Source organism: Choloepus didactylus, chromosome 9 (genome assembly GCF_015220235.1).
Source record: "Choloepus didactylus isolate mChoDid1 chromosome 9, mChoDid1.pri, whole genome shotgun sequence".
Taxonomy (NCBI): domain Eukaryota; kingdom Metazoa; phylum Chordata; class Mammalia; order Pilosa; family Megalonychidae; genus Choloepus; species Choloepus didactylus.
Window position 1 is genome coordinate 75,984,427 of NC_051315.1, and position 288,358 is coordinate 76,272,784.

The 288,358-nt window shown below is 35.7% G+C and overlaps 1 protein-coding gene and 1 pseudogene across 2 annotated transcripts; one reads left to right on the top strand and one right to left on the bottom strand.

Moving 5' to 3' along the window:
- Positions 1–65,541: 65,541 nt before the first annotated feature.
- On the top strand, positions 65,542–194,861 carry FSIP2 (fibrous sheath interacting protein 2). 2 transcript variants are annotated; one of them, XM_037849900.1, is made up of 28 exons: positions 65,542–65,640; positions 66,006–66,131; positions 68,668–68,829; positions 69,546–69,635; positions 70,619–70,758; positions 71,871–72,012; positions 72,375–72,485; positions 81,300–81,384; positions 83,621–83,707; positions 103,138–103,250; positions 104,082–104,127; positions 105,271–105,422; positions 107,409–107,472; positions 124,220–124,277; positions 129,680–129,716; positions 131,851–140,908; positions 143,190–152,617; positions 156,230–156,736; positions 158,117–158,217; positions 159,264–159,310; positions 162,532–162,575; positions 165,965–166,034; positions 168,251–168,407; positions 168,900–169,070; positions 171,217–171,273; positions 171,884–172,015; positions 173,824–173,880; positions 194,553–194,861. In XM_037849900.1, exons 1-23 carry the CDS (start codon positions 65,542–65,544, stop codon positions 168,385–168,387), a joined length of 20,904 nt encoding a protein of 6,967 aa, XP_037705828.1. In that variant the 3' UTR covers positions 168,388–168,407; positions 168,900–169,070; positions 171,217–171,273; positions 171,884–172,015; positions 173,824–173,880; positions 194,553–194,861. The 2 variants fall into 2 exon arrangements, with proteins under 2 accessions (XP_037705828.1, XP_037705827.1); XM_037849899.1 differs by lacking the exons at positions 65,542–65,640; positions 66,006–66,131; positions 68,668–68,829; ... (20 more) ...; positions 173,824–173,880; positions 194,553–194,861 and having other exon boundaries at positions 131,528–140,908; positions 156,032–156,367.
- A 72,489-nt stretch (positions 194,862–267,350) lies between these two features.
- Positions 267,351–267,706, bottom strand: LOC119543773 (annotated as a pseudogene).
- Positions 267,707–288,358: the final 20,652 nt, after the last annotated feature.

Consider the following 288,358-nt stretch of genomic DNA (forward strand, 5'->3'; position numbering starts at 1 on the left):
AATTACTCATCATGTTTTGTTGAATCATGGTAGCCAGAATTCTAAGGACATCCTCAAGATTCCTGCCCTCTTTATAACTTTCTTACCTTGAGCGTGGGCAGGAACTGTGAATATGATGATGATATCTCACTTCTGTGTTAGGTTATATTAAATTCCCTAATCAGTTGGCTTTAAGTTAATCAAAAGGGAGATTATTCTGAGTGCTCCTGACCCAATTGGTGAGGCCTTTCAAAGAGTGAATGGTGGTCAGTGATGCAAGAAGCCAGAAAAATTATGTTATTGCCCTTAAAAAAGAAGGTGCCATGCTGTGCCTGGGGGCAAATGGCAAAGACTTGAAGGTGACTTCTAGAGCTGAAAGCAATCCCTGGCCAACAGCCAGCAAGGAAACAGGGACCTCAGTTCTACACCTGCTGTGATGGTTTGAAGCTTTATGTACCCAGAAAAGTATGTTATTTAAATTAATCCATTCCTGTGGGCGTGTACCCATTGTAAGTAGGATCTTTTGGTGAGTAGGATCTTAACCTAAGATGTGATCCAACTTGTCCTTGAGTCCTTTATAAAAAAATGAAACTCAGACAGAGAGAAAGCCACAGAAGCTGAGAGAGAAAGCCCTGGAAGCCAGAAGCTGAAAGCAATGAAACCCAGAAGAGAAGAGAGAGACCAGCAGATGCCACATGTGCCTTGCTACATGGCAGAGGAGTCTAGGATCTTCAGCAGTCTGTCTTGAGGAGGAAGGTATCATCTTGATGATGCCTTGATTTGCACATTTTCATGGCCTCAGAACTGTAAGCTTATAAACTAATAAATTCCCATTGTTAAAAACCAGCCCGTTTCTGGTATATTGCATTTCAGCAGCCTAGCTGACTAAAACACCTGCAAAGAGTGTAATTCCACTAACAACCTGAATGAGCTTGGAATAGAAATTTGAGCTCCAGATGAGAAGACAACCTGGCTGTCACCTTGGTTTCAGCTTCATGAGACCTTGAGCAGAGGACCCAGATATCCCATGCCCAGATTCCTGACTCATGGAAACAGATAATAAATTGATGTGTGTTTTTAAGATAGTAAATTTGTGGTAATTTGTTACAGAGCAAAATAAAACAGACACATAAAGTTTTGTGGAATATTCTAATGCCAATTTGATTCTATTTTCATTATTTTTCTGAAATTTTACATCTTCTTTACCTTTGATATTTTAAATTTCAATGTATTTTTCTCATTTTTAAAAAATTAATCATTTTTGACATTTTTGGTTATTTCCAACATAATGTGTTCATCTTTCTTTAAATTCTGGAAATTCTTCCTCATTATTTCTGCAAATATCCTCTAAATTCCATTTATTTTTTTCACTCTTTCAGAAACATGTATACTTCTATCCCCAACTCTGGAATTATATGTTTTCATTTTAAAATATACATACCATAAAAATATATATATACACACACACACCCATATACAGACACATATTATATATGTGTGTTTATGTGTGTATGTATACAGTTTATAATAAGAATAATAACAATAATAATAATAAAAATAAAACATCCATATACCTAACACCTACCTTAGGACTTAGAACCTTAACATCAGTTTTAAAAACCCTTGTGTGACCCTTGGAAAGAAACCCCAATGTTGATTATTGAGAAGGGGAAAACCCGTTGTATAAATTAGCCATCTTGTTAGGAACTGGAAGTCCCATACTTAATTTCATGGGTTAATATAAGCAGTGTATTTCTTCATTCAAAATTAAAGTCTCTCTAGGATTGGAATGTGTGGCTGGTTGTAATAAAAAAGTATGCAGGTAAATTCATCTTTCTTTTCCTTTTTAACTAGTCTGCATAAAGTCTGTTTTTGTGGCAGTATGGGATTATCTCACACTCTTCTATTTCTCTTATTGTCTCAAAAAATCATCACAGTATCTCATTTAAAGAAAATATTTTCCTTGCTTTGATTGTCAATAATTGCAAACTATTGACCAGGACTGAATTCAAACAGCTAAAGAAAAAAGGGGGTTTTGTTTACCAGCATGAGGGTTTAAAAATTATGTATTAATACCTTTAGATGGACATATAACATAACCCTCAATAAAGTTTACCCTCTCTAATGCCCACGGTAGTCACCTGCATTACCTCCCTTGAGTGCAACAGAATTTGAACTTTATGGGTTATATAACAGATCTTGGAATTTCAGTTTAGAATCACAAAGAGGGGAAATAGCCAAAGTAACTCCAGACTTTATAATGCATTTAAAAGTTTAATCATTTGAATATTATCAGTCTTATTTAGAATTAGGTGGAGTATGAATTAATGAATGGATGAAAACTGTATTATTCTTCTAAAATTCAGTTTCAATGAAAACTTACATTCTTTTTTTCCCGTCGCTCTTTACCTTCCATCCAGGGTAGATTTAGAGACTCCCAATATTGTATCCAATTTTCCCTGTTTTGGTGCCTACTTTTTGATTTATGAAAATGGTATTATGATATATATCTTCCATACATTATTCTTTTAAATATATAAACACTATTTTAAAGATTCACCCAAGTTCCTTTGTATCCCCTCTAAGGGATAGAATTCTACACTGTACTTCCACATTTACTATTCTCTCACCAAGTAACAGTCACTGATTTTGTCTCCATCTCCTTGACACCACATCATAAAGCATGTCTCATTATTTAATTGTATGAGAACTTCAGTAGGAAAGGAGAAGCAAGGGGAAATATATGCCTATGAGCACCATTGCTAGGAAACAAGGTATTAGCATAATTAATTAGATTCAGTAGTACCAGACTGTTTTCAAGAATAGTTGCACCATTTTACACTTCCAAAGTGTAGAATGGATCAAATTTATATATTTCCACATCTCAGAACACTTGATAAATTCTATATAAATGTCCTTGTCTTTTTTGCATCTGAATTTTCTGGTAACAGGCCTAAGTAAGAGTAGGGGGTAATTGAACAAAATTCTACTTTATAATTTCTGGAATAAAACACACAGATTTTGGGGAAATGAAGGAAGAGAAACAACCTAGCTCTTGGGAAGAGAACATCTCAGAACCTGGGAAGTATCAGGGAGGGTGGGGCATTAATGACATTTTTATTTTAGAACCACCCCTATAGCCTTCCTCATAAGTGAAGAAAATGCTCTAATACCACTCTCCCAAACTTCTGCAAGTACTATTAATTTAAATGACTTCTCATTTGTAATACCTTGCCAGATAGCTCTGGCCATGAATTGACTGCCATACCCTTTAACCTTATTGAGAAGTCCATCAAAAAATGCAGGGAATGTCCCCCCAGCTTCTGTACTGCTCAGGCAGAACACCTCTATGTATTTTCCTCACCTCTATTCTCAGTTATTCCATAGGTGTGGGAAGGGAGGGAAGAAGGAAAGGAGGTCACCCAGTTGGTGATGTGGACAAACTGGACAAACTAGACCAACTGTCTTCAGGCAGACAATCAAAAACAAGGATTAGACTGAATTATTTAAATTGACCTGAGGACCCCAAGGCTGACTTGCCCACTGGGAGGCCACATTGAAGGCATTTCTCAGCTGTTCTCCTGTCTTATATAGACCCCATTGGAGGGAAATAACTGTAAATACCACTTTCTTTCCAGAAGCATCATATATGTTTCCAGAATTGAATGTATTGTATGGAAGCTAGGCATTAATTTGCTCCTCTTCTGGAAACACAGTAACTTAGATCTTAGGGGTGCCCATAAGAGACTTTATGAATATGTACCCCCTGATGACTAGGAGGTTTCTCCAAAGTGAGGCTGCCTTTATTTATGTGCATGCTGCAGGCAGTTTTCCTTACAATGGGAATCATTCAATTAGAAAAGTTGGCAAAAAAAAATTGTCACTTATTTTTGCTGAAGTGATCAATGATACTATCTCAGCCATGGAAGATATTCAGGTCAGCTTCAACTCACATTGGGTAATATAGAATTTTTTTTCTCCTTTTGGGCCAAAATGGAGCCTATACAATGACTTATCTACTTGGACTAATGCCTACAGGTAATTTGCTCAGCAAATTGGGAACAAGACCCTAGAGGACGTGGTCAAGATCAAAAGTGTAGATTGGCTTTATCCTAATGCTATCAGCCCTGTTGATAGTGGTCTCAATTATACATGTATGAAATAAATATAATAAATTTGCTCCTAGCCCCTGTCAGTCAAATAAATCAGAGTAGCTGGTAGAGTGGCAGAAACACAGGAAAACTGGCCAAAAGCCAAGACAGTAGAGAAATGGGAGGTACATATTGTTGGTAGACATTTCTCCATGTTTTTTCTTGAGTTTCTGCATGCCTTGTGAGCAATGACACTGAGTAGGTCAATTAAAATATATTTGAGAATATATGCTCATGTTTACAATATAACATGAATTGGCAAATGGTAAAATGCTGTAACCTTTTCCCAAAAGAGAACATAGATAAATAAATTATGTATTTATACATTACTCACCACTGCTTTTTAGAAAAAATCTTCTGATGAAGAAAAAAACTCACTAAAAAGACAGTAAAGAAATACATAGCATTAGGCATCAGATAAAATACTTTCTTTCAAATCAATAAATCCATACACAATACCCTAGTTTTTAATCCAAAGTTTAGAATCTTCACAGATATTTTCTTCTATTAAAACAATGTAATGATATTGAACTTATAATATGGCGTGCAAGGATTAGTAAGTTTTCTTTAATATTTATTTTGTTCTGTGTCAATCACACTCACATCACATTTGGAAAGATAAGAGGGAAAATCAATATCAGAAAACATAGCTTAAAAATGATTTCACAAACTAAAATTCTATGAAGAGTTATTCATCCTGAATTTAAAATAATAAACAACTAAGTCTCATGGAAAATACCAAATTGTTTTAAGAATGAAGGGTGGTTAAAATTTATCTGTATTTCCACTATATACAAAAAAAGTAAAAAAAAAAAAGATAAAGGGAAAATTTGCTGACTCTAAGAATAGCTGCCCTGGTCACTATGGATTCAATTTTAACTTTATTCTTTTTGTTGTTTGTGCTCATGTACAAAGTAAGGATGATATTGTGCAATGCAATTTGAAATGTTGAATAGGACTAGGAATTAATATAAATGTTACATTTAGACACTCACGGTTTTTATATTTTGTGCAAAACTTGTCAGGCCAGGAGTATGTACATAATTCCAACTACTGTTTTCATCCAGTCATGGGACTGGTTGCTCTATTTTCAGCAAAATAACTTTGTATGTCTTAACTCTTAACAAGTATTTTCCTAAATTCCCTTATTCTTGCTCCAAGGTATAGCATCACTGACTACTTCCACAAAGTATTTTGAATTATGTCTATAACTGACATATACAGCAAACTAGAGGCTGAAAATGTGATCAGATGGGGTTGCCCAGGCCGTTTGAATGTTCTAGGTCTTATGTGTCCCAAATTGAATAAACATACATAATTTTACTGTGCTTAACTTTATTTCACTTTGCAGATATTGTGATTTTTGGAAATTGTAGGTTTGAGATCACCCTGTGTCGAGCAAGCCTATCAATGCCAGTTTTCCAACAGCATGTGCTCACTTAGTATCTCTGTGACACATTTTGGCAATTCTTGCAATATTTAAAACATTTTCATTATTATTATATCTGTTATTGTGGTCAGTGATCTTTGATATTACTATTGTAATTGTTTTTGCACACCACAAGCCACATTCATGTAAGATGGTGAACTTAATTGATAAATGGTGCATGTGTTCTGACTGTTCCACCAACCAGCCATTCCCCATCTCTCTCTGTCTCCTTGAGCCTCCCTATTCCCTGAGATGCAACAATATTGAAATTAGGCCAGTTCCTACAATGGCCTCTAAGTGTTCAATTAAAAAGAAGAGTTGCATACCTCTCATTTTAAATCAAAAGCGGGAAATGATTAAGCTTAATGAGGAAGTTACGTCAAAAGCCAAGATAGGCTGAAAGCTAGGCCTCTTACACTAAACAGTTAGCCAAGTTGTGAGTGCAAAGGAAAAATTCTTGAAGGAAATTAAAAGCAGTACTCCAGGGAACACAGAAATGATAAGAAACTTAAACAGCATTATAATAGTGGTCTGGATAGAAGATCAAACCAGATACATTTCCTCATATCAGAACTAATCCTGAGCAAGGCCCTCTTCAATTCTATGAAGGCTGAGACAGGGGAATGAAGCTGCAGTAAAAACAACTGAAGTGAGCAGAGGTTGGTTCATGATGTGTAAGGAAAGAAGCTATCTCCATAACTTAAAAATGCAAGGTAAATGCTTATAATTGTGCCTGAGTCTCCCCCTGAGTGCCTCTTTGTTGCTCAGCTGTGGCTCTATCTCTCTAACTAAGCCATCTTGGCGGGTGATCTTGCTGCCCTCCCCACTATGTGGGACCTGACTCTCAGGGGTGTAAATCTCCCTGGCAATGCAGGATATGATTCCCAAGGGTGAATCTGGACCTGGCATCATGGGACTGAGAACATCTTCTTGACCAAAAGGGGGATGCAAAATGAAACAAAATAAAGTTTCAGTGGCTGAGAGATTTCAAATGGAGTCGAGAGGTCACTCTGGTGGGCATTCTTATGCACTATATAGATAACCCTTTTTATGTTTCAATGTTTTGGGATAACTAGAAGTAAATACCTACAACTATCAAATCCAACCCAGTAGCCTTGACTCTTGAAGATGATTGTATAACAATGTAGCTTGCAAGGGGTGATTTTGTGGGTAGCACTCCCTTTATCCAGTGTATGGGTGGATGAGTAGAAAAATGGGGACAGAAACTAAATGAAAAGTAGGGTGGGATGATTTAGGTGTTCTTTTTTACTTTTTTTTTTATTCTTATTCTTTCTGGTGTAAGGAAAATGTTCAAAAATAGATTGGGGTGATGAATGCATAACTATACGATGGTATTATGAACAGATGATTGTACACCATGGCTGATTGTATGGTATGTGAATATATCTCAATTAAACTGAATTTAATTTAAAAAAAAAAAAGAAAGAAAGGACAATAGACGATCAATTGAAGCGCATGAAGAAATAAAAATCTCTGATGAGGGTAAATGTGGGTAAATATAAATGCCGGTACTGCTGTTAAAAAAAAAAAAAAATGCAAGGTAAGGCAGCAAATGTTACACTAAGTTTGCTACAGCAAATTATCCAGAGGCTCTAGCTAATATCAGTGATGAATGTGGCTACACTAAACAATAGATTTTCAATGTAGATGAAACAGCCTTCTATTGGAAGAAGATGCCAGCTAGGACTTTCACAGCTAGAGAGGAAAAGTCAACACTTGGCTTCAAAGCTTCATAGGACAGGCTGATTTTCTTGTTAGGGGCTACTGCAGCTGGTGACTTTCAGTTGAATCCAGTGCTCATTTACCATTCTGAAAATCCTAGGGCCCTTAAGAACTATGCTTAATCTATTCTGCCTTTGCTCCATGAATGGAAAAACAAAGCCTGGATGACAGCACATCTGTTTACAACATGGTTTACTGAATATTTTAAGCCCACTGCTGTGAATACTGTTCAGAAAAAAAGATTTCTTTCAAAATATCACTGCTTATTGACAATGCACTTGGTCACCTGAGAGTTCTGATGGAGATGTACAATGAGATGAATGCTCTTTTCATGCCTAACACAACATCCATTCTGGAGCCCATGGATCAAGGAGTTGTTTTGACTTCAAATCTTATTATTTACGAAATACATTTTGAAAGGCTATAGCTGCAATAGATAGTGATTCCTAAAATGGATCTGGGCAAAGTCAATTGAAAGTCTTCTGGAAGGGATTCTCCATTCTAGATGCTATTAAGAATATTCATGATACATGGGAGGAGGTCATCATTAACAGGAATTTGAGGATGTTGATTCCAACCCTCATGGAATATTTTGAGTGGTTCAAGACTTCCGTGGAGGAAGTAACTGCACATGTGGTGGAAATAGCAAGAGAACTAAAATTAGAAGTGGAGCCAGAACAGAAGATGTGACTGAGTTGCTGAAAATCATGATGAAACTTGAATGGATGAGGAGTTGCTTCCTATGGATGAGCAAACAAAGTGGTTTCTTGAGATGGAAACTACTACTAGTACTGATGAAATGACAACAAGGGATTTACAATATTACGTACTTAGTTGATTAAGCAGTGGCAGGGTTTGCGAGGATTGACTCAAATTTTGAAAGAAGTTCTACTGTGGGTAAAACACTATCAAACACCATCACTTACTGCAGAGCAAACTTTCATGAAAGGAAGAGTCAATCAAAGTCACAAACCTCATTGATATTTTATTTTGGGAAATTGCGACAGCCACCCCAAACTTTCACAGCCACCACCCTGATCAGTCAGCAGCTAACAACATCAAGGCGAGATCTTTCAACAACAAAAAGATCACATCTCACCAAAGGCTCATATGATGGCTAGCATTTTTTAGCAATAAAGTATTTTAAAATTAAGGTATATACATTATTTTTAGACATAAAGCTATTGCACACTTAATAGACTACACTATAATATAAACATGACTTTTATATGTACTGTGAAACAAAAAAATTCACATGACTCACTTTATTGCCATATTTGCTTTATTGAAGTGGTCTGGAACAAGTCTGCAATAAGTCTGAAATACACTGTATATTATACTTCCCTGCATTAATGCAGGGACTGAATACCGAAAATTGGATTATTTTGGAGCACATAAGTTTATTTATCTTCTGAGAGGAAATCTCATTTTGTTTATAAATGCTTACAGCACATCTGGCATATAGGATAAGTAAGAAGGTCATTAGACAAACTGCAATGGGACACAATGGAGTATGTGCCTATGTGTGAATATGAGGACTGCACCCTGAGGAGTACTGAGGCATGTCTGGCCAGCTGCTTCAATTTGTCTGTGCATGACTTGTTATGCAATCAAAACAATATGGGATGCTTGCTTGCTTGAGGGTGCCAAGATGGCAATCAGGCACTTCACCCATTCTTTCCAGCATGCCACCTGTTATGATAGCTGTATATGAGGAAGAGTTGGCTGCTGTCCCAAGATAAATATGACACAGTAGCCAGAAAGAATGCTAAGCTACAAAAATGTTAACCACAGAAGCTACACTGGAAGAACACACAGACATGGAAAAACAAAACAAAACCAAACAAAAAAAGGCATAAAATATTCATAGAAGGCAAAAATTGAAACCTACTCTTTTAGATGTCTGGACAGCAAAACTTGCTTATTTAAAATATATTACAGGTTATTGATACATATATTATTGTGAGTTGTATGAAAATAATAATATAAAAACAAAAACATGATGGAAACTGAATTTATAGAGGAGAAAAACTGCCACCAGTTAGGGAGAATGTTTTTCCAAGTCACACAGTAAGTTTCAGGCTGAACTGAAATTACAACCTTAATTCTTAGTCTAATCCTCTGTCCACTAAAACACGCTACCTACCTCCCATCATCACAACATGTTCTCTATATCATCACAATCACTCACAGTAGTGTTATTAATCAAATATTGCTGTTCAACATATTTTATTATGTTTTCAAATTTTACTATTTTACTGCCTAATAAATTTAAATCACTGACTATTCAATAGTATATAAAATGAACAGGTACAGCATTCATTTATATTTCTCATTTTACTAAACAATAATAATAGCTTTTAAAGATTTTAAGTAATAAAGTATAGCATCATTTTATTTCCTATGGCAATATTTCTTTTATTAATTAAATCTTTTGTTGTTTTGTTTTTCAGTTACTTAAAAAATCTGAATACACTGTACTTTCAATTTTTTTAAAGAATATTAATTACATTTTTAAAAGATCTTTTCCATTCTTTGCATTACCTCTGTATATTTTGGATTCTGTGGTTCAGGTTTAATATCCCAGTATTTCCCTTTTTGCCTCTGGCTCTTTTCAAGTGTATGTTAATCCTCAGTTGGGGTTTCATATTTATGAGTGAAGGACTATGTTGACTAGCATTGGTCTTGGCATCTTATTCTTTTGCAATGATGAAGGATTGTCACCTCTTAGTTTTCTTCCCATTATGTAAGGAATGAACTTGGGTTCTATAATAGCATGCAGGTCTTAGAATAAGCAGCCTTCCATGTAGTGAATGTAACTAGGAACATGTTCTGGATTTTCAAATCACTATAATTATGATGATGGCACTATGGGATTGGCTTCTTTACTATTATTTGCAAAACTAATGGGCATTGAATGCCTTTATTTTCCTCCTTCCTTGTCAATATTTGGATTTAAAGTTACCTTAACTTCTCTTCTGCTCTCCAATACTCACACAAGAGCCCTCCTCTGGAATGGTTATTCAGAAAGCACTTCTTAGGGTTTCGCTAAGGGTAAATGCTATAGCCAGTTGCTTTCTGTACATAGAAAGTATAAATGTTCACCAGTTGTTTAATTAATTACCATGGTTTTTTCCTTCAACAGCCCATCACTGCCATCAATTTCTCTATTGCAGCCTCTTCTGTGCAAAATTAGAGTTACAAATTCTTCTCCTCATGTCTGTCAATATATTATCTGCTCTCTTCCAGAAACATGTCAAAGTTTCTCTTCTGCTGATAGGAGTACTTTTTATTTTCACGTGGATTTATTCTTTTGTTATTAATGTTTTGCATATCTCATTTCAAGTGGATTTTGTAAAGAGAAAAGGCAAATTTATGTGCTCTGCCATCTTGAATCAGATACTATCATTTGCTTTATATCTTTATTTTTGGTTGCTTATTTTGACCATAAATTTTTTTTAACTTTTATATAAATCTGTTTCTATCATTTTTATTTATACTTTTTAAGTATTTAAAGGACTTATGTCCTTATAGTTATTATTAAGAAGATTTTACCATCTCCAAGACTGCACAGCATCTTCTTATTAATTCTAATTATTTTAAGGTTCTATTTATATTTTCTCTTTCCATTTGACAATGAGAAACAGAATGGGCAAAGGAAATAAACAATAATTAGTTGCAGATCAACATGTTATATACCTGGCTTCAGTTGGAGGAGGAATTGGGTGCAGTTCTGGAAGGCACTGTGTAATGAAAAAAGGATAAGATAAAGATTGTGGGACCTTGGGATTTAAGTAGATTGTACAGTAATGAGAACGCAATTAAAGTATTCATCAGATATCAAACCCTATTATTTGGTCCAACCACCAAAGTTATAATCTGTGTAAAAATCATTCTGAAATTCATATTTTTAAAAGCTCATCATTGCTTCCTGGAAGGAAATTTCAGAGGAAGAAAATGATGGAGCTCATTCCCTGAATTAATCTATGATTTGTCTTGTATTGTTAGCATCTTGCTAACTTGTTTGATCTTCCTATTAATTTTTACCAAAGTAGATCAAAGAAATCCAAAGGACAATCAACATATTGACCATTGAGAACTTTCGCTTTACATTCTGACTTTGGAATGTTGGATTCTGCTAAACACTCTGTGGAAATACCATGAATATTCTCTGCCTAATTTAATGTATTTTTCTTTTCCCAATATTATGGTAACAATTTTGTTTTTCCTTCATGTAAGTATTTTTAAAGTATTTTTTTGTTTAATTGGTTTATGTTTAACATGCAAAAAAAAAAAAAAGTATGTGGTTGCAATTAGTTCTTTTTTAAACCTAAGAATCCTTGTTTTTTTCATAGGGGATCTTCACTCAATTACAATTACAAGTGCTATTACTGGACTTACTTTTGACATCTTGCTTCATTCCTTGTTTTTAGGTTCTTTGTTTGTTTTGTCTTTATATATTTTTATTTATGAACCATGTTTCATTTTTCAAAATGCAGATTGTCTTTTAAACATTATAAAATGAAAAATAAATTTTATTACTTAAGCCTACTTGAAACTAAATCCTCCTAAGCAGCAATATTGCAAATGAAACAGATTCTCTTGCTTATTTCACAAATAATCTCCAACTGCTTCCTAGAGTTTGTTGATATATTCTGAAAAGTTCATTACTGATGGACAACTGTAAAATATTTTACATCATGCATATTCTTGACTCTTTCCGTTTCTTTTAATTATCAATCAGTGAGTCCTCAGTCTCATTCAAATCCATCCAGTTTTTTCCTTTTCTCTGCTATTAAATTCATGCCACCATAGTTTATTGTTTTCCAAGCCTCTGAGAGATTTTTTGCATTACTCCTCCTTAAATGATTTCACATACTGAAATCAGAGTTATTTTTATCTTTCTAAAACACTCTGTTTAAATCCGTGATTAAAACATATTAACCACAAATGAAACTACTTTCTTAAGTAAATAGTCATTCAGCCTTAATCATTAAAGGGGGTTTATTATGTTTGCATTTATGCCTTTGTTATATTTCCTCTCTTTTTTTCCTCCTGCATAATCATATCTTTTAAAAATGGGTAGATTTATGCTCACAATAATTTTTATTAAAGCTTAGGAATCTTGTGCAATAGAATCAGGCATTAAAATATGGTAAATGTGTTCGTGTATGCATTACTAAACATATTTCAAAACTGCCAGATAAAATTCATTTAATTCTTAAAAAAAATAAGTACCTACTTATATTTTATGATATCATGATAAATTGAAACTGCCATTAAAATTTCTGTGATGTTTCAGAATTACTGCATGGTGATATTATATTCAGGGATAATTTAGTCATAAAGAGAAATATGACATATTTTCCAGAGAATTATGTGTGATAATGTTGCTCACAATGTATAACAAAATAACATGCCAGCAGCTGAACTGTTCAAAATAATGATAAGATGGGTAAGTGAGAAATAAAAAAAAAGTAGTAATTATTTGTATCTCTTTAGTTTTAATAAATTATTGCTTATATATCCTAATGCTCTGTTGACATTAGGGTAGGACCCTTATTTATTTAAATTTGTAAGAATAAAAAATGACCTAACACATCTCACTCCTCTTTAATGATGAATTGTATTAATTACAAATTATTTAGTTGCATAACTTGTCAAATTACAATATTGGAGATTAATATTGCTGTTTTAATTTTTACAGTATTTGAAGATTCTAGCAAGACTATTAATCTTAAAATATTTTTTAATTAGAGAAGTTGTAGGTTTGCAGGACAATCATGCAGAAAATAGGGTTTTCATATCCCCTACCCCCATTATTAACACCTTACATCAGTCTGGTACATATGTTACAATTAAAGGAAGAATATTATTATAATTTTACTACTAACTAACTACTATTAGTTAACTAATATTAACTATAGGTTGTATATATGTTGCTAAAATTAAGATTTTACATTTTAATAAACAACTTGAAAATCCATTTTCAAATGTTTCCATAATATTAAGACCTCCGAAAAAAGCACATTTTCTAGTTTTCTGAATGCTATCTTAACACTTTAATTTCAATGTCTTTAACTCTGTAATCACTTTACCCAGTGCAACAGATAAATTTGAGAACTTAGTGTAGTAATTCCAAAAAAAAAAAAAAAAATGCAGGGATCAGAACAGGAATCAGCTTTTTTTTTTTTCCTGGAGAATGTTATTAAATCTATCTCTAGAAGGAATCTAGTTAGACCACATCAGAATGAAGTTCTAATGAGAAGGCAACTACAAGTAAAGAGAACTCTGCATCAGTCCCCTTGAGTCTCTTGGTGATATGTGGGACAATATTAAGTAATATTAACACTTCAGTGGGTAGCTCCCTATCACCTTCAGAAGACAGTCCACTCTCCTCAGCATAGCAAACAAGGGACTCCATGAGCCGGCACCTGTCTACCTGCTAATCTCTTCTCCTTGAACTTTATGCCCCAATAATGTGGAATTAATTATAATTTTCCCCACAAACCATAAAATTTCACACCTATGCTAAGTGTTCATCTCATTCCCTTTTCTTTACCTGCTCTTCTCTTTTATACTCAGATTATATTATTCAGAAAGCTTTTTCAAGATCTGTATTTGGCTAAACATCTCACTTGTGAGTGCCTGCAATATCCTGTGTATACTACTGTCACTACTTTTAGATATCTTTCTCTGTGGTCTCCAAATATTATCATTCCCTACCAATAACATATTATTGAATATGCACCCCAATATATATTTATTGGTTTATGTATGTATGCATATATTTATTAATATTTAAATTTTATACATATTCTACTCAAGAAACTATGTATTGTATAAAATAGATATAACAGAAATTTTAAACACCAGGTAAAGATGAAATAAGGTTTTAATTTTATTTCTTAATGCATTGAAAACATATTGCTCCTGTCAAAAAATAATAAAATTAATAATACTTTGAGAGAGCAATGTGAGTTAATATAATTATTGTGAAAATATTTAACACTTTGATACAGCAATTCAAAGGACCCATAAAAGAAAAAAAATGGCCATATGGCTCCATCAAAATGAAACATGTCTGCTCATCAAAAAACAAAGGAATATATGAATAGCTCTTAAAACTGAAATATTAAAAACATACCTTTTTTAAAAACAGGGGAAAGATAAGCCATTCACAAAGGAAGAGACAGAAGTGGTCATCAATTACTTGGAAAAGTGCTTAAAAGCATTATCAAGGGAATCCCAATTAAAACTACAAAGAGATAATAATATACCCCCATGAAAGGGCTAAAATTATATGATGGACACCACCAAAAGTTGGAGATGTTGTGGAACAGAAAGAATTCTCATGCATTCCCTGGGAGTTTCTTATAGTTAAACATGCACCAAACCTGTGACCCATGAAAGAGAAAAAAACATATTTAAACAGTAAAAGATTTGTAAAAGAATTTTTGCAACCATTTTATACATAACAGGGAAAAACTGGAAACAACCAAATGTCCATCAACCAGAACCTAGAAATTCTTAAATCTGTTAGTATGCCATATCACGTGAATTTATAGAGATTTATAACATTGGAAAGTTCAACAAGAAAAAAAGATAGACATTCATGGTATGCTTTAACAAATTATTCAAAATGTATATTTGGCTAACTATTTGATAGTCATTTGTCATTTTCCCTCAATCTGAACAGCTATGTTTTTTTTCTTTTTTTCCTTTGGGATCTGGCATATCAAATAGCATCAAGATAAAATATACTTTTTAATCAAATGTTTGTAGGCAAACCTAAGTTTCTATCAGTTTTCCTATCAATTGGCTATTTGATTGTGGCTTTTTGTTTTAACTAACTTTCTCACTCTCCGGATTGTCAACTATAACTCTGTCACTTTTTTTAAAACCATTGCACATTTATTACAGTAGGTCAGTAGCAATATTAATTCTAGAAATTAAAAAAATTAGATATAGGAAGTTTATATATTTTGCATATAAATACAAAAAGTAATGTTAAAACCAATTAGTAATCTCTTTTAAAAAAAGAATTGTTGAAAAGCGGGCAAGATGGTGGCATAGAGAGGAGTGGAAGCTAATTAGTCCCCCTGGAACAACTACAAAAAAACAGAAACAACTAGTAAATAATCCAGAATAACTGTGGGGGGACAAACAAGACCATCCACTCATCATACACCAACCTGAATTGGGAGGAATGCCCGAGAACACAGCATAAAATCTGTAAGTAAAACCTGCAGAACCAAGTCGTGAGACCCCCTCCCCCATAGCCCGAGCTGCAAAGCCTCGTGGTGCCAGAGAAAAGCTCTCTCCCAGCAAGCGAATACAGCTCAGCTGAGCTCCAACTGGGGTTTTAAGTAGCCAGTGTGAACTGCTCACTACAGGTACGCATCTCCAAAAACAGACAGAGGCTTTGGGTGACGACTGACCTGGGAGAGCCGGAGGGTCACCTTGGACTGGGTCTGAAGGGGACTGTTTCTTTTTTGGCTCAGTGGAGAAAGCCCCAGTCATTTTCAGTTTCCAGGGCTGTGACTCGGGGAAGGGTGGAGACAGCACAAGCAGAGAGAGAGACCACTGAAATGTTAATGACCTCCACCTGGGGGGTCTGTCTTCTCTAGGAGGAAAGGGGTGGGGCCCTTTCCATTCAGAACCAGACCCCAGAGCCTGGGGGAACACGGCCATACCTCCTCACAACAGTCAAGAATTATAGGCTAACAGGCATCACCTGCTGGCAGAAAAGCACAGTGACCTGAGGCATCAAAGGGTGGAGCAATTTTCTAAGACACAAACGCAGGGAAACCAGATACTGAATATTTCTTCCCTCTGGGACCTGAGCCTGTTCTGGTCTGGGAAAACCTGATTTGGATAACCAAGGAAACCATGCCTAGACAACAGAAAATTAAAACCTACACTAAGAAAAAAGAATTGTTCCCATTAGATATAATATGTTTAAATACTTTGATGACTGGTATTCTGTTTTTCTTTTCATGGTAGTCTAGGCAGCTCTGAGAGCATAGTAAGCTGGATAAATTTCTTGTACATACATTTTAGAATGAGAATTTATTGGTGAAAAATATACAAAAATTTGAGATACACTTGTAGAAAATTCTTAACAAAACCAGCAGAAATAAATGGGGATTTTCCCCTTCAATTCTGTTATCAACAATTGGAATGGTCATTTTATTTTTTATTATAAATTAGTGTATTAATCCAGAAGACAGTATAAAATATGCATGCAAAGTTTAAGTAGTTGAGTGCAAAACCACGATTCCCCCTCAAAGTCAAGAATAGAACACTTTCAGGATGTCATAAGCTCTCTGTTTGCTCCTACACATTGTAATCCTCTCCATTGTCAACAGATTTGACCAATAATCTGCATTTTAGATAATCTTTCCCCTTTTTCTCTTTACAATTTTACCAAGTATGAAATCATGTTTAAGTAGTCAACTATTAAATTTTGACCTTTATTTAATTTAAAAAAAATGGAGCCATCTTCTTTCTTTCTAAAATTATAATTTTGTGATTCATCTAATTGTTATTTCTACTTGTAGTTTATTTTTCTACCTTAGAGAATTTCAAGGTAAGAATGTATTTCAAGGTAAGAACATATTTATCTATTCTTCCATTTCTACCTTCTACTATCAATGAAATATATGCTATAACCCTTCTTGAACAAGAATTATGGTACACATGTGCCAGAGTAGCATTAAAGTTGTATATGAGTGGAATTGCCAGAGCACAGGTTGTGTGTGTTCTAATGTGTTAAACAGTAATGCATTGTTTTCCAAAGCAGTTGTATGAATTTATACTCCCAATTACAGTGAACGACAACTTCATAATCTAATCAACACTTGGTATCAGACATTTTAATATTTGCCAAACTGAATGGTGCAGTATGTTACATTGAGGTCTTAACTTGTATTCTCTTGATTCTTAATGGGATTGAGCATCTATACCTCTTTATTTTCTATTTGGGTTCTTATTTTGCAAGATGCCTATTAACATCTTTCCTAATTTTCCAATTGGGTTATTTGTCTTTTATTTTTTAAAAGTGAATTTTATATCTTGGATAACAATCCTTTACTGTTATGTTATTAAAAATGTATTCTTCCAGTTTGCAGTTTATTCTTTTACTTTCTTTATGGTGCCCTTTAAAGAACAGAAGTGTGATATTTCTATCCAACTATTTTTCTGAGTTTTAAAAAGTTTATTTTATTATTGAGGTGAAGGATATTTTAATACACCCTAACTCCTACATTTTTGTTAATCTGTGTTTCTTTAAAAAAAAAAAAAAAACAGCTTTAATGACAGGTATTCACATACCATACAATTCATTCAAGTGTACAATCCATGACTTTTAGTATAATCAAAGAATTGCACATTCATCACTACAGTCAATTTTAGAACATTTTCATCACTCCTAAAAGAAAAACCACATAACACTAAGCAGTCACCTCTAAATCCCTCTATCCTTTCCCTGCACTATATTCTGTCTCTATAGAATTATTTATATTTACTTTTATATGAACAAAATCATACCATATGTAGTACTTTGTGTCTGGTTTCTTTACCTTAGCATAGTTTTTATTATTTTTTTTATAAATAGAGAAGTTGTAGGTTTACCTAAAAGACATATAAAAAATACATTAGAATATACCCCTCTATTGCTGACACTTTGCAGTGGTATGGTATCTTTGTTAAAAATAATGAAAGAATATTAAAATATTATTGTTAACTATAGCCAATAGATTGCATTAGGTGTATTTTCCCCATATGCCACTCTATTATTAATACCTTGTAATAGTGATGTACACTTTTTATAGTTCATGAACGAACATTCTTATATTTGCATTACCAACCACAGTCATCATCCACAACAGTGTTCAATGTGTTATACAGTCTTCTGTCTTATCCTCTAGCTTTCTTTCTAGTAACATATATGACCCAAAACTTCCCCTTTCAACCACATTCACATATATAATTCAGCATTGTTAATTACACTCACAATAATGTGCTGCCATCACCACTATCCATTTCCAAAAATATACAATCAAATAATTAGAAATTCTGTACAACTTAAGAATTAGCTCCCTGTTCTCCACCCTCAATCTATCTCCTGGTAAAAATACTCTAGATTCTAACTCCATGAGCTTGCTTATAGTTAGTTCATATTAGTGAGATCAGGCAATATTGTCCTATTGTTTCTGGCTTATTTCACTCAACTAATGTCCACAAGGTTCAGCCATATTGTTGCACGCATTAGGACTTCACTCCTTTTACAGATGAGTATTATTCTACCATATGTATACCCTACATTTTGTTAATCCATTCATTAATTGATGGACACTTGAACTGCTTCCAGTTTTTGGCAGTTGGGAATAATGCTGCTAAGAACATCAGTTTGTAAAAGTTGGTTATCACCCCTGCTTTCAGTTCTTCTTGGTATATACCTAGCAGCAGGATTGCTAGATCATATAGCAAATCTATACTTAACTATCTGAGGAACTACCAAACTATCTTCCATGGCCTTTGCACCATTTTACATTCCCCCTACCAACAGTGAAATGAATGAGTGTTTCTATTTACCCACATCCTCTCCAATACTTGTAGTTGTTTGTTGTTTTAAATAGTGGTCATTCTAGTAGATGTGAAAAGATATCTTAGTATGGTTTTGATTTGCATTTCCCTAATAGCTAGTAGATGTAGAGCATCTTTTCACATGCTTTTTAGCCATTTGTATATCACTGAAAAAGATTGTGAACAAGAGAACAACTCTGCAAGATATTCTAAAGGGAGCATTACAGACATATAGGAAAAGACAGGAGAGAGAGGTTTGGAGAATAGTGTAGAAATTAAGATTATCATTAATGGTAAAAAGAGACAAAAAATAAGACATGACATATAAAATCCAAACAACAAAATGGTAGAAGAAAATGCTGCCTTTACAGTAATAACATTAAATGTTAATTGATTAAATTCCCCAATCAAAAGACACAAATTGGTGGAATGGATTTAAAAGCAGGGCACATCTATATGTTTTCTACATGAGACACACCTTAAAACCAAGGGAAAAAATAGGTTGAAAGTGAAAGGCTAGAAAAAAATATTTCACACAATCAACAACCAGAAAAAAGCAAACAGATTGGATGTCAAATGAAAAGCAATAAAAGAGACAAAGAAGGACACTATATATAAATAAATGAGACAATTCATCAAAAAGACATAATAATCATAAATATTTATGCACTGAGCCCAAATACACCAAATACATGAGTCAAACTGACAACACTAAAGGGAGAAGTAGACACCTCTACAATAATAGTTGGAGACTTCAATATACCAATTTCATTAATGTATAGAACTTCTAGATAGAGAATCAAGAAGGAAACAGACAGTTTGAAAAGTATGATAAATGAACTAGAGTTGACAGACATTTACAGAATGTTTCACCCCAAAACAGCAGGATACACATTTTTCTCAAGTGCTCATGGATCATTCTCCAGGATTGACCACATGATGGGTCACAAGCAAGTCTCAATAAACTTACAAAGATAAAAAATTATACAAAACACTTTCTCAGATCATAATGGAAAGAAGTTGTAAATCAATAACAGGCAGAAGGCTGGAAAATTCACAAATATATGGAGGCTAAATAATACACTCTTAAATAAACAGTGGGTCAAGGAAGAAATTACAGAAGAAATCAGTAAATATCTCAAGGCAAATGAAATGAGAACACAACATATCAAAACTTTTGAGATGCAGCAAAGGCAGTGATGAGAGAGAAATTAAATGCCCTAAATGACTATATTAACAAAGAAGAAAGAGAAAAAATAGAAGATGCAATTGCCACTTAGAGAAAGCTGAGAAAGAACAGTAAATTAACACCAAAGCAAACAGAAGGAAACAAATCAGAGATTAGAGCAGAAATAAATGAAATTGAGAACATGAAAGCAATAGAGAGAATCAATAAAACAAGAAGATGGTTCACTGAGAAAAATCAACAAAATTAATGAACCCATAACTAGGCTAACAAAGAAAAACAGAGAGAGAATGCAAATAAATAAAATTAGAAATAAAATTACTGACCCCAAAAAGATAAAGGAGATAATGAGAGGATACTGTGAGCAACTATATGCTAACAAACTAGACAACTTAGATGAAATGGACAACTTCCTACAAAAGCACAAACAACCAACATTGATTAAAGAAGAACTGAGAGACCTTACCAAACCAATCACAAGTGAAGAGACTGAAACAGTCATCAAAAAACTCCCAAAAAAGTAAAGTCCAGCACCAGATGGTTTCAAATGTGAATTCTACCAAGCACTCAAGAACAAATTAGTACCAATTCTGCTCAAACTCTTCAAAAAAATTAAAGAGGAAGGAAAACTACCTAACTCATGCTATGAAGTCAAAATCACCATAATACCAAAGTCAGACAAAGCTAACACACAAAAAAGAAAATTATAGACCAACCACTTTAATGAATAAAGGAGTAAAAGTCTTCAACAAAATACTCACAAATTGAATTCGGCAGCACATTAAAAGAATTACACACCATGACCAAGTGGGATTTATTAAAGGTATGTAAGTCTGGTTCAACACAAGCAAATCAGTTAAGGTAATATACCGTATCAATAAGTCATAGCAAAAGAAACATGTGATCATCTCAATCATTGCAGAAAGGGCATTTAACAAAATTCAACATCCTTTCTTGATGAAAACAATCAAAAGGATATGAATAGAAGGGAACTTTCTCAATATGATGGGGTAATATATGAAAAATTCACAGCTAACATCATACTCAATGGGGAAAACTGAAAACTTTCCCTCTAAGATCAGGAACAATATGAGGATACCCAATGCCACCATTGTTACTCAACAATGTGCTGGAAGTTCTAACTAGAGCAATTAGGCAAGAAAAAGAAATAAAAGGCATCCAAATTGGAGAGGAAGAAGTAAAACTTTTACTCTTTGCAGGTAACATGTTCCTATATATTGAAAATCCAGAAAAATCTACAGCAAAGCTACTAGAGCTAATCAATTAATACAGCAAAGTGGCCGGGTACAAGGTCAACATGCGAGAATCAATAGTGCTCCTATACACAAGTAATGAAAAACAGAGGAAGAAATCAAGAAAAAAATTCCATTTAAAATAGCAACCAAGAATCAAGTATTTAGGAATAAACTTAACCAAGGCAACAAAAGACCTCAACACAGAAAACTGCAAGAAACTGCCAAAAGAAATCAAACAGGATGTTTAAAAAATGGAAGAACATATAATGTTCATGGATTGGAAGAATAAATATAGTTAAGATGTCAATTCTACCTAAACTGATTTACAGATTCAATGCAATACTAATTAAAATCCCAGTGACTTATTTTGAAGAAATAGAAAAACCAATAACCAAATTTATTTGTAGGGCAGGTGCCCTGAATAGCTAAAAATATCTTGAGAAAGAGGAACAAAATGGTAGGTCTCATACTATCTGACTTTAAAGCATACTACAAACTTACAGTGGTCAAAACAGCATGGCAATTTCAGTGGCAGAGAGATTCCAAAAGGAGCCGAGGTCACTCTGGTGGGCACTCTTATGCACAATATAGACAACCCTTTTTAGGTTCTAATGAATTGGGGTAGCTGGTGGTGGACACCTGAAACTATCAAACTACAACACAGAACCCATGAATCTTGAAGACAATTGTATAAAAATGTGGCTTATGAGGGGGGGACAGTGGGATTGGGGGGGCCATGGGGATCACACTCCCCTTTGTCTAGTTTGTGGATGGATGAGTGGAAAGTTGGGGGAAGGAAACAAACAAACAAACAGACAAGGGCACCCAGTGTTCTTTTTTACTTTAGTTGCTCTTTTTCACTTTAATTATTATTCTGGATGTTTTTTTGTGTGTGGTAATGAGGGTGTCAGGGATTGATTTTGGTGATGAATGTACAACTATGTAATGGTACTGTGAACAATCGAATGTATGATTTGTTTTGTATGACTGTGTGGTATGTGAATATATCTCAATAAAATGAATATTAAAAAAACAGCATGGCACTGGCATAAAGACAGATATACCATCCAATGGAAACAAATTGAATGTTCAAAAATAGACCCTCTCATCTAGAGACAAGTGATCTTTGATGAGGCAGTCAAGCCAATGCAACTGGGACAGAGCAGCCTCTTCAATAAATGGTGTTTGGAGAACTGAATATCCATACCCAAAAGAATGAAAGAGGACTCCTATCTCATACCTCATACAAAAATTAACTGAAAATGGATCAAAGACATAAACATTAGTGCTAAGATCATAAGACTGTTAGAAGTAAACGTAGAGAAATATCTTAACAATCTTGTGATAGGAGGTGATTTCCTAGATCTTACACACCAATGCATAAGCAATGAAAGAAGAAATAGATAAATGGAATCTCTTCAAAATTAAACACTTTTATACATCAAAGGACTTTGTCTGAAAAGTGAAAGGCAGCTTATGCAATGGGAGACAATATTTGGAAACCACATACCAGATAAGGGTTTAATATCCAGAATATATAAAGAGATTCTATAATTCAACAACAGAAAGAGAAACAACCCAATTAAAAATGCAGAAAAGACATGGACAGACATTTTTCTGAAGAGGAAATATAGATGTGCAAAAATATATGAAAAGATGCTCAACTTCACTGGCTATTAGGGAAATGCAAATCAAAACCACACCAAGATATCATCTTACACCTACATGAATGGCCATAAAAAAAAAAAATCCCAGAAAATTACAAATGCTGGAGAGGATGTGGAGAAAGAGACACACTTATTCACTGTTGGTGGGAATGTAGAATGGTGCAGTGAGTCTGGAAGGCCGTGTGGCAGTTCCTCAGGAAGCTAAGTATAGATTTGCCATATGATCCAGCAATTCCATTACTGGTGTATACTCAGAGGAACTGAAAGCTAAGACACAAATGGACATTTGTAAGCTGATGTTTATAGCAGCATTATTCATGATTGCCAAGAGATGGAAACAGCCCAAATGTCCATCAACAGATGAGTGGATAAACAAACTTTGGTATATACATATGATGGAATATCATGCAGCATTAAGACAAAACAAAGTCACAGAACATATAACAACACTGATGCCCCTTGAGGACATTATGTTGAGCCAAGTTAGCCAAAAACAAAAGTACAAATACTGTATGGTCTTACTAATATGAAATAACATTAATGAGCAAACTTTGAGAGTTAAAGCTGGGAACACAAGTTACCAGGAGATAAAAAGAGATCAATCATTTGATGGTGAAGGAGTATAGAATATTCAGCAGATTTGATTGTATAGATTCAGAAATGGATAGCACAATACTATAGATGATAGCACAATACTGTAAGTACAATGAACAAAGATGTCTGTGAGTAAAGTTGAAAGTGGAGGGCTAGGGGCATGTATGACACCAGAAGAAAAGATATACAATAAAGACTGGGACTGTATAACTTAGTGAAACCTAGAGTGGTCAGTGATGGTGACTAAATGAACAAATACAAAAATGTTTTCACATGTGAGATAATAAATGAAGGTCAACCTTGCAAGGTGTTGAAAAAGGAATGACAGTGGGGAAAACATATAATCAATGCAAACTGGAGTCTATGGTTAACAGTAACATTGTAATATTCTTCCATTAATTGTAACAAAGGCAATGTATCAAAGCTAAATGTCAATAGCGCAGGATATAATGGAGGGCTATAAGATTCTTGTTGTTGTTTTTCCTTTTTTATTTTTTTATTCTTTAATTTTTTCCTCTTCTGTCTTTGAGGAAGAAATGGAAATATTCTCATGTAGATTGTGGTAGTGAATGCATTATTATGTGGTTATATCAGGAGGTATTTATTGTTCACTTGGGGTGGATTGTATGGTATGTGAATAAAACTGTGTTAAAAATAGAAAGATAGGAGTGCTGGAGAAGATGTTGACAGTGAAATATATTCACAGTTGGTAGAGAAGTAGAACAGTGCAGCCCCTCTGGAGGGCAGTGCAGTGGTTCCACAGGAGGTCAAGTATAGGGTTGCCATATGATCTTGCTTATTTGGTATATACTTGGAAGAACTGAAAGCAGGGACATGAATAGGCATTTGCACACTCATGTTTATAGTGGCAGTATTCATGATTTACAAAGGATGGATGGATAGAGGTGGACGAAGGATACATCAATGGGTGAATGGAAGGGCAAACTGTGGTGTAAGCATACAATGGAATATTGAGCAGCTGCAAGAAGGAATGATGTTTTAAGGCATGCAAATATGTGAATGAACCTTGAGGACATTATGTTGAGTGAAATAAGCCAGAAACAAAAGAACAAATAAGACCTCACTAATATAAACTAACTATAATGAGCAAAGGCTGAGAATTGAATTTGAGAGCATAGGTTACCAGGGGATAGAACATGGACAGAGATTGGGCAATTGGTGATGAAGTGCAGATATTCAATAAGGTTTATTGTAAAGGTTACTAGATTGTAAACTCTTATAGCAGTCACATGTATCACTGAGCATTAAAAGTTATTTAAGAGATGTTTATTTGGTACAAAGTTTATATTCTCTGTAGCACACTTTCTAATTTAACCTATAAGGTCAGTTTATTTAAACAACACATGGAACCTAGAATAGGGAATGAGATCTTGTAATTCTGTACAGGTTAATGCAATACCCCATTACATCCCAGAGTATTTTGGGCAAAAAATAATATATATATATATATATATATATATGCAAAGACCACTTGAGGGACTGGGGAAAAATGTGGAAATATTAAACATTCCCCCCTGGGGAATTCCTGATATTCTCATAAGCATTACAGACTCCCAATTTAATAAGTCAAGCCCTCCATCTTAGGGCTAACCCTTATGAAACTTATTTCTACAAAGGAGAAACTATGCCTACTTATTTCATACCTAAGAGTCATCCCCAGAGAATCTCTTTTGTTGCTCAGATGTAGCCTCTCTCTCCCAGCCAACTCTGCAAATAAACCTCTATATGGGAAATGACTCCCAGAGGTGTAAGTTCTCCCTGGAAATGTGGGACATGACTCCCTGGGATGAGCCTGGTCCTGGCATTCTGGGATTGAGAATGCCTCCTTGGCCAAAAGTGGGAAAAGAAATAAAACAAAATAAAGTTTTAATGGCTAAGAGGTTTCAAATAGAGTTGAGAGGTCATTCTGGAGATTATTCTTATGCATTATACATTATATAGAAATTCCATTTTAGTTTCTGGTGTATTAGAACAGCTAGAAGGAAACACCTGAATTTGTTGAACTGTAACGCATGACTTGCAGCCATCTCCCCGGCGGGCAGGGGCACTCCTGCTCAGGGCCGAACCCACAGCACAGAGCCGTGCCAAGAAACCCAGTGTGACAGGGAGTCTTTCCTGCAGTACCATGCACATGCCACATTATCCGCTTTGGACAGTGGCCTTTAATACAGCCACGGCTGATTGTCCTGGAGCTGGGAGGGTGGAGCTGTGTGGAAAGGGAGAAGTTAACATGTAGCATTCAAATATCTTTGAAGTGGGCTGGGAACACACCTGCACGGCCCAGTGTCCCAGGGCTTCCCTGGAGTCCAGCGTGCACTTGTGACATGGCATGGCCCTCCCTCCCTCAGCAGAGGTCCTGGAAGAGCAGAGCAGGGAAGGGGGAACCACTCGGAAATCCCAGGGAACCTACGCCAATACCAAGGACTTTTGGGTCAGCAGCAGGAAACAGCCTTAAATTTCCAGGAACACCTGGGAGGCTTGATTATTAAAGCTTCCCTCTGCCCTAACTGCTCAGACACACGCCCCTCATTCAGGGCAGACAGCACCGACAACACACCCAAATTAAGTGCACCAATTGGACCACACAAGAATCAGATCCCCACACACCACAAAGACAAAGTTGGGGAGAACTGACTTGAGCGGAATAGGTGACTCACGATGCCATCTACTGGTTAGTTATAGAAAGTGTACACCACCAAGCTGCAATTCTGACAAATTAAAGATCAAGTAAAGCAAATGCCAAGAGGCCAAAAACAACAGAAAATCTCAAAGCATATGATAAAACCAGATGATATGGAGAACCCAAACCCAAATACCCAAATCAGAAGATCAGAAGACACACAGTACTTGGCACAATTAATCAAAGAACTACAGACAGGCAATGAGAACATAGCACAGGTTATAAAGGACATGAAGAAGAGCATGGCACAGGACATAAAAGACATAAAGAAGACCCTAGAGGAGCATAAAGAAGATATGACAAGAGTAAATAAAAAAATAGAAGATGTTATGGAAATTAAAGAAACTGTAGGCCAAATTAAAAAGACTCTGGATACTCATAATACAAGATTAGAGGAAGTTGACCAACAACTCAGCCTCCTTGAGGACCACAGAACAGAAAATGAAAGAACAAAAGAAAGAATGGGGAAAAAAATTAAAAAAAAAATCGAAATGGATCTCAGGGATATGATAGATAAAATAAAATGTCCAAACTTAAGACTCATTGGTGTCCCAGAAGGGGAAGAGAAGGGTAAAGGTCTAGAAAGAGTATTCAAAGAAATTGTTGGGGAAAACTTCCCAAACCTTCTACACAATATAAATACACAAAGCATAAATGCCCAGCAAACTCCAAATAGAAGAAATCCAAATAAATCCACTCCAAGACATATTCTGATCAGACTGTCAAATACTGAAGAGAAGGAGCAAGTTCTGAAAGCAGCAAGAGAAAAGCGATTTAACACATACAAAGGAAACAACATAAGACTAAGTAGTGACTACTCAGCGGCCACCATGGAGGTGAGAAGGCAGTGGCATGACATATTTAATATTCTGAGACAGAAAAATTTCCAACCACGAATACTTTATCCAGCAAAACTCTCTTTCAAATTTGAGGGAGAGCTTAAATTTTTCACAGACAAACAAATGCTGAGAGATTTTGCTAATAAAAGACCTGGCCTACTTCAGATACTAAAGGGAGCTCTACCAACAGAGAAACAAAGAAAGGAGAGAGAGAAATAGAGAATTTTAACAGACATATATAGAATATTACATCCCAGGTCACCGGGACACACATTCTTCTCTAGTGATCACAGATGTTTCTCCAGAATGGACCGTATGCTGGGACATAAAAACAAGCCTCAATAAAATAAAAAAAAAAATGAACTTGTTCAAAGCACATTCTCTGACCACAATGGAATACAAATAGAAGTCAATAACCATCAGAGACTTGGAGAATTCACAAACACCTGGAGGATAAAAATGAGGGGGAGACGAAAACATTCATGGATAATCAAAATCTGAGGGACTTCATCACCAGTAATCACTCCTATAAGAAATGCTAAAGGGAGTTGAGCAGGCTGAAAGGAAGGGACACTAAATGATTGACTGAAACTACATGAAGAAGTAAAGATTTCCAGTAAAGATCACATGGTAAATATAAATACCAATACTATTGTATTTTTGACTTATAACTCCACTATTTACTTCCTACAGGATCTAAAATACATAAACTGTAATGATAAATCAGTGGTTTGGGACTCAATGGAAAATATGTAATTTTTGACAAGAACTACATAAAGGTGGGGGAATGATGGAGTATAGGAACATAGTCTATGTGTCATATTGAAGTTAACTTGGTATCAAAGAAAAACAAGATTGTTATAAATTTAAGATGTTAAATTTAAGCCCCACGGTAAACACAGAGAAAGTATCAGAGAATATGACCATAGAGATGAAAAGTAGAGTAGGGGTTCCAAGAAGTGGGGGAAGGGGCAATGGGGAGTTAAGAAATGAGTGTAGGGTTTCTGATTGGGGTGAAGGGAAACTTCTAGAAATGGAGGGTGGGAAAGTGATAGCATTGCAACATTCTAAATGTGATTAATCCCACTAATGGAATGCTAGGGAGGGGGTGGAATGGGAAGATTTAGGCTGTGTATATGTTTCCACAATTGAAAAAAAAAAAAAAGTCTAAATAGATGACAATTAAATGCCAAGGATGATCCTGGGTGGGATCTGAGGATTGAGGAGAGGAGGCTCAAAGGGACACAGATGGGACACAAGAAAAAAAAAAAGGAAATATAGAATGTAAGCTTTATATCAATGTTGAATTTCTTGAACTTCTTAGCTGCGCTTAATGGGATTGCATAAAAGAATGTTCTTGTCCATGGGAAAGGTATATGTGAATTATACTGTTTGTTCAAAGATATGTGCAACTTGCTCTCATATGTTCAGAAGACAGAGCAATAGATGATGGATGATAGATAGGGAGGGAGGGATGGAGGGAAAGAGGGAGGGAAAGAAAGAAATGGTGGTGTGACAGGATGTGTTAAAGGTGGTGGATTGGGGTATCGGGGGAGGAAGGTCGGGGTATGATGGAGTTCTATGTATGGGGTTTGTACTGTTTTTGCAACTGTTCCTGTAAGATTGAATTTATTTCAAAATAAAATTTATTAAATTAAAAAAAATTGGAAAAAAAATCATATAACAAATGGAGAGGAGAAATTGCAGGTGAAGGTGAAAGGATGAATAAATGCTATACAGTGAGAGAAATCTAAGATTACATCGGTGTCTTAAGATAGGCCCAGAGGAAGAGAATGATATTGTCTCTTAGCACAATCCTATAGGATGCCTGAAAGGTGAAGCCAAATGTTTATCAGGACCATGCCTGCTTTCTGAACTTGATAAGGCCTAGTGGAAGCCTGTAAACCTGAGTGGAACCACACTGGGAGACATTTTGATCATACAAAATGATAATTAACAGGGCCAATTGTTGATGACTGAATGGAATTCTAGTTATATGCAAATAATATCTTTTGATTATTATTTTTTGGCTTATATCTACTATAAAGGATATCATTTGGGAAGGAATTCTGGGAACTGCTCCCCACCGGACCATGAGATCCTGCAGTGTACAATCCCTGGCAGACTGAGCACTGTGTAACTACAAGCCTTGAAGACAAAGTATTTAGACAAGTCCCTGGTTATAATGGACAAAATATAGCATCATTAAGTCTGACATACTATAGTGTGCTGTGCATAAGTACATATTATTCTTGGTTTTGTGGTTAAAAAGCTATTAAACAGAATAGAAAGGAACTCTGAGTTTCTGGTGGGAACAAAGCTTTAGCCACCACATGGTGGGTTCAAATTATCCTGTGGAATGGCCCCTTATAAGATGAGGAAATTTATGGGAGTCCTTACGGAATATTCAGACTACATTATATCTAGGTATAACTATCACTCATCTAACCTGAATATGGAGAAACCAACATTTTTGGGTATAGGACATATACAGTATAGTAATAACATGCATGGCCCATGAGACCAAAGAGAGCTTCAGGAGAGACAGTGCAAGTCTAGACATCATGGGACAAGCTGAATTCACTTTCAATGAAGAGAAGCATTCAGGTAAAAGATTTATTAACTAGAATAGGCTGACTAGAAGAAGGTAAAGGATTGGAATCAGCCTGGAAAGATGATGGGACTTTGGTGAAGTGGGTCAGGCAATCAGGCAGACTCAACAAACAATGCTGGATAATGTTAGGACTCAGAATTGGGAAAGGGCATGTACCTTGACTATTTTAATACAGAAATGGAGGCATTTTAATATAGATGGAGGCAAAGTGGCAGTGGGGCAATAACACTCCTTCTTTGCCACTAATGCTCAAAAAGCACCCGTATGGTGCATTCTTCAGACTTATGGAAGTTCACTGGGGACCCTTGTAATTTTGTGATGCACTCTGAACTCTGACTGCCCTCTCCCCAAGAATAGGTCAAAATGAGACATATCCTATAGTACAGTTAGCAGGGATAGAAACCGTTCTGAATATCACCCGTGGCCTCCCTGGAGGAGGAACATGGGCCCTGCTACATAACAGGACAAAATGGAAACCAGTATCAGAACAAGCCTGTAAACTGAAATAAAGTGACTGGCTTTGCCCGCAACTAACTGGGACCCAGAAATAATCAGATCCTGGCCAACTGTAACAATGCCTATCCTTTCCATAATAACCATCTGGTATATGCGTGTGAGCCAATTCTGTCAGGAAGGCATATAAAATACCTCTTATGACTTGTTCTGTAAGAAACTGAGTTGTACCATGACCACACTGTGATACTGACATTGTGGGTAAGACTCATTTCTATTGTATAAATAAGTCATATGATAATACCAATACTGATGGTCAGATTTATTGTGAGATTTAGTTTAAAACCTCCTCAGTATGTAATATAGATGGAAAATGACTGAACAGAGGAAGAATTTGATTTAGTTAATCATTACTTAATTCATATGCTAAATAGGTATGCACAAGTTTATCACAAGGTGCAAACAGCAATAAATCAAGGAAGGGAAATGAGTAATCAAATTAGTACAAAAAATGTGAAAATATATATAATGATTTTATAGGATGGATTAGTTGTTTCTTTGAGTCTATACTTATCCTACATTGGCTCTTCCAAAAGTTAGGCATATTCATGCTGATATTACGTTATCTATCATAATAATGTTATATTAAATGCAGATGCTGAGGGAAAACAATATGACCATTTTGCTGTAAGAGAGCCTAGGCCAAGGGCCAGAGAGGTGGACTGTGTGGGAAAGGGTTAACTCAGCATAACTGAGTTGCTTGAACTCTACATTCCCAAGAAAGGCCACTTTATAGTTCCTAGGGAACTGAGCTCTTGGAATGTTTTGTCTATAGGGTGTGTTTTGCATGCCTGAGGCTTGAGCCATGCTGACCCATAGCTTATACTAAAGCTGCAGCTTGTGTGAAAATCTGCTCTTTTCAGGCAGTCTGGGGCTTAAGCACCTGACATTAGTAGTACAAGTGCTATATGCCTATGGGATTGACCCTCGGGAAGGTAAGCTTCCCTGGTTGGCAACACTTTGCATGTATTATCAAACATAATTGCTGGGAGAACTAAGTGCATCTCATGTGCCTCCACTAGGAGAGGACACCTGGAAGCTTATATTAGGTTTTCTCGGACATTGCTGCATGCACCTTTCCCTTTGCTTATTTTACTCTGAATCCTTTTGCTGTAATAAACTGTAAATAGTTGTACCATGTGTACAACTATTTCTGTGTCCTGTGAGTCTTTCTAGTAAATCATTAAGCCTGAAGGTGGTCTTGGGGGCCACTGAATACACATATATAAACATAGTCTATCTAATATTTCAGAAATATTTCCATACAATTAACAATAGCAATAAAATTGATAACTGACACATACAAGTCTTTAAACTTTTGACTAAAATAATTTGTTTTATTTATCTTTTATCACTTTCATTTTTGTATTCCAATTTCTCAAAAGTCTTTGATGAGCATAGTTCTTCAATATTTAATATATTAGAAGTACAGACTCCAAAAGCCAATTAAAGATATAAGAAAAAACAAATGTGATAAAATAATGAGTAATCAGATTTGTTTAACAGTTTAGCCAAAAAGCTTAAGCTTAACAATTTTGGTACATCTAATATTTCACTTTTCCTGTGTTCTATAAGGACCTGTTCATAGGGAAACAGATCCTTTAAATTCTATCAGATTTAGTGTTGTATTTTTTTCCTATTTTGTTCATTCTGGAATTATATAAAATCTCTTTTCCAATATTTTTGGTACATTGTCAAGACTGAAATGTGATTATACCCTACTTACAAGCCAATAATTTAGCCTACTACTGTTTCATGAATGCTGGCAGAAGCCATAAGAATCCAAGGTCAGAGATGGGGGCCATTACTACTCATGGCACAGCAAGCAGCATGAACATCAATCAGTATTTGTTGGTACCCTTTGCTGCCAAAGTCCCACAGGGACAATTATAAGACGTCTGTGTATACACGCAGTGAGTTTGCATCACAAGTGAAGAACACTGAGATTGAGGATCCCACCATTTAATGGTAAGCAAGTCTACTAGGTGTCCTGGAGGGAGGTGCTACCTCATTTCTCAAGGTTGTGCACTATAAACACAATCCTAAGAAATGGCCTGGAGAAAGTGTAGTCAAGTAGTCAGAACCTTGCATTCTCTGCAACTTGCAGGGACACTCAAGACCCATGATGGATTGTCTCTACCAATACACATTTTAGCCCAGAAGTTTTAATTTCTTTTAAAAAATCCTAGCGATTCCTATAAGTTACAGTGATACTTTCCTGTGTGAATACCATATTTTTTGTTGATTAAAATACATATTTCAATTTTGCCTTCTGAAATTATTGCACAATCATCAGAGAGGTTGCAAAGGTAACTTTCCTCAGGATAATTTCCTGATAAGCCACAATAAGATTTCCAAGTGAGAGATTATTTTTGTCAAATCCCAACCAAGCTAATTGGATTTAGAATCACTAAATTATAATGATTGTTATAATTATAATTGGCTGTGATCACAGGTAGTACAGTATCCTAGACCTTAGCCATCAGGTAATATCATTCCCTCAATTTTCACTGTATCAAACTGATTGATATGATTTTCCTTTTCTTTTCCAATTAGCAGCTGAATTTAGGTAGGTAAAATATCCTGGTCAGGTGCCTTCATACATTCCTACCCTCTGGTCTTTCTACTCTTACTTCTACACAATGACACTAGTCTTCCAAATGATGTCCAGAATCCACTGGCTTTGGTTTTCATATGCCTTGGGTCACACATGCTCCCTCTTCTTTCAGAATTCTGATATTTTTTCTTTTAATTTTCTTTTCTATCTGAGCTCACATCTATTCACTGTAACTCTATGCCTCACAATTTCACTCTGAGACTGGGAGCTCAGGTTCAATTTCACTGGGTCTCCTCTGACTCTCTTTTCCATTTCACTGATTGGTTATTTTAGCTTGGCTAGTCCATTTTGTGCACAGTAATTGATGTGAGAGAAAAACCTGAATGGAGGTATAAGGATCTGAGGGAAAAGCCTGGTTGGAGGCTTGGGCATCTTTCCGGACCCCAATAGCATCTTGCACATCCACTCTTTATCCTTGCTTTTGGTGCCAAAGTCCTTAACATGTTACCAACTAACTTTGATAATAAATTATTAAAATCCTTTACCTTCTACCTTATCTACCACTGTACTACTTTGTACTAAAGAAAGGGTGAAGTAATCTGTGATGATCAGTTTTCCATGTCAACTTGGCAAGGCTTCTGACTCCAGTTATTCAATCAAAAACTAAACCAGATGAAAATATTCATTCCCAAATGTCTATCAATAGAAATGAAAAAGTAAAGTGTGCTATATGTCCATAGTGAAATATCATAGAGCCACAAAGAACAAACTACTCCTACATGCAATAACAGGGATGACTATCACACATAATAAGCCAAACAAATGATAAACACTGCAAGATCCCATTTATATAATATATAAAACATGCAAATTTCACCTATACCAATAAATGTCAGAGGAGAGATTTTGTCCAGAGGAAACACTGTTATGGAGGCTTCTTATTTGCTGGTATTATTCTATATTTTAATCTAGGTGACAGTTACACAGGTAGGTTTGTTTTGTAAAAATTCATAGAATTATATGCTTAAGATTTGTTCATTTTACTGGATATAGAGCATGCTTCAATAGAAAAAGTTAAGTGAAACAAGAAATCAAGCCCCCAGGTCATGCACATTTTGGTCAGCCTCATTACAATTTGTAGTTCAGAGAAGACTGTCAACACAAAGCCAGCAGAAATCGTCTATTTTAATAAGTTAAAGAAGCTGTACAGTACTTTTGAAAACAAATATCAAAAATGTGAAATGTAAATTGATGGCAATGTGTGATGCTGAACATTCAACTAAAAAAAAGAATCTTTATTTTATACTCAGAATTTTAAGATTAGCATATTCACACTCAAAGGCAGATTGCAATGTGGACTGTTTTCATACCTAATGTACAAATCCAGGGGAAAAGTTTGCAAGGGACCTACCTTTACAATGTCATGTAAAGATCTGTTCACTTTCTGTTTGATTATTTATATTTAATTTTATTGGAATATAAATACAGCATCATCTGTTCTATAAATAAGAATATAAAAGTGTTTAAATATAAAGAAAATATTATAACTGTGCTAGATTATCTCTTGTCTTTTTGTCACTACCATAAATCTTGGTAAGGATGATAATTATATTTTCTCAAATCTTCTTCTCTCATGGTTCCTTGTTAGAATTTGCCAATAAGAGTAATTAATCAAAGATATGGAAGGCAGAGGTGAAGCAAAGCCATTACTTTCAGAGACTGGTCATGTGGCTTAATCAGCGTGGCTTTGTAAACCACTTTACAATTTCCCATTGTGGCAAACTCTGCAGAACTTTCTATGGGCTCCCATTTCATGCTCCCATTTCTTGGCTAGCCACATATTATTGTTCTTCACTGTAAATTCCAGTTTTCCCATCTGTTCCAGTGACTTAGGCTGAAGTTGTTAGTCACTGTTTTTCTGATTATCCACTGCAGGCTTCCAGCTTTCATACTAGGTCCTCCCACTTTTATCTATGCGCTAATTACTTTTACTAAACCCCTCACTCCTATAAAATTTTAGTGGCTCTATTTTAATGACTGAGGAGCCACTTTGGTATTTGTGCTGGTTTGAAGCTGTTATGTACCCCAGAAAGGGACATGTTCTTTTAATCCATTCCCATGGGTACAGACCTATTTTGGGTGGAAACTTTTGATTAGGTTGTTTCAATTGAGATGTGACCCACCTAATTCGAGGTGGGTTTTAATCCTTACTGGAGTCCTTTATGCAGATAAAAGATGGATAAAAGGTGAGAGCTCAGAAAGAAAAACCAAGAGAGCTTGGAAAGACAGGCCCTAGATGTGCTAAGAGAGGACCCATAGAAGCTCAGAGAGGAGGCCACTGGAGCCAGAAGCTGAAAGCAACAAGACCTGGGAGTAAAGGTCCAGCAGATGCCAGCCATGTGCCTTGCAACCTGACAGAGGTATCCTGGATGCAGCAACCTATCTTCAGAGTACAGGTATGATCATGTTGATGCCTTAATTGGCACATTTTCATGGCCTTAGAACTGTAAATTTGCAAGTTAATAAATCCCCGCTGCAAAAGTCAATCCATTTCTGTTATATTGCATTCTGGAAGCTTTAGCAAACTGAAACAGTATTTTACATTTTGGAGTTTTCCAACTTGATTGCCGCATTCTCACTTTTTAAAATAAAGAACAAGATAATTTATTGACAGAATATTTAAATTCTTCAAAATAATTTAGACAAATTTAATTTATTATAATAGCACAATGTATGAGTGTCAGCAGGGAAATAATATTTTCTATACTTTTTATATATTCTATTTTCTAAATTCGATATGCCAACTTTAGATTTCATTAATAGATAAACTTTTAATAATGCGATAATATTCTTGCTTGTAAAGGCAATTCTTCCTTGATTACTGTAAAAGTCTTTGCAAACCTTACCAGGTAGCTAATTATTTGCTACAAGAAAGACTTGCACTTTATGAAGGTTTCAGGAATTGTTTCTTTAAATGATTTTTATTTTGAAATATGTTTAGTAAAACAGAAGTTATAGACATTGTCATCTTATTGCAATGTTAGAAATATGTCAATGAGAAAATGTCAAAAAAAAAGTATTTTTGTTTATTATTAACTGTATATCAAATGGTAATTTAAATTTACTGTCTGAACATTTTTGGACAACCAGGGATTCACTGCTAAGAATTCCCACCTTAGCAGGAAAATTGTCTTCTAAAGATGTGTTAAAAATTGTGTTCCCCATGTAATTTTTAATAAAATTTTGATAAAACTTAGTTTTAGTTTCCTGGCTACTAAAGCAAATATGAAGCAGTTTATAAAAATAAATAGGAATTTATTGACTCATGGTTTTGAGGTTAGGAGAGTTCCAAAATCAAGATGTCATCAAGGCTAGGCTTTCTTCTAGCTGCCAGTGATCCTTGGTGTTTATGTCACATGACAATGCACATGGTAGCCTCTCCTGACCTCTTTTCCAGGTTCTGCTGCTTTCTGGCTTCTGGCTTTTCCCCTTTTGGCTTTCTCTCTGTCTTAAATTCATTATACTTATAAAAGACTCCAGTAAGAGAATTAAGACTCCCCTGATTCAGTTGCGCTACACCTTACCTGAAATAACCTAATCAAACGGTCTTATTTACAATGGGTTCACACTAACAGGAATGGATTGCAATTAAGAACATGCTTTTCTAGGGTACATAACTCCAAGCCACCACACACTTGTTTACAGAACACTGCTTTATTTGAGTAAAAAAATTAGTGAGGCAGTGAAGGCTGCTCCCCAAAATTAAATATTCTTTTGATTCTCTAAGTCATAGACATAGAGAGGCATTATATATAATCACATTCTCACAATAATTCTTTTTTCCATACAAGAAAGAGAGAAAAATAAAAAAAAACAGAGAGAAGGGCAGGATAAAAACATTTATCAAGTGTCATCTGTAAGCCATTGCAGATTCTTCTCACATGCTATTTCATCTTTTAAAATATTTATCAAAATTATTTAAAATATATATTATTATTACCATTTTATGAATTAAGAAACCAAGGTTCACGTCCTATTGAGTTAAGATTTGTGGAGTCAAATCTGAACTAACTTGTACAAAAGCCTGTCCTTTGTGTTTTTCAATGTTAAATACTAAGTCATTTTTTTACTACCACACTAAGATATAAGAGCTCTGGAGTGAGACAGAAATTACATTCTAATTATGTAACCCTGAACAAGTTATTAATCCCTGAGATTACACAAAAGATAATATTTTCAAGTCAGACTTGCATGATTCAGAGCTCTTATCTAGTATAAAGCTCTCCTAATAATTTCAAGGATGCAAGCAAGTAAAGAAGCCCAGGTAGAGTAGAGAGGTATGGAATATTGACTGCTGCTACCCTGGTCCTTTCTTCCCACATTAGACACCTTTCCTCTGGCCCAGAGTAATGGATGATGTCACTAGGAAAGAGGTGTAGATTACCACACAGATCAGGAAGCATTTGGGAATGGAAATTTTCATTTTATACCCAGCAAATTATATATCTTATGTAACATCTTCCAAAGAGCCAGGTCACATAACCCATGGATGCTAGGTTTGTTTACCATAAGCACTCCCAAACCAGGGACATCATGCTCAAAGCATTCCATACATAACGACTCTCCTTCAAGCAAATATTATCAGTTTATTTTTCAGTAGGCCAGCTATTAGCATGATTCTTAGAAGATAACATGAAACCACCTGCCTTATTCTCTCCCAGGAGCATCCAACACTCCCTCAGCCTGATATGGGAGAGAAATGGATTGTAGGTTAGCTGCTTAAAGAACTTAGAACAATGACCAGCATGTTGTAAAATGATGAAATTGAAAATAATATCGACACTAATAGCAATTATTATCATTTTTGTCCATATCGTTGTTGGTACGAGCTTACAGAGGGTTGACAATAACGTAGTAAGCCCTAATTTATGCTTAGTTTTGCAAAGTACAAAAATGTTACAATCCGTCATTTCTTTTTTTGGTTTAATCATTTAATGTTAAATAACTGCTTAGGACTCATAAGATTTTAATAAAAAAATTTCAAACCAGATTCTCAGCAACAATGAGATAATGAAAGGAATAAAGAAGGAAAGAGAATAAGTGGGTTAGGGAGGAGAGGAAGGGAGGGAGAATGAAAGCATGAAAAAATTTATCAATAATGTGAAAGACTTAGATCATTCAGTTTATGGAGACATTGCTTAATGCTAGAGTAATACACAAAATTTTGCCATTTATTTGATACTAACTTTCTCCTGAAGTTTAAAAGTATACCATCAGTGATTCACTTTTACTTAACAAAATATATGACATAAAGCATATTACCCTTGCATTTCAATTTCATTTTTAATATTAATAATTTAAAGAAATTATAAAAGTAATTATTGCTATTTAGTAACACAAGTAAACATTATCTAAAGATGCATATACAAAAATGGAAGCTTATAGCTTTTGTGGAAAATAAAATACACTGCATTATAAAAATGAACTGTTTGTGAGGCAGAATTACTTTTGGAGAAGCTTTTTAAACTGCATATTTTTGAAAAAACATGGTGCAAGGATCTGGACATTGAAAGCTAATTTAGGGAAATCAGTTGCTTTATTCTTCCTGCTTCTATATGAAAAAAGGAAAAGAAAACCCTAGGAATATAGGTTTAATACACTATTATCCAACACATTAAAATCTTCCATTAAAAGAATTTTTTCATCATGGCATAATTATTTTTACATAATTAAGTACATACAAAAATAATGGTTTCAGTGGTCACCAAGGTTACCCAAGGCAGAACACAAGAAATTAAAAATGTGAAAAAACCTAAAACATATTTTTCCAATATTTAGACCTATCAGAGAATAATATGATCTTATTTGAAATGAAGTGCCTATGCATATAAGGACATGTAGAATATTTAATATTTACACAGCAAACTTTTTCTGAATTTTCTTCTCTTTCTCATTTAAAGAAAACATTTTATCCTATGTGTCTTCAAAATATCAGCAAGAAACAAGGACTCTGATGATCTTTTAAAAGCAGCCAGACTTTGAAAGGCAATTGTACCCTTTCCATTATGCAGTCCCAAGAACAGAATGAAGAAAACATTCAGCACTTCTTTGTGAGTCAGCAATTAAAAATAATTTCATTATTACTTTTTGCTTAAAGATTTCACACAAACTTAAAAGCAATATTTATTAGGCAGTTAAGGCCCTTAATAAGGTTACCACATTGGTAAGTGACAGAAGTAAATTATATAATGAAGGCCAAACTTTGATCAATGGGCCATGACAATAGGAAAAATCATATTTCTATAAAATGAATAGAAAAATTAAATCTTTGATATATTTCTACTGACAAATATTACTTCAAAGTTATGATGGGTAAAACAGAAACAAAACCCTCTTTAAGTGATAGTTATTGATGGTAAAGTTTGTTATCTTATTAATCATAAAATTTAACAGGAATGACTGCATGAGATTAGTATAAACAAATATTTTGGCAGTTTGAAAGGTAGGGATCCTATTATTCCTAGTGATAAAATGTTGAGCACCTCCATAAGTGAAGAGGGAAGAGAATATATTTAACTGTCTAGTAAAAAGGAAATAGCTCTTCAACCTTGAAAGATGGAATAATTGAATATATAGAAAACTACAAGGAAGTGTAAGAACTTCTCATGTGAAAAATATTTTTCTTAACAATGAAAATAAGGATTTTGTTGTTTACCGTTCTAAACATTCTGAATTATTACTGGTTTAGACCAGTAATATTTCAAAACTCCAGCTAAAACTGAAGGTGAAGATGGGATTAAAGACACAAATAGGCATATAGCAAATAATTATATCTAATAAACATTAGGGCAGAATCATATAGGAAAAGGAATGAGCTTTGAAATTGAGTTTATTTGAGTTTAAGTATAGGCTGTACCATGTACTGGGCAAGAAACTTCATCTTAGCCTCATTGCTACAATGAAGAGTTTGGGGAGAATTAGAGAACATTTCTATTCATTTCCTAGGGCTGATTTAACTATTTACCATAAACTGTTTGACTTACAATCAACTGAAATTTATTCTCTTAAAGTTCTGTAGGCTAGAAGTCCAAAATCAAGGTGTAGGTAGGGCATGCTCCCTCTGATGTCTCTAGGGTGGGATTGTTTTTCTTAGAGACGTTGTAGGTTTATAGAAAAATTGTGCATAAAATACAGAGTTTCCATATACCCACTCTATTAATAACAACTTGCATTAGTGTGGTACATTTTTTATGAAAGAACGTTTTTATAATTGTACAATTAACTATAGCCCATAGTTTAAACAATAGGATTCACAGTTTATTGTACAGTTCTATGTTTTCTGTTTTAATTCTTACTATAGTAGCATATATAGAACCTAAAATTTACCCTTTTAACCACATTCAAATATATACATCAGTGCTGTTAGTTACATTCACAGTATTGTGCTATCAGCATTGCCATCAATTAAAAAACTTTTACTTCAACCCAAATAGAACCTGTACAATTTAGGCATTAACTCACCATTCCCTACCCCCACCTCAGCCACTGTTAAACTATATTCTAGTTTCTGATTCTATAAGTTTGCTTATCCTAATTATTTCATATCAGTGAGATCATATAACATTTGCCCTTTTGTGTCTGGCTTATTTCACACAACATGATGGATCTTTCTTTGCCTCTTCCAGCTTCTGGTAACTCCATGCTTTCTTGGGTTATGACAGCATATATCCAGGTTCTGCCTCTGTCAACACATGGCTGCTTTCCCCTTGTGTCTGTTTGTCTGTTTGCAATTTTCCCTCTTCTTATAAGTATACTAGTTGTTGGACCTGGGGTCCATCTTAATCCAATATGAACTCATTTTAACTTAACAAATCACATCTGCAAAGATCTGATTTCCAAATAAAGTTACCTTCACAGGTACCTGAGGCTAGGACTTCAACATATATTTTAGGGGGACACAATTCAATCCACAACAGATAAAAATACAAAGTGCCTATAAATATAAATAAGTAATAATGATATATTCATTAAAGGCTGTAGGTACATTAATGGATACATTTGTTTCATAGTAAAATATATATTATATATTTGCAGATAGTATGATGTACCTACAGATATAGAATATTTATCTTACTAATATTAAAGAAATCACTAAATATTAGAAAAGTATTGTTGTGCCCCTTACTCTGTACTTATTTTAAATTATGTAAGTTATTTTCACTGGTAGGAAAATAAATGTAAAATGGCCTCTTTTTAGGAAGAGTTTTGTGTTCTTTAGAGGGCTGAGGGTAGGTCACTGTCATCAAGCTTTAAAATACCCTAAAATTCCAGATATGTGACCCAGAGATGACCACTGGTACAAGAAGCATTGTGACAGGCTTTTTATCATCATTACTCTGGAAAGCAGAAGTAACCGTCATGTAAGTAGCCAGTTCAAAAAAGGAAATTATTTCTGTCAAAGAGACAGACACTTTTCAGTTTTTCTCTTAATACATGGAAAGATAAGTGGAAGATTTTTTATAGTTCTCCTTTCCTGTCAAAAACTGTAATTTCTTTTTCAAAAAAATAATTCAAAATGCACAAATACATAGAAGGTATGGCTTTTAATTCATTGCTCAGATAAAATTGTATAACACTGAAGCACAGAAGTCATCAATATCAAATTTATGTCAATTTAGAGATCTTTATTTTTTTTGCAGTATGTGAACCTTTTATTTACTTTTGCTGTGATTCCTGGCAGAAATGTAATTCACAATTTCTCCAACATAGGATTTTTAAAATTATGCTTGGTAGAAGGAGCTTTTGGGATTCTTTTACAAATATATTGTGGGAAAAAGAGGTTTTATTCTCAATTAAGTAATTTAAAATGGTTGTTTTCTAAATCACAATTAGGTGACAGAGAATATGATAAACTTCAATCTACATATATTTGGAGAAATAAACATACAAAATGCATAAGACATCTCCAGTGCTCACACCTGAAGAGAGAGTCAGACAAAGAATTCATGGAAAACAAGAGTGCTGCACAATTGAAAACACAGATAAAAGCACTCTGCTGCCTCCTCCCCTCAAAAAATTATTGGACTGATTTCTTCACCCTGAGTGGGGAAATACTGAGAGCTTTTCTGAGATCTGAAAGATCAGAACACTAATTATTGGATAACAGAACAGGTGAAGCATGAATATACATGGTGGTACTACATCTGGAGAAGGCAACTTGGAAAACAGAACGTGCCACTTGGAGGTTTGTTGGTAAAGAAGGAAAGAGAAAATGATGACAATTAAAGGATCTTTAAAATCAAAACGTGCCATAAAATCAGAATACACATCAAAAATTCCCTGCACTCATGTCATCAATTAAATAAACTGTACTTCACTGCACCAAAACAAGAAGGAACTCTTAAACTAAAAATTTAGTAAGACACAGACCACTAATCCATTCAACCCACACTGTAGAAATACTTGCTAACGCTAATCCCAGAAAATGCAAAATGTTGCAAATGAAGAGAAAACATAAAGTAAAAGGCAATCAAAACTATTAGAAGATAAGAATAAAAATATTTTAACAGATAAAATTACTCCCACACAAAACCACCATAAAGCAGAGAAAACTGTAACACAACAGAACAATACGAATAAAATATTCAACATACAGCCAGAAAGAAAACAAAAATAAAAACCAGGAGAAAAAACACATTTTGAATAGAAATTCAAATATTCAGAATAGAAATTGACAAAAATGGGACAAATTAAAGAAAGCTGTGAAACAAGAGTTAACTCATATTAGGGAATAATTGCAAAATATATAAAATAACCCAGAAATAAAGAATAGACAATATGAGGCCTAAGTGGAGAATATATTGGACTAAAAATAAGGAGTATTCAAGAAAGTCAAGTAAAATTAGGAAATATCCTGAGGTGAATGAAAATGAAAATACAGCATACCAAAACTTAAGGAATAAGTAAAGACAGTGCAGAGATGGAAATGTATAGCTCTAAATGCTTACATTAAAAAATAAGAAACACTTCAAGTCACAGACCTAGCCTCCAAACTGGAAGAACTAGAAAAAAGAAGAGAAAACCAAACACAACATGAGCAGAAGGAAGGAAATGACAAAGATTAGAGCAGAGATAAAAGAAATTGGAAAAAAATAGAGAGAATCAACAAAACCAAAAGGTGGTTCTTATAGAAGATAAATAAAATTGACAAACCTTTAGCTAGACTGACCAAATAAAAAAAGAGGAAGGATACAAATTACAAAAATCACAAATGAAAGGGGGGTGGCAATACTACCATCAATGCTGAAATAAAAAGGAGGATAAGAGGATACTATGAACAACTGTACACCAATAAATTAGATGACCTAGATGAAATGGACAAATTCTTAGAAACACACAAACTACCTACTTTGACTCAAGAAGAAATAAAAGACCTCACAAACCAAGTACTAGTAAAGAGATTGAATAAGTAATCAACAGCCTCCCAACAAAGAAAATCCCAGGACTAGGTGGTTTCACAGGGAAATTCTACCAAACATTCCAAGAAAACTTAATTCCACTCCTGTTCAAACTCTTCCAAAAAATTGAAGATTCTATAAGGCAATATCACCTTCATATGCAAACTGGATAAAGATACCACAAGAAAAGAAAACTATAAACTAATATCTTTTATGAATATAGATGAAAAATGCTCAACAAAATACTAGCAAACCAAATCAACAGTATATTAAAAGAATTATAAACTACAATCAAGTAGGATTTATCCCTGTTATGCAAGGTTGGTTCAACATAAGAAAATCAATTAATGTAATATACCACATTAAGAGAATTAAGGGAAAAAAGCAGATGATCAATTCATTGCAGAAAAGGCATGTAACAAAATATAGCTCCCTCTTTTGATTAAAAAAAAACTAAAAAGTTAGTAATGGAAACTTCCTCAACAGTATAAAGAGCATATATGAAAATCTCATAACTAACATTCTACTTAATGGTGAAAGACTGAAAGCATTCCCTCTAAGATCAGTAACAAGACAAAGATGCCTATTGTCACACTGTTCTTCAACATTTCTCTGCAGGTTCTTGCCAGAGCAATTAGGCAAGAAAAAGAAGTAAAATGCATACAAATTGGAAAGGAATAAGTAAGGCTTTCCCTATTTGCAGATGATATGATCCCATAAACAGATAATCCTAAAAAATACAAAACAAAGTTCCTAGATCTAATAAATGAATTTGGCAAAGTGGTGATTTACAAGATCGCCACCCCCAAATCAGAATTGTTTTTATATGTAGCAATGAACAATTGGAAGAAGAAACCAATCAAAAAAATTCCACTCATAGTAGCAACTAAAAGAATCAAATATCTAGGAATAAATCTAACTAAGGATATAAAGAACTTGCACACAGAAATCCACAAAACATTGCTAAAAGAAATTAAAGACCTAAATAAATGGAAGAATATTCTATGTTCATAGACTGAAAGACAAAATATTGTTAAGATGTCAATGCTTTACAAAGCAAGTTACAGATTCAGTGCAATCCCAAGCAAAATTCCAGCAGTCTTCTTTGCAAAAATGGAAAGGCCAATCAACAACTTTATATGGAAGGGTAAAGTGCCCTGAATAGCAAAATCCATTTTGAAATAAAGGACTGAAGTTGGAGGACTCGCACTTCCCAATCTTAAAACTTATTACAAGGCCACAGTAATCAAACAGCATAGTACTAGCACAAGGACAGACATATAGGTCAATGGAATAGAACTGAGAGCTCAGAAATCAACCCTCAACCCTCACATTTATGGCCAACTTATTGGGAAAGAATACTTTTGTCAACAAATGGTCTTGGAAAAGCTGGCTCTCCATTTGGGGGGAAAAAAAAAAAGAGTACCCCATCTCATACCATATACAAAAGTCAAATGAAATCAAAATGGATCAAAGACTTTATATAAAAGCTAGAATTATCAAACTCCTAGAAGGAAACACAGGGATGCATCTTCAGTATCCTGTGCTTTAGGCAATGGTTTCTTAGACTTTACAACCAAAACACAACTAATATAAAAGAAAAAACTAGATAAATGGGACCTCATCAAAATTAAAAACTTTTTCACTTCAAAGGACTTTATCATGAAATGATGTGATATACAGTGACAACCTACAAAATGGGAGAAATGACAGCCTACACATGGGAGAAAATGTTTGGAAACCACATATCTGATAATGAATTAATATGCAGAACATATAAAGAAATTCTTCAACTTATCAAGAAAAAGACATACAATTCAATTTAAAAGTGGGCAAAAGACCTGAGTAGACATCTCTCCAAAGAAGATATACAAATGACCGGAAAGCACATGAAATGATGCTCTACATCATTAGCCATCAGGAAATGCAAATCAAAACCACAATGAGGTACCATTTCAAATGCATTAGAATAACTGCTATGAAAATAACAAAAAATAAAACGTTTTGGAGCGTATGCAGAGAAATAGGAACACTTATTCATTGTGGTGCAGTGTAAAATGGTGTAGCTGCTGTGGAGGGCAGTTTGGAAGTTCCTCAGGAGGCTAAGTAAAGAACTACCATATGATCCAGCAGTCCCACTGCTAGGTGTATACCCCAAAGAATTGAAAGCAGGAACTTAAACAGATAGCTAGTTGCACACTGATGTTCATAGCAGCATTATTCACAATTTCCAAAAGGTGGAAGCAACCTAAGTGCCCTCAACAGGTGAATGAATGAATAAATGTGTTATACACATACAATGGAATATTACTCAGCTATAAAAAGGAATGAAGTCCTGCAACTACATGGATGAACCCTAAATGAAATGAAAACCCTAAATGAATGAAAACCCTAAATGAATGAAATAAGCAACACACAATAAGACAAATATTATATGATCCTACTGTTTTGAAACACTTAGAACAATCAAACACATACAGTCAGAATCTAGAAATAGGCTACCAGGGGCTGGGGTGGGAATAGGGAATGGGAAGTGATGCTTAAAATGTACAAGGTTCTTATTTGCAATGATGGAAGTGTTCTGGTAATGGATGGTGGTGATGGTAGCACAACATTGTGAATGCAATTAACAGCAGTGAAATATATATCTGTATATGACTAAAAGGGGAAACATTAAATTGCATATATGGTAACAGAATGAAAATTTAAAAAAAAAATCCAAGGAACTACACTACACAAACAGTGAACCCTAAGTTTAACTATGAGCTTTAATTAATAGTACAATTTTAAAAAGGTGGTATCATCAATTGTAACAAATGTTCCACACCAATACAAGGTGTTGGTGGTGGGGTGGTATATGGGAATCCTGTATTTATGCATATTTTTTCTGTAAACCAACAACATCTCTAATAAAGAAAAAAAAACAGATATATAATTATGAAGGCAAATACTGGAATAAAAATTTCCAAATTCCAAAAGATAGTAACAAAATAAAGAAAGGGAAGACAGGGAGAGAGAGAAAGAAGGAGAGGTCACATAAAGAAACTTTGCACATATAGCATAAAATAATTTGAATAGAACACACATATCATTCATGCTATGAAGAGATAATAGTGAAAATGGGTTAATCTATTAAATGAGAAAAAAAAAAAAAAAAAAACAGGTTGTCCAATCGTCTTACAAAGCCAAACCCAACTATTTTCTGCATGTAAAAGTTTTACCTGAAACAAACTGATTCAGGATTTAAAATAGAGAAAGGTATTGTCATGACAAATATATGCAAACACTATAATAGGAATGTATTCCTAATATCAGATAAGGTAGAATTCAGTCAGAAAATCCTCAAACAAGGGAGAAAAGGATTGAGGGAGTTTTGCTCCAGGATGTCTGCCAAGGTCTTTTTTATTTCCGTCTTCATTACTTTTGAAACCATCCTAAAGATAAAGCTTTTCTCAGGCTGTTCTCTAATTAGAGGGAAAGAAAAACAATAAAACAAACAAAAATAATTGATAAATGTTAAAATCAATAACCAGCTGGCAGAAGAAGATAAAGATATAGAAATATTTTTTAACTGCCACTTGTTCTGAACACTTAGAATAGTTAAAATACCAACAATATGAAAGGATAACAATTATTCCATGGCAACTAAAACACATATTTCTCTTAAGTCAATGTTATAGGATAAAAATACTAAAGAAAGTATATAACACAATAGAAGCATTTTAAGGAAAATGAATGTTTAATCTTCAAATAAAATTTGAAAAGAACATTTTTGTGGTGATTGCACTTAATGTAACAAAGTTGTTTATTGAAAAAAATTAAACTGAACTCCATGTCTTTTTCAGTCTAATGAATAGAACAGACTCAAAGTTAAAGTTACATGCTTGGAGAGCATAAGGTATTCTATTCCTTAAAGCTCTATGATTTAATGAAAAATTGATAGAAGACTTGAGTTCCAACCTTATATCTCCCAAAAAACTAATTTATAATTTTGGAAGACAACTTTATTTTACAGAGCCCCTGTATCCTTATTTGTAACATAAAAGCGTTAATTAAATGATGTCCAACAGTATTTTATGTTCTAATATTGTGAATTCTGAAAGGTTTTTAATATTTTAGAATCCTTTACTGAAATATAAACAGTCAAATCCATCATGTGTCACTTTCAAATTTTCCTTCCTTAAACTCATAATACATACACATATTACACATTCACATATTACATATATTACATTTTACATAAGCAAAATATGAATTATGAACATATAATTGAAACAGATTTTCATAAAATAATACTCTTCCTGAGTGTGACAGATAATATATTCTATTCTTATTTATTGTTTTATCTTGAAAAAATATTGATCTTGATTCACTAAATTAATTTTACAATTGTAGTGAATTTGAGGATTTTTTGATCAAAAAAGAGACAGTAACACAAAATGGCAGTAACACAAAACAAGCTTTATTTGGGAGGTGCTTGGACAAGGTTGCATAATATGGGAAGTACTTTTCAGCAGGGGAAAGTCAACACACAGTAGACATAAGAGGTCTTTCACTACTATGTGTGGAAGCAAGGCAGGGAATTTCTTGGAGAAGGAGAAGTCAGAGAGGGAGTTTATGTACCTAGTTGATATAGTTCAGCAGTAAGGTGAGGAATCCCTAGGTCAGAGAGCTCTGGAGTAGCCATTTGAGGTCTTTTATAGATACAGGGTTTATCTTCTCTATGACTAGTAGATGTTGGATACCATTTCATGAGTTATTCAAAGTAGGCACACTGTAAGTAGCTAAAAATATGCTTATTTGGATTACATTTAAAGCAATGGCCATGTATGAATTTAAGTTTGGTGCTAGCAGGTTTTGGGTTAAGGGTCACAGTCTGCTATGAATGAAGAAATAAACAAAATCAGAGCCACAGGGCCTAATACGCAAGGGTTACCTTTGCCCTGTTATATAACAACAATTTAATAGCAGTTTCTGACTCTCAATTAAACAAAAATAACTACAACTTTATGGAAATCAATAATCCCTGAACACTCTGGCATTACTGATAGGTTTTATAAGCATCAGTGTATGAAGTCTGTATAATCACAACTGAATCTTCTGTTGTAGTAAAAAATATATATACAACAAAGTTATTACCTGCAAATATAATGGTGCACATATTTAGTAAATAAATAAATAAATGAGGGAAAGAGAGGTATCACAAACCACAATACACTTTTTCATAATTCTATGGCTTATTTTCTTAACAGTAAACAATGATTTAGGGGGTTAAAAACATGGGGTGCTATCTAAAAAGGAACAGTGTCAATTAGAAGGATCATTGCTGAGAAATGGGTACATTAAAAAGGAGAGTCTCAGAAGTAAGCACTGGCAATGTCCATTTAGGCAGTGACCAAGAAAAAAAAATAACTGATTCAAATATTCAGTCATTTACTGCAGTGGTATTTATTGAACACCTACTAGTAAGTATTTTCTATCTAATAATTACTAAGCACTGTTTTGGTTATTGAAGCAATCATTGAATAAGACTGAGAAAAACCTCTTCCCTAGTTTTTATTTTATTGCAATGAGATAGTCAAGAAAACCGAAATAAACAAGATAATTCCAGATAGTAATATACTCGATGATAAAAATAAATAAATGAAAAGGATAATGTCATAGAGAGGATCTCTGGAGGTAGAGCTGATGAGGAAGCATTTAAGTAGTGACCTGAATTATGAAAAAGCAGCCAGTCATCCTTTATTAAACAGAATAACCTAGTCTATAAAATAACATAAAATAAATCCCAAATTTAAAGTACTTTAATAAAATGAATTTTACACCTTTCTCATGTAAAGTCCAATGTAGTACTGGCATTACTCTTCCATGCCTTAGAATCTTGGAAAAAGCATGCACTTCCTTAGATCCAGAATTTTAAAAGTAAAAAATAGAAAGAAATCTATTAATAAATAATACATGAAATAAATCCATCTATTATATGTACACTAAACAACATGAATTGAAAGCTAACCTGTGCACTGTACTGCCCAAAAGGAGAATATTGGCTGTTCACAAATGTGTTCCTTGGAAGAAGGGGTTAGGAGGGGCATATCAAAGGCTGTATTAGACCAAGAAGAGTGTTATCCAAAGCATTCCATGGGACAATAAGATGAATTTCTAAATGGGAATAATTGGAGATAAAATGAGGGAAGTTAAAAACATGTAGCAATCTGCACAACAAAGGAAAACTGAAGTGTAAGTTAAAGGATTGGGAAATGGAGAGATCATTTAAAAAGTGTGATCATGGATAAATGAAGAACTAGTCTAGGTATATCTTATTTCATTATTCTTTGCTTTATTGTGTTTCTCAGATATTGTATACAAATTGAAGGTTTGTGGCAACACAGTGCTGAGCAAGGCTAACAGTGAGTTTTTCCCACAGCATGACTTCAATTCAAGTCTGTATCACTTCAATTCAAGTCTGTATCACATTTTGGTAATTCTTGCAATATTTAAAACTTTTTCATTTTATTATATCTGTTCTGGTGATCTGTGATCAATGATCTTTGATGTTACTTGTGTAATTGTTTTGGGGCACCACAAACCAAGCCCATATAAGACAGAAAATTTAATCAATATACATTGTATTTGTTCTGACTGCTCTATCAATCAGTTGTTTCCCCAGTTCTCTCCCCCTCCCTGGGCCTTCCTATTCTTTGAGACACAAAATATTGAAATTAGGCCAAATAATAACCCTAAAATGGCCTTTAAGTGTTCAAGTGAATGGAAGAATCTCACATCTCTCACTTTAAGTCAAAAGCTAAAAATAACTAAGTTAAGTGAGGAAGGCATGTGGGAAGCCAAGACAGATCAAAAGCTATGTCTCTGTGCCAAAAAGCCAAGCAAAGCAGAAGTTCTTCAAACAAATTAAAAGTATGTAGGACACATTCCCTAATGGGGAATTAGGCCCCACAGCATGAAGCAGCCTGCTTGACAGGGACAGAAGTTGAAGGTCATTATACCACCTCAAGGAAGAAAGTATTTACAGACAGTATAGTAAACAAAACAATAAAACTCCCCTCCCCTGATCCCTGTTGCTAACAAACAGACCCCTGTGTCATGACACTCTGCTGAAACTCTGTTCTTATACTCTATGGAATGTCTTTGTCCTAAACTTATCAGGTGCCCTATGCATCCTCCACCATTGTGGAGCACTAATTCCATTTTCCAGCCAATTACTACCAGGAAGAATTCTCTTCTTGTTAGTAAGTCCTAATAAATCCATGTCTCACTCTGTGCCCAGCATATTTTTTGGTCTTAGGGCTGTGCCTACCCAAGCCCTTCAAGAGCTGGGTTAGAACAATTGGTGAGCCACCCAGGAGACCAAAGAGCTGCCAACCATAGCAGGCATGAGTCCTGGGGAGGGAGAATCTGTGTGGGGAATCCCACATTGGCCTGTGCCATCCATGTGGGAGGGGTGGTGGCCCTTCTAGACAAATGGGTACTGCTGCATGAGTATGGGAATGCCATGAAAACTCTCAGGGTTGCTGTTTTGCAACAGATAGTAGGACAAATATATTTGAGTAAAAAGAAAAGAGATTGCAAAATGGCAGCAGCCATAGCATGGCCCCTGTTAGAAGCCTTGCAGATGGCTACTGAGGCAGAACAAGCAGTGAAAGCTATGGCATGCCATTTATAAGGGAAAGGAAAACTAGAAAGAGATATGAGCCCTGCCCAGGTGGAAATGAAGGACTCTCTGACTGACCACCTGCTCTGAGTGGACAATCAGTTAGAGACTCTGGCATGCATATATGCCCAAAATCAAAGACTGTAAGTTGCCTTGGGCTCAAGTCCAGAAGATTTTAGCTTTACTCTGGATGGGGCCCCAAAGTGTGGGACCCATAGAATCCTTCTTGGAAGAGGAAGGGGAGGAAGAATGGGAAGCAGAGGAAGATGAAGAGCCCCAACAGGTGTGCCCCATAATACAACAGAAATGGAGGGCATTACAAGATCAACCCCATGGGGTTCAGCAACTCCAACTTCCTGAACAGAAATAACACATTACTATGAGAGATTATACTGCTGTTAAATTAGACAATTTAGGGTATAGACAAAAACTAGGAAGTCCCTACCTAATCGGCTTCTGAGGTCATGGGACACCAGAGCAGAGGGGATAGCACTGTCTGGAGCAGAGATAAGTAAACTGGCATCTATTACAACCTACCCTTTGCTATGACAATGCATGTATGCTACCTCAGCTGATGCAAAAACTGCCTCCTTATTGGTATGGCTGGTTGACAGGCGTAAGGTTGCATGGCCTAATGGAGGGGATATACTGCACAATAGCCCCCCATTGGCAAATTATGGAGGAGCTACAAGATGTTTTAAGGGGGCTCGGAATGAAACATGCTATTTATGCTGTGGCTTTCAGAGGTCCTGACACTGAAGCTTTTAGCACAGGAATGAAAGCCACGGTATTGCATACTGCCCCAAACATTACTATGGGCCTCTCATGTCTATCCTAAATCTGTTAGTAAGATAGCCTATTTCGCTTGCTGCTCAAGCTATAGCTGACCTTGGAGAGTAAGAAAGGCTGTGGAAAAGGGAGCAGAACTAAAGGCAAGAGGAAAGGATCCCTGGGGGCATGACAGCCCTAATCAGTATCCTACAAGCAGATGTGGGCAGATCTCATCACTGCAGGCACATAGACAGAAGCTATAGATAGGCAATGTGATGCAGTTCTGGTAAAAGTATGGAGCAAATTGCCTAAGGACCAAAGATTTACTAAAGTGAACTCCCAAGCCTCTGAGGGAAAAAGGAAGTCAGGAAAGAAACCAACATCCAGAGACCAAATCTGGGAGCCCTCCACTGCCCTGGAAGAGGCATGGCAAGCCCCTTTCCCTCTTCCATAGGGGAGAGGATGAGACCCCCTGGTACAAACAATAGTGAGGGACCCCTGGGATCAGAGGCCACATATATAATTAACCATTTACTGGTCCCCTACTAACCAGCAGCAAGTGTTAGCACTAGTAGATACAGGAGCCAAATATACCTTAATCTATGGGAGTGTAGCCTGATTCCATGGGTCAGTACTGGCTACAGACAGCTTTGGGGGGAAAACAATCTAGGCAAAACGGCACACTCTAACTTTACAAATTGGTATATTGCCCCCCCCCACACACACACACATGTATATAGTATATATTCCCCTATACCAGAATACATTTTAGGAATTGATCTTCTACAGAATGTCACATTGCAGACCACTATGGGGAATTCTGCCTCTGGTATAGAGTGATCAAAGTATTCTTAAAGGGGCAGGCAAAATGGTCCCTTGTAAAAGTACCCCCACCTCAGAGTGTGGTGGCTACAAAACAATATAAACTTCTGGGAGGGCACCAAGAAATTTCAGCCAGTATCAGAGTTGGAGCAGGTGGGGATAACAATAGCCACCCATAGCATTTTCAATAGTCCTTTATGGCCAGTACAAAAGCCTGATGGAAGGTGGTGCATGACAGTACAATATCAGGAGTTAAACAAGGTAACGCCATCATTATATGCCACAGTCCTGAACATCACTGGTTGTGCTGGTTTGGATGTATTATGTCTCCCCAAATGCCATTATCTTTGATGCAGTCTTGTGTGTGCAGGAAATGTATTGGTGTTGATTGGGTTGGAGACTTTTGATTGGATGCTTCCGTAGAGATGTGATCACTCAACTGCAGGTGAGATCTTTCACTGGATAACTTCCATGGAGGTGTGGGCCTGCCCATTCAGCGTGGTCCTTGATTAGTTTACTGGAGCACTATATAAGCTCAGAGAGAAGGAGCAAACTTGCTACAGCCAAGAGGGACACTTTTGAAGAATGCACAAGAACTGAGAGAGGAGCTGCAGCTTACAGAGACATTTTGGAGATGGCCTTTGAAAGCAGACTTTTGCTCCAGAGAAGCTAAGAGAGGACAAACGCCCCAAGAGCAACTGAGAGTGACATTTTTGAGGAACTTCAGCCTAGAGAGGAACATCCTGGGAGAAAGCCGTTTTGCAACCAGGACTCTGGAGCAGATGCCAGCCACATGCCTTCCCACTTCCCAGCTAACAGAGGGTTTCCGGACACCAAGGCCATCCTTCTGTGAAGGTACCCTTTGTTGATGCCTTTCCTTGGATGCTTTATGGCCTTAAGACTGTAACTTTGTAACCAAATAAATCCCCTTTATAAAAGGCAATCCATTTCTGGTGCTTTGCAAAAGGGCAGCATTAGCAAACCAGAACACTGGTTTATTGCAAGAAACTAGTACCTAATTGTGTTGATATCATTTTCTATTGGATATTGCTAATGCCTTCTTTAGTATCTCTCTAGAAAAATCAAGCCAGTCTGCATTTGCCTTCTCTTGGGGAGGCCAACTATGGACTTTTACTATGCTTCCCCAAGGCTATGTACATAGTCTGACCATCTGCCATGGTCTCATGGCAAAGGATTTGGCTAAGTGGAAAAGTCCTGCAAATGTAACTCTGTTTCACTATGATGATGATGTCATGTTAACCAGTGTTCCAGTTTGCTAATGCTGCCATTATGCAAAATACCAGAAACACATTGGCTTTTATGGGAGAGGGGGGTATTTGGTTACAAAGTTACAGTCCTAAGATCATAAAAGTGTCCAAGCTATGGCATCAACAAGTATACCTTCACTGAAGGATGGCCATTGGCATCTGGAAAACCTCTGTTATCTTGGAAGGAATGTGGCTGACATCTGCTTGCTCCCAGGTGGCATTTCAAAATGGAGTTCTCCAAAATGTCACTCTTTGGGCATTTTGTCCTCTCTTAGCTGCAGCTGCTCCAAAATGTCACTCTTAGTTGCTGTCTCTTGGCTGAAACTCTGAGCTCCTTCTGTCTGAGCACCTATATAGGGTTCTAGTAAACTAATCAAGGCCCACACTGAATGGGTGGGGCCACACCTTCATGGAAATTATCTAATCAGAGTTATCACCTACAGTTGTGTGGGTCACATCTCTATGGAAACACTCGATCAAAGGATTCCAATCTAATCAATACTGTTATGTCTGCCCCACAAGATTGCATCAAAGATAACGGCATTTTGGGGGACATAATACATCCAAACTGGCACAACCAGTAAATCTTTTTTAGAATTAAAAGAAGCCTCAGGTTCATTGCTCTCTCATCTTGAGAGTTGGGGATGGGTAGTCAATCATGACAAACTGCAAGGCCCCAGCTGCTCTGTCAAGTACTTGGGTGTTGAATGGATGGGTAAGACAAAAACTTACCTTCTGCTGTAAACGATAAGGTGCAATGTTTCCCCATGCCACAAACACCAAAACAACTAATGGCTTTCTTGAGATTGTTTGGGTATTGGAGACTTTTATTCCTCAGCTCAAGTGTTAAAACCTTTACATGTTTTGACTAGGAAAGGCCATCTCTGGGAATGGGACATCTAAAAACAAGCTGCTTTTGAAAAGGCCAAAAGGGCAATAGCACAGGAACAAGCACTGGGGTGGGGATGGGGGGTAGATGTAGACATGACCTGTAAATTGGATGTTGCCAGCACTGATATTGGCTTTGGGTGGGGACAGTGGCAGAGGCAACATTCTAAACAAATGCCCTTTGGCTTTTGGTCACAATTATGGAAAGGGGCAGAACTGAGATACAGCCAACTGGAAAGGCATTGTGTGCTGCATATAATGCCTTACTTCAGGTGGAGTTGCTGATGTAAAGATGTCCAGTCACCTGGAAAACTGCCATTCCTATTCAGGAGTGGATAACTGATATGGCTTCTAAGCCATTTTTCTGGTTTGCTAATGCTGCCTTTATGCAAAATACCAGAAATGGATTGGCTTTTATGAAGGGGATTTATTAGGTTACAAAGTTACAGTTCTAAGGCCATAAAAGTGTCCAAACTAAGGCATCAAGAGGATACCTTCACTGAAGTGTCCAGACTAAAACATCAACAAGATACCTTCACTGAAGAATGGCCAATGGCATCTGGAACACCACTGTCAGCTGGGAAGGCATGTGGCTGGTATTTACTGGTCCTTTGCTCCTGGGTTGTGTTTCAAACTGGCTTTCTCCAAAATTTCTCTGGCTTATGTCTTCATTCCTCTCTTTCAGTTCCTGTGTATCCTTGCTTCTTTCTCCCAGGGAATTTCTAAGCATCTGGGGGGTCCTCTCTTAGCTTCTCTGAAGCAAACTCAGGGTTTCATCTCTCAGCTTAGCATCTTCAAACATATTGCTTTCCACATCTCCAAGCATCTCTGGGGATCTCTCCAAAAATCTCAGCTGCTCTGAGCTCCTTCTGTCTGTAAGCTCTCTTATAGGACTCCAGTGATTTAATTAAGAACCACCTTGAATGGGCAGGGCCCACACCTCCATGTAAATATCTCAGAGGTTCCACGATGATCACCAGACTAATCAGTCTGCCCCCACAAGATTGCATTAAAGAATACGGCTTTTTGGGGGACATAATATATCCAAACAGGCACAGCCATGCTCTGGCAGTGCCCAACTAAAGCACACTGACCCAATGGAAAGCCTACCTGCTTCAGCACTGCATTTTCAATAACAGCCTTCTGAGTGAAGAAATGCATAAGATTTTCAGAACAATGTCCTATACAGAAGATTCAACAGCTAAAGTCACTGCACCTGAAATAGCTCTTGAAATGTTCAGTATAGAAGGCACAGATATCATTTCTGAGTCTGCCTGTTACACTCAGGGGTCTGCTAGCAGAGAACCTTCCACATGGACAGCTGTGGCAGTGCAACCCAGTACTAACACTAATGATGGGAGAGTGGTGCTATGCAAGGCAGTCAATGGACTAAGTTAGCAGTGTGGATGATAATAGTGCATGAACCAGGAAATGCACTATCTGTACTGACAGCTGGGCTGTTTACAAAGGCCTTACAACCTGGATGGCAACCTGGAAGCAGTAAAAATGCACAGTCATAGGTCAACCTTCTAGGGACAAGAACTTGTGGAAAGACATCTGGGATATCTGCTAACAATGAAAGGTAACTGTTTATCACGTCCCTGCCCACACTCACAACATGTTAACTAGTAATGTAGAAGCAGATGCACTCACCTGGGTTTGGAGCAAGCACAGCTGAAACCAGAGAAGCAGTGGAATGGCTTCATTGGAAAAGTGGACACCAAAGGGTATCAAATCCTGTGGAATCTGGCTCAGCAGTTCCAGCAGCCAATCACATGCCAACAGCTAGTGGACATCACTAGAGAGTGCCATTCATGCTCCCTGCATCAACCATGTAGGCTACCACACCAGATGGAACACATCAGCCAGTCACAAATCTGGGTGACCTGGTGGTAAGTGGACTATATCAGTCCCCTTCCACTCTCAGAGGGGGTGAGGTATGCTTTTACTATTGTGGACATGGCTACAGGACATTTGTTAGATTTCCTGGTAGGGAAGGCAAACCAACAGGCCACCATCTGCTCTTTGGAAAGAATGAGCACTCTGTATGTCATACCTCTACAAATAGACAGTGATTGGGGGACCCCTTTCACTGGACAAATGACCCAAGCATGGGCTATGGACTATGATGCAAGGCAGACTTTCCATCTACCTTATAACACCACAGGTGCAGGCCTTATAGAAGGAATGAAAGGCCTCTTAAAGGAACAGCTAAAAGATGATAAGAGGTCCTTGCAGCATTGGACTAAAAGATTTTATCAGGCCCTAATGCACCTACACTTCATACTGAGAACTGGAGCCACAGCTCGTATTGAAATGCTAAGAGCAGAACAGATACTTGCAGTGGGAATGCAAATTAAAGGGCCAGTCCCTCTACAGACTAAAAGTTGGAATGATAATAATTTGTTCTTGCTTGTGCCTCAGACCATACAAAACAGAGAAAACAAGGTCAATTGACCTTGTTGCTGGCCTATGCAGCAATAGTTAGGAATCCTAGATCCCTGGTGTGCCAGTTTGTATATACTATGTCCCCCAGAAAAAGCCATATTCTTTGATGCAATCTTGTGAAGGCAGAGGTATTAGTGTTGATTAGATTGGAATCTTCTGATTGAGTGTTTCCATGGAGATGTGACCCACCCAACTGTAGGTGATAACTCAGATTGGATTATTTCCATGGAGATCTGGCCCTACCCATTCAGGAAGGCTCTTAATTGAATTACTAGAGTCCTTTAAAAATTCTGGCACAGACCCAGACACTAGCTGGCTTAGCTCAGGAGTTGTGGACCCCTGAAATAGAGCTGCAGCTAAGAGGACAAAATGCTCCATGAGCAACATTTTGGAGAATGCCATTTTGAAACACAACCTAGGAGCAAGCAGACACCAGACACATGCCTTCTGAGCTAACAGAGGTTTTCCAGATGCCAATGGCCATCCTTCAGTGAAGATACCCTGTTGTTGCTGCCTTATCTTGGAAACTTTATGGCCTTAAGACTGTAACTTTGAAACCAAACAAACCCTTTTTATAAAAGCCAATGCATTTCTGGTATTTTGCATAATGACAGTATTAGCAAACCGGAACCCACTTGGGGAATAGGAGTTACCCAAAATATTGTAATTAGACCTCAGTTTATACAGAAAATGCCTGTTAAAATCCTTATCATCAATCTGGGGCCTCCTATTCCCACAGAAACTTTATACATGACCATGTGGACCCTTCTTATGCCCAGATTAACAACTGATGTAATGGTAGAGGACTCTCAAGATTTGTAGGGGGAGAACATCTTATATTTAAAACCTCTCCATAATGTTCCTCTCCCTGGTACCTTGTTATCAACCAATGGAACTCTAGAATGTATATTGCTAAATCAGCAGGAATTACTCCTTATTGTTTCCCATAAATATCTTTCTTTTCACCCATAGCATCCTAGCAAACACCTGTCTACAGTGGGCTTCAGTGGTATCTCATATCCACAATTGAACCCAATGTTGGGTTTGCAAGGACTTGCCATCTTCAGGGGCTACTGGACTTCCTTAGACCATGGCCCCAGCAAATTGGACTGCATGGAATACCCTGCTGGCCTGGCAGAATTCAGCATACTGGGAAATCTGGAAAGGACTCTTCTCATTTAAGACTGAAATCCAACTACCATCCTGTAATTAGACTGAAGCTTACGTCTCTTCCCTTGTATGAGAACAGGTGAACAAGCCCTGACTTGTATTGGGGTATGCTGTGTACGATGGTTTATGGCGGCTGACAGCAAAAGCTGTAACAGTAAACCATGTTACTTCTGTCTTTATGGAATGACTTGATGGAATTCATGACATGGACTGGCTACCACCCGAATTGTGTACTTTTATGGTTAAACTACAAAACAATAGCCTTTTCCACTGGAAAAATATCTCCAACCAACATGGGGCATATCCTTCCCCTAAGGGATGGCTATGGACCTGTGGGAAATATGGTTGATTCTATTTACCCCATAACTGGACAGCACATTGTACATGGGGACTGCCGTATGTCCGCACTACTTTATATGACTCTTTATCCCATACTCCTAGTATCTGGGAAATAGTTCAAACTAAATATAGATTAAAATGCACTCCCTTGTGGTATTATCCTTTAGCCATTCTTGCAACAGGTGGAGCTACAATAATTAATGAAAAACATGCGGCAGCTTTAGCCAATTACAAGGCCCAAGCACTTAATAATTCCAAAAGAGCAATAACCTTGCTAAATGAAGAAATCACACACCTTAGAAAACTAGTTTTACAAAATAGAATGGACTTAGGTATCCTCATTGCAGCACAGGGTGGTAACTGTGCCCTAAGTAATCTGCAGTGCTGCATATATATTCCTGATCATTTGCACAAGTTTCATAAGTTTAAAGTCATATGCAATAACACATACATCATATTGATCAATTATCAGTAGACTCTTTGTCTAAATGGTTTAATTCCCTTTTTTGGCCATGGTGCCATCTCTTTGTAGGGTTGTTATCTCTGTGGGGGACGGGGGGGTGTCCTAGTGTTCTGCTGTCTTTATACTGTTGTTGTGGAATATGGATGCAATGTCTGTCTTATGGTCAACATAGTCTGCTGCATGGGGGTGGACTGTGGGGACCCAGAGCCCAGGCTCCTTTCCCATAATGGGGAATAAGATCCCACAGCACATAGTAGCATGCTTGATAGGCACAGAAGTTGAAGGTCATTAGACCTCCTCAAGGAAGAAAGTATGTACAGATGGTATCATAAACAAAGCATTACAAAACAGTGATCCCCTGATCACTGTTGATAACAAACCTCCAGACCCCTTTGTCACAAGACTCTGCTGAAACTCTGTTCTCACACCTTATGGGATATCTTTGTCCTAAACTCATCAGGTGCCCTTTGCATCCCCCATCTTTGTGGAGCACTAATTCCATTTTCCAGCCAGCCACCACCAGGAAGAACTCTCTCCTGTTCATAAATCCTAATAAATCACTGTCTCACATTGTGCCTGGCATGTTCTTTAGTCTTAGAGCTGTACCAACCCAAGCCATTCAAGAGCTGGGTTGGAACAAAGTGTTATTCCAGTGAACACAAGAATGATACAATGCGAAGCAGCCTTACTATTGATACGGACAAACTTCTAGTGGTCTAGATAGGAGGTCAAACCAGCCACAACATTTCCTTAAGCCAAAGCCTAATCCAGAGCAAGGCCCTAACTCTTTTCAATTTTGTGAAGTCTAAGAGATATGAGAGAACAGCAGAAGAAAAGTTTGAAACTAGCAGAGGATGTTTCATGAGGTTTAAGGAAAGAGGACATCTCCATACATAAAAGTGCAAGGTAAAGCAACAAGTGCTGCTGTAGATGCTGCAGCAAGTTATCCAGAAGTTCTTGCTAAGATCATTGATGAAAGTGGCTAAACTAACAGAATTTCAATGTAGATGAAACAGCCTTCTATTGGAAGAAGATGCCAGCTAGGACGTGATCCTATAATATATCCTTTCACTGTAATAAACATAAACTTGAGTACAACAACATGCAGAGTCCCATCTTTCGTCCCAGTTAAAAGTGGGGTTGATGGTTAATTTTATGTGCAACTTGGCTAGTTTATGGTGTCCAATTGTTTGGTCAAACACTAGACTAAATGTTGCTGTGGAGGTATTTTGTAGATGTATTTAGCATCTACTATCTGCTAGCTTTAATTAAAGCAGATTACACTCAATAATATGGGTAGGCCTCATCCAAACAGTTGAAGGCCTTAAGAGCAAAGAACTGAAGGTTCCCAAAAGAAGAAGAAATTTTGCCTCAAGACTACACCATCTACTCCTTTCTGAGTTTCCAGCCTGTTGGCCTCTCCTACAGATGGATTTCAGAAGACTTCAGCATCAACTCTTCCAGAAATTCCAGTCTGCCAGTCTGACCTATGGATTTCACTTCGCCAGCCTCCACAATCACATAAGCCAATTCCTAAAATAAATCTTATAGAAACATACACATCCACACACACACACACTCAAATATCCTATCCTGTTGGTTCTGTTTCTCTGGAGAATTCTAATACAAATGCCTACCAAGATTCAGATATGCAAGATTTTCCCCCAAAGAAGAGGGGGATTGTTAGCCAAAGAACTACAAACTCTAACCTGATAATTAAAACTGATTTCTCAAAACATTCTATTGTCTGGGTCAGGGTTTCTGGGGTCCCCAAAATCACCCAGACATTTGTTGATTCATTTGAAGGACCATGGAACTCTGCATATAGTTGTACTTCCATCTAGGATTTATTATGTGAGAGGACACATGACTGGATCAATGAGGGAAAAAGACACAGGCAGAGTCTTGGAGAATTCTATGCAGAGGCTTCCAGTGATCTCTCCCTCCCATGAGTGGACACACTGAGCATGATCCTTTCTTTAGCAATGAAAAATGCAGTAAAATATATGCAATATTCCTGCACAGAGAATCCAATTTGGAACTCAGAGCCCAAGGTTTTTATGGGGACTGATGAAGTGGGCATCCTCTACATGGCACATATTAAAATGCCAAACTCTCAGAAGGAAAGCAGGTGTTCAGCATACACCACATTGTTTGTATGAACAGTCTAGGAACAGTGAACCAAAGAATTCTCGGCAAGCTAGGAAAGGAAATGTAATATAATGCTACAGATGCAATTGGATAAAATGTTGCCATTAGTGCTGTGACCGGAAATTAGTCACTGATTGGTCTTCATGGTCCTTTACTATCCAAGAATCTTTGTGTTGATTCCTTTTCATTAAAAAAATTATATGCCTGTGACCCTGCTGCCAGGGCATGCAATATAGACATGTGTGCCCTATCTTTGGTTTCAGTTAAAAGTTGGGTTGAGTGCCCACAAAGATGCAGATACGAAGAATTTCTCCCAAATAAGAAGGATGATTGTTAGCCAAAGAATTAAAAACTCTACACTGATGATCAAAACTAAAGTTGTTATATTTCCAGCCAAGGTAGAGTAACAGGGAGTGGATTTACTGTCTACCTGAAACACCTAAAAAAATGTACAAAATGTATGAAACAATTTTCAAGACACTGGACATGAGGCAATGAATGACAATGATTACTGAAAGATAGTAAATAAAAGAGGTTAGGCATAGCTATTGTCCCAGCTTATCGACTTAAGTTTCCAGGCCACAGCATTCAAGGGAAGGAGAACCCTGGTGAGCCCATCTGACTCCTTGAGTTGAGGAGAAAGTTAGAGCCCAGGGAGACCAATGTGGTTAGAGTACACAGGATAAAGAACAAGGGGGAAGGGAGCGTCACAGAATTGAGAACTCCCAAGAAGTGCAGAGGGACATTTTTGTATACTCTACATCCTGATTAGTACATGTGTGTGAAGAAACCATGGGAGGCCATGGAAAGAACCATTCAAAAGGGTGCAAGATTACAATGCTGGGTGCATACAATAGAGCTAGAAACAGTGTCTGTTCCAACCAGCTGTACTGGAAAATCTGATTCATGGGGCATTGGGTAGAGTACACAGGAGCGTTGGTCTCAGGACTGAGGAATAATTAACCCTAGACAGATCACTATTCTATTCCTGGTTAACAAATCTAAAAAAGTAAGATCCCAAAGGATCAAATTCCTAGTAACTTAACTGCATTTTGGAAGAAATCTCAAGAATATATATGGAAAACAAAAATATCAAGTACCCAAATGTTTATGAGAGGGGGATGAAAGGGAGGTATATAGGATTCTTAGTAGTGGTGTTGTTGTCTGACATTATTATATTGTATTGTATCATACTTTAATTTTTTTCTTTTTATTATTCTCTTTTAAATTTTTTTGAAGTAATGAATATGTTCAAGTGCTGATTGTGGTGATGAATGCACAACTATATGATGAAACTGTGAAAACTGATTGTATACTGTAGATGACTGTGTGGTATGTGCATATATCTCTATAAAATTGCAGGGAAAAATATAAACAGAGGAATACAAGTGCTTGAGAAAACATGGAAAGAGGGATTACCTATTTACTGTTGGTGGGGAAATAGAATGGTATAGCCTGCCTGGAGGACAGTGTGGTGGTTCCACAAGAAGCTCAGTATGTGGGTGCCATAAGGTCCTGCAATCTCATTATTGGGTATATACTTGATAGATCTGAGAGCAAGGACATGAATGGACATTTGCACACCAGTGTATATGGTGGCAGTATTCATGATTTGCAATAGATGGAAGTGGCCTAAGGGTACATAGACTGGTGAACAGAAAGGTCAACTGTGGTGTATGCACACAAAGGAATACTGAGCAACTGAGAGAAGGGGTGAAGCTGTGCGACACACAACAAGGTGAATGGATCCTGTAGACAGCATTTTGAGTGAACTAAGTCAGAAACAAAGGCAAACACTATATTGCCTCACCAATATGGATAACTGCAATGTGCAAACTCAGAATTGAATCTTAGGGCTCAGCTTTAGAACACTTACTGTAATGGTCCCTAGATTGTAAGCTCTTACAGCAGTCAAATCTATTCCTGAATGGTAATGCCTATCTTCAGATTCTGAGATGCTGATCCCTTTGTGTACAACCTGATCAATCCCTTGAACTTCGGGTATCTGTGTGGCACTGAAACTCAGAGCTAGAGTTCAGCAGATATGAATCTCAGTATTAGCACATTCAGCAACTGTTAAAAAAAAAGCTGAAAAAGAGTCCAGACTTCAATTAGAAATATGAATGAAGCAGATCTGGTTAGGACTAGGGCAAATTGAGCCAAAGGGTAAAGGACGATACTGACAATGTTTTAAAACTTCAACTTCCACATGAGACCAAGGGAAGAGATGTTTATTTGGTGCAGGATCTATATTTCCTAAACACTTTAACTTGTACAGTTTGTTCAAACCCCATTATACATAGAACTTTGAATAGGAAGTGAGACCCGCTAGGTTTGTACAGGTTAGTATGAAATAGCAACACATCCCAAAGTAATTTGGGCAGAGAATAAAAATATATATGCAGGGACCCCCTGAGGAGCTGGGGGGAAATGTGGAAGTGTTGGACTTCCTCACCTGGATTGTTGCTAATGTTCTCACAAACACTGAGGGCTGGCAGTTTGGTATGCTGAGTCCTCTTATCTTGGGGCTTGCCCTTGCAAAGGAGAGGCTAAACCTGCTTATAATTGTGCCTAAGAGTCTCCCCCTGAGTACTTCTTCATTGCTCAGATGTGGCCTTCTCTCTCTAGCTAAACCAACTCGCAGGTGTACTCGCTGCCCTCCCCACTACGTGGGACCTGATTCCCAGGGGTGAAAATCTCCCTGGCAATGTGAGATATGACTCCTGAGGATGAATCTGGACCCGACATCATGGGATTGAAGACATCTTGACCAAAAGGCAGATGTGAAATGAAACAAGATAAAGTTTCAGTGGCTGACAGATTTCAAATGGAGTTGAGAGGTCACTCTGGTGGGCACTCTTATGCACTATATAGATAACCCTTTTTAGGCTTTAATGTATTGGAATAGCTAGAAGTAAATAACTGAAACTATCAAACTGCAACCCAGTAACCATGACTCTTGAAGATGACTGTATAACAATGTAGCTTACAAGGGGTGACAGTGTGATTGTGAAAGCCTTGTGGATCACACTCTCTTTCTCCAGTGTATGGATGGATGAGTAGAAAAATGGGGGCAAAACCTAAATGAACAATAGAGTGGGGGGGGGTGATTTGGGTGTTCTTTTCTACTTTTATTTTTTTTTTTCCTATTTTTACTTTTTCTGGTATAAGGAAAATGTTCAAAAAGTAGATTGGGGTGATGAATGCACACTATATGATGGTACTGTGAACCGCTGATTGTACACCATGGACGATTGTGTGATATGTAAATATATCTCAATAAAACTGAATTAAAGAAAAAGGGACACAGCCTCTGGGGCTACCACTTAATAACAATTTTCTTTATTTTGTACACTCTGAAAAAAAGGGGCAATTAAAGACAAGGCTGCTGTTAGGAAAAAGAGGTATGTTTAGTTCTGTACACGGGTCAGTAAGTTTTTTATACATGATAGGGATTTTTACTAAATAACAGAGGAGAGCAGTGGACCAAGGAAAGGATGAGGTTAAGCCCAAACTCATGAGAAGTCAGAGTCTCTACCCTAAGTGCTCAAGTCCAAATAGTGCCTTGAAGGCAGGGGCCATGTTTTGCCCACTGCTGTATACCTGAGGTCCAACACAGTGACTGGCTCAGAGGAGGCTAGCACTTTTTAAATATTGGCTGGATGCATGATAAAAGAGAAGGGGGAGGGCAGGAAGAGGGCAATGAACCCTTGTGGGAACTGGGGAATGGTCAGTGTCACAGGGGAGAGGAGTGGAGACGTGGGGTGTGCCAAGGGGAATATGTAGAAAGCCAGGCTTCTGGCTCTTGAATGGACCATAACTAGCATGGACCATATAATAATAACTCGTGGATATCTGTTGAAGGCAATCATAGCATCTTGGGGCTAGGAGGAATTAACCTGCTACCCACCAACAAGGCTTTATGCACTGTAGTTCAAATGAAGGATGCTGCTTTCGGAGAGAAATTAAGTTTCAACAGTGGCCCTTTTAGACCCAGGCCTCGAAGACCTACCAATTCCCTTAAACCTAGGGTCGCATGCCCTCCATGAGCAAGGAGCCCTGGGGGGCTAACGGAGGTCGCGTGACGGGTTATTCCTCAGGAGGGCGCCCCCCTTCCGGGGCCCCCAACGCTCAGAACTTGGAACGCGCGAGGTTGGGCCCTCGGGGACGGGAGGAACTGGCCATTCCCGGTCCGAGCACGACGAAAGGACGGGGAAGGGATCCGAGGGAAGAAAAGAGGGGAGGGCGGTGAGGGGGCAGAAGGGCCCAAGGCGGCCATGGAGCTGTACCTCAGTGCCTGCTCCAAAGCTGCCGATACCGCTGCCACCAAGACGGCCACCAGCGGCCTAGCCGCAGACAACCGCCAATGCGGAGAGGTGAGTGACCGCCCACCTGCCAGCGTCTGGTTCCGCGGGGCAGCAAAGCCTGGTCTGGGGCGGGGAGTGGGAGGTATCGCCGAGGAGGGGAAGGGGCGGTTCTTAACCGTCCAGCTTCCGGTGTCCTCCTGCGGTGCAGCGGTGGGCGGGTGCTGCAGCTGGCGCTGGAGAAAGTCTTGAGGAGAGCAAGTTATCCCGGAAGCGGGAGGCCTTCCGAGGTTTCCTTTAGAGTAGGCTTCAAACTTGAGTGTATGATTCTTGGTTTTTCTTGGAGGTATCAGCCCATTGAAGTGGAAGTACGTTGGCCTCAATTAAGTGAATAATTCCTAAAGGAAAAGACAAAACTCTAAAATTGTATCTGACAGGGCGCGCACAAAACCCACTTTCCAGGGATCGGAGCGGCTCAACTATTGGATCTGCCTCTAGGGGTCAAGCTGCCTTTGATTCCAGGAAGCAATGCTGTATACTATACTACTAATTTAAGTGAAAAGGTAAACTGATTTTTAATGTTTTACATTGATTTTATTTACTTCTTAACAGTGGCCGTTAAATTCAGAAGCTACATCATAAAAACTGCCCCTTAATGGAATTTGCTTTAACAGTCACAGGGATAAAATAATCATACCCACATCTAACCAAAGGTATTGTGTGGGGTGAATGTCAAGCAATTCCATCTAGTATCTTTTGTACAGAATCAGGAGCCAAAAGGTTTAGATTCTTAGTTCTGTCTTTTAATTTGTAATTTTAGGAAAACAGGTTAAATTTTAAATAAAACTTATTAAATACTAATTTAGTGAATTTTGATTTATTTAAGGAAGCGTATGATTGGAAGGTAAGATGTTATCAGTGCCAGTTGGCATTTAATAGTTATGATTTCAACTAATAATAACTAAGACTAAACCCTCATTAAAAAACACTTATATATGATTTTGTTTTGAGCCAAATTCTCTTTCACACAAACAGTGAAAAGGTGGAGTTAATGAGTTAATTTGTTTAGTATCTTAACTTGACTTTAATGAAAAAAGGCCCCAGTCTCCCCTTCCCTGGTTTTCTCCACCCCAGTCTTAGCTTCTTCAGGCTGCCTTTCTATCTACTCATACTTCTAATACTTCTGTGCCCACCTTGCTTCCAAAACCTGGCACACCCTTTCCTCTCCTCCCTAATCTGTGAATTTGAGCCATCCTTCAGCAATTCTTAGCACTGCCCTTGGTTTATATTTCACACAACACTTAATTGTACTGGGTTGTAGTGGGTACTTCTCTCAAACCCTTTCATGTTTTTAGTCTTCACCCTCTCTCACTCCAACTTCGCAGCCCTTGACTAAGTGGCCAAGGCTAAAGAAGGTGTACTACATTATTGTTCATATTCTTCATCACCAGAGCAAGAAGTTATGTAAAGAAAGAATTCTGAGTGATTTCCTTATCCTTCTGCTATCTATGATGTCATCAGAAATGACTAGGGCCTCTTGGTATTTGATACATGTATAATAAACATGGTTTCTTAAAGTGAGTTTTGTTGCTGGAAAAATATAATTTCCCTTTTTGAAAACCAATCTGTTCTATTAGAAAAATATCTAACTAAAAATATGCCAGCCTCTCACAAATTGACTGAGTCACATGCACACTAACTAGCTTTCCTAAAGCAGGCTTGAAACCTATTCCATAACTCCTGTCATTCTTCTTTGGTGTGTAAACTTAGTTCTGTCTTTTGTGAGCTTCCTCACTTATATTGTTTGCTATATTGCCTTTCTCTGTTCTCTGTTGAACATTAATTCACTTGTAAACTACTTTGTAAAAAATATTTCTCTCTATTCTTTATTATATTCTCCCCAAATTGTATTGATTTAATAATTAGGCACCAGACTAGTTCCCCAAAGAGTGACGTTGTGAGATCTTCATTTTTCTTTTGGTACATTCTCCTCAATGAAATAATGCTTTATATTTAGATTTAGTTTGTGTGTGTGTGTGTGTGTGTGTGTGTGTGTATGTTTAAGGGAAATCAATTATTTTAATTGACAGCAGAAGGGTTACTCTGGTTCTAATGAATGGATTTGCTAAAAGGTATTCTTGGTTTATAGGTCAGTAGCAGAGTTTGGTTTTGAAATAACATAAGAAGTTGACAGTCAAATGTCAACATCTAAAGGAGACAATCCACTCCTTTCCTCATGACTGTTGATTGCTTCCTTTCTGGAAAAGATACAGGCTTCCTATCTGAATTCTCACTGGATTAAGATGTTGTTCTATAGGATACCTTTCTTTGCTTTCTCAGGGAAGCATCCATAATCAGGGTGTTTTGGATTTCTAAAATTGCCAGAATCCAATATATCAGAAATCGGTTGGTTTTTCCAATGGGGATTTATTAGTTTACAAATTTATAGTTCTAAGACCGTGAAAATGTCCAAATTAAGGCATCAGGAAGAAGATTCCTTCTCTGAGGAAAGGCTGCTGGCATCCAGGATTCCTCTGTCATATGGGAAAGCACATGGCGATGGCTGCTGGTCCTTCTCTCCTGGGTTCTGGTTTTAGTGGCTTTCTTGGCTCCCGTGGGCTTTTACTGTCTTTTATCCTCTTCACAAAGGACTCCAGTAAAGGATTACGACCTACCTTGAATGGGCAGGGTCATATTTCAATTGAAATAACCTAATAAAAAGGTCCCACCCACAATAGGTCTAACCCCACAAGAATGGATTAAAAGAAAATGGTCTTTTTTGGGATTCCAACCAGTACAGGGAATCTAGTTTCCTAATCTATTCCCTTCTCCTTTCTTCTTTGGGTCAAAGTCAGGGGCTTATGGGGATCAGGGGAGGAACTAATTCTGAAGGTGGAGATTTAAATAATTCAAGCAGGTAGGGAAGAGAGGAAGGGAAAAGGCAATTCCTAAATCTTTCTGTTGTTGGTTTCCCTCACTTCAGACACTTCTTGCATGTTTTATTTTCAACGAACATTCTAGTCATTTCAACAAGATGATTTCTTAAAGTGAGATTCATTAATTTTATATTTGTAATATTTTTTGAATGTCTTTTTGTAGCTTTTTCGACCTTCTTATGGTTTTAACCTGGCTGATCCTTATTGTCGACTTTTGGAAAACCAATATAAAAATCTCCATGATCCACATTTAAAAGCATACTATCAACGCAAAGATATCCTGAGGAGATTAAAAAAAGGTGGCTACATCACCAGCAATAATAAAGTGGGTTGAAGAACATTTTTTATTTATCAGTAAAATCCTTTTAAGACTTGACATAAGCTTGCTTCTCTACCTCACTGGGGGCATGTATCACCTTTTAATTGGTTATTAGATAATACTTACTGGACATTCCATAAATTACTCAATATTTGTTTCAAGAAAAATAAGGAAGCTATTGTTTCTATGTGAAAGAAACTTCTTTCTTCACTGTTTTTTTCTTTGACATTATCAAAAGATAATTACCAAATGATTGGAGAGTATAAAGATACAGAAATAATTTCTCCTGCTGTATCATAGTCCTCTTTATCTCCAGTGGCACTGTATACTTGACAAGGAATGCTTGTCTCAAACTTTTTAAAAACTTGAGAAAAATGAGAGCCTAGCAAAATTCCATGTGATAGAATACATTCTTATTGGGGTTAAACATTGTTATTACATTTGTATTTTATTTTAGTAACTCAAATTAATTGTGTATAGTAAATCCCTTATTATGGTATAAACCATATTAATAAAATAATATCATTTGGGCAGAAATTTCCTTGTGATTAACAATTATAGAGAGATACTGCTTACAGAATATTAGCCAAAGTTGTTATTACTCTTATTAGTTATTACTCTTGTTCCCAAAGTGTATGTTATTACTATTGTTGCTCTAGAAAGTGATTGCTATATTGTTAAATATTTGTATTTATGTATTTTTGTTTTGTTTTGTTTTTTAGATTGTATGTACCTTAAGGGAATTGAATAAGTACAGACAATATCTTACCAGTTTAAAATTAGACTTCGAAAGAAACTATATAAGAGAACAAGTAAGTTAAATACTTAAACTTGTTTTCTTTACAGAAAGTTTGGAAGAAAGGTTTGTTGAATATTATACTATTTTGTCCTTTTATTATGGAGGTAACTAATCATAAGATTTCCAAATGAAAATTTTGAGCAGGAATAAACAATATTTTAATGTTGCTATGTTGTGTTAAAGGGGGAAGGGGACCAGGTCATCTATTAATATGCCAGTGGTAGCTGGAATGATTCAGTCAGTAATTAAATTACCTCTCAGATGTGTGCCTTCTACCTGTGCTTGGGCCATTAGGAAGAGTTTATTGTAGCAGCAAGATTCTTAAGCTGACACTCAAAACAGCTGGAGTAAAAGGAGAGAAACAATAGGAATAGCTGCAGTGTTCAACAGGTGACGTGCACACTGTATTCAACAAGTTTAAAAAAAAGTTGGTGTTAAAGGTGAAGTGGAATGATTGCATTTAGAGTTAGCAGGTATAGACACTGTTTTCCTTTAGATTTATGATTCAGAGGTGTTTGAATTCATGTTTTAGTCTCAAGAGAGTTGGATAAAATTGAGAAAGGTATGGTTTGTATGTGTGTGCAAATTTATGTTCTGAGGTTAAGAGATTTGGATAAAAATGAGAGTGATTGCTATACTTTTAATTGTTCTATACTTCCCCCCCTTTTCTTCTTCTGTGTGACTAGAGAGTTTCTCTTCTTCTCCCATATTTTCATTTCATTTTTTCAGAACGGTGAGTAAAATACAATGAAAGATTTAACTTTTTTTTTTCTCAGAGAGAGATCTTTACTTTGGTTCAGTTGACTGGAATGGATGTAAAATAGATTTAAATGTAGTTAAACAGTCAAGTATAGGAATCTTACTAAATCCTAAATATAAAAAAGGTATATCAAAGGACAGTTTTATTTTTGGAAAATGTAAAAGACATTTTGTTTATATATATTTTATATAGATGTACACACACACACATACATATATACCTTTTTTTTTTTTAAGAAAATACTTGCAAAACAAGTAAATAAACTACAGGAAAACAACCAAAGCCCTGAAAGTTCTGATGTTGCTCAGTTCCAAAACTGGTTGTTACAGGATGGCACTCAATCTATGAAGGACCAGGAATGGTTAATAAGGCACAGGTAAGATTGAAATTAATGCATATTTTGTGTAAATCTTGTGGGCCCAGATAATTTGGAAAATACTAGAAAGAATTGAAGGCAAGATTTTAAAAAAAAGTAGTAGATACTATTTGACTCCCCTCTAGCCCTTTCTGCGAAGAGAAGGAAGGGAGACAAAGAGGTACAGGGATTGGAAACTTTGGTACCAAGGCTAGAAAGAGGAATTTCTGCCAGAGAAGTTAGGGCTTCTGGGAGCCCAAGAGGTAAGCCTGACTAATAACTGGAGGAAAAATCAGATCCAAAATTCTTTCCATAGTAGGAGAGGGAGAGAATGTGACTTTAGCGCATGCCTCAAACAATAGCATTTGCTGATGATTCATTTTTGAGGTCTGACCGTATTAGGTTTGAAGAAGTTAGTACAAGGTCAAAAAAGGAGGTTTAATATACCTTAATCTGATGATGTATAAATGTGTTATTTCCAAGAAACTGTAAGCTCATTCAGCTATTCCCCACACACATTCAAATGTTTCCATTCCCTGGCAAGCTCATTTCTTAGGGGATGAAGGATGAATTATTATTCTTTTTCTTCCTCCTTCACTGGGGTTGAGATGTAGAGCTCCATTGTAAGACTTTTATATTCCATGATATCATTTCATGATAGTGTCATAATATATACTGGGCCACCAGAGACTCAGACTACAAATAGGAGGTCTGTTCAAGAACTTGTAAATTACAGGGAACCTAGTACTCAATTTTTTCTCAAGATATTCACATCTACTGTTTTTTTCCCCCCAGTTTTGAAGCCATTGCTTCAGTTGATTTGTATCATAATCTACTAAGTTATTTGTACTTACTGTGACTTGATTTCAGTAACACTGCACCATATTTTACCATTGTCTTGGCCATGATAACAGATACTGGTATAGCAGGGGAGACCTGTATAATAAGTGAAGCATGATGAGTTGGTGGCTGACTTTTAAAGGTCCATGAACATGGCTGAGAGAAAAATGAAAATTCCTGTAGTTCAAGAAATAGAAAGGAAGCAGGGAGGTGGTTTGGGAATATCAAAACAGATTTGCCATCGTAAGGAAAATAACCCATTCATCATCACTAACATTTGCACTTTTATTTAGATACTTGGATATGATAAGTAGAGAATTAGAACAACTTGAATGCACAGCAGAGGAGCAACGCCTAATCCGGATGGATAGAGAAGAAAGACGACAGCGGGAACACACAAGAAGAAAACTTAGTCTTCGTAAAAAAATTGAAGAGGTGAGAGATAAATATAAAATATTGAGAGAAAAATTATGTACAGTTGGTTCATTTGTAAATTTTAGCTTCCCCATCATAGGGCTGGAAGTCATTTCAGGCATATAGAATTTACCCCCTTAATTTTTTATCACAGTTATAATTTATGTTATTACATAAAATAGTGAGCCTAATACCATGAACTATATAGATGAGCTAATTTCTGCTCTTTAAATAAAATAATTGTGCCTGCTTTCCTAATAGAAATGTATAGTGAGAAAAGCTCTTTCTAAAGCCAGTGTATGACTGTCAAGTATATGACTTGTTTGTTGGTGGTGGACAAAATACAAAAGTACTATTATGAGTAGAGTAACTGTTCTCTCTAGGAATGGAAGATGAAAGAGATGTTACTTCTAACAAAGATTGGAGAAGATGTTAAAAGAGAAGCTAGAATTGAGGAACAGCGGCGTAGAAGCAGAGAAGAGAATGACAGGAAGGTAAGATGAGATTTGACTTCTAACTTGACTGTTTGAGGAGAAGCTTTACTATGTTTTATTTTTCAAAGTGTATTTTGTGAGTTTACTATGGACCAGTTATCCCCAAACTGAAAGTTATGAAAATGTTACTTTCACTATAATATACGTAGTACTACCCTATCTATTATTTGATATAACTACTTTTGACTTACCGTCACACCCTAAACTGTTAGAAAAATAATGTAACTGGTTAAAGTTTCCTTGGAACTATAAATTCTCACCTGAAGTTCTCAATCTTTCCCTGCCAGTTAAATGACAGTCTTTAGCTTAATTTTTAAATATTGAATAATTTTTTGATGATTTAGAGTATAAAACAGTATAAAGAAAAGGAGAAGTCTCCTATAATCCCACCACCACCCTTTTAACTTTTTTGGTGTGTGTGTACACTTGCATAATATTTCTATGAATATTTATGAATAAACTCATCATTATTCCTTACAGGCTATATTGTAGACTGCTTTTTCACTTATAAAAATGAAATATAAAATTTCGTTGACAACTTTCCATGTCAACAAATATTGATTTAAAATTCTAAATCATTGTTTTAGGTATTTTATTGTTGACCAAACCTAAGAAAGATTTACCTAATTTGTTTTTATATTAATATATGCCCCTCTACGTATTTTTACCAAATTGGAAATTTAATTATGTATGATTATCTTTTATTCTATTAAGTGTACCTTTTGGAGTATTGTCAGAGGCTCATTGCTTATATGGTAGGCTCAACTTATTCCAACTAAGTAATTATCATTTTCTAATGTTCAAATTTCCATCACTTTTTTCAATGGGAGTCCCCTCCAAGTTGTCCTCTTCTTTCTGCAACATTGCTACCAGACATCTCTGAAATTATTTGCTTTTAGGAAGCGACAAACTGTCCCAGGTTTTTCTTGCTTTTTGCCTGATGCCAATTACTATTCAAGGAGGCCTGGTTAATTTTAGTGGATGCTAGTGTAGTAAATCAAAGTATAGGACTAGGAGTGTCCATTATGCAGGCTGCTTGGCCATGTTAATGTCAGAGCTAATTTGAATCATTGATGTTTCCAATTGACTTTTTCTAAATTTTTAGTCTTTTTGAGTCTTGTTTTAATATGATGTTTTCATCCCATTTGTTTATCAATATTAATTTTTTTCTTTCAGACTTGACATTATGTATATTCTCCCTTATACATAAATTACAGCTATTTAAAATCTTTAGTTTTTGGCCATACGACCCATAACATATTCTCTGTGAAATTTTATTCATCCCATCATTCTATTTTGGGCTTTGGGAGAAAAATATGGTTTACAAATACATAAGAATGCATAGGCACTGCAACCATTGGGACAAATAGTAATCACACATTTCTTCTTCCCTTCTGTTTTGTTTTTCTCTGCAAACTGCAGTATCAGGTGATCTTCTTCTGTCTAAATTTAGTTTTCTGTTTTTGTTAAACAGGTTTATGGAGATATAATTAACATAAAGAGCATTTATTTACATGTAGAATCCCGACATTTGTATGTATATGCAAAATCATCATTACAATCAGGAGTGTGTACTTACGCATCACTCCCAGACCTCAGAAATTTCATTTTTCTTTGTAATCCTATAACCAGTCCTCTCCTTCCCTCCCCCCACTGTTAGGCACCCTCTTATCTACATTCTGTCTATAAATGAGTTACATTTTCTAAAGTTTTGTATAAATGGAATCATACTATTTGTACTCTTATTTTTTGGATTCTTTTCAGCATAATTATTTTGAGTTTCATCCATGTTGCTGATTATGCCAAGTAGTTCATTCTTTTTATTTCTAAGAAGTATTTCATTGTATGGATATACTAAAATTTGTTTTTTCATCACTTTTTGATGGACATTTGGATTGTTACTAGTTTTTGGTTATCACAAATAAAGCCGCTACAAACATTCATGGAAAAGTCTTTGTATGTGCATATGTTCTTCGGTAAACATGTAGGAGTAGAATGACTGCATCATATGGTGGATGTTTTTTTAACTTTTTTTGCAAACTACCAAACTCTTTTCTGAAGTGGTTGTATCATTTAGTATTTTCACCAGCAGTGTGTGAGAGTTCCAGTTCCTGCACAGTCTTACACACTTGGTATGGTACAATCTATTTAATGTTAGCCATTCTGGTAGATGTGTAGTATTACCTCTTTGTGGTATTAATTTGCGTTTTCTTAAAGACTAATGGCATTTGAACATCTTTGTAAGTGATTATTTGCTTTATGGTTAACCTTAATGAAATACCTGTTCAAATATTTTGCCCATTTATTTTAATTGAATCATTTGCTTGCTTATTGCTTTTTGAGGGAATTCTTTATATATTCTGAATACAAGTCCTTTATTGGGTATGTGTTTGCAAATATTTTCTCCCAGTCTACAGCTTGTCTTTCCATTCTCTTAAAATTGTCTTTAAGAGTATACATCTTTTACTTTACCCAGTGTCTCAAAAATTTTCTTATGTGTTTTCTTCTATAAGTTTTATAGTTCTGGGTTTTAAATATGAGCTAACTTGAGTTCATTTTTATATGAGAGATGTGGATTGAAGTTAGTTTTTTAGCATATACATATGCAGTTTTTCCAGTATCATTTGTTGAAAAGATTATCCTTTCTACACTGAATTGCCTTTGCATCTTCGTCAAATATCAGTTGTGTGGGTCTATTTCTGGACTGTAGTCTGATTTTTGATCTGTTTTTTTTACTATACTGTCTTGATTATTATACCTTTAATAATCCCTGAAACCAGTAGTAATAGCCTTCCATGTTTGCTCTTCTATTTCACTGTTGTTTGGGCCAGTCTAACCCTTTTGTATTTTCATACGAATTTTAGAATCACACTTTTGATTTCTACTATATATATCCTACTGAATTTTTTAATAATTCAATTTTATTGAGATATATTCACATACCATGCAGTCATACAAAACAAAGCATACATTCAGTTGTTTACAGTACCATTATATAGTTGTGCATTCATCACCAAAATTAATTTTTGACATTTTCATTACCACACACACACACAAATAATAAGAATAAAAATTAAAGTGAAAAAGAACAATTAAAGGAAAAGAGAATGCTGGGTACCTTTTTTTTTTTCTTCCCCTATTTTTCTACTCATCCGTCCATACACTGGACAAAGGGGAGTGTGGTCCATATGGCTTTCCCAATCACATTGTCACCCCTCATAAGCTACCATTTTATACAGTCATATTCAAGATTCATGGGTTCTGGGTTGTAGTTTGATAGTTCCGGGTATTTACTGCTAGCTATTCTAATTCATTAGAACCTAAAAAGGGTTGTCTATATTGTGCGTAAGAGTGTCCACCAGAGTGACCTCTTGGCTCCTTTTGGAATCTCTCTGTCACTGTAGCTTATTTCATTTCCTTTCACATCCCCCTTTTGGTCAAGATGATGTTCTCCATCACACGACACTGGGTCCAGATTCCTCCCAGAGAATCATATGCCACGTTGCCATGGGTGTCAGATCCCACGTAGAGGGGTGGACAGTGATTTCATCTGCCAAGTTGGCTTAGCTAGAGTGAGAGAGGGCCACATCTGAGCAACAAAGAGGCATTCAGGAGGAGACACTTAAGCACAATTATAAGCCAGCCTAGCCTCTCCTTTGCAGTAACAGTCTTCCCAAGGGCAAGTCCCGTGATTGAGGGCTCATCCCATCAAACCACCAGTCCTCAATGTCTTTGAGCACATCAGCAACCGTTGAGGTGGGGAAGCCCAACATCCCATGCATTCTCCCCCAGCAATGTTCACATTAGTGGTAGCATATAGTATTTCTCTTTTTGTGCCTGGCTTATTGCACTCAGCGTTTTGTCTTCAAGGTTCATCCAAGTTGTCATATGTTTCACGATATCATTCCTTCTTACTGCTGCATAGTATTCCATGGTGTGTATATACCACATTTTATTTATCCACTCATCTGTTGAAGGACATCTGGGTTGTTTCCATCTCTTGGCAATTGTGAATAATGCTGCTATGAACACTGGCATGCAGATATCTGTTCGTGTCACTGCTTTCAGATCTTCTGGGTATATACCAAGAAGTGCAATCACTGGATCGAAGGGTAACTCTATATCTAGTTTTCTGAGGAACTGCCAGACTGACTTCCACAGTGGCTGTACCATTATACAGTCCCGCCAACAATGAATAAGAGTTCCAATTTCTCCACATCCTTTCCAGCATTTGTAGTTTCCTGTTTGTTTAATGGCAGCCATTCTAATTGGTGTGAGATGGTATCTCATTGTGGTCTTAATTTGCACCTCTCTAATAGCTAGTGAAGCTGGACATTTTTTCATGTGTTTTTTGGCCATTTGTATTTCCCCTTCAGAGAACTGTCTCTTCATATCTTTTGCCCATTTTATAATTGGGCTGTCTGTACTAGTTGTAGGATTTCTTTATATATGCAAGATATCAGTCTTTTGTCAGATACATGGTTTCCAAAAATTTTTTCCCATTGAGTTGGCTACCTCCTACTGATATTTTGATTGGAATTGTGTTGACTCTCTAGATCTGTTTGGGCACAACTGACCTTTTAACAATATTGAATTTTTTGACTCATGAACAAGATACGTCTTTGAGTTTATTTAGGTTACTTAATTACTCTTATCACTGTTATGTAGTTTACACTTCTTTTGGTGGATTCGTCCCTAGGTATTTCATAATTCTTATGCTATTGTAAATTGCATTTTTAATTTCAATTTCTGAACATCTGAGGTTAGTATCTAAAAATGTAATTGATTTTTGTGTTTCTTTTATCTTGTGTTACTAAAATCACTTATTAATTCTAGTAGCCTTTTGGTCTACAAGCTTTTTTTCTAGATTGCAATGGATATTCTACATAGATTATAATGTTATCTATGAATAAAGATAGTTTTTTTTTCTTCCTTTCCAATGTGGATGTCTTCTATTTCTCTTCTTGGCCTATTGCACTGCCTAGAACCACCAGTACAATGTTGAATAGAAGCAGTGAGAGTGAACACACTTTGCCTTGTTGCTGAACTCAAGAGGAAAGCAGCCAGTCTTTCATCATTAAGTATATTAACTGTAGGATTTTCATAGGTACCTTTTCATCATGTTGAAGAAATTCTCTCCAATTCCTAGTTTTCTAAAGATTTTCATCAAGAATGGATGCTGAATTTCTCAAGGTTTAAATGATTTTCCTGTCATAGCTTATTGTTATGGTGAATAATAGCAATTACTTTTTGAATATTAAACCAATTTTGAATGCATGGATTAATCTCACATGGCCTGATTGTGTTATCCTTTGTAAATATTATTGGATCAAATAGCTAAAATTTTTAGAATTTTGCATCTGTGTTCATGAGAGATTTTTGGGGTATAGTTTTCTTTTCTTACAACGTGTTTGCCAGATTTTGGTATCAGGATAATACTGGTCTCATATTATTTGTTGAGATTCCCCTGTCTTCACTTTTCTGGAAGAATTTGTTTAGGATTGGTATTTCTTTCTTAAATGAATTAGTGAAGCCCACTTCAGCCTCAAGTTTTCTTTGTGGGAAGGCTTTTAACTACATAATCAATTTTCTTAAGAAATATAGGTCTGTTTCCTTAATAGATAAAGGTCTACAGGACTACATTTGTTTATTTTTGAAAGAGCTTTGATAGATTGTGTATTTTAAGGATTTTATTCTAGTTTATCTAAATTGTGGAATTTGTTATTCTTTGAATATCTGTAGATTTTGTAGTGCTATCACCTATAATTCTTAGTATTGGTAATTTGTGATTTCTGTCATTATTCCTGATCAGTTTGGCTAGAGATTTTTTTTCTTTATACTGTTTTATCAAATTACCTGCTTTTAGTTTTAATGATCTGTTGGCTTTTTTGTTTTCTATTTCATTGATTTCTATTCTGATCTTTATTATATCCTGTTTCTTGTACTTACTTTGAGTTAACTATAAGCAATTCTTCTGATTCCTTAAATAGGAAGTCATTAAGTTGAGGCCTTTCTTCTTTTCTAATATAGGCATTTAATTCTATAAATTTCTCTCTCTAGTTCTGGTTTAGAAGAGCCCATAGATTTTCATATATTGTGTTTGCATTTTTATTCAATTCAACATACTTGAATTTCCTTTTTGATTTCTTCTTTGACATATTGATTACTTAGAAGTGTGTTAAGTAGTTCCCAAATATTTGGAGCTTTTCTGGAGATCTTTTATTGGTTTCAAATTTAATCCTATTATGGTCAGAGAACACACTAGCATATGACTTGAATCCTTTTAAACTTGTAATTTATTTTATGGTCCAAACTCTGATCATTTATATTAAATGTGTATGCTGTTGTGTTTATAAGTGCTTTATTACATCAAGTTAATTGATAGTGCTGTTCAAATTTTCTATATCCTTGCAGGATTTCTGCAGAAATTATTGAAATTTTTGAAATTAAAATTTTGAAATTCTTTCAGAATTTGAAATCTCTCAACTATTTTTGGATTTGTCTGTTTTCCTTACAGTATTTTATCAAGTTTTTATTTTATTTAAAGCTCAGTTATTAGGTGCAAAAATGGTTAGGATTTCATTCCTTCCTGGTGATTTGGCACCTTTATTGTTCGGAAAATGCCTTTTTGTCCCTGGTAATATTATTTGCTTTGAAATTACCTTTTGTAATATATAGTGGTTCTAGCTTTCTTTCAAACAGTTCAGCATGACATACCATTTTCTCTCTTTTGTTTTTTTAAACTAAAAAATAGTTTCAAAGTTATTAGGAATATGCAAAAATAATACAGAAATAATACATAGAACAGTAACATACTCCCCAGATTCCCAGATTTATCAAATCTTAGCATTTTGCCACATATACTGTATCATTTTCTCTCACCACTTTCTCTGTTTTCTAAACATTTAAGAGTATGTTGCATATGTCATGTTCATCTAGCACGTAACACTTCCATGTACATTTTCTGAGAACAGGATGCTTACTTATGTAACCACCTTAAGTATACCCATCAAGTGCAAGGAATTTAGCATTGACATAAAGCATATGGTCCATATTCCAATTTTTTTCATGTCTCAACAATTCCCTTGTGAGCATTTTCTCCTCTCCTTCCATTTACTTTTAACTTATCTGTATATTTATTTTCAAAGCCTCTTTCTTATAAGCACTTCTTATGTAGTTGAGTTTCACTTTATTTATCAAATCTGACAATCTCTACCTTTAACTGAGGTGTTTAGAGCATTTATATTTAATGTGATTATTAATATAGTGAGTTTTACGTCTGTCATTGTAATATTTGTTTTCTATTTGGCTTTTAAAGATGCTGTTCCACTGTCTTCTCTATTTTGCTTTCAATAAGAAATCTGCTATTTTTCTTAACTTTGTTTCTAGTTACCATAGCTTTTTTGGGTGGGGGGTGGGGGGAAACTTTCAAAAATATCTGTCACCAGTTTTGAGCAATTTGCTTATTATGTGCCTTCTTAGAGTTTACCTTATGTTTCTTATGTATGGGGTTTTTGCACTTCTTGGACCTGTGAATTTATAGCTTTTATCAAATTAGGAACATTTTAGTTATTATCAAATATTTCTTTGTACCCCTCTCCTCTCCTTCAGGGACTTCAGTTACATGTATGTTAGACCACTTGAAGTTGTCCAACATCTCCTTGATGCCCTTTTCATTTTTTTCCTCTCTCAGTGTTTCCTTTTGGATGGTTTGTGTTGCTGAATTCATGTTAATGATTCCCTTCTTCAGCAATATGTACTCTGTTATTAATGCTTCCAGTGTATTATTCTTCTCACATGTTAAAAATTTGACTCTGGTCCTTTTTATATCATGGTTCCATGTCTCTTCTTTACAGGTGTTTTAACCTGTTAATTCTAACATTTGTGTCATTTCTCGGTCAATTTTCAGTAATTCATCTCATCTTTATATGTGATACATTCCTACTTCTTTACATGGCTGATAGTCTTTGATCCCATGCCAGACATTGTGATTTTTACTTGTGAGGTGCTGAATATTTTCCTGTTCTTACAAATACTCTTTAGCCTTTTTCTTGGATGCAGTTAATTTATTTGGAAACAATTCTATCATTAGATCTTGTTTAGGGATAAATTATGCCCTACTATCTAGGCAAACCCATGTTAGTTCTTTACCCAATACTCTGTGACTATTTTCCAGTCTGGTTGGTGGGAATAGGCATGATTTCCAGCCCTAAGTAGGTTCAAGCACTGTTCTCTCATCCTTGAGGATGGTCATTTTGTGGCTTGTGTTGTTTCCTCAAATGCTTGTGCCAGTCTGTTCTCTGCCGAATATTTCATGGGCCACTCTTAGGATCTCTGAGGTTCGTTCTTGGTTCAGTTGTCTTCTTTCTGGTATATCTTGTATCAGTATTAGCCCTGATATTTACAAAGGGAAGTCACATTTTATGCAATATTTTGTGTTTTGTCTATGTTGGCCCTGGGTGACTTATAGCTGAGCCATTCAGGAACCCTGCAATTGAAGATGATTGAGAAATTGCTTAAGTTCACTAGGATAGCTATGGAATGAGACACCCAATCTGATCTAAAGCTGGACCAGTCTCCCAAAAGTATACAGTGAGATAAATTGCATCTAAGTGTTAAATATATTCTTCCTCTTGGTTGATTACAGATGGAAATTTACCCCTTACTATCCTCCCACATTTGAACTCAGTATAATCTTATAACTCATAAGACAGTAATTTATTTGTTTCTAATATACTGTTACATTTTAAATATCTGCTATGCATTTCTAAAAAGTAAATAATATTAACAAATACATGTTCTTTAATATTTTAGAAACAAGCCCTTCTAGAGAAAAAAATGGCTTATCATTTACAAAAAATGCAAGAGATTGGCTTTAATGGAGAAGAGATGGAAAAAAGTAAGTTTGTATAGAGAGGACAAATTGGACATATTGTGCATGTGAGAACACTAAAAGGCAATGTAGCTAAGTAGATGTTTACCTTTGTTTTTCTGTTTTGGAAGCTTTTGTAAAGCTCCTTAGTGTGCTTGTACTTGCTACCTGCTTTGTGCTAGGCTGTCCTAGGGATTTCCCCATTACAGCTCAAGTTGAAAAGTTGATATATATAAATTATAACAAAATAAAACAATCTTATGAAGTGATTCACTAAACAAGTTTGCGTGAACTGCAGCTCTAACCAAACTCCTTATACTTAGAATGATGTTGTTTTCTTCTACTGAAACTTTAAAAGGCTGTGTGTGGTAATTGCTGAGTTGCTCCTATGTTGCCAGCCAGTAACAAAAAGATAGTACTGGGGTAAAAAGGAAGAGGTACTGGGAAAAAAAGAAAGGGAAGAAGGAAAGGAGAAAGTAGAGAAGATGGGGGGCAGAGGGGGGAAGAGGAAGGAACAAAGGAAGCAATAAAAAGAAAAAGATGGAAGTTTAAAAGGAGGTATATAGACTTTGCTATGCCTAAACTCTATCAGCCTCCTTTTATTTACAATGAAATAAGAAAACCAAAGGTTTTCCCCCTGGTATTAATGAGAATTTCAGGGCCAGGATGCAAAAAATGTAGACTTGTTTGAACTATCTGTGACTATATAGTGTCAGAAAAAGTCATGATCATCTTCCCTGCAACTGTCACCATAGCAAGTTTCTCATATCTGTCCCCTCAATTCTATTTCTAGGGCAAGGCCTCCCTGTGTTACTCCAGTGAATTCCTAACTAGTCTTCCTTGGCTCTTATTTCTCCCTTCCTCAAATCCGTTTTGTACACTGTGCCTAATTAATACTTAAAAGTCTGTTTAGGTGGTTTCTTCTCCTGCCCCCAAAGCTTAAATATCCCCTTGAAGATCAGGCTACTTAGGTAGGAATTTATCCTAGTCCAGCCCCAGCCTAGCTTTTGAACTTTATTTCATGCTACATCCGTGGAGAATGCAACTGTCGTATAGGGTTGACATGCATACACTCTGGAGCCAGTCCAGACTGCTGAAGATCAAGTCCTGCTTTCATGTTTACTAGCCATGTGACCTTGGGCAAATTACTTAGCCTATCTGAGCCACAGATTCATCTTCTGAAAACAAAGATTATAGTCATATATAATTCCTAATAAGAGCCCAACAGTCCCTAACGAACGTAAGCACTCAATGTATTTCATGTTCCAGTCAAATTACGCTAACCATTCCTAAAAGAGTTTACCTTTCCCACTAATTTCCCTCTGTTTATGCCATTTCCTCACTCTAAAATAATCTCTTCACCATCTCTTATCAAATTCCTATCCTTCTTTAAGTCCCATCTCAAATAACATTCATGTTTCCTGAATGAACACAGTACCTACTTCATGCCTCAGATAAGAAATCACATTTTCAACCATGAACATCTATCTTCAACTGTTTACTTTGACATCTAATAGGAAAAAGGTTTCAATAGATATCTTAAACATTTGCTACCTCAAATTTGGAAGAAGTAGAATATAAATGAATTAATTTGTATTATCAAGGTGACAGAGAGTAATGATAACTATTTCACAAATGAAATTGAATTATACCACTATAGTAACATCATCTTCCGCCAAGTAGACAACTTCAGGAGAGGACAGAGAGAGGCAGAGAGATGAAGGAAACATCAGTCAGTGAGAAGACCTCACTTTTACATTCCACGTATCTAACGAAAATCCATTGAGCACACATGCAGGGAGGATCCTTTGCCCAACTAAGTGATTAGAAACAGGAATTATAATTAGCTCTATTACAAAGGGGGGAAGTTGTATATGGTTGCTTATGCCAAACTGTAAGATACATCTAAGAATTGTCATAGTCACTGTGGGCTGGTGATTCTCCATATCAGTCACTATGCTGGCATGCATGGACATATAGAGGAAAAGCCCTGCTCCAGTTGAGCAGGAGGTGGCTTTTGTCTTCTGCCAGAAAAAAATTCTGTCCCTCTAGGAACAGCTTTTAACTTGAGGGAATAATATTGCAAGGGTGATTTTCTTTCCTCCCATTTCATATCCCTACATCCTGTCTAATTTGTCTTCAAGATCCCACGTATAGAGTAACGTATGGCTCACCTGTTGGGCATAAAAATATAAATAGAATCTATTTGTATAATTCTGTCATCACCCTTATTAAAAATAAATGTTTTATTACATTTATTTAGCTGCTTCTCCAAAGAAGAAAAAGAAGACTTCTGATGAAAAGTTGGTTTATCCTACCAGTGATCAGAAAGCATATAGAGGAGGAAATGGTAATTGAATATTATAGATAATATGAAATATTATTTGAGGAAAGGTTGAGTTTGGTAGTAATCTTCTTTGCTTACCGTACAGATAAGTTCTCTGTCTTCTTTTGTTAAATGGCTGAGTTAGAGTGATGCTTTTACCAACAGTGATACAACCTGTTTTCTTCTGAATTTGACTGTCCAGTTGTTCATTTAGTGTTTTGAACTTCACATTATACTATCATTTTAGAAAAATTAGATGAAGGGTCTCTTGCTGTTAAGTGCATAATGCATGAAATTATATAATAATTTTTTAATGCTCAAGGTGATTTTAGAAAACTCTAAATAGGTCTAAAATTAAGTATATTAACTCCAGATGTACTCCAAACACTCTGAAACCTACTGAAAAGTCATTTTCTTTATTATTTTTTATCTTCTACTATGTCCCTTAATTTTTACCTTTGGAGCTTACATGGTTAGACCATGAGCCCAAAAGACAGCATAAAAATCCTGCAGATAATGTGGGAAAGCAAATGAATGTCAACCATGTAGAAATTTGAAAAAGGGATGGTATTCAGGAAAAAACATAATCAAAGCAAACTGGAGTCTATGGTCAACAGTAACATTGTTATATACCTCCATTAAATGTAACAAAGGGAATATGCCAATGCTAAATGTATATGAGAAGGGGATATAGGGAAGTAATACGGGATTCTTGGTAGTGGTGTTATTTGCTGTCCTTAGTAGTATATTGTATTGTATGACATGTTATTTTTCTTTTTATCATTTTTTCTTATTGCTAAAAAAAAAAAAAAAAAAAATTGTAGTAATCAGTATGTTCAAGTGCTGATTGTGGTGATAAATGTACAACTTTATGATGATACCATGAACAACTGATGTACACTGTGGATAAATGTATGGTATGTGAATATAACTCTATAAAATTGTAGGAAAATATATATATAGGAGTAAAAGTGTTGGAGAAAACATGGTGAGAGGGATGATGCCTCACCAATATGGACTAGCTACAATGTGTAAACTCAGAATTGAATCTTAGAACATAGCCTAACGTGGACACAATAATTGTAATAGTCCCTAGATTGTAAGCTCTTATAGCAGTTAACTCTATCCCTGAATTGTAAGGCCTATCTCTAAACTTTGAGATGCTTATCCCCTAGCGTATGTTGTCACAAACATTGGGACTGGCGGTTTGATGTGCTGAGCCCTCGAGCATGGGACTTGCCCTTATGAAGCTCATTACCACAAAGGAGAGTCTAAAGTTGTATGTAATGGTGCCTAAGAGTCTCCCCCTGAGTACCTCTTTGTTGCTCAGATGTGGCCCTCTCTCTCTCTAACTGAGCCATCTCGACAGGTGAACTCGCTGCCCTCCCCGCTACGTGGGACCCGACTCCCAGGGGTGTAAATCTCCCTGGCAACGCAGAGTATGACTCCCGGGGAAGAATGTGGACCCGGCATTGTGGGACTGAGAGTATCTTCTTGACCAAAAGGGGGATGCAAAATGAGACGAAATAGTTTCAGTGGCTGAGAGATTCCAAATGGAGTCGAGAGGTCACTCTGGTGGACATTCTTATGCACTATATAGATAACACCTCTTAGGCTTTAATGTATTGGAATAGCTAGAAGTAAATACCTGAAACTACCAAACTCCAACCCAGCAGTCTGGACTCCTGAAGACAATTATATAATAATGTAGATTACAAGGGATGACAGTGTGATTGTGAAGACCTTGTGGATCACACCCCCTTTATCTAGTGTATGGATGAGTGGAGGAATGGGGATAAAAACTAAAGGACAAACGGGGTGGGATGGGGGGATGATTTGGGTGTTTTTTTTCACTTTTATTTTTTATTCTTGTTCTGGTTCTTTCTGATGTAAGGAAAATGTTCAGAGATAGATTGTGGTGATGAACGCATACCTATGTTATCATACTGTGGACAGTGGATTGTATATCATGGATGATTGTATGGTGTGTGAATGTATTTCAATAAAACTGAATTTAATTAAAAAAAAATAAATGGAAAAAAAAATAAAAAAAAAAATCCTGCAGATAATATACTGTCAATAATATAAGAATGTCCAATAATTGAACAATACTTACCTCCTCCCACTATTAAATTTCCAGGGGAAAATTATTTATAAAAGTTAAATCCCTTTGTCCTTATCAATTCAAATCTAAAGAATATAAAGTTCAAAATTCTTATCTCCTTGCTTATGTAATGTGCTTAGTCTCTGTAAGACTTAGACCTCTCGGGAGCTGTCTTCATTCTCAGGCCTACTGAGGAAATGTTAATTTAACTGTAATCTTCATGGGTCCCATTTTTAAAGTCCAAAGTTTTTCCAACAATAAAGCATTACTACAGCATACATGATTATGTCAACACCAGCCCCACATATACTAAATGTTAAAAATAAAACTAAATTCTCAGTCTCTCAAGCAGTTATCCCAAATAATGCAATCTTCTAAAATTCAATCGTTTAATATAGCCCAGACTTGTGTTATGATTTGTCTTAGTTTCCCAGCTGTTATCACAAATACCAGGAAATGGGTTGGCTTAAACAACAGGAATTTATTGGCTCATGGTTTTGAGGCTAGGAGAAGTCCAAACTCAAGGTGTTGTCAAGGTAATACTTTTTTCCAGAAGACTGTGGTATGCTGGAACTGTCTACCAGCAATCCTTGGCCCTTGGCTTTTCTGTCAGTAATGCACATAACAGCCTCTCCTGTCTTCTCTTCCAGACTCCTTTGACTTCCAGCTTCTGGCTGCACTCTCTGTGGCTTCCTCTCTTTTTTCTGAATTTCATTCTTCTTATAAAGGACTCAAGTAATAGGATTAAGACCCCTCCTGATTGAGTAGGGCCACACCTTAACTGCAAGTAACCTCAACAAAAGGTCCTGTTTACAATGCATTCATACTCACAGGAAAGGACTGAGGTTAAGAACATACTTTTCTATGGTACATAGCTCCAGGCCACCACAAACTTATTTACAGAACACTGCTTTATTTGGGTAAAGAATTAATGAGGCAGTGAAACATGCCCAATGAAATTAAATATTCATTTGATTCCCTTGGTCATAGACAGGCATTGTATAGTCACATTCTCACAATAATTCTCACTTCCATAGAGGGAAAAGAGAAGAAGAGAGAAGGGTTGGAAAATAACATTTATCAAGTGTCATCTATAAGCCATTGTACACATCCTTCATATATGCTATTTCATCTTTTTAAATATTTACCATAATTATTTAAAATATATATTATTACCATTTTATGAATTAAGAAACTGAGATTCACAACCTATTGAGTTAAGAATTGGTAGAGTCAAATCTGAACTTAGGTTTATCTTGTACAAAAGGCTGTCCTTTGATTTTATTCAATGTGTTCAGTTTTTTGCATGAATAAGCACTTTCCGAGTTATGTTAAACTGTTTTTCAGGGTGGCTATTTTGCATTCCTATCAGCAATGTATGAGAGATCCATTTGCTATGCATCCTTGCCATCACTTGGTATTGTCAGTGTTTTTTTATTTTATCCACCCTCATAACATTGTAGTGGCTTCTCATCATGGTTTATTTTACATTTTGCATTATCGTAAAAGTTAATGATGATTAACTTCTTTTCATGTTCCTGTTTGCCTCTTGTAAATCTTGCTTAGTGAAGTGTCTGTTCAACCCTTTTGCCCATTTTTTTAAAATTGGGTTGATTTCTTACTGTTGAGTTTTTTAGATTTCTTTATATATCCTGGATACAAGGTCTTTTTTAGATATGTGATTTACAAATAATTTCCCCAGACTGTCCTTTGCCAGTATCACAGGATCTTGTTAATTGTAGCTTATTTTTAAGTGTTAAAATCAGGTAGGTATAATTCTGCAATTTCTATATTTCCTATTCACAGTTGTTACAGCTATTTTAATTCATTTGCCTTTCCATGTAAATTTTATAACCAGCTTATATATATCTACAAAAATCATGCTGAGGTTTTTGAATGAAATTACATTAAATCTACAGGTCAATTTGAAGAAAAAGATATCCTTCTTATACTGGGTCTTCCAACCCTTGGACACAGTATATCTTTGAATTTATTTAGGTCTTTTTTATGTCTTTCGTCAGTGTTTCATAGTTCTTAGCATACAGATCATGTATATGTTGTATTAGATTTATATGCAAGTACTTCATTTTCGTTGGCACTGCTGTATGTGGTATATTTCTTACTTTTGGTTTCCAATTTTTCATGGCTGGTATGTATAGGATTGATTTTAAATTGTTTTTACTGTCTTTTTGCATAGATTTTTTTAGTGTTTGTTCTAGCATTATGTTGTACATAGTTAACTTTTTACACCCTCCCATGAATCAGTATTTTACTTTTTAAAGTGGAGTGTAGAAGGCTTACCACCACATAGTTTCATTTACCCTACCCCCTTTTTTTTAATTCATTTTTATTGAGATATATTCACATACCATGCAGTCATACAAAAAAAGCGTACATTCAATTGTCTACAGTACCATTATGTAGTTGTGCATTCATCACCAAAATTAATTTTTGACATTTTCGTTACCGCACACACAAAAATAATAAGAATAAAAATTAAAGTGAAAAAGAACAAATAAAGGAAAAAAGAACACTGAGTACCTCCTTCTCCCCCCCCCCCCCCCCATTTTTCTACTCATCCATCCATAAACTAGACAAAGCGGAGTGTGGTCCATATGGCTTTCCCAATCCCATTGTCACCCCTCATAAGCTACCTTTTTATACAATCGTCTTCAAGATTCATGGGTTCTGGGTAGTTGTTTGATAGTTTCAGGTATTTACTGCTAGCTATTCCAATTCATTAGAACCTAAAAAGGGTTGTCTATATTGTGCGTAAGAGTGCCCACCAGAGTGACCTCTTGGCTCCTTTTGGAATCTCTCTGCCACTGAAGCTTATTTCATTTCTTTTCACATCCCCCTTTTAGTCAAGAAGATGTTCTCCATCCTACAAAGCTAAGTCCAGATTCCTCCCTGGGAGTCATATTCCATGTTGCCAGGGAGATTCACTCCCCTGGGTGTCAGATCCCACGTAGGGGGGGAGGACAGTGATTTCATCTGCCAAGTTGGCTTAGCTAGAGAGAAAGGGCCACATCTGAGCAACAAAGAGGTATTCACGAGGAGGCTCTTAGGCACAGTTATAGGGAGGCCTAGCCTCTCCTTTTCAGCAACAGTCTTCCCAAGGGCAAGTCCTGTGGTAGAGGGCTCAGCCCATCAAACTACCAGTCCCCTATGTCTGTGAGCACATCAACAACCATCAAGGTGTGGATGCCCAACACCCTTGCATTCTCCACCAGCTCCTCAAGGGGGATCTGCTTATTTTTTTTTCATTTTTTTTTTAATTAACTCCTTTTTTTTTAAATCAGCTATATAAAAATTTTTTTTTTAAAAAACATACAATAAAAGAAACATTTCAAACAAACCATAACAAGGGAGTAAGAAAAAGACAACTAACCTAAGGTAACTAATTTACTTCCAACATGTTCCTACTCTACCCCAAGAAAATAACCTAATATAGTAACATTTCTGTGAACTTGTTCCTACCATACCCATCAGAAATTAACAGACCACAGTTATTCCTGGGCATTCCCAGAACATTAAATTTGCCCACCGTAGCTTATCTGTTCTTATTGGGTTATCATTCCCCCTTCCTTAATTGCTCTTTATCACTAGTTCCCCTACATTCTATATTATAAACCATTTGTTTTACATTTTTCAAAGTTCACATTAGTGGTAGCATATAATATTTCTCTTTTTGTGCCTGGCTTATTTCGCTCAGCATTATGTCTTCAAGGTTCATCCATGTTGTCATATGTTTCACGACATTGTTCCTTCTTACAGCCACATAGTATTCCATCATGTGTATATACCACATTTTATTGATCCACTCATCTGTTGAAGAACATTTGGGTTGTTTCCATCTCTTGGCAATTGTGAATAATGCTGCTATAAACATTGGCATGCATATATCTGTTCGTGTACCTGCTTTCAGATCTTCCGGGTATATACCAAGAAGTGCAATCGCTGGATCGAAGGGTAACTCTATATCTAGGTTTCTAAGGAAGTGCCAGACTGACTTCCAGAGTGGCTGAACCATTATACAGTCCCACCAACAATGAATAAGAGTTCCAATTTCTCCACATCCTTTCCAGCATTTGTAGTTTCCTGTTTGTTTAATGGCAGCCATTCTAATAGGTGTGAGAAGGTATCTCATTGTGGTCTTAATTTGCATCTCTCTAATAGCTGGTGAAGCTGAACATTTTTCATGTGTTTCTTGGCCATTTGTATTTCCTCTTCAGAGAACTGTCTTTTCATGTCTTTTGCCTATTTTATAATTGGGCTGTCTGTACTATTGTCATTGATTTGCAGGATTTCTTTATATATGCAAGATATCAGTCTTTTGTCAGATACATGGTTTCCAAAAATTTTTTCCCATTGAGTTGGCTGCCTCTTCACCTCTTTTGGCAAATTCATTTGAGGTACAGAAACTTCTAAACTTGAGGAGTTCCCATTTATCTATTTTTTCTTTTGTTTAGCTTTTGTTTTGGGTGTAAAGTCTAGGAAGTGGCTGCCTCATACAAGGTCTTGAAGATGTTTCCCTCCATTATCTTCTAGGAGTTTTATGGTACTATCTTTTATATTGATATCTTGGATCTACTTTGAGTTAATTTTTGTGTAGGGTGTGAGGTAGGGGTCCTCTTTCATTCTTTTGGATATGGACATCCAACTCTCCTAGCCCCATTTGTTGAAAAGACTGTTATGTCACAGTTCAGTGGCTTTGGGGGCCGTATCAAAGATCAGTCGGCCATAGATCTGGGGGTCTGTCTCCGAATTCTCAGTTCGATTCCATTGATCAGTATGTCTATCTTTGTGCCAGTACCATGCTGTTTTGACAACTGTGGCTTTAAAATGTGCTTCGAAGTCAGGGAGTGTAAGTCCTCCCGCTTCGTTTTTCTTTTTTAGAGTGTTTTTAGCAGTTCAAGGCATCTTCCCTTTCCAAATAAATTTGACAACTAGCTTTTCCAAGTCTGCAGAGTAGGTTTTTGGAATTTTGATTGGGATTGCATTGAATCTGTAGATGAGTTTGGGTAGAATTGACATCTTAATGGCATTTAGCCTTCCTATCCCTGAACGTTACCCTACCCCTTTTATGTTATGGCTATCTTATATATTACATCCATAAAAATCCAACTAAACAATATAATAAGTTTTGCTTTTAATCATCTGACATATTTTAGAGAACTCAATATTTACTTATTTACCATTTCAATTGTCTGCCTTTATTCCTGAGGTCCCAGGTTTCTTTCTGGTATGATCTCCCTTCAGTCTGTAGATCTTCCTTTAGCAGTTCTTTTAGATGAGCTCTTCTGCCAATAAATTATTTTAGTTTCCTTCATCTAAGAATTATTTTATCCTCATTCCTGAATATCACTTGGTATGGAATTTTGGGTTGGCAGTTATTTTTTTCCAGATCTTTAAAAATGTTTTTCTGATTGATTGTGTTCTCCATGGTTCTGTTAAGATATCTACAATATTTGAATTGTTGTTATTTTGTAAGTAATGCATCATTTTTCTCTGGTTGTTTTCAAGCCTTTTGAAATGGGATTCAGTTTTCAGCAATTTGATTATGATGTGTCTGAGTGTGGATTTCTTTTGCTTTTTTTGTCTTTGGTGTTCACTGAGCTTCTTCAAACAGTAGGATTATATCTCTTACCAAATTTCCCTGAAAGAAACTCCCCTTAGCCATGAGAGAACTACTATATAAATTTAGTGATTATCATAACCGTTCTTTTTATATATCATAATGGTTATGATACATCAGTTAAAGTCTTGATATAGTATATATATTTTTTATGTAAGTGGGTATCCTTAAACAGTACGTATATATTATTATCAAGATTTTAAAAGATGTAACTGATGTAGTACTGTGCCTTGCTTTTTACAATCAGTATTATGTTTTAAAAGATTTATCCATGTTTTGCCTGAAATTATGGTTGATTTCACTACTGGTCATGTCCCATTGTGTGAATATACAATTTATGCATTTGGCTTCTCTATTGATGGAAATGTTTGCTGTTTATGACTAATGTTGCTGGGAACATTCTTATATATATAAATATCCTGTAAGCATAGGCAAGGGATTCTCTAGAGAGAACATGTCTAAACATGGATTGCTACGTCATGTTTCCTTTTCTGCCTATTGTCCATTTGCCTATTGAGTTGTCTTTCTTATGGATTTGGAAGAGTTTTTATTCATTCTAGATACTTGCCTGTTAAATACATATATATGATAAAGTAATTAACTTTACTTTAATTATTTGTTCCTCTTCTCTTTATTGTCCTTTATGATTTTATTTTTCTTTATTAAAGAAGTTATGGGTTTACAGAACAATCTTACAGAACAATCATTGCAGAACAATGCAAAATCTTTATTGTCTTTTGATGCACAGAAGTTCTTAATTCATTGTAATTAAATTTAAGATTTTTTTTTTCTTTTTCTTAATGACTTATTATACGTTTTATTTTTTGTTGAGGTCAATTTATAGGAGCTCTTTTTGATATGTTAAATATGTTACTCTTTTTATGGCAAATATTTTCCACTGTTTTGTTAAGGAATTTTCTTTAGCTTTTGTTATTGAACATTTCATATATAAACAGAAATAAATAGAATAGGTTAATGACCCACTTCTTTGCCTGTCATTCAGCTTCATGGACAATTTCATTTTATCTCTACCTGCAACCTCTCCCTATTGTATACTCTTTTGAAGCACATCCCACAAATACTGTCTTTTCATACGTTAATGTGTCGATATGTATCCTTAAAAGATAAAAGTTTTAAAAAAATTCATAACCATAGCACCATTGTCATACCTACACAAATTAATAATAATTCCTTAATATTGTCAAATATCTAATCACTATGTAAATTTCCAATTACCTCATAAATGTCACAAAAGTAATGTTAGTTTGGATCTGCATTTACACACATTGCAATTAGTTGATATATGTTTTGAATCTTTTAAGCTATAAGTTCTTCATATGTCTCCCTCCCTACTTCTTTCCTCCTCTCTTTTTTTTCCCTACAGTTTATTTGTTGAAGGAACTGAGTTGCTTATCCTATCAAGTTTACCACAGGGTGGATTTTTGCCACTTGCATCTGTATGGTGTAGTTTTTGAATATTGTTCCTCTGTATTTCCTGTAAAGTATTAATTAGATCTGTTGGTTTGATCAGATTCAGGTTTGCTTTCTTTAGCAAAATTGATTGATAATGGTGGTGTGTCCTTCCATTAGGAGGCATACAATATCTGATTGTATTTCTCTTTGTGATACTATCAGCCATTTATATTCAAGGCCTAGATTCATCATTCTTTCTTTGTAGATTAGTTGAAATACTTCTATTAAAAAAAATTACCCTCAATTACTATTTGATTATGTTGATGTACACAATATTTAAGAAAAGTAGATTAAATACTCAGTTTCATTTTACGATTATTTCTTAGTTTTCAGAATAATGAGTTGTTTCAGTAGCATCTATCAGCAGTGAGCAATTTTGTTTTGTTTAGTCTCATTATGATTTCAAAGGTTTGAACAAATTTGATGTGCTTCAGTACACTTCTGTTATTGTTTTTCTTAATGCTGAAATCATGACCGCTGTGGCCAGTGGGAGTACCTTCAAGACAACTCCTGACTTCTGACATTACCCTAGTGGTCTAGGATAGCTTCCTTGCTGTCTGGGAAAACAGAATGATCCAAGCTTATCTTGTATTCATCCAGTTGCTTCAAAACTATTAAATTGCATTAGCAACTTTGAAAGAATAAAGTGATCATACATGTGCTAGCTTATTTCTGGACACTCTCTTCTGTTATATTGATATATTTGTCTGTCCTTATGCCAAAACAGCATTGTCTTAATTATTGTAGTTTTGTAATAAGTCTTGACATTTGGCAGTTTAAAATTTTTCAATTTTTGATATTTTTCTGGGTTGCCCAGACTATTCTAGATCCTTTGCATTTCCATAGAAATTTTAGAATCAGCTTGCCAATTTCTAAAAAAAAAAAGAAGTTTGCTGAGATTTTGTTTGGAATCACCTTTTATTTATTTTTCTTGTCTCATTGTACTGAGTAGGATCCCCCAGTACGGTGCTGAACAGACATGTTGATTATGTACATCCTGATCTTGTTTTGGAACTTAAGAGAAAGCACTCAATATAAAGTAAAATAGTACCTGTAGGGATATGAAGATATCATATTTCAGAAGGCCATTCCTTTTCTATTCCTACTTTACTAAGCGGTTTTATGATACAGGGGTATCGAATTTTATCAAGATTTTTCTGCATTTTGAGCTAATCATATGCATTTTCTCCTTTTGTTTGTTAATGTGGTGAATTATATTGACTGATTTTTTAATGGTAAAGTGACCTTGCCTTCTTGGGATAAGCTCCATTAGTCACAATGTATTATCCATTTTTGGATAACATTCAATTTGATTTGCTGTCATTTCGTTTAAGATGTATTTGTTCATGAAGAATATTGGTTTTAATTTTTTGTTTACTTTGTAATGTTTTTTTTTTGATTTTGGTATCAGGATTGTGGTATCTTCATAAAAGGAGTTACAAAGTATTCCCACTCTTTATATTTACTATTTGTATTTACTAAACAAATGTAAAATTGGTATTTCTTCCCTAAATATTTGGTAAATTTCACCAGTGTTTGGGCCTGTGGATTGCCTAGTGGAAAGGTTTTAAATCTTGGATTCAATTTATTTGAACTTTGTAAGGGTTTTTAGCTTTTTATTTCTTTAATGACTGTTTTGATAAGTTGTGATTTTCAAGAATTTCTCTATTTCATCTAGGTTGTCAAATGTATTGACAAAAGTTTGTGATATTTTCATTACCCTTTTAATGTCTGTAGGGTTTATGGTTATAGCCCCCTTTTCAGTACTGACATTGTTAATTTGTATATTAACATTTTTTAACTAGTCTTCCTTAAGAGTATATCAAATTTTTGAATCTTTCAAAAATCATCCTTTAATGTGTTGATTTTTTAATGCATTTTTTTATTGTGAACTTTAACACATATACATAACAGTGATAACTTTCAAAGTACTATTGAACAAGTAGTTAGAGTACAAATTTCAAATAATGTCATGGATCACAGTTCCACAACTTCAGCTATTTTTGTTGTTATAAAATATAACATACATACAGAAAGGTGTTGACTTTTGATGTACAGCTTAACAAGCAGTTTGTAGGTAATTTCAAAAATTATTATGGGTTACAGTTCCACAGTTTCAGTTCTTTTATTGTTATGTAATATAGGTTATATACACAAAGGTGAAGACTTTCAAAGCACAATTCAATGAGTAGCTATAGAGCAAATTTCAGAGGATGTAATAGGGTACAGTTACGCCATGTCATTTACCTCCTTCCAGCTATTCCAGACCCCAACATCTAAATATATATATATATTTATATAAAGTTTCAGTATTCATAGTTCTTTGCTAAATCTTATTTGTTACTACCCCTTCCTCTTACTTAATCTCTTTCTCCATCTTCAGGGGTATCTAGGCAATGAACACCCCAAGTTGTTCATATTGAAGGGGGTGTCGAAAGTATGGGGAAAGGGGCTGCATCTGATTGTTGTTCTTAAAGAGACTTGCCTCTGTGTTTTAGGACTTGTCTGGCATAGGAACACTCTGGTGGATTTAAGTTTCTGAGAGATAAAACTTAGTGAGGGAATCTTTCATAGAATCTCAAGAAGGAACCTACGTATTTGGGGACTGCTTTTGGTAAGGGCGTGGTGTACTGTGGCCATTTGGGATATCTAGCTGGAGTGTGTTTATTTTTTAATTGCATTAAAAAAATATTTTGATTCCTTCTATTTCTTATTCATTTCTTTTCTGTTTTGGGGTTTAATTTGTTTCATTTTGTAGTTTTGAGGTAGAATTTAGATGATTGATTTTAACCTTTTTATTTCAGGCATAAAGATGTTTTCACAGTTTTTATGAAGTATAACTGAAATACAATATACTGTCCATATTTAAAGATTACAATTTGCTAAGTTTTGACATATATTTATATCCATGAAACCAAGATCTCAATCAAGTTTGTGAACATTTCTGCTCCTTTCCTGTTCCCATACCCAGGCAATTATTGTCTCCATAGCTTAATTTGCATTTTCTAAAGTTTTATAAAAACTATTTTTTTTTTGGCTGACTTCTTGAACTCAGCCTAAATATTTTGAGTTTCATTCTTGTATTTATAAATTTTTCATTACTTTCTATTGCTGAGAAACAGTCCATCATGATTGTACAGATATACCACAGTATTGTTTATTCATTTACCTGTTTTTTTTGTTTTTTGTTTTGTTTTGTTTTTTTGTTTTGTTTTAGAATATTCCTGGTTTTGCTATACAGGTTTTTTATATACATATTTTTTCTTTTCTCTTGAGTAAAAACCTGGGAGTGGAATACCTGGATCATATGATAGTTGCATGTTTAACTTTTTAAAAAGCTGTCAAACTGTTTTCCAGAGTGGTTGTGTCATTTAACATTACCACCAGCAGTATATGAGAGCTCCACTTCCTTCACATTCTCACCCATGTGCCAGTATTTTAATTTTACTCTTTCGAATAGATGTTTAGTTGTATCTCATTGGGATTTTAATCTGCATTTTCCTAATGACTAATGGTGTTTGGCCATCTTTTCATGTGCTTATTTGCTATTTGTCTCCTTTGATGAACATTTGTTCAATCATTTAACCACTTTTTATTGGATTGTCATATTATTAGTGAATTTTGAGAGTTCTTTATATATTTTAGATACAAGTTATTTATCAAATATATATAATTCACAAATATTTTCTTCCAGGCTATGTCTTGTCTTTTCATTCTCTTAAAATTACTTTTTAAGAATATACATTTTTAAATTTGATAAACCACAATTTATCAAATTTTTGATTTATAGATTGTGCTTTGGATGTCTTATCTAAGAATTTCTTGCCTAATCTAAGATCTCAAATATTTTCTCCCATGTTTTCTTCTAGAAGTTTTATATTTTTAGGTTTTACATTTATGTCTATGATTCTTTTGAGTTAATTTTTATAAATACTTCATGGTATAGATTATAGTTATTATATATATATATATATATATATATATATATGGCTATTCATTTGTTCCAACACCGTTTTTGAAAGCACTGTGCTCTCTCCACTGAATTACCTTTGCACCTTTGTAAAAAAAAGATCAGCTGTCTATATATTATGCATGTCTATTTCTGAACTCTGTTCTGTTCTTTGAGCCATTTGTCTATTTTGATGTAAATACCACACTGTCTTGATTGCTGTACTTATTGTCTTGAAATCAGTGTTGTTAGCCTTCCAACTATGTTCTTCTTTGTCAAAGTTATATTGGGTATACCAGGTCCCTTGTATTTCTATATGAATTTTGCAATTACCCCATAAAGTTTTACAAAAAATTCTCCAGGACTTTGGTATATTGAATATATATGAGATCAACCAATATGTTTGAATTTGTTTACTATTTAAGTCAAGTTAGGGAGAAATGGCATCTTAATAATATTTAGTGTTCTGTCTCATAAACTCTATATTTCTTTATTTATTTATGTCTTTAGTTTATTTTAATGTTTATAATTGTGAAGGTACAGGTCTGGCACGTCTTTTGTCAGATTTATCCCTACACATTCATATGTTTGATGCTATTGTAATTTGTATTTTGTAATTTCAAAGTCCAATTGTTCATATAATATATAGAAATACATTTGATTCTGTATATTGTTTTTGTATTGTGTAAACTTACTGTTTTAGTTTGCTAATGCTGCAGAATGCAAAACACCAGATATGGATAGGCTTTTATAAAATGGGGGTTTATTTCACTACACAGTTACAGTCTTAAGGCCACAAAACGTCCAAGGTAACACATCAGTAATCGGGTACCTTCACTGGAGATGGCCAATGGCGTCCGGAAAACCTCTGTTAGCTAGGAAGACACATGGCTGGCGTCTGCTCCAAAGTTCTGGTTTCAAAATGGCTGTCTCCCGGGATGTTCCTCTCTAGCAAGCGTGCTCCTCTTCCAAACATCACTCACAGCTGCACTCCGTCCAGTTTCTTTGAGTCAGCATGTTTTATATGGCTCCACTGATCAAGGCCCACCCTGAATGGGTGGGGTCACACCTCCATAGGAGTATCCCACCGAAGTCACCTCCCACAGCTGGGTGGGGTCACATTCCAAGCAAATCTAACCAGCACCAAAACGTCTGTCCCACAAGACCACAAAGATAATGGCATTTGGGGGACACAATACATTCAAACCGGCACATTCCACCCCCTGGACCCCAAAATGACATTATCTTTCCAAATACAAAATACATTCATTTCATCACAATATCACAAAAACTTAAATCATTTCAGTTACAATAGTTAAGTACAAGATCCCATCAAAATCAAATACAGGCGTGGTCAGTCCTAAGGCATACTTTTCCTTTAGCTTTGGATCTGTGGACTTAGGACGAGTTATTTGCTCCCAGTATACAAAGGAGGGACGTTCATAGGATAAACATTCCCATTGCCATAAGGAGAAACAGTAAAGAAAACAGGGTTAACAGGAACAGAACAGTTCCTAAAACCTGCAGGACAAACTCCATTAGATTTCAAAGTCTGAGAGTCATTAACAGAATAACGTTGCATCCTTGGGGCTTGAGAGAGCGGGAGTCTAGCCCTTCCTAAGGGCCTTTCTGGCAGCCCTTTCCTCTCCAAATGCTTAGGTGAGTGCTCCAACATTTCCACACATTGGGGAGACCACCTTCTCGGCCCCACCCTCCTCAAACATCGGGGCTGCTCCCAGATTCCCTTCCATCTCCGGGTCACACGCTCAACCCCTTCAGAACAGTGGGGTGGCAGCCAGGCTCTCCCCAATTCCCTGGAAATGTGCTCCACCCTCTTTGGGACCTGAGGTGGCAAAACTCTTCCAGAGCATCGAGGTGGAATGCCCACCCTCGACCTCCGGGGCAAACTCACCCTTTCCATTCGTGTGGGCTGCTCCACTCTCCCAGCCCAAGGCCTCTTGACTCCAGACCTCAACCTCCATGGCTCTGTCTTTGAAGAAATTTTTCCTGCAATTTGTTCCTTGTCTGTCTCCTCCAGTCCAGACTGGCAGCGGCTCTGTCTATAAAGTTCTCGCAAAAATTCTGTTGGCTTTGCATGAAGCACACAGGGGTCAAAGCCATCAGACAATAGGACTTTCCACAAATCCTTTCTGGATAATTCCATCTCCAATCTTGGCTTGTACTGAAATGGCGGCTGGGTTCCATGTTTGGTTACATCCTCACATTGGGCTGTAGCTTCTGGGATTCCACCCCCTGGAAGCTCATAATTTTCCAAGCCATCAGCTTCTGGTTTCTTTGAACCCAAGAGTTCAGTTCTAAGTTTATCTCTCTCTGCTCCCATTTTACTGTAAGCTGCAAGGAGAAGCCAGGATACATCCTCCACATGTAGTCTGGAGATCTCCTCAGCTAAGTATTCCAGGTTGTTGCTTCCAGATTCTTCCTTCCATCTGACACCAGGACTCAATTTTGCCAAATTCTCTGCCACTTTAAAACAAGGATCACCTTTCTTCCAGTTTACAACAACATATTCATCATTTCTGCTCAAGTCCTCATCAGAAGTATCTTTAGAGTCCATATTTCCATAAACAGTCTCTTTAAAGCAGTTTAGGCCTTTTCTATCAAGCTCCTCACAATTCTTCCAGAATCTTCCCCTTATCCATTTAAAAAGCCGTTCCAACATGTTTGGTATTTGCAAACACAGCAGCAAAAGCACCCCACTTCTCTGGTACCAAAATCTGTTTTAGTTTGCTAATGCTGCAGAATGCAAAACACCAGATATGGATAGGCTTTTATAAAATGGGGGTTTATTTCACTACACAGTTACAGTCTTAAGGCCACAAAACATCCAAGGTAACACATCAGTAATCGGGTACCTTCACTGGAGATGGCCAATGGCGTCCGGAAAACCTCTGTTAGCTAGGAAGACACATGGCTGGTGTCTGCTCCAAAGTTCTGGTTTCAAAATGGCTTTCTCCCGGGATGTTCCTCTCTAGCAAGCGTGCTCCTCTTCCAAACATCACTCACAGCTGCACTCCGTCCAGTTTCTTTGAGTCAGCATGTTTTATATGGCTCCACTGATCAAGGCCCACCCTGAATGGGTGGGGTCACACCTCCATAGGAGTATCCCACCGAAGTCACCTCCCACAGCTGGGTGGGGTCACATTCCAAGCAAATCTAACCAGCACCAAAACGTCTGTCCCACAAGACCACAAAGATAATGGCATTTGGGGGACACAATACATTCAAACCGGCACACTTACTAACCTTATTTATTAGTTCTATCAGTTTTTTTTTTGTAGATTCCATTTGATTTCTACATAGATGATCATGTCATCTGTGAATACAGTCATTTTTACTTCTTCCTTTCGAATCTAGATGCATTTTATTTCTTTTTCTGCCAGATTGCAATGGCAAGAACATCCTGTTCGATGCTGAAGGAAGAGGTGAGAGTTGGGCACCTGTTTCTTTGTTCTTACCACATGTGGATGGCATTCAGTCTTTCTTCATTAACTATTATGTTAGTTGTGGTTTTTTTCATCAGTTAAGGAAGCTCTTTTCCATTCATAGCTTGCTGAGAATGTTATCAAGAGGCATACTACATTTTTTAGATGCTTTTTCACTCTCTGTTGAAATTGGATGTTTTTTTTTTTTTTTTTTCAGTTTTGCTTCATTAGTGTAATATTGCTGAATTACATTGATTGGTTTTCAAATGTTAAATGAACCCTGCATTCTGGGGATTAAACCCACTCTATGATGCATTACCTTTATTATATATTGTTGTATTTGATTTGTTTTGCTTGTAATTCTGCTTCTTTGTTCATGAGGGATATTAACTGGTTTTCTTTAATTGTAATATCTTGTAAGGATTTTGGTATCAGAGTGATCCTAGTTTCAAAGTATGAATTGTGAGCTATTCACGCCTCTTCAATTTTCTGCAAGTGTTTGTGTGTTGTGTTCTGCTGAACCAAAAGCAAGACTCACCTTGAACGAAGAAATAGTGGAATATCCATCCAGGACTGCCCAAACCACTCTACAATGGGACCAGTTGACATTCCAAAGTAAGAGGCACTAAATACCTGGGTGATCAGTCCAAAAGCATTTATTGAGGTAACTTATGTACAGAGAGCTGCACTACCTCTCAACAGACTGTGAGATGGCAAAAAGTGTACATGAGTATGTTTGCCTATGGCAGCTGCTCTACAGATTATATATGGTTGAGAAAAAAATATGGCAGAGTGCCAGAAGCTTATATGCAAGTATTAGAAAAAACATGTTGGTATGTGCTCTTTTCACAAGCAAAATGTTCTCAGGGAAGGCTTTGCTTTAAGATTATAGCAGCCAACGCTTGGCATGCTTCCAGGGTTTTATGGAAAGGAATATCTATCTGAGGGGGAGGGCAGAGGCAAAAGCATTCCTTGGTCAGGTAGGATATGCTATATATTTCACACATTGTATAAATTGGTATAGTTTCTTCCTTAAATATTTGGTGGAATTCAGAAATGAATCCATTGGGCCTGGGATTTTCTTTGTGGAAATGTAACTAAAAATTCAATTTCTTTAATAGATAGAAGACTTTTCATATTATCTATTTACTCCTAAGTGAGATTTGCTAGTTAGTGTCTCTCAAGGAATATGTCCCTTGCATGGACATCTTTGCTTTTATTGCCATATACTTCTTGTGGTTTTAATTTATTATTATTTTTAATAATTATCTGTAGATTGTTGTGTTGTCATCTTTCTCTGTTTTAATATTGGAAATGTGTTCCTGGTCTTTTCTTTCCCTGATAGATCTGGCTTAAAGATTATCACTTTTGGTATTTGTTCTAGTTTGCTAATGCTTCCAGAATGCAAAACACCAGAAATGGATTGGCTTTTATAAAAGGGGGTTTATTTGATTACACAGTTACAGTCTTAAGGCCATAGAGTGTCCAAGGTAATGTATTGACAGTCAGGTACCTTCACTGGAGGATGGCCAGTGACATCTGGAAAACCTCTGTTAGCAGGGAAGGCATGTGGCTGGCATCTGCTCCAGAGCTCTGGTTTCAAAATGGCTTTCTCCCAAGACGTTCCTCTCTAGGCTGCAGTTCCTCAGAAATGTCACTCTTAGCTGCTCTTGAGGCATTTTCCCTCTCTTGGCTTCTCTGGAGCAAAAGTCTGCTTTCAACGGCTGTCTTCAAACTGTCTCTCATCTGAGGCTACTCTCTCAGCTCCTGTGCGTTCTTCAAAGTGTCCCTTTTGGCTGTAGGTCCTCTTCAAAATGTGGCTCTTAGCTGCACTGAGTTTCCTCTGTTTGTCAGCTCATTTGTATGGCTCCAGTGATTTAATTTAGATCCACCCTGAATAGGTGGGGTAACACCTCCATGGAAATTATCCAATCAGAGTCATCACCCACAATTGGGTGGGGCGCATCTCCATGGAAACACTCGAAGAATTACAATCTAATCAGCACTGATACATCTGCCCACACAAGATTACATCAAAGATAATGTGGTTTGGGGGGACATAATACATTCAAACCGGGACAGTGTTATTCTCAAAGAACCAGCTATTGGTTTATGTTCTCAATTGTTTTTCTGTTTCTTTAATTTTTACTCTCATCTTTTCTTTCTTCTGCTTACTAAATATTGTCAAGGATATGGAATAATTGGGACTCTCATACAGTGCTGATTGGTATGTAATATGGAATAGCCATTTTGGAAAACAGTTATATTCTTAAAAAGTAAACATATATCTACTATATGACCCCAGCCATTACATTACCAGATATTTATACAATAGAAATGAAAAAAATATGTCCACTCAAAGACTTGTACATGCAAGTTCATGAACGTTTATTTGTAAGAAGCCAAATTTGTAAGCAGCTCAAATGTCCATCAGCAGATAAGTGGATAACAGAAAAAATTCCACTGCAATGGAATGCTACTCAGCAGTAAAAAGGGGACAATTATTGATACATGCATCAATATAGATTAATTTCAAAAATCATTATATTGGGTAAAACAAGCCAGACCCCCCCCCCCAAAAAAAAGTTTGTATACCATGATCTCATTCATATAAAATTCCAGAAAATGCAAACTAGCTTGAGTGAGAGGTGCAGACCATTGGTTGCTTGGAGATGGATGAGGGAACTCTTAAGAGATAATGTAAATGTTATCTTGACTGTCCTGATAGTTCACAGTTGAATATATGTATTTCAAAATTGACCAAATCGTTCAATTTAAACAAGAGCAGTTTATTGTACTTCAGTTAAGTTGTTTAAAATTATGGAATTTTCTTTCATTTACTTTTAGGACCCTTAAATACTGTTCGGCAGTCTCAAAGTAGTTCAAAGAATGTTGTAAAAAAGTCAGCAACTTCTGTAGTTTATCAGCCGGATGTACAAGATAATGGTACAGAACAAAAGGTATAAAATTATGCTTTAAACTTTTGTATAATGGTTATTAATTAATCTAGTTAACTTTTATTTCTATGGATTATTTCCATCACTAACATCATACTGATTGTTTGGGTTTTTGGGGTCTACACATGAAAACTGATCCCTTTCCCTGGCAAAAACAGTGTTGAGTTAGCTTTATGCTAAGTTCACTGTGCACATTAGCAGAACCTAATTCAAACAACCATTTAGTAATTATAATAATTTAATAGCTAATATTTATTGAATATCTACTATCGCCTAGGCTCTGTGTTAATCTAGAAAGAAGGGAAAATGAAGAAATTGAGTGACATTGAATGCAAAGTTGAATATGACATAATCACTCCCACTGAAGATTTCTTGTCTAGTGGGGCAGACAGACAGAAAAATGTTATTGCAATAAAATGGGAAGTCCAGAATGATAAAATTTATTTTGATTCTAAGCAGTGTTAAATAAATATTAGATTAGATTGGGTTGAAATGGATTTATATGATATGAATAGAATTACTTTAAACCTTTTAGGACTAAGCACTGAGTGGATGACCATGCCTTTAAACAAAATATGGGATATTTAAGGAGGCGCAAGTTTCTACATTAGTATATTTTGAGTTCAGTTTTGAGCTAATTAGATTTAGATACCTGTGGAAGGTATCTAGTAAAAGGTTAGCAATATATATTGTCCCTAAGAAATTTTTATGAGTCTTAGGAGCTAGAGGGGAAAATAAATCTGTATTCCTTTGGTTAATTCAATAGAAGGCAAAGTCTCTTTCAGAAGTGTAATTACTAATGAATGTTTTCCTCTTAAATATTGCAACATGTAGAAAGATGGAGTAACAATTAAAAAGTCAAGTCTTTTTGATGATAAAGGTAAGAAATGAAAAATATTCGTAATTTTTCTGTCATTTGTTAAATAAATCATTATAGTTTTGTCCTGTTGATTTCCAAGTTATATGTTTTAACCAGATTATATATGTGCTTATTCTGGAAAATAAAGGAAATTATGAATATACATGTTATAATTAGCCAATATTTTCAAGTGATTGCTGGATGAATGTGCCTTTTAGAATTTGTGAGGTGTGGAGAAGTTAGGTTTCCTGCTATGGCTGTTTTTAGTGATAGGCAGAATAAGTCGTTAACATATTGTGATTCAGGGAGTTCAAATACAGAGAAGTCTCCTCAGGGTCCCCATATTTCATTGCTATTTTTACCCCATAGCCTACATCCTATGTCCCATCTTCCCTGGACTGGAATAGATGATACACAAAGAATGCTAGACATCTCCATCTGAGTGATTAATGACAACCTCAAACTTAGTACATACAGCACCAAATTTATCATCTTTACAACACTCCTTTTTCTATCCAGGCATAAAACCTGAGTCATCTTTGATACTTCCTCTATTCTGTCTTTTATTTTGCATCCAAAAGTTCCTATTTTCTGACTAATCTGCCCCCTTAATTACTCTTTCCATCATTTCCATTCCCTCTGCTTCTGCCTTGTTTCTTCCATCCTTGACCATTGTAGTAACGTTACTCTTCTACTTCTTCACCATACATTTCACCATACATTTTGCTTTGAAAGCAATCTTCCTAAAACAAAGCTTTGGTTATTCCCTAATTAAAAGTTATCAGTAGTTTCCCATTGTTACTGAATGAAAGGCAAACAGTTAATTCTGGCAGTGGCCTGTGGTGAATGGTGGGAAATTAAGCTTGCAGAATAAGTTAAATAAGTTAGGATTAGAGGTTAAGGATCTGAGACTTGCCCCTGAAGGCAATGGTGAGCCACTGAAAATTTGTAGATAGTGAACATCAAGAAAGGACATCTTGTTCTTGGACATACTGTCTTAATTCAGTATCTTGGAGAATACAGTATCTTACAGATAATGATAATGTTAATTCTAGTCATTGTGGCAGCTCAGCAGGGAGAACTTTGGAGTAAACCTAAGGATTAGAAATTCACCATGTCCCAGATATATTATTTTCTCATATTTATAGGTATCTCTTTCTTTAGGAGCTACAAACATCTCTGCTCAAGCTTCAATTATTTCATCTCAAATTTCACCCACAAAAAATTTCTCCAGACCTTCACACTCTTTTGTGGATCCTCCAAAAGAAGAAGCATATAATATTTCTTTTGCCCCAGATGCAAACAGAATAAATGAGGTAGGACCTTATGATCATCATTGGTATAAGATAATTTCATTCATTAAGTGACCAAAGGGAGCAGCTTTATTCCCTGAAATGAAACATACCATAGTAAAATTTTAATAGCCCTAAAATAGACTCCTAAATATAAGCCACAAAATGATAATTCATAGTACATACCTAAAACTTTCAGAGGAAGTATCAAGTCAGGCTTCTTTGAGTCATTTTTTTACTGTCTTTGACAGATTGTTTAAAGATAGCTATAATATCTCTCTCCATTCCCTTTTGACAAGTGATCAGTAAACTGCTGTTGGAAAGTTACCAGCAAAGATTCAGGGTGCAGTCTTAGGACATGACATAAATTTTCTCTGTGGGTTACCAACTTCTTATTATAGGAATCAAATCCAAATCCCTGGTTCCATTAATGTAGTTTTAACTGGTTCAACTGTGCTAAGAAGTTAACATGGTTTGAAAGAGGTTTCAATAAACAGGAAATATACTAAATTCTTCCCAAATGAATTTTTCATAATTAGGGTGGAAAGTGACATCATTGTCTATATCCTATAATGTGTGATAATTGACAGATTAAGTTAACCATAACTCCTAAAATATAGTATGTTTGCCACAATATGCATCTCCGTATTTAGTGCTATCTTATTATCAGTAAACATTTGACAGATGCATAGTGGGCTATGTCAGTAGCCACGTTAAGGATGCCAAGATCTGGAAAAAGCATCTTAACAACTTTGAAGGTTTGAAACATTCATATTGCCCAACAGATCACAAAAGGCTGTGTCTTGACTAAAAAGCTCTAAAAATTGGGTTGAAATCAGATTGACTTTTTGGAGATAACACATGTATTACTTACTTTGCCATTCATGTTACTCTTAAATGAGTACCTCAGATAGTCACAAATACTGAGTTTATTTTGAAACATAGCACAAGAATTTTTATTGTAAGTATTATATTATGTCTTTCAACATGTTGCATATAGCACATCATTGTCAGAAAATGTACTTTTCTGTGTTCAGTTCTCAGACCTGGTTTTTAAAAAAGTCTGTTCCTATATAATTACCTGAGCAAGCTGAGTTCTTGGCCAAGTCCAGAGAACCACATCACCATGTATGCAGAGAATCTGCTCTCTGCCTTCCAGCTCTCCTTAAACTTTTCTCCTATCACTGACTTTGTTAAAAAAAAAATTTAAAACATGCACATTTTTTGTCCCATTGAGATGATTAACTTCCTTAGTGATCAGTAATACATCTACAGATAGTTAAGTTTAGGATACCAGTGAATACTTTTGTGCATAAACAAGTTAACACAGTAGGTTTGAGATTGCTATCTTTAGAAGGGCCTGCTTGCAACATTTTGCCCTTGGTTGGCATCTGGAAACTAGGCTGATACGAAACTCGACCTAACAGAGAAGGGTGGTTCACTGTGCCTAGACTAATTTTAGTATGTGTTAGGCAGGGGGTGCCTATGTGACCAGCCCCCAATAAAAACCTTAAGTACTGAGTTTCTAATGGATTTGCTTTGGCAGAAACATTGCACACATATTACTACATTTTTTATTGCTGGAGAAAGGAGCTCCCTCAAATGTGTCCTCTCACAGGAGGGAGCAAGCATAAGGAAGACTGTATGGATTTCTCCAGGCTCAGCCTTTGTCTTTTTGCCTTGCTGATCCTATTGTGTATCTCTTTACTGTAATAAATCTCAGATGTAAGTACAACTATCTGCTGCATCCCATCAGTTCTAGTAAATCACTGAACGTGTAGGTGGTCTTCTGTATCACTGAGACACTGAGCTTTTCAATTCTGCAAATAATATATGTAATATAAATATAATAAAATGAGTGCATTTCTTTTAAATTGTCATACAAGAGATTTCCTTAAAATCTTTTCTTAAATTTCCGATTTTAAATGTAAAAAATAACAGTAGATGTTCACATTCTAAAATAAAACTCCTTTGGGAATCTGTTTGTCTTTGTTGTTGTGGATTATACAGAAGGAGATAAATGCTGAATTGAATGAAAGATCAGCCAAGAGATCAAGCTGCCTCTTTGAATCAGGTAAACATCAGCCACAGTTATTGAGTAAATCATACAATTCATTAATTCATTCTTTCATCTACTTATTGAACTCCTGCTTCATGTTAGGTATGCTGTAAAATGTTGAATGTACCACGAAGAGAAGCCATGGTTTCTAACCAGGACTATTACGATGTAGTTGGCAGATAGTCATGTTAATAACCACAACCCAATATGATGTGTGTAATAAAGACAGTAGATGTGTATAAAAGTCAGAGGAATTACAGGGAGGCCTGTGCCTAGATATACCTTGGGTCGGTCATCAGGAAGTCTTTACAGAAGAGACCACATTTGAGTTGAGACATGAAGGATGAGAAGACATTTTCTAGACAGATAAATGGGAAGAGGATCTTCCAGAAAAAGAAAGAAGAGCATTTACAAAGATACAGACATTTGAGCATGGTTCATTTGCAGGAATACAAATAGTTTCAAAATTGCTTTAGCTGAAAGTTCAAATTACCAAAAAAAAAAAAAAAAAAAAAATGAGGCTAATTGGTAGATAAGGGTTTGAACATTAAAATTCTGATAGGCCATACTAAGAAATGTGTCTCTTACCATGTGGAACTATCAGAAAATTTGAGCAGAGAAGTGATACAATCTGTTTACCTTTTCTAAAGAGGTAAAAGTGAGTTTTATAAAGAGGAAAAAGTGATTTGGGGGTTTGAAGGGAAGTAAAGGCAATGAGACAATAAAAATAACAGCTGGCAGTTAAGAAGTTATGTGCCAGGCACTCTGCTAAACCTTTCACATTTGCTCATATAGGTATATGGTGCATATGTTCCAGTTTCCTAGAGCTGCTATTATGCAAAATATCAGAAATTGATTGGCTTTTATAAAGGGGGTTTATTAGATTACAAATGTACCACTCAAAGGCCATGAAAATGTCCAAATTAAGGCATCAACAAGAGTATACCTCACTGAAGGAAGGGCAATGGTGTCCGGAACACCTTTATCATCTGGGAAGGCACATGGCTGGCATCTGCTGGTCCTTTGTTCCCAGGTTCTGGTTTCACATGACTTTCTCCAAAATGTTTTTGATCTTCTGTCTTCACTCCTCTCTCTCAGCTCCTGTGTGTCCTTGTTTCTTTCTCCCAGGGCGTTTCTCTCTAAGTATCTCGTGGTCCTCTTTTAGCTTCTCTGAGGCAAACTCTGGGCTTTACCTCTTAGTTTAGCCTCTCCAAACATCCTTCTGTCTGTTTCTCCAAGCATCTCCAAGTGTCAGCAAGCATCTGTGTCAGCTCTCGAGTTCCCTTAAGTAGTCCAGTGAACCAGTCAAGACCCACCCTGTATGGGCAGGGTCCACACCTCTATGGAAATAATTTAATCAAAGGTATCACCCGCAGTTGGGTGTCACATCTCCATGGAAACACTCATCAAGAGATTCCACCCAACAAGATTGGGTTAAAAGATCATTACTTTTGTGGGGGACATAGTATGTCCAAACTGGCACAATTTATAAGTCAGGAAACCAAGGTTTAAACCAGATCTGTCTTGCAGAAACCCTTAATCCTTACCCAAAGCCATGCTACCTTTTATAACAAGTAAGGATGCAAATGATGACTAAGAATTGACCTTCAGATTGAACAACTGAAAGATATCGGTGACCACTACAAGAGCACTTTTGATTACAAAAGCTTGATTGATGTTTGGCATATGTTTTCATGTTTTGGGGTAATTTATATATTCCTGAGGGAAATAGAGGACCTACTGGTTCTTTATGTAATTGCATTAAACTTTATATTTTAATTTTGGGAACATTGGCACTATATGATTATTCCTATCCATAAACACTGTGTATCTTTTTATTAGTTTAGAACTTGCCTGGAATATCATTTCATAGCAGATGCATGTGTAATATGTACAAATATGATATATAATAGTTCTGTGCATTTCTTAAATTTATTCCTAAATAATTTATCATTTTTGCCATTTTTATAAGTATTTTTCCACATTCATTTATAGGTTCCTATTGCTAGAGAAACACTATCGATTTTTTCCCATCTTGTACTGTAACTTTTCAAAGTCTCTTATTTCAGTATTTTTACTAATATCTCTTGATTTTTCCGGATAAACAGTTACATGAGAGGGAAGTTTTTACAAGTTTTTCCAATGTTTTTACTCATTTTAAAGTCTTATCTCATTACCATTACTAGAACTTCCAATATTAAGTGGCCATGATTTTAGCCAGAATGTCCGTTAACTTCTGGGTTTTACTTTTAATGATTTTGGTGTTTTGTCATTTAGGAAACATTTGTTGCTGTTTTTGATTAGTATACCTTGCTAACTTTAAATAGATTTTTCTCCTATTTTGTTTTGAGTTTTAATTAGGAATGTCTACAGTATTTTACCAAAAGTCTTTTCCAGCCCCTGTTAATATAGTCATATGAACTCTTTCTCCTTTAATTCATAAGGATTATTTGATAGATTTCAATAATATCATGTGGTTGTGCTGTGCCCATAAATGTTCTGTCTCCCCCCCAACCCCCCGAAAGAGTTTGGGGGAGGATTGGTGGAATTTTTTCCTTAAAGGTTGAGTAGAATTTACTGGTGATGTTATCTGTGTTTTTATTTTTGATGCATCCACTTAAGGAAGTAATTTTCTCTCTAATCATGACTCTAACTGTATTTTAGATTTTTGATATTTTGTATTTTCATTCTCATTTAGATCAAAACATTATCTAATTCCCATTCTGATTTATCCATGTTTTATTTAGAAGTGTATTTTAAAATTTCTAAATATATGGTAATTTTCTTGATTTTTTTGTTACTGATATCTAGCTTAATTCACTGTTGTCAGAAAGCATAAGCTGTATTTAAAAATGTCTTTTAAGGTTTGCTTTATGGGCCCTCATATCTTGGCAACTGTTACACGTTCCATGGATCCTGAAAATGAATGTGTATTTGGTTGTTTTTGGATAACATGTTCTTTCTATGTCACTAAGCTCCAGTTTGTTAATCATGTTGTTCATATATTCTGTATCCTCACTCATTATCTTTTCTCCTTCTTCCAGCAGTTACTGAGATGAGTGATTTTTAATGTTCCACTGTGTGATTGTGGATTTTTCTATCTCTGTCTAGTCTTTCAAATTTTGATGTATTAAGAAATGCAAATTTACAGTTGCTTTATTTTCTGGGTGAAATCTCTAAAAATGCTGTTTACCTTGAAATATACTTTGTCAGGTATTAATATATCTGCTTTTGGTAGTATTTGCATGGTATACCTTTTCTCATACATTTACATTCAGCCTTTTATTTTAGATAAGTCTCTTGCAAGTTGTACACAGTTTTGTTTTGTATCTAGTCTGACAGTATTTGTCTTTAAATGAAGCATTTACTCTATTCAACTTTTTAATTTTTAATAACTTTAGTGATGTATAGCTTACATACAGAAAAATACATCAATAATAAGTGATAAATTATCACAAAATGAACACAACAATGTAACCACTATCCAAATCAAGAAATTGAACATGAGCAGTATCTCAGAAGTTCCCCCAGTACTTCCTCCCCCCGCAATCAGTAGTCTCTTCATTTTATAAAGAGTAACTTTTATTTAAATGCAATGGATATGGTGCAGCAAGAGAAATAGAGCACAGGCAAGTACTGGGGGTCCAAGTGACATCTAGGTGCAAGCTCCTGAGAACTCTTGTTTGCACTGTGGATCAAACTACCAAGATCTGTGAAATAACTCTTGGCTTCCAGAGAGCCCATGGTAGAAATTCCCAGTGGGGTGTTGTTAATACTCTGCTGTTTACTTACCATGCTGAGTTCTATAACTAGTTATTCCAGGTGAAAACCAACAGTAAACTAACCTGATCCTAGAGGTCTCCAGGTAGAGTTTTAAATTTCAGATAAATCTCACTGCCCTTATATTTTGGACAAAAGTCAAAACCAGACATTTATGCTTCCAGAGACAGAGATAGAGCATTCCCAGCCCAGGTGTTATCTTTATCCTCCAAAATCTTGGGGTTTTTTTTCAAGTCTCTTTTAATAACAGCCTTTGTGCTATACATTTTCATATAAGTGCAGCTCAAAACCATAGGTTTTGATATAAAGTTATTCTCCTTTTCATGGTTTATACATAGATTTCACTTTCCCTCTTTAATTCTCTTTCATTCCAACAATTACCTGGGTGGATTTTCCTAATTTCCAAGGAGTTAATAATTTTGTTGATCTTTATTTTAAAGTTCTTTGTTTTGGTATCAGAGAATAGCCAAATGGCCAAATATGTATTGGTATTTTAAAATGTTTAGTTGATATACCGAAAACAAAAAGTCTATTTTCTATGTAGGGATATAAGATTCTAGATCATGGCATGGTTAGACATGTGATCTCTGTTGAGCTACTCAACTCTGCCAGATTGTAGCCAGAAATCAATAATAGATGATACATAATGAATAGGCTCCAATGCCATCAGTTTTACTTCTGAGAATGTCATGTGTTGTCCTTGGCCCCATGATTGCTGAGTTCCCCTTATGTGAATTTCTAATTTTCTCTATTTGGTCTAATTTTCTCTATTTTGTACAACCCCAGCAATTGGTCAGTTCAAGCTCTTTGATCTATATACTCTCAGAAAACCAGCAAGTGAAAGAAGCCACAATCATTTCTACTCTGCAAGGATAGAGATTACTAGACTAGCAAAGTCAAGTCCTCTGCCAAGAAATAGGGAAATTGTCTCTGCTCCTAGCTCAGATATACAAACAAAGCTGGAGGTCTCTCACTACTCAATTTCAAAACATAATACAGAACTACAGTAATCAAAACAATGTGGCACTGGCATAAAGATAGACATATAGACTAATAGAATAGAATTGGAAGTACAGAAATGAACCCATATATCTATGGTCAACTGACTTTTGACAAGGGTGCCAAGTACATTAAGTGGGAAAAAGAATAGTCTCTTCAACAAAGGATGCTGGGAAACTGGCTGTCCATATCCAAAAAACAAGGAAATTGGATCTCTTCCTCATGCCATATAAAAAAAAAAGAAGCTCTAAATAGATGAAGGAGTTAAACAAAAGAGCTAAAACCATAAAACTCTTAGAAGAAAACATAGTGGAAAATCTTTATAAGCTTGAATTTGTCAGTGATTTCTTAGATGTGACACTAAAAGTACAAGCAACAAAAAGAACATTAGATAATATGGATTTCATAAAAATTAAAAATTTTTGTATGTCAAAGGACATCAAGAAAATGAAAAGGCAGTGTACCAAATGGGAGAAAATAATTGCTAACCATATATCTGCTAAGGGTTTAAAGGCTTAATATTCATACTATATAAAGAACTACTGCAACTCAACAACAAAAAGACAAAAAACCTAATTAAAAAATGGAGAGAGGTGGGGCAAGATGGTGGCATACAGAGTGGTGGAATTTAGTTAGTCCTCTAGAGCAGCTAGCAAATAGCCAGGAACATCTAGTAAATAGTCTGGAACAACTGTTTGGGAGACATCTATAACTGGATACATATTGTACACCAGCCTGGAATGGGTGGAACAGCTGAGATCTCAGCATAGAAGTGTAAGTAAAGCCCCTGCATCACTGGTACCCTTCCCCCACTGGAATGGCAGGCTGAGTTGGAACACTTCCCTGTGGGAGAGAGCAGTCTCTACTAGAAGCAAGGGAAAGTAACTTCAACCAAGTTCCAAGTATGGTTTTAATTAACAGATTTGGACTACTGAATATAAGCTATGAGTACAGATAAACCTGGAATAAGTGAAAAGGGACCCTGAGGTCTCTCCTGAGAGAGAGGAGGTGGGGCTGATGGAAAAATAAATAAGAATGGGGGCTTTTGGAGTTGGCTGAGCTCAGAATACTGGAAAATGGCTGTGCCCCTAGAAAAGGGTTACATAGAACCAGGTATGAACTCTGGCTCTTGAGTGGCAAAACTGGGGTGCTGAGGAGTGGCTCTGAAAAACAGGTTACTTTCTTTTTATCTTTTTTTTTTCTCATTCTAAGTAACTCATTAGAGAAAGCCTTAGACATTTTCGGTTGTCAGCACTGACCCAGGCAAGGGTAGAGTTAGGGAGTTAAGATAGTTACAGAGACGAAGCCAAGTGAAGGAGATAATTCCCTAAAGGGCATCACTTCTCTAAGAAAAAGGCAGAAGGGGCTCAACTCAAGTGTCTGCCCTCACTCAGAGTATTCAGACCCAGGGCCTTGGGAGAAAAAAAAATAAAAACAATAAAAAAAAAACAGCTTAACTTTGGCTTCTGACTCACCCTGGGTGCCTAGCAGGGACAGGGTCTGCTGAGAATTAAAGGCACTGCACCTCTTTCCACCAGTGGGGAGCTGTAGGCTGACAAGTGCACCTGCTGGCCAGGATAGGAAAATCACAGTCTATAGGCCTTACTGAAAAGTCTGACAACTTGCTAGGCCTCAGCCTCAGGGAATCTTGATACTGATTACACCCTGCTCTGAAGAACTGGGCTCATCTGGTCTGGGAAAATCTGATTGGAGTAATCAAGGAAAAGAGATGCCTTGACAACAACAAATCATGAGCCACACCAGGAACAGGAAGATATGGCCCACACAAGGAACAAACTAGCACCTTAACTGAGATTTAGGAGTTGAAATAACTATTTAAAGATGTTCAAATAAATCTTCTAAATGAAATTAATGAGTTGAAAGAAAATGTGACAAAAGAGGTGAAGGATATAAAGAAGACACTGGATGATCTTGAAGAATTTGTAAGCTTGAAAAAAACAAATGGCAGAACTTATGGGGATGAAAGGCACAATAAAAGAAATGAAAAGCACAATGGAGATATACAACAGCAGACTTCGGGGGGGCAGAAGAAAGGATTAGCGAACTAGAGGAGGGGACATCTGAAATCCTATACACAAAAAGAACAGTTGGAGAAAAGAATGGAAAAATATAAGCATGGTCTCAGGGAACTGAATGAAAACATGAAGTACACAAATATATGTGTTATAGGTGTCCCAGAAGGAAAAAAGAGGGGAAAAGGGACAGAAAAAATAATAGAGGAAATAATAAAAATTTCCCCACTCTTATAAAAGATGTAAAATTACAAGTCCAAGACATACAGTGTACCCAAACTAAATTGATCCAAATAGACCTACTCCAAGACACACACTAATCAGATTTTCAAATGTCAAAGGCAGAGAATTCTGAAAGCAACAAGAGAAAGGTAGTCCATCACATACAAGGGAAGCTCTGTAAGACTAAGTGCAGCTCTCTTAGCAGAAACCATGAAGTGAGAAGGCAGATACAAAAAGAGAAAAACTGCAAACCAAGAGTCCTGTATAGGACAAAACTGTCCTTCAAGAATGAGGGAGGGAGAGTTTAAAATATTTACAGATAAACAGACACTGAGAGAGTTGGTGAACAGGAGACCTACTCTACAAGAAATACTAAAGGGAGGGCTACAGACTGGAAAAGAGAGAAGAGAGAGGTTTGGAGAAGAGTGTAGAAATGAAGATATCAGGAAATAGAAAGACAGCAGAGATTGGGCATTTGATGCTGAAGGAGTATAGAATGTTCAACAGGATTGATTGTATAGATCCAGAAATGGATAATACAATACTGTGTGATGGTAGCACAATATTGTAAATACACTGAACAAAGATGGCCATGAGTACAGTTGAAAGAGGAAGGCTACAGGCATGTATGACACCAGAAGTAAAGATAGACGATAAAGACTGGGACTGTACAACTGAGTGAAACCTAGATTGGTCAATGATTGTGATTAAGTGTAACAATAGAAGGTTTTTACATGAGGGAGAAATAATGAATGTCAACCTTGCCAAGTGTTGAAAATGGGATGGTAGTGGGGAAAACAATACAACCAATGCAAACTAGATTCTATAGTTAACAGCAACATTAAAATATGCTTCCATTAATTGTAACAAAGGCAATATACCAAAGCTAAATGTCTATAAGAGGAGGATATAGGGGAGGGGTATGGGATTCTTGGCATTGGTGGTGTTGACTGATGTTTTTGTTGTGTTGTATTTTTACTTTTTTTTTATTTGTTTATTTGTCATTTTTTTCCTTTTCTTTTTGTCCTTTTCCTTTTTTCTTTTTTTCTCCTCTTCCTCTTTCTTTGTGTAAGTAATGGAGATGTCCTCATGTAGATTGTGGTGGTGAATGCAGAACTATGTGATTATACCAGGAACAAATGATTGTTTACTTAGGAAGAATGTATGGTGTGAGAAGAAAACTGTTTAAAAAAATTTTTTTAATGGAGAGTTTAAAATATTTTCAGACAGACGCTGAGAGAGTTTGTGAACAAGATACCTGCTCTACAAGAAATACTAGAGTGAGCATTACAGGCAGATAGGAAAAGACAAGAAACAGGTTTGGAGAAGAGTGTAGAAATGAAGCCTATCAGCAAGGTTAAAAAGAGGGAGAAAAAATAAAAATAAAATAAGATATGACATATAAAATCTAAAAGACAAAATGGTAGACAGTAGACATTAGGTTGAGTGAAATTAGCCAGAAACAAAAGGAAAAATACAATAATATGAACTATCATTAGTGAGCAAACTTTGAGATTTAAAGTTGAGAACATAGGTTGTCAGGAGATAGAAAGAGGCAACCACATATTTGATGCTGAAGGAGGACATATGGGTAAACAGGATTAATTTTATAGATCCAGAAATGGGTAGCACAATACTGTGTGATGGTAGCACAATATTGCAACTAGCTGAATGTACCTTGAAGGTAGTATGTTGATGGAAATAAGTCAGAAATGAAAAGAAAAGCATTATAACACCTCACTAATATGGATTAACTCTTATGTGCAAACTCTGAGAATTGCATCTGAGGGCATAGGTTTCCAGGGGAAGGCTTATTGTAAAGGTTCCTAGATTGTAAGTCCTTACAACACTCACATCTATTCATGAGTTTTAACAATTACTTCTAAATTCTGAGATGCTGAGCTGTTTTTGTATAGTTTGGTCAGTCCCTAGAACTTCGGGTATCTGTTTAACCTGAGACTCAGAGTCCAGCTTTGGCAGCTTTGAATATTAGTATTACCCCACATAGTAACTATTAAAGAAGGTAAAAAAGAGGTCAGGCTTCAATTAGAGATATGAATGAAATGGACTTGGTTAGGACTAAGGATAATCAGACTAAAGGATGATATTGACTGTCTTTTAAAGCTTCAACTTTTGTGTGAGACCAAAGGAAAAGATATTTATTTGGTGCAAAATCTATATTTTCTGTAGCACACTATATAATTTAACTTGTATGATCAGTTTATTCAGATACCATAATTACATGGAACCTTGAATAGCGAATGAGATCTGCTTGGTTTGTACAGGTTAGCATGAAACCCCAGTACATCCCAGAGTAATTTGGGCAGAGAGTAAAAATGTATTTGCAAAACCTCCTTGAGGGACTGGGGAAAAATGTGGAAATGTTAAACTTCCTCACCTGGGGAATTCCTGATATTCTTGCAAGCATTGGGTACTACCAGTTTAATAGGACAAACCCTTGATCTTGGGGCTTGCCCTTATGAAGCTTGTTACTGCAAAGGAGAGGCTAATCCTACTTGAATTGTGCCTAAGAATCACCCCAGAGAACCTCTTTTTTTGCTAAGATGTGGCTTCTCTCTCTAAGCCAACTCAGCAGGTGGACTTCCTTCCTTCTCCCACTACGTGGGACATGACTCCCAGGGGTGTAAATCTCCCTGGCAATGCGGGGCATGACTCCCAGGGATGAGCCTGAACCCTGCATCATAGGATTGAGAAAGCCTTCCAGACCAAAAGGGGGAAGATAAATGAAACAAAATAAAGTTTCACTGGCTGAGAGATTTCAAGTGGAGTTGAGTGGTCATTATGGAGGTTATTCTTGTGCATTGTATAGATATCCCTTTTAGTTCTTAAATTATTGTAATAGCTAGGAGGAACTACCTGAAACTGTTGAACTGACCATATAACTATATAGCTTATACAGTGTTGACAGTGTGATTGTGAAAACCATGTGGCTTACACTCCCTTTATCCAATGTATGGACAGATGAGTAGAAGAATGGGGACAAAAGGTAAATGAATAAGGTGGGGAGGAGGGATATGGGATGTTTTGGGTGTTCCTTTTTACTTTTATTTTATTCTTATTTTTTATTTTTTGGAGTAAATAAAATGTTGAAAAATTGATTGTGGAGTTGAATGCATAACTGTGAAGCTGAATGTGTGATACTGTGAACAATTGGATTGTTCACTTTGGATGATTATATGGTACATGAATATATCTCAATGAAATTGCATTAAAAATGGACAAAGGACTTGAATAGACATTTCTCCAAAGAAGATATACAAATGGTCAGTAAATACATGAAAACACTCAAACATTATTGTTCATCACAGAAATGCAAGTGAAAACCGTGGTGAGATACCATTCACACCCATCAGAGTGGCTATTTTAACAAAAAAAATGTTTAAAAGCAATTGTTGCCAAGGATACAGGAAAGTTGGAACTATTATTTACTGTTGATGGGATTGTGCAATAGTGTAGCCACTGGAAATCAGTTTGTGGTTCCTCAGAAAGCTGAACACTGAATTGACATATCACCCAGCATTATTTTATTTTTAATTCTTTTGTCTCTATAGTGTTTAAATATGTCTCTTGTAGACATAGCTGGATTTCATTTTATTTTTATTCAGTCTTAAGGTCTGACTTTTAACTGGTACTTACTTTTGTATTTATGGCAATTAGTAATTTTTGGAAGTTGTATAATGCCTTAATTCAGTCTTTCTATTTGTTCTGCATTTTAATGGCTTTTTTTTTTTCCATTTCTCTTTCCTGCATTCTTTTAGAATAAGTTTAATTTGTAATCCATTTTTCTCTCTGCTCTTTTGGAAATTACACATTATATGTATATTCTTTTTTGGTAATCACCCTGAAATTTTAACCTATATACTTAATTTAACAGTCATTGTTTGGAGATACAGGCAAGATGGCAGCAGAGAGAGATGTGGAATTTAGTCAGTCCTCTAGAGCATTTAGTAAATTGCGAGGAACAACTAGTAAATAGTCTGGAACAACTGTTGGGGGACATCCATGACTGAACAAACATCGTACACCAGTCTGGAATGGGTGGAATGGCTGAGACCACAGCATACAACTGTAAGTAAAGCACCCCAAACTGAGGAGCTGGTGCCCCTCCACCACTGGCACAGCAGGCTGAGTTGCAAAACTTCAGTGTGGCAGAAAGAAGCAGTCTCTGCTGGAGCAAGGGAATGTACCTCAATCAAGCTCCAATTGCAGTTTTAATTAACAAATTTGGACTACTGAATACAAGCTACAAGCACAAATAAACCTGCAGCAAACAGGAAAGTACCCTGAGAGGAGGTGGGGATGATGGAAAAAAAAAGACATAAAGAAATAAAAACAGAGGCTTTTGGAGATGGCTGAGGTCAGAATACTGGAAAGTGGCTGTGTCCCAAGAAAAGGGGCACAGAGAACCGGGTAGCAACCCTGGTCGGCTCGCAAAACTGGGGGGGCTGGGGACTGGCTCTGAAAAGGTGCTTTCTCTCTTTTTTCCTTTTTTTTCTCTCATTCTAAGTAGCTCAACAGAGAAAGCCTCAGGCATTTTCAGTTGTCAGGGCTGACCCAGTCAAGGGTGGAATCAAGAGAGTAAGAGATACAAAGGAGGAATTCAAGTGTAGAAGATAACTCCCTAAAGGGTGTACCTTCCTAAGAAAAGGATGGGGCCCAGCTCAAGTGGCTCCCCTTCTTGAGAGAATTCAGGCCCCAGTCCTGGGGGGTGGGGTGCAGAAACAACTTAAACATGACTTCTGACACCCTCAGCCCCTGGCCAGGAGATGGTCCACTGAGAATTAAAGGGACTACGACTCTTTACACCAGTGGAGAGCTGCAGGGTGACAAGCACTACCTGCTGGGCAGGATTGGAAAAGCACAGAGTCTAGAGCCTCACAGGAAAGTCTGACAACCTGCTGGGTTTCATCCTCATGGAAACATGATACTAATTACACCTTCCTCCTGAGACCTGGGCCCATCTGATCTGGGAATATCTGATTGGGGTAATCAAGGAAACCAGATGTCTAGACAACAAAAATTTATGAGTCACATTAGGAAAAGCAAAGATATAGTCACTCAAAGGAACAAAGTTACACTTCATCTGTGATACAGGAATTGAAACAACTGATTATTAAATCTCCTAAATCAAGCCAAAAATAAAATCAATGTGTTGAAAGAAGATATGGCAGAAGAGATGAAGGATATAAAGAAGATATTGGGCAAGCATAAGGAAGAACTTGAAAGTTTGAAAAAATAATTGACAAAACTTATAGAAATGAAAGACACAATACAAGAGATGAAAACCACAATGGAGAAATACAACAGCAGATTTGAGAGGCAGAAGAAAAGATTCATGAACTGGAGGACAGGAAATCTGAAATCCTACACACAAAAGAACAGACAGGGAAAAGAATGGAAAAATATGAGCAGCGTCTTAGGGAATTGAATGGAAACATGAAGTGCAAGAATGTACATATCATGGGTGTCCCATAAGGAGAAGAGAAGGGGAAAGGGGCAGAAAGAATATTGGAGGAAATAATCACTGGAAATGCCCATCTCTTATTAAAGACATAAAATTACAGATCCATGAAACACCACATACCCCAAACAGAATAGATCCAAATAGACCTATGCCAAGACACTTAATAATCAGGTTATCAAATGTCAAAGACAAAGAATTCTGAAAGCAGCAAGAGAAAACTGATCCATCATGTACAAAGGAAGCTTGAAGAGGCTATGTGAGGATTTCTGAGTAGAAACTGGAGGTGAGAAGGCAATGGTTTGATATATTTAAGATATTGGTAGAGAAAAACTGCCAACCAAGAATTCTATGTCTGGCAAAATTGTTCTTCAAAAATGAGGAAAAGTTTATTATATTCTCAAAAAGATGCTGAGAAAGTTTGTGAACAAGATACCAGCTCTACAGGAAATACTAAAGGGAGCACTACAGACAGATAGGAAAACACAGGAGAGAGAAGTTTGGAACACAATATTGCATCATGGTAGCGCAATAATGTGAGTGGATTGAACAAAGATGACTGTTAGTGCGTCGAGGAAGGAAGGTTAGTGGCATGTTGGACACCAGAGGGAAGATGGAAGATGAAGACTGGGACTTTGTAACTTGATGAAACCTAGAGTAGTCAATGATTGTGACTAAATGTTCAAATATGTTTTTACCTAAGGGAGAACAAATGAATGTCAACTTTATAAGGTGTTGGGGTTGGGGGGGGGGTGGAGAAAGAATGCAATCAGTGCAGACTAGAGTCTATAGTTAACGGTAGCATTGTAATACTCTTCCATTGATTGTGGCAAGGGCAGTGTGCCAGGGCTGGATGGCTATAGGAGGGGATGTAGGGGAAGGGTGTGGCATTCTTGGCGTTGCTGGTGTTGTCTGACTTTTTTATTGTATTTTAATTTTATTTTTTCTTTTATTTTTTAGTTGTCATTTTCCTTTTTTTTTTTATCGTTTTACTTTTTTTTTTGCCTATTCCTCTTTCTTTGTGGGAGGAACGGAAATGTCCTTATATAGATAGTGGTGGTGAATGCATCACTGTGATTATACAGGGAACCATTGATTATATACTTAGGATGGAATATATTGTGTGTGAATAAAGCTGTTTAAAAATAAACAGAGGGATACAAGTGCTGGAGAAAATGTGGAGAAAGTGCTATACCTAATCACCGTTGGTGGGGAAGTGGCATGGTGCGGCCCATCTGGAGGGCAGTGTCATGGGGTTGTCATATTGTCCTGCAACCCAGTTACTGGGTATTTACTTGGAAGAACTGAAAAGAGGGACACGAATGGACATTTTCACAGTGGGATTTTTGGTGTCAGTATTCACAATTTACGGTGGATGGAGTTGGCTTAAGCATACATCAGCTGATGAGTGGAATGCTGAATTATGGTATATACACACAATGGAATACTGAGCTGCTACAAGAAGTAGTGAAGTTGTGAGGTGAATGAACATTGAGGACAGTATGTTGAGTGAAATAAACCACTAATATGGACTAAGTATAATGTGCAAAGTCTGAGAATTGAGTGTGAGAGCATAGGTTATCAGGGGAAGGCTTATTGTAAAGGGTCCTAGATTGTAATCTCTTACAGCATTTACATCTCTTCCTGAGTTGTAATGGCTATTTCTAAATTCTGAGATGCTGAGCTCTTTGTGTATAACCTGGCCAGTCCCTGGAACTTTGGGTATCTGTGTGACATCTGAGACTCAGCCAGAGTCCAGCAGCTATGAATGTCAGCATTACCCCAGACAGCAAATATTAAAGTGCCTAAAAAAAAGTGATGAGACTTCAATTAGAGATATGAACAAGGTCAACTTGGTTAGGACCAAGGTAGATCAGACTGAAGGGTGGAGGATGATGTTGATGGTGTTTTTGAAGCTTCGGCTTCTATATGAGACCAGGGGATGAGATGTTTGTTGGGTGCAGGGTTTATATTTTTAGTAGCATCTTGTATGGTTTGTCTTGTATGTTCAGTTTGTTCAAGCAACATAATTGCATGGAGCTTTGAGTGGGGAATGAGGTCTGGTTGGTTTGTGCAGGTTGATGTGGGGCTCCAATACATCCCAGAGTAATTTTGGCAGAGAATAAAAATGTATTTGCAGGACCCCCTTGGGGGGCTGGGTGAAAATGTGGAGGTGTTGGATTTCCCCACCTGGGGAATTAATGATATTCTCACATGCATTGGGGGCTGCTGGTTTGGAGGGCTGGGCCCTTGATCTCGGGGCTTGCTCTTTTGGGGTTTGTTGCTGCAGAGGACAGGCTGAGCCTACTTGGAATTGTGCCTGGGAGTCACCCCCGGAGAGCCTCTTTTGTTGCTTGGATGTGGCCTCTCTCTGATCCAACTTTGCAGGTGAACTCACTGCCCTCCCCACTGCATGGGACATGGATCCCAGGGGTGTAAATTTCCTTGGCAACATGGGACATGATTCATGGGGATGAACTTCGCCCTGGCATTGTGGGATTGAGAGAGCCTTCTTGGACCAGGGGGTGGGAGGGGAGAAGTGAAGCAAGATAGTTTCAGTGGCTGACAGATCTCAAATAGGGTCAAGAGGTAATTCTGGAGGCTGTTCTTTTGCATTGTATAGCTATCCCTTTTTGGTTTTTGGTGTATTGGAATGGCTAGAAGGAAATACCTGAAACTGCTGAACTGCAACCCGGTAGCCTTTGTTCTTGGGAACGATTGTATAACTATATAGCTTACACTGTGTGACCATGTAATTGTGAAAGCTTTGTGGCTCCCATTGCCTTTATACAGTTGTTCCGGTTTGCTAATGCTGCCATTTTGCAAAACACCAGAAATGGATTGGCTTTTTTAAAAAGGGGTTATTTGGTTACACAGTTACAGTCTTAAGGCCATTAAGTGTCCAAGGTAAGGCATCAACAATAGTACCTTCACTGGTGAAAGGCCATTGGCATCTGGAAAACCTCTGTTAGCTGGGAAGGCATGTAGCTGGCATCTGCTTACTCCCAGGTTGCATTTCAAAATGGTGTTCTCCAAAATGTCAGCGTCAGCTCTCAACAGCCATCTTCAAAATGTCTTTCTGAACTGCTCCCCAAAATGTCGCTCACAGCTGCTCTGAATTCCTTGTATTTGTCAGCTCTTTTATATGGCTCCAGTGATTTAATACAGACCCACCCTGAATGGGTGGGTAACACCTCCATGGAAATTATCCAATCAAAGGTCTTGCCCACAGTTGATTGAGTCACATCTCCATGGAAGCAATCAATAGGTTCTAACCTAATCAACACTAATACGTCTGCCCCCACAAGATCGCGTCAAAGAACATGGCATTTTGGGGGACATAATACATCCAAACTGGCACAACAGTGTATAGACAGATGAGTGGAAGGATGAGGACAAAGAGTGAATGAATAATGGGGAGGAATGGGGGGTATGGGATATTTTGGGTGTTCTTTTTTACTTTAACTTTTATTCTTACTCATTTTGCGTGTGGTAGTGAAGAAGTTCAAAAATTGTGATAATGAATGCACAGCTATATGGTGGTACTGTGAACAACTGATTGTGCACCATGGATGACTGTATGGTATGTGAATATATCTCAATAAAATTGAATTAAAAACAAAAAATAAAAAAGTCAATGTTGGTTTAGTTTATGTCTAATTGCCCCCTAATATCATGCATGTTATTGCTACCCAATAATTTGGTTTTGATTTTTTTACTACTCAAATTACTTTTCTATTTTTTTTTTATAGAGTCCATATCTATTTCCGTTTATCCACGTGTTTATCATTTTCTTTGCTCACCATTCCTTCCTGCTTTCATATTTTGGGGGATCATTTTCATTTTTCCTAAAGTGCAGAGAAAACTCTCAGATTTTTTTTTGATAAAATTGTCTTTTATCCTTTTTTTGAATGTCAGTATAGCTGCATATAAAAGTTCTGATGGACAATTATCCTGCATATCATACTTTCAGGGATTGTTTTCATTCTTCCTAAAGTAAAGAGCAAACTCTCTCAGATTTTATTTGATAAGATTGTCTTTATTTTACCATTTTGCTTGAATTAAGTATGACTGCTTATATAATTCTGAGGGACAATTTTTTTTTTCTTAGTACTTTAATGATATTTTTCTACCTTGGTCTTTCTGTGATTAAACTTCGAGGAAACACATGAATTAAAATATTAATTAATTATAATTACAAATTATAATTATAAATTAATCATAATTTTCCTTTTCTGGTAAATAGGATCTCAGGTTCGCAGTACAACCCAGGATGTTTTCTCTTCTCATGTTTTCTCAAATACGTAAGTATCTAAGAAAATGTATCACTTAAAATTAATATTTTAGTAATTGTACAAGTGTGCTGTTGGACAGTAATTTATTACGTGGGATCCTCCATATTTGTAGTTCTATTTGGATTTAATGAAACTTCTGTCTCTTGCAAACTCTTAGCACTAAGCTTAAATTATAAAGTAGACAAAGTTATTCACTCATAATTTTCTACCTCTTTTTCTTTTTCTTTATTTCTGCTGTGGTTCTCTGCTCCTCCTATATTCAGAGATTTCATGCCACTTTCCCTTAACCCCAGCATGATGTCTTCTCATGTAGCTTCCTGGAATCTGGACTTACCTCTTTGCCTTTCTTCCCTTTCAAACATTTACCATTCCTTAGGCCTTTTGAGGTTGTTGGCTTCCTGAAGGTGGTTTACTATATTAATGACTTAATCTGTTATTTTCCTCCTACAAAGTATTTGCAGTGTAATCCAAAAGCATCAATTAGTAATGATTAAGCATTGCATTTAGATAACGAGTATGTTTTTATGATCGGAATGAAAGATGTAAGGAGTAACAATAAAGAGGACAATAAAGCTGCCACCCTGCAGATTGTGGCAGAAAATTGTGGTTTATTTATTAGGTGACAGTCTGATGGTTTAGAGGAGGCATACAATATGTCAAATTAGCACAGGACTAACTGCTCATGGTAGCATATAGGACAAATTGAAAGCAAGAAACTAAGCCAGTTCTAGAAGTTCATTAGTGAATAGTGGCTTGCACAAAGGCTTGGTTTTGTATTAAAGAGAAGTATGTGCAGATCCAAAAGATGTTAAATGGGAATTTCTCAAACACTTATTGAGAACCTGTGACCTTTATACATATTTCTACATGTCAGACAGATAACCAAGATGAACAAAACACTGCCCTGTCTTCATGTGTTTAACCTTGCTTAGGTGGAGATGGGCAGACACAAATAATATGAGAGAGAAATAGGGAATGGGGACAAAGGGAAATGTCTGTTAAAGTGTTAAATGTTGGCCACCCTTAGAACTACCCAGCCTTTGGCTTCAAATTGGAATGCAGGTGTTAAGATATAGAGGTGATGCTTTTAAATCCCTTTCCAGGCACAGAAATGAATAAATGGATTATATCGCAGAATGGACTATGGGGCAGGGTAGATCAGGGGCTAAGCCAATGCACATGAGCTACAGAGAGAATACCACTAATTAGATTGAAAAACTGCATATTTGAAACTGTTAGTCAATCTTCAGGTAGTGGTTGGTCAACTAGTTGACCAACAATTTAGATTATCTTCCTGATTAAAGATGAGGTTGTATGGAGGAGATGATCAGGAGTAGAAAATTACATTTATAGTTTTATGACATGCCAGGTTACTTTGGAAAACTGTACCTTCTTCTTGGGGCTTCTCAGCTAACTGTCATTAATATCATTGTCCTCCTCCTTTATTTAAGAATTAGAGAATTGACTCAACCAATAACCTAAAACATAGATGTTTTGTGTTAGTAATGTCAGCATAGTCAGAAACCAGGTAGAACCTCCTCACACTAGGGAAATTGGATGGTTCAGAGACATAACAAGCTCCTTACATTGGAATATTTTGTCACTCCTGGAATTATGATGCAACAGCCAGTACATTTACATGTTTCTTCCCAATTGACTCCAACAAGATTTTGTGTTTGTTCATTGCAGTTTCCATACTATATCTGATTATTTGCTTTTTGAAAAATATTTCACAGGTCATAAAATTCAACTCTTTCAAGTGAATAGTTGCATGGTTTTTAGCATATTTGCAAGGTAGTGAAACCATAACCAAAGTGAATTTTGGAACACTTTTACCACCTCAAAAAGAAACCCTGTATTTTTTAGCATTTGCCCTTCTGTCCTTCCATTCCACCTCCCCCCCCCCCCCAACATGCACACACACTCACACTCTTAAGCACAACTAATTTTCTTTCTTTATAGTAATTTGTCTATTCTGGACAATTTCATATGAATGGAATCATACAATATATAACTTTTTGTGTGCCAGCACTTGTTACTTTCAATTTTTTTTGACTCTAGCAATCCTAGTGGGTATGCAGTGGCATCTCATAATTTTGATTTGTATTTGTCAACTGGAATGTTTAATCCATCTTTATTTTTTTAATCCATCTACAATTAAGGTAATTACTGATCAGGTGTACTTATTCCTGCTATTTTGCTCTTTGTTGTTTTAAATTGTTATTTATGTTCCTCTATCACTAATTTCTTTTGTGTTAATAGATTTTTTATAATATACAATTTTAATTGTCTTGTCATTTGTTTTACTATATTTTTTTTTTTAGTTATTTTCATAGTCATTGCCCCTGGGGATTACAGTTAAGATCTTAATTTATCACAATCTTATGTGGATTTCTGACAACTTCATTTCAGTAGTATACAAAAACATTTCTTCTAAAAATAGTTCCATTTCCTCTGCCCTCTGTTATTGTAATGTCCTACAAATTACATCCTTGTGCACTTTGTGTACATCAACACAGATTTATAATTACTGCTTTGTGCAATTGTCTTTTAAATCAGATAAGAAAAAAAGGAGTTCCAAACCAGAAAAAGCATTTTATAGTCTCTTACCTTTTCCTATATAGCTACCTTTTCTTAGAGTGGATCTGAGTTGTTTTCGATTCTTTCAATTCAACCTAAAATATTCCTTTAATATTTCTCTTAAGGCAAGTTTTATATTGGTAACTTCTCCCAAGTTTTTGTTCATTTGGGAATATCTTAATTCCCTTATTTTTCAAAGAATAGTTTTGCTGGATATGTAACTTTTGGTACATTTTTTCTTTCAGCAAATGAATATATCAAATGAATGAAAACAGGTCATTCCACTGCCTTTTGGTGTTTATGGTTTCAGGTGAGAAATCAGTTGTTAATCTTATTGAGGGTTGCTGTTATGTGATCAGTTGTTTCTCTCTTGCTGCTCTCAGGATTTTCTCTTGTTCTTTTGATAGTTTTACTGGTGTGTCTAGGTGCCTCGTTTGGTTTATTCTGCTTGGAGTTTGTTAAGCTTCTCAGGCATGCAGATTAATGTTATTCATCAAATTTGGGATATTTTTGGCTATTATTTTTTCAAATATTTTTTCTGCCCCTTTCTCCCTTCCTTCTGAAACTCTCACTTTGCATATGTTAGTGTACTTGATGGTGTCCTTCAAGTCTCTTAGACTGTGTTCGTTTTTCTTCATTCTCTTTTCTTTCTGTTTCTCAGGTTAAGTAATCACACGGGATCTGTCTTCAGGTTTGCTAATTCATTCTTCTGCCTGCTCAAATCTGCTGTTGGGTCTCTGTAGAGAATTTTTCACTTCAGTTATTGTACTTTTCTAGTCCAGAATTTCTGTTTGTTTCTTTTTTATAATTTTTATCTCCTTTTTGATATTATCTATTTGGTGAAATATCATTCTTATACTTTCGTTCTTTATACATGACTTCCCTTAGGTCTTTGGACATATTTTAAATAGCTGCTTTTAAGACTTGGTGTAGTAAGTCCAACATTTGGGCTTCCTCGCAGTTTGTGTTGATTTGGGGGAGGGGGGCATAGCGGGTATATGGGTCACGCTTTCTTGTTTCTTTATAGGTATCATAATTTTTGCTTGAAAAATTGGACATTTTAAATAACATAATGTAGCAACTCTGGAAATCAAATTCTCTCCATGACAGGGTTTGTTGTCCCTGTTGTTTATTTTGTGACTTTTCTGAGCTAAATCTTTATAATGTGTGGCTACTAAGGTCTCTACCCATAGCTTAGTGGTCATTAATGAGTGGACAGAGATTTCCTTAAATACCTGGAACCAATAAGTCTTCCCAGTCTTTGCCATTGGGCTCTTTGTGCAGGAGGGCATGCCTTCTACACTCAGCTAGGCAGCTAACATTTTTTCAGCTGTTTTTCTTAAACAAAAACTTTCTGCATGTTTGTAAGCCTTTGGTTAATTGCCAGCATTCTGAAAAAAAGATGATTCTGACATTTTTGCAGTTTACTAATTGCCTTTATAGAAGAGTGAATTTTAGGAGCTCCTTTCTCAGCCGTTTTTAATATTATCCTTTATCTGATTACTAAAAATGATTTACAGTAGTCTCCAATAAGGCTTTTCTCATTTATTTGGTTAGTTTTATTCTTAGGTCTTTTTGTTTTGCTCTAAGTACATGCCTTTGGGACAGAAAGCCTATTGGGGGCAGATATCAAATATATAGGACTCACAGAGTTCCATTTAGTGCCTATGGCATAAGATGGAGAGAATAGGAAAAAATGTATCTGGGAGAATGAGGTTGCAGAACATCTACAAGAAGGAAATTGTACATAGGCTGCCCTAAGAAACCAGATTCTGGAAAAATAAATGAGACCAAAGAATAGAGTTTGCGTCACTGAAATCAACTTTCATGCCAGGTTCCATAATGCAAAAAAATATTAATCTAAGGATGAACTTTTGCTACTTTTCCCAGTTTCTGAGATGAAATCAATGAAGTTTTCTTTGTCTATCAAGAGTTAGGATGAAATTCTCAGTCTAGCTGTTTCTCAAAATTGAATTTTAGACTTTTGGCAAAAGCAAATTTAATAATTTAAAGTACAAACCTAATAAAAATGAAAAAAGAGCAACTCTTTTAGGAAAATAGGAAGTTGACAAGCAAAGTGTCTCTGTTGGCAAAAATATGTGGAAATGAATCTGAACTGCAGATTAGGCCTTGTTTATTAATACTTTTTTGTTATACTATCATTTTCATGATTGACTTGTTCTTTTATTTGTTACAATTTAGAAAGTGATGGTTTTTATTCCTTTTAGCGTGTGATGATAAACAATTCTGATTAGAACACATAATAGAATATTGTTAGTGGGAAAGGGCTACGTCTAATCTAATTCAGTATTTGAGGTATTGAGTATATCTAGAAACCCTTGATTTTAATACCTCTAGCTGTTGAATAGTCATCCATGTATTCCCTTTCCAATGTGGGGGTGGGACTAGGGACTTTGAAGGAGATTATCAGAAAGCTCCGGTCAGATGACTTGACACCCCATCATGCTTTTTTAGCAAACAGAAGAGACTAACCCATGCCATCCCTCCAACCCTAAGCTCTTCCTCCGCAAACCAAAAAATAGGCATGGCTAAGGTAGGTCAGAAGTAGAGCCATCAGACAGATATGCTATTTATGCAGCAGATATAATTCACCTTTTCTGAGTAATAGAGCATGTCTCCACCAGTATCTAAGGAGGAGGTAAAATAGGGGGATTAGACAAAAGCAAAGTTTATACTTCTTTTGAATTTCTATGGAATATCTTTCAAACATAAGGAGAAGAAACTGATTGAATGATTAGGTATTTTGGAAAAAGTTACATAAATTCTTTTGACCCTAAGTAATAAATAATCAACCTTTCTTGACTTTACAGACAACAGAATCTCCTACAAAATTGTTTGCAAGAAAAAGTATGTATCATAAAAGCCACTGATAAAGCAATATATTAGTGATACCTTCTAGTGTGTCATAGTTGAAAAAATATGTGAATCTGATGATGAAGAATTGATATTTGTCAGTTTCCCTCCTTGTCTTTTTTCTTCTTTGACTTTCACTTTCAGTTAATTCTTGGATTTTTCAGTGGTCCAAAGTTACTAAAAAGATAATGTTGGCCCTTCAGGAAGGGGCTTCATGGAGATAATGGGGACCTTTAAGTGGCCTAGCCATCACAGACACAGCATCAAATGCTGAAAACCCATTCTATCATGGGAAGTGATTACACAGCATGCTTTTGCAGACTTGGCTGGTAAATTCAGTAGCAGGCAAGCCAGGATGCCTGAATTTGTCTAGCAGTTTTCTTGGGAAGGGACCTTGTCACCTATAAAGGTCATATGTGAAAGAACCCGAACACCTAAAAGTTGAGACTTCAAACATGCAAAGATAAGAGGGTGTACTTTATTAGCCCCAACTCTGGATCTAGGCACACAGTCAGGAAGGAGAAGGAGGTTGAGAGAAGTAGCATATACCCTGATATTCTTTCACCTGCTCAATTCATAAAATATGCAGCAAAGACAAAGGCTTTGATTCAAGATGATATTTCTCAGTTTAGTATACTAGACACCAATTGAAAAATAGGATCCTATTTATCACATGTTACTACATAGACATAGACAACTTTAAGAATGTCCTTATTTCATTTATCAAGGTTGGAAACTCTTCCTCACACTTAGCCTAAGAGTAATAATGTAGGTCTGTTTATCATCTTTGATAATGAGAAAAATAATATATCTAGAATATTTTAGTTATATATGTTAGAATGAATTTAGAAAAATTATCTCCTGTGTTTATGTAAGACAAGTATTTTACAACATACTTTGTCATCCCAAAATATGTTTTCCAAACCAAGAGCCATCATCTGTATAATAGGTGAAAAAAATGTATTAGGAGATTTGGGGATTAGAGTAGAATAAAAAGGCCTTTCCCTGTGGTGGCCCTCAAACACTCTCAAATAGGTTGAGAGGGAGTATGCTACCTAAGCAACTTAACTTTTCTTTGAGTGCAGGCCCTAAACCTGAACAATTCTGTGCTAACTTAGGCAATATTTTGGCTGCTGACAGATCCATTACAGGAATCCTATTTTTATCCTGATACCTAAATACCAACCTTTCAGGCTTTGCTGCTGCTTACTTGTGTTTATAAGCTTTATGTCTTAAAGGCAATAACAATTTAAAAGACGAGTATTTTATTATAAGCAAGAGAATTTTTGCAAGCACAAAATATATGTGCAGAAAATAAGTAGAGGTTTATAGAATGCTACAGATTCATTCTGCTTCTACCCTTGGTCCACCATTAATCACTAAAGAAATGATCACTGTAATCTGCTTCCTGGGTTTCTCCTTTCAGCTGGGGACTATTCTGTTTCTATACTCTTGTTAAGCCCTCCTGGCTCTTTGAGTCCTACTTCTGTCTTGGCCCTTATTTTCTATCTAAATTAATTTGTTCCTTTACTTCATGATTTATCCTCGGCCTCCCTATCTAAGACAGTTTATGCTAATAATCTTTTGTTGGATACAAAACCATTCAATCCCTGTAAAAAGCATTAGTTTTTATTGTTGCCTTTCAATTAAAGCTTAACAGTTAGTTCTAGTCATTTCCTCATATATGACCACAGGCTCCCCCCTACAGCAGGGATGGAAGGTGGCTAATTTTCTGCCTTCACATTCTAGCTAGTCAGATGGCTATGAAGGCACCCAAATATTTTTACATCTGTTTTGAGAAATAGTTTGTTAGAAATAATCTGGTGTATTTAAAACAAGATTTCTTCTTGCCAAAATACTTGCAATATGGTAATAATTTTGTTTCGTGTATTGCTAAATAATAAACAACCAGCAATAAATGCTACAAAAAACAAACAAACAAACAAACCACTTCTTAGGGAAATTTGAATCCAAGGGAATAGTATTAAAAATATTTCACTGCATAATACCATGATAGTATTCTACTTATTCATTCTTTGATATAAAACATTAAATGTTTGCCTCTATTCCCAGAATGCAGTAAATTGTTATATGATTTTCTTTTCATTCCTACTTGCCTCCTTACTAGGTAACTTCTGAAGAACTGAATAGTATAATTCAGAATATAATGACTTGGGTTGTGGCTACAGTGACCAGTATATTATACCCAGCCATCACAAAGTATGAAGAAAGGTTGCAAAATAATACATACTCTGTGTCTGATGAATCCATCCTTTCTTCAGATAGTTCGAGTTTCTGTAGCACATGCAGTGAACAGTTTACATATGGAAGCTACACATCAGCAACAACTAAAACATTTCAGACAGGGCCCTGTGCATTGGCAGTTGACATGTCAGTAAGGCAACCAACCACATCTTTAAAACCTCCTTCTGCCCATATAGAAAGAACAGTTGTGGAAAAAACATATCACAGGAAAGTACAGTCTGTAACCTCTGACCTTAAATATAATAAAGCCAGAATGATATATGCATACCCTACGCTCAGAAGTTGTAAATCTGACAGTCAACTTTTAGCATCATTTGACACAGGCACAAAAAAATCTAAGGATGCTACCACTGAAACAAATGGCTTAGAGAGTCCATTGTTTTCTGATCAAAAAACAAAAGCCATCAATGAGATGAAGAATTTAAAGAATGTTTTTGTTAACTTTAAATGTCACCTAAAAGGGGAAACTGAATTGATTTTAGAAAGCATTTTTCAAGAAATAATGTCTGATTTAACCCAAGCCATTCCCTCTCTTTCTTCTGTTACTGCTGAAGTTTTTGTTGACCAAGGGGAGGCTGCAAAAGGAGACTTGCTTTCCAATGTTGATATCTGCTCTGTAGCTGCTGAGATTGTGGAAAATATGCTTGAGAAGCTAGAGTCTGCTGTTGAGAAAAAATATGTTGAGATGTTTTCACAAGAAGAGCTATCTGTCCACAGTAAACCAGGTATAACAACTGGTAGAGAAGATTTCATTCCAACAGATGGAAAACCTGTACAATCTTCATTGCCTGATACTTTGGAACCTATGTGTGATATTGCAGAAGATATGGTGCATTCCATTTTAGAAAAGCTTATGACTCTTGCAACTTGTAAGCAAAATGAACTACCTCAGCTTGAAGACACAACTAAACTTCCCGATCAGCAACAGATGACAAATCCAACATGTATGTTCCTTCCAAGAGCTGACAAAAATAAATCTAATACTGAACTTGGAGCTGCCAATGGAACTGTTAAAGAAGAAATACAAAATTTAATATCAAATGTTTTTTCCCAGTCCTCTCTGGTTGGTTACATAGAGGAAGCAATCAGCACCATACTAGGTTATGTACAAACTGAACTTAATAATGAGAGACTTATTGCATCTAAAGAAACAGTGGTACTCCTTCAATTACTGGATGACATATTCAGTCAGCTCCATGGGGAGCCAGTAAAAGCAGTTGTTCAAAAGGGTAAATGCCCCCAACTGAGAAATCCTTCTGACACTGAAGAAAAGTACAGACTCACTGACACTAGATTATCTAATGGACCTAAATCTGGAAGACCATTCCCACCTATTAATGTTCCTGGCATGGTCCTTTATTCTGAGGATGATAATGAAGAAATAGACAAAATTGTGAAAAATGTGCTTGATTCATCTTTCAAAGATGAAAAAGAAAAATTAGAAGAACAGATTCCCAATCATCAGTTTACAAAGGGAAATGCTTGTTTTCAGTACAAAAGAAATATTAAACCACCTACAAAGTCTGATTCTCGAAGCAAAGTTGCATTTCGTGATCAGGGATTAAAGACTGACCTCCCATCTTTTAATGATAAGGATCTTTTAAAGGAAAACCCTTGCTTGAATAAAAGTATTTTGCTTTTCAGCCAAGATGAAAAGCATCAAATACAAAAGTCTTCAGAAAGCATAGTTAAAAATATTCTAGTAGAAATGATCAAGGACATATCTTCTGTTCCTCTTGGTCATTTAGACAGTAAAAATGTCAAGGAACCATCCGTTTTTGCTTCCAGAAAACCTCAATGTCTGTCACATCAAGAATGGATGGACCAGATGTTCTCTGCATCAGAAATCAGTACAGTGGCTCAAGAAATAACAGATGCTGTATTAAATATACTTCATAAGGCTTCAAGCTACATTCCCAATACCGCCACGTGTTCCATTTGCACATCAGTTCAAACTTCTCTAGATAAGTCTGACATTCCCCACGTGGTCAAAGAAGCACCAAATAAAAAGCCATTAAAAATATGGTTTGACAGCAAAAAGAAAGTAAAATATTTATCTTCACTCAATATAGATCCTGCAGAGCCATGCTCACTACAAAATGGAGAAAGTGGACCTGAACCTGTAGATGACATTAATGATAAGATCATTAATACAGTTTTTAAAAAGCTCAAGTTATTTATTTGTCCAAAATTGCAAATGGACGTCAAACCTTCTCTTGCCAAGCAATCTGCATTACGATGTCAACTTAGTGCTTATACAAGTAAAGTTGTAAACATTGTTTTGCATGCTATCCAGAGTGAATTGGAACTCAATAAGAAAAACCTGAATATTAGGGAGATAGACTCTACCAAAACACCTAAAGGTGCAGGATTTTTTGCTGACACTGATAAGAAATTAGAACCTCTTGTCACAAATCTCAATGATGACATTGTAAGAAGTCCTTTAGTAACTTGTATTTGTGAGATATTATCAAGTAGAAATGCAGATCAAAGCAATTTTTCACTCCCTTCAAATAAGCCAAGGCCTGAAACCTCATATGAATCTGATAACATTGATAAACAAAACATTTTGCCAGGGAGGCAGGATAAAAAATCTGTTTTCTCTCATTTTCCTAGTGTGCATGAAGCAGTTACCCCTGAAATACGCAAATGTTTGGCTACTCCATGTCCTCTTCATAGTGTCTGTGATGGAAGGGATCTCAAAGAGTATGCCAGATTGCAAGTGTTGGATAGAATTGGAGATACCCTATTGGAAATGTTACACAATCTCATAGGAATCCTTCCTTTATCTAACTCATCTTTTAATAAGCAAAACAGAAAGAAAAAAAATGAGAATCAGCAAACGACCACCACATTGCAGTCTAACATTCAGCTCATTTCCAGAACAATTTTGGAATATATTCTTGAAAAACTATGTAGTGTTGACATGGATAGCAGATTAGCGAGACCTGGATTTAAAGCTGTCTCAGAATATATTGACATTGACAGCCTATCATTTGATTCAGTTATTGAGGAAATGGCCAGATGCACTGACATAATCTCCAGCCTTGTGTCCAGAATAGTCCAGGAGGATAATATAGAGGTGCCTAACAACAAGGCAAAAACTACTGTTCCTGTGTCTTCCAAAACAGGGAGCACAAAAGAAATGCATCCAAGTAAACTGAAAGCTGTGGCTTCAGATATTTTTAATATGGTTTTTGCTAAATTGGAAGGGTTTGCCAATGGAAATTTAGAAACTCTGGATTCTATTAATGATGGAAATAAAAAAAGCAGTAGTATGGACTGGGAATGTGAAAGTCCCAGTATTTTCACAGATACACATGAAAAACTATTGCAGTCTGCTTTATACATGCAGGCAAAGAAAGTATCAAGTACTATTTTGAAGGCTATTCAAACTGAATTAAATGTGAACTCATCAGATTTGAGGACAAGTGTAAAAAGCCCACCACCTGAGAAACAAATGCTTAAGAATACGGTCAATTTAATTTTAGATGCAGTATCTTCAGATATATTTAAGGAAACTGAATCTGATGAGAGAGATATTGAAACTTACCGATACCGGCCAACCTATGGAAATCTTCTTCCTGGAGGTGCTGAGTCAGATTCCTTTGTAGAAGATGCTGCACATACAGAGAAAGAATTTAATGAAGAGAAAACACCTTCAGAAGAAGAAACTAAGTCAGATTCCCTTAAACAATGGGTTCTAGAAAGAACCTTAAACAAAATTGAAGTGGAACTCAAAGAACCAGAGAAATCTCCAGTTGTGCCCATTGTAAGAAATATTTTAAATGAAATTTTTCAGAATGCTTTAGTCAGTCAATTAAATGTGCTTCCTCTCTCCCACTCTCATTTAAGTGGCATCCCTCACAGTGTTGATGAGCCAGTTGCCTACGCATCTGTTCATTTCATGGATAAAACAATGGGTCCTTTAGTGTCAGAAGCAGATGTAACTGTTGTTGCAGATGATGTTGTTAGAACTGTATTTCATAAACTTTATTCAGCTGCCATGACAGAGAGAAATGCAAGTGAAAATAGGTATAAAACTATCACCTTTTCAGCAAATGTTTCTTTTTATGAACATACCAGTGTAGGAAAGTCCTCTGTTACTATGCTGGACAGAAATCCTTGTACATTTCAGTCTGGATTTAATGTTGATAAACAAGCCAAAGTAAATGTAGTTGAAGATATTGTACAGACAATATTAACAAATTTAGAAACTTTTGCTACTTCCAAAGTAAGGTCTCTCTTTTGTCCCCAAGTCAATTTCACAGTTCCATTGGCTTTATCTATTCAGCAGGATAAGAGTACATTAATCAAGGCATTATCAAACAAAGATCCATATTCTGAAGATCAGTTTTCCTGTTGCTCAGTGGATCATAAGTCAGAAAACACCAACTCAGTATGTCAGCTCTCTTTATCTAAATTAAATGCTTATGCAACAGAAGTAGCTAAAAAAATTTTACAAGGAATCAAACATGAATTAGATAAAGAAACAGAAAGTCCTTTCTTAACTCATAACATTGTAGTTTCTGAAAGTATTGCAAGTCAGATTGTTAACACAGTGTTAGATATCATATCTTCTAAAGGCAAATGTGTGAAAAATAATCCTGACAAAGAGATTGATTCAAATCAGCAAGAAGGTATTATTGAGAAGTTATTCAATAAGAAGGAATATCGGAAAGTACTTCAGTTTAAAATACAAGATACCATTGAAGGTGTCTTAAGTGACATTTATGAAAAAACCCTGGATCAGAATAACCTCTCACTTGCTGCACCCACTCTAAAATGTAACATAGATGGTAAACATTCAGGAGCAAACTCTGAAATGTTTATTGAGGGTGCAAATAAGATTTTTCCAAAACTTTCAATTCCTAAATCAGATATTATTATGATATCCAATGATATAGTGGATATTGTTCTTCATAATCTTAGTTCTGTTGTCATGCTTGGCATAAATGCAAAGGATTGTACTTCTGCAAAATTGCCCCTGACTTTTTGTGATATGCTTCCAAAAGCAGAGTGTCAACAGTCTCTTCTTATGGAGTCAAAAAGTGAAAGAAAAACAGTGTGTTTTTCATTTTCAAGACATCCAAAATCAGCTCATGCTGATGACGGTCAGTCAACTATAGTAGAAGAAGAAGACAATAAGAAATCTGTTACTGACCCATGTGAGGAAAATGCTAACTTCATTAGTAAAACTATTTTCAATAGGCTGGACTATTTTGCCACTGAAAGAATAAATTCATTAATTACTCTTGCTTTCCAGACTAAAGAAAAATCATTTGTTAGCCCAGACTTGGAAAATTGTAAACAAGATGACAGTGTCTTTCATGAATCAAGCCAAGTTGAATCAGATGTGAATGTACTGAAATTATCAACAACTGAAACCATTCTGAACCAAGAGCTCACAGATTCCACTTTTGCCAGTTACAGAGAAAACCTTGGCTCCATAATGCCTCTATCACAAGCTCATCTTAAGGAATATGCTGATACTATTGCCAGGGCCATTTTGAAGCTTATTAAAAATGACTTAGATCTAGAAATCCAAAAGATGTATCCATGTCCAGAAAATGTGTCATTCCAAGAAAACATTTTTGTGAGTGAAATTATCAACAGTATCTTAAAGATTTTATGTAATAAAAGATCTGTAAAGGAAATTAGCTTTTACTCAAAACAGAACCCTAACTTGTTTTCACAATTAACTATATCAGATGAAATATTGCTGGGACAAAGAGAGAAGGAAAAACCCACTAAATTTTCTCTGTTTTCAAAGAACCTATTAGAACAAAATCAAATGACATCAGAAACAGAAAGCCAGATAATGGTTTTGGAAGAAATATTTATGAGAAATGGAGAATCACGACAGGAAGGAAAAACTGCATTGATCAGTGCAGTGGAAGAAGTTTTAAATAAAGTGTCTCAAAGAGTAATGGAAATCATAGACCATTTGCCTCCATGTCATGAAATCCCCCACTATAAATCTAATTCTAAAAATAAAATATCAAACGTAACACGAAAAAAATCCTTGCAATTATATATTAACAGTGTAGCAAATGACATAGTTGGAAGTGTTTTGGGGAAGATGTACAGTGTGGTTGTGACATCCTTATATGAAAGTAATAAAAACAGGGGAGAAGTAAGAGCATCTGACAACAGTGATGCATTACCAATGGAACCATCATGTATCAGGGGAACTAAACAAGCAGGAAAAGGAAGTGATCCCTCTAGGTATGTGATACCACAGGTTTATCCTTATGTAGGCAATCAAAATGTGTCTTTATTGGAAAACTCCTTTATGCAATATTCTCCATTGCAAGTGGAGAAATATTTAATACAAATGGTTCTGAATAAGATCACCAAGTTTACCTCATTGCATCTAGAAGAGAGCTCATCCCCTGAACGTTGTCTTGATGACCTGCAATCACTAAAGCTATATGGTTGTAAAGTCAGTCCTAAGGGAAGCCCTAAGCCAGGTTTTAAAACAAGTTTAAAAGCAAGATCAAAAGTTACCTCTTTGCCTAAATTTAGAACAAAACCACACCTAGGACCTCGTGGTACTAAGGACAAGAGCAAGACTAAGTTAGGTTCTGTAGAGAAGACTCCAAGAGGCAACCGGTCCAAGACTGCCATTGGGCCACCACACATCCTGTCAACAGGAGATGCCAAAAACTTACTAGAAGCAAAATTGCCCACTTTGGAACTAAAAATGTATGCCAAGGACATAATAAGTAATATACTGAAAACAATTGTGAAAGAATTTGAAAGGGTGAAGCAAAATAGAGCAATGGTAAATGTACAAACTTTACCATCTGATCAAATTATGGCAGCAAGTGAAATAGTAAATACAGTTTTGCAAGGATTGTATGCTACAGATAACCGCAATGTGGCTTATCCGATCAAATTCTCACATCTGAATGATCATATACCCTCACAGGGGAATATAGGTGTAGAGTCCCTGTCCAAACCACAAGCATGTTTTTTCTTAGAGAATGTTTCTTCACAGCTAGAACAGATTTTTCCTAAAAAAGGTATATTTCAAAAGATGTTTGATAAATGGCAAACAGAATCAAATGACATTGAAAATGAAAAGTATAAGCTATTGATTATAGCTGAGAAAGCATTGACTGAAATTTCAATAAAAGCAAAAGAATTAGAACATTCTATTTCACCTTTAAATTTGCCACCTCTTGAGACTTGTGAAAACAGATCCTATAATCGTTTTAAAGGAGCTTCTGCTAGAGCTGAGGATTCCAAATCACAAATCAATATTTTTGGAAGGGAAATTGTTGAAATGCTATTTGAAAAATTACAGCTATGTTTCTTGTCCCAGATGCCCACCTTACATAATAAAGACACCCCAGCAGTCAACAAAGAATGCACTACTGCTAAAAGTAAATATGATTCTCCAACAAGACACATCCTCAGCAATGTACCAATTCATAACACAAAGTCAAAAGACCATATTTCTTTGGGCTCTAGCAACCAAATTGTTCGAGAGATTATTGAAAGGGTTTTAAATATGTTAGAGTCATTTGTGGATTTGCAGTTTAAATGTAACTCTAGATATGAATTTTCTGAAGTAGTGAAAATGCCTATAGAAAACTTTTTTCCTGCCCAACAGAGACTGTTAAGCAAAAGGATGTTACCAAAATTACAACCGCTGAAAAAGTTTTCTGATGAATCCAAGTCAAGCACTATTTCCAAACAAAACATACAGAATACTTTTCTAGAGGTTCATTCATTCCACTCAGAATTAATTACATATGCTACTAATATTGTCAGTGACATGCTTGGTATAATTAAGAACAAGCTAGACAAAGAAATAAGCCAAGCTGAATCATCTTCAATTAGCATATTGGAAGAGAACATTATAGCAAGCGAAATCATCAGCACACTGATGGACCAGTGTACTCATTTCAGTGAGTCATTGATCAAAAACCTTCCAAAGGAAACTTTGTTTGAAGGAGGTGAAAATCCCTACATTGTTAATCAAGTAGAATTAGCAGGTAATGTGAAAATGCCCACATCAAAGTTGAAGGAAGCTAGTTTCGGGAATAACTGTCCACAAATCCCTGTACCTGACTTGGTGTTTTATTCAGAAGATATGAGAAAAAAGTACAGGGCTTCATCAAGTTTACCCTCATACATCAGCTCACCGACACTATTAGAAGACACTATTAAAAACTCAGAGCCAATGGGAGGGCCCAATTTAGAAACTATACCATCATGCTCTAGAAAAAAAGTACAAGGCCACAGCTCAAGGAAACCTAGCTTCAGCCATTTTGATGAAGCCCTAAAAGGAAGCAGCTCTCTTCCTGAAGGCAGCATCTTACAAAAACTGTTTAAGAAAGCGAGTGACTCCACAGAAGCAGGCTTAAAGCAAGTCATGTCTTTCATAGAAACGGGAAATGGTGAAAATCCAAGAGTGTTTCAGTATGAAACCCTAAAACCTGTTGCTGAGGCAAACCAAATTCAGACAACTGTTTCTCCCCTCAAAATATGTTTAGCTGCAGAAAGCATCGTCAATACTGTGCTGTCAAGCTATGGCTTTCCAAATCAACCAGACATTAATGAAAGCATGGAAACAATGAAACCAATTTTCATATCAAAGCAAAACCCTTATTCTGTAATGTCTGGAGAACAAAAGAACGAGGAGAGAAGTTTGCTTACAATGTGGGATAAAACAACCAACTGTATACCTGAAGAAGAAAGCAAAAATCCTGAAGACAGCAGAGGAGATTTTTCTTTATTGCAGATATGGAAAAATAAAAATTCTACAAATATAGAGAAAATGGAGACACTGGAAGAAGTTGAAATCTTTGCTTTTGCTGATCGTGAACTAGGTCCAAATGAAATTCATCTGATAGCAAGACATGTCACCACGTCTATAATCACACATTTCCAGAACTTCAAAACTAGAGGTAAGCAAGAGGTGAGAATCTGCTTTTAAAAAATTGTCATGATTTAAGAAAAAGTCAAAGGTATGTTTAAAAGATATGCTTCCTATCCAAGAAGCTATGTCCCTTTTTTTCTGAAAATAGCGTTGGTGGTGGGGTGACTTTTTAATTGCTTTTTAATAAATCAGGGTGCTAAAAAGAAAGTTAAACGTATGTGTGGTTTGAATTTGAAGGGATGTTGCTCAGTTTTCTATATTTGCTGATGAGAGAAAATGAGACTACTTTAAAGCAGAGGATTTGATTGAACATGACATATGGAGTTCCAACGCATGTTCAAAGTTCTTATAAAAGACTTCTTTATTATAATCATACTATGTAAGTAGTTAATTGACTGAAGGTTAATGATTCAACTTCTTTTCGAAATGTACACTGGTACTAAACATCTTGTTTTATTTGCATTGCAGTACTGTGACTTAAAATTCCTTTTAAGTGTAATACTCTAAACATATCCTTACAAGGATGATATTTGCTCTGCCTTTCTAAGAATGCTTATATGTCTGTATTTTAAATCATATGACATTTTTGTATGGCAAAAACTGTTGGTTATTGACAGTTTCATACAGTTTAATCATAATACTATTATAATCTTGAAATGGATCCATAGTTCCAGTTGCCAATAATCAGTTGCCACATTCCCAATCCAGAAACCTAACTTGCAACATTCAAATAGGAGAACACATACTACCAGTCCTACCCCCTCCATAAGGAAGAAATTTTCTGTTCTTAGGACTGGTATTCTATAAAAGTCGACAGTTGTACCTCTGCAATTGTAAACTCATAAATAGGCTTTCTCCAGGCATAGCCAAATTGATCTCAGAGAATTAAAGAAAAAACAAACAAAAAAATCCATGATTCCACTCCCTTGGTACTTGGTTCTTTTTATCAAATCTATTCTCTGTTCTTAGACATATCTAGAACCTTCCACTGCCTTTGCTCATGCTCCTTCTTCCACTTACAACACCCTTTCCCTTACTCCCTCATCTCTGCATGGCCAAATCCTGTCTAGCTGTCAAAGTGCAGTTTAAAGCCTCTCAGGGGCACAAAGTCTTGCCTAATGCCACATCCTAACTAGAAGTAATCTTTCCCTCATCAGCCAATAAATATTTGCTCAAAGGGTGAAAAAATATTGTTTCTAAGATAAGTGTTAATAAAACACTAGTTACCTAATTTTATATAAAATTTTAAGAAAATGCCAGTGCTTAATGTATATGAAAACACTTAAGCCCAAATCTAATCCTGGTTTTTACGCTGATTTTATTCAGTGCTTAAATGACTCTTGGGCAGGTTACTTCTCTGAGGATCAGTGTTCTTAACTGAAAAGTGAAGGACTTGATATTTTTCAACATTATGCCAAAAGTGCCATAGAGGTAAAGGTGGAAAAGAGGGAAAAGGAAGCAGTTATCTATTAACTGCACTGTAGATAGCACTGTCCTGGGTTCTGTCAGTGTGGAGTAAAATTAGTAGCAGGCCTGTGTTCTCTCCTTAATAAGCATACGTTATGTGGGACCATGTAATATATAAAACACTGCCTAGGTACAGTTAAAAACATTATCTAATGAAGAGCTATACTATATTATTAAGTTCTAAGGAAATTCTGAGAAAAAAAAGAATGTACTGATCTGGCTCCCAGAAGCTGACAATCCCAACTATGTGTATGATTTACAACAAATACTCTGTTAAACAAAACAAAAAACAGAGTCCTATGCCTGACTGAACTGACCCATTTTTGTGATAAACTAATCTGGGGTTAAAGTACTGCCAATTATTTTAGTTAAGTTAATATTGCAACAAAACTCCCCAACCTCCTAAAAGTAATTCATAGAATAATATTAAATGTTTTGACTGAACAGATTTTTAAAAGAATATACAGATTCCCTGGAGATCACTGGAGATACAAGAAGATGCAACACTAAACCTAGAAATCATTTTTCTGCCACAGAATTTCTAGCTTCTTAGAGCCTATAACCATAAGCAAGATAGACATCAGCACTTGACTTAGAGATTTGAATTCTTTAGGGCTATTTTCTCACCTTCCGGGAAATAATAAAGGTTCCAAAGGTGGGAAATGACTGTTAGAAGAAACCCAGTTTCTTATTTGACTAAGATTTTCTTTTTCTTTAGTGAGGGTTTTCTTTTTCTTTACCCAAGAAGAAGTTCATATGTAATTTTAATTGCCAGTATATTGAATTTCCGTATTTTCCTTAATTCATGTTAAAAATGGTAACATTTTCTTTTTTTTTTTAAGTTTCCAATGAGGAGAAGGTGTCTCTTGTATCTACATTGTCAAGGAAAATGTATGAATCAAAACAGCCTTTAGGAGGCATACATCGTGATTCTTCACTTAATCAGTTTTGTGAACATCTCACTGAGTTGGTCATTTCCCATATAATTTCCCGTATTTCTGATGGCACCAAAGAGACTCAAGAAAAAGTGAATGCATTGGAGAGCCAAGAAGCAGCATTTAAAGAGATTATTTCAATTCATTCCCAGGTTTTTGAAAGCAAGTCAATTCCTATTGAAGAACTTGCTTTATGTGTGTCTGAAATCATTATTCAAATCCTTTCTAATAGTAACATTATAAAGGCTGACATGACACAGCAAAATCTCTCTATAAAAACAAAATACATTTATACCCCAGAAGTAGCTGCTGCTGCCTTTGATGATCTCTTTCAGGAACTCTTGGTAGGAGTAATTCATGTACTGTCCAAAGAAATAGGAACAAATCATCACCTTAAAAGCAAAGGAAGAAGCAAATCATTTTCCATGCTTAGGAGCCATGCTATGCCCATTTGCAACAAAACAAATACCATGGAAAGACAGACAGGCCCCAGAGAATGCGACTCATCTACACCCCAAACTGATGAACTCATTCAGAAAAATAAATTAAATTATCTGGCATGTAAATTAGACAATTTGATTGGTAGCCTAAAAACACGTGAATCCAAAGAAGTAGTTAATAAAGTTTTTAATATTGTTTTAGATTTATTTTTGCCAGATGAATGCACAGATGATACCATGAATTCTGGTAATACAGCAAAATCATTTTTTCCATCCTCAAATAGTCAGCAAAGTAATAGCATACTTGGAAATAACCTAGGTCTCTCCCCGAAATCAGTTTTTCTTCTCAATGTAGTGTGTGAGAAACTTATTAGAACACTGCTGGAAAAATGCACAAGCACTGTCTTCCTTGATAATGACCCTCTTTCCAATGAAATGCCAGCAAAGGAACATCAACTTTTTAAAATACTTCACAGTGTAGAAGATGAAGAATTTGATTGTTGTAAGGGAGCAATGGACTATGAACCATTTCAAGGAGATTACATGTCAGACTTTTTCGAAAATCTGGCAGAAATGGATCAAGACTTATTGTCATCAGAATCTATGCTTACTCATATTTCCCACAGCTTGGTTAAATCATTGATGGAAAAATTAACCCACAGTATACAGCAAGCCCCCCAAAGTCTGCCTTTTGCAAATAAACAGATGAAGTATAGGACAAGAGAAATACAGTCTAGTTTCACAAAAGCAAAAAGGCCTGAATTAACAGAATTAGAACAAGATAAAAACTGTTTAGGATTTATGAGTTATGACAGTAATCCTTTGACAGGATCCCTGAATGATCCCAGTGTGGTAGGCTCCAAAACAGCATTTGGTAAGCAGTTTTCAGTAAAATCCTCACTTGTGTCACCTTTTAGACAGGAAACAAATGAAATGGATACAACAGCCATCTATAACATGCTACATCCAGGAGACATGAATATGGGTGTTTATTCAGCCACATTTTTGGAGGAAATAATTTCTGAACTCTTTTTTAATCTCTCTACCTCATGGGACAAAGATGAAAACATCACCGAGGCTCGGCTCACTGAGATGAATACATTATTTGTCAACGCTGTGGTGAACAAGTTTAATAATACTCTAGTCACAGTTTTACAGAACGCTGAAGAAAAGTTATGTTTTCCACCAGTCCATAAAGAAACTGTTAGTAAGATTGTTAGCTCAGTTTATAATGATGTTTTGCAGCAATATAAATTGAAAGTGACCTGTGGTAATCATCTGGCACATGACAATACCTCAATAGCAGAGCAAATAACTAATGGCATATTGCTAGAGATTGTAGACTACCAACTCCCATCTTGCTTCAGGGGAAAGCTCATGCCTACTTCTTTTTACCCTCTTAAAGCTGAAATTATATTGCAGAAACTTCAAAATAACCTGAGAGAATTTAATTCCCAACCCAAGTCTTCAATATGCTACAGTACCATGTTACCACACTCATTTTTAGAAGATGTCATCAGAAGGCTTTTATCTCAACTCATTTCTTCACCCAGCGAGACTTCTTCTTTGGGAAAGAAATATTTAATGAGTTCAGATTTTAATGAAATGTCCACCCATATAATAAAGAAGGTTATGTCCACCATTTCAAAACATAGAATTTGGCTCACTACATATGACAGTCAATATTTATATACAGGAAAAAACCTCCAAAAGATGGTGGACTCTGTTTATAGTAATATTTTGCAAATATCTGACTCCCTTATTTCAATACAGAAAAATATAATAAGGCAAAACCCAGCTATAGTTGATCAAATAGCCAGTTTTATTATCCAAGAAATTATTGAAAATCACCTTCAGCCCTTTTTATGTGGAGGGAGTTTACCTCGTCCAAGCACTCCATTAGATGAAATATCTAATATGGTTAAACAGGTTCTCAGTGAAGTCACAGGGTCACACGGACCCCAGAAACCATCACCCTTAGGTGTTTACCCAGATGCATTTATAGGGGAAATTGTTGCCAGGCTTTTATCAAAGATCTTCTCCCCAAATTGTCACAGTGAATTTGAGTTGGAAAAAATGACCCAAAAAATAGTAAATTCAGTAAGTAACCATTTTGACAAAGTAAAAATTGGCCTTCTACATGATGACAAAGAGCAGTCTTTCCCTTCTGTAGATACAGATATTGTAGATGAACTTGTTACCTCGGTTTATAGAAATGTTTTAAAACAGCATGGGCTTGACTCTGAGGTTGATAAAGAGTCTAAAAACAGTGATATTTTTGTTGAAAATATTACCAATTTACTTGTAGCAGCTATTTCAGATTACCTTCTTCATCCTCTGTTTTCTGGGGATTTTTCAGCTTCTTCCTATTTTACCTCAGTGCCTGAGAATATTGTTCAAGACATCCTTAGTACCATCAGGAAATCTACCACACCAAGCCAGCATTTATCTCCATATAACACTTTGCTGCCATATACGTTTTTAGAAGACATGATCAGAGTACTATTATGTAGAATCTTTCCTGCTGCATCTAGCATGGTTCCAAACAGAGAAGCCCCAAAAGATAGATCAGGAGTGAACTTCAATGAAATTGCTTCGTATCTAATCAGTGATATTAGGATGAAAATTTCCCAACATGAAATTCGATTTTCAAAAGATGAAGAAGAAGCCAAGTATGTTTATTCAGAGGATTGTGTTCAGCATCTTGTTGACTCGGTATTCAGAAACATTTGGCAAAGCTCTGAGTCTCAAGAATCAGTTGAACAAAATATCACAAGTAGTAATGATGATCTTATTGATAGAATAGCAGGTTTTATTATTAAAAATATCTGTCAACAACATCTTCAGCCATTTCTGAATAGAAAGTCATTACCTACTTCATCCTGCACATATTTTGATGATGAGAGAAGGCAGGTTTCTTATGCCAGTGTTTATTCCTCAACCTTTTTGGAAGATGTGGTCTCTGGGGTTTTAAGCAAAATATTCCACAGAATGTTAGGCATTGTGCAAACAAAATCAGAAGATGAACTGTTTGAAACAGCTGAAAGACTCATACATTTGATAACAGAAGAATTCTCAAGAGCCCAAGTAAATGTCCTAGAAAATGCTGAGGAACTATTGTGTTTGCCTCCAGTAGAGAGAGATGTAGTCACAAAAATAATTGACATGGTGTACAGCAGATTTTTGCAAGAATATGAAATGGAAATAATACCCAATAAAGATTTTCTAAATGACACAGAGACATTGGCTGCAAAGGTAACTAAAATCATCCTGGCTGAAATTTTTGATTTCCGAATTCATCCGGATTTTATTGCAAAACTGGCTTTTAAGTCATATTCCAAACTCAATGCTGATGTTTTGATAAAGAGAGGTAAATATGATATTAGTAAATCCAGTCTCCGAAGAAAGGCTTCAACACTATATACTACTATGTTATCACATACTCATTTGAAAAAAATAGTTACTCAGCTTATATCTCAGATGACCCCATTGGCCTCCAGTGAAGAAGACCCAGATATTTCTCAATCAGACTTAAGTAATACAGTCATGAAACTGATCAGTGAAATCATGTCAATAATTTCAAAACATGCAATATGCATTACTAAACATGGAAATGGAAAACAAAGCATGCTTTCAGAAAAAGATATCCAATCTATGGTTGATTCCATTTATGCTGATCTTTCAAATTCAAATTTATACCAGTCTCTTACAAAAGATAAAAAAGGCATAAGTGACATACCTGTTTCAAAAATAGCAAGTTTTATAATAAAAGAAATCTTTAACCATCATATTCAGTCATTTTTATCTGGAGATAAAACTCTCTTTACAGCTGCAGTTGATCAAACTTATAAACAGAAAGCAGTAGATCCTAAACAAAGAGAATTGTCTTTCATTGTGAACTCAGCTGTATTTTTGGAGGAAGTAATTTCTGAGCTTTTATGCAAAATCCTTTATGCATTCTCACATAATGTCTTGGCTGCTGAAAACCCAGATAAAGCAAAAGCCAAAATTACTGACATTGTTACAACATTAGCAAAATCTATTGTTCTTGAATTCACCACATCAGAGATTTTAGTTGCAGATAACTTTGATCAAAATCTGTGTTGTTCAGAAGCATATAAAGAAATGGTTCAAAAAACAGTCAATCTAATTTATGAAATTATATTAGATGAATATAAATCCCTGGTTCAAGTATACAAAGCTATACAAAGTGACACTATTTGTTTTGGAAGGAAAATATATAATTTGCTATTGGGAGAAATTTATGATTATCAGGTTCAGTCATTAGTTTCAGGAGAATTAGTATCTTCTTCCTATTCTTCCCCTCGAGCTGATAATATCATCAGAAATGTGCTTGACATCATCCTGAAGGACAGTTATTCCTTGCCGTCATATGTTACTGTGTTGCCTCGTTCCCTTTTAGAAGATATGATTTACAAACTTCTAGTGCATATCTTCCCTTCAACTGACACTGAAAATGAACTAAAAGAGGAGGTGCCACCTGATCATGAGTTTGTAAATGCAGCTTCAAAACTGACTGATGAAATTATAAAAGAAATTTCTGAGCATGAAATTCAACTTGCCACAGCAGAGGAGAATGCAGAAAGTATGCAGTTAGAAGTGATTGAGAATTTGGTTGACTCCATATGTAACAATATTTTGAAAAAGTCTGAATTCCAAGCTGAAGTACAGAAAGATTCAAGCAGAAAAGGAGGACCCTTTCTTAGTAGAATAGCTGGCTTCATTATGAAGGAAATTATGGATCATCATCTAAAGCCATTTTTACGTGGTGAAGAAACATCTCCTAGCGACTTGTCTGATTATGACCATGTCTCTGTACTGGTTAAACATGATGAAGAAAAGACACAACCTTCTCTTTACTCAGCTACATTTCTGGAAGATGTAATTGTTAACCTTGTTCATAAATTTTGTTCTCTTCCAAATATTGCTGAAGATTCTAAGAAAAAAGAAATACAAGAACCAGACATTGTAGGGTTGGCTATAAAATTTGCAAATGCTCTGATAGGGGAATTTAGGAAAAGTGAAATTAAAGTTCTCCCAAATGCTGAAGAAATATTTTGTTTTCCACCAATTGATAAAGAGACTGTTGATAAAATATCCAATTTTGTGTATTATCAGTTTATAGGAAAATATGGATCTAATGATATTCAGGAAAATGATAAAAGTAACATTTTTATAGAAATTATTTCTGCTTTAGCCCAAAAGGCAATCTCTGCTTTCAAGATTCAACCACTTTTTTCAGGAGACTGGTCTTCCACATTCTTTTCATTTCTGAATCCAGATAACATCACCCAAAGAGTTCAGCATCTACCACAACAAACCTCTGCGCAGATAAACAGATCCTTAACAGAGAACCAACTTATTTTGCCAGAACAGTCATATAAACATACTTGTCTAACTGCAAGCCAAAAAAATACACTGGATACCTTGGAAATAGATAACAGTGCAATGAGTAGAAAGAAAAGTTTCAAAAATGAGGAGAAGTCAATGAAAAGAGGTGACATCTATGATCCAATAATTCCCTCTATCACCAGTATTATGAAAAGCAACATGATTAACCTAGGATCAGAGTCAGCTGCAAGTATGGCAATTAAAAAGAAAGAAGATGAAAAGAAAATGGAAATTTCAATTAAAAAATGCAATGAGAATGTATCAAAAGTTACTTTTCCAAGTACTGGCATGAAAAGTAAGGATATTCAGGAACCAGAATTAAGTTCAGCACTAAAAAATAATGAAATTGAGAAAAAAAATATATCAGCTCCAAAAGATGATAGGCAAGGTGATGAAGATCACACACATTTTTCAGTAGCTACTGATGTTACAGAATATGAAAAAGTAGTACTGGGACCAGACGATGTAAAGGAGAGTGACAAAAAAAGAAAAAGTTCATTAAAAAAAGATGACAAGCCATTTAAATTATCTTCTCTGAAGTTCAAGGAGAGAAATACAGAGACCACAACAGGGAAAATTTTGAAAATTGTCTCCCAAGAGCCGAGGAGCAAAGGAAGGAGAGACTCTCCAGCTCAAGCAGTTATGGATAAGGAAAAATACATGGATTATGAATGTGTTCAAAATGTCATTGAAAATATTTATGACAATATTTTAGAGGTATCTTCTCAAGACTCAGCAGATGATTCAAAATCCTATTGTCTCCCAGATGATAAAGCATTGCATGTAAGTCAAGAGGTTGGCAAAGATTTTACACATCCTGCTTCAGCAAAGGATTTCTCCTCCTCAATTAACAAATCTGTCCATGACAAAGAGAAGGTAGAAGAGAAAGAGAAAGTTAAAGAGAAAGTTGAAAACATTAAGAGTGAACCAAGTAGACCAGACAGTTCACGGCACTCATCAAAAAATAAACCTGGAATTTTTCCTGCTAAATTTTTAGAAGATGTTATCACTGAAATGGTTAACCAATTGATCTTTTCTTCCTCACCAGAAACACAAACACATGATGAATTTCAAAATGTAACTGTTGATGAAAATAAAGCTGAACTCTATGACACAGCTATGAAACTGATTGATTCACTTTTAAAGGAATTTTCAGATGCTCAAATTAAAGTATTTAGGCCAGATAAGGGAAATCAGTTTTTCCCACCTGCAGATAAAGTGTCATCAGTTCATAAAATACCACCCAGGCAAAAAGAATCAACTACAGAGGAAGCGTCACCCAACAGTAAGTTAACTGTGGACAAAATACCACCTCTGCATAAAATGATTAAAAAACCCTCATCAAATAAAGTACTTTTTCAAGATAAAAGACCAGCAATTGATAAAACATTGGTCAATAAAGTTGTTCACTCCTCTGTATGTGGTATTTTGAAGGAATATAGATCTCAAGACTCCATTTGTAAGAACATAAATAGTAATAGAGAAAATGTAGCAAGAAGACTATCTAATGCAGTGATAGAAGAAATTTTTCAACATCAGCTTAACTTGCTACTTTGTGATGAAGTTCCAGCATCAGCATGTTTGCCTCTAGAATCTAAGGATGTTGTCAAAAAGATTCAAAAGGTAGCCCAAACAGCCAGCAAAGAATGTCAGACATCATCGCCATATACCATAATTCTGCCTCATGAATTTTTAGAGAATGTGATTTTTTCTCTTTTATCTAAAATTTTCTCAACAGTGTCCAACACAAAAGCAGAACCTTCTGAGGACTATTTGTTCACAGAATTGGATTTCCTTCAATTAAAGTTAATGAGTACGGTTATGACAGAGATCTCCAAAGATGAAGATATGATTATACAGTATGTAGAATCTTTACATCCCAATGATGATGAAATTATTCAGTTAGTTGTTCAGTCTATCTATAATAACCTCTTGCCACAGTTTGGATCCCAAGAGATCATACAAAATTGCGTAACCAGTGGATGCAGAATCCTTACAGAAACTATAGTTGAATTAGTTCTACGAGAAGTGGCTGGCAATCAGTTGCAGAATTATTTTTCAGGAGAGCTAACTCCACATCAGTGTGCAGAAATTGACAGTGTCATTGAAAATATCCTTAAAGATGTCATCCAAGCTACTGATGTTCCCCAGTCTCAGCCATCACATGCTCACAAACTTCCTTATAACATCATAGAAGAGATTGCTGTAAAATTTTTATCAAAGCTTTTATCTATGTTTCCAAAAGTTGATAAGGAAAGACACAAATCTCTAGAAACTGAAATGCAAAAAGTAATTTCAAAAATCTTAAATTCAGTCCAAGAATTTATCTCTAAAAGTCAGATTAAGGTTGTACCACCAGCCAAGGAATCACCGACTGTACCTTTAGCAGACAGTGCAACTATTGAAAAAGTAGTCAATTCTGTTTATACCAGTGTCGTAAAGCACTCTGGCTCGCATGCTTCTGTAATTAAAGATTTAATAGGTAACAGCAGTGTCCTCTCTGATATAATAGGTTTTTTAATGGTGAAGGAAATTTCCAATTCTGAATTTCAACCTCAAGTAGAGGAAGAAGTGTCAAGTTCAGAATTAGTTCTGGAAGCTGTCCAAATTATGGAAAAAGTGATTAAACTTATTGATGAATTTAAGTCTCAGGAAAAGCCTTCATCTGGAAAAGGTTCTGTGTTAGATGCCACATTTTTAGAGGAAACAATAGCTTTGTTCTTGGCTAAACTAGCAAGGTTACCAGGTGCCGCAAGCAAAAATGCAAAAAACTTATCAAAGCCTGAGTTAAATAAAATTGCGTGTCAACTGACAAAATCTGTGACAGCTGAAATTTCCAGAAGTAGCATTAGTCTTGTAGCTGCTAATCCTGACAAACACTTTTTAAATCCAAGAAGTACAGAAATGATTTCTCAGGTTGTTGATTCGGTTTATACTCATGTACTGAAACAAGCTGGAACCCATAAAGAATTTTATTATGATATAAAAGGTACAAACAGATTCTTCCCTAAAAAAGTAGCTAGTTTAATTATTGATGAAATTTCCAATTTTCCGTTAGATATGGTTAACTCACAGAATCTGAATGATGATCTCTTTGGAGATCTGGATGTTGATCGAATTGTTCAAAAGGCACAAGAGCATGCTGTTAAAATGGTCCCTCACTTAGAGAGAGAGGAGTCAGATCAAGATTTAAATGAAGGGGAATTTCTGGTTAAAATAGTTCCACATATTGGAAATAAACCAATCAAAATAGATCCAGACATTATTTCACAGCACTTAGCAGTAATTTCTGTAAAAACTCAACCTCTTGAGAGACTTCAGAAGGAATGTTTAAAAAGAACTGGACATAGCATAGCAGAACTGAGAAGAGCTTCAGTAAGTGGAAGAAGTTATTCATCAGACACATCTAATGTAGAAAAGACAAAGAGAGAAAGACATATCTCACTGAATAGAATGGGACGACTGGATATAAAACCCTTTCAGGTATGTGCAAAAGGCAGTGGGGAAAAAAAGTGAATAGTAAGACATAGTTTTTCTTTTGTGATCCAGTCTTCAAACAGGAATGCATTTTTGTTGTTGTTGTCCACCCTAATAGCAGAATTGGCTGCCCTGGTTCTTCCCATACAGTCTTAGGGTGTACAGGAACTTGCCTTATCAGAGCTGTGGCTTACACTAAAGGTCTCAGATTTCCTAAGTCAGTCAGATTGAACTGACATTTTTTTTTTAAGAATGTAGCTATGGAGATATACCCTTAATACTGAAACCACACCAACTAGAATTACAGTCCTCATTTGAAGATTCAGAAGAAACATAGTCTATTATAGTTCCTTTAGTTCTTCACTATAGATATAAAAGGCATTCAATAGGGCCAGTTAATAGAATATCAAAAGAGCACACTTCTATAATGGTTTTAACTCTTCAAACTTAAGGTTCTACAGACATATATTACTGAAAGCTCTTAGATTACAGGTGCATAAAATAACTGGGTACAGGACAAGGTTAGAAGAGGAAAGAAAGACTAATATAGTAAATGTGAAATAAGAATAAAAAGTGTTATTCTACAGTTTTAAGTAAAATTTGTTTGAACAAACTGTAGAATAACATAATCTAAAATCAATATTTAATCATCTGCAGAATTGTCTGTCACAAATATTATTCTTAGTTACCAGCTCTTTTTATTCAAGACATTTATAGACCACAGAAAGCAGGAAGAGGATATTTAAAGCAATACAATTACCTTTGTCCTCTTTAGAGGAGGAAAAGCCATCCTAAAAAGATAAACGTACAAATAAATAAATAAGCAAACATAGGCAACTAAGACATATGATTTCGCCAACCTGGGCACCAATGCTATCCAAAGACAGAAGTACAGTAGATGAGATTCAGGGAACTTAAACACCTTGTTGGCTCCTTCTCAGTGTTTTATTCTCTGTTCTCAAGTACCGTAAATTGCCAACACACCAGACACATGAATATTGAAAGTATATACATTAGAAAATTCCAAAACCGTGTAGAATAATTTTGGATTTACTAAACCACCGATTCCTGTCCTGCCACTTGCACAAATAATCAAAATTGGTTGTGTTTTAATTTCTTAAAAAGATTCTTCCTATATTTTGTTTTCTACAGAAGATAGTCCTTTAGGGCACCATTATCTGAATAATACAAAAGGATGTCAAGATCTAGCATTACTCAGTGATTATAATTTAGAGGCTCTGTGCAATCATCAAAGGCTACAGAAATGGGGAAATTCTGTTATTATAATTGCCTTTTTCTTGATATACCTTAATATTGACAAATGGAAAGTGATAATTTGGCTAGGAAGTTGAGAAAAAAATGATTTATGTTTTGAAACTTCTTTTGGAAAATATGTTCAAAGGATCAGAAGTGGAGGAATCCAGAGTAAACTGCAAAGGCCTCCACAATTTTGGCTATTCATCTTTGTTTCTTTACTAGAGAAGTTGTGGGTTTACACAACAATCATGCAAAAAATACAGGATTTCCACATACCGCACCACCACCAACACCTTGCAGTGGTGTGGAACATTTGTTATAATTGATGATATTCATAAATGTACTATTAATTAAGGTCCATTCATAAATGTACTATTAGTTAAGGTCCATGGTTTACCTTACGGTTCACTGTGTAGTGTAGTTCCATGGATTTAAAAAAAATTGTATTCCGTTACCATAAATACAATCTAACATTTCCCCTTTTAATCTCATTCCCCTTTTAAGTGCATTTCAGTGCTATTAATTGTGTTCACAATGTTGTGCTACCTCACCACCATCCATTATCAAAACATTTCCATCATTCCAAATAGGAACCCTGTACCTTTTAAGCCTTAATTTCCCATTCCCTATTGCCCTATCTCCTGGTAACCTATATTCTAGATTCTGACTCTATGAGTTTACTGTTCTAATTATTTCAAATCAGTGATATGCAATATTTGTCCTTTTGTGTCTGGCTTATTTTACTCAACATGGTATCTTCAAGGTTCATCCATGTCATTGCCTGTATCAGGACTTCATTCCTTTTTACTGCTGAATAATATTCCATTGTATGTATATACCACATTTATTTATCCATTCATTGTTTACTAGACACTTGGTTGCTTCCATCTTTTAGCAGTTGTGAATAATGCCACTATGAACACTGGTGTGCAAATATCTGTTTCAGTCCCTGCTTTCAATTCTTTTGGGTATATACCTACTAGTGGGATTGCTGGATCATATGGTAGTTCTATACTTTGTTTCCTGAGGAACCGCCAAACTGTCTTCCACAGAGGCTGCACCATTTTGCATTGCCACCAGCAGTGAATGTGTGTTCCTATTTTTCCACATCCTCTCCAACACTTGTTACTTTCCTTTTTTTAATAACAGCCATTCTAATGGGTATGAAATTTTATCTCATTGTGGTTTTTATTTTGCATTTCCTTGGTGGCCAGTGATATTGAACATCTTTTAATGTGCTTTCTGGCCATTTGTATATCTTCTTTGGAGAGATGTCTATTCAATTCTTTTGCCAATTTTTTAATTGGGTTGTTTGACTTTTTGTTATTAAGTTGAAGAATTTCTTTATATATTCTGGATATTAAACTATTGGATATGTGATTTCCAAATATTTTCTCTTGTTTGTAGATTGTCGTTTTACTTTCATGATAAAGCCCTTTGATGCACAAAATTTTTTAATTTTGATGAGGTCCCATTCATCTATTTTTTTCTTTTCTTTTCTTTTTTTTTTTTTTTTTTTGCTTCTGCTTTGAGTGTAAAGTATAAGAAACCATTGGCTAACAAGGTTCTGAAGATGCCTCCCTACATTTTCTTCTAGGAGTTTGAAAGTTCTGGCTCTTATATTTAGGTCTTTGATCCATTTTGAGTTGATTCTTGTATAAGGTATGAGGTGTAGGGGGTCTTTTTTTTTTGCAAACAGAGACTCAGTTTGCCAAGCACCACTATTCATCAGTTTTAAAAGTCATGGTTAGGCAGCAGTTTGCTTTTTACTTGAAAATATCTGCCTGTAGATTACCCTGTGATACCCTACCTAGGATTTTAGAAAAATATATTATTAGCATGTCTACCACTGCTGCAAAATTTTCAAGTGAATTTTTTAATAAAATTTTATTGTGAACTTATGTACCTAACAGTGATAACTTTCAAAGTACAATTTAACAAGTAGAGAGCAAATTTCAAAGAATGTCATGGTTCACAGTTCCACAACTTCAGCTATTTCCATTATTGTAAAATATACATACAGAAAGGTGTTAAGTTTCAATGTACACCTCAACAAGCAGTTCAAGTGAATTTTTTAAAAAACAGTAAATTATTTTGAAGCCAAATGTAAATTATAAGCAAAAGAAAGAACCTTATGTTAGACTTTTCTCTCTTTTTTTGCAGTAAGTTGCAGTAAATAAAATAAGCTCCGTGAATGGAAAAGAAATTATTGATATCGACAAATATTTTTTATTATTTTCTTTTTGAAAAAAAATTGCTAATATACTAGCAATCGTATAAAATAGTGATATCACAGTAGAACCACGGGAAAAAAATGATTGAGGCATTTGTTTTTAATATCCATTGTACCTTCAATTCTAGGCTGTTTGCAGAAATTCATTTCAGAATATAAGAAAGCCTGATATAACCAAAGTGGAGCTTTTAAAAGATGTAGAGAGTAAGGAAGATCTTATCATTCGGTTAGTAGCTCATGATATTGATCAAGAAGATTCAGAAACTTGTATAGAAGAGGGGCTGATTTCTGATGAAGAAGAAGTTGTTTTAGGGGAGGTTATTGCACGCAAAGAATGCTTAGCAGAACTATATGAAGATCAAGCAAAAGAAGCCATGAAGCCAATTGAAAGCAAAGTTGTTTCTCCCAAGCCAACACTAAGCACGAGCAGCCTGAAAAAATTTTTATCACTAAGCAAATGTTGTCAGCCCACATCCAGTACAAATATTGAAAGTATTGAAGAAACTTCAGATCAAAAGACAGAATCTAAGGAGAGACAAGTTAAAAGAGCTGTTGCTGAGCTTGACGTGGCCACCTGCTTAACAACCTTGACTGGCACAGATTCTTCTTTTTGGGAGAAAAATTCACAGTGTAGTGTAAGTAAAAATGTGTTTGTCAGTGGCCAAATGTCTATGGAAAAGGTAGAGATCATCACAAATTCTGTCCAACAATTTACCTTGGTTAGGCAGAAAAGGATACTAATATGGTTCCTGACAGTATCTTCCTAAGCCTGATGAAATTACAATATAAGGAAAATAATTAACAATTAAATCCATGAACCACATATGAGAGAAAACAGAAAATGGAAATCAACTAAGAGAAATTCAAGATAATTATTTAAAACAACAGATACCTTCCCTTTTATACTTTGGTAAATACTCATTGACAGTTTTGCATGGAGAAATACCATGCTGGAAGGACAGGATGAGAAGTAAGCTGAGGTAGAACAAAGTAAACAGTTTCTGCACAAATTAGGATTATCTGTCTGGTTTTGAATAATGACTCTGTCACTTAATAGCTATGTGACTTTTGGGCAAGTTACATAGCCAAATTTTTTCTGAAAATATACTCAGCCAAGTCACCCAAACTTAATCAAAATATTCTAAATATCATCCCTGCAATTAGCCCATAACATTCCACCATCATCACAGCATAGAGCTCTTATCCCTGGTTCCTTACCCCTTAAACGATGGTCTTGAATCCAAAGACCTTTTGGAATAGCCAGCCCTGTCCAAAAATTTATGCTGTAACATGTTTCCAGAGAATACATACAATTTTGGATTTCCTAGTGAGACAATTTTCTTGATTACCCATTTGAAGTAATTCCCAGGTTAACACCAAAGTTGAGATGTGTCAGAGAAAAAGAACAACTTTTTCTTTTCTTTTTCTGGTCATTTCAGAAGCTTCCCAATTCAGTCATCTGAACACATCCCCTGATCTGTTTGTTGGGAAGCCATGTGTTATTTCATGACCAAATGTATTCTGCAGAGCAGTTTTCTTGTACAGCATAGTCAGAAATTCTGGCTTCTTAGATAGCTAAAGAAATGCTATAGTGTAATATTGGCAATGATCAAAATGGATTATATGAATAATCCCATTATTAGTAGCCTCTCTTTGATATTCTAGCATCACAATAAAGGTTTTCTCAATTTTGAACTCAGTGAAATATGAATAATTTAAAAATATTTGTAAAGTACAGAAACAGAAGACTATATTCTTCCAATATTGTTCTAGGTTGATATTTAATGTCTTTTGAAAACCCAGTATCATAATTTAAATCATCATTACTGAGCCATTGCAAAGACTTATATCGGAAGGAACGTTTTGATTGGAATTATAGGGTCCATCCATTTTTTAAGTAATCTCTGAAACTTTTATCTCGTGACAATGTAATTGAGAGTGCAAAACATGTCAATAAGATGAGACAATGCATATCAAACTGTACTTTGTATAATATTTGATTTGCATTCTTCCAGAAAGAAGAAAGGAGACTTATTACTGAACCAACACATTACTTTGTGCACAGAATTATGAGTTCATCATCGTATAACCAAGAAGACCTGATTTCCTGTGCTGGGTACATTAAATTAAAGCAATTCAAAAATAGAAATCTGAGATGAAAGTACTGCTATAGGAAGAATGAAATCCCTGGTAAAACTGTGAGGAAGCAGTTGTTCAGCCCTGTACCTTTCCTCATTCCTCCTCAGTCTTGTCCCCATTGGCTGCCCACTTGTTGACCTCCCATTCCTATCTGCTCTCTCCCATTTCTCCTTACTTGACCTCTGCTTCTTTGTTTTGAGACTTGCCTTCTTGTATAGTGATGTCTTGGATCAAGTATTTGCTTAGGTGTTAGAGTTTGTTTTTTGTTTACCTGGAAGACAGGCATTGGGTCAACAATAATATGTATGCTATTGGCCTGTTAAGAAACCAAAGAAGAAGAGGAGCAGTGTGAATTGGAGCATTCAGAGAACAATTTTAGAAAGCAGTGGAATTTGATGTTGGCCTTTAAGGATGGATAGGATTTACATGAGAGTAAGACAATCCAAGTTGAGATGACTGTAGAAGCAAAGTCTGGACTGTGTGGTATTTTTAGGGGACAGAGAAGAACAAAATGCACTATAGACATGAAGTCTAATTAATAACTATATCTAGAATAGCTAAAATTTGTTTTAAAATATTTCTGTGTTTATATGAATATTTATAAACTGGAAGAGGTAGCATTTTCTATCATGGGATATGCACTGAGTGTAAGGAGAAAATCAATCTGATCAGCATTTTATTCCACTCAGCACTACAGAATTGTTTCTTTTTGACTTGATGCCACTTGGGGCATGTATACCTGGACCACCATTGCTTCTTTTCCTCCTGCATAATGGTTATTTTAACATATATAAATGGTAATACCAGCATAGCTCTATATCAGTGGAGGGGGCATAGATAATACAACATAAAAGTCAAATAAATAAGCAATAATTTTCATTTGATTTGGGGACTTATAGTTACACTATTCCCAGTTTACTTCTATATGAATAACAACTAACAAAATGTTCTGTAACTTAACCAGTAATTCCTTCATTTGTTAAATACATGGAAAATAAAATGTTTTTTTTTATTTTGTTTCAGTGAGAATGAAGATTATAACCCAGATCCAGGTGATAAAATATTAGAAGGTTGGATTTATTTTTTTGTTTAAATTAGAGAATATTCAAAAGGAGACTTTGTTTACCACTTTGATAAATTTTCCAGTTATCAAGATTGAAGTTAATACTGAATATTTCCAGTTACTTTATCTAGTTTTGCAAAGTGGTCCAGCAGTATATCACTCAAGTGTTAAAATGAGCCACCTGATTCACCTTGTCTGAATTGCTAAGATTTCATTAATGATTTTGGTAGCGCATATACACTGTGATTTATGAATTAACATTACAGTGCTTTTGTTGCAAATATCCACAAAATAAGGATATATCACAATATGGACCAAAATCCATGCTATTGGGATTTAATCATTCCTTTGTGTCAAAGCTTAACCCTATTAAAGTTTGCAAAAAGACTTTAAAAGCTGAATTTTTGCTACCATTAAAATATGCCTAGAATGGACCTCAGTTGTTATTCTGTCTCTGTTAGTACTGACTCATTAGAACATTTGTGAGGATTTTTTTGGTCTTCTGTTTATTAAAACATCAGAGGATCAATGTGATTCTAACAATGACAGCATGCACAAGGGATAGTGTCTTGTTTACTGTAAAGATGGCCTTGAAACCCAAACACAGACCCAAACCCACTCAAGGAGTTACTCAAGAAACTTATTCTCTCAACTTGGAAGCAGAAATCATTTCATTAAAAGGTGACCCATAGGATAGCAGAAAGTATATCAGAATTCCATGAACATGCTCTAACCAAAAGGCGTCCCAATTGTCACTGCAGTATGGAGTTATAGACTTAGAGTCAGAAAGAAACCATTTAATACTCAGCACAACACACACACACACACACACACACACACACACACACCACACACCCCTCACCCTAACGATGGGGAAACTGAATCTCAGGTAGGGAAGTGACTTGATCAAAGTTCTGTGAGTCAGAGACAGAGCCTAATCTGGATCCCAAGTCCTCTGACACCCTAAATTCAATGTTTTTTTTTTTTTTTCCAACTTCATTGCACTGACCATGCCTACTTCTTATATCCTTTGGTAATGTTGCACTTGATCAATTAAGTCATTTATTTGTTCATTCATTCAAAGATTTACTGAGCATCTCCGTTGTGCCTGACACTGATCTAGGATCCCAGCTGCAAACAAGACTGACAAAGTCCTTGTCCTCATGGAATTTACATTGTAACTTGGGATGGCGAGGGGAAGGGTAAAGATATAAATGAGATAATTCTAGTTATTGATAAGTGTTTCCCATCTCACTTAGAACAAAAGCTAAAATCCTTACAATGGCTTTCAAAACCCTAGATCATCTGGAGAGCATCCTACCCTTCTGTTATTTCTCTAATCTCCTCTTCTGATCCTTTTCCTGGCTCTGTCCACTCCAGGCTTCACTGACCTCCTTACTGTACTTCTGACATTATTGGCAGTCAGGGTCTTTGCACTTGCTGATCTGCCTACAGTACTCTTCCTTTGTGTTTGCATTGCCCATTCCTCATCCTCTGATTCTTGCTCAAATGTCACTTTAATGAGGTCTTTCTTGATGATACTCTTTGAAATTGCAACCTCACTGTGGTCTACTTATCCCTGGCATTTATCACCATCTGATGGACTGATTTTCGGTTTTTTGTTTTCTTTGTTTTTACTGTCTCCCTCAAGAATGTAAATTCCATGAAGGTGAGGATTTATGACAGTTCACAACTGTATCCCCAAGAGGCTAAAACATTGCTTGGCACATAGTACGTGAAGCCATTTAGTGAGATTGGAGAGACTAGGGGAGGAACTAAGTGGGGGCAGGAACAGGAATTCTGTTTTGGCTGTGTTGAGATTGAGGTATCATTGGAAATTCAAGTTGAGATGTCACATAAGCAATTGGATGCTTAAGTCTTTGGGGAGGTCAGAGCTGGTGTTATAAATTTTTAACTTCATAGAATGTGCAATAAGATAAGTTGAATCTAGGTATCTCTGATCCTTAGGGATCTGGAATTTTCTGTATTTCTTCATCAAAGCAACTTCCTAGTATATTCTAGTATTCTAGAGGGTTGGTACCCATTTAGCCTGGAAACATGAAAACTGATGTTTTCATGTTTGGTAGTAAGCCCTGGTAGTAAGTCCAAATGTCCCCAATCATTAACAGACAAAAGTCAGTTCAAAAAGAAAAAAAAAGTCAGTTCAATTATGTTAATATAAAGTAGATTCAGATGCTTAGATAATCAACCAACAATGAAATTTAACCAATATTTTTCAGATAACTCAATCAGTTCCCCCTCATATTTGTGTTAATTGGGTTTTGCTGTAATATTTCCAGAACCTACATTGACCAAAAAGGTAATTCAGAGAATGACCACTTGTGTTAACTCTTACATGTATATAGAATTACATTTGTATACAATGCAAAGTTTACATAAATGATATCTCCTTGTGTCCTCTTGTGAGACAGGCAGGGAAGATAGTCTTATTTATTCCAATTCTTCATATGAAGAAGCTGAAAAAGAAGTTAGATATACTTTGCCAGTGTTCACACAGCTCTAAGTAGTGGAGCTAAGGTTCAAACATGGATTTTCTGACTTCCTAACAGGCTAGCCTCTCTAGGTATGGGTCTTTGTGAAATCTCTTTCCCAGTATCATTTTTACCTTCTTGAGCTAAATTTCATTCGCTGGCATATTGATGTCCCCTGGAACTTAGGAAACTTTTAGTTCTATATCAACTTCACCATACTCCCTCAGGATACTGCCTCAAAGCTTTCCTGATTCTTACAAAAATAAATATATCCTAAGACCAGCATCCTCCTGTCTGGCAATCCTTTAGGCTGGAAGCCTTGTTTCATTTTTCTGCTTTTAATTAGCTATCTACAATCAGAGAGTGTTAGAGCTGGAGGGACTCTTAAGAATCCTCTGTAGTGTAACTCCTCATTTTATAGATAAACAAACAGCCCCATAGAGATGCAATAATTATGCATGTAAATGTAGTTCTTAGTCACAGAACCTGCCCCTCCTCTATCACATTTAATCTTTCATTATCCCTGAGTGAAGAGCAGAGAAATGCTCTAGCATTGTAAGGATTTCATCTCTTTCAGATTGGTTCTCATTGTCTATACACTGGAAAAAAAAAATCTGCATCTATCTGCTAAAATTCTATGATTCTTTAATGAACAAAAGTGTAAAGATCAGTTGTGTGTCAATCTTATACATTCCTCAGAAAAAGACTGTTTTCCATTGTTTTGTTTTGCCCACAGGAAGTTCTCAGGAACCAAAGCTAGAGAATGAAAGCAATGTTAAGGTAAATATTTTTCAATAGTCTCTAGATGGGATAATTGGGATCCGGTTGAGAATGGCCCAGTTGTCAAGATGAAAACAGGGGCTCTGTAGTGTGATTTGAAGGACACAAGAAGCATTCCCCTATTTACAACGTTTCATACCAGATCTCTCCCCCTGCCTGAGGCCTGCCCCCAGCACCTGAAAATCACCTAATCAAAATTTCCACCTTAGAATTAAGTCACTGTTCCTTGTTCAATTGCACAGACTAAACTTCTGTCCCTCCTTAGCTCCTAAGTGCAATTCTGTTCATTAGCTCTATTACTGAAGTCTGTGCCTAGACTCACTTTCATGTTGTAGTGTAATTTTCAGAACCAGTTCTGAAAATCCTACAACTTGTAGGTAAGATAACTTTTGCCAGAATTGAAAGATGCTGGGCTAGTTCCCTGCTTGACTGATTCTTGTTTTTGAACATAAACATCTGTTTGACAACCCAAGGCTCTACTTTGAGACTCACACTTTCCAAGTAAAAGTATATGGCAATAAAGAGGAGAGGAATCTCCATAGGACCATTCCTTGTGTCAAGCTGAATTCCTGGCTAATCTGGACTCCGTTAGTTCATTGTTCATTTTCTTACTTGCTGATTTTTCCATGGTAAAACTATGGTTTAGGTTGTTATCCAGTTCATTTCCAGGTGAGATGAACTAAACATACTGTGATGGTTAGGTTCATGTGTCAACTTGGCCAGGTGATGGTACCCAGCTGTCTGGTCAAGCAAACAGTGGCCTAACAATTGCTGTGAGGACATTTGAGGCTGGTTAATAAACCAGCAGGCTGGTTTATTAAATCATCAGTCAATTGACTGCAGCTGTGACTGATGACTCACCAAAGGGTGTGTCTTCCACAACGAGAGAATGCAATTGGCTAGATTTAATCCAATTAATCAGTTGAAGACTTATAAGCAAGACAGATAGAGGACCTTCACTTCTTCTTCGGCTGCCCAGTGAAGCATTTCCTGAGGAGTTGGTCAAAGTTGCCGGTTCATTTCCTGAGAAGTTCATCGGACATCTTCCTTGGAGTTGACAGTTTGCTGACTGCTCTACAGAATTTGGACTCGTGCATACCCACAGTTGCGTGAGTCACTTTTACAATTTGATAGTCAGAGGCACCTCTCATTGATTCTGTTTCCCTAGAGAACTCTAACTAATACACATACTCTACCTTTTCTCTTTCACTGATTACAAGTAAAATCTCGGGAAACTAAAGATTCTGAAAAACAATTAACAGAATATTGAGGAGGGAAACCAAAACTTCAAAACTGAAGAATAACTTGTACCATTGTGGTTTTCCTGGGTATTTTTCCTCCCATATATCCTGGCTTAGACTCATGGCAGCTGGAATCCTGAAATTGCAGAAAGGGAATGGATGGAATAAACTCCACAAGAAACTACAGCTTTCTGACTGGAATTGTGAGACAGGGACCTGCAGGATGAAGACTGTTAGAAGCAGGGGGGCTTCCCACTTTTCTCTCACTTTTACTCCCCCTTGGCCCTGCCTTGAGGGAAGTTCCAGTCATGATGCTGTGTAGCAGTGACAACAAAGGCTGCTCAGGCACCTAAAAATTGAGAGAAAATCCTTCTATCTGACCAGAGGAACTGGGGAAAAGGTCCTCAGGAGCCTGAAGAGTACTGGGGGGTGGAGGACTTATTTTTCTTTCTCTTCATCCTCTTGCTACTTTACCCTGGAGCTAGACACAGTCATGGAAAGTGCAAGGCAGCCCACGACTGCAAGGAATCTAAAGCCCCAGCATTCACAACTAGAAAAGAGGGCCGCTGGGAGTCAGAGAGATTGAGGGAAATCATGGAGAGGAGGGATCCTGAGGAAAGGAGTCTCCTAAATCTGTTTATATAAAGTTCCACTTGGACTGTGCATACATGAAACTAGTCTGAAGTTACAAAGGAAAAAGGCTTTGAGAACTTAAACTGTGGGGTTCATAATGGTTCACACACAGTACTACTGAAATGCCACTGTAAATGCTTTGAAACCATAGCCTATGGAAGGCAGAGTAGGACTACAGAATGAACATAACCAGCTTGATTACCTACTTAAACAAACAAGCAAAATCAACAGTTTCCAGAGGATTTTAACAGGACTGAAAGTCTCATAACTTATGAAAACATCCAGAATAAAATCCAAAATTACTCACTACACAAAGAACGAAGACAATATCCACAACTTTCATTGGAAAGGACAATAAATGCCAACTCTAAGGAAATCAGGATTTTGGAATTTCCAGACAAAAACTTTAGAGTAACTGTTATGACAATGCTCTATGAAGTAATAGCAAATACTTTTGAACAAATGAAAAGATAGAAGTTCTGAGCAGAACTTAAGTATATCTACTCATCTCAGGCACATGGTGGTAGCATCTCTCCCCTGCTGCTTCCTTTAGATCAAGGTTTCTCAACTGTGCTTGCACATTAGTTTCATGTGAGACTTTAAAAAAATATATCAATACCTAGCCCACTCTCAAAGATTCCAATTCAACTGGAGTGGGGCCCAGGAATTAATACTTGTAAAAAAATTTTTCACAGGTGTTTCTATTGTGCAGCCAAGGTTGCGAACCAATGCTTTGGAATGTGTCTTTTCCGTTTTATCCCTTAGGTATCCTGTTTTGTGGTATCAATATATAAGCTGCCTCAAGTCCTCTTGGAATAACTAGGGTAAATTTTTATAATATCTTCTGTTCTGTACTCCATATTCAACACAGTTATCTCACCATGCTATAGCTAAGCCCTGTTTCATTGATTTCTCACTTTTTTAACTGCCAGCACTGTAAAGTAACTGCACTAGAACCCAGCTACCTGCTCCAGCCTATTTTGTGCCTCTCTGGGAAAAGTGCTGATTCTGCATTCAAAGAGGTGATAAAGATCTACCAAGTAAAGCAGTATCTAAGTCACTGTCCCTACCGTATCAGCTCCACAGAGCCACTTTCTTGCTCCAGACCCCACAGTTGCTAAGATTTCCATAAAAGGAAATTGGGATGATGAAGTTAACTTTTTCCTCCTCTCGTTATTGTCTTTCCTCAGAAAGGGATAGTAAGTAACTTCTTACTTATTCCAATTCAGCAAAAGGAGAGAGGAGGGCATAGGGCTGACATTTTTTCATAACTTATGATACCTGAGCCCTTGAAATCATCATTTAGAGGTAGCCATAGCCAACATCATGACAAGAGCCAATACTAGGTATCCTAATTGGCAAAATTTGAGCCTGAATCAAGAATTCCTTGAGACTACAGAGCAAAGAGATTACTGTGTAAGATGCTACGTCTGTGCTCCATCCCTTGAGGATTTCTAGTTATATCTAATGTTCAGTATCCAACAGAAGACTAAGTGTTTAATTTTGTATTGACAGTTTATCACCATCTATGAAGGACACAAGAATGTTCTTGACAGTGGCTCTCCCTCAAAGGAAGTAATTGCAGGTACGAAATAAACTATCATTTAACAACTAATATAATAAAACTCAATTATGTCATTTTGAATTTAGAAATTTCAGTCATTTACCCTCTGGAATGAAGAGCCATTCCCTTACACTATCCACACCTGTTATCAACATGGGATTGAAATAATATTCTTACTATTGATATAGATAACAATTTGCCATTTATTATGTGTTTCTCTTACTTAAATGTCACAGCTAAGGAGTAACATAATTAAACTAACATTTATTAGGTTCCAGCCAAGTACCAGGAATTCTGTTAAGTGCTTTTCTCACGTCAACCCTCTGTGGATGGATTATCCTCATTTTATTAAATAAGAAAAAATCATTTTGTTGGGAAGGAAAATGAGAGTACCTTATCCAAGATTACCCACAGATAGCAAACTTCAGAGCTGGGATTCAAACACAGATGTGCCTGATTTCAAAGCTTAAGTTCATTCAAATTTATCATAGTTCACATATTCAGATGCCTCCAGGAGGAACACAAATAATATAAACAAGAGTTAGCAGGTTGAGTAGGGATCTGTAGCCCATTGGAGATGGTATGCCCCATCTAAAGATGACAGCTGCTACTCAAATTCCAATCCTTGAAAAGTTGAATTTTTGTGAGGCCTTCTAATTATATGAGAGTTTTGTGTGAAAATTCTTAATATTCAAATGTTAGCAAGTCATTCAAAGCTTTGTGGAAACTCTTTGTGAACCAAATATGACTTGTCCATATCCCCTGTACCAAATCATTCTTCCTCTGCAAGTCTGAAAGTCATATTTTACAGAAGAGAAAATGAAGGTAAGTAACCTGCCTGAGGTTGCACAGCCAACAAATGGCAGAACCAGGGCTCAACCAAGGTCTATTGACTTTGATCCTACACTATTTCTTACTTCCACTTTGTGGTTCCATCTACTTGCTGTTGTATCCCAGAATGAAGCACATGTTGGGTAGTGACCAAGGATACCCTGTAGTTTTGCTTTGAAAAGAACTATTAGCTGGTAGCCGCAAGGGCTCTCTGTCCTTTCAAGGGCTTTCTGTGTACTAGTAACCTAGGATACCAGTCATCTGGTACAAGTTGAGTTGGTATTCTCTGTATACAGGAACAATTACATTGGAATCACTAAGGGTATTTATTAAAATGCAGATTTCGAGACTCTCCAAACTAGCTCAGCATCTCCAAGTAATGTTGCCCAAGACTCCATACTCTTTAAAAAGACCCTCAGTTTCAAGAACAGCTTCAGTTTCCCCCTTCAATGAGAATTTCAGAATATGACTTTGTAGCAGTATCTCAATCCTGTTCCTAAAAATTTGTATCTTTCAGACTTTACATCTTTCTCCTTCATCTAAGCTTATGTCTTTTCTGTTACAGATTTTAGCTTTTTCCTTTTTAATTCTAGATCATTTTTAAAAGATACCAGGCCATTAAAAAAACCTAAACTTTTCTCATGTATCAGAATTAAGAAAATAATGGGCTTTTACTGTTCCTTGTGTTTTCATGTACTATCACATCTTATTATGACATGTTAGCAAAGTAGAGAAATGCTCATTTCTGTCTTTGTGTATAAAATAATCATTTTATTAAACTGAACTGCTATATTCTCTAAGAGTTCTATGCACTAGATAAATGATGCAGAAAAATGAGTCCAAATGATGACTATAATCTGTACAATTCTATTTCAAATGTCAAAAAATCACTTGGAGGCAGTCAACTGAAAATTTACCCCAAAGTAATTAAGAAATGATAGTGTGTATAATGTACTTTTACTTTTATTTGAGCATTCTGAAATAGACACCCTCAGTGTATGTAGTCAAAAGTTACCTTTACATATATGTTTAGCTTATTAAGCCTTTTCAGATATTTATATTCTGGAAAAAGGGAGGCAAACTCTGCCCACCTGACTAGAGAAGCATCAGGGTGTATTAGTTATAATAATGAAAAGAAAGTGAGAAAATTTGGTCCTTAGTCTCAGCTTGGCTACTGTCTGATCATATGACCTTAGGCAAGGCATCTGACCTTACTGATTTATCTCCTGTTTCCTTTACAGGTGTTGGAAGGATCAAATCAAAGGAATCTTTGTGAATGTTCTTTAAATTTCATAAGTTATTTCCTAAATATCAGTTTCTGAATTGTGAATCATTAATGCCGTAGGTTGACTACCTCAATTAAAAAGTTTAGTAAATGTCTGTATTTCTTTTTTGTTTGTCCACAGAAACTCCCAAGCCCAGTATTTCCAAACAAGGATCTAAAGTGCTGGCAAAGGTATCTTCAGCTCTGTCAAGGGTATTTTCCCTATCTAACAGCAGTATTTCCAAATCTTCCTCACCACCTCACCAGGATGAGTGCTGAAACTGCTACACCTGATACCAGTACGTTTACCTCCCTTAGAAAATAAAATGGATTTGAAAGTATAACGCATTCTTTAAGATAATTCTTACAATACTGAAAATAACAGAAGAAAGTATAAAAAGCACCTGGGTAAGAAAAGGGTTTCATAAATGCTTTTGATGAGCATTTTGGAATGGGAAGAAGCTGAGTGCTAGTATTTAACCTTTGTGCCATGAGGTAAAGAGACTAAAAGTGAACCTAAAAAACCAAACCATTCCATAGTACCCACCACAATTAAATTTGGAATTTTTTCCTCTAAATTTTTTGGTATGTTATCACCAAAATAGTTAGCAAATTGCTCTTTTCTTTCTCACCATTAACATATCATGAATTTCAGAATGGAACCAATGTGGAACATCACACTGAAGTCTAGGACATGGCTATGAAACTGGTTGATTGGTTAAAGCCATATTTAGAGGCCCAAATGAAAGTATTTGGACTAGATAATGTAAATCAGTTTTTTCTGTCTACAGGTAAACTGTCATCAGTTCGTCAAATAACTCTCAGGAAAAAAAAGATTCAACTATGGATAAGTAGTTACGGATAAAGCACCACCTGGCATTAAAATAATTAATATGGATAAAAATACATGCAAAAAATGGTCCCTGTGACTAAAAAGACCTTCTTCAGATAAGATACCTTTGGTAAATAAAATGTTATCAATCAATAAATCATTGGTCATTGGTCAATAAAGTTAAATTCTTTATATAATTTTTTTCACAAATATAATAATATAAAAATATAATGTGGAAAATTTAACAAGATGGTGACCTATATCTGTGATTTAAAAAATTCTTCACCATTAAGTAAGCTTGCTACTTCATGATGAGATTCTACCTTTAGCATGTTTATCTCTGGAATCTAAGGTTGTTGTTAGGAAGGTCCAAAGGAAAGCCTAAATAGCCAGAAAATTATGTCAAACCTCATCACCATATACCCTAATGCTGCCTCTTGAATTTTTAGAGAACATGATCTCTTTTCTCTCATCCAAACTTTTCAAGTTAAAAATCATTTCTTACCTTGGGAATAGCCAGTCAAAATGGATCCAGACTTATTCCAGAACACTTGGTAATCATTTCTGTAAAAACTAAACTTCTTAGGAAACTTAAGAGATGGTATGTTTAAGAATTGGAGAAATAGCATAGCAAAACTGGGAAGAGCATTTACAATGAGTGGAAGGAGTTATCAGACATATTTAATGTAGAAAAGAGAAAGATATCTCATTGTATAAGTCTGGATGACTGAATGGAAAGACTTAGAGGTAAGTGCAAAAAGTAGTCATGAAAAATAGGAGTGAACAGTGAAACATGGTTTTCCTTTCGTGATTCCGTTCCTCAAACTGGCCGCTAGGAATGAGAATACACTAAAGCTAACTAAAATTGTACTTCTCATTTGGCTATTCATAAAAAAAAAAATCTCTTACAATTCCTGCTGTTCTTTATTATGAATATTGATTATCATAGCACTGTAGGAGTACAAAAAGGCAAATAGAATTATCAGATAAACAAATCTCTATAATAGTTTTAAATCAAAGAGTTCCACAGTAGACTGTTTTCATTTTAATAACATTCATTAGACTTTAAACTCTAGATTTCCCTAATTTCTTCTCCTTTAACTTTCATTAAATAAGCTTTTCTCACTTCCCCTGTATTTTCACATCTTCACTATGTTCCAAATTTTTTTTTTTTTTTTACCCTGTCCTAAACCCAGTTGTCCTAATGCTTCTATTTTTATGAACCAGTTCAGGAGCTGGTCAGAAATGCTGATACATGGATATCTAAGGAAATTTTATGATTTCTTTTTCTTAGTTTATATTGAACTCTACTTTTTCTAATACCTTACTTGCATTTTTTCCAAAAGGATAACTATTCAGTGAACCAACACAAAACTTCATAGACAGAATTTTGAGTTCACCCTCAAGAGGATCTGATTTCATCTGCTGATTATATTCAATTAAAGCAACTGAAAAATACAAATCTAGATATAATTTATATGTATGGTAAGATGGGACCCTTGATAAAACTTTGAGGAAGCCAGGGTTCAGCACCTCTCTGCTGACTACTTGCCCATTTCTTACCTGGCTCACCACTGTAGCTACCTCCTAGGCCTCAACTTTCCATCTGCTTCCCCATTCCTATTTACCTGATTTCTATTTCCTTCTCTTGGAACCTGCTTTTCAGTGCAGGGGTGCCTTCAATCAAATTTTTGCTAAAATGTTAGATTCTTTCATGGAGAGTCAGGCACTGGATTAACAATAGTATCTGCAGTACTGACCAAAAAGTTCCTTGCTTCATCGTTTCCTCTTTTATATATATATATATGTGTTCAATTTATTCAGCTCATTTTAAAAATCAAGTTATAATTTACACAGTAAAAACCCAGAATGGTTACATTTTAATGAGTTTTTAAAAATGTTCATGTCCATGTTATAAACAGTTAAATCAAGAGACAACATTTCCATCAACCCAGAAAGTTTCCTCATGCCCCTTTAAAGTCAATCATCTCACTTCAGTCACAAACACTGTATTGATTTCTATCACCCCAGATTAGTTTGCCTGTTCTTGAACTTTACATAAATGGAATCATATAGTCTGGACTGTTTTGTGACCGGCTTTTTCCACTCAACGTATCACTCTTGATATTCATCTATTTTGTTTTATGTATTGGTAATTCACTCTATTTAATTGCTAAATAGTATTCATTTAATAAATATGCTACAAGCTGTTTATCCATCATATTCTTCACGGATATTTGGTGTCCAAGAACTTGTTTATGCATTTGTGTTTACAGACGTATTGTTCACTTATTATGGAGATACACCTGTGAATGTGATTGCTGGGTCATATAGTAAGTACATGTCAATTAGAACTGCCATACAGTTTTCCAAGTTGATTGTACAAATTTTTCACTCTCACCAGGAGATTTTAAGTTGCCACACAACCTCATCAATTAGTTATTTTGCATTCTATTTAATTTTCAGAATTGGTCAATTATTTCAACAAAACATGCTGGGATTTGGTTTGTGAGTGCATTGAATCTGGGAATTGGGAGAGAATTGATATTTTAACAACATTGGATATTTTACATGGTCCACCTCTCCACTTACTGATATCTTCTTCAGTTTCAGCATTGTTTTGTAGTTTTGAATGTAAAGGTGTACACAAGTTTGGTTAAATTTTATTTTAATTAGTTCATATTTAATAGTATTACAAACGGTATTTATAAGATTATGTTTTCTTATTGTCTGCTGCTAGCATATGGAAATAGTATCAATTATACTATACAGACCTTATATTCTGTTACCTTGTAGAATTATAAATTCTAGTGGACATTTTGTAGACTCCTTAGGATTTCCTATAAAAACAGTATTGTCATCTATGAATAGTACAGTTTTATTTCTTCCTTTCCAAACTATATATATTTTAATTATTTTTTCTTGTCTTATTATCCCTCCTAGGATCTGTAGTACAATTTTGACAAGAAGTGCCAGGACTGGACATCCTTCCCTTAGTGGAGAGGCATTCAATATTTCACCCTTAAGTATTATGTTAGCTGTATATCTTTCACAGATGCCCTTTCTCAAATTGAGGTGATTTATTTATTTTCCAATGTTCATGAAATAATCTTTTTTAGAAATATCATTATCACATTTTGATTCACAAAATGAGTTAGGATGTGTTCCATCATTCTCTATTTTCTGAGAGTTTCTGTAAGATTGAAATTATGTCTTGTTTAAATGATACAGTTTACAAATAAAGCCATCTGTGCTAAAACTTTCTTTTTAGAAAGATTTAAATTTCCATAATAGCTGTAGGATTATTCAGATTATTTATTTTACCTGAGTTTTACTATATTTTTAAAATAATTGCCTATTTTAACTAAATTTACAAATTTATTGACATAAGGTTATTGGCAATATTATCTTATTATCCATTTAATATTTGTTGTATCTGTAATGTATTCCTTCTTTTATTCCTGATATTGGTCAGCATTTTTCTCTTTTGCCTTAATCTGTTATATTTGTTAATTTTCAATGTTATTAATCCTTTCAAAGAACTAACTTTGGGCTTGCTAGAATTTCTGTACTGTTTGGTTTTATATTTTATTGGTTTCTGCATTTTTAATATTTTCTTCTTCTTGCCTGTATTGAGTTTAATATGCTCTTTTTTTTTTTTACTAGTAAAAGATGAAAGCATAGATTCATTCTAAATCTTTTCTAGTATAGTAATTTAAACCTAAAAACTTCCTCAAAACACTATTCTAGATGCATCCCACTAATTTTAATGTCCTATTTTGGTCAGCATTCAATTTTAAATATTTTATTATTTCCTTCATAATTTCATTTTGTGTGTTTTTTTAATTGTGTTGTTGAATTTCTAAATGTTTGGGGATTTTCTGGAATTTATTTTTTATGATTTAATTTTGTTTCAGTCATAGTACATACTTAATATGATTTCAATAATTTGAAAAAAAATTGAGATTTGTTTTATTGGCCAGTATATGGTATGGATATATTTGTGAATATATCAGATGTGTTTGAAAAATATTGTACTCTTTAGTTGTTAGTTATAATGTTCTATACATGGCAATTAAGTCATGTTAGTTGACAGTGTTGTTCAAACTTCTATACACTTACTGATTTTTATCTACTGCTATTTATAAGAGTTGGGCATTAAAATCTTTAGCAATTATTGTGTATTTTTCCATTTATTTTTTTATGTCTATCTGTTTTTCCTGGATGTATGTTGATTAATAGACATTTAGGGTTGTTTTTTCTTATTTATGTTAACACCATTATAATGAAATATCATTCTTTATCTATCATAATCCTTCTTGTCATGAGGTCTAACTACCTGACATGAAACCATACCAGTTAACCTATGATTAGCTTTTTCATTAATACATTTTCCTTCCTTTCATTCTCAAATTGTTTATGTTTAAAGTGTTTGCCTTGGAGACAGTAGATAGTTAGATCTCATTTCTCCACTCCCATCTGACAAAGTATTTTTAATAGACAATTTACATTTAATGTAATTATTCCATGATTGTCTATTCTGTTTTAGCATTGTTTTTTTTTTTTCTTTTGTCTTAGTTTGTTAGAGCTTTCTCTTTAGTCTCAGAGTCTGTAACATTCTGAAGTGGTTGTCTAGATCCATAAGCCATATGCCTAGTTTCCTCAGCAAAGGGGGTTCAGCTACCACTCTCAGCAACCCCATTTTCTGGGGGCTCACCTCCCTGAAACACAGAGGGCCCTGATAAAGCTACTTCTGGCCCTCCTCTCAGAGCATGCTATCTAGATAAGCTGAGAATTTTCCCAATTATCAATTGTTTGTTCCTTTGTTCTTAACAATTCAATTCTCCGTTTATCCTTTTCTTCTTTCATTTTACTGTAAGCAGCAAGAAGAAACAAGCAAGTTTTGCCTTCCATCCAGCATCAGAACACAATTTAATCAGGTTAGCAGCTACTTTTTTAAGGATTGCCTTTTCTCCGGTTTTCAATAACACTTTTATCATTTCTTTCTAAAGCCTAACCAGAAGCACCTTTAAGATCCATTTTTATACCAACATTCTGTTCATGACAATATGTGTTCTCTGAGATAATGGAAACTTACTCTAGAGCTTTCATTTATTTGACTTCTCAGCAAAAATTCTTTTCATATCCATATCTCTACCAACAGTCTCTTCAAAGCAATCTAGTCTTTTTCTACAAAGAACCTCAAAATTCTTTCAGCCCCTAACCATTATGTAATTCCAGAGCCACTTTCACATTTTTTGGTGTTTGTAATAGCAGCACTCTATTTCCCAGGATCATACACTGTCTTGGTTCACCACTACTGTGACAAATATTACACAATGGGTTGGCTTGAACAGTGTGTAGTTTGGCTCACAATTTTGGAGACCAAAAGTCCCAAATCAAGAGGTTGGCAAGATCATGCTATCTCCTGGAGTTTGTAGTGTTCTGGAAATGACTTGCCACTACCCTTCTGGTTATTTGACTTGCATCTTTGCCTCCATCACATGGCAATGTCCTTGTACTCCTTCTGTAACTTTCTGTGACTTATGATTCTGTGTCTTCTGTCTTCTCTCTCTGGATTCAAATTTCCTCTCTTTATAGGATCTCCGGTAATAACCAATTAAGACCCGTCCTGATTCAATCTGGTCACATCTAAACTATTACTAACATTGTCAGAACATCCTATTTGGAATTCGGTTCACATCCAAAGAAATGCAGATTAAGAATATGTCTTTTGTTGGAGTACATGATTCAATATAACACACTTTGTTTCTCCTTTCCTACCTTCTTTTGTGTTAAATTTGATGATCATGATGATGATGATGATGCCATTTTATTTCTTCCATTGAATTTTTAACCTTACATCATGCTTTTTATTTTTTAGTGGTTACTTGGGATTATTGTAGGCATCTTTAATTTATCACAGTCTACAACATTATACCACTTCAGTTATAATGGGAAAAATATAATTTATAATAGTATACATCAATTTCCCCCTCTCCCATTCTATTGTTCTTATATTTTTTACTTCTACATATGTTTATAAACTGTGCAAAATAATTTTTATTACTTTGGGATTCCCTAGTCAGTAGTCTTTTTTGAAAATCTTTTTTACTGATGTATAGTTTACAGAAAATAAAATTCACCAATTTAAACTACACATTTTTATGAGTTTTACCTAATGTTAGAGCTATTTAAGCAGCCAAAACAACAATCAAGATGTAGAGCATTTGCTTACCCCTAAAGATTTCCTCTGCACCTTTGCAGTCGATTCTTTCCACCACCCCTGTTCCAGGTAACTCTTATCTATGTTCTGTCAGTATTAATTACCTTCACTTAGTCTAGAATTACCTGTAAATGAACTCTCGTTTCAGGCTTTGATTACTAAGCTTAATGTTTTTGAAATTCATCCCTGTTATGTTGATCAGTAATTCATTTCTTAGTACAATTCTATTATATTGCTATACAACATTGACATTTTAATACATATTTGTATCATGACTGTTGTAACTATTATGAAAAAACCTGTGAACATTTATGTTCACATATTTTATGAACATATGTATTGTCCCCCTTGAATAAATATCTAGAAGTAAAATTACAGAGTGATACGGTAATGGAATATTCAACATTATAAGAAGCTGTAAAACTGTTTCCAAAGTGGTTGAAATATTTTAAACCCTTCTAGCAATGAATGAGAGGTTCCAGGAATTTCTACTTGTTTCCCAGTCTCACCTACACTTGGTATTTTCAGTCTTTTAAATTTAATCCATTCTAATGCATGGGTGGTAGCATCTCATGGTGGTTTCAATTTCTATTTCCTGTTGCTAAATACTATTGATCATCATTCATGCTCTTAGTGGCCATTTTTATACTTCTTTTTGAAATGTCTGTGCAAATTCTTTGCCCATTTATATTGTGTTTTTGTGTTGTTATTCATGTTTAAGAGTTCTTTATATACTCTGGTTATATATCCTTATCAGATATATCCTACCACAAATTTTCTTTCAGTCTTTGGCTTGCCTTTTCGTTTCGTTAGTGATGCATTTTGAAGAGCAAAGATTTATGTTTTGGTGGAGTACAATTTGTCTTTTTTTTTCTTTACAGTAATTATTTTTCCCACCATAAAATCTAAAGATTTTGTCATGTGTCAATTCATACAAACAGACACTGCCAGGATTTTGATTGGAATTTCACTGAATCTATGTATCAATTTAAAGTTTCATAATAAAATTGAATAGTGAAGTCATCTAGCTGGCAGTTTTGTTTGTGGAAAGTTTTATAATCGTTAATCTTCAATGATTAAGTCATTCGAAATTTTTATCATGTGAATCTTTTTAAAATTTTTCTACTATTTCATCTAATTAATCAAACTTATAAACATAGAGTTATTCATAATATCCTCTTGATTTCCATTTAGTGGTTGTAGGTTCACTAATGCTGCCTGTTTTTCATTTGTGATAATGGTAATTTGTGTCCTGTCTCTTTTACTTTTCTCAATCAGTCTATTTTTATTTTTATCACTCATTAATCTGTTTAATAAACCAGCTTTTAGCTTCAATGATTTACTCTATTTTTCTTCTGTTTACTGTTCACTGATTTCTAGCTTTAGTATTACATTTGTGATTGCTTTGTGAAAAAAATTTGGAAGTGTCCCTTCCTACTCTATACAGTTTAATATTTTTTATTTTATTTATATTCTTACCATTTTGTGCTATAATTTATAAAAATCCTATCATTGGTGCTATTTCTAGCCATCTACTTTCTGTTTAATTTTCTCTTCTCCTAGGATTTTGAGGTAGACGCTTAATACAGTATGTGTATTCTGACTTTTTAAGTGTTGTATGTTATAAAGTCAATTAGGCCAAGTTTTTGTTAGTGTTGCCCATATCCTTACTGATCTTCAATTTTTTTTTTTTCAATTACTGAGAGAGTAGTGCTGAAATCTCTAACAAAAATTGTAGATTGTATATTTCTTTCAGTCCTGTCAATTCTGCTTCAGGATTATTATTGCTTCCTGATGAATTGATCCTTTTCATCATTCTGACATTTCTGTATCTGGTCATACTCTTTTTCTTGAAGTAGGCTTTTTCTGATATTAATGTAGCTATTCTGGCTCTCGTAGTGTTTGTCTGGTAGTATGTTCTTTCTGCTTGCTTTCACCCTATCCGTGTCCTTATATTTAAAGTGTTTCTCTTATATTAGTTCATCTTATTTTTTATCCTATCTGATAATCTCTGTTTAGTTCCATTTTATATAGGGTAATTTTATATGGTTGAGTTTAAGAATAACATGTTTATATGAATCCCCTTTCTCCCCAGTAAATCATTGACGCTAAAAGCTGGGTTATTTTTAATATTCTTTTTTCTCAATCTTTTCTATTGGATTTTTAGCTTTACCTTGCCATATTATATTTTTCATGGCTTCTGCAGGAATTACAGTGTTCATCTTTAACTAGTCATAATCCATTTCAAATTAATATTGTATCAATTAATATAAAATATACAAAGCTTAAAACAATAACACTCCATTTACACTCCTTCCTTTCCATTGTGCTCTTGTAGCTAATATTTTAGCTCTACATGTTTTCCCCAGCATATTTTGTTTTTACTTTGCTTTAAATAGTCAGTAGAGTTTTCAAAAGAATCAAGACAAAAACTGTATTTTCTATTTAACTATATGTTTTCTATGTATGCATTTGTCATTACTTCTGAACATTCCAGGATTCTATTTGGGAACATTTTTTTCCAGCCTAAAAATTTTTATGTTTCTTAATATTTTGTATAACCTGTGCTTCTGGATGTGAATTCTGTCACCTTTTGTCTGTCTGAAAAATGATTTTATTTTCCTGTAATTTCTGAAGGATATTTTGACTGAATATTGAATTTTAATTAGGCAGTTTTTATTTTCAACCTCATAGATTTTATTCTATTTTTCTCTATTTTATTGTTTTTAATAAGATGTCAGCCATGATTGTTTCAGGTTCCTATCAGCGTATGGTACCTCTTTGTTGCTCAGATGTGGCCCTCTCTCTCTAGCTAAGCCAACTCGGCAGGTAACTCACTGCCCTCCCCACCTATGTGGGACCTGACTCCCAGGGGTGTAAATCTCCCTGGCAACACAGGAGATGATTCCCGGGGGTGAACCTGGACCCAGCATTATAAGATTGAGAACATCTTCTTGACCAAAAGGGGGAAGTGAAATGAAACAAAATAAAGTTTCAGTGGCTGAGAGATTTCAAATGGAGTTGAGAGGTCACTCTGATGGGCACTCTCATGCACTATACAGATATCGCTTTTTAGGTTTTAGTGTATTGGAATAGCTAGAAGTAAATACCTGAAACTATCAAACTGCAACCCAGTAGCCTTCACTCTTGAAGATCATTGTATAGCTATGTAGCTTCCAAGGGGTGACAGTGTGATTGTGAAACCTTGTGGATCACACTCCCTTTATTCAGTGTATGGATGAGTCAGTACAAAAATGCAGACAAAAATTAAATGAAAAATAGGATGGGAAGGGGGGGTGTTATTTTTGACTTTTATTTTTATTCCTATTTTTATTCTTTCTGGTGTAAAGAAAATGTTCAAAAATAGATTGGGGTGATGAATGCACAACTATATGATGGTACTATAAACAGTTAAGTGTACACCATGAATGATTGTATGGTATGAGAATAAATCAATAAAAATGAATTAAAATACACAATAGCAAATGGATTTTTAAAGTTACCTTCTGCTTCCAGGTATATGCTTTCTCCTTAGTTTTTCCCTGTTTTAAATTGACCTAGATTGTGATAAGAAGCACTTCAGATATTAGTTTGCATAGAGTCTCAAGTTTATCTGTGAACATTTTCCCAAAACTCAATATCAAAGACCATGGCCAAATCATATTTTATACCTCAATAATGAGATACTATGATGTTTTAATTTGCCATGCTGCTATGACAAATACCACACAATGGGCTGGCTTAGACAACATGAATTTATTGGTTCATGGTTTGGGAGGCTGGAAGTCCAAAATCAAGGTGTTGGCAAGGCAATGCTTTCTCCCCAAAGTCTGTAGCATTCTGGTGCTGGCTTACTGCAATCTTTGGAGTTCCTTGGCTTGCATATCTGCCACAAATCACATAGCCATATCTCACACTTGTGTTTTTTTTAATGCTTTTTGTATTGTGAACTTTAACATATATACATAACCATGATAACTTTCAAAGTACAATTTAACAAATAGAAAATTTCAAAGAATGTCGTGGGTCACAGTTGCACAACTTCAGCCATTTCCATTATTGTAAAATATAGCATACATACAGAAAGGTGTTAACTTTTGATGAAGAGCTCAACAAGCAGTTACATAGGTAATGTCAAAAATTGTTATGGGTTACAGTTTCACAGTTTCAGTTCTTTCCTTATTATGAAATATAAGGTATATACAGAAAGGTAAAGACTTTCAAAGCACAATTCAACAAGTAGCTATAGAGCAAATTTCAAAGAATGTTATAGATTACAGTTCCACCATGTCATTTACCTCCTTCTAGCTATTCCAACAACCCAGCATCTCAATATATATATTTATATAAAGTTTCAGTATTCATAGACCTTTGTTAAATCATATCTTGTTTAGTGATACCCCTTCCTCTCACGTAATCTGTTTCTCCATCTTCAGGGGTGTCTAGTCACCCTAACTTGTTCATATTGAAAGGGGGTGTTGATGTTATGGGGAAGGGGGTTGCATCTGATTGTTGTTCTTAAAGAGGCTATTGCCTCTGGATTTTAGGACTTGTCTGCCATAGGAAAACTCTAGTCTCACACTTGTTTTGCTCTTCTGTTTTCTGCTGACTTCTGGCTTCTCCTTGTGGCCTTCTCTGACTCCTGGCTTCTGATTTCTTCTCCTTATAAGGCTTCCAGTATGAATCAAGACCCACCCCAATGCAACTGACCACATCTTACTAAAAATATCATCTTCAAAAAGTCCCATTTATAAATGGGTTCACAACCACAGTAATACAGATTAAGAACATGTCCTTTGAGGGTGTACATAATTCAATTTAACTCATATGACATGTACAATATTCAGTGCAGAGATACTAAATACAAGTTTATTGAGTCCATGAATATTCTTAAACAAAAGAAAATATTAAATATATTAAAAGATTTTATCCAATTAGTAATAGTAATAAATATTCTGCTGAAATATTAGCCTAAGAACTTAAGCTTGTGTAGTAAAAATAGTATGGAATTTAAAGTTAGGATGTATGGGTTTTAATTCCAGTTTCATAACCTGACCAGCTGGGTGACATTAGACAATTCTGTTATCATATCTGAATCTCAGTCTCACCATTAATAAAATAGGACCAATGCAGGTGCTCATTTATTTAAAAACAGCATTTAGTACTGCTAGACCTGTTTTCAACAGCTGTTCATTTTCACTTACTTAATCATCTCAGTGTATTCATGGATAATGAAATGGTCTTCAGAAGACTGCTCCACATTCTGAGAGAGATTAAAAACCTTGCCATAGTGAATTCTGACTGATAACACTATTAAAATGAATTTCTATTCCAGTTCATATTGTTATGTCTTCTGAATAGGAAATAAGCCTTAAAAACAGGGAAAATCAAATCTAGTATTTTTGTTACATAGATAAAAGGTGGTATAGCTGCAGAGTTTCATTATTACCCATCCTGTGACAACCTGTGTCATTCCCACAATGAGTCCCAAAATAAAAGAATTCCTTGGTTACATATAAAACCAGAAAATGTTGGTGTGTTAGATAACTGCCTTGGAAATAAACAAGTAACTGGTATAAAAAATTTAGGAATCCAAAAAATGTCACAATACATGATTTCCTTTGTATCCTATTTAATCTAGTTCTCAGTTCTCACTTGACATGGCTGGTGAAACATTCATTCATTTAACAAATATTTATTAAATAACCACTAACTACTAAGTGCTAGACACTTTTGTAGGTACTTAGGATACATCAGTGAGGGAGAGCAACAATAAGTAATAAATATGGCAAAAGCAAATCATATCTTTTAAGCTCAAATGATATAGATTTAAAAAAAAATGTAGCACAGGATGGTAGGGGAAGTTGAATTCATAAAGACAGTGATAAGGTACGCTTCACTGAGGTGAAATTTCAAGAAAAATTTGAAAATGAAGTGGTTATCTGAGATAAAAACATTCTGGGCAGAGGTAAACCAGTGCAAATGCCCTATGATGGGAGTGTGTTGGGTTTTTTAAGGCACAGAAGAGGCCTCTGTACTGGAGCTGGGATAAGAAGAAGAAAAGTTGGAAATGAGATCAAAGAGATGACGAAAGAGGGATGGCAGATCACATAAGGCCTCTGAGGAAACTGGAGAACCATTGCAGGATTTTGAGAAGAGAAGTAATAAAATCTGAATTTTTATTTCATTTTAAAATTAACTATAAATTTATCACCCAAAACATAAACTCTGTACCCATTAAACAATGACCTCCTCATTGCTTCCTTCCCCCAGCCCCTGATAACTTCTAATACACTTTCTGTTTCTATGAATTTGCTTATTCTAGCTATTTCATATACGAGGAATCATATAATATTTGTTCTTTTGTGTCTGGCTTATGTCACTTAGCATAATGTTTTCAAGGTTCATCCATGTTGCAGCATGTATCAGAAATCCATTCCTTTTCATGGCTCAGTAATATTTATTGGATGTATATACCAATTTCTTCCCTCCATTCATCTGTTGATGGACTCTTGGATTGTTTCCACCTTTTGGTTATTGCAAATGATGTTTCTATGAGCATCTGTATCTGTTTCAGTCCCTGATTGCTATTCTTAGGTATATTTGCTATATATCTAAGATTGGAAATGCTGGGTCATATGGTAGTTCTATATTTAACTTTTTGAGGAACCGCCAAACTGTTTTTCACAGTGGCTGTAGTAACTTACAATACCACCAGTAATATTCAAGTGTTCCAATTTCTCCATATCTTCACCAACACTTATTTTTCTGTTTTATCATTATTATTATTATTATTATTATTATTATTATTATTATTATTATTACTGTAGCCATCTTAGGTGTGAAGTGGTATCTCATTATCACTTATTTTTAAAAGAATCATTCTGCATGTTATGTTATAAATAGTCTGCAAAGAGGAGGAGTGGAGTTAGTAGGAAATTATGTTATGTGAGATATTATGGTCGCTCAGATCAGAAGAGTAATAATGGAGATGTTAAGAATTGCTAAGAATTTAATATATATTAAAAATACAGTCAAGAGAATTTCCTGATAGAACGGATGTTCAGTATTAGAGAGAGATATCAAAAATGACTTCATGGTTTCAGTTAGGAGCAGCCAGAAGCACAGTTATTGTCATAAACTCAAGTAGAGAGGATTCTGAGTGCTACAGGTTTCGAGAGTAGACCATGAGTTTATTTTTGGACATTTTGATTTGGAGATGTATATTAAAAATTCAAGAAGAGTTGTAGAGTGAGGCAATTAGATATAAGAATCTGGAGTTTAGGAGAGAAATCTTAGCTAGAGAGGTAAATTAAATCTCAGTCATAATTTTTTAGAGCTAACTCTCTCCTAGAATCATACAATAACCTATCAAGCCCATATCTTCCCCAGTAGATGGAGAAGAAGCCCACTAACATTCAGTCCATCCTGATTAATATCTCTTATCTATATTAGCTAATCTACAATTATTCTCTTGAATTCTAGTAACTCAACTCACTATTTCCCATGCTTGGATCATAGAATTCCTTGCCAAAATTGGAAACCCCAGTGTTAAGACTATAATTTGTTAAGGCACAATACAGACCAATACCCCAATGAACTCCATCATTCCACCGCACTAGCAATGCTGTGAAAGAATGACCAAAGATATCCACAACTTCCAAAATCTATAAATCTCTGTTACTTCTTCAATCTTGAAAAAGTCTTACACTTTATATAATGCTTCTTCCACTACTTATCGTAGGCACTCTTCTTCCCCATCCTGTAGTATAATCTCCACATTAAGTTCTATATTTAGAACATGCATCTTTACTCAGACGTCTTCCACTTTTTCCCTTGCAAATCAAAATTCCCTAGGAAAGAAGAGTATAATTTCTGGTTCCTTGCTTGAAACAGGAAGAAGAAAAGCACAAAAATAAAAATTATAACAACTGTTTCCCCAAATCTGACTCTCAAATCCTGAAACCATAAAGATGTGCATTTAGTGTTTGTAACCCAATATTTTCCAAACTTATATAACTTCTGAACTGCTTTTTCATATATGACAAGTTAGTATAATAAATATTCTAGGGAACACACTTTGGAAATGCTGATCTTATCTAATATTGTCACTTTGTAATGAAGAAATACATTGTAGAAATGTCACATGATTTGCTTAAGTCAAATAGCTAGATTATAAAAGTGTGGTTTCATGAGTGCGTACTATGTTTCAGACACTGTTTTAAGTTCCTTATATCTTTTCCACATTTAGTCTTCATAACAAGCCTATGAAATTGATACTATTATCATCTCTTTTTTTGTAGATGAAGAAACTAGGGTACTGATAGGCTAAGTACCTGCTGGAAGACGTATGGATAAGGACTTGTGAAAGATATTACTATGTGCCCATTTCTATAAAGTCCATCCTTTTTATATCATAATAGGCATTTTTAACCAGGCAACATATCCTAAAGATGATATGTTCCAACCTCCTTGACAATAGATATGCAATGTGACTAATGATTTAATCATTCCTGGATTGTTATGCAGGAGAATAAAGGCCTATTTTATTTAGGTCACTGTTTTGGCAATCAAACCAGATATTTACAAAATCATTGGAAGGAGGAGGAGAATCAGGGCACTTCCACTTTATCTTTTTTTTTTTTTTTTAAATTCAAAAACACACCCTCATAGCCAGGATCAGGGAGTACCACAGCAAAAACTTCATGCTTAGACACTGGAACAGAGTCCAGACAGTGGCCCTACCAGAATTGTGCCTTGACATGCACTACCCCAAAGCCTTTTTTACCAACAAACACAGTGAAAGATGGCAAGATTGCCTCCACTTCCCTTGCACTTTCCACATTTTGCATGTGTGGAACCTGTTATAAAATCAGAAAGGAGTGTCAAAAATGTAGTTTATGGCTTTACAGCCTATTTAGAATAGGAAGACGTGTTTGAATGATGTAGGAAGCTATTATAAACCAACCTTATACAAATAATTATTGAAAAATTTAAACTGGAAAAATAAACAAAAAAGCAAAGTAGCCTAAAAAGGCACCATAGTGAAATGTTTTTAAAGCTTCACACAAGTTTTCTTTAGGTTTACTTGGCCTGAAATATATTAATACATAACTAAAATATTATTTATAATAGAATAATACAAATTATATAACACAATACCTTCTACACCATATAGATTCATTAGTTTTATGTCCTCAAACTTTAAAAATTGCCATTTTTTGCATTCTTTCTGCATTCCTAAATAAATGTCATGAATTTTGAAAATAAAAGTGATGACATACTTCTACATTATAAGAAACAGTACCTGCAATTGGAGATTTTTATATCTTAGGTGAGATGAATTTTGATCAGAGCTACCAGAATAGGCTTTAGAAAAGTGAAAATTCTGAGTCTTCCCAGAAAATTGGCCATTGTTTTCATCATTCTTAGTATATACTCAGGAATATGCTAGAATATTATTAGTTTCTTAAAGTGGTGGATAATCTGCAATGTAGGCAAAGTCTGCAAAATATTGGAAGTGAACAGTTGTATGTATGAATGTTAAAGGAAGCTTTCTGAAGGAACTATTGGGAACTTAACAATTATGAGCAGTCATTAGCCATTGAGCATCTATATGTGGACTTCTAAGGCAGGGAAGCTTACCTTTCCAATCAGCAATGCTACTGTGTCTCCAGCTCTGTGTTACAAATGATTCATTTACTTTCATTTATCCTTTGTACATGCCTGTTGATGACCTTCTCTCTATCATGTGAGCACTGCATTGTGACAACTGTTCAGGGACAATAATTTAACAAAGAATATTATAAAATGATGTAACATTGAATTGGGCTCAGGATCATATTCAGAAAATAAGTCAAGTATCAGTCAAATTTGTTAGGTTATTCTCTAGTGAAAAAACAATCCAAAAATCTCCATGGCTTAACATAACTGTCTTTCTTAGTTATATATATTCAAGACAGATGAGGAATGGACACTTCTCATAGTGGTCATTCAGGCATCTGATTGAAGGAAGTTCCAACTTAAAACTTGCTTTCAGAATTATTTAAGAAGGGAAAGGGCCATAAAAAAAAAAAAATGGCTCCTAAAAAAAAATCTTCCAAAAAAGGTAAATGTCATTTCTGCTCATATTTTATTGGCCAAAGTAAGTCATATAGCTATATCTAACTTCGAAGAGTTATCTATAATTATAGATAATCATAATAAGTAAGTCAGAGGCTATATTTATAATTAGATAATTATAAAAATACTATATTGGGAAGTATGATGTTCCCAAAATGAAAAAAAGGAATATTTATAAATAGCCTTAGTGACTATGACAGGTGTTCAGATTTTTATTATCATTTTAATACTTTATTGATATGTGCTTATCAGGAAGCCCTTATTTAATAAGGTGGCTTGGAGATTCCTTGTATTAGCAATATGTATTTTACCTTATGTCTCAATGATTGATAAATTGCAAACTTTTATTCACTGTACTATTTCTTCCCTTTGTTATAAAAAGATTTTTCTATCAGAAGATACACTCAGTCTATTTCTCTTTTCAGTTTTATTGTTATTTTGTATTATATTGGGATGTATTATTAAGTGCACACATAATTAGGATTATTGTTCCTCTTGATAAATTGGCAGTCATGATAATTTTTTTTTCTGAGATCTGTTTTCTGATGTTAATCTAGCCATTCCATCTTTCTCTTGAGCAGTGTTTGCAGGTTTTATGCTTTCTCCATCTTTTAAACTTTTACCTTACCTATGTCTTTATAGTTAAGGTGGGTTTCTTATGGATAGGAGGTAGATATTGTTTGGAATTGAATCATGTTCCCCATGAAAGGTATGTTCATGTCCCAGCCCCTGGTCCTGTGAGTGTAAAACCATTTGTAATAGGACCTCTGAAGATGCTATTAGTTAAGATATGCCCAAACTGAATGTGATGGCTGAAGTCCTTATAAGCAAAGGAAATTTGATACAGAAAGAGAAAGTCACAAGAAGAAACAGTAAGTGACAGAATCCAGAGAAGAAAGGAGAAGACATTTCCATGTGACACAAAAAACAAACAAACAAACAAACAAACAAAACAGAGACCAAACATCACCAGCAGCCTGCCCCAGAATGCCATAGTCCAAGGACAAAGCATTGCTTTGCTGATGTCTGGACTTTGAGTTTCTCCTAGCCTCAAAATCATGAGCCAATAAATTCCCATTGTTTAAGCAAACCCATTTATGGCATTTATTTTAGCAGATGGGAAATAAGTACAGATTTGGTACCCAAAAGTGGAGTTCTGTTATTGCAAGTACCTAAAAATGTGGAAATGGCTTTGGAATTTGGTAATCAGTAGAGGCTGGAAGAATTGTGAGGGCTCAAAAGTGAGTGAGAGCTGTAGAGAAATTTTGTATCAAATTAGAGAAAGCAAAATTCATTATGAACAAAATGTTGACAGAAATATGGGTGTCAAAGGCATTTCTAGAAAGGCCTTAGAAGAAAATTATGAATGTGTTATTAGAAATTGAAAGAAAGGCAATCCTTGTTATGAAGTAGCAGACAACTTGGCAAAAATGTGTTTTGATGCCAGATGAAAGGCAGAAATTGCAAGTGACGAATTTGAGGAGATTTCCAAGCTAAGTGTGGAAGGTGCAACCTAGTTTCTCCTTGAAGCTTACAGAGAAATGAGAAAGGAAAGAGATAAACTGAACATCAAACTGTTAAGCACAAAGAAACCAGCAATTGATGATTTGGAAAATTCTTACTATCCAGATAGTGTGTCTGAGACCAGGGCAGAGCAACTCTGCCCTGTGGAAATGGCTTTGGACCTCACTGAACTTTTAGGAGGTGAGTTGCCAGAGAATATGCTTCCATATGAGGGTTCAGCTGAACAACTCTTTGCTAAAGAGGATGTGCCTGAACATGGATCCAGTCAGCCATTTCAGTGGAAGTCAGGATTGGAAACGCAGTTTTCAAGAAAGTTTCTGTGGAAAGTACTTTTGTCTGTTGGTTTGGAAACCCTGGAACTGCATGCAAAAGCAACTCCTGTTTTTTCTTTTTTTAATCCAATCTGGCGATCTCTGCCTTTTCTTTTAGTAAATAGATCTCTTACATTTAATTTAGTCATAGATATCATTGGGTTTTAATCTACCATCTTGCTGTCTTCCTTCTATTTGAACTTTTTTTTTCTTTTTTACTCCTTTCCTGCATTCTTTTGGATGAAATATTTTATTGTATTTTCTTACTATTGGTTATTAGCTGTACATCTTTGTTTCTTCTTTTTTGCTGGTTGATCTAGCATTTACAATATGCATCTTAAATTACAATTTCTTCTTCTTCCTGTCCTTTGTCCTATTGTTGTCATACATTTTACTTCTATGTGCATTATTAACTCCATAATAAATAGTTCATTTTTTGCTTTGAACAGTCAGCTATCTTTTAAAGAGATTATAAAATATGTATTTACTGACATATTTAACTTTTCCTGTGCTCTTTATGCCTTTGTGTAAATTTAAACATCCTTTGCTATTATTTTCCTACTGTCTTAAGAAGGTTTCTTGTATTGCAGGTCTACTAGTAATGAATTCTTTCAGTTTCTGTTTGTCTAATAAGTGTTAATTCATCTTCTCAAAAAATTTTTTTTCTGAGTATGGAATTGTAATTTGACAGTTTTTTCCTTTCAATACCTTTAAGACATTGTTTTCTGGATTGTTTTTAACAAGGAGGCTGCTGTCAATTTATCTTTGTTACTTGGTACATAATGTATGCTTTTTCTCTGGTTTCTTTTACAATTTTCCATTTATAATTGGGTTTCAAGAATTTGATTATGATATGCCTTCTGTGATTTTGTGTATTTTTATTCTGCTTGAGATTTATTGGGCTTCTTTTTTATATTTGGGGTTTATTATTTTCAACAATTTGGGAAAACTTTCAATTATTATTTTTTGTAACCATTCTCTGTCTTCTTATGGGACTCCTATTACACTTATGTTAAACAGTTGATACAGTCTCATAGGATGCTGATATATTATGCCCATTTTTCCCATTTTCCCCTCTGTGCTTCAGTTGGAATAGTTTCTATTTCTATGTCAACAAGTTCACTGAAATTTTTTACAGTGTTGTGGTTTTTATTTCTAGAAAATTTCTTTCCTTTCTCTCCTCGTTGTATTTATGTTTTCTTCTACCTTCTTGAGCATATGGAGCATATTGTATGATAGCTATTTTAAAGTCCTTATCTGTTAATTCTGTCATTGATGCTATTTCTGATTCTCTTTATATTTATTGCTTTTTCTCTTGACTATGGATCATACTTTTCTTTTGCTTGCCTGTTTCTTTGTTGTTGTTGTTGTTTTGTTTTTTTGTTTGTTTTTAACTGAATATCACATTATGAATTCTGTATTAATGATTACTGGATTTTATTTTATAACTTTAAATAGTATTGGACTCTTTTTGCACACAGTTAAATTACTTGTTATCTGTTTTCTCTATTTCAGGTTTGCTTTTTAAACTTTGTTAGGGAACTCCAGAGAAGCCTTTAATGTAGGGCAAACATAGCCCTATACTGAGGCAATGACTTTATGAGTATTCTGTCCAATGCTGTATGTATTACAAAGTCTTTCTACTTTGGGTGGACAGATCACAAACTATTCTTTGCATGTGAAATCTGGGAATTGTTTGGTCTACTGTTTCTCAGTGGTTCTTTCCACGGTCTTGGGTGATTTCCTCTCATGTATGCACATGCCAGGATTCCACCAGAAATTCGAGGAGACTTCTTTGCAAATCATAAAAGCATAAAAGCTTTCTTTCTCTTTCCCACTCATTTCTCTCTCTCTCTCTCTCTCTCTCTCTCTCTCTCTCTCTCTCTCTCTCTCTCTCTCTCTCTCTCTCTCTCTCTCTCTCTCTCTCTCTCTCTCTCTCTCTCTTTCTCTCCTGCCCCTCGCCCCTCCGGATCCCTGTCTTCTATCACTGTGCCTCTCAAAGCTCCAATCTGTTGCCTCAACACAGTCATATGGTAGACTTTGTTTAGGTTCTCCTTTTTGCACTGCATTCAGAAAACTGTTTCCAAGTAGTAACTTGGGCAGTCATAGTATTAGCCATGTTTGTTTTTCTTTTATCGAGAATCACTGGTTTTGATTCTCGAAGACAAGTGTATAACTATATGGCTTATATGGTGTGACCGTGAGATTCTGAAAACCCTGTGGCTCACACTCCCTCCCCTTTTCCAATGCATGGACGTATGAGTAGAAAAATGGGGACAAAAAAGTAAATGAATAATGGGGGGGATGGGGAGAATGGGTTGTTTTGGGTGTTCTTTACTTTTATTTTCATTATCTTTTTTTTGAGTAAAGAAAATGTTCAAAACCTGATTGTGATGATGAATGCACAACTATATGATGACACTATGAACAATTGATTGTACACTTTGGATGATTGTATGGTATGTGACGATATCTCAATAAAATTTCAAGGAAAAAAAGATAATCACTGGCTTATACTGAATTCTGTTCAACATCTGGCAAGCATTATTTCATATATTTTGTCTTGCTTTTGGCTTTTTGTTTGCAAAGAGATAGTAAATTCAGTCCATTATTCTGTCATGAATAGAAGTGGAAGTTATTGTTTTATTTTTACTTTTCTAGTTTTAAATCTTTTATTATTTTAAATTAAATTCAGTTTTATTGAGATATATTCAAATCTTTTATTATTTTAAATTAAATTCAGTTTTATTGAGATATATTCACATACCATACAAGTCATCCAAGGTGTACAATCAACTGTTCATAGTACCATCATTTAGTTATGCATTCATAACCCCAATCTGTTTTTGGACATTTTCTTTACACCAGAAAGAATAAGAATAAAAAATAAAAGTAAAAAAGAACACTCAAATCATCCCCCCATCCCAACCTATTTTTCATTTAGTTTTTGTCCCCATTTTTCTATCATCCATCCATACACTGGATAAAGGGAGTGCAATCCACAGGGTTTTCACAATCACACTGTCACTCATTGTAAGCTACATTGTTATACAATCATCTTCAAGAGTCAAGGCTACTGGGTTGGAGTTTGATAGTTGCAGGTATTTACTTCTAGCTATTCCAACACATTAAAACCTAAAAAAATTTTATCTATATACACCCCTGGGAGTCAGGACCCACATGGGGGGAGGGCAGTGAATAACCTGCCAAGTTGACTTAGCTAAAGAGAGAGGGCCACATCTGAGCAACAAAGAGGTACTCAGGGGAAGACACTTAGGCACAATTATAAGCAGGTTTAGCCTCTCCTCTGCAGCAATGAGCTTCATAAGGGCAAGCCCCAAGACAGAGGGCTCGGCATACCAAGCCATCAGTCCTTGATGTTTGTGAGAACATCAGCAACAACTCGGTTGAGGAAGTCCAACACTTCCACATTTTCCCCTAGCTCTTCAGGGGGGGCCCTGCATATATATTTTTATTCTCTGACCAAATTACTTTGGGATGTGTTGCTATTTCACTCTACTCTATACAAACCTACCATATATCACATCCTATTCAAAGTTCCATGTAATTATGGTGTTTGAACAAACTGACTGTAGAAGTTACATTGTTTAGAAAATATAGGTCCTGTGCCAAATAAACATCTCTTCCCTTGGTCTTACATGGAAGTTGAAGTTTTAAAAACAGTCAGTTTCAGCCTTTACCCTTTGGCCCAATTTGCAGTAGTCTTAACCAGATCTGTTTCATTCATATCTCTAATTGAAGTCTGGGCCTTTTTTTCAGCCTTTTTTTTTAACAGTTGCTGTATGCGCTAATACTGACATTCATATCTACTGAGCTCTAGCTCTGAGTTTCAGGTGTTACACAGATACCCAACTTTCCAGAGCCCAATCAGGTTATATGCAAATGGATCAGTATCTCAGAGTTTGGAGATAGCCATTACAATTCAGGAATAGATTTGACTGCTGTAAGAGCTTACAATCTAGGGACAATTAGAATAATTGTTTCCCTGATAGATTCAATTCTGAGTTTACACATTGTAGTTAGTCCATATTGGTGAGGCATTATAGTGTTTGCCTTTGTTTCTGGCATACTTCACTCAAAATGCTGTGTACAGGATCCATTCACCTCGTTGTGAGTCTCACATCTTCACTCCTTCTCATAGTTGCTCAATATTCCATTGTATGCATATGCTACAGTTCACCATTCTGTTCTTCAGTTGATATATCCTTAGGCCACCTCCTCTCATTGCAAATCATGAATACTGCCTCCATAAACACCAGTGTGAAAATGTCCATTCATGTCTCTGCTCTCAGATCTTCCAAGTACATACCCATAATGAGATTGTAGGACCTTATGGTCCCCACATACTTAGCTTCTTGTGAAACTACCACATCTCCAGAAAGGGTACACCATTCTGCCTCCTCATCAACAGTAAATACGTACATCCCTCTCTCCATGTTTTCTCCAGCACATTTATCCTTGTTTATATTTTTTCCTACAATGATATAGAGATATATTCACATACCATGCAAGTATCCACAGTGTACAATCAATTGTTCATGGTATCATCATATAGTTGTACATTTATCACCACAGTCAGCACTTGAACATATTGATTACTATGAAAAAAAAGTTTTTTTTTTAGCAAATAATAAAAAAGATAATGAAAAGAAAAATGTCATACAATTCAGTATAATAGTAAGGACAGACAACAACACCACTGCCAGGAATCCATATCCCTCCCTTATATCCCCCTATCATACATATATAGCTTTGGTGTATTGCCTTTGTTGCATTTAATGAAAGCATATTACAATGTTACTGTTGACCATAGATTCCAGTTTGCTTGATTATGTTTTTTCCCCAATACCATCCCTTTCTCAACACGCTTCATAGTTGACATTCATTTGTTCTCCCACATGTAAAAACATTTTTATATTTGTACATTTAGTAACAGTCATTGGCCACTCCAGTTTTTGCTAAGTTTTAAAGTCCCAGTCTTTATTATCTATTTTTACCTCTGGTGTCATACACTCCCCTATCCTACCTCTTTCAGCTTTACTCACAGACATCTTTGTTCAGTGTACTTACAATATTGTGCTACCATCAGACAGTATTATGTTATCCATTTCTGGATTGATACAATCAATCCTGCTGAACATTCTGTAGTCCTTCAGAATCAAATGCCCAATCTCTACCCTCTTTCTATCTCCTGACAGCCTTTGTTATTAGCTTTTCATATCTTATTTTTTCCTCTCTCTCCTTTTACCCTTCCTGATAATCTTCTACACTCTTCTCCAAACCTCTCTCTCCTATCTTTTCCTATCAGCCTATAGCACTCCCTTTAGTATTTCTTGTAGTGCCAGTCTCTTAGTCACAAACTCTCTCAGTGTCTGTCTGAAAATATTTTAATCTCTCCCTCATTTTTGAAGGACAGTTTTGCCAGATATAGAATTCTTGGTTGGCAGCGCTTCTCTTTCAGTATCTTAAATATATCATACCACTGTCTTCTTGCCTCCGTGGCTTCTACAGAGAAATCTATACTTAGTCTTATTGCACTTCCCTTGTATGTGATGGATTGCTTTTCTCTTGCTGCTTTCAGAATTCTCTCTTTGTCTTTGACGTTGGATAATCTTATCAGTAAGTGTTTTGCAGTAGGTCTATTGGGATCTATTCTGTTTGGGGTATGCTGTACTTCTTGAATCTGTAATTTTATGTCTTTTATAAGAGTTAGGAAATTTTCAGTGAATATTTCTTCTATTATTCTTTCTGCCCCCTTTCCCCTCTCTTCTCCTTCTGGGATACCCAGAGCATGGCTACTCATGTGCTTCATGTTATCACTCAGCTCCCTAAGACTCTGCTCTTATTTTTTCATTCTTTTCACCATCTGTTCTTTTGTGTGTATGAATTCCAATATCTTGTCTTCCAGTTCACTGATCTTTTCTTCTGCCTGTTCAAATCTACTGTTGTATCCCTCCATTGTCTTTTCCATCTCCTCCTTTGTACCTTTCAATCCCATAAGTTCTCCCATTTGTTTTTTCAAGTTTACAAATTCTTCTTGATGGTCATCCAGTGTCTTTGTTATATGCTTCATCTCTTTTGCCACATCTTCCCTCAGTTCATTGAATTGATTTAGCATTAGTTGCCTCAACTCCTGTATCTTGGTTGAACTATTAATTTGTTCCTTTGGCTGGTCCATATTTTTGCGTTTCCTGGTATGGCTCATTATCTTAAATTGTCTAGGCATCTGCTCTTCTTGAGTAGTTTATTCTGGAGCTTGTTTTCACACTTTTCCCTAGGATTTTCTTGTTGGTTGGCTTTGTTCTCTGACCTTCCATGTTCAGTTCAACTTATTCTAGACCTCTGACTTAGGTTCTCTTTAGTTGATCAGAATTTGTCACCTCTTCTTCTGTTTCTTGCCCTGTCTCTATGTAGCCATTTTGTGAGAGGGCCTCCTCAGATATGGTCTACCCCAGTCAGGTTTTCCCAGACTAGAGAAGCCCAAGTCTCAGGAGGAGGATATGGTGTTTTCCTGAGAATGAGATCCTCCTGTGGGGCCTCTAGACTCTGTGTTTTTCCTATCCTGTCCAGCAGGTGGAGCTTTCTAGCTCACAGCTCCCCCACCAGTGTAAGGAGGTGTGGTGCCTTTAGTTTTCCTGGTGATTCTGATCCTGTCAGAAGTGTGGCTGACTGAAGCTGGTTTTTGAATTCCAGCCCCTGGGGTTTGAGTTCCCAGAAGGAGGGCTACTAATTGAGCTGGACCTCCCTCCACACTGAGTCCTAGGAACTCCAGCTGTCTCCCAGGGGCACTATTATTTTCTCCTCTCTTCTCTTTGGGGCAACTCCAACTTAATTAATTCCTTGGTCAGCCTGAGTTGCCAATTAAAGACTGGTGTGGAGACTTTCTTCAGAAGTGAATCTGGAATTCAAGGAAGTTCTGGGTACTCTTTCTCCCCCCTCAAGATTAGCTTAGACCTTCAACTTGGGCTGTCTGATTGAAAATAACCACATATGTTGTTTTAAATTTTCAAACCACATGTTACTTTTAAATTAAAAAAAAGAAGAAAAAAAGAAAACAAAAAAAAAAAAGTCCCTTTTTAAAGCCTTTCCCCAGCCTGGAAGTTTTGTCAGTGTCAGAATAGAGTATTTAAAGATGAGCTTTGGGCTATTATCTTGGTAATTACTCTCCAACAGCTTTAATTCTGCCCTTGCTGGGGGCTACTGAAGTGTAAAAAGATAAGGATTCAGTGAGAAAGGAGAAGGGACAAAATGTAGGAAAAAAGCCTTGCTTTTATGCATACCCCCCCCCCTTCCTGGAGCCCAGCCCTTCTCTAGCACCCCTTGCTCCAAAAGTTAATTAATTCTGGAGTTGAGGCTGGGTTAAGCCCCTCTTCTTGCTTCCAACAGATTGTTTTCTTTTTCGTTTCAGGGAGCCAGCTGCAAGAAAGTCCATGGGGTCTGGGCAGGGAGAGGTCATCAGACCCCTGGTTGGGGGAACTTACAAATTTTGCTGCCATCTCAGCTTTTCCACCTGTTCCAAACTTGTGTATGATGTGTGACTGGTCAATGGAGACCCCCAAAACCCTGTTTCATACAGTTCCTGGGTAATTACCAGCTGCCCTAGAGTAGAGACTAAATTCCACAACTCACCACTCCGCCATCTTGTCCTGCCCCCTGTAGTTTTAAAATTTTTATTGACAATTCATCAGGGAATGTTAGTTGGAAACTTCCTATGTTTTATTAAAGTATTTTATATATTAAAGTTTTTCTACTTCAGCTATGATGAACTTATTGGTTACACAGTTGATTCCAAAATTAATGTGTTTCAATCTTCTTTAAAAGTTTGAAATATATGTATTTTGTCTTTCTTAAGTAAGAAACAAAAGTTTTGAAATAATAATTCAACACAATCAGAATAATCAATCATTATAAATATGTTTTGGTATAAATTATATATTCATTTTCTGAAAATTATGTATTTCTAACTTGCTATCAGCCAATTTAAACACTGAATAAACTAGATAAGTTCTCTTGTGTATTTATTCTATGACTTATCTTATATTCTAAAGCAAAAAGAAAGCAGCTGCATTCTCCAGCTGTGACAAAGTGTTTTGATAAATGAGATGAGCAATATTAGTATTAAAAAGTCAGTTTGCTACTTTACAGAAATGACTACCTCTACTGAAAATCAAAACTGTAACTAGTGATAGAGCCTAGCAGCTGGTATGGCAAAAGTGAACACTCACTGGGAAATCAGGTTGCCACTATATCAGCTATATTGACAAGGGTATATTAAGATTCCTGTGGAAAACATATAAGAACTTTCCTTTTGAATTCATTATCAAGAAACAATCTGATTCTCACTTAGGTCACTGATACAAGTTGATGCCAGAATGCAGTCCATTTCTGTACCACAAAGCAATTAGCTTCCACTTTGGTAGTCAGAAGACCCAGCATGATCTTTAATAATAATAGAAGAAATGTAGCAAATCCACAATATTGCTGTAAACAAAACTATATTGCATCTCCAAAGGCTATGTATCTAGAATAGTCAGGAATTGAGGAAATAGAGTATTTTCCAAAGTGAAACTCTCAGTAATTCACACACACACACACACACACACACACACACACATTCACAGTTCTCCCTGGTTCTCAACTATCACCAGTTAGACTACTGTAAAAAATTTAAAATTTCAAGGGTGTCTTCATAACTAATTTAATTTTCTGGCAAGCACTAAATCAATTAGAATCTATGGTTAAACTGAGTTTCTTAATGTCATTGTACACTGAAGAAACCACACAACTATCGAAGAGCTATATATCAACTTCCAACTTAGAATCATAGTTTCACACTGATAGTTGGATATCAAAGCATCAATCATTCATGGATACAGGCATGTGTTTTGAGTATATATATATATATATGCAAATGACTAAGGACTTAGAATTGTTTTCATTTTTCACTGCAATATTTATAGGTTTTATTTATATACCACCTTACAGTATATAGTATTTTTAATAATGACATACTAACATATTTAATAATAACTATGTAAGATAGATTTGGAGAGGAATTATTGTCCTATTTAAGATGAGAACAATATTGTCCTTATTTCATAAATTTATTTTATAAATTTGAAGCCTTTCTGTTTGCTAGACTGTGAAAAAAGGGAAGATTCCACAGAATACCTTTAAGGTCATCATTACTTTAATTCACCAAGTTTAGGAAGTGAGTTAATGGTAGGAGGAAAAAGAAAGAAAAAAAAAAAAGCTTATAATGGAAAATGAATGGGTAAAATAGATGATTAAAAAGGAATTTCTAATGATCTTGCATATTCTCATAAATATTGTCACATATCTTTTATAGTATAGCCTGAAATTGATTTTTATCCATAAAAAACTCATTATTATGCATCTTATATGTGAAGAAATTCTATGTTCTGAGCACGCAGACATTCTTATCAACCTGCTTGAGCTGCTAAATGCTTAGCAGGTACAAACTGATCAGAATATTTATATCCCAAAGGTCTTGACACAGAGGACAAAGTAGAGAATTTTTCCATACTTGCCAACTAAAATAATAAATGAATTTAACAAACTAATAGATAACTTAAAAGACTGCTTCTTGATTTTCTATAATCCATAAAATGGTCAGTGGGGTCAAAACTATTTTCTTAATAATACTAAGAAAATATTTGCATTTTTCACTCTCTCTCTTTTATTATTCCAGACTACAGGGACACATTGAACGTGCTCTCTTCTATTAAACCAGACATTAATGAGATTGTCAGAACTGCAAAACAATGCCACTCTTCTTGCTATTTTTTAAGATAATATACTTTTTATAGAATATTTTTTATTTCTGTGTTGTGTTATGTATTATGTTGTTATTTTAAATGAATTAACAAATAAATATTCTAAAAATTCTCATTTTCATTTCCAATAGAGTAAATATAGATAGAACTTACCCATATTAAAGTCCTCAATAATTTTTAAGAATGTATAAGGTTCCTGAGAGCAAATCTTAATAAATACTGCCCTGTATTAAAGAATGTGTTTTATACTCTTTTTAAATGGGCACAGATTCTTCTTGTGCTATCTATCATTAATGGGTTCATTTTATTTTTGTCTCCTAATGAAAAACTTTAGGATAAATATTTTGTACTGAATATTTCATAAATATTGACACATTAAGCTTAGGTGAATGAAACAAAAATCCATTTTAATGGTGCAGACAGAAATTTATTTAATCTGATGACTTTTTCATTATAGGTAAATAACTTTCCTTTTCATAATCATGTCATTTAATTAATTATGCTATTGTTAAGCATCTATGGAATTTATTTATATCAGGAGTAGTATATTTGCAAGCAGAGAGAAGACATGCAAATACTATGCTGGCAATGGTCAAAATGGATATATGTTCAGTGACTCCAGCAATAGTAGCCTTTCTTCTGGTGTTCTGACAGCACATTAAAGGTATTCTTGCCAATACTTCTGAAACTTTATTGGAGCAAAATTAAATATGTAATTTACTATTCATGAATAACAAAAATAGAACTATTCATGTGACTTCTGCCTATATTAAGTAAAATTAAATTGGCTGTACTACTTCATTAACATAATCACTTGACTGTACTTCAAGGTTGAATAGACATTGTAATTTATTAAAACTAATTGTACATAACTGTCATTCTAGTAGTTGAGAATTACTGCTAGAGTTCAAGTTTCATATATGGAGAATCTAGAAAGCTAGTTCAACCAGCTAATCCTACTTTTCTTACATTAGGAAAAAAATTTACGCAAAACATGCCAATGATAAAAGACAATTCTCTAACATTAACCAGTGCTCTTCTACTATTTAGTTATAAGGATAGCTATGGTGACATAACAAAGAAAATAAAATTATGCATTGAAATGGATTTTTTACTTTAGAAAGCACTCTATTATAATACTGACACTGTGCTTCACTTTCATGCATGAAAAAGCAACTGTTTGGGGACTTGCTCTCCCATTATAAACAACTATAAACTGAAAAACATACGAAGTTTTTGTATACAAATATTACAAAATAGGCAGTATGGAAATGTGATTCTTGAGAGAATGGGAACAGAAGTGCAAAATATTATTAACAAAATATTTGCAAATAAAATCCACCAATGTATTAAAAGCATAACAGAGGTAACTTCTGTTTCCAGGAAGACAGAGTAAACATACTTTTATCCATTCCAACATTATATATAAAAAAACATAAGAAGACTCTGAAAAGTTGAGAGAAGAAAATAGATCAACTAAGAATCTTAGAATTGAGAAAAACATAATGTTGAGTTCCCTAGGTTTCCTTTTTGCTTCTTATATCCCAGATGGATACTTGAGAAGCTGACAACCTGGAAATGCCAATGATCACATACTAAAAATAAGCATCAAGAAAAACATTTAAGAAAAGAAAGTAGAAAGAAAGAAAAGCATTTAAAATCTGAGTTTTGCAGTGCCCATTGGCTACTTAATATGTCATAATTATATACTTTATTCTGCTGTATATTATTCATTAGTAATATTTAGCTTAAAGGAAATGTTGAATATTTATTACAAATAATAAAATATATAACAATTCTAATTAATTAGAAATAATGATGAGTCAAAAAAATACCAGTTAATTGGGGGGAAATTACCAGTTTTTAACATACATTCATGTATTCCGTATATGTGCTCACATCTATTTATATAAAATTTACAGATGTAGAAAGTATTGCAATTCTTTTATAAACTGTTACAAAGCTGACTTTAAAAAGTAAACATGGAAATTCTGAAAAGAAGATTTTTCTTTTGGGACAACATTTTAAATGTCAGCTACATAATGCATATGGTTAATTTTGTTTTTTTATGCAGTTGTTTTGTAGAAAAAGAAGTTTTTGAAATACAATTAAAATATATATATGATTCACATTTGTACAGACTTTCTAGAGGAATTTTGCCAAGAAGTTATTTCTTTCCACCCAAAACTGTGGGTCAAACAAAAAAACTTTCCAGACCTTAGTAATTATTGAGGTTGGACAGCGAGACTATAGCGGAACAAATGAGGAAAATTCATGTATTTGATCATGTGTAGTCCTCATTTTACACTAAGTAATGACGACAAAATTCTTCAACTGTACCTCCACTTTCTTTTCTAAATTCTTGAGATGAGTTTTGTCAAGATGAGTTGCAGGTGAAACCATAGGCTGATAGCCAGGAGTCCTAACTAAAAAGAAAAACAAATTCTTGCCCAAACCTGTTGCTTATCAGAATTCCTTCCTCTCCTATTATTAAAATTCCTTTATGAGTTTGTCTTACAGGCAGTTAAACTTGATTGCAGCTGAACTCAGCTGCTGTGATCAAAGTGAGCTGCCAACGGAGCATGCACAGAGATTCATTGCACCCTTGCTGCTTAATGACCCTGGATATACTAGAAACAAAAAACACTGTCTCAAAACCAAGATTACAGGGATGAGGGATCATTGGAAGCAAATAAAATGTGAGGGGTCCCTCTAAAGGGAGATAAGATGTGTCCTGCTGGCAAACATCAACCATATATAGACAGTCCTGTAAACAACCAATCAGAATACCCCCACCTGAATCCCTGTCACTGACTCCTCCTCCCTTTGTTTCCAGTCTATAAATCTCCCCAAGTTCTTGGATAGGGGAGACAGACTTGAGTTTGTCTCCTGTCTCCTTGCCAGTCTACCTTGCAATAAAACTCTTCTTTTCTCAAAATCCTGGTGTCATAGAATTGGCCTCTGCGCACCGGCAGCAAACCCTTGCTCAGCAACACAAGTTTATGTACAAAATTCACAATAGTATCACACCTGTCAATAAATATTGATTGATCACATGCTATGTGTACTGTGGATGATATCTGACATGTCAGTTTTTATTTCCATCCCTGGAACAAAGAAATAATGTGATAACATTTATTCATACCTACAAGCATTCCCACACTTTTTTTTCCCACTAAATTGTGCCCTGTAGAACTCGGTCCTACTTTCATTTAGAAACCGCTAGTGATCTAGATAAGGCCAAACTAGCTCCCTGAAAGGAATTTAAGCTAGGGGGCAAAGTGTTGAGTTTTTTTCCCCTTGATTTCCAAACTGCTCAGTGGAACTAGCACAGTCCAGGTATTTTGACTCAGAAGAGATCTGCCAAATAGAATCTTGAAGATATTATAAAGCATTCTTCAAGATTTTGAAGATATTTTTGCATTATTAGCGAATTCAGATGAAACTATTTATTTCATTTTGGCCTGGCCTTGAAGTAAGTGCTAAAAGCTTGGAATCAAATGAATACAAACAATGGCTCACCAGTCCAGGATTTGCTTGAATTAACTGGAATAGAAAAACATTAAGGTGATTCTCCCTGAAGGTTGCTGCATTACTATAGTGCCAGGAAAGGAGGATTTTCAATTGAATGCACTGTACTTTGTGAAGCATTAAGGATATGGGGGTCTGGAGGAAGGTATAAACAGATCTGGGACTTTTCAGAGTTTTCAGCCAAATATAAAATCAAATTAGAACTTTTTTTTTTCCATCTTACTACTTACAGTGATTTCTGGAAGGACTGCAAATATAGTTAATGAAGAACTTTAAGAATCTTGAACTATCTAATATAAATAAAATTTACCAAACAAACATTGCTTTAGCACCTACTATTCCTGGGAAGTTTACTAAATACACAACTAAGATGAAAAGATAAGTAAGATAATGGCAATCTTTTAGAGAATTGATACCTGTAAGAAACTCTATGGTGAAAATGCAACTACTTGCAATATAAAGAATCAAGATGTAAATAAGGTATACTATATGCACAAAATTATATATATTCAAATGAGTTATTTATAAGTAATATTTCTTCGTAAGTAGTGTAGTAGAATAAAGTTTTGTGTGTTCCAGCTATCCATATTTAATTTGATTGTTATTTATTTTGTATTACTTAAGCTGTACAAAAATAGTTATTTGTGAGTACAATGTATAAACAAGTGAAAGTCTACTTTTTAATATAATATTAGGGATACATAATCTAAAAGGAATTGAAATAAGTTTAAATTATCCGTATAGTAATAAAGGAAATCAGAAGAAAGCTGTAAAACATTAGCTCAAAATTTTATGACCACATTAGTCAGTTTCTGAATAAAGCCCAAGTAGTATATATTATTTTGCATTTTTCTGAAAAGTAGAGTTATATGTGGAATAAAAAGCATGTCATATACAATTAGAATTAAAGTGGCATTGTAAAGTAGGAAAAGTGATCAGAAAATGCAAAATTAAGTTTAATAAGCATCAATGTACTTTAAATCACTGAAGAGGAAAAATCAAAGTATGGAAATCCCCAAAGGACAGTGAATGGCAATGCAATTCACAAATAAGTCATAACAAAAGAGCAGCAGGTTAGAGATTTTAATCAAAAATCATAATTTTTTAAATTCACCACATTTTTCCAGAAATAAACTTGAAATAGCATGTTACAGAAAAATATAATTGCAAGGTACTGATAAAGTTAAAGAACGGGAAAAAACAAAATTTTGAACAAACAAAATGGCTGTCTTTCAGCCAAAGGATATGTCAATTGCATTACTTTCTTTATTTGAAAGAATGAAGAATACAAAAACCTCAGAGAAGAAAAAGTACTTTTTACTTTAAATACTAAAAGACATTTTTCATGGTCTGGTGATTTGATATGATGGTTAACAGCATACTCACTAAAATCAGACAATCCAAGTTTAAAACTGTCTCTGCCCCTTATAAGCTAGCAGTTTCTCTCTATAACATGAGATTCTTATCATAATTGTATATCATACATTTAAAACCCTTAACATAATGCCAGGAACCTAGGTTAACATCCCTTAAATGTTTGCTATAAATATATCATTCACATGAGAAGTATGTATTGCATATTAATATTTTCCAGCCACTGTTTTTAAAAGTGCTGGGGATACAATGGTAAGCCAAATAGCAAACCAAATAGACTGTTTTTATAGTGATGGAATTCTGCAGAAAGATAAATTTTATAAAAAGATTAAGGCAAACTTAAGGCTGGAGGATAATGGTACAGAGAGGAGTGTTCTCTATAGAATGGTCCAGAGCCTTTTTAATAAGTAACCTATGAGCAGAGACCTGAAAGAAGGGAGGGAGAGGTGGGAAAGTAATGTTTTTGACAGAAGGAACTTTAAGGTGTCATGTTCACTTTATTGCATTCTTAATTTGTTCCAGAAACAGCAAGGCTAATTTGGCTGAGTGGACAAGCAAGGAGATGACTGACAGGAGATGGTATTATAGAGGTAGTGGGGACAAGATCCGATACGGTCTTATGAGGCACAGTGAGAACTTTGTAATTTACTCAGCGTGAGATGGAAACCATGAGTGTTTCAAGTAGAGCAATGGCTTTATCTAATTGTCAAAGGATTATTCTGGCTGCTGTTTGACATATGAACTGCAGGAGGGAAAAGATAGTAGAAGAAAGACTGTAATCTTTGTCTATATCTCTATAGACAGATATATTTCTGTCTATATATCTCTATCTCTATCTGTCTGTCTGTCTATCTACCTATCTAGCTGTCTATCTACCTATCTACCTCCCTGCCTAAAGCATATCACATATGTATCTACATGCTATATGGGTAGCAGAAGAAAGGCCATTATATTTGACTCTCCTGTGTGGGGTAACGTAATGAAGACTCTCTTGGAGATAAATTTATGAACAAAATGAAGTGCAGTATTTTTTCTTTGTTTTGTTTTGGTTTTTATTTTGTCTTGCAATAAATGTAATGAAAGGTCAGGGTCCAGCAAAATGAAAATTTAGCGAAGGTGAGTTCGTAAGGAACTAAAATATGTATGCCTAAATTTGAATCTTGTCTCTTTGATTTTGGGTAAATTACTTAACCTCTCTGGATTCAATTTCATCTTCAAGTTGGAATAATACTAGAATCTATGGTAAAGTAATTTTTTTGTGAGAATGAAGGTAATATATGTAAATGTTTATGAAAATGTCGGCAGTATAAGCATTTAATGAATGTTAGTTCTTCCTCCTCTTCTTTTTCTCCTTCCTCTTGTTGTTATTATTGTCATTGTTATTGAAGGAAGATGAAAAGAAGAACGGAAGAAAAAATACAATTTGATTGGCCAAATATCAATGTGATTCCAAAAGAATATTTTAAATTCTAAGTTTAGCAAGTAGAATTTTGTCTGTGCTACCTTGAAAATTAGCCTTAAAAGTGGTGACAATGTAATTTGGTTTATGATATATAAATAAGACCTTTTAAAATCTCTACAGAGGTAATATTGAGTGTGTCATCTTGTGAAGAAAAGACAAAAATCATAAAATAGGGAGTTCTGATTTATTGGTCATTCTTAAACAGAAACTGAAAATTATCCAGATTCATATCCAGTTAAAGTTGAGGATGGAACTGCTTATTCTATCTCCATTTAATTCAGCATGGAATATCACAAATATGCTATTTCTGTTCTTCCTGAAGGGTGGAAGCTTTATATTGTAATTAATGGTCCAACTATAAACATAACATTAATTTGGCAGGAATTCACTGACACTTAGGGAAATCAGAGAATATGTGCCATGTTATTGTAATTAATTCATAGTATAGAAAAAATTTGAGCTGCTTATAGCACAGGGAACGTGGCACAAGGAAAGTGAGACACATGTGCACACACGCACATGCCTGATTTATTTATTCATTATTTTACTTATTATATTTTTCTGTTGTTTGAAGCCATGAATAACTTATAATGAGTATTTGAATTTTTTCTGTTTTAAGGAGAAATAGAGGTTAAAGGCACTGTGGATATAAAGAAATCCAAAGCCGTAACTCTAGACGTCTTTTCCCCTAAATAATACATTTCTTAACAGATCTAGTTTAGATTCATTAGTGATGGTTTTGTTTATAGGACTTAAGGTTTTATCAGACTCAGTGGAATTTAGGCAAACATGTTATGGCTAAATATGAAACCTACACTGGAATTTTTTTCTTGAGCATTACTGTGCCCTAGAGCTTGACCTTGTTTCATAAGCATGAGTCCATAAAAGAATTTCAACACAATAAGGAGAAATTTGCACCTATCAATATAAAAAATAGTAAATGTATACAAGGCTTGGTATTAAGAAATAAGCAATGACATATACATTTTCAAAAAACAATGCTATATTTTTTATCTTGGAATCAAGATGGTGGAGTGAGGCACTTCAGGGCTCCCTCCCCCTACGGAAACTTTGAACAACCAGCAAGAATGGCAGAAACATCTTTTTCAGAGATCCAGAAAATAGTTGAAGGACTGCAGTAACAGGGTGAATGCCCAGTCAAGATAAAGGTTTCTTAAAAGCAGGTGGGATCACATAGGATCCTGGGTGGCCTCCCCCACCCCGCACCTGCTCAGAGCAGAGCCAGTTTGTGCTCCCAGTGTGTAAATCCCTCTGGAACCAGGAGCAGAGTAACTCGTGTGCACATACTGAGAGCATGCATGCCTGGCCCAATCTGTCTTGTGGGGGCTTGAAAAACTCACCATCCCAAAACTTGCCCTGCTTGTAGAAGGAAACTCACAAAATTGTCCTGCAGAATGCTGTGGGACAACTGTCAAGTTGTGCTGCCTGGGGAAAAGGGGTTGCTGGCTGTAGTATATAAAGTACAGTGCCCAGAACCTTGGGGAAACTGTTTTCTAGGGAAGAAAGGACACTTCTCTTCTAAGGAAGAGAGGACACTTGTATCTGAGTAAATGGAATTCCTAGGACCACATAAGCATGCCTTAGAAAATACCATACTCAGAACATATCAGGGAGGCTCCTACACTTTGGCCCGGAGCTGTTCTCTAAACTCTGTATAGATAAGCCCTGAAGAGAACACTTGCAACAGGTCAATCTGCAAGGGCTGGAAAAGGTGTTTTCCACGGGGGTAAATATAAATGCCAGTACTATTGTGTTTTTGGTTTGCAACTCAACTTTTTAATTCCTACAACACAAAAGCATAAAATGTAATGAGGAATCAGTGGTTTTGGACCCAGTGTATAAACATGTAATTTGTGATAAGAGCTACATAAAGGTAGGTGTATTGAGGGGTATAGGAACACAGTTTGTGTATACTATTGAAGTTAAGTTGGTGTCAAAGGAAATGAGATTGTCACAGATTTAGGATGTTAAATTAATTTAAGCCCCATGGTAATTACAAAGAAAATATTGAAGACTATGCAAGCTCATAGAGACAGAAATTACAGTACAAGTTGTCAGCAGCAGGGTGGGTGGGGCAGGGGGGTGAGAGGCAAACTGGGGAAGTTAAATAAAAATGGCTGTAGGTTTCTATTTGGGGAGATGGGAAAGTTTTAGTAATGGAAGGTGGTAAGGGCACTGCAACATAGTGAATGTGATTAATCCTGCTGAATTATATGCTTGGAAGTGGTTGAGATGGGAAAGTTTATGTTGTACATATTTTCCCATAGTAAAAAAAAGAGCAGACCGAAGAGACAAGAGACAATGACAATTAAGGGCAATACATGATCCTGGACAGGATCTAACAAGAGAGGAGAGAAAGCTCCAAAGGATATGATTGGAGCATATGTAAAAAATGGAATGTAGACTGTAAGCTTTATATCAGTGTTAAATTTCTTGAATAAGTGATACCTGTACTTTAAGGTAGACACATAAATGAATATCCTTGTACTTAAGAAATACACATGACATTTTTAAGGATTCAAGGAGTATGATGTATACAGCCAACACTCAGAAAATGTATTGATAGGTACAGAAATAGATGGATAGATGGATGGGTAGAATGATGAATAGATAGCTAAAATCACATGACAAATGTGACAAAATGTTAAAATTGGTGGATCTGGTTATCTGGGGGCATAGGGGTATGTTGGAATCTCTGTATGGGGTTTGTATTGCTTTTGTAACTGTCCTGAAAGTTTGCAAGTTTTCCAAAATAAAACTTTTTTTTTAAATTGGTGGCAGAATGTATTAATTCACTAATTCTAAAGGAAAATTGGGCAATGTTTATCCAAAGAATTAAAATTGTCACTGTTCTTTGATACATTGATTCCACTTTAGTGAATTAATCCTAAAAAAGGAAATACTATTTATGCTTATATCTATGTTTGTGTATATTAATTTTTTTAGTTATGGAGTTTAAAAATTAGAAAATATTTTAATAATTGATAATATGAGGCTGATTAAATAATCTATTATATTTTTGTATTATATTGCCAAGTATTTAATTGCAAGTAACAGAATCCCATTCAAACTGGCTTAAACAGAATAGCCCTAAATTGCAAACAAAGCATATGCCCACCAACACAGTATACCCATACAGTGGTGTATGAAATGAAAATGAATAGCTATGTGTATGCCATGGATCTTATAAACATAATGTCAAGCAAAGTAATTGAGATAGAAAATAATGCATCCTGAATAATGCCATTTATAGCCTATAAGGAAAGGGAAATTACAAAATAAAAAAGGGAAGGGAATGATTACCATAAAAATCTGGATAGTGGTTACTTTTTCCAAAAAAAAAAAAGATAATTTAAAAAAATTCCTGCTTTGTGAGGTATAATTTATATAAAATTAAAAATTTCTTTATCAAATGTAAAGTTTTGTGCATTTTGACAAATGAATTCATCTATGTAACCACTATAACAATCCAGTTAAACAATATTTCAATTGTTCCCCAAATCTCCTGAGCCTCTCTCCAGGCAATCTCTTCATCCCCCAGCCCTTGGAAAATTTTTTCATTTTCTAAAATTCCTTATAAATGGAATCATATGTATCTACTATGTACTTCTTTTGCTCAGCAAATTGTGTTTGGTGGTACATTCCTTTCTTTTGCTGTGTGGCATTCTATTGTACAACTATTCTGCAATTTGTCCACTAACTTGATAGAATTTGGGATTTTTTCTAGTTTTAGGTTATTATGATAAGAGGCCTCTGTGAACATTCATGTACAAGTCTTTGTATGGGCATATGTTTTTTTTATTTTTATTTTGTAAATACCTCCAGTTGGGATTCCTGAGTCAATGGTAAGTGTACATTTAACCCTGCCAAACTGTCTTCCAAAGTAGTTGTATACACTTACATACCCATCAGCAATGTATACAAATTCAATTCCTCCATATCCTCATTAATGTTTAATATTATCAGACTTAGTAATTTTAGCCATTCTAATCTGTGAGTCATGGTATCTCATTGCTATTTCAATTCTTAATTTCATGATGACTAAAGAAGTAGAGTATATATCCATGTACTTATTCTTCATCTGTATATTTACTTTCATGAATTGCCTTTGTAAATCTTTTGCTCATTTTAAAATTGGGTTGTTTTTCTTCTTGTTATTGAATTGTAAGTGCTCTTTATTTATATGGGTACAAATACTTTGACAGATGTATTAAATGGCAATATTTTCCCTTGACTATGGTTTGCCATTTTGTTTTCTTAATGGGAATGTTCAAAAAGAAGTTTTTAATTTGGTTGAAGTCCAATTTACTAATTTCTTTCTTTTATAGTTTGTGCCACTTTTGTTCTTTCTTAGAAATCTTCACCTACCAAACCATTACTTGTATTTTTAATTTTTACTTTGAGCAAATTTTGGTGTATGATGTGAGGGAAGGAGAGGCTTTTACTTTTATCTTTTGAATGGCTATTCACTTCTTCCAGCACCAAATTTTTTTAAAAGCTATCCTTTCCACATTGATTAACATTAACACCTTTGTCAGTAATTAATTGACCTGATCTGGTAAGAATTTGTTTCTGTATTCTCTAATCTGTTTAATTGATCTATATATTTATATGTGTGCCAATATAACATGGCCCTGACTACTATAGTTTTATGGTAAGTCTTATCATCAAGGAGTGTAAAACTTTCAATTTCATTCTTTGATTTCTAAATTGTTTTGGCTATTCTACTTCCTTTGTGTTTCTATATAAATTTGAGAATCAGTTTCTAGTCATATGAAAATATTGCTCAGATTTTTATTAGGACTGTGGTGAATCTATAGTTCAATTGGGTAGAATTGATCATAATAATATTGAGCCTTCTCTTCAATGAACAGGATACATCTAAGCATTTATTTAGATTTTCAATTTATATCATCAATGACTTACAGCTATACACACACACACACATATATATATATCTTGCATTTATTTTGTTAGATTTGTTTATAAGTATTTCATGTTTTTGATGCTATTAAGGATATTGTTTTAATAATTTTAAGTTCTCATTTTCATTGCTACTATATACAATTAAAACTAATTTTTATATTATAAATTTTCTCAACTGCTTTTTTTCACTTATTTGGGATTATTATTTTGTTTTCTTTTCTTTCATTCTTTCTTTTTTTCTTATATGTATTGATTGAATTTCAAATGAACAACCAATCTTGCATTCCTGTGATCAATCTTGTATAGTCACAATGTATAGTTCTTCTTCTATACTGCAAGATTTAATCTGTTAATATTTTATGATGATGTTTGCATCTAGGTCCATGAATGATACTGATCTGTAATTTTATTTTCTTGCAATGGCAGCATCTTCTATTTTGGTATCAGGATTATGCTGGATTCATAACATAAGAAAGAAGTGTTTTATCCTTCTCCATTTTCTGAAAGATATTGTAAAATCTGTGTCAGTCCTTCCTTAAATATTTAGTATGTCACCAATAAAATCATTGGGTCTGGAGTTTTCTTTTTTTGAAGGTTTTAAACTTAGAATTTAATTTGTTTATTTTGTATAGGCCTATTTTGGTTTTCTAAAGCTGCCAGAATGCAATATACCAGAAACGGACTGGCTTTTAACCATAGGGATTTATTAGCTTACAAATTTACAGTTCTGAGGCTGTAAAATGTTCCAATTAAGGCATCAACAGGATGATACCTTCTCTGAAGACAAGTTACCAGCAAGCTTAGGCTCCTCTGTCAAATAGGAAGGTGCCTGACAATGTCTATTGGTCCTTCATTCCCAGGGTTCATTGCTTCAACTTCTCTCTTCTCCATCTGTGGCTTTTCCTCTGAACTTCTTTGGGGCTTTTTCTTTGAGCTACTTTGTCTCTTTCTGTCTTTTATCCTTTTATAAAGAACTCCAGTAAGAGTATTAAGACCCATCTTTAATGAGGTGGGTCACATCTCAATTGAAATAACCTAATCAAAAAGTCCCACCTACAATAGATCTGCACCCACAGGAATGGATTAAAAGAACATGGCCTTTTCTGTGGTACATAAAAGCTCCAAACTACCACAAGGTATATTCAATTTATTTATCTTTTCTTGAGAATGTTTTGGTAGTTCATGTCTTTCAAGGAATCTGTCTATTTAATTTAAGCTGTCCAATTTATAGGGTAATATTATTTATAATATCTTTTATTATCATTTTATTGCCTCTATACTATATTGTGATATCTTTTCATTTCTGATATTAGTAATTTGTATTTTCTCTCATTTTTTTCTTGATCAATCTAGCTAAGTTACTAATTTTATCTTTTAGTTTTTGGCTTTATTGAGTGTTTTTATATTATTTGTTCTTCAAAAACTGAGTAATTGACTCAGTTTTTATATTTATGTTATTTCCATTGGCAAGAGGCAATTTTGTAAAATTTTACATTTTAACTTAGGTGTTGTGAGTCAATTATTTGCTAAATAATAATTTATTAAGCTGTATTATTATGTTTCATACATTTTTTTCTGTTTTGTGTTGTATTAAACAATTATCAAATGTCCATAGGTTTGAAAGAGACAGAGAGAGATTGGCATGTGCACACATTCCAGAAGTGGGCAGGAAGAAAAGGATGGTGAAAGTTGAGGAGAGTAAGTTTGGCCATATATATGAATACACATAGTCATGAAAACTTTGCTAAGAAGTTTCTGCTTAACTCTAAAAGCAAATAAGAAACTTTTAAGCAGATAAATAAACAGGATAAAGCAGTTATTATTCTGGAATGTTTGGTAAAATACACTAATGAAGTCATCTAGTCCTGGGATTTTCTTTGGTCAGAGATTTTAGATGGCTGATTCAATCTCTTTAATAATTATTGTTCTGTTGACATATTCCATTCCTTCTTGAGTAAATGTAGGTAGTTGTGTGTTTCCAGGAATTTGGCTATTTCATGTAAGTTATCTCATTTGTTGGTGTACAGTTGTTCATAGGATCCTCTTATAATCCTTTTTTATTTCTGTAGGGTTGATAGTAATGTCTCCTCTTCCACTTTTTATTTTAGTTATTTGTATCCTCTCCCATTTTTTCTTTCTCAATCTAGATAAAGTTTGTTGATTTTACTGTTATTTTCAAGAATAAATTTGTGGTATTGTTGATTCTTTGTATTGTCAATTTCATTTTTCTCTATCTAATCTTTGATATTTCCGTTATTCTCCTTGCTCTGGGTTTAGTTTGTTCTTCTTATTCTAGAAAATACAGTTTTCAGGTTAGGTCTCTGATTTGAGATTTTATCAGTCTTCAGTGTAAGCTTTGAGAGCTATAAATATCCTTCTCAGACCTGCCTTTGCTGCATTTCATATGCTTTTGTACATGGTGTTCTCATTTTTATTCACCTCGAAATAATTACTAATTTATCTTGTGATTTCTTCTTTAAACAATTGGTTGTTTAATAGTGTGTTGTTTAACTTGCACGTATTTCTGATTTTTCCATTTCTTTCTCTGTTATTGATTTCTAACTTCATTTCATTGTCATAGGTGAATATACCTTGTATGATTTCAATATTTTCTAATTTGAGATTTTTTGTGACCTAACATATAATCTATCCTAGAGAATGATTGATGTGCACTAGAGAAAAACATGTATTCTGGTGATATTTGGTGAAATGTTCTATATAAGTTTATTAGGTCTAATTGGTTTAGAGTGTCATTATCTTCTATTTCCTTATTGATCTTCTGTATAGGTGTTCTATCCATTATTGAAAGTGGTGAATTTAAGTCTCCTATTCTTAATGTAAAATCATCTATTTGTCCCTTCAATTCTGTCAATATTTGCCCCAAGAATTTTTGTGCTCTACAATTAGGTTCATCCATGTAGTAGCTTGCATCAGGATTTCATTCCTTCTTACAGCTGAATAATATTCCATTGTATGTATACATCACATTTATTTTTTATCCATTCATCAGTTGATGGACACTTGGGTTGTTCCCATCTTTTAGCAATTGTGAATGGAAATTTTTTCTTGATTTCCTCCTCAGATTGCTCATTACTAGTGTATAGAAATACTACTGATTTTTATCTGTTAATCTTGTATCCCACTATTTTGCTGAGTTCAATTTATTAGCTCAAGTATCTTTTTTGTTGATTTTTGGGACTTTCTAAATATAGGATCATGTCATCTGCAAATAGTGAAAGTTTTACTTCTTCCTTTCCTATTTGGATGCCTTTTCTTTCTTTCTTTTTTTTTTTTTTCCTAATTGATCAAGCTAGAACTTCTAGCACAAAGTTGAATAACAGTGGTGACAGAAGGCATACTTGTCTTGTTCCAGAAAGCTTGCGGTCTTTCCCCTTTGAGTATAAAGTTAACTATGGCTTTTCCCTATATGCCCTTTCTCATATTGCTGAAGTTTCCTTCTATTACTGTCTTTCAAAGAGTTATCAGGAGGATGCTGGATTTTGTCAAATATCTTTTCTGCATCAATTGAGATTGTGGTTTTTTCCCCTTTGATTTGTTAATATGGTGTTTACATTAATTGATTTTCTTGTGTTGAACCACCCATGCATACCTGGGGTAAAATACACTTGACCATGGAGTGTAATTCTATTCATGTGCTGTTGGATTTGATTTGCCAGTGTTTGGTTGAGGAGTTTTGCATCTATATTAATCAAGGAGATTGATCTGTAATTTTCTTTCCTTGTAGTATCTTCGTCTGGCTTTTGTATTATGGTAATGTTGGCTTCACAGAATGAGTTAGGTTGTGTTCCCTCGTCTTCACTTTTGTGGAAGATTTTGAACAGGATTGATATTTATTTCTCTTGGAATGATAGTTAGAATATACCTGGGAAGTCATCTGTTCATGGGCTTTTCTTTCTTGGGAGGTTTTTGATGACTGTGTCAATCTCTTCCACTTGTGATTAGTTTATTGAGGTCTTCTATTTCTTCTAGAGTCAGTGTAGGATGTTCATGGGTTTTGTAGAAAATTGCCCATTTCATCTAAGTTGCCTATATGTTGGCATACAATTGTTCATAGTATTCTTTTATGATATTTTTTATTTCTGTGGGATCAGTAATAATGTTCTTTCATTTTTTATTTTATTTATTTGCATCTTCTCTCTTTTTCTTTTTGTCAGCCTAGCTAAGGATTTGTCAATTCAATTCATTTTCTCAAAAAAACTTTTGGCTTTGTTGATTCCCTCATTTATTTTATTTGCAATTTCATTTGTTACCACCCTAATCTTTGTTATTTCTTTCCTTCTGCTTGCTTTGGGCTTCTTTTGCTGTTCTTTTTCCTCCAAGTGGACAGTTAGGTCTTTGATTTTTGGCTCTCTCTTCTTTTTTAAGGTAGACATTTAGGGTATAACTTTCCCTGTCAAAGCTGCCTTCACTGCACTCCATAAGTTTTTGTTGTTGTTGTTTTGTTTTAATTCATTTTTATTGAGATATAGTCACATACCATGCAGCCATACAAAAAAAAGCATACATTCAATTGTTTACAGCACCATTATATAGTTGTGCATTCATAACCAAAATTAATTTTTGACATTTTCCTTACCGCACACACAAAAATAATAAGAATAAAAATTAAAGTGAAAAAGAACAATTAGAGTAAAAAAAGAATACTAAGTGCCTTTTTTTCTTTTTTTTTTTCCTTCCCCCATTTTTCTACTCATCCATCTATAAACTAGACAAAAGGGAGTGTGATCCATATGGCTTTCCCAATCACATTGTCACCCCTCATAAGCTACCTTTTTATACAATTGTCTTCAAGATTCATGGGTTCTGGGTTGTAGTTTGATTGTTTCAGGTATTTACTGCTAGCTATTCCAATTCATTAGAAACTAAAAAGGGTTGTCTATATTGTGCATAAGAGTGTCCACCAGAGTGACCTCTTGACTCTTTTTGGAATCTCTCTGTCACTGTAGCTTATTTCATTTCCTTTCACATCCCCCTTTTGGTCAAGAAGATGTTCTCCATCCCATGATGCTGGGTCTAGATTCCTCCCCAGAAGTCATATTTCACGTTGCTAGGGAGATTCACTCCCCTGGGTGTCAGATCCCACATAGGGGGGAGGGCAGTAATTTCACCTGTAAAGTTGGCTTAGCTAGAGAGAGAGGGCCATATCTGAGCAACAAAGAGGCATTCAGGAGAAGGCTCTTAGGCACAATTATAGGGAGGCCTAGCCTCTCCTTTTCAGCAAACAGTCTTCCCAAGGGCAAGTCCTGTGTTAGAGGGCTCAGCCCATCAAACCACCCATCCCCTATGTCTTTGAGCACATCAGCAACCATCGAGGTGGGGAAGCCCAACACCCCTGCATTCTCCACCAGCTCCTCAAGGGGGCTCTGCATATTTTTTCATTTTTTAATTAACTTTTTTTAAATCAACTATATCAAAAAAATTTTTTAAAAACATACAATAAAAAAAAAAAACATTTCAAACAAACCATAACAAGGGAGTAAGAAAAAGACAACTAACCTAAGATAACTACTTTACTTCCAACTTGTTCCTACTCTATCCCAAGAAAAGCTAATATAACAACATATCTGTGATTTTTTTCCTACCATACCTGTTCTAGTTTGCTAATGCTGCCAGAATGCAAAACACCAGAGATGGATTGGCTTTTATAAAAGGGGTTTATTTGGTTACAAAGTTACAGTCTTAAGGCTATAAAGTGTCCAAGGTAACACATCAGCAATTGGGTACCTTCACTGGAAGATGGCCAATGGTGTCTGGAAAACCTCTGTTAACTGGGAAGGCACATGGCTGGCATCTGCTCCAAAGTTCTGGTTTGAAAATGTCTTTCTCCCAGGACATTCCTTTCTAGGCTGCAGTTCCTCAAAACTGTCATTCTTAGTTGCACTTGGGATATTTGTCCTCTCTCAGCTTCTCCAGAGCAAGAGTCTGCTTTCAATGGCCATCTTCAAACTGTCTCTCATCTGCAGCTCCTGTGCTTTCTTCAAAGTGTCCCTCTTGGCTGTAGCAAGCTCACTCCTTTTGTCTGATCTTATATAGTGTGCCAGTAATTTAATTCAGACCCACCCAATGGGCGGACCAACACCTCCATGGAAATTATCCAGAGTCATCACCCACAGTTGGGTCGGGTGCGTCTCCATGGAAATATGCAAAGAATTACAATCTAATTAACACTGATAGTCTGCCCACACAAGATTACATCAAAGATAATGGCATTTGGGGGGACATAATACATTCAAACTGGCACATTCCACCCCCAGACCCCAAAATGACTTTATCTTTCCATACACAAAATACATTCATTGCACAACAATATCACAGAAACTTAAATTATTTCAGTAACAATATTTAAGTACAACATTCCATCAAAATCAATTACAGGCATATTGGGTCCTAAGGCATAATTCTCCTTTAGCTTTGGATGTGTGAACTTAGAACAAGTTATGTGCTTCCAATATACAAAGGAGGGACATTCATAGGATAAACATTCCCACTGCCATAAGGAGAAACAGTAAGGAAAACAGGGTTTACAGGACCAAAACAGTTCCTAAAACCACAGGACAAACTCCATTAGAGTTCAAAGTCTGAGAGTCATTTACAGAACGATGTTGCATCCTTGGGACTTGAGAGAGTGGGAGTCTAACCCTTCCTAAAGGCCTTTGTGGCAGCACTTTCCTCTCCAAATGCTTGGGTGAGTGCTCCAACATATCCACACATTGGGGAGACCACCTTCTTGGCTCCACCCTCCTCAAACATCGGGGCAGCACCCGGATTCCCTTCCATCTCTGGAGCACATGCTCAACCCCTTCAGAACAGTGAGGTGGCAGCCAGGCTCTCCCCAATTCCCTGGGAATGTGCTTCAGCCTCTTTGGGGCTTGGGGTGGCAGAACACTTCCTGAACATCGAGGCAGAAGGCCCGCCCTTGGCCTCCAGGGCAAACTCACCCTTTCCATGAGTGTGGGCTGCTCCGCTCTTCCAGCTTGAGACCTCTTGACCCCAGACCTCAATGTCCATGGCTCTGACTTTGAAGAAATTTGTTCCTTGTCTGTCTCCTCCAGTCCAGACTGGCAATGGCTCTGTCTATAAAGATCTCGCAAAAATTCTGTTGGCTTCACATGAAGCACACAGGGGTCAAAGCCATCAGACGATAGGACTTTCCACAAATCCTTTCTGCTTAAATCCTTTTCCAATCTTGGCTTGTACTGAAATGGCAGCTGGGTTCCATGTTTTGTTACTTCCTCATGTTGGGCTGTAGCTTCTGGGATTCCACCTCCTGGAATGTCATAATTTTCCAAGTCATTAGCTTCTGGTTTCTTTGAACCCAAGAGTTCAGTTCTAAGTTTATTTCTCTCTGCTCGCACTTTACTATAAGCTGGAAGGAGAAGCCAGGTTACATCCTCCACATGTACTCTGGAGATCTCCTCAGCTAAGTATTCCAGGTTGTCACTTTCAAACTCTTCCTTACATCTGACACCAGGACTCAATTTTGCCAAATTCTCTGCCACTTTAAAACAAGGATCACCTTTCTTCCAATTTGCAACAACAGATTCATCATTTCTGTTCAAGTCCTCAAAGAAGTATCTTTAGAGTCCACATTTCCACAAATAGTCTCTTCAAAGCAGTTTCGACAAAGCTCTTCAAGCTCCTCACAATTCTTCCAGGATCTTCCCTTCATACATTTAAAAAGCCATTCCAACATGTTTGGTATTTGCAAACACAGCAGCACCAGCACTCCACTTCTCTGTTACCAAAATCTGTTCTAGTTTGCTAATGCTGCTGGAATGGAAAACACCAGAGATGGATTGGCTTTTATAAAAGGGGTTTATTTGGTTACAAAGTTACAGTCTTAAGGCCATAAAGTGTCCAAGGTAACACAGCAATTGGGTACCTTCACTGGAAGATGGCCAATGGTGTCTGGAAAACCTCTGTTAGCTGGGAAGGCAGATGGCTGGCATCTGCTCCAAAGTTCTGGTTTGAAAATGTCTTTCTCCCAGGATGCTCCTCTCTAGGCTGCAGTTCCTCAAAACTGTCATTCTTAATTGCACTTGGGATATTTATCCTCTCTCAGCTTCTCCAGAGCAAGAGTCTGCTTTCAATGGCCTTCTTCAAACTGTCTCTCATCTGCAGCTCCTGTGCTTTCTTCAAAGTGTTCCTCTTGGCTGTAGCAAGCTCGGTCCTTCTGTCTGATCTTATATAGTGTGCCAGTAATTTAATTATCCAATCAGAGTCATCACCCACAGTTGGGTGGGGTGCATCTCCTTGGAAACACTCAAAGAATTACAACCTAATTAACACTGATAGTCTGCCCACACAAGATTACATCAAAGATAATGGCATTTGGGGGGACATAATACATTCAAACTGGCACAATACCTATCAGAAATTAACAGACCATAGTCATTCCTGGGCATTCCCAGAATGTTAAATTTACCCACGATATCTTTCTGTTCTTATTGGGTTATCTTTCCCCCTTCCTTAATTGCTCTCTATCACTAGTTCCTCTACATTCTACATATTTATGGTTCATATTTTTTGATCCATTCTGCCATTCTATATCTTTTAATAGGGGACTTTAATCCATTTACATTTGACATAATTACTGTGAAAGCATTTCTTGAATCAGCCATCCTATCCTTTGGTTTATGTTTGTCAGATATATTTTTTCCCTCTCTCCCTTATTGTCCTTTAATGAACCAATATTGAATCTCTTTAGTACTGAACCTTTACATCTCTCTCCTTTCTTTGTTTCTCTGTCATTAGGGCTCCTTTTAGTATCTCAAGTAGAGAAGGCTTTTATTAGCAAAATCTCTCAACATTTGTTTATCTGTGAAAAATTTAAGCTCTCCCTCAAATTTGAAGGAGAGTTTTGCTGGATAAAGTATTCTTGGTTGGAAATTTTTCTCTCTCAGAATTTTAAATATGTCATGCCACTGCCTTCTCGCCTCCATGGTGGCCACTGAGTAATCACTACTTAGTCTTATGTTGTTCCTTTGTACGTGGTGAATTGCTTTTCTCTTGCTGCTTTCAGAACTTGCTCCTTCTCTTCAGTATTTGAGAGTCTGATCAGAATATTCTTGGAGTGGGTTTATTTGGATTTGTTCTATTTGGAGTTCACTGGGCATTTATGCTTTGTGTATTTATATTGTGTAGAAGGTATGGGAAGTTTTCCCCAACAATTTCTTTGAATATTCTTTGTAGACCTTTACCCTTCTCTTCCCCTTCTGGGACACCAATGAGTCTTATATTTGGACATTTTATCTTATCTATCATATCCCTGAGATCCATTTTGATTTTTTCAATTTTTTTCCCCATTCTTTTTTTTGTTCTTTCATTTTCCATCCTGTGGTCCTCAAGGTCACTGATTCATTGTTCAGCTTCCTCTAGTCTTGTACTATGAGTATCCAGAATCTTTTTAATTTGGTCAACAGTTTCTTTTACTTCCATAAGATCATCTATTTTTTATTTACTCTTGCACTTTCTTCTTTATGCTCTTCTAGGGTTTTCTTCATGTCCTTTATATCCTGTGCCATGCTCTCATTGTTTGTCTTTAGTTCTTTGATTAATTGCTCCAACTACTGTGTCTCCTCTAATCTTTTGATTTGGGTATTTGGGTTTGGGTCATCTATATCGTCTGGTTTTTTCATATGCTTCAAAATTTTCTGTTGTTTTTGGCCTCTTGGCATTTGCTTTACTTGATAGGGTTCTTTTAGGATATGTAGGATTATTCAAAGACTAATCTCTGATTTGTCAGATCTACAGCTTGGTGGCATACACTTTAATCAGCAGATGGTGTCTGTGAGTCCCCTATTCCCCTCAAGTCAGTTCTCCCCAACTTTGTCTTTGTGGTGTGTGGGGGTCTGATTCTTGTGGGGTCCAATTGGTGTACCAAGTTTGGGTGTGTTGTTAGTGCTGTCTGCCCTGAATGTGGGGCATTTGTCTGAGCAGTTAGGGAGGGAGGGCAGCTTTAATTATCAAACCTCCCAGGTGTTCCTGGAGATTTAAGGCTGTTGCAAGAGTCTAAACCTTCATTTCAGTCTTGCCACAAATTGTCTCTGCTGCTGACCCACAAGTCCTTGGTATTGGCATATAGTCCCTGGGATTTCTGAGTGGGTCCCTCTTCCAAGCCATGCCCTTCTAGGGCCTCTGCTGAGGGAAGGTTGTGCTACATCACAAGTGTGCACTATCCCTCAAGGGAAGTTCTGGGCCACTGGGCCATGTAGGTGTGTTCCCAGCCTGCTGTAATGAGGGCTGTATGGGGTGTGTTAATTTTCCCCTTTTCACACAGCTCCACCTCCCCAGCCCTGGGACAATTAGCTGCAGGTGCGTGAAAGTCTATTGTCCACACCTGATATTGTGGCATGTGTGCATGTTGCTGGAAACACTTCCTGTCACACTGGGTTTTTTGGTGCAGCTGTGGGCGTTCCCAGCCTGCCAGGAAGATGGCTGCAAGGGGCATGATTATTTTCCCCTTTTGGCTCACCTCTGCCTTCCTCACTCCAGGACAATTAGCAGTGAGTGTGCAAAAGGCTATCTTCCATGCCAGATATTGCATTCTCACAGCCCATTCCTGCCACGCTTCACTGTGTGGTTCTTGCTGCTGTATCTGCAGCCACTTTTGTGTTTTTCAAAAAGGAACTACCCCACTTCCAAGCACCAACCCATGCTGCCAGATATTCAGCAGGCTTACTCACTCATTTCAGAATGCAGACTCCTGGTTTCACCAAGTGCACGGTCCCTGGGGATTTAGCAGACCTTGTCTAGCTGGTGCATCACTGGAACTGGTGTTCTGGGTCACTTTCTGGCTTTTATCTAGTAATTTTCATGGAGGTGTTTTTTTGCCCTGTCTCTCCTAGCCGCCATCTTAGGTTCTCCCCATAAGTTTTGACATGTTGTGTTGTTATTTTCATTTGTCTTGACATGTTTACTGATTTCTTTTACAAGTTCTTCTTTGACCAAATTATTATTTAACAGTGTATTGTTTTGCCTCCATGTATTTGTGAATGTTTCAGTTCTCCACCTGTTATTGATGTCCAGCTTCATTCCATTGTGATCAGAAAATGTACTTTTTATGATTTCAATCTTTTTATATTTATTGAGACCTATTCTGTGATCCAGCACATGGTGTATCCTAGAGAATTATCCATGAGCACTTGAGAGGAATATATATCATGCTGTTTGGGACTGCAATGTTCTGCATATGTTTGTTATGTCTAGTTCATTTATCATAATATTCAAGTTTTCTGTTTCCTTATTGATCCCCTTGTTAGATATTCTATTGATGAGAATGGTGTGTTGAAGTCTCTGTCTATTATTGTAGAGACATCTATTTCTCCCTTCAGTTTTTCCAGTGTTTGTCTCATGTTTTGGGGGCACCCTGGCTAGTTGTTATTTCTTCTTGGTGGGTTGCCCTTTTAATTAATATATAGTGTCCTTATTTCCTCTTATAACAGTTTTTCATTGAAAATCTATTTTGTCCAATACTAGTGTAGCTACCCCAGCTCTTTTTTGGTTACCATTTCTGGGGAATATCTGTTTTCATCCTTTCACTTTTAACCTATTTGTGTACTTGTGTCTAAGGTGAATCTCTTGCAGACAGAATGCAGATGGATCTTATTTTTTTCTTCATTTTATCAATCTGTGTCTTTTCATTAGGGAGTTTAATCCATTAACATTTGATCTTATTACTGTAAAGAAAGTACTTACTTTAACCTTTTTATCCTTTGGCTTTTGTATGTCATATATTATTTTTGTCTCTCTTTTTTACCCTGTTAGTTACTTATAGTGATCTTCATTTCCACACTCGCCTCCATACAACACTCTCTTGTCTGTTCCTTTTAGCCTGAAGAACTTTCTTTAGTATTTCTTGCAGAAATGAACTCTCAGTTTCTGTTTAGCTGAATATTTTAAACTTCTCTTGATTTTTGAAGGACCATTTTGCCAAATAAGGATTTCTTAGCTGGTAGTTTTTCTCTTTCAGATCTTAAATGTATCATACCATTGCCTTCTCACCTCTATGGCTACTGATGAGAAGTCAGTACTTAGTCTTATTGAGGATTGCTTCTACATGATGAATTGCTTTTCTCTTGCTGATTTCAGAATTTTCTTTGTCTTTGTCAGTTGACATTCTGATAGTGTGTGTCTTGGAGTAAGTCTATTAGGATTCATTCTTTTTGGAGTTCATTGTGCTTCCTGGACAGCTACATTCATGTCTTTCATAAGAGTTGGGGAATTTGGGGGTATTATTTCCTGTAACATTCTTTCTGCTCCTTTTTCCTTCTCTTCTTCTGGAATACTCATGCCACTTATACATGTACACTTCATGCTATCATTCAATTCCTTGAGACCCTGCTCATTTTTTTCCATTCTTTTCTCTATCTGTTTTTTTGTCTTTAAGATCTCAGATGTCCTAATCTCTAGTTCACTGATCCTTTCTTCTGCCTGTTCACATATGCTGTTGTATGCCTCTAGTGTATTTTTAATCTCTCCTGTTTTCCCTTTCATTCCCACAAGCTCTGTTATTCTTTGCATGGTTTCAAATTCTTATTTATGCTCATCCATATCTTTTTAATATCCCCTATCTCTTTTGACATATTGTCCTTCATCGCCTTGAATTGATTTAGGAGACTTGCTTGAATATTATTGACTGGTTGTTTCAAATCCTGTGTCTCATCTGAAGTTTTAATTTGTTCCTTTGCCTAGGCCATATCTTCCTGTTTCTTAGTATGGCCTGTAATTTTTTGCTGGTATCTAGGCATCTGATTTTCTTGATGTATTTAGTCTGGCAGTCAGTCTCTCACTCTTGCCTGGGGTTTTATTTTTTATTTGTTTTGTGCTAAAGCTTGTCTTTGACACTTGGTTCAACTTATAGATCTTTAGCATAGCTTTTATTGGATAGATTTGATTTTTTTTCTGCTCTTATTAATCTGTTTCTTGCCCTGAACATATGATACATTTGTTTAGATTGCACTATTTGTGCAATTATTTCACCCACAGGAGAAAACTTCCTTTCTACTGTTCCTCCTTCAGGAATTTTTTTATTTACCTCTATGTATTTTTAACAATCCTTTCATTATCTCTAGCTGCTTTCACCTACAAAACTAATTCTGGGAAGAGGGTACCCCAAGAGAGGACTTTACCAATTCAGTTTTTCCTAGGCAAAACAGGTCCAGGGACTCATTAAGTAGTGTAGACTGTTTGGAAAGTTCCCTGGCAAGGAGACCTAGAAGGACAACAGTCTTTCCTTTGATGGCTCCCAAGAACTGTTCTTTCCTGGCCTGCCCAGCAGATGGTGTTCTTTAGCCAACTGTTCCCAGCAGTCCTATGGTAGTACTGTGCATTTAATTCTCAACTGACTCCACCCCTGCCAATGATGTAAGTGAGACAGAGGGTCCTACCCAGTTTTGGCTGGTGTGGGTTGAAACAGTTGCTCAGATCCTAGACCTAAGAACTGAATTTTCTAATCAAAAGCTGTTACCATACTGGGTCATGACCTCTCCCCCTTTACTTGAGGAAGAGTTTCCCTTAAAAAACTGTTCTTTGCTGCCCTGAGAAGTTATTGTATGTTTAATTCAGTCCCACTTCCTCCCCTGCCAGGCAGGATTGAAACAGAAGCTGCTGGCTGCTTTCTGTCCTTGGCAGGTTGAAACTTTAGCTGTTCTTGGAACTGGAACCCCACAATCCAAATTTGCTTGTCAAAAGCTGCAGTTGGTACCTGGTCATGCACTGCTCCCCCACACCCTATTCTTGGGAAAGAGGACTTCTATTTCCAGTCAGATAGTGGCTTCTGAGTTGGCCTGCTATGGATGTATGCCAGCCTCCACAGAATGGAGAGATCTACTCACAGATCTTCACTGCACTTTATCAGTCTCTTCCTTCTGCTCTTCCCTAGATGGTGTATGGTGTTCTTCTGGTGTCTGGAGCACCTAAACAGATGTTTCAGACAGTTCCTGGCTGTTTCCAAGCTTCCCTGGAATATAACCTGAATCCTTGAGGTTCCTATTCTGCCATCTTGGCCAGTACTATTCCTACTTGTGTCCTTAAATTTATTTGAGTCTCATATAAATAGCAAATAGTTGAATCATACTTTTTCATCCATTGTGCCAATCTCTGCCTTTACACTGCAAATTTAATCCATTTCCATTTGAAGTAAATACTGATGATGTAGGAATTTCTTATACCATTTTGCTATTTGGCCTTTATACATTTCATAACTCTATTTGTCCCTCAGTTCTTCTGTTAATACCTGCTTTATATTTATTTGATTTTCTTATATTGTACTATTTTGAGTTTCATTTTTTTTCTGTATAAATTTTTTATATATTTTCTTTGTGTTTATTTGGGGCTTAAAATTTGATAACCTAAATCTATAACTATCATGTATTATTTAATGCCAAATTAACTTCAAAAACATAAAAATATGCTGCTCCTATACCTCTTCATCCACCCACCTTTTTTTTACTTGTTAACAATTATATCTTTATATGTCCAAAAGCATTACTTTATTGTTACTTTTTATGCATTTGCATTTTAGAACAGATAAGAAGTATAAAGTGAGTTACTTACCAAAAAAAAAAAAAATACAAGAATACTAGACTTTATAATCACTCATATGGTTACCTTTATCAATGGCCTTTATTCATTTATGCTGCTTTGATCCACAGTCTAGTCATTTTGTTCAAATTGATTAATTCCCTTCAGCATTGCTTAAAGGGCAGGTCTGTTGGTGGCAAATTCCTTCATCTTTTGTTTATATGGGACTGTTTTAATTTCTCCCTCACTTTTGCAATGAGTCTTGCTAGGTATAAATTCTCTGAGCACCTTAAGGTTTTTGTCCCACTGCCCTCTTGCCCCCATGGTTTCTGATGAGAAATTGGTTCTTATTCTTATTGGGATTTCCTTGTATGTAAAACATTGCTTTTCCCTTGCATATTTCAGAACTTTCTCCTTCTCCTAGGTATTAAATAATTTTACTGTTTTTATCTGAGTGTGATTCTCTTATTCTTGAATGTGTATGTTCATGCATTTCATTAAATTTGGGAAAATTTCTGCATTGAAAGTCTATTTTGTCCCATATTAATATAGCTACCCCAGCTCTTTTCTGGTTATCATTTGCATGGAATATCCTTCTTTCTTTGAATACAGTGGTACCTCAATACTCAACTGCTTTGAAACTCATTGAATTTGGTACTCAATGCATTTTGACTCAAAAATTTTTTCCTGGTACTCAATATGCAAGTGTTGGTTGCCTCACGACTCACTACCCTTTCCAGCTAAAACAAAGGGTCACACATTAGTCATGCAGTAGCTCTTGCCCTGTGCATATCCCCTTGTGGTTTATCTTAGGTTCTGTGGTCACTTTGTGTATTTTTGCACTTTTTTTCTCACCATGGGTCCTAAGAAAATGAACAGTGGTAGCACTGAGCAGAAAAGAAAATTACTTTGCACAACTATTGAGAAAAATAAAGAAAGACAGAAAAAGAAAGAAAGAAAGAAAGAAAGAATAGGCAAATGTGAGAGGGTATTTGCATTAGTGATCTTGCTAGGAAATATGGTATGCCTAGAACAATGGTCTCAACCATCATTAAGAATAAAGAAGTGATAAAAAAAATGAAAGGCTGATGTTGAGGAGTTAGTGGAGGAACATCATGAAAAACTCAGCACTGAGGAGCTGCAGGAACTACAGAAGGCACAGCAACAAGAGGTGGCTGAAGAGATTTCTTCAGGTGGGGAAGAGATAAGGGAGGATATGCCTGCAGTTCCTTGATAAAAGAAATGTGTACAAAATGGGCAGAACTTCAAAACTTTGTGGAGAAGTACTATCCAGACAAAGCTCTGACAAGCAAAAATGTGAATTTGTTGAATGCCCAAACAATTTCACATTTTCAAGGAATTCTGAAAAGTATACAGAAGCAGTCTTCATTGAATAAGTTTTTTTCCATCAATTTTTTTTTATTATTATTAATTCAATATCTAGTAAGCACCAGCTATGTCCTGGGATCAATTCCAGATAACCTATCCCTTTTTTTTTTTTTTAAATTCATTTTATTGAGATATATTCACATACCATGCACTCATACAAAACAAAGCGTACATTCAATTGTTTACAGTACCATTATATAGTTGTGCATTCATCACCAAAATTAATTTTTGACATTTTCATTACCACACACACAAAAATAATAAGAATAAAAGTTAAAGTGAAAAAGAACAATTAAAGTAAAAAAGAACACTGGGTACCTTTTTTTTTTTAATTCCCCCAGTTTTCTGCTTATCCATCCATAAGCGAGACAAAAGGGGAGTGTAGTCCATATGGCTTTCCCAGTCACATTGTCACCCCTCATAAGCTACATTTTTTATATAATCATCTTCAAGATTCATGGGTTCTGGGTTGTAGTTTGACAGTTTCAGGTATTTACTGCTAGCTATTCCAATTCATTAGAACCTAAAAAGGGTTGTCTATATTGTGTGTAAGAGTGCCCACCAGTGTGATCTCTAGTCTCCTTCTGGAATCTCTCTGCCACTGAATCTTATTTCATTTCCTTTCACATCCCCCTTTTGGTCAAGAAGATGTTCTCCATTCCACGATGCTGGGTCTTGATTCCTCCCCTGGAGTCATGTTCCATGTTGCCAGGGAGAGTCACTCCCCTGGGTGTCAGATCCCACATAGGGGGAAGGGCAGTGATTTCACCTGCCAAATTGGCTTAGCTAGCATTGGATAAGTTTTTAGTGAAGGTGACAAAGAGTGTGTCAGAGCTTGTCGTGCAAGTTGAAAAAAGGCAGAAAAGAGAAAGAATACCTGAAGTGCAAGTGCCTGATGTTCTATTAGAGGGGGACTCTGCTTCCAAGCAACATTCCATGTAAACTCTCCTTCTCACCACTCTCCTCCCACCATCCCATTTGGCCATGGATTCTTCTCAATATAGGTAAAGTGCAGTTTTTATTTAGTTGAAGTATTTATTAATTTTTAGGCTTATTTCTCATGTAATGATATACAGCCATCTCTTTTTGCATATTGCTCTAAAAATGTCATTGTTTTTGGTTTGGGAAAGCATTAAATTTATTTACATTATTCCTTATGGGAAAAATTTGTTTGGTACTCATCATTTTTGGTACTCATCATGCATCCCAGAACAAATTAACAATGAGTACCAAGGTACCACTGTATTCCATCTCTTACTCTTTTTTTCTCCTTCTGGGACTCCCATAACATGTATATTGGTATGCTTAATGGTGTCCCACTGGTCTCTTGTGTGCTGTTCACTTTTTGCCTTCTTTTTCCTTTCTGATCCTCACCCTGAATTTTCTTGTCTCAAGTTCACAGATTCTTTCCTCTGCTATGCAATCTACTGTTGAAACCCTCAAGGGAATTTTTCATTTGAGTTATTGTGGTCTTCATCTCCAGTATATCTGTTTGTTTCCTTTTAAAATTTTTTAACATTTTTGAGATTCTCATATTGTTTATACATCATTTTTTCATATGTTTTTGTACTTTATCCATGTTTTCCTTTATCTCCCTAAGCATATTGAGGATCATAGTTTTAAAGCCTTTGTCCAAAATGTCCAAAGTCTGATTTTCTCCATTGATCGTTTCTGAAATTCCATCTTGTGCCTTTGAATGATACATCATTTCTTGTTCCTTTGTTTGTCTTGTAATTTTTATTGCCTACTGTACATTTTAATATTTTAATGTGTTAATTCTTGGATTTAGTTCTTAATGTGTGTGTTCCTTAAGTTTGTATCCAGCTGGTGATATGACTGTAGTTTCCTTGAATGCCAGGAGCAAAAAAAAACTAACAAACCAATCCAAGAGAAAAACAAAACAAAACATCTTCACAGTCTTTACAGTCTTTCAAAATTGGCTCTGTGTTGGCAGATGTTCTCCTTAAGAGTTTAAACTTCCTCTCAAGATCAGTCCAAGGTGAACGTAAAGTGCAGGATCCTTTATTTATTTTTTGCACCTGTGTGTTGTCCTGGTCTTGTGCTCACTCCTGGCCTTAGGACTTCTCTATTTACAGAAATCTGAATGTTTCCTGTATTCCTTGTGAAGTAGACTTCCCCCCACTATTGTATGTCTTACAGCCAGTAATACTTTGCCCAAACTGCTTTGGAATAATTGTTTATGCTATTTTGCTGTCTACAGGCTGGTCAAGTTCTTAAATGGCAAGCTAGGGACAAGATTCCTGGTAGTCTTTTAGGCTTCTACCTGGTAGATTGCCACTGATGCTCAGGCACCTCACTCTGTACATAGGGGTTATTTTTATCTGTCTGGAAAATGGTCACAGATCCACAAAGGAAGTGCAGGCTGGTTTCCCTTCACACTGGAAAGAGGTTGGAGAAGTGGCTTGTAAGGGTGCCACATGAATTCCTACTGTTTTCAAAGACGTATTTTCTTGATTTGTTATTCGCACAGTTATCGCAACCTTTAACTGTTTTCTGGAGTTTGAGGAACATGGCTCTGCCAGCTTTTGCTAATTATTCCAAGATTCTGTGGTTGAATATCACCTGGAGCATCTTAGGACACCACCCTGGTCAACTGGAATTCTGTTTTTATTTTTAAAGTATGTGCATGTAAATAACTTTAGTAAAATGCTTTTAACCATATATGGCATTATTCTTGCTATTTAGGTTTTTAATTGAGAGCAGAAATTTTTTATTCCATTTTGTCAACTAAATAGATTCCTTGCTAATGGTACTGAAATGTAGTGATATAAACACATTTTCCTAATCTATTTTATGAATCTGTTTCTGTAGGGAGAATACAGAATAAAAAAAATAAGAAATTATAAATGCAGTTAATATGAAATGTATATCAAAGAGTTAACAGTTTTATGATGGAAATGAAATACAGTAGTGATTGGATTATAGTAGTAAAGAAAGTCTCCTTGAGTTATACATTCCTAATTATGTTACCAGTTAACTCAGTAGGTTAACTGAGTAGGTAGTCCCTTTCATTTCTAAAATAATTACCTAAGCAAGTAATAAATATAGAACATAGATGACTAAAGCTAAGGTGCACAGTTTTTTTAGCATCATAAAATGCATAATATGTTCTTTATGACCACAGAGTGTTTTTGAGATTTAAGGGTAAAATAAAACATTGGGAATATAACTGTATTAAACCCCATTTATATATACAGTTATATATATATATATATATATCTCACAGGTTTAATACTGTGTGTGTGTGTGTGTGTGTGTGTGTGTGTGTGTGTATCTCCCAGGAAACATTTTGAATTATTGAAGATTTGGTCAGTCAATAAACAACATCCAAATATACTGAATAAATGAAATTATTCATCAAAGCATACAATAAAATAATCTTTCTGGTGAGTTTACTTTGGTAATGGACCACAGAACTGTTCATGACTATTTTCATCATTTTTAAAGATTTGGATTTATATGAACATATATGTGATAAATTTTGGTATTTACAATGATCATTCTGAGCTATTATGAAACTGTAATGGAATAGGAAACTTTTACATTTAAAGATGCATTATTTAATATGAAGAAAAAGAGCCAACTCAGTTTCTTGCCTATTCCACTGTGTGTAAATTGGTCACTTTAGTCTTCCATCTGAAAGTTGAAGTTATAGGGGTCATATTGTATTCCATATATTTTTGTAGTTTTGGAACATATTACAAAGCTGCATTGGATTTAAATTACTTCTGTAGATGTGAAATTCTTGATTTTACACATTCAAAAAATATTTTAGATCCTTATCCTTTTGATTTAATTTGCAATACAGACATTCCTTGGAGATATTAAGGGTTCATTTCAGTTCCAAACCACTGCAATGAAATGAATATCACAATAAAGTGAGTCACATGAATTTTTTTTATTTCCCAGTTCATATAAAAATTATGTTTACACTATTCTGTAATCTATTAAGTGTGCAATAGCATCATGTCTAAAAATAATTTACATACTTTTATTAAGAAATACTTTATTGCTAAAAAATGCTAACCATCATTGGAGCCTTCAGCAACTTACAATCTTTTTGTTAGTGTAGGATCTTGCCTTGATGTCAGTGGCTGCTGGCTGATCAAGGTGATGGTTGCTGAAGGTTGGGGTGGCTATGGCAATTTCTTAAAAAAGGACAACAATGTAGTTTGCTGCATTATTGCCTGTTCCTTTCACTTGAACACTTAGAGGCTATCATAGGGTTATTAATCAGCCTAATTTCAATTTCATTGTGTCTAAAGGAATAGGGAGGCCTGACGAGAGGGAGAGAGATTGGAAACAGCCAGTTGATGAAGCAGTCCAAACACACATAACATTTATCAATCAAGTTTGCTTTCTTATAAGGGCACAGTTCATGGCAACCCAAAACAATTACAATAGTAACATCAAAGATCACAGACTACAGATCACATAACAGATATAATATCATTGAAATGTTTCAGATGTTGTAAGAATTACCAAAATGTGACATAGAGACACAAAGTGAGCACATAGTATTGGAAAAATGGCAGCAATAGATTTACTAGACCAGGTTTGCCACAAACCTTCAATATGTAACAAATGTAGTATCTATGAAGCATAATACAATGAGGCACAATAAAACAAGGTATGCCTGTTTTGAAAACCATTGTCCTTTTAATTAATGGCTTTAATTCAGTCTCTGTTTTAGACATTATGAATGAAGTGACTAGAATTTTTTAAAAATCACTGGAAATTCCATAAAGTAGATATATTTCAGGCAGAAATTTGAGCTGATTCTGTGACTACTTTTTGTAAACCATGAATGAGTCCAATAAAACAAATGTTAGCTATTGGCATAAGAATTTAGGAATTATCAAATCAACACTGGATTTTAATGGAGGAATTACGAAAAACAGGAAATGTGAATATGTTACTTTGCTAGAATTTTTCCTTAGTGCATTAGTCATAAAGGTGTCTTGATATCACATAATGACAATGATTTAGCAATATTCCCACTCAATTCATATAAATGCCCAATCATAAATCCAAGTTACCATTTTAACAAGTATTTTAACAAGACATAATTTATGGCCTGATTGCTGCATGAAGTTTACACTCATAGCAGCGTTTCAGAAATAGAACATGTCTAAATGTAAGGATATGAGGTTCCTTTTAGTTTTTAAAAGATCAAGGAAAATGTTTTCTGTGTTGTCCTCATTGGATATTGCTCTAGCCTGAGTCAACCCCAAGACCAAAGAACAAGCCAGTCAAAAATTCCCTATGAATTTTAATAAGGACTCTTACAGGAGGAATTTTCCCAATGGCAGCCAGTTGGGAAATGGAAGTCAATGATCCACTCAAACCAGGAGTGCCTTATATAGCGCAGCAGAACCTCGCTAGATTTGTTTACAAAGAAGCCTCAGCTGAGTCTCCTGAAAGTTGATTACCAACAGTGATAAGGTTTAATGACCTTTAATGTCTGTGCTCTGGTCACTGGGCTTCTGCATGCTCAAGTTCCACCGTTTTCCCTAAGAGAGGGGTTGGTGCTGACCCCTGGGGTGCCACAGATACTCCCCAGTCTATATCCTTAAGTTTGATTTGATTATAATTTTATTTGGATATTGAGGAGTATAAATTCAAGCTTTTTATTACATTGATATGTATCTTGGGTTCCTGTGGCTCAAAAAAAAAACAAAAAACATAAATACACTAGGTTCTCTTGAAATCAAAATGTCAAATTGAGCTTGGTTATAATTACAGGTTTTCTGTATTTTAAAGCAACTCGTTTTCATCGAAGCCTTCTGTAATTTTTATTTTATTTTATTTTATTTTTTACTTTCATTCTATCTTACTCTTTCTCTATTGAAACCTGATGGAAACCTCACCATTTTATATGTACAGATTTCAACTTAACCTATATTGTACTTCCGTGAAAAAAAAATTCTTACCTTTAAGAAGTATTTTAAACTTCTTTATTTCTTAAATTTTATTTTATTTTATGAAGTGCCTTTTCTTTACTAGTGAATTTCTGTCCATAAATCCAAGTATTTTATTTCTCATGAGTAGCTTAAAGGGAAACATCTTTCAGAAGTCCAGTTTTCAAATTCTAACATTAAGCTCTAGCAAAGTAAATATAAACTTTAAAACTAGGGTTCCAAGAACAGTTAAGAGGAGTCAGAACTTGTTGAGGAAATACTTTCAGCAAAACCTGAATTGTGTGTAACAACCAGCTGCCAGTCCAAGATCAAAACCATTCCACAGCTTTTTAGTTTTTCTATAACTATTTGTTTTATTTTCCCCTGCATCTCCATGGAGGTGGGAACAGTTATGCCCCTTTTTAAAATCACTGTATCTTTAGCACATACACCAGTTTCCAAGAACAAGCAGGAAATTAATACACATTTATTGAATAAATTACTGAAAAAAATAAATAAAAATTGATCAAGATGAAATTTACCTGGAAAATAAACATCTTTGATATTTGTAAATTATCTGAATTTTTGTGGTGAATCAGTTCCACAGTTGTGAATTTTTATACAGACCTAGAACTTCTTTTTTCCAACTTGAGGGAGGTATTATAGGTCAATAAAACTTTCTAAGGCCAGATGAGCTGCTTTCAGATCTTTCAGTGATTGAAAGATACCATACACACATAAAAAACCCACATATGTATATATACATATGTATACATATATCGTGTGTTTGTATGAGTGTTTTAACTGGTTTGAGCTCAACCAACTGGTTAAAGAACTATGCTTAGTATTTTTATACCTTAATCTGCATTATTTTTCTGTTTCCTTCAAAAAGTTATTAAAAATCCAAGTAGCTCCAGGGCATCTGGCAAATGGCTTTGCTTCTAAAAGGTCTTAATTATCACTTAGATTTTATCTATAAATATTGTCTACAAATTTTAGAGAAGCCCTACTGTAAAGTTGATTATATAGATAAGGATCATAGAAAGCCAAACGCATGGAAAGAACAAAAGCTTGGAGGCAAAAGAAAAAGCATGGACTGTTCATAGAACATGGTGAGTAATTCAATGTGACTAGCTAGAGCCCAGAGTAAATAAGGATATTTATGAGGTATGAAACATTAAAAGTAGGAGGAGAACAGAATATCACAGTCTGGGAATGCCTAAATATTCATACTAAGATATTTAGAGATTTTTTAATGGGACATTCCTGGGCATTGAAGATTTTTGACTGGGTAATGAGACCCTTAGTAAAATTTCACCCAGAAAAATCCATGAATGGTAAAATTGAAATTATAAATCCAAAAATATTTTGAGTCAAACTTGGGTAGAATCAAAGGAAACTGTAGGTCATAAAGAGTTTTCCTAAGGCATAGGTGGGAAAAAAATCTATGACAGTAAATATTTTGCATTATTAAAAAACTGGCTTATTTCCTCCCTGAACATAGTTTCTATTTTCACTATCTTTAAGATGTTTTTGAGGAACATAAGTTTTAAATTTTAATGTAGTTGCATTTATTAATCCCTTTTCAGTTTTGTATCCCAGTGTCCAGAGATGAAATATATTTTCATTGAAAAAAGTTTCCATTTGGTTTTTGCATTTAGGATTCTAAGAAAATTGCAGTACCTATAACCAGTAAAGACTGATATCAAGCTATATAAAGAATCCTATTAATATCAAGAAGAAAATGACAAAAAACAATGCAGTATAAATATAGGCAAAGGCTTGAAAAGAAATTTCACAGGAAAGGAAAGCATATGGCCAATAAAGATATGGAAAGATGCTCAAAGTCACTCATAAACAGATAAATCTAAATCAGACCATCATGAAATACAATTTTGTACCTATTTGATGGACAAATGTAACAAGAAAGGCATTATTACCATGTGCTGGAAAGGATATAAATTCAAAGAAATCTCTTGAAGTTTCTGGTGAGAGTGTAAATTGAACCAATCACTTTACAAAAACAATTTAATAATATTGCATCAAGCAAAACATTCAACTCAGCAATTCTACCCAGCTCCTTAAGAGAATTTCTTGTACATGGGCACCAGGAAACTCGGCAGCAATATCCATAGCAACATAGTTTCTAATGGAAAAACTTGGAGTCACCCCAAAAAGCCCAGAATCAGGAAAATGGATAAATAGATGTTGTCATATTTAAACAATGATTACTATACTGAACTGAAAATGGTTAGTTGTAGCTATATGAACAATATGGATTAATATTAGAGAAGAACTGCTGGGCATAAAAAAGCAAGTTTCAGAAGACTACTCACATATGTTATTAAGTTCAAAAAGAAGTAGAACTAAATATATATTTAAGCATTGATATATATATATATGATAAATAAAAACAATAAAAGCAAGAAAATGATAAGTAAAATTCAAGATAGTTGTTGTCTCTGAGGAAAAGAAGGGGATTGAACAGAAGAGAAATCCATGGGTGAGTTAAGTGGGAGTTCACAGTTGTTTGGTGTGCATTTATATTACCTGTACTGGTGCTCTTTGTTTTTTCTTGTAGATCTGAAGTACTGTCTGGGATCACTGCCTTTCATTCTAAAGAACTTTCTTTAGTATTTCTTAGCAGACAGATATGCTAGCAATGAATCTCAGTTTTAATTTATCTGGGTATGTCTTTATTTTGCCTTCATTTTTTGAAAGGTAATTTTTCTGGATACAAGATCCTTGGTTGACAGATTTTTTTCTTTCTTACGGTCAAATAATATTCTTTTGTGAGTATGCACCACATTTTGTTTATCTGTTCATCTGTTGATGGATATTTGGGTTGTTTCCACCTTTTGGCTATAGTGCATAACGCTGCTATAATCATTGGTGTACAAATATCTGTTTAAGATCGTGTTTTAACTTTCTTTGGTATACATATAGAGATGGAATTGGTGGGTCATATGGTAATTCTATATTTAACTTTTTGAGGAACTGCCATATTGCTCTGTGGTGCTATTGTAGTTTTGGTTTGCATTTCCCTAATTGCTAACGATGTTAAACATCTTCTCTTTTGCTTATTAGCAGCCATTATGTTTTTAAATATTTTTTCCTGCTCCTGTCTCTCTCTTCTTTTTCTGGTACTCCCATTATTTGAATGTTGGTGCACATAAAGGTGTCCCATGTTTCTCTGAGGGTCTGTTCATTTTTTTTTATTTTTTAATTTTGGAATGCATAATCTCTATCAATCTATCTTCAAGTCTGCTGATTCTTTCTTCTGCCAGTTCAAATCTATAGTTGAGCCCCTCTATTGATTTTTCATTTCAGTTAATATGCTTTAGTTAATATACTTTTGCATAATAATAATATATGCAAGAATTTCCATTTGTTTCTATTTTTATAATCTGTCTCTTTAGTGAGATTCTTTACTTGATGAGATACTGTTATCATACTTTTCCTTTCCTTAATTAATAAGCATGGTTTCCTTTAGTCCTTTGGGTATTATTTATTATGACTGCTTTGAAGTTTTTATTAAATCCTATTTCTGGCCCCTCTCCCAGACAGTTTCTGTTGCCTGCTTTTATTCCTGTGTATGGTTCACAATTCCTTGTTCCTTTATATGAATTGAAATTTTTGGTGTTGAAAACTAGACATTTTAGATCATATATTTTGCCAGCTCTGGATACTGATTCACCTCCCTGCTTTTTTGGGAAATGTTGTTGTTTGCTTGCTTTTTTGTTTAATGACTGGCTGGACTATTCTAGCGACATCTATTTCCTCTGTAGTGTAAAGCCTATGATATCACTCCTCAGAAGGTGTGACCTTAAGTTTATGTACAATAACCCTGGAATGACAAAGTTTTTAACAGGGTGATCTTTGTTTCTTTCCTTGTTTACACCTGTTAGGCTCTACTATTTGCTACTTGGTTGCTCTAATGTTTTGGGCAATTCCCTGGGGTTTAATGCTCTGATTCAAATAAATTCAGGCCCCTTTGCAGGGATAGTTTTTGAGGTCATTGTTGGAGATTTCTTCTGACCCCAAGAGGGCTCTTTTTAGTTGTCTCCTTACTTGTTTCTCTCTAACCTAGGATTTAGCTTGTTGCTCTCATGAAGCTACCAGCTTCCTTTTAATTGTTTACCATCAAAATCTTCATTATTTTTAAAAGCACCGTTATGCTTGAACTTGCCCACATTGTTTCAGATAAAGTCAGTCCCTCTTGTGAGAGCTTCAGAACTCTGTTCTGAAGGCCTGCCTACTTTTTGCTTTAGGAGCAGGACACTGGACAGAAGAGATTAGCTTCTTGGCTTCTCAGCTTGCCTCTCCTCTCATGGAATACCCACCTAGGAATGAACTGGATGAAGAATAGCTAGGCCCCAGTTATCCTTACATTTCACACCTGAGGTAGAGCCTCCATCCTATGAGTGGGGGGACTACGTGAAGAATGGAGCCCATGGCCTCTTCACTGCACTCACCTGGAATTTAGTTTCTGGTTCCATTAGCCAGGGCAGTGAGAAATGCTGGTGGACTGTCCCTCCTGGGAAGATACCCCTGAGATAGAACCATAGTCATCAGTTAGAAGCTGGGGGAGGGAGACAGCCCTGCATTATTGACTGTGTCTGCTTCAATTGGAGTTTATATCATGCTGATCTGGAAAGGGGGAGAGAGTGAGTAGGACACAGTTCACACAAACAGACACTTGCTGTTCTAAAAGATATTAGAAAATTTTCTTAAATATATGTCTTTACATTTGCTGTATTCACTTAGGCAATTTTTTTTTTTAATAATTTTCACCAGTTATGCGTTTTTCACTAGGGAGTCGGTCCATGAAACTCCTTACATTGCCTTTGTGGAAGTGGAACTCCCTCTCTATTTCTTCCATAATTTTCTTCATGGGCTTATAAGGGAGAGTCTTCCTTTACTAGGAATCAGATTGCTTGGGCTTCATGACAGCCATTTGCCACTCAGCACTTTTTCTCAATATCATTTTTAGCTCTTTTCCAAAGACTAGGGTTAACAGATATATATGAAATTAAAAACAAGTAAAAAGGAAAAGTTCACATCTGTAAGATAACAAACAGGAGACATTTAAAATTTACCATATTTCTCAGAGTATTTCTTTAAAGATATCTATTTTTGTTTATATTCTTTCATCCTTTTTAGGGGAAAATGCCCCCACTCATAGCCTCTGCTGAGAGCTTAGTACAAAATGACCCCACACTATCTGTTGTCTACGTTTAGACCAGTCACAGTATGATGAGGCACTCAACCAGGCACTCAGAACTTGTGTCATGTCTCAAACTGGGAAATGATGAGCTGGGAAAATTGGATTCCTTTATTTGGAGTTCTAAGAGGCACAAAGGGAAGTTTTAATTATGGTGACATCTTGGACAGACATCTTAGCCTTGTGGATGATGAATAATCAGAGACAGTTGACCAACAGCAAAAGAAAAAAATGTGGGAAAATACTCAGAGAGAAGTGGAGAAATTTTAAGAAACAATGAAAATAAGTGAGTGGTAGATGCCTGGATCTTCATCAGTAATTGATTCTCTTGGAGCCTGGGCATTCGAATTTCCCTAGTTTTTCTCGCAGATTGGTGTGTTCTTTGAAATAAACTCTCATTTCTTGAGTTATCTTAAAGGCATTTTCCTTTCTTGTAACAAAAGAGCCTTAGTGAGAAATCTTGCAATGGGAGTTAACTTACATGTTATCAAATATTGTAAGATTTCTAGGATCCTTCTACTGTTAATAAAATGTGCTATGTAGCTATGTATTTTCTTGTTTTAGAAAGATCACTTCAATGGATGCAATATCTTAGGGAGTTTTTTTCAATTTTCATCTGTCTCTGTTTTTAGAAAGTGCATTAAAAATGAAAAAGCAATCCTAATCCTTTAAAAGTCTTTTTGATAATAAGCATTTGCTTATTCTGAATATAATACAAATAAATCTGAAATAAGTGATTCATATGCTATTTGAAAACTACTTTAGCTTTTTGGCATATTATTTTGTATTTCAATACAGTAGCAGTTTTATATAATGCTTATACAATATGACTTTTTGATAGAGACAAATTCAGAACCAGTAAGTCATATTTATAAAGAAAAGATCATTTATATTGCTAGAATAACTATAATAAACCATGATATGTTTACTTCTTTGGTAAGTAATCACTTATAAAAGTTTTGAATTAGCTATAGGTATTTTAAAAAAATGTTTTTCTCCTTGGGATCAACTAATTAATCAGAAATTCCATCCTTTAACAGCTTGATTTTAAAACAATTGTTATTTTTAAATGGAGATAAAATATCTGATACTGTAGACATGCAAAATATTTTAAACATTTGAATTCAGAAATGTTTTCTAATACAGAAAGAAAAACTACCTAGCCCATCTGTATTTTATTTTTTATTTAATACATGAATTTTTATGACTATATTACTGGATGAACTAGAAAATTAATTGTCAAGCTCTTTAGCTTTCCATGTCAGAAGGAGAACTAAATGATTTTCTCTCTACATTGTCACTATGTACTCACAGCTGCCAAATAAAGTCGTGTTTTCTCAGTTTTAATTTTAAGTCAGATTCCTGGGAAATAGATTTAAATGGAGACTTGTGTGCAAGAAATGTACTGAGGAATTTTCTGGGGAGTGATGTTTGTTAGGAGGTGAGGAAGGCAAGATTGGTCAGAAAGGTAAGTTGAACTGGTGTACCATTGCTATATTGGCCTCAACCAACTACAATGAGCTAAAAAGATAAGGGCAAGAATTTTTACCCATTTATTAACAAATCACTGAAAGTGGGATGCCTCTAGTAAAATGGCATAACCTTGGGCAAGGCAATTCCTAACATGCCACTGAGGTGTAAGTCATCAGAAGGCAATCCACCCAGAAGCCAGAGGAATTAGTACTTTAATCCTAAGCAAAACCTGGGCAGCACACTACCAAATCCTCAAGATCACTTCTTGTGCCACTCAGATCCATCTATTAATTTTACTCCAGCTGGGATCTGCTCCTCCATTATTGTGATTGGTTTCTTTTCTTAGGAAAACTTACAAGCAGAAAATTAGTGGGAGTAACTACAGGCCCTATCACTACACAGTATGTGGTTTCTGGACCATGCTAATATTCATCATCTCCATCCTGTATTATCTTTAACAGAGTCCCTTAATCTAAGTTAACACCTCTGCTCATCTCTATTTTAACTGATGGGGTAATACAGACTCTAATACCTGAAAGTTCTGAGTTCCTGGTCCCCATATACTTCTCATGCCATGACTGCTGCATGTGACAAGAGCAGTGATATACCAAGAATGTCCCATTGAATCTTCTGGGCACCAAAGATATTCTTCTCTGTCCCTGTGAGCCTTATCCAGTGCTCATAATCAGGGATTATTACCCTTCCAGAATGGTGACCCCTTTCTTTGTTTGCTGGTCTCTTGGAACAGGGATCCTGAAGTGACCTGGTGGCAGAAAGGGTATACATTTAATGTTAATCTTGCCATTTCCCCATGTGAAATATTCCCCTTTTGGAAACCAAGAATACTAGACCTGCAGAGGCTAGAGTTGTGGTGGCAGGAAGCATAAATTCCCCAAATGGGTCAAGAGAGTGATGACAAGTAGGGTTATTTACACTGCTATCCCTTAATTCACAAACTCATCTATTACTCTTATTGGGGATACAGAATGATGCTAGTTGATTAAACTGTCTGCATTCCCTCTGGTAGAGTGATGTCTAGGATACTGTAGACAGAAAAAGCAAACACATACCGAAAATACATATCAAACCCAGTTAAGATGAATCAATGAGATCTAATGTAATCAACTTGCCAAAAAGTGACTGGTTGATCTACTTGATGGGTGGTGCCATATCTGAAGCTCAGCACTGGTCTCTATTATTGGCAGGTTAGACAGACATTTAGCCGCAGCAAAAATAAAATCGGCATTGGTGAATGGCACTCATGCTGTTGGGTCCATGGATAACCTCTATACTTTCCACCTGGCTACTCCATTCCTTAACCCACAGTTCTGGCACAGAAGCTGGTTGATGTTAACTGGCCAAGTCGTTGTTCTGTCTACCACTATTTTCAATGTTTTTTTATTGGTAGATACTCTCTGATGGTCATCAATATATGACATAAAATTCTTCACACTTTTTGTTAAATCCTGTCAGTCCAAGTGTATGTTTCTTTCCTAAATCTGCTAGTCTCCAATCTTCCAATCTTTCTCCCCAGAACCCTAGGCAACCGGTCAAGCCATTCACCATTGTTCAAAATCCTCTATATATTCTTACCTCAAGCACTTGTTTCCCCAATGCAAAGTAGATAACCAGGTGCAATAGCCCAAATTCTTCTCATTGTGTGATTTCTTATTTCCATTGTTTTTCAGGGCAATTACTGGGTGGGATGTTAGTGCAGTAGCAGTCTATTTTCAGCTTCCATCCATCCATCCATGACGGAAGCTCAGCCTTCTTCCTCTCCCATCAGCTAATCATAAAGGACCATCCTGTGGCTGTAGGTAGTGAGCTGAAGGTAAGGTACTAGTGCAACAATAGTGAATGTCATGTGGATGAGTGGCTAATACTCCTGAGGCTTATTTGTGCCCTCTGGCACTGCTTGTGCTAATCACAGATGTACTACTTTCCTCTTATAGTGGATGGCTACTAACACGATCCAACCTTGGTGAATCCATCAGAACCCAGCTCATGAATGGCAATTCTAGATGCATGACTATTTGATGCCCCATGATTAGGTGCTTTGTGTTTACCAGTACCTAATACTATACTGCAAGCTGTTTCCCAAATAGTATGTAATTCTCTTGCCAGTGGCATAGTTGCACTCCAGAAATCTGAGAGCCTGTGCTGTGATTCTTTCATTGAGATTTTACACAAACGCCAAATACTTCCTTCTCTTACCACAGATACCTCTTATACCATAAAGTTTGCTGGGTCTTATAGTCCAAGTGATACATGACTGCTTGTGTGGAAACTAGATCCTTTCCTACTCTGGAATGCATTCAAACCTGGCAGTATTCTACATCACTTGTAAATGAGATAGAAAAGAATTCATAGTTGTGGAATGTTTTACCTCCAGTACCCAAAAAAGATCTACAATGCATTGTAGTTCCTTCTTAGGTGATAAAAAGTGCAAGATGCAATAGCTCATCCTTTTCATTGGTGGAAAAGGTGCAGCATGTCCCAACCAATGAACCCCTAAAACCCCTATGTGGCAGGCACCACAAGCTTCATAATTTTTATCTCCTACCCTCTGAAACACATGTCTTATCAAGGCTTCCAGCACACTTGTTGCTTCTTGTTTATCTCTTTGAATTAGCATAATCTCATTGATATAATGGGCTAACATGATACGGTGCAAATATCCAGTTCCTTTCAAACTCTAAGGTGACAGAGGACAGGAGAGATAATACAGCCCTGGAGCAAGATTGTAAATGTATACTACTGCTGATCATCTTTTATGATTGGGTTGGAAAAGAATGCAGATCAATGGACACACATCATATACCTGTGTTCTATTAATATGCTCTAGAAAAAAACCAATACAACAGGAAAGCACCTACAACCAGGATACTTCTTAGTTGAGTTTGTGGTAATCCATTTTCATCTTTTAGGATCTATCTTGCTTTTGTTGGGGACAGATGCATGGATTAATTGGGAAGAAAATAGAGATCACCACCACTGTTTCCTTTAAATCTTTAAGAGATAAATTAATTTCTGCTATTTCCCCCAGGGATTGATAATTCTTTTTAGGTTTCCTAACTTGACTTCAGAGTATATTCAAAGGCTGAAGATTGGCCTTCTGCACTATAATAGCACCTCCCATATAGGCCAGGTACTACAGTGGGTTTTTTGCTGAGTACCAAATATATCCATTCCAATTGCACACTTGGGAATTGATGCTATGACTACTGTGTGGACCCAGTAGTAACACTGTACTGATCCTGGGTCAGGATTGCATTTTCTACATGCCTGCCACAAGTGCCCATTGTAACTGATATTTTGGGTCACTAGGTATTAATGTCAACTTGGACCTTATATCCTCAAAATCTTTAGGTATTACCCTTTCCCCTTATTATTTTTACCCAAGTATGTGATCTTAGGCCCCTTTATGGAAGACTAGGGGAATGACTACTGTTATGGATTGAATTCTGTCCCCAAAAATATATGTATAAGGCCTAATCCCCAGTCTAGTGAACATGATCCTAACTGGAAATACATTTTTAAAAATTAGTTAAGATGAGGCCCACCCTAATCCAATATGACTGGCGTTCTTATAAGAAGAGGGAAACTTGGACACAGACAGATAAAAAGACAGAGAAGACAATCGTGTGACAGAGGAAAGGAAAGCCAAAGAACGCTGTGTATTGCTGGCAAGCCACTACCAGAAGCCAACAAACTTCAGAGGAAGCATGGCCCCACCAACATCTTGATTTTGGACTTCTAGCTTCCAGGACTGTGAAACAATAAATTTCCATTGTTTTAAGCCACCCAGTTTGTGATACTTTGTTATCACAGGCCTAGGAAACTAAGACAATTGCCAAATATACTTTTTTTTTTTAATTTTTATTGAGATTGTTCACATACCATACAATAATCCAAAGATTCAAAGTGTACAATCAGTTGTCCCTGGTACCCTCATACAGCTGTGCATTCATCACCACACTTAATTTTCGTTCAATTTTTAGAACCTTTTCATTACTCCAGACAAGAAATAAAGCAAAAGACAAAAAAAGAAAAAAAAAAAAAAAAAAGGAAACTCAAATCCTCCCATATCCCTAAACAACCCCCCTCAATTGTTGACTCATAGTATTGGTATAGTACATTTGTTACTGTTTATGAAAGAACATTGAAATACTACTAACTGTAATATATAGTTTGCAATAGGTATATATTTTTTCCCTACATGTCCCTCTATTATTAACTTCTAGTTGTATTGTCATACATTTGTTCTGGTTCATGGAAGAGATTTCTAATATTTGTACAGTTGATCATGGACATTGACCACCACAGGATTCAGTTTTATACAGTCCCATCTTTTGACCTCCAACTTTCTTTCTGGTGACATATATGACTCTGAGCTTCCCCTTTCCACCTCATTCACACACCATTCAGCACTGTTAGTTATTCTCACATCTTGCTACTGACACCTCTGTTCATTTCCAAACATTTAAGTTCATCCTAGTTGAACATTCTGCTCATGATAAGCAACCGCTCCCCATCCTTTAGCCTCGTCCTTTATCTTGGTACCTTATATTTCATGTCTATGAGTATACATATTATAATTAGTTCCTATCAGTGAGACCCTGAGTATTCACCCTTATGTGTCTGGCTTATTTCACTCAGTATATTGCCCTCGAGGTTTCTTCATCAACCCATTTTTTTTTTTTTTAAGATGGTTTTGTTCACATGTCATACATTCCATCCTAAGTAAACAATCGATGGTTCTCTGTATGGTCACATATTTATGTGTTCACCACCTTCACCACTATCTATATAAGCACATCTACATTTCTTCCACAGGGCAGAAGGGACAATCAAAGAAGGTAGAGAGGCAAAAGAAAGAGGGAAAAAAAAAATAACAGCTAGGAAGCAGCAAAAGGAAAAATAACCTAAAATCAAAGTAGAGTAATGAGTCAGACAACACTACCAATGTCAAGTGTCTAACATGCCTCCCCTATCCCCCCCCTCTTATCTGCATTTACCTTGGTATATTTACCTTTGTTACATTGAAGGAAGCATAATACAATGGTTCTGTTAGTTACAGTCTCTAGTTTATGTTGATTGCATCCCTCCCCCAATGCGTCCCCATTTTTAACACCTTGCAAGGTTGACATTTGCTTGTTCTCCCTCGTTAAAGAACATATTTGTACATTTTATCACAATTGTTGAACACTCCAGATTTCACCTAGTTACACAGTCCCAGTCTTTATCTTTCCTCCTTTCTTCTGGTGTCTCACATGCTCCCAACCTTCCTATCTCAACTGTATTCATAGTTATCTTTCTTCAGTGTACTTACATTGCTGTGCTACCATCTCCCAAAACTGTGTTCCAAACCATACATTCCTGTCTTCTCCTATCACTCTGTAGTGCTCCCTTTAGTATTTCCTGTAGGGCAGGTGTCTTGTTCACGTAGTCTCTCATTCTCTGTTTGTCAGAAAATATTTTGAGCTCTCCCTCATATTTGAAGGATAGCTTTGCTGGATATAGGATTCTTGGTTGGTGGTTTTTCTCTTTCAGTATCTTAAATATATCACACCACTTCCTTCTTGCCTCCATGGTTTCTGCTGAGAGATCTGCACATAGTCTTATTAAGCTTCCTTCCTTCCTTATTAAGTATGTGATGGATCACTTTTCTCTTGCTGCTTTCAAGATTCTCTTTTTGTCTTTGGCATTAGATAATTTGATTATTAAGAGTCTTGGTGTAGGCCTATTCAGATCTATTCTGTTTGGAGTACACTGTGCTTCTTGGATCTGTAATTTTATGTCTTTCGTAAGAGATGGGAAATTTTCATTGATTATTTCCTCTATTAGTACTTCTGCCCCCTTTCCCTTCTCTTCTCCTTCTGGGACACCAATGATACGTACATTCTTGTACTTTGTTTTGTCCTTATGTTCCCGGAGACATTGCTCATATTTTTTCATTCTTTTCTCCATCCGCTCCTTTGCGTGTAAGCTTTCAGGTGTTTTGTTCTCCAGTTCCTGAGTGTTTTCTTCTGCCTCTTGAGATCTGCTGTTGTATGTTTCCATTGTGTCTTTTGTCTCTTGTGCTGTGCCTTTCATTTCCACAGATTCTGCTAGTTATTTTTTTGAACTTTCAATTTCTGCCTTATGTATGCCCAGTGTTTTCTTTATAGCCTTTATCTCTTTTGCCAAATCTTCTCTAAACTTTTTGAATTGATTTAGCATTAGTTGTTTAAATTCCTGTATCTCAGTTGAAGTGTATGTTTGTTCCTTTGACTGGGCCATAACTTCATTTTTCTTAGTGTAATTTGTAGTTTTCTGTTGTCTAGACATCTGACCTCCTAGGCCACCCCAATCAGGTTTTCCCAGATGAGAACAGGTCAGGTTACAGAAGGAGGAAATATTCAGTATCCAGTTTCCCTGATGGTTTTTCTTAGAGGATTGACACACCCTGTGCTTTCCTGCCTGGCAGATGCACCTGTCAGCTTGTCACTGGCTGATGTAAGGGGGTGTGGCCCATGGCTCTCCTCCCCCAGGCTTTGGGGTCTGGTACTGGTGAAGGTAGGCAGTAGAGCTGGGCCCCTCCCTTTCCTCTTGGGAGGCTATGCCCCCTCCATAGAGGTCATCTGCATATCAATAAGTTCTTTGTTTCTCTGACTCTGCTGGTCAAAGTGCTACGATTTTAAAATGGCTGAGACTTTCTTTACTGCAAAGCACTGCAGGCTGAAAACAGCTGAGGCTTTCTCCACAGAGAGAGAAAGGGACAGAAAGCTTCCAGATTCACCCATCAGCCAGAGATAGTACCCAATCCTCTGGGCTCCCCATCCTGAGACAGATATGTCCCCTGACTCTCCCAGGGTCAGTTGTCACCAAAAGCCTGTGTCTGCTTTTTGGGGATTCGCTGTCTGTATTGAGCAGTTAACATTAAAACCCCAGCTGGAGCTGAGCTGAGGTACACTAGCTTGTTTTGAGAGGTCTGCTCTCTAGCACCGCGAGGCTTCTGTGAGGGAGGGGCTCTCAGCTCTTGGCTCTCGGCATGGGTCTGCAGTTTTTACTTACAGATTTTATGCTGTGATCTCAGGCATTCCTCCCAATTCAGGTTGGTGGATGATGCAGTATGAGAACAACATAAACTTTTGTTGCTTTAACTCACTGGCATAAGACATTGTTACTGCAATATAACCTGGATGATTCTGATTGATACTGGCATCATGTAAGCTAACAACAAGTAGAAATGATCTAAATACCCTAAAACTGGGGAAAAACTTTTGAGGTGGTTAGTCTATTCCATCAAATATCGTAATACTAAAAGTAATAATTCTGACACCTGTGACAATATTGGAAAGCATATAGGCATAATATTATATACATAAAATTGAACAAAATATTGAGTTGAAACTGATAAGAGCCATGCAAAATAGTACATGTTCTATCATATTTGATTATTGTCTACTTCCAGACATATGATATGGTTACAGTTCCTTGCCCCTCTAACAGTTAAGGGGTACTTCAAGACTCATTTTTGCCAAAAAGCTGGAGGAGAAGGTAAATTTGTGCTAAAATATATCTAGTCCAACAACTTCAGTTCTCTCTCATCTCCCTGTCACCAAGATCAATGAATTTCTTGATGATTAAGCTTTTATCAGCTTTGTCTTTGGGTGAAGAGGAGAGTCTCCCACCCATACAAAATAGACAAATAATAAGATTTAAAAGAAAACTTTAAAAATTATTTTGTATCTCTGTTTCACTATAACCTATTACACTGAGAGTGATCTAGAAATTGGTCTTGAAATAAGAGTGCTACAGTAATAAGACTCTAAAATAAATGATATTTGTTTGCTGGAAAATTGGAGATTTATGTTACGCAATGACAAAATGTTTGGCAAAACTGTTATCTGAGGTAACTAGAGAGGCAGATGATGTACCCCAATGAACTTGTAACTCTAAGGAAGTGTTTCTTAATCCCAGAACAATTTACATTCTAGACTGGAAAATTTTTTGTTGTGAGGAGTTGTCATTTGCATTGTAGGATGTTTAGCAGCAAACTTAGCCTCTACCCACTAGATACCTGTGATGGTTAGGTTCATGTATCAACTTGGCCAAGTGATAGTGTCCAATTGTCTGGTCACGTAAACACTAGCCTATTACTGTAAGGACATCTCCTGGCTGGTTTATTAAATCACCAGTCAAGTAACTGCTGATTACATCTACAATCAACCAAGAGAGTGTCTTCTGCAATGAGAGAATCCAATCAGTTGGATTGAATCCAGTTAGTTGAAGACTTCAAGGGAGAATAGAGACCTTTTACTTCTTCAGCCAGCTAGCCTCTCCTGAGGAGTTCATCAAAGACTTTCACTGGAGTTGCCAGCTCTCTGCCTGTCCTATGGAATTTGGACTCATGCATCCCTACAGTTGTGAGAAACGCTTTTATAAAATCTCATTTGCAGATATCTCCTGTTGGTTCTGTTTCCCTAGAGAACTCCAATACAATACCGGTAGCTCCCTTCCAGTTGCAAAAGTAAAAAAATATCTCCAGACATTGCCAAATATTCCCTGGGAAGCAAAATCACCCCTGGTTAAGAACCAAGCTACTGACCTAGTGGAAGAGGTTTGAAAAGATAAAAATCACCATAATATATTACGTATATTTCATATTTCTTTGCATTCCAGTCTTATCATCCCCACCTACAGAATTATTTTTTAAATTTTAAATAGACTTTATTTTTCAGAGCAGTTTACAGTTAAACAAAAATTGAGAAGATAATACAGAGGGTTGTGACATCTGTACCCAGTTTCCCTATTAGTAATACCTTACATTAGTATGATAAATTTGTTACAATTGATGTACCAATATGGATACACTATTATTAAGTAAATACCATACTTTATTCAGATTTTCTTACGTTTATCTAATGCCCTTTTTCTGTTCCAGGATCCCATCCAGTATACCACGCTATATTTAGTTGTCATGTCTCCTTAGTCTTCTCCTATCTATGACAGTTCCTCAGACTTTGCTTGTTTTGTTGACAATTTTAAGGAGTAGTGTGGTCAGGTATTTTGTAGAATGCCTCTCTACTGTAATTCATCTGGTATTTTTCTTATGATTAGACTGGGGTTATCATTTTTGGGGGATGAAGACCACAGAGGTAAAGTGCCAATTTCATCTCATCCTACCAAGGATACTCATTATCAACATTACTTATCACTGTTGATGTTGACCATGATCACCTGACTGAGGTAGTGTTTGACAAGTTTATCTACTGTAAAGTTACTTTCCTCTACTCCCCTTTCATGCTGTATTCTTGGGAATGAAATCACTACATGTAATTATGCTCCACTTCTTTGAGGGCAGAGTATCTATGTAAATTATTTGGAATTATTCTCTACAATAGATTTGTTTATCTCCCCCACTTACTTATTAATTCAATTTATGTATATCAGTGTTAACTCATGGATAGCTACTTTATTATTATTATTATTTTGGTTATAATCCAATATTATTTTATTTTCTTGCTCAAATTGCTTCAGCTTTGACCATTGGGGGCGCTTTCACTTGGCTCCTATGTCCCTGTGGCATACCCCCATCATTGTAGTTGTTTCTGTTTTTTGTTTTTATTGAGCACCCCCTTACTTTCTGATACTACTATATACTCCAGGCTCATCTTTTATATTTCCTTCTCCTGTCCTAGAATCAGCTATTTCTGCAAGGATCCCTGATTCACTTTGCTGGAGAATGATATTAGAAACCAAGATCTGGGCTCTAGGTGTGTTTGTTACTACTGGGGTGTTGTTGCTTTTAGGCACTCTCAGCTGACAGAACAAGGAAATATATATGTGTATACTCAGCTGTGCACATACATTTCTTATTTATGCAATTATCTATATCTAAATTAAGCTAAACATGAGTCCATACTGATATCTACAACTCTAATCCATTACCACATGATAATTCTAGCCTTCTCCCCTTGCTTATCTGTAAATTTCCACTCCAGTAGTAAGATCCCTGGCTCCTGCCATCTACCATCCACTTACTTAATTCTTCAATTCTAGTATAGTGCCTGTAGAGCAGTATCAGAATTCTTACCTGTGTCCCCTTGGGAAACTACTTTTCAACTAGAATACAGTGCTTATGTGCATTTCCTTTAGACTTACAGACTCTACTCATTTCCAGATTTACTTAGGCCAGCTTCTCCCCCCGCCTCCATTCAAGGAGAGCACTTCATACTTTTGTAAAACAATTATATTCTCTTGTCATAGTCTGCATTCTTTCCTGGGATCCCTGGTCTCACACACACACATACATACATATGTGTGTGTGTGTGTGTATAGTATTTGCATGAGTTAAGTTTCACTCTTTGCTGTAAATTATATGGATTGTGCAAATGCATATCATGTGTCCCCCTCCTTTAATTCCTGCAATTACTGACCTTTTTACTGTCTCTATAGTTTAGCCATTTCCAGATGCCATATAATTGGAATCACATAGTAAGTAGCCTTTGAACTCTGGCTTCCTTAAGTTAGCAATATGCATTTAAGGTTCATCCATGTCTTTTTTTATTAGAGAAGTTGTGGGTTTACAGATCATGCATAAAATACAGAATCCCATATACCACTCTATTATTAATACCTTGCATTGTTGTAGTACATTTGTTACAATTTGATGAAAGCACATTTTTATAATTGTACTATTAACTATAGTTCATAGTTTAACTTGGGGTTCACCATTTGTGTTGTGCAGTTCCATGGATTTTTAAAAAATCTTTTTATTCTGCTACCACATATACAACCTAATATTTCCCCTTTTAACCACATACAGATATATATTTCAGTGCTAGTAATTGCATTCACAATGTTGTGCTATCAACACCACTATCCATTACCAAAACATTTCCATCATTCCAAATAGAAGCTCTGTACATTTTAAGACTTAACTTCCTATTCCCTGTCCCCACTCCATCCTGAGGGCTCTTACTTTAGCCAGCTGTGTCAAAAGTAGTGCTGTGGTGATTGGAGTGGAGCGTCAGGGATAGCTCTTTATTCTTTGTCAATTTTCCCTGCATAGGCACCAGATGACAGCACTCCATGCAGATAAGAGGGCAAAGGCCAGAAGGTCAGATTCTGTACTTCCCAGGGTGCTGTCATGATGTCCTCAATGCCGTGCTACTATTGACCCTCTCCTAGATATTTTTCAGTATTTCTCAAGTGCACATTGTTTGTTTCTTTTATAATTTTAGATGCAGATGTTTTAGACATAAATTCAGCCTCATGGGAAGACTCACCCAAATTGAATTTCATGTCTCTCTGTCAGTAGAGGGTGAGAGATGGGCAGCTTAGTAACAATTTCTTGGAGAATGTTTGGACTTCTTAATGTCTTGAGCAATTGATTTTGGAGTATTTCAGATCATAATATTGACAGTAATGCCATTCACAGAATTGACAACACACTAATAATCCATTCCTGAACCAGGGAGATGGTAAAAGATTTGTTAAGGTCAGTCTGAACACTGTCTTCAGTCACAAAATGGAATATTATATTTTTTCATCAAACTAAGGTATTATTCTTCCTATTCAAGGCAATTACAAATTAAGGGCATCAGAAAGCTTCCAGGCCCACTCCTATCTAGTTAAAGGCAAACTCAGTGTGAAGAAGTTGGTGTTGCCCATTATCAATTTCATTATTTCTCCGATATCTCCTGGTTGAATCTCATGACTCTTACATGTTCTGGGAAAACAAAATTTACTTCAGCATTCTGTGATGCACACTGTATTACACCTCCCAACACTGTCTCCCTGGTCTCAAATTTATATTTTGCATTGAACCCTGAAAATAAATAAGCAATAAATTAAAAAAAACTAAGTTTTATGAGTATTTGAAATTCGGGAGAATTACAGAATATGAGTAATGTGTTAGTTTCATAGCTACCAAAACAAATACCATACACTAGATGGTATTTAACAAGAGGAATTTATTGGCTCACAGTTTCAGAGACTAGAAGGCTTGCTTCCTCCTGGGGTTTATCTTCTGGTTAGCTGGCAATTTTGGGGATTCCTTGATTTTCCCATCACCTGACAATACACATGGCAGCATCTTTCTCTTCCAGGTTCTGCTGACTTTCCAGCTCTGGCTGCTCCCAGTAGCTTCTCTCTCCACGTGACGTCCACTCTACTTACAAAGGACTCCAGAAATTGAGATTAAAGCCCAACCTGATTCAGTTGGGCCACACCTTAACTGAAGTAATATCTTGAAGAAATCTTATTTACAATGGTCCACACCCACCAGAATGCTGACCAAAACCAAGTGTGTGCCCAAACTGGGGTAGGTACACGGTTCAATCCACTACAATCAGTTTCTTTTCAGTAGATTTCTATCCCATCTTCTCCCTAAATTGATTAAACAAAAAGGATAAATTTAAGATAATTCCCCCCATGTAAATTAAAATGTATGCTCCTTTTCATTTGTATATTTGTGCTTTTTCCCTTCTTCTCTTGATTATGTGAGCTAATGGTTTACCTATTTTATGATTTTCTTTTGTTCCAAACAATCAACTCTTGGTTTTCTATATTATTTCTATACTTTTCTTATCTATTTTAATTTATTAATATTTAATATGAATATTTCTTTACTAATTCCTCGCATCAAATTTTCTTAAATTCACTTCTTTATTTCTTGAATTGAATCTTCAATTAATGCTAATTTCTTTCTTTTTAGAAATAAACATTTAAAAATGAGAATTTTCCTCTTTACTGCCATGGTTGTATCCCAACATGTCTCAAAAAATGTTATCTTTTACTTTTGTTCTCATTACTTCTTTGAACTTATGTAAGAATAGTATTTAAAAAATTGACCTTATATTAAACAATCACTGAAATTCAAATAAATCATAAATACTACAGACTCTATTCTTTGATTAAAACATAATAAAATGAGAAAACAGCAAAAGAAAAAGTAAAAACACAGGCAGTAGCACATAGGCAGCCTTTCTCTTTCACACGCACACTCAGACACACAAATATTTATACTCACACCAAACAAGGACTTAAAATGTAATAAATAGATTGAAAATTACAAAACATTTCTAATGGTTCAACTGAAAAAAAATGCTTTAAAATGCCATAAAAAACAAACCAATATGTTTTAACATGAAAGAAAAGAGAAAATGAAAAGGTCTTTTAAGACTATGTGACTTTCCCCCAAACACGGCTTTGTAAATGTTGAAATAAGTTGTAGGTAGAATATGTAAAAATCAACAGTGCCTTTACCCTTAATTGCTAATACAGAAAACAAGAGTAGTAGAAGTCAAATAAATGTAACATATTGCAATAACATTTTATTTATTATTATTGAAAAAATATGTTTAAAGGAAAGGCTAATTAAACATATATACATGTAACTCTTCTGGGATGGTGATAAATTCAACTGAAGGATATCCTTAAAAGTTGAACAAAACACTTCAACATTAAGAAAAGTAAATAAAAAGAAAGCAGCCAGATTCAAGAAACGTAGTTATAAAAAGATTTAGGAATAATGAAGGAGGATGTAAATTTTTCTCAATGGTATAGATAGAAATATTAAGTAAAAATATTATGAAATAGAAGAGGAGAATGGAACTAGAAAACCAAGTGGTAACATGAAATAAACATTTTAAGAGTTCCTGGCAGTGTGCAGCAATATAAATTAATGAATTTTACAGAGTATCTTAATGCCATTGTGCAATAATCTCCAGGCCAAACCAAGTTGATCCATTACACAAAGAAAAGTATTATGAGGTACCCTCAGGTGACTGTTTACCAAAAGACATTTAAAAGAGGAATAAAATTAAGATAATCTCAGACATTATAGAGTAAGAACACATGCTATAAGAAAAAATGAGAAAAAGAGAAAGTTGGATTATGAGGGTAAGAAATTATATTTCTATTTATGAAATCTTAATTTGCATTAGCTTGGACCTGCTGAAATTTTCTTATTTATATAAATGAGAGAACATTACATTAATAACTGTGATATGCAGAGGAAAACTAGGTAACAAAGTGTTTAAAATTCTTATATCTTTAAATCTTTTTACTACCAAAATGAGGAACCCTTAAAAAAAACAGCTTATCTGTAATAGCACTTTTCTTCTGGATATGCTCTAGAAATCAGGTAAAATTTCTATAAACCTAACATTTAGAACACTTTGAGCAGTTAAAATTATGCATTTAATAATATATATCCATATATCTGTGTTTCTATCTAGCTAACTAGCTAACTACCTATCATCTATATCTGTATCTATCTTCTAAATGAGATTAGAGAGACCATATACATCATTTAAATGAAATTCACAATATACAAAAGAATTTATTTAAAAAATTTAATCACAGCATGAGTTGTTTTTGAAGTTAATAATGCATTTCAATGACAGAAAGAATTAATTTTTAAAGATAATCTTCACAGTGGATAATTTAATATTCTTCATAATTTCTTTTCCATCATGTGAAGTTTTAAAAATCAAATTTTTATTATTCTTTCCTCTAAAATTGGAATAGATGGGTATTTCATATTTGTGAGTGTGTGTGTGTGTGTTTGTGTGTTGGGTGGCGGATATGTATGTGTGACTAAAATCTTGGATGATGCTTTCAGATAAAACATTAAAATAACTGGATGATGCTTTCAGATAAAACATTAAAATAATTTCAATTAAAATGCAGTGCCCTCAATCACCTCTGTAATATGTGCAAGGTATTTACTAATACAGTTAAACAAAAAGAAAAATGATTAATAATTATAGGTAAAGGGAACAAAACTTTTATTATTTACAGATGAAGTGATTATAAACTTGGAAAACCCATTTCTATTTAAAATAATAAGAAATTTTAGTGCATTAGTCATTGCAAATTCACTGCTTTAAGAAAAGCCTCATTGGCTTTTATTCTCTCCCATGCTCAAGGCTGATGTTTGCCCATTGGTCTTTCAGATGGCCTTCCATATAGTGATTCAGAGGGTCAGCTCACTACAGTGCTCTGCTATACTTTTGAATTTAGAGCACCTTGCTAGACCTTGCACATCTGATTGGTGGGGAGAGGATTTTGCAGGTGGTTTTCATCAACAAAGCAGAAAGTGTATCACATCACTTCTGCCCACATTTGTTTGCCAGAACTTCATCACAGTGACAAACCTAACTCCAAGATGGTGTGTGTATGTGTGTGTGTGTGTGTGTGTGTGTGTGTGTGTACACATGTGCATGTCCCCAGGTGTTGTAGCTGGGAGTTGTTTCTTGTGTGCTCAGGAGAAAAAATAAATTGGAAAGAAATAGTAGATTGGTCCACATTCTGTTGAGGGGAACTTTTAAAATTAATATAGAAAGCAATAATTTTCTTATTTAAAATTCCAGTACAGTTGTAAAATGTACTAAAAGAACACATCCAGTGTAACAAAAGCAGCAAAAATGTAAATAATTTAGCAAGAAATGTTTTAGATTTATATGAAAAAATCAAAAAAGTACTGAGGAATAATTAAGAACACCTGAGTAATTATGCTCACACTGAGATCTTGAGAAGACTTAATAAGTGAAAAGCACTGTCTTTCTCTATTTTAACCTATAATTTTAACGTATTTCCAACAAAATGTCAAAATGAATTTTAAAATAAAACTGATTCTAAATTCACACTAAAATAAATAATTTCCAGGATATTGTCTAAAATTCAACAAATAAAAAAGTAATGAGGTAATACAATTCCCACAAAGTATTAAAACTAATTTAAACTTTACTGTAAGGTAAACAGATTTAACCAGTAATTTCACATTTATAAATCTGTCATATAAATAAATACAACATATCAACAAAGGCACATGCAAAAGCTGGGATGGTATATGTTTTGGTTTGCTAAAACTGCCAGGATGCAAGATACGAGAAATGGATTGGCTTTTACAATAGGGGTTTATTAACTTACAATTTACAGTTATAAGGCCATGAAAATGTCCAAATTAAGGCATCAACAGGATGATACCTTCTCTGAAGAAAGACCGCTGGCATCTGGGACACCTCCGTCACATAGGAAGGCACATGGCCGGCATCTGCTGGTCCTTCTCTTCTAGGTTTTGTTGCTTTCAGCTTCTGGCTTCAGTGGCTTCCTCTCTCAGCTCCCTTGGGGGCTTTTACTCTAAAAACACTCTCAGCTTTTATCTTCTTATAAAGGATTAAGACCTACCTTGAATGGGGTGGGTCACCTCTCAATTAAAATAATCTAACCAATTAACAGGTCTGCATCCACAGGAATGGATTAAAAGAACATGGCCATTTCTGGGGTACATAACAGCTTCAGACCAGCACAGTAAATACAAGTTTTACAGCCAGCACTGTAATGGAACTGATCCATCAAATTGTATGCCAGAATAGATGGCCACTGTAACCAGCTATTATGAATCTATGATAAGCATTTGTGGTTATTAGTTCCATGAGCTATATTTATTGAAATACTGTTTATTATACCAAAAAGTCAGGGGAAAAAAAAACAAAATATGAAACAATATTAGACTGATTAAATGACTAATTTCCAGTCATGATAAAAATATTAGCTAGCATGGTGTAATCTCCAGGACAAATTGATTTAAAAAAATTTCAGTTGCAAAGATGTGTACATCAACTGTCATTTTCTTTAAAAATAACTTCTTATTTTGATATAATTATAGACTTATAGGAAGCTGCAAAGGTAGTACAGAGAGGTCCTGTATACTTCCACCTAGTTTCCTCCAATGGTTATAGCTCACATAATTATTATACAAAATCAATATCAGGAATTTGACCTTGGTATAATGTGTGTGTATAGTTCTATGCTTTTTCATATGGGTAGATTCAAATAACCACCATCACCAAAGACAACCAGAACTATTCCATCACCATTAAGATCCTCCTTGTGGTACATTTTTATAGTCACCCCTCCATACACCATAACTAATCCCTGAAAACTACCTCTGTTTTCCATATCAAAATGTTGTCATTTCAAGAGCGTTATTCAAATGAAATCATACACATATGCATTTTGAGACTGGCTTTTATTTTTCACTCAGCATAATGTCCTTGAGATTCATCCAATTGTTGTGTGGATTAATAATTTGTTCTTTTTATTGCCAAATAGTATTCTATAGTATATATGTTTGTTAAATCATTCAGCCTTTGAGGGACATTTGGGTTCTTTCCAGGTTGGGCTATAATTTACAAAAAAAGATGGCTCTGTGAGAAATCATGTACAAGTTTTTATGGTATAATAAGTTTTCATTTCTCTTGGATAAATGCCCAGGAATACAACTTGTGAGTTGTATGATAAGTGTGTCCTGAGTTTTTGTAAGAAACTGTCTACATATTTTCCAGACTGGTGCACCATTACATCTCAACCAGCAATGTGTGAGTAATACAGAATCTCTAAATCCTTGCCAGTATTTGGTATTATCACTATTTTTTATTTTAGCTGTTCTAATAGGTGTCTGGTGATGCATTACCTTGGTGTTCATAGCTAGTGCTATTATCTTTTCATGTGCTTGTTTGTCATTCATATATCCACTTTGGTGAAATGCCTCTTTATATGTACCCTTTGCCCATTTTCAAATTAGATTGACTTTTATAGTTAAGCTTTGAGGTTCTATATATATTATAGATATTTCATTTGTCATATGTAAGTTTGCAAATATTTTCTTCAAATCTGTTTCTTATTCTTTCATCCTATTAAGATCAGTCTTTGATAGAAAAATTTTTAATATTAATTAAGTGCAATTTATCAATTATTTTTTAAGGGTTGTGCTTTGATGTCATGTCTAAAAACTCTTCACAAAGATCCAAGTCCTGGATATTTTCTTTTATGTTAACTTGTAAAATTTTTGTTTATTATTTTACATTTAAGTCTCTGATTTATTTTGAGTTAATTTTTGCACAAGGTGTGAGCTTATGTCAATGTTCTTTTTGTTTTTTCTGTTTATGGAGATCCAGTTACTCCAGGACCACAATCGTTTTAAAATGTTTGTCACACTTCAGTTGGCCATACTTTTGTGGAGCTATTTCTGAGTACTCCATTCTGTTCAATTGATCTACATGTTTAACCCCCCACCAATACCTTGCAGTCTTTATTACCATGGTCATAATAACACAAAATCAGGTTGAGCAGTTTCTTCCCATTTTCCTTCTGCTAAAGAATTATTTTAGCTATTGTAGTTACTTTGACTTTCTATGTCTTATTTGTATCAATTTGGGGAGAATTGACATCTTTCCTATGTTGCATCTTCTAATCCATGTACTTGGAGTATTTCTCCAATTATTTATAACTTCTTTAATTTCTTTCAACAGTGTTCTGTAATTTTTAGCATTCTAACAGTATTAAAAACAAGTTTTTAAAACAAAACAAGTTTTGTTAGTTTTAGACTTCAGTATTTCATTTATTATGAGCATTAGTAATCATCTTGTCTTTTAAATTTTGGTTTCCGTAAGTTCATTGCCAGTATGTAGAAATACAGTTGATTTTTGTGTGGTTATCTTGTATTCTGTCACCCTGATGAATTCATTAGTTCAAGGATTTTTTTTTTCTGTAGATTTCTTGGTTTTTTTTTTATGTAGACCGTAATGTCACCTGCAAATAAGAACAATTTTATTTCTTCCTTTACCAACTGTATGCTGTTTATTTCCTCTCCCTGTCTTATTGCTCCGACTAGAAACTCCAGTACTATGTTGAATAGAAGGGGAAAGAGAAGACGTCTTTTGCCTTGCTCCTGATCTAAGAAGGAACTTATCTGATCTTTCACCATTAAGTATAATGTTAGCTGTTCATTTCTTGTGGATGCTCTTTTCCAAGTTGAGGAAAGTCTCCTCTATTTTTAGTTTCTGAGTTTATTTTTTTAAAATCATATATGGGTATTGAATTGGGTCAAATTTTTTAAATAAAATGATTGCTATGATCATGCAAAGATCATGCTATGATCTTTTCTTCTTTAACCTGTTAATACAGTGGATTACATTGATTTTTTTTTATTGAGCCATCCTTGCATCCTTGGATTAAACACTCTTTGGTTATGATGTATAATTTTTGCATCGATATTCATGAATGATATTGGTTTGTAGTTTTCTTCTTTTGGACTGGCCACATATGATGTGTTGGGAAGTATTCTCTTTGTATTTTCTCAGAAATAGTTTGTAGAATTGGTATTACATCTTTTTTAAACATTTGGTAGAATTCAGCAGTGAAGCCATCTGAGACTGGGGATTTCCTTTTTGAAAGGCCTTTAATTATGAATTCAATATCCCTAATATTTATAAGATATTTCAAATTCTTTATTTGGGTGAGTTGTGGTAGTTTATATTATTTGAAGATTTGGTCAGTTTTATCAATTTTCTGATTTATTTGTGCAGAGTTGTTCATAGTATCTACCTATTATCATTTTGATATCAACAAAGTCTGTAGAGATATCCCCTGTTTATCCCTGATATTAGTAATGTGTGTCCTCTCTCTCTTTTTTTTGGTCAATTTTCCTAGAGGTTTGTCAATTTTATTGATCTTTTCAAAGAACTAGCTCTTTGTTTCATTGAATTTCTCTACTGGTTTTCTGTTTTAAATTTCTTTGATAACTGCTCTTATTTTTATATTTCCTTCCTCTATTTGCTTTGTGTTTACTTTGCTCTTCTTTTTCTAGATTCTTGAAGTGGGAGCTTAGATTATTAGCTTGGGAGTTTTCCTCTTTTAATTCAAGCATTTAGTGCTATAAATTTTCTTCTAGCACTGCTTTAGGTATTTGCTACACATTTTGATATGTTGTATTCTCATTTTCTTTCAATTCAATATATTTGTCAAATTTCCATTGAGATTTCTTCTTTGACCTGTTGATTATCAGGAAGTTTGTTGCTTAGTTTTGAACTGTTGGTTAGTTTCCTATTTTGTTTCTGTTATCAAATTCCAGTTTGACTCCACCAAGATCAGACTTCAAAACTTTTAAATTTGTTTGAGTTTGTTTTCTGGCCCAGAATATAGTCTTGGTATATGTTCAGCACTGGAACAAAAAGTTCTTTTCTGCTCTTTTGGGTGGAATTTTCTATAAATGTCCAATAGATCCTGTTGGTTTAGTGTAGTGAGTTTTTCTATATCCTTGCTGGTTTTCTGTCCAGCTGTTTTACTAGTTGTTGAGAGAGGGGTATTGAAGCCTCCAGATATAATTGTGCGTTTGTCTTTGATACTTTTAGATTTACCAGTTTTTTTGCTTCATATTCTTTGCAGCTCTATTCTCTGGGGAATGCACGTTGAGGATTTTTTTAATCTTTTTGTTATAATGTTACTTTTCTCATTATATGTTATTCTCTGTTTCTGGTAATTTTCTTTGCTCTGAGATCTACTTTATCTTTAGTATAGCCACTCCTGCTTTCTTTTGAATAATGTTTGCATGGTGTAGCTTCTTCCATCCACTTACTTTCAATCTAGGTATATCATTATATTTGAAGTGAGTTTCTTATAGACAGCATATAATTTCGTCATTTATATATATTTAATTCCACTCTGTAATCTCTATTAATTTGTGTGTTTAGACCATTGGCATTTAATTGCATTGATACTTGGGGTTAAGCCTTATGTTTTATTTTTGTTTGATCATAGTTTTGTTTGCACTCACTAATTTTTGTTTCTCTGTTTTCCTTTACCTGTCTTCCTATGGGTTACATAAACATTTTGCAGAATTCAATTTTTAATCTATAGTGTTCTTGATGTATTTCTGTGTATACCATTTATGGTGGATGCTCTAGGTATTGCAATATTTATATATAACTTTTCAAAGTTTATTGGCATTGACATTTTACCAGTTAGAGTGAAGTGTAGAAGACTTACCACCCTTTGCACCTCTCCCCTATTTATAATATAGTTGTTTTAAATATTTCCTTTCCATATATCTAGGACCAAATTAGTCAGTGTTATAACTTTTGCTTCAACCACCAAACATCATATAGAAAACTCAAGAAGAGAGGAAAGTATATTGTATTTCCCCATATTTTTGCTCTTACCACTTTCTTCCATTTTTTGTGCAGTTTCCTTCTTTTATCATTTATTTTCTATATAGAGAACTTCCTTTAGCCAGTCTTTTTTTTTTATGGAGGGGCATTGGTCTGCTGGTACCAAATTCTCTTAGTTTTCATTCACTTGAGAATGTCTTTATTTCCCCTTTATTTATGAAATATATTTTTCTCTCTATATATATAATTATAGGTTGACAGCAATTTTCTTTAGCACTTCAATTGTTGTGCCATTTCCTTCTAGCCTCTATAGTGACTGATGAGAAACATACCATCATTTGAGTTATTTTCCCTTGTAGGCAATGCATCATTTTCTCTGTTTTCTTTCAAGATTTTTCTTTGTCTTTAGATTTCAAAAGTTTCTCTGTGATGTCTTGGCATAGATTTCTTTGGGTTTATCCTGTTTGGGGTCCACTTAGATTCCTGAAACTGTATGTTTATGTGTTTTTTATTTTTAAAATTTTTTTTTTCCAAATTTGGGAATTTTTAAGTCACTTTCTCAAATTCTTATCAGCCCCATCTTCTTTTTTCTTTTCCTTCTTGGATACCCATGACACCAATGTTAAGTCTTCTGTTATAGACCCATATATCCTTGAGGCTCTGCTCTTCTTTTTTCAGTTTATTTTTTCTTTACTGCTCAGACTGGGCAGTTTTTATTGTTCTATCTTCAAGTTCATTATTTCATTTCTCCATCTTCTTCATTCTGCTGTTGAGCTCATCCCTGAGTATTTTATTTCAGTTATCATATTTTTAGTTCTAAAATTTCTATTTGGTTCTTCTTTATACTTTCTGCTTCTTTTCAGAGATTTTCTATTTCTTTGGTGAGATGTTCTATTTTTTCATATGTTTTGAACATTTTCAAAATTACTTTTTGAAGTATTTTTATGATAGCTGCTTTAAAATCTTTGTTGAGTAATTCCAACATTTATTTTATTTCAATATCACTGTCTTTGGATTCTTTTCTCATTTTTTTAAATCTTCCTGGTTCTTAGTAGATGAGTGGTTTTCTAATTAATCCTGGACATTTTGGATATTATTTATAAGATCTTATTTAAATCTTGTGTTTTATCAAATGTCTTTTGATAAGGTACTCTGGGTGAAAGAGGTGATGCCTTATGAACATCTGGAGAGATAAGAGTCTGGGCTTCCACTCAGTCTTCTCTGACACCACCCCAGAAGGAGTTTGGGGTGTCTCCTTACAGCATGGTAGGGTAGAAGTCTAGTCTCTCCACTCAGCTTTGCCGGGGGTGGTGGATTGGGACTGAGCCACAGTTCTTGTGTTTGTATGCTGTTTGTATGTGTGGTGTTTGGCTGGAGTAGAGTGGTTATCTAAATATTTTTCTGTCTTGCTAAATTACTCCTTTCCTGATCCTTTGGCTAGAGACAGCATACTCTTCCTGGGGACATTTTTGTCTTGCCTATTAGTATTCCTGGCTCACTCTCTTCTCTAGTATTCACTCTGTGATATATGAAGCAAAAAGAAACCTCAGGCAACTTGCCACCTTGTTATTCCTTGGGTCAAAACTTCCCTAGTTGTTCTGCCTTCTTCACTCTAATTTCCCAAAACTTATGTTTGTTTTTAGTTGTGCTTATTGAGATGATAAGAAAAAGTATGTCTGCTCCATCTTTCTGGAAGCACAAGTACTGCCATTTGTTTTTTAAAACTAAAGTTTTCTCTACACATGCACATCTATACATACATCTAACAAAAATGTGACATAACTTTGTATTTGCATAGGTTATCCCTGGAAAGTTACATAAGAAACTTGTAGCAAATATCATGGGTGGACAGGGCAGAGCAAGATGGTAGCATACAGAGGTGTGGAATTTAGTTAATCCTCTAGAGCAACTAGTAAATAATCAGGAACAACTAGTAATCTGAAACAACTGTTGAGAGACATCCATGAATGGACACACACCATACACCAGCCTGGACTGGGTGGAATGGTTCAGATTGTAGCAGAGAATCATAAGCAAAGCTCTGCGAACATGGAGCTGGCACCACTCCCCCCCCCCTTGAACAGGGCAAAAAGAAACAAGTTACAGGGAAAGTAACTCAACCAAGCTCCAATTGCAGTTTTAATTAACAAATTTGGACTACTGTATACAAGCTACAAGCACAGATAATTGTGCAGAGCAGGAAGGGAAAGTTCCTTCCAGAAGGGAGGAGGCAGGGCTGATGGGAAAAAGTACATAAATAAATAAAAACGGAGACTTTTGGAGATGGCTGAGCTCAGAACACTGGAAGATGGCTATGTCCCAAGAAAGGGGACACAGAGAACTGGGTACCAACTTAGGTAGACCAGTGAAACTAAGGGGCTGAGGACTGGCTCTGAAAAGGGGATTTTTCTCTTTTCCCATTTTTTTCCTCTCATTCTAAGCAGCCCATTAGAGAAAGCCCCAGGCATTTTCAATTCCTACTGACCCAGGCAAGGGTGGAGTTAACGCAGTCAGAAAGACAAAGGATGAATTCAAGTGAAGTGTATCTTCCCTAAGAAAAGGTGGGTGGGACCAGCCCAATTGGCTGGCCTCTCTCAGAGAATTCAGACCTGGGGGGAAACAAACAAATTAGAAACAACTTAAGCTTGGCTTCTGACACCCTCGGCCCCTCACCAGGTCAGGGTCCACAGTAAATTAAAGGGACAGCATCTCTTTACACCAGTGGGGAGATGCAGGCTGACAAGTGCCACCTGATGGGCTGGTAGGGAAAGCACAGAGTCTGGAGGTCTCAAGGGAAGGTCTGTCAATCTTCTAGGACTCACCCTAAGGGAAGCCTGACAATACATAGCATCCTCCTGAGACCTGAGCTCCTCTGGTCTGGGAAAATATGACTAGAGCAATCAAGGAAACCAGATGCCTAGACAACAGAAAACAAAAAATCACATTAGAAAAGATGAAGATATGGCCCAATCAAAGGAACAAACTTACACTGCAACTGAGATACAGCAAGTGGAACAACTAATTCTTAATCAAAAAAATCTCCTAAATCAATTAAAACATCAATACAAAAATCAATTCAATAAATTGAGGGAAGATATGGCAAAGGAGATGAAGGATATAAAGAAGACATTGTGTGAACACAAGGAAGAAATCAAAAATTTGAAAAAAACAATTGGCAGAACTTATGGGAATGAAAAGCACAACACAGGAGATGACGGACACAATGATGACATACAGCAGCAGATTTGAAGAGGTGGAAGAAAAGATTCATGAACTGGAGAACAGGACATCTGAAACCCTACACACAAAAAAACAGATGGGGAAAAGAATGGAGAAATATGAGTGATGTCTCAGAAAACTTAGTGACAACATGAAGTGCATGAATGTACGTGTCATGGGTGTCCTGGAAGGGGAAGAGAAGGGAAACGGGGCAGAGGCAATCATGGCGGAACTATTCACTGAAAATTTCCCATCTCTTATGAGAGACATAAAATTACAGATCCAAGAAGCACAGTGCACTCCAAACAGAATAGATCCAAATAAACTTATGCCAAGACACTTAATAATCAGATTATCAAATGTCAAAGATAAGGAGAGAATTCTGGAAGCAGCAAGAGAAAAGCAATCTGTCACATACAAGGGAAGATCAATAAGACTACGTGCAGATTTCTCAGTAGAAACCATGGAGGCAAGAAGGCAGTGGTATGATATATTTAAGATACTGAAAGAAGAAAACAACCAACAAAGCCTTTTATATCTGGCAAAACTGCTCTTCAAATATAAGGGAGAGTTTAAAATATTCTCAAACAAACAGTGAGAAAGTTTGTAAACAAGATACCTGCTCTACAGGAAATACTAAAGGGAGCACTATAGACAGATAGCAAGAGATAGGAGTGAGAGGTTTGGAGCACAGTGTTGGGAGATGGTGGCACAATAAAGTAAGTACACTGAACAAAGTTCACTGCAAGTATGGTTGAAAGAGAAAGGTTAGGGGACATGTAGGACACCAGAAGGAAAGATAGACAATAAAGACTGGGACTGTGTGGCTTAGTAAAACCTAAAGCAGTCAATTATTGTGATAAAATATACAAATATGTTTTTGCATAAGGGAGAACAAATGATTGTCAGCTTTTCAAGGTGTTAAAAAGGGGTTGGTATGGGGAGGGATGCAATCAATGCAAACTAGACTCTGTAGTTAACAGTAACATTGCAATATGTTTTCTTTATTTGTAACAAAGGCAATGTACCAAAGCTAAATGCCTATAAGAGGTGGACATAAAGGAGGGGTATGGGATTCTTGGCATTAGTGTTGTTGTCTGACTTTTTAAGGTATTTTATTTTATTTTTGCCTTTTCTTTTGTGGCTTTTAAGTTGCCATTTTTTCTTTCTCTTTTTCCTTTCTTTTTACTTTTTTCACCTCTTCTTCTTACTTTGTGACTGTATATCATATTTTTACTTTTCCTTTTATCCTTTTTATTATTCTTTTGTTTCAATTCTTTCTCTGAGTAATGAATATATGTAAGTGCTAATTGTGGTGATGAATGCACACCTATATGATGACACTGTAAACAACTGATTGTACACTATGGATGATTGTATGGTATTTGAGTACCTCCCTATAAAATTGTAGGGAAAAAAATAGAGGGACATAAGTGCTGGAAAGAACTTGAAGAGAGAGAGATGCATGTATTCACTGTTGGTGGGGAAGTAGAATGGTGTAGCCTATCTGGAGGATAGTGTGGTGGTTCCACAAAAAGCTAGGTATGTGGATGTCACAAGGTGGTATATACTTGGAAGATTTGAGAGCAGGGATGTTGATGAACATTTGCACACTGGTGTTTATGGCAGCAGTATTCAGAATTTGCACAGATGGAGGTCATCTAAGGACACATTGACAAACACAATGGTGAACTGTGGTGTATACATACAATAGAATATTGAGCAGCTACAAGAAGGAATAAAGCTGTGAGACATGAAACTAGGTGAATGGATCTTAAGTACAGCATTTTGAGTGAAGCACACCAGAAACAAAAGAAACATTATTTGATTGGTTTCAACCTCCCTTTTCTAAAAAAAAATCCTACAGATAGAAAAGTTGAAACTGTATCCTCCCCAATGTCATACATATTTGGTTTTTAAGCAATTTTGTCATAGCCCATTTAATACTTGTATTTGTTGACTGATTCCTATATGCTAGGCACTTTTGTCAGGACTTTATTGAATACCCCTAACAAACCTATAAGTTACTATTGCTTTTTATCTATTTTTGAAGATGAGGAAACAGGAATAGAGCAGGTAAGCAGAAATGGACAGGATTTTGCAATAGGGATTTATTAGCTTGAAAGTTTACAGTCCTAAGGCTGTAAAAATGTCCAAATTAAGGCATTAACAGGACCATACCTTCTCTGAAGTCCTGTTACCAGAAAGCTTGGGCTCCTCTGTTACATAGCAAGGCACATGGCAATGTCTGCTTTCCTTCTCTCCTGGGTTTCATTGCTTCCAGCTTCTGGCTTCAGTGACTTCCTCTCTGAGCATCTGCATGTTTCTCTCTTTTAGCTTCTGTCTCCCTTATCTTCTGTGGCTTTTTCTCTCTGAACTTCTCTGGGTTTTTTTTTCCTGTCTTTTATCCTCCAAAAAAGGACTCAATTGAAGTAACCTAATCAAAGGTCCCACCTACAATAGTTTATACCCACAGGAATGGATTAAAAGAACATGATCTTCTCTAGAGTACATAAGAGCTTCAAACCATCCCAGTGTATTACTAACAACTATGCTGGGACTTAAGGAATAAATAGGGACTATAAGCAGAAGGTATGTTCATGCAGAGTAAATTTTTAGTAAAAGAGCTATTGATATTTTAACATACTTTTTTTACATGAAGTATGTAAGATAGCATTTTTTCTCCCTCCCTGTGCTGGTTTGGGTGTATTATGTCCCCCAAAATGCCATGTTCCTTCATGCAATCTTGTGGAGGCAGATGCATTAGTGTTGATTAGGTTGGAATCTTTGGATTAGGTTGTTTCCACGGAGATGTACTGTGGGTAATACCTTTGATTAGATTATTTCCATGGAGGTGTGGCTCCACCCATTCAGCATGGGTCTTGATTTAATCATTGGAGTCCTATATAAGAACTCAGACAGAAGGAGCTCTCTGCTATGGCTTAGAGACACATTTTGAAGATGGCTGTTGAAAGCTGACACTGACCTTTTGGAGAACACCATTTTGAAACACAACCTGGGGAGCAAGCAGAGCCAGCCACATGCCTTCCTCCAGCTGACAGAGGTTTTCCGGACAACCAATGGCCTTTCCTCCAGTGAAGGTACCCTGTTGTTGGTACCTTACCTTGGACACTTTACGGCCTTAGCACTGTAACTTTGTAACCAAATGAACCCTCTTTATAAAAGCCAATCCATTTCTGGCGTTGTGCAAAACAGCAGCATTAGCAAACCAGAACACTCCCCCTAATACTTGTAATAAGAGTAAGAGTTTAAAAACTCACATTTGCCTACACATGTTGTTCTAGTTTGCTAATGCTGCCAGAATGAAAAATACCAGAGATGGATTGGCTTTTATAAAAAGGGGGTTTATTTAGTTACACAGTTACAGTCTTAGGGCCATAAAGTGTCCAAGGTAACACATCAGCAATCGGGTATCTTCACTGGAGGATGGCCAATGGTGTCCAGAAAACTCCTGTTAGCTGGGAAGGCATGTGGCTGGCATCTGCTCCAAAGTTCTGGTTTCAAAATGGCTTTCTCCAAGGACGTTCCTCTCTAGGCTGCAGTTCCTCAAAAATGTCACTCTTAGTTGCACTTGAGGTATTTGTCCTCTCTTAGCTTCTCCAAAGCAAGAGTCTGCTTTCAATGGCCGTCTTCAAACTGTCTCTCATCTGCAGCTCCTGTGCTTTCTTCAAAGTGTCCCTCTTGGCTGTAGCTCCTCTTCAAAACATCACTCACAGCTGCACTGAGTTCCCTCTGCCCATCAGCTCATTTATATGGCTCTACTATTCAAGGCCCACCCTAAATGGGTGGGGCCACGCCTCCATGGAAATATCCAATCTAGAGTCATCACCCACAGCTGGATGAGACACAGCTCCAAAGAAACACTCAAAGAAATCTAATCAAAAACTGATAATGTCTGCCCACACAAGATTACATCAAAGATAATGGCATTTGGGGGGCACAATACATTCAAACTGGCACACATGCCATGATAACATGGCTGACTGAAATAAAATGAATTTTAGGCAGACTGATTAGTTACAGAAAAAGCACAGGGCCAAGCAAACAGATAACAGCAATTTCCAAGGTTAACAAGTAAAGGAGAGAGCTGGCATTTTATAGAACACATTAAAAGTAGACTCTGCCTTCAGAATCAACTGATAAAGATTCAGTACTTAAAATATACTTGCAGCATAGAACATGCAAAGGCTAAGAACTTTATAATAAAGACATTGAAAATAAGAAGAATTTTAATACTGGTAATATGAAGAAATAGTTGGACCCACAAAAGATAATCAGTAAAAATGAGTAACCTATGTTATGGAAACCAAACCCAGACAGATTACCTTTCCCTTGAAAAGGTTAAGTTTGATTTGCAATAACACCTGAGATACTGCTGTTAGAACCACAGTCTGTATCTTTTATAATTCTGCTTATTCATTTTTGAAGTACTGTATTAGTTATACATTGTGCTACCTCCCAAATTTATCAGCTTAAAACTGCAAACATTTATTATCTCATAGTGGATCAAGAATTTGGGAGAGGCCTAGATGGGTCCTTCTAGCTCAAGATCTGTCATGAGGTTGCAATCAGCTGTCATCTAGGCCTACAGTCTCATTTGAAGGCTTAACTAGGGGAAGAGTCACTTCCAAGCTCACACATAAGGTTTTTGGTAGGCCTCAGTTCCTTGGGAGCTGTTGGTCTGAGAGCTATGATTCATTGGTAGCCCTTGGCCTCTCCATGTGAGCATTTCTATAAGTCACCTCACAACATGGCAGCTGTTTTCCCCCAGAGCAAGCAACCTAAAAGGTAGAGAGGAAGAATACACCTCAGAATTTCTGTGACCCAATCTCAGAGGTGATATATTATTACTTCTGCTGTAGCCTATTCATTGGAAGTGAGTCACTAAATCCAGCCCACACCCAAGGGGAGGGCATTATAACAGGAGGCAGGGATTATTGGCTTTGAACATCTTCCCTCTGGTCCCCAATGACTCATGTTTCTCCCACATGCAAAATACACCCCGTCCCTCCCAAGGCCACCCAAAGTCTCATTCCATTATAGTATTAGCTCAAAGTTCTGAATGTCTTCTGCTAAATTAGGCCCAAGTGTAGTTGAGACTTCTTACATGTTATTCCTTAAGTATACCCCTTTTGTATCTCATATCTCCTTCCATGTAAAAGCTTGTACTTTTGTTTTCATCTGCAGTTCTAATAGTCCCCTGAATAATGACCAGCCTCACACTGACCTCAAGCAGTGTAAGCCAGGAAGTGGAAGACCCAACCTCATTGATCTCAGTGTGGAATGAGCTAGCCAACTCCCTGGCATTCATGGGAGAATTCTCAAAATCCTATTTATTGCCTCCTTTTCCCAAAAGGACAGAGACAGCACTACCTAAATTGGCCAGCATAGGTTGGTTCCTCTACCCAGGCTGATAGGGCAAGTTTAGCCCACAAAGCCTTGAGTATTTTGGTGCCCCAGATGCTCCTGTACAAAAGGAACACAAGAGCAGCATTAAGAACTGCCAAAGAATCAACCCACTCCATACTTAACCTTGCATCCTGCTCGCAGTGCCAAAATTCTGTGGAATGAGTTGCTATGTGGTGTGTGCTCAGGAACAATAACGACTTTTAGCAAACAACCACTTGATTATTTACACAGCACAAAGGACCCAAAAGACCATCATGGCCAGTCTCCTGAGGTGGAAAACTGCTAAGATCAGGGTCAGTGGATGGCAGCTCCGCATGCTCTGACTTGTGTTTGAATAGACACCTGTGTACCCAAGAGTGGGTATTTATACACCCCAGGAGGAGAGGGTTTGCCCCTGAGAATTCCTGCCTTGATAAGCATCTGGAACTGCTTGTTCCAGGTTTCAGGTTCAGGGTAGTCAGGGCTTTATCCAATAGACCTAACAATTAGACCTAATCTCTCCCAGGGACTGCTGAACAGAAACATATTGAAACATTTGCACACAATAGAAAAGGGGGAGCAGGGGTGGGCAGGACAGGGAGATGGCCACTAGGTGTATCCATTCCCAGCAAGATCTAGCCTTGGACCACTATACCTTGGACCAACTTTGAATTTCAAGGTCCACACTTCATCTCTCCTAATTCATATCACCTGTGTGATGAACTTTATCTATGTTTTTTCCAGACATAAGCCCCCTTTAATACTTGCTAGAAAATGGACTTTAACATTACTTACAATTATACCAACATTCATGGAGGCTGAATATCACAGGCATAAGGGTGCAATATGACCACAAGAAGCCTTTTCATACTTCCCAAATGATTTTGTAGTTAGCTACAAAGGTTGGTCACCAGAGCCAAACTTTTCTTAACAAGTAGAATTTTATGTCCATTCAACTGAAGAGATTCTTACATCTTTCTGGGCCTATTCACTTGCAGACTGGAGCAGAAACTGTAACCAGGATCTTCATCTGATGCATTCATATGTGAGGCCAATCTAAATATGCTGTCCAATTTCTTTAAGATAAAAGGAGTGACTCACAGCAGGGCCACACAGATGAGGAAGTTCCATACAGAGGAGAGCATGTCTTCATGCATCTTCCATTTCATTTCCTCTGGGCCCAGCTTAGAGGCGAGGCCCTAGAACTGGAACACTGCTGCCTTCTACCTTCCAGCAGCCACTCTTGGCTCTTCTCAAAGGCTGCCTCACCTTTATGTCTTTTTGTAGGGCTCAAATCATCAATTCTTACTCTCTTTTCATTCATGTTCAGTTCACTTGGGGAAAATTAACGTCACCTACCTGACAATTCCCCTTGTTCAAGGATACCCAGACCCATCTGACATGTTTGCAGAACTTTGATACTTGAAGAGAGGGAGATTGGATTTGATCTGCTTCCTTTCTCACTCCACAGCCTCACAAACATCTCTAGTTTCCTTAAATAGGTCTTTCCCCTTCATATCACTGAAGAGTAATCACAAGGCCCAAAGTACAGTCATGCTATTCTGAGAATTTTGTTTCTTGGCAGAAAGTGTTTTTTCCTTAAATTTTGTAAACTAAGAGCTATGCAAAGTCTCTGAAGAACAAAGATCTTCTCCAAGGTTACCTTCTCTTTCTGTCTAAATAGAGAAGTGGCTGAAGTTTCTCCAAAATAAAAAAAAAAAAAAAAGCAAAATGACGTCATTACATTTAGTGCAGAAGAGGAGGAAAGAATTCCTGTTTCCCTGGTCTTACACTCATCAAAAATTCTCCTATTTTCTTTTCTTTTTTTTTTTAAATTTTATTTTGAAACAAATTCAAACTTACAGGAACAGTTGCAAAAACAATACAGAACCCATACACAGAACTCTAGCATACCCTGTCCCCCCTCCCCCGATAACCCAATCCACCTACTTTAACATCCTGTCACACCACCATTTTTTCTTTCCTTCCCTCCCTCCGTCTTCCCTATCTATCATTCATCATCTATTGCTCTGTCTTCTGAACATGAGAGCAAGCTGCACACATCCTTCAACAAACAATATAATTCACATCTACAATTCCTATGAACAAGAACATTCTTTTATGCAATCCCATTAAGCGCAGCTAAGAAGTTCAAGAAATTTCAACATTGATACAAAGCTTACATTCTATATTTCCTTTTTTTTTCTTATGTCCCATCTGTGTCCCTTTGAGCCTCCTCTCCTCCATCCTCAGATCCCATCCAGGATCATCCTTGCCATTTAATTGTCATTATCTATTTAGACTGTCTTTCTCTTTTTCTTTTTTTTTTTTTCAATTGTGGAAACATATATACAGCATAAATCTTCCCATTCCAACCCCTCCATAGCATTCCATTAGTGGGATTAATCACATTTTGAATGTTTAATGCTATCACCTTCCCACCATCCATTACTAGAAATTTCCCTTCACCCCAAACAGAAACCCTTCACTCATTTCTTAACTCCCCATTGCCCCTTCCCCCACTTCTTGTAACCCATACTCTACTTTTCATCTCTATGGTCATATTCTCTGATACTTTCTTTGTGTTTACCGTGGGGCTTAAATTTAACCTCTCAAGTCTATAACAATCTTGTTTTTCTTTGATACCAACTTAACTTCAATAGGACATGTAAACTATATTCCTATACTCCTCCATTCCCCACCTTTATGTAGTTCTTGTCAAAAATTACATATTTTACATTGAGTCCAAAATCACTCATCTGTCATTGCAGTTTATGTATTTTAGGTCCTGTAGGAAGTAAATACAAAATACAGTAATATTGGTATTTATATTTACCATGTAATCTTTACTGGAAATCTTTATTTCTTCATGTGGTTTCAGTCAATTGTTTAGTGTCTCTTCCTTTCAGCCTGCTTAATTCCCTTTAGCATTTCTAATAGGACTGATCTACTGGTGATGAAGTCCCTCAGCTTTTGATTATCCAGGAATGTTTTCATCTCCCCCTCATTTTTACCCTCCAGTTGTTTGTGAATTTTCTAAGTCTCTGATGGTTATTGACTTCTATTTGTATTCCATTATGGTCAGAGAATGTGCTTTGAATAAATTCAATTTTTTTTTTAATTTATTGAGGCTTGTTTTGTGTCCCAGTCTATGGTCTATTCTGGAGAAAGATCCAAGATCACTACAGAAGAATGTGTGTCCCGGTGACCTGGGATGTAATATTCTACATATGTCTGTTAAAATTCTCTATTTCTCTCTCTCCTTTCTTTGTTTCTCTGTCGGTAGAGCTCCCTTTAGTATCTGAAGTAGGACAGGTCTTTTATTAGCAAAATCTCTCAGCATTTGTTTGTTTGTGAAAAATTTAAGCTCTCCCTCAAATTTGAAGGAGAGTTTTGCTGGATAAAGTATTCTTGGTTGGAAATTTTTCTCTCTCAGAATTTTAAATATGTTGTGCCACTGCCTTCTCACCTCCATGGTGGCTGCTGAGTAGTCACTACCTAGTCTTAAACTGTTTCCTTTGTATGTGGTGAATTTCTTTCTCTTGCTGCTTTCAGAACTTGCTCCTTCTCTTCAGTATTTGACAGTCTGATCAGAATATGTCCTGGAGTGGGTTTATTTGGATTTCTTCTATTTGGAGTTTGCTGGGCATTTATGCTTTGTGTATTTATATTGTGTAGAAGGTTGGGGAAGTTTTCTCCAACAATTTCTTTGAATACTCTTTCTAGACCTTTACCCTTCTCTTCCCCATCTGGGACACCAATGAGTCTTAATTTGGATGTTTAATTTTATCTATTGTATCCCTGAGATCCATTTCAATTTTTTCAATTTTTTTCCCCATTCTTTCTTTTGTTCTTTCATTTTCTGTTCTGTGGTCCTTGAGGACACTGAGTCATTGTTCAGCTTCCTCTAATCTTGTATTATGAGCATCCAGAGTCTTTTTAATTTGGCCAACAGTTTCTTTTATTTCCATAAAATCTTCTGTTTTTTTATTTACTCTTGCAATTCTTCTTTATGCTCTTCCAGGGTCTTCTTTATGTCCTCTATATCCTGTGCCATGCTCTTCTTTATGTCCTTTATATCCTGTGCCATGTTCTTGTTGTTTGTCTGTAGTTCTTTGATTAATTGTGCCAAGTACTGTGTCTCTTCTGATCTTTTGATTTGGGTGTTTGGGTTTGGGTTCTCCATGTCATCTGGTTTTATCATATGCTTTAAGATTTTCTGTTGTTTTTGGCCTCTTGGCATTTGCTTTACTTGATAGGGTTCTTTCAGGATATAAAAAATACCGATCTCTAATTTGTCAGATCTACAGCTTGGTGGCATACACTTTCTCTAACTAACCAGCAGATGGCGTCTTTGTGGTGTGTGGGGATCTGATTCTTGTGGGGTTCAATTGGTGCAATAAGTTTGGGTGTGTTGTTGGTGCTGTCTGCCCTTAATGTGGGGCATGTGTCTGGGTGGCTAGGGAGGCAGGGCAACTTTAACAGTCAAACCTCCCAGGTGTTCCTGGAGATTTAAGACTGTTGCAAGAGTCTAAGCTTTCATTTCAGTATTGCCACCGATTGTCTCTGCCACTGACCCACAAGTCCTTGGTATTGGGGTAGGGTCCCTGGAATTTCTGAGTGGGCCCCTCTTCTCAGCTGTGCTCTTCCAGGACCTCTGCTGAGGGAAGGTTGTGCCATGTCACAAGTGTGCGCCGGCCCTCCAGGGAAGCCCTGGGCTGCCGGGCCATGCAGGGGCATTCCCAGCCTGCTTTAAAGATGGTTGAATGGGGCGTGTTAATCTCCCCCTTTTCACACAGCTCCGCCTTCCCAGCTCTGGGACAATTAGCTGTGGGTGCACTAAAGTCCACTGTCCATGGCTGATATTGTGGCATGTGTGCGGTGCTACGGGGATCACTCCCTGTCACACTGGGACCCTTGACCTGGCTCTGGGCTATAGCTCCAACCCAGGCAGGAGTGTCTCCAGCCCTCCAGAGAGATGGCTGCAAGGGGTGCAGTTTCTTTCTCCTTTTGGCTCCCCTCTGCCCCCCTGGCTCCAGGACAATCAGCAGCAGGCTATCCTCCACACCAGACACCAAGACATTGGCCCAGCCTGCTCCTGCCATGCTTCACTGTGCAGTTCTCACTGTAGTAACCACAGCTGCTCCCATTTTTTTTTTAAATAAAATAACTAGTCCGTCTCCAAATACCAACCCACAGTTTCCCTACACCACAGCACTGCCGCTGGACTTTCAGCCAGCTCACTCACTCATTTCAGAATGCAGACTGCCAGTTTCACCAAATGAATGGTCCCTGTGGATTTAGCACACCTTGTCTGGCTGGTGCATAGCTGGAACTGGTGTTCTGGGTCACTTTCTGGCTTTTATCTAGTATTTTTCATGGAGGTGTTTTTTTGCCCTGTCTTACCTAGCCACCATCTTAGGTTCTCCGAGACGCCTATATTCTTAACAGTTTTTATAAAATAACTTTTTTTGTTGTCATTAGTGTTATAGAAACTGATATCAGAACCACACACAATCTATATCATTTATTGTTCTGATTATTCATTCTTAAATTTTGTTATTCTCAAGAATACCTGCCAATTACATAAAATTTGAGTAAAAGCAGAAAATCTTAATCTGAGTAGATGAAACCAAATAGGGCTCTGCTTGCAGAAAGATTTCTTAATCTGTTGACCAAAAAAATATCCTATAGGATCCATTGAGAGTCCCTGCAATTGTTATCCATTTACATATATAATTTACATAACATATATAAAAATATATTTTATAAAGATGATATATAAATGTATAAATTTATAAAATGTCCATTCTTTTCTTCACTTTCTCTAAAGTATCTGTGAGCCCAAAAATAATGGAAACCTACTGTTTTAGAGGATTCTCTAATTCTTTCTTGGCTGAGTTTACGGTACAACAACAGTATACATTTCTAGACATTAAATAGATGACATAAAAGCTGAATTATAAGTGGGTGGTGTGGCAATTTAGAGTATTCAAAGGAGACTGGGTAATAGCAGGAACTCTGGATTTAGCATGATAGGGACACGATGAGCAGCAAGGCTCACAGAAATTTAGCTAGTGCATAATCCTCTGGGAGACAAGCTAAGGTTAACCAATTCATATTTGGACTGATTTGTGTCTTTATCCCTAAAATGTGAATATAATCTAAAATTAAGAGAAAACAGGAAAATATTTTATTAGGATGAAAGGGAATTCCTGGTGTTTAAATTTGTTCTTAAAGCTACTAAATAAAATGGGAAAAAGTAGTGCAGGAGTCTTAGAGAGGAATTAGACATTAACAGATGATGGATTGACTTGAACTCCAATTTAGCCTTTAGTTTTTGTTATGGGCAAAATTCACTCTCAAGCAGTGAGATGTAGATACGGGCCACTGAGCTGTATGATTAAATCTTGGTATATAAGACAATAGGTTGCCTTTTTGAAGCTCACTGAGAAAATCAAGCAAATACTGTGCATTGTTAGTTTGCTTTCTGTTTGAGATAGCAAACTGATTCAGTAAAACAATATTCTGTTGGGAAAAAGAGTTTTCTGTCTTTTTCTTATTTATCTATTTCCATACAAAATTAGAATCATGCACATTCTTTGACTAACAGAGTATTTATTTTTTCTGTGCTCTCCAATTTGAGTTTATTGTTAGATAGATAATTTGAATTTTATGTTGAAAGTCAGTTACATACTAGTTTAGAACTAGCAAAAACATAGCTTGAACTTTTAATATTTTTATTGGATTTATTTCTGGTAGTAGGCATTTAATACTATCTAAAATATCTGAACATGTTTAAATAGTGAAAAAATAGCCAAAAAGCCAAGTTTTTAAAAAAAAAATCCATAGATTTACATATCCTTATTTATTATTGAAGGATAATCAACATACAGGAAAGTCACATTTTAATTTTACAATCAATGAGTTTTGTCAAATCAAGGTACGGAACATTCTCTTATCTCCAGAAATTTATGTTCCTTTTTCCATTAAATCCTCTCACACCATCCAAAAATAGTCACTGTTCAACTTTCTAGCACATTACCTTAAGTTAAATAAAATAAATCTGCTGCCTCCTTTGGCAGTACTAGAGGGGCCCCCTTCTAAGAACTTACAGCAACTTTTATCAAAAGTTAAAAGTAAATGTGGGTTTTTCCAAAAACAAAACAAAACAAAAAAATGGAACATGTTCCACAGAAGTTGCAGTTTAAGCAACAACTGGAAATTGGCTGGTTTCAGTCCAATAGAAATGAACGCTCAAAAAAAGACAAGTATGCTATAACAACCCAATCTATGATCATTCCCCGCTTCATTAGACCCTCCTTTATAATATAGAACTTAAATATCAACAAATTATTGTAACCTCCTTTGGGGAATCTGCTTAATTGCTTTATAAGCTAATATAATTTTCTAACTATTTTGAGGACTGACTCTGGTTTGAGATCTCCCTGCTGAAGAATTCTCTTTCAATAAAACCCATTATATTGATTACTATTGGTGATTCTGTCTCTTTGAATCAGAAATTTTGTTTTGGTCAGTTTTATAATCCATATAAATGCAATTATACAGTATGTACTCTATTTTATCTGGCTTCTTATACTTTACACAATGTTTTTCAGATTTATCCTTGTTGCATCAATCAGTTCATTCCTTTTTATATCTGAGAAGTATTTCATTAAAGATTATGCTTCAAATTTTTTTATCCATTCATCTATTGATTGACATTTGGGTTTTAAGATTTTTAAAATCAATCTTAAGATTTAAAATCAGTTTTCTGAGGTATAGTTTACATAAATTAAAAGGAACAGATTTTAAGAATACACTTCTGATGAGTTTTGAATAGACTGATATACCTGTGGGACCACAACCTTAATGAAGATAGAAATTACTTCTATATCCACTGGAAATTTCTCATGATCATTTGCCTTTATTGCCTGGTCTCAGGGTAACCAGCGCTCTGATTTCTATCACCATAGCTTAGCTTTTCCAATTCTGGAACTACATACAAATTGAATCATAAAATCTTTTTGCCTGACTTCTTCCACTCAAGAATTCAGCCATGATAATGTTTTTTTGATTCATCTATGTTGGAACATGGATAGGTAGTTTTTATCATTTTACTGCTGATTTACCATGTATGAATACATCTGAATTTTCATATTCATTCTCTTGTTATGAGTAAAACTGCTATGAATATTATTTTACAAGTCATTCTGTGAGTAAATGCATTTACTGCTCTTGGGTATATACCTATTAGTGATTAATGGTACTTAGTGAACACTTATAAAGTGCCAGACATTGTTCTAAGCATTTTGCTTGTCCTTTATACTCAAAATAACTCTATAAAGTAGATATTGAAAGACCTGCTGTTAAGATAGCTACATCATTTTTAAAAAATTGCTATACAGTTGTACATCGGCTGCAACCCTTCCCACACTCCCCTTCACAAGTAAATTTCTGATCTTTTTCAAGGCAAAGTGTCATATTAATTGTGATATTTATGTATTTCTTAACCATTAAAATGCATGAAACTGTGAAACTGTTTTGATTAAATTTCAGTCTTTTTTTTCTAATGCGTTACTGACCAAGATTTTGAAGAGTTTTGACCATATTCCCATTTTTCGCATGAGGCTAGTTTTCTTCATTCAGCAAGTTTACACAGTGCAACAATTTATTTTAATACATATGTCTCATTATAGCAGAAGTAACTTATCTTTTTTGTCTTCCTGCTTTTAAAAAGGTTTGTTTTTTGTTTTCAGCCATTTTACCACTATGACCTGTGTATGGTTTTCATGCTTATCCAGCTTGATGTTCCTAGTGTTCATATAATATATAGTTGAAAGTCTTTTATTACTATTAAAAATTCTTAACCATAATCTCTTCACATATTTCTACTACCCCATTCTCTCTCTCTACATTTAGCACTTAAATTATGCTTTATGTTACACTTACATATTTCTTATGAGATATTATTTTTTTTTATATTTGTCCCTGTTCTGTCTGCTTCAACCAGTATACTTATTCATTAAAATCTTATTTATGATGAGTATACTTAGTCACTAAACTCTCTTCAGCATTGTACAGTTTGCTCTTAAACTGTACACTATTTTCTTAATTTTAGTAATTTACTAGTTTTTCTAGAATTTACTATTTTTCTATGACAGTCCATCCTCTTATTACAATTTTTTATGACCTACATGCAACATGTTTGCCTCCATTGCAAAGTATGCTTACTCCTGATTTAGTGTATTTTGAATGGGCATAGAGAATTTTTTTAGCCAGATTTCTTTTTTTAATATATATAAACTGATTTTTGCCTGGAAGCCAAAAAGTATTATTTTATTTTTAAAATCTAAGAATTTCTATAAAATTTGTCTTGGTGTTCAATATTCTGAATTAATTTTCTCTGGTACAAAATATACCCTTTTATATTAAATTGTAGTCTGTTATTTGAGGAAATATTTATTGAATTATATTACTAAACATTTTTTCACCCCGTTTTAATCTTTCTCTTTGGGAACTCCTATTATGCAGTCTTTGACTATCTTTTGACTGCCCATCCAATTTCTTATTGTAGTTTTTAATCTTCATTTATCTGTTTCTTTATCACAATTTCCTTATTTCTATCTTTTATGTTTCTTACTTTACTTTTTGCCAGGCCTATAATCTTCTGTGTTCCTTAAAATTTTGCCTTTATTTTTGTAAATGTTTTGTTTTCCTATTTCCTTTCTGAATTTTGCCAGTTTCTTATGTTATTTAACAGTTTGCTTGCTTCTTTTCTTTCCTGAATTTTTGCATTACTGCTTTATGACCTCAGTCATAGCCATAATTGTTGCACAATTTTTAAATTTATGGTGGAATGCCTGTACATAATTTATATTAGCTTTATAGAACATTTTGTTCTGGTCAATTTTCTTTGATCATTGGACACTTATACAACTCTTCCTCAAATTTATAGTATCTTTATATAGATGCTGTATCTATCCTGTTCTATAATTCTTATTTTCCTGCACCAACTTTTTGCAGGAGGGGGAGAGGGCAAGTATGCCCCAGCTGCACACCCAGAACATTGTGTAAGCAACTATTTCTTTTAAATATGGTGCCTTTTAGCAGCCAAGCTTCCTCTGACTTTTGAACTGAATCATGTGCAGTGGTGCTTCCTGAGTCCTCTAGTTACTACAATGGTAATTATCATCAAAGTTCCTAGATTCTGTCATGTAAGATACATTATTAGCATCTCTTTTAGAAGACATTTATTCCTGGTACTATATGAGATTTTCCACCTTTGTGTCACTGGGCTATTTCCTTCTCTCTAAATCTTCACATTGCTGACATCCTGTGCAAATGAGACATAAGGAGCCCCACTTTTGCTTGTAATTTTGGAGATCTACCATCTAATGCTTCATATCCTTTCCCCTTTCTCCGCTGTCACTCCCACTGCTATTTCCTGCATGGCTCCAAAGATCTCTGTTGTTGCTGTTCACACTTAGAATTTGAGAGTTTCTCTTAACACACACTAGGTTTTAAAGCTGGAGTGTTTTCTTTGTTTGTTTTTCCCCAAGAAAGGAGTTTATCATTTATGCCTGTTTATTGATGTATTCATCAACATTTTGTTCTATGTGCTAATAAGAAACATCAATGTTTTAAATGGGAATTTTCAAAAGTAAGCCACTACCTTATTTGTATTGCTAACAACTTCTAAAAACTATTCTAATAGTTTCTAGAAATGAATAGTATTCTAGTAGTTTCTAAATTAGACTCATTTGAAATGAATCTAATTTCAATACTCATGAGGGTTATTTCCATATCTCTTATAACATGCTAACACAGCAGTTTTCTTTTTTTATTGAAAATTACGCATGCAGTTTTCTGCTGTGATATATCAGAGCTGAAACTCAATTATATTCTCACTTCCTTCTACTCTCCTCTGTAGTTATGTCACTATTTGAGTTCCTCTGTTCACTACTTTATTTTACAACAGTATAATTCCACATACCTTTCCAATCTTTTCGGCTTTTGTTGTAGCATATTTTAAATACATACACACACAGAATCTCATAATTTTTGCTTTAAAAAGACCAATAACTTTTCAAAATGTAAGAAAATAAAAAATATAGTTGTTTAACTTTATTCAGATACTTATTTTCAGTTCTTTTCACTCCTTCGTGTAAATCCAAATGTTTCCCACTGTAATGCTTTCCCTTCTACATGAAGACTTTCCTTTAGCATTTCTTCTAATGTGGTGTCCTGGCTATGAATTCTTGTATATTTTGTCTGAAAATGTATTTATTTTGTCTTCATTTTTCTGAAGGACAATTTCACTAGATTTATTTGTTTAGCACCTTAAAGATGTGCCTGTGCCACCGTGTCCCTGATCCACTGTTTCTTATGAAAAATTAACTGTCCTTGGTATCAGCATTTCCCTATCTGTAATGTGTCTTTTTAATCTGGATACTTCTATGTTTTATCTTTAGTTTCCAGCAGTTTGCTGGAATAGGTGTAGTTTCCTTATATAACTTCTGTTTAGGTTCAATGTCCATCTTGGATCCATGGTTTGGATATTTTAATAAAATCTAGAAATATTTGGCCAGTTTTCTTTGTCCTATTATATTTTTCCTCTTTCTGAGATTCCATTTACATGTACATGCATCAGCTTGATAATGTCCCACAGATAATTGAGACTCTTAATTTTTTTCAAATTCAGTTTTATTGAGATATATTCACATACCATACAGTCATCCACAATGTACAATCACTTGTTCACAGTACCATCATACAGTTGTGCATTCATCACCAAAATCAACTTTTGAACATTTTCATTACTCCAAAAAATAAAAATAGGAATAAACACACAAGGAAAGAAAACACCCAAAACATCTCATCCCACCATCCCCCCTATTATTCATTTAATTTTTGTCTCCATTTTTCTATTTATTTGTCCATACACTGGATAAAGGGAGTGTGAGCCACAAGGTTTCCACAATCACACAGTCACACCGTGTAGCTACACAGTTAAACAATCATCTCCAAGAATCAAGGCTACTGGGTTGTAGTTCAACAGTTTCAGGTTATTTCCTTATAGCTATTCCAATATACTGAAAACTAAAAAGGGATATCTATATAACATAAGAATACACTCCAGAATGACCTCTTGACTCCATTTGAAATCTCTCAGCCACTGAAAATTTATTTTATTTCATTTCTCTTCCCCCTTTTGGTAAAGAAGACTTTCTCAATCCCATGATGTTGGGTCCAGGCTTATCCCTGGGATGCATGTCCCACATTGCCAGGGAGACTTACATACCTGGGAATCATGTCTCATGTAGTGAGTTTACCTGCAGATTTGGCTTAAAGAGGCCACATCTGAGCAACAAGAGGTTCTCTGGGGGAGACTCTTAGGCACAATTATAAGTAGGCTTATTCTCTCCTTTGCAGTAACAAGCTTCATAAGAGCAAGCCACAAGATGCAGGGCTCAGCCTTCTAAATTGGTAGTCCCCACTGCTTGTGAGAATATCAGTAATTCCCCAGGTGGGGAAGTTTAATATTTCTGCATTTTTCCCCAGTCCTTCAAATTTGGGCATTTTTATTCTCTGCCCAAATTAATTTGGGATGTACAGACCTACCAGATCTCACTCCCTATTCAAAGTTCCATGTAGTTACAGTATTTGAATAAACTGACCATACAAGTTAAATTATTTAGTGTACTACAAAAAATATAGATTTTGCACCAAATAAATATCTCTTCCTTTGGTCTCACATAGAAGTTGAAGTTTTAAAACACCATCAGTATCATCCTTTACCCTTTGGTCTGGTTTTCCTTATTTGCCTTAGTCCTAAACAAATCTGCTTCATTCATATCTCTAATTGAAGTCTGAACTCTTTTTCAGCTTTTTTAACATTTGTTGTATGGGTTAATACTGACATTCATAATAGCCAAATTCTAGTGCTGAGTCTCAATTGTCATAGAGATACTCAAAGTTACAGGGACTGACCAGGTAATACACAAAGAGCTCAGCATCTCAGAGTTCAGAGATAATCATCACCACTGAGAAATAGATGTGACTGCTGTAAGAGCTTACAGTCTAGGAACCTTTACAATAAGCTTTTCCCTGATAACCCAGTCTCTAAGATTCAATTCTCAGAAATTACACATTATAGTTAGTCCACATTAGTGACGCATTATAATGTTTGTCTTTTTGTTTCTGGCTTATTTTACTCAAAATGTCATCCTGAAGATCTATTTATGTAGTTGCATGTCTCACAACTTCATTCCTTCTTGCAGCTACTCAATATACTGTTGTATGCATACACCAGAGTTCAACATTCCGTTCTTCACTCTATGTACCCTTAGACAACCTCCATCCATTGCAGATCATGAATACTGCTACCATAAACACCAGTGTTCCAGTTTGCTAATGCTGCCTTTTCACAAAACACCAGCAATGGATTGGCTTTTTTTTTTTATTCATGTTATTGAGATATATTCACATACCACGCAGTCATACAAAACAAATCGTACATTTGATTGTTCACAGTACCATTACGTAGTTGTACATTCATTACCAAAATCAATCCCCGACACCCTCATTACCACACACACAAAAATAACCAGAATAATAATTAAAGTGAAAAGGAACGTCTAAAGTAAAAAGAACACTGGGCGCCCTTGTCTGTTTGTTTGTTTTCTTCCCCCACCTTTCCACTCATCCATCCACAAACTAGACAAACGGGAGTGTGATCCCTATGGCCCCCCCCAATCCCACTGTCCCCCCTTGTAAGCCACATTTTTATACAATTGTCTTTAAGATTCATGGGTTCTGGGTTGTAGTTTGATTGGATTGGCTTTTATAAAAGGAGTTTTATTCAGTTACAAAGTTACAATCTTTAGGCCATAAAGTGTCCAAGATAAGGTGTCAACAATCAGGTACCTTCACTGGAGGATGGCCAATGGTGTCCAGAAAACCTCTATTAGCTTGGAAGGCACATGGCTGGCATCTGCAACAAGTTCTGGTTTCAAAATGGCTTCTCCCAAGATGTTCCTCTCTAGGCTTCAGCTCCTCAAAAATGTCACTCTTAGTTTCTCTTGGGGCATTTGTCCTCTCTTAGCTTCTCCAGAGCAAAAGTCTGCTTTCAAAAGCCATCTCCAAAATGTCTCTGTAAGCTGCAGCTCCTCTCTCAGCACCTGTGCATTCTTCAAAGTATCCCTCTTGGCTGTAGCAAGCTCGCTCCTTCTGTCTGAGCTTATATAGTGCTCTGGTAAACTACTCATGGCCCAGGCTGAATGTGCAGGGCCACATGTCCATGGAAATTATCAAATCAGAGTTATCACCTACAGTTGGGTGGGTTGCATCTCCTTGGAAATACTCAATCAAAGAATTATAATCTAATCAACACATACATCTGCCCACACAAGATTGCATCAAAGAACATGGAGTTTTGGAGGACATAATATATCCAAACTGGCAAAACCAGTGTGCAAACATGCATTCATATCCCTGCCTTCAGCCCTTTGAAGTATATACCCAAAAATGAGGTTGCAGAACATTATGGCAACCACATTTAGCTTCATGTGGAACTACCACACTGCCCACCAGATGGGCTGCACCATTCTACTTCCCCACCAACAGTGAATAGGTATATCTTTATCTCCACATTTTCTCCAGCACTCGTATCCCTCTGTTTATTTTTTCCTCTTGCAATTTCATAGAGATATATTCACATAGAATACAATCATCCATGGTGTACGATAAACTATTCACAGTCTCATCAGATAGTTGTGCATTCATCACCACAATCAGCCCTTGAACACATTCATTACTCCAAAAAATTTAAAATGAGAATAGTAAAAAAGATAAAAGAAAAAATACAAATAAAATAATAAGGTCAGAAACCACCACCACCACCAATAATTCCATACTCCTTCCTTATATCCCCCTCTTATAGACATTTAGCTTTGGTATATAGCCTTTGTTACAGTTAATGGAAACATATTACAATGTTACTGTTAACTATAGACTCTAGTTTGCATTGATTATATTTTTTTCTCCAAACTATCCCTTTTTCAACACCTTGCAAAGTTGACATTCATTTGTTCTCCAATGTAAAAACATTTTTATATTTGTACATTTAATCACCATCAATGACCACTCTAGGTGTCACTAAGTTATACAGACTCAGTCTTTATTTTCTTTCCTTCTAGTGTCATACATGCCCCTAGCTTTCCTCATTTAACTTTCCTCACAGTCATCTTTGTTCAGTGTACTTACAGTATTGTGCTACCATCAGAGAGTATTGTGCTATCCATTTCTGGATCTGTACAATCAATCCTGTTGAACATTCTATACTCCTTCAGCATCAAATGTCCAATCACTACCCTCTTTCTATTTTCTATAACCTGTGTTCTCATCTTTAAATCTCAAAATTTGTTATTTCATATTAGTGAGAAAATACAGTATTTGTTCTTTTTTTCTGGCTAATTTTGCTCAACATCATGTCTTCAAGTTTCATCCACATTGTTATATGCTCTGTGACTTTGTTCTGTCTTAAAGTTGCATAATATTCCATTGTATATATATGCCACAGCTGGTTTATCCACTCATCTGTTGATGGACATTTGGGCTGTTTCCATCTCTTGGCAATTGTGAATAATGCCACTATAAATATCGGCTTACAAATGTCCACTTGTGTTTTAGCTTTCAGTTCCTCTGAGTATATTCCTAGTAATTGAATTGCAGGATTGTATGGCAATTGTATACTTAGCTTCCTGGGGAAACGCCACACTGCTCTCCAGGGTGGCTGCACCATTCTACATTCCCATCAAAAGCGAATAAGTGCTTCTCTTTCTCCCTATCCTCTCCAGCACTTGTAATTTTCTGTTTTTGTTTTTAAATGACCATTCTTGTAGATGTGAGATATCTCCTTGTGGTTTTGATTTGCATTTCCCTAATAGCCAGTGAAGTTGAGAATCTTTTCACATGTTTTTGAGCTATTTGTATTTCCTCTTCAGAAAAGTGTCTGTCCGTGTCTTTTCCCAATTTTTAAATTGGGTTTTTTGTCTTTTTGTTGTTGAGTTGTAGGATCGCTTTATATATTCTGCCTTTTTACACTTTTCTGACAAAGTCCTTTGATGTACAAAAGTGTTTAATTTTGAGGAGATCACATTTATCTATTTCTTCTTTCATTGCTCGCACTTTGGGTGTGAGGTTTAGGAAACCACCTCTTACCACTAGATCTTTTAGATGTTTCCCTACATTTTCTTCTAAAAGTTTTATGGTCCTAGTGCTAATGTTTACGTCTCTGATCCATTTCAAGTTAATTTTTGTATAAGATGTGAGACAGGAGACCACTTTCATTTCATTCTTTTGGAAATGTATATCCAGTTCTCCAAGCAACATTTATTAAAAAGGCTGCTCTGTCCCAGTTATGTTGGCTTGGCCACCTTATCAAAGATCAATTGTCCATAAATGAGAAGGTCTATTTCTGAACCCTCAATTTGATGCTAATGGTCGGTATATCTATCTTTATACCAGTACAATGCTATTTTGCCTACTGTAGTTTTGTAGTATGCTTAAAATTCAGTTAGTGCAAGACTTCCCACTTCATTCCTCTTTCCCAAGATATTTTTGGCTATTCAGGGCATCCTGCCCTTCCAAATATATTTGGTTATTGATTTTTCTATTTCTGCAAAGTACATTGCCGGGATTTTAATTGGTATTGCACTGAATCTATAGATCAGTTTAGGTAAAACTGACATCTTAACTATATTTAGTCTTCCATTCCATGAACAGGATATGTTCTTCAAATTTTAAGGGCCTGTTTGATTTCCTTTAGCAGTTTCTTGTAGTTTCCTGTGTATAAGTCTTTTATGGACTTGGTTAATTTTATTCATAAAACTTGATTCTTTTGGTTGCTATTGTAAATGGAATATTTTTCTTGATTTTCTCCTCCTGTCATTCCCTACTGGTGTATAGGAGCACTACTGACTTCTGCGTGTTGATCTTGTACCCTGACACTTTGTTGTATTCATTGATTAGCTCTAGTAGCATTGCCATAGATTTTTCAGGATTTTCTACATAGAGGATCATGTCATCTGTAAACAGTGAATGTTTTACTTCCTCTCCAATTTGAATGCCTTTTATTTCTTTTTCTTGCCTAATTGCCCTAGCTAGAACTTCCAGCACAATGTTGAATAACAATGATAACAGTGGACATCGTTGTCTTGTTCCTTACCTTACAGGCAAAGCTTTCAGTCTTTCCCCATTGAGTATGATGTCAGCTGTGTGTTTTTCATATATTGCCTCTATCATATTCATAAAGGTCCCCTATATTCCTTTCCTTTTGAGAGTTTTCATCAAGAAAGGATGTTGAATGCTGTCAAATGATTTTTCTGCATTGATTGAGATGATTATGTGGTTTGTCCTCTTTGATTTATTGATGTGGTGCATTACATTAATTGATTTTCTTGTGTTGAACCAGCTTTGCATACCTGGAATATATCCTACTTGGTCAGGGTGTATAACTTAATGTGCTGCTGAATTCAATTTGTGAGTATTGTGTTGAGGATTTTTCCATCCATCTTCATTAAAGAGACTGGTCTATAATTTTCCCTTTTTATTTCTTTTTTTTGTAGCATCTTTGTCTGACTTTGGTATTAGAGTAATGTTGGCGTCATAGAATGCATTAGGCAACCTCCCTTCCTCTTCAATTGTTTTGAAGAATTTGAGCAGGATTGGTACTTATTTCTTTCTTGAGTGCTTGGTAGAAGTCACATGTGAAGACTTCTAGTCCTGGACTTTTGGGGGAGCTTTTTGATGGATGATTCAATCTCTTTACTTGTGATTGGTTTGCTGAGATTGTCTATTTATTCTTGCATCAATGTTGGTTGTTCATGCTTTTCTAGGAGGTTGTCCATTTTGTTTAAGTTGTCTCGTTTATCAGCATATAGTTGCTCATACTATCCTCTCACTATCTCCTTTATTTCTGCAGGTTTGGTAGTTATGTCCCCTTTCTGGTTTCTGATTTTATTTACTTGCATTCATTCTCTTTTTTGTTATTGTTAGCCTAGCTAAGGGTCCATCAATTTTATTGATTTTCTCAAAGAACCAACTTCTGGTTTTGCTGAATCTATTGTTTTCATGTACTCAATTTCATTTATTTCTGCTCTGATATTTGTTATTTCTTTCCTTCTGTTTGCTTCATTATTTTTCTGTTCTTTCTCTAGTTCCTCCAGGTGAACAGTTAATTCCTCAATTTTTGTTCTTTCTTCTCTTTTAATACAGGCATTTAGGGCAATAAATTTCCCTCTCAACACTGCCTTGACTGCATTCCATAATTTTTGATATGTTGTGTTTTCATTTTCATTTGCCTCAAGACATTTATTAGTTTCTCTTGTAATTTCTTCCTCTACCCACTGCTTATTTAAGAGGTTATTGTTTAGACTCCATATATTTGTGCATTTTCTGACCTTTTGCCTGTTATTAGTTTCCAACTTCATTCCATTAAGATCCAAAATAGTGTTTTGTATAATATCTATATTTTTAAATCTGTTGAGACATGCTTTGTGACTATCCTAGAGAATGATCCATGAGCACTTGAGAAAAATGTGTATCCTGCTATTGTGGGGTATAGTGTTCTATAAATGTCTGTTAAGTCTAGTTCATTTATCATACAATTCAACATCTCTGTTTCCTTATTGATCCTCTGTCTAGATGTTCTATCCATTGATAAGTGCAGTGTATTGAAGTCTCCAACTATTATTGTAGAGGTATCAACTTCTCCCTTTAGTATTCTCAATGCTCGCCTCACTTACTTTGGTGCACTCTGACTCAGTGCCTAAACATTTATGATTATTGTGTCTTCTTGATGAACTGTCCCTTTTAATATATAGTTTCCTTCTTAGTCTCTTTAAATTGTTTTACATTTGTAGTCTAATTTGTCTGATATTAATATTGCTAACCACCTCCCCTCCAATCTTTTCTGGTTGTTTGCATGCAATATCTTTTTCCAACCTTTCAGTTTCAACATATTTTTGTCTTAGCTTCTAAAGTGAATCTCTTGTAGACAGCATATAGATAGGTCCTGTTTTTAAATCCATTCTGCCAATGTATGTCTTTTTATTGGGGAGTTTATTCCATTAATATTTAGGGTTATTACTGTAAGGGCAGTACTTTCTTCTACCATTTTGTCTTTTGGATTTTACATGTCCTATCTTATTTTTCTCTCTTTCTCCTTTTACCCTTCCTGGTAATCTTTATTTCTACACTCCTCTCCAAACCTCTCTCTCCTGTACTTTCATATCAGCCTATAGCAATTCCTTTAGTATTTCTTGTACAGGAGGTCTCTTATTCATAAACTCTCTCAGTGACTGTCTGAAAATATTTTTTTGTTTTTTTTAATTAAATTCAGTTTCATTGAGATATATTCACATACCATACAATCATCTATGGTGTGCAATCAATTGTTCACAGTACCATCATATAGTTAGGCATTCATCACCCCAATCTATTTTTGAACATTTTCCTTACACTAGAAAGAATCAGAATAAGAATAAAAAATAAAAGTAAAAAAGAACACCCAAATCATCCCCCCATCCCACTCTATTTTTCATTTAGTTTCAGGTATTTATTTCTAGCTATTCCAATACATTAAAACCTAAAAAGTGTTATCTATATAGTGCATAAGAATGTCCACCAGAGTGACCTCTCAACTCCATGTGAAATCTTTTAGCCACTGAAGCTTTATTTTGTTTCATTTTGCATCTCCCTTTTGGTCAAGAAGATGTTCTCAATCCCATGATGATGGGTCCAGATTCATCCCTGGGAGTTATATCCTGTGTTGCCAGGGAGATTTACATACCTGTGAGTTAGGTCCCATGTAGGGGGAAGAGCAGTGAGATCATCTGCTGAGGTGGCTCAGTTAGAGAGAGAGAGCCACATCTGAGCAACAAAGAGGCACTCAGGGGGAGACCCTTAAGCACAGTTATAAGCAAGTTTAGCCTCTCCTTTGCAGTAACAAGCTTCCTAAGGGCAAGCCCCAAGACAGAGGGCTCGGCATACCAAGCTGTCAGTCCTCAATGTTTGTGAGAACATTAGCAACAATCCAGGTGAGGAAGTCCAACACTTCCACATTTTCCCCAAGCTCCTCAGGTGGGCCCTGCATATATATTTTTATTCTCTGCCAAAATTAGTTTGGGATGTGTTGCTATTTCACTCTAACTATACAAACCTACTGTATCACACTTCCTACTCAAAGTTCCATGTAATTGTGGGGTTTGAACAAACTGCAGAAGTTATACTGTTTAGAAAATATAGATCCTTCATCAAATAAATATCTCTTCCCTTGGTCTCACATGGAGGTTGAAGTTTTAACACACAGTCAGTTTCAGTCTTTACCCTTTGGCCCAATTTGCCCTAGTCTTAACCAGATCTGCTTCACTCACATCTCTAATTGAAGTTTGGGCTCTTTTTCAGCTTTTTTTTTTTTTTAACAGTTGCTGTATGTGTTAATATTAACATCTATATCTTCCAAGCTCTAGCTCTGAGTTTCAGGTGTCACACAGATACCCAATGTTCCAGAGACCAATCAGACTATACACAAAGGGATCAGCATCTCAGAGTTTGGAGACAGCCATTACAATGCAGGAATAGATTTGAGTGCTGTGAGAGCTTACAATCTAGGGACCATTACAGTAATCATTTCCATGTTAGGCTGTGTTCTAGGGTTCAATTCTGAGTTTACATGTAGTTAGTCCATATTGGTGAGGCATTATAGTGTTTGCCTTTGTTTCTGGTATACTTCACTCAAAATACTGTCTACAGGATCCATTCACCTCGTTGTGTGTCTCACAACTTTACTCCTTCTCATAGTTGCTCAATATTCCATTGTATGCATACACCACAGTTCACCTTTCTGTTCCTCAGTTAGTGTACCCTTAGACCACCCACACCTATTGTGAGTCATGAATACTGCCTTCATAAGCACCAATGTGCAAATGTCCTTTCATGTCTCTGCTCTCAGATCTTCCAAGTACACACCGCTTAATGAGGGTGCAGGACCTCATTAAGAAGAAAAATAAAATGTCATACAATACAATATAATAGTAAGGGCAGAAAACACCACTATCAATAATTGTCTGAAAATATTTTAATCTTTCCCTCTTTTCTGAAGGACATTTTTGCAAAATATAAGATTCTTGGTTAGCAATTTTTTCTCCTTCAGTATCTTAAATATATCATACCACTGCCTTCTTGTCTCCATGGTTTCTGCAGAGAAACTCATACATAGTTGTATCAAGCTTCCCTTGTATGTGATGTATCACTTTTCTCTTTCAGCTTTCAGAATTCTCTCTTTGTCTTTTACATTGGACAATCCGATCAGTAAGTGTCTTGGCAAAGATCTATTCACGTCTATTCTGTAAGTGGTAGGCTGCAATTGTTTAATCTGTAAGTTTATGTCTTTCATAAGAGTTGGCAAATTTTCAGTGATTAATTCTGCTATTATGCGTTTTTTGCTCTCTTTCTCTTCTCTTCTGAGACACCCATGACATGTATATTTGTTGTTTTTAGCTGTCTAAGCATCTGATTTTCTTGGTTAGTTTATTCTGGAGCTTGTTTTCACACTTTTACCTATAGTTTTCTTGGTAGGCTTTGTTCTCTATCTTCTCTTGGCCTTCAGTTCAAACAGAACATAGCTTCTTTTTAGTTGATCAGAATTTCTCAGCTCTAGTTTTACTGGTACTTGTCCTGCCTCTATATATCCCCAGATATGGTCAACCCCAATTAGATTTACCCAGTCCGTACAGACCCAGGTCTCAGGGGCAGCATGTAATCCATATAAGTTTCCCTGAGAATGAGACTCTGTGACACCTCTAGACTCTGTGATTTACCTATCCTGTCCACCAGCCCACAGCTCCCCACTGGTGTAAAGAGATGTTGTGCCTCTAATTCTCAGCAGCCCCTGTCCCTGCCAGAGGTGTAG

Coding starts and splice junctions, on each gene's coding strand:
- FSIP2 (XM_037849900.1), top strand. CDS start 65,542: ATGGAGCTGTACCTCAGTGCCTGCTCCAAAGCTGCCGATACCGCTGCC. Junction 70,759..71,870: donor GAATGGTTAATAAGGCACAG/GTAAGATTGAAA, acceptor ACTTTTATTTAG/ATACTTGGATATGATAAGTA. Junction 159,311..162,531: donor AGGTGATAAAATATTAGAAG/GTTGGATTTATT, acceptor TTTTGCCCACAG/GAAGTTCTCAGGAACCAAAG.